Source organism: Ovis canadensis, chromosome 1 (assembly GCF_042477335.2).
Source record: "Ovis canadensis isolate MfBH-ARS-UI-01 breed Bighorn chromosome 1, ARS-UI_OviCan_v2, whole genome shotgun sequence".
Taxonomy (NCBI): domain Eukaryota; kingdom Metazoa; phylum Chordata; class Mammalia; order Artiodactyla; family Bovidae; genus Ovis; species Ovis canadensis.
Window position 1 is genome coordinate 265,101,620 of NC_091245.1, and position 243,846 is coordinate 265,345,465.

Genomic DNA, 243,846 nt, shown 5'->3' on the forward strand with positions numbered 1-243,846 from the left:
GATCTGTATACTCTGCACAGGAACACACTCGTGCAATCCTCCCAGCACCCCTAGCAAGGAAGCACCTGTTTTAGAGACGAGGAAGCATGTGTGAGGTCAGGTAATGTACCCAGAGTCACGGGGCATCTGCATGACGGCACCCCCATACTCCTCCCTCCACCACTCAGAATTCCTCCTAAGGCATCCTGCACCCCTGAGAGACAGGGAAGGTACCATCTGGGTGGGAGAACCTGTTATACCTCTACCAGGTCGATCCCTGCTAATGGAAGTAGATTTCAAGTCGGGCTGGAGAATGAGAAATGCTCGCACAGCAATCAACAGCTCTACCCAAAGGTTTAAGGACATGTAAGTCTGTAGAATATCACGAGCGGGAACTACCGTGAGGGTCACCACAGGTATGACATAGATGAGCTTCTCGTGTGCTACACTTGAGCCTGCAGTTTCTTTTCACTTTCCCCATTAAAAAAAAAAAAAATTCACCTTTTTCTTAAGCAGGTGATTTTTAAAAATAATTTTATGTATTTATTTTTGGCTGGGCTGGGTCTTCATTGTTGGGGGGGTTTCTCTCGTTGTGGCAAGTCGGGGCTACTCTCCAGTTGCGGGGCACAGGTTCTGGGGTGTGTGGGCTTCAGTAGTTGCAGCCCCCGGGCTCTAGAGCCGAGGCTCAGTGGTTACGGTGCATGGGCTTCATTGGCCCTCCGCATGTGGGATCTTCCCGGATCAGGGATGGAACCCACGTCTCCTGCGTTGGCTCGTGGATTCTTTACCACTGAGCCACCAGGGAAGCCCCCATGTTTGTTAGAGATGATGGTGGGCAATGGGAGGAGAGCAGTCCTACTTCCAGATGGCTAATTCAGGAAGCCTAAGGAGTGAACAAGCCAGGAAACCATGGAGGTGGTGCCCAGGGCAATGGAAGGCCCCGAGCTTGGACCCAGTGAAGTGGGCAGAAAGGAAAACATACAGGATCCTTGCCAATCACTCCCGCTGTGGGTTAGGATACACTGGGCTGCAAGTAACAGAAGGACCCATCAGCCGAGCCCCCAACAGAGGGGGCTGTTTTTGTCCCTTGACAAGGAGACTAGAGGGGTGCCCTCATGCTGGAGGCTACTGGGGTTCAGCTCATCAGAGTCTGTGCCTGAGGCGGTCTCAGTTCTTTGCTGTGGTGTTGGAGAAGACTCTTGAGAGTCCCTTGGTCTGAAAGGAAATCAAACCAGTCCATCCTAAAGGAAACCAGTCCCAAATATTCATCAGAAGGACTGATGCTGAAGCTGAAACTCCAATACTTTGGCCCACCTGATGCGAAGAACTGACTCACTAGAAAAGACCCTGATGCTGGGAAAGATTGAAGGCAGGAGGAGAAGGGGATGACAGAGGATGAGATGGTTGGATGGCATCACTGACTTCATGGACATGAGTTTGAGCAAGCTCCGGCAGTTGGTGATAGACAGGGAAGCCTGGAGTGCTGCAGTCCATGGGATACCAAAGAGTCGGACACGACTGAGCAACTGAACTGAACTGAACCTGAATGAGGTGGCTGCTGTAGAAATGCAACTGAGCTACCTCTGGCCGAAAGGGAGGCTGGCCTTCTCTGCCCCCATCCTCCGGCCAGGAGGGGGAGGATGCCAAGGCAGGAGAGTGTTGAGGGGCTGCTCACAGCCACTGGGACCACCCCCAGGGTCTAGGCACGCAGCTTCTGCAGGACAAGCCAGGTCCCAAGAACATCTGAGAGGCAGGGAGGGCTTCATGAATCGCTGCCTCCCTGCTGTTTCATCTGCACGAATAACTCACCTGGTTCTTGTCGCAGCCTGCCCTGGCTGTGAGCACAGAGGTTCACTTCCTCCCTGGATAATTGCCAGCCTGAATTATTTATAAGCCTAATGTACACACTGATGGGTTCTGACTAAGGCCACTGAGGGAACAGTCCCTCTGCAACCCTACACCCAGGCACCGGGTAAGAAGGCCTCCTCTTGCAGAGGGAGAGAGGAGAGGTGGAGACAAGAACAGCCACTGCTCCCAGGCAGCCAGGCACAGATCCATTCCACCCCTCACTGTTTCTAAGTGCCTGGGGTGGACTACAGTGACCAGGCAGTGAGGGGTGCTGAGGGCTGGGGATGAGAACCAGGGCATGTCATGGAGTCCCTGGCACATGTAGGGAGCCAGAACCCAGACCTCTGTTGATGCCCCAGCTCTTCCAGTTCCCAGCAGCAACTTGACCTCTCTGTGCCTCAGTTTTCCCACCTGACTAGTGGGTTTGCTGCAAGGATTGAAGGCAGAAATCCCTGTGCACTGGATTCTTTGCCAAAATAGCTGCAATTGTTCCCTTCTGAATCCATGCCCCTTCGTCCCGCATCCCAGGAGGAATCTAGTGTGCATGCCTGGAAGCTGCTGGGCCTGTGACTCACGCCAGCCAATAGGATACAGCGTGGGTGACAGCACCCACTCAGAGCCCTGTGGCCTCTGCTCTTCTATGCAGATAGCAGAACCCCAAGAAGGGGGGAGGTAACGGGCCAGCAGCTAGGTGCCGAGGCCAAAGGCCACACAGGAAAGGGAGGTGGGCTCTCCAGAGACATGGAGGGGTGATGGCCTGTCCGCTGGGGGCTAAGTCTTGAGTCAGAGAGAACCCGTGTCCCATAGATGTTTTGGGGATACTTACTAGGATTGTGGCCTCTCCTGGTATTGTCGTTGTTCAGTCGCTCAGTCATGTCCAACTCATCGCAACCCCATGGATTGCAGTATGCCAGGCTTCCCTGTCCTTCATCTCCAGGTGTAGCCTAGTCAGTTTGCCAGATCAGAACTTTAGAAAGCCAGACGGATTCCTCTGCTCCCCACGGGAAGAGGGCAGTGGAATCTGGGAAGGTGTTTGGGGTTAGGGCCCGGGTTAACCCTTCACTGGCTGTCTTTGTACAGTGATGGGTCTCTGGGGCTGTTTGCTTGGTTGGTTGTCGGTTATTCCTGCCTTTTGAACAAGTGATTATGTTTTGTAGCTGAGGTCAGCACTTTCCTTTGGGTCTCCAGTGACCCTGTGTGAGTATGTGGGAGGTGGGAACAGCCTGGAAGTTTGAGAAACCCCCACATCCCCCCAAAACCCCCTACTCGGGGTGCATATCCCAGCCTAGGGCTCTAAGCACCAGACTGTCCTGGTTTTTTTTTTCTCCAAATACACAGTAGCCTAAATGCTGAAGCAATGATATAGGTCCACAAAGCTACCATTGTCCATCTCCCATGTCTTTAAATTTAAAAAGGTGGGGGGAATCCTTGAATCAAACATGAATAGGCGTATTTGTGGGTAAGGGGTCAGCCAGGACAGCCCACCTTGAAATGCCCATTCTACCCTATGGATTCAGCCCCTTCCATTGGCGGTTTCTGGGGTTCCAGCCATGCCTCCAGTGTTCCACAAAGAACACCCTGGAACTTCCCAGCAACCAAAGATGCGTCAACTGTGTCTGTAGCTCTTGAGGGTCTGAGCAGGCCAGTGATGTCTTTGACTTTCATCATGGCCGTGTATGCCTTGGCACTGCCTCCTGCAACGGCTTGTGTGGGAAGATGGCTCAGTAAAGGCAGAGGGTGGGGGAAGAAACCCCAGAACATCCGAACCCCAGGACAGCTGGTCCACCCCAGGTTGCTGAGCCCTGCCCAGACTCAGTGGCTCAGCCACTAACCTCACTGCTGGGGTCTAGCTACTCAGCCAGACTCTGCCTCAGTTCTCTGTCTGTAAAACTGAAAGTAGAAACACCTTCCCCGCATGGCAAATGCTGTAAGTGTTATTTGAAACCTGAGTACGTAGGGAAGAGAGAACAGAAGACGGGAAACCTTCCTACCGGCTGCCGAGCTGGGGTGAGCAGGACCCTGACAGTGAGTAAGAAGACCTCAAGGTCAACTTTAGATTCCTAGGCCCTGAACTTCAATCACCTAGACTTACAGAACCAGAAGAGCCCGTTTCTCTGGGTGCAGAAGGAAAGGAGGGGCAAATGGAGGAAGAAAGGCATGTGAGGAGGCCAGGGCCATCCTGAGAAGCTGAGGGTCCCACACCTGGGCCTTTCCCATGGCTGGGAAGTCCCATGGCCCCCCAGGGTCCCGGAAGGAGAGCAGGGTCCATCTCAGGAGCCTCTGCTCTCGGCTCAGGGTCTAGGGTCCAGGACCAGATGGGCAGTGGACCCTCCTGGAGGGACATCTGCACCCACCCCGCTCCCTGGGGATTCCCCTGCAGAGATGAGTGCCTGCCTGCACATCTGGTGCCTCCTGCCATCTGTGAAGGCACCAGCCAGCGACCAGAACTTCCCTGAATGTCTCTCTCCCTTTATCCACTCTGTCTCCTCAAAGCCCCACCACAGCCTCTGGAGAACTCTCTGGAATGTGAGTCGGATCCCATCATCACTCAAATCACTGTTGAAGTTCATCCTGTGGCTCACAGGCTGGCCCCCGGCTCCTGCCTCATCCCACCACTCTGTCTTTGCCTTGCTTTTCCCTGGGTCAAGGAGGCCCTTCCACATATGAAGTGAAGTTGCTCAGTCATGTCCGACTCTGGCGATCCCATGGACTATAGCCCACCAGGCTCCTCCTTCCATAGATTCTCCAGGCAAGAATACTGGAGTCGGTTGCCGTTTCCTTCTCCAGGGGATCTTCCCAACCCAGGGATCGAACCCGAGTCCTGCATTGCAGGCAGACGCTTTACCATCTGAGCTACCGGGGAAGCCCTTCCACATATGGTCACCCGGCAAACTCCCACCCTGCTCCCAACGAGGCGTCTTCTGTGTTGCTCTTTGTTCGCTCAGACTCTTTGTGACCCCGTGGACTGCAGCGCGCCCGTCTCCCCTGTCCTTCACCATCTCCCGGAGTTTGCTCAAACTCATGTCCATGAAGTCGGTGATGCCATCCAACCATCTCATCCTTTATCTCCCCCTTCTCCTCCTGCCCTCAATCTTTCCCAGCATCAGGGTCTTTTCCAATGAGTCGGCTCTTCACATCAGGTGGCCAAAGTGTTGGAGCTTCAGCTTCAGGTGTCTTTCGGGAACCCTAACAGTCAGACCTGTCTCTCTCCCACCCTGTACTATGCCCACAGCTGTTTAGTAACGGTGCCCTGCCCCTAATTTAGAAAATGACCCCCTTGCATGTCTGGATCCCAGATTCTGAGCTCCTGGGAGCACAGGGCTCTGCCGTGATCTTTACATTCACCACCCAGGCCGGCTCAAACCCCAGGCTCCTCTGACTTGGGCACCTTGCCTACACTGTTGGAAAGATGAGTGCTGGGCTCTGATCCCTGGGCCCGATTTACAAGCTGGGGCAGGTGAGCTTACCTCTCAGAGCCTCTGATTCCTTATCTGCAAAATGGGTCTAACCTCTGACTCAGAAGATCAAGAGGATCCTGACCCAGACACACCCACAAGAGGCTGGGGCATGAACCAGCAATCTGCATCTTAGAATAACACAAACAAGCATCAGGCGGCCCAGAGAGTGAGCCACGTGCTAGGTTATCCAAAAGCAAGTCATCACGAGGAAATAGGGAGGGAGAAGAAAGGGGCAGCCAGGCCAGCATTTCCACAACAGAGGACACCCAGCCTGGCCAGCGCTTTCTGCATCTGTTCCGGAACATTTCCTTCTCTTGCCTTCTCACTTGGGGGCATCCAGGCTGGCCCTCCTAACAGTAACGGCCTTTGTTTGGACTTGCTAACACCTTAGGTCTGGCTCATCCAGGCTGCCAAGGAGCAGCGAGGGCAGCCATCCAGAGTGAAAAGCTTGGCCTCTGCCCGAACAGGTGTGAGTTTTGCAGTTTGATCTTGTGCAGGTGACATGAGTCTGTTTTTCTTCTTGGTGGCCAGGACTGGGAGGGGAAGGACAACTCTGGTCACTCTCTTGCCCCCTAGGCTGCCCTCAGAGGGCATCTAGGACTTGTCAGTGGATTGGGTAGAAAACTGGGCCCCTTGGAGAAGGGTAAAAAAAAAAACCATCTTCACTGAAATCAGAAATCAGGGTGGTTCCTGCCCCAGCGACCGCTCGAACAGGGAGTGGGTGGACGGCTGAACGGGTGGAGATGTCCCCGGCGGAGCCCCGAAGCCTCAGGCGCCAGGCCAGTGGCACGCGTCCTCCACGGTAGGCGGACTCCACGGGGTCATGGGGTCAGACGGCCAGGAAGACCTTGCTTAGCTGCTGCCGGCTGTCATTTCCCACTGGTCTCCAAACTTCCCACAGTTACAATTTCCTCACCTTTAAAACTGGAGTAAAACCATCCACTTTATGGACTGTGAAGATGGAAGGAAAAGCTTGAACAGGATGCGGGTCCAAACAAGTGTGCGATGACTGTGGCAACAAAAGGACCAGGAGACAGGGCACCCTGCACAGAACAGGTTAGGAAAGTGCGCCTGGGGCTCCAAGCAGGGGCTGGGGAGGGTCAGGGAGGAGCAGGAGGGGCAGGGGAGGGGGTGAGAGATGGTAGCGGAAAGGTTGGAGGAAGGGGTGGGGGAGGGTGGGGGAAGGGGTGCAAGGAGGGGTGGGAGGAGGGGGAAGGATGAGAGGAAGAGAGGGGTGAGAGGATCACTGATAGCCTGAGATGCAAAACTCCCCCACAGAGTGAAGGCCAACGGAATATAACACGCCCCAGGTGCTGGGTGTGAGTTGTCCCTTTAACACAGACAAGTACAAACAGGGACACACACCCAATCTGCCTGCACAGATGACTCCTAATGGCATCTTTGACAATAACGATACCTACTGGTAGAGACCCAGACGGTACAGGCAGGTTCACAATGAACAGAACCCCCCTTCACCACCACCCTGCTTCATATCTTTATGAGTATCTTCTGTTCCCAAGATGTCTAGGGGAGCTGGGGAAGGGACAGCTCCGCTGACTTCCTGGCCCAGCTCCCCCTGAGGTCACTGGGGGCCCTGAGCCCCTCGATCCCAATCCTGGACTGTTTGACTTTCCCACGACTGCTCTAACCAACACCTAGTGACTTCAAGAGGGCCTCCTCAGTCACACTAGTGGTAACAAACTCACGTTCCCAGTGGCTCAGACAGTATAGAATCTGCTGTCAGTGCAGGAGACGTGGGTTCGATCTCTGGGTCGGGAAGATCCCCTGGAGAAGGGCATGGCAACCCACTCCAGTATTCTTGCCTGGAGAATTCCCATGGACAGAGGAGCCTGGTGGGCTACAGTCCATGGGGTTGCACAGAGTCAGACACAACTGAGCGTCTAAGCACAGCACAGCCAGTGCAGTGGACTCAAGAGACTTGGGTTCAGTCCCTGGGTTGGGAAGATCCCCTGGAGAAGAGAATGGCAACCCACTCCAGGTACTCTTGCCTGGAAAATTCCATGGACAGAGGAGCCTGGCGGACTGCAATCCCTGGTGTTGTCAAGGGTCGGACACGACTGAGTGACTGAGCACACAGTGGCTTCAAACAACAGGAACATATTCTCTTACGGTTCTAGAGGACAGAAGTCCAGAATGAGCCTATAGGGGTTACAATTTAGGAGACAGCAGGAGTGCCTCCTTCTGGGAGCCCCAGGGGATGACCGCTCCTCACCTAGTCCTGCTCCTGGGGCTGCCGTGTTCCCGGCTGGTGGCTGCTCCGCCTCTCTGGCCACATGGCCATCCCTTCTATAGTCAGGTCTCCATCTGTCCCCTGCTCATGAGGACACTTAGGATGGCCACACGGGTGCTCCAGGATCCTCTGCCCATCTCCAAATCTTTAATCTCACCCACACAGTTCTTTTTATTTTTCCATTCAGGGTCACATTCATAGGTTCTGGGGGTGAGGCCAAGGCTGTCTTAGGAACCATTATTCAGCTGCTTGGAATCAGCATTACTACTTGGAAGAGTAAGCGTGAACCAGATAAGGTGATGGGAACAGCGATAGTAACAGTAGCTCAGGTTAGATCCAGGTGTGTCTTCCAGAAGGGCCCGGAGGGGCGGAGCAGAGCTGCCCCGTGCCAGCAGCTCCCTGAGAGTCTGGGCATTGATCCATCCTCAGAAACGGGGCGAACGTGATGAGGGCCATCGTCTGGCCACCCGATGCGAGGAGCTGACTCATTGGAAAAGACCCTGATGCTGGGAAAGATTGAGGGCTGAAGGAGACGGGGGTCACAGAGGTTGAGATGGTTGGATGGCATCACTGACTCAGTGGACATGAGTTTGAGCAAGCTCTGGGAGATAGTGAAGGACAGGGAAGCCTGGCGTGCAGTCCATGGGGTCTCAAACAGTCGGAGACAACTTATTGACTGAACAACAACAAAAGCTGTGCTTCTTCAGGTATGAAATGGACAGATTGTTGAAGCCCAGCACCTTCCCCAGCCTGGATGAAAAGGAAACCTTCCTCAACATGTACGTCTAGGGAGCAGCCCTCCCAGCACGAATTCATGAGGAATCGATTTTAATTGAGTTCCGCTTCCAGGACCTCCACTTGGGGGAAGCAAATGTGGTGCCTCAGGTTTGCATCATCTGCCAACCAGAAGTGCCGACACCTGTCAGCATGCCTGAAGCTCCCCCCTGGGGCTGCCCCCCCACCTTCCTTCTCCGAAGTGTATGTCCACACCCAGACCCCAGAGAGCCTGGGAGGGGAGAAGGCTGGAGTCAGAGTTGCCATTCCTGAATGGGTCACCAGCTCTACATGTGAGAGACGTGAGAGATTTCTGCAACAAGGCCAAAGATGAAGATTGAGCCTGAATTACCCACTAGGTGGCCTGACTATAAAACAAACAGATGGAGTCAAAAAATAACACCAACATTCTTCCATTAAATTGAGAAAAAACAATGCACTTGGAAGTGGGTCATACTAGATTTTTTTTTTTTTAATTTCCATTGCTAGTAAGTTTTGCCCTGTGTACGTCTCTATAGCCTCTTCTGCAGACTAGAATACTGGTCATTCACCAGAGCCCTGCTGGGACAGCTTTTGTCCAAGTTCTAAAATGTCCGCTTTCCTCTTTTTTTCCCTTTTTGCTGCTTAACTACTACTACTACTACTACTACTAAGTCACTTCAGTCGTGTCCGACTCTGTGCGACCCCATAGACGGCAGCCCACCAGGCTCTCCCGTCCCTGGGACTCTCCAGGCAAGAACACAGGAGTGGGTTGCCATTTCCTTCTCCAATGCATGAAAGTGAAAAGTGAAAGTGAAGTCGCTCAGTCGTGTCCAACCCTCTGCTTAAAGGGAACCATAAAATCGGGCAGCCTTCTAACCGACAGGATGGATGTTTTAAACGCTGGAGAGCCATCCAGGTTATATCCCAGGGAGCAGGGCGCCCCGCAAGCTCCTGATCACCCGTCTCTCCTCTTCTCCTCTGCATTCTTTGCTGCTGTCCCATGCCACACCTGACAGGTGCCAGGGACCTCCAGAGAGTGCGGAGTCTACTCCGGTTCCTGGCTGGAGACGTTCACCAGCTCAGGTTGGAAGGGGGTGTCTCCTGACTTCTAAGTTAGAGTCTGTGAACAGATGAGAGCAAAGGCACCCTCATTACTGGAAAAAAACCCTCAACGGCCAGTGAGCCACAGTCGGAACTTTGTCCACCAGGAACTACTTATTTCTTTTTTTTTTTTTTAACTTTTTATTTTGTATTGAGGTATAGCTGATTAACAAACAATGTTGTGATAATTTCAGGACAACAAGGAAGGAACTCAAACATACATATACATGTATCCATTCTCCCCCAAACTCCCCTTCCATCCAGGCTGCCATGTAACATTGAACAGAGTTCCCTGTTCTGTAAGTAGGTCCTTGTTGGTTATGCACTTTAAATATAGCAAGGAAGAGCCTGTTTCTTATCAAGTTTGAAACAGTTGCTCACTTGGCTCGCAGCATTGCCTCCCAAAAGAACTTCCTCCTGCGACAATGTGAGGACAGCGCTGACTGGGGTCTAGCTAGGACAGCAGATGTCTGGGAGAGACCCCCTCGCCAATGCACACGCCAGCAAACATCCTCCAGATTCAGTACCCAACCCGGCTGGATGTTCAGAATGCTGAGACCTGGGAGAAATAACACCAAACCCGCAGATCTCCACCCTAAGTAAGCACCAGTTATCCCTGGGCCTCAGTCTTTGTGTGCAGGAAACACAGAGAGAGACTCGTTCCCTCTGTCCCCGTCTCTGCCTCATTGGATTCAGGTCTAGGAAAGTTTGTCCTGCATCCAGACTTTGGTGCTTTCATCGGAAGATGCAAACCTGCAACCCTTTTGGCCAAAGTTTCCATTTCTTAAGAGCTATTCCTGGGATCACAGGCTCAAATAGAAGCTGCACTCCATCCAAGCATCTCCATACTACCAGTTACATCCCAAAGTCAGATTTTTCTCTTTGCTTCTTACCTGGCAGACATAGTGGACAGAATATCAGTGGTGATTTAGTCACTAAGTTGTGTCCGACTCTTGCAACCCCATGGAATGTAGCCTGCCAGGCTCTTCTGTCCATGGGATTCTCCAGGCAAGAATACTGGAGTGGGTTGTGATTTCCTTCTCCAGGGGCTCTACCCGACCCAGGGATCGAACTCAGGTCTCCTGCACTGCAGCCAGATTCTTTACCCACTGAGCTGCCAGGGAAATCCTGGCATGAGTTCATGATGTAGAGTACTGACACTCCCCAAAGACACCCATGTCCTGTCCCTGGGACTTGTGAATATGTTACCTCATGTGGCAACAGGGACTGTACAGGTGGGATTAAATCAAAGACCTCGAGGAGGGAGATTTCCCCGCATTGTCCAGGCGGGCCTGACATCCATGAAGTTTTTACAGTGCTGTTCACAAAAAGCTGGACATGACTGAGCGATTGAACAACAAAATATTCAAACCCAGAGCCTGAATGCGTAGAAGCTACCCTCCCCGCCGCCCCATCTTACTGCTGAACTGCCAGCTTCTCTCAGCTCCTGGACATACAATCCTTGTTCCTGCCCCTCTGTGCTGAGCAGCCACTGAGGGGATCAGTATCTCCAAGAGCATTGGCACCTGCACACCTTCCCCAGGGTGTCAGAGATGCCCTCGGGGCATAGGCGCCCCTGGGGTAAGTCTCCTGGTTCCCAGTTCAGCTCCGTTCAGTCACTCAGTTGTGTCCAACTGTTTGTGACCCATGGACTGCAGCACTCCAGGCTCCCCTGTCCTTCACCATCTCCCAGAGCTTGCTCTAACTCATGTCCATGGAGTCAGTGATGCCATCCAACCATCTCATCCTCTGGTTCCCAGGCAGGGCAACAGTTACTGTCCAGAGCCTGAAATGTGTAAAGGCACTGTTACCCCGTAATGGTGTTGCAGGAAAGACAGTGTGAGGTGTGAGAGGGTGCTCACATCCCAGGCCTCAGGTGAGTCCCTGTGATGGCTGCCGAGTGTGAGTTCTTGGCCTCCCGCAGGAAAGAATTCAAGAGCAAGTCTTAGTAAAGTGAAAGGACATTTATTCAGAGAGATACACACTCCATAGACTGTAGTCCATCTCAGTAGGCAAAAGGCCCCAGCGTTTTTATAGGGCTGGGTAATTTCAGAGGTAGTTGAGTGAGAGGAGTATTCCAACTGTTTTGGGAAAGGGGCAGAGGTTGCAGGAACTGGGCCACCACTCACTTTCTGACCTTTTATGCTCGGCCTTGGAACTGTCATGGTGACTGTGGGTGTTGTTTAGCATGCTGATATGTTAACAATGAGCATATATACTGGAAAAGGTCAGTTTTCATTCTAATCCCAAAGAAGGGCAATGCCAAAGAATGTTCAAACTGCTGCACATTTGCGCTCATTTCACACGCTAGCAAGGTAATGCTGAAAATCCTTCAAGCTAGGCCTCAAGCTAGGCATGAACTGAAAATGTTCAGATATCCAAGCTAGAGTTAGAAAAGGCAGAGGAACCAGAGATCAAATGGCCAACATCTGTCGGATCATAGAAAAAGCAAGAGAATTCCAGAAAGACATCTATTTCTGCTTTATTGACTACACCAAAGCTTTTGTGTGGATCACAACAAACTGTGGAAAATTCTTCAAGAGATGGGAATACCAGACCACCTTCCCTGCCTCTTGCAAAACCTGTAGTCAGGTCAAGAAGCAACAGTTAGAACCGGACGTGGAACAATGGACTGGTTCCAAATGGGGAAAGGAGTCCGTCGAGGTTGTATATTGTCACCCTGCTTGTTTAACTTCCATGCAGAGTACACCGTCTAAGTAGTGATGCTGTAAACGTGACAAGGGAGCTCTTGGCACATGGAGACGGCCTGAATCTTGCTCCTTCTTTTCCGGCTCCTCATCCCTGCACCCTAGCCTCTCCCTTGAGCTGGCGGAAGAGGGATGAGGGCCTGGATTCCCTTCTGAGGGCTTTCTGTTTCTCTCCTGCGGGCAATTTCACTTTCCCTTTCTGCCTCTGACGGAATGGGTGAGGATCATTCCTCTGAACCAGGTAGTTGGGCTTCTCTGATGCCCTCCTTTGCTGCCCTGGGAAACTGGGGGCTGTCCTGTTAGACTGTCTTAGCGGATCGCTAGCTAATAATTGTTCTTGAACTTCAGGTATGTCACTCGACCTGCATTTCCTGCTGAGGGAGGCACTGACATGCCTTGACATCAGTTGACTTGTCTGTCAACAAAGCCACTTCTACCTGCTCCCCCACCCCCCTCCTTCCCGGCCACCTCTGCCTCCACCCTCCCCAGAACCCAACCCCAGCCTCTGTGCTGGGAGCACTATCTGCCCTGGAGAGAACTACAAAAAAAAAAAAAAAAAAGAAAAAAAAAAAACAAGGGCTTTGAGAAAAGAATCAGATCAGCACGTTTGTGAGGGTGAGTCATCCTTCCAGTGGCCACGATGAAAGGCCATGGAGATTCACACAGCTCGCCTTGACTTTGGGGTTTGACATCTAAGCCCCCTGTCCTCAGGGAAGCCATCTGTAGAGGTGGGGTAGCCCATGCGTCTTCAGGTTTTCTGCTGCAGATCATCCGAGAGGGGTCTGTGTGCCTGCCTCCCGCCCCCTAGTCCTTACCCTCAGTCACAGGCCTAGCCTGGAGAACCACTCCACCCATCCTTGGTTCTTCCAGAAGGATGGTCTGACTTCCCACCTCTTCCCCAGAAGGTCCGTGACTCCAATACCCCCTTCTTAAGTGCATCTTCTCTTCACCCATTCTCTGCACAGTAGAAGACCCCATGCCATGCCATCCTGGGTCAAGTCCCAGCAATGCAACACCATAATAGTGAGCTTGATGGTCACTTCGGCTCTGAGAGCCTCAATGCTTCATCTGTCAAACGGAGGCAATGCCTTCCAGTGGTTGATCGAGGGGTGGTCACCTGAGCGATTGGAGTGGAGGCATTGGTCAATAAGGCAAAGCCGGGTGTTGCAGGGGGTAGGGGGCTCCAACTCCTTGAAGAGATTGTAGCAAACAGGACCTGTCATCTCACCGCCCATCCTCAGGAAGGTGTGGGGACCAGTCGGGCAGGTCTTCAGGGAGGTGACCATGTTTGCTTTGGATCATGGGGCTGGTCTGCACACTTGCTGGCACCACACCCCATGTGTCAGCCTCCAGGAAGCAAGCTTTTCCACTGTGTTTCCTACTGTTTTTCTACCAAGTTGTGTTAGGCTGGGCCAGTGCCCAGGGCAGACACCCCTGAGAATCTGCCCTGTGGGAAGAACCACCCCCTCCCGCAAGTACATGCCAGCTCAGGGCTTACTCTGTACTGGGCACTCACCCATCCCAGCACTGTGTCAATGTCCTCCGTGTGCTAATGTTTGGTTTTCACATTTCCCCAGGGGTCTGAGTTCTCTCAGCAAATATCTACCAAGTGCCTGCTCCCTGCAAAGTCAGAGACATATCAGCAAGCAAAACATCTCAACATCCATGCCCAGGTGAGCCTTCCATCCTAGGCGGGGAGGCAGACCACAGAGAAAACAGGAGACACACATTACAGAGATGCTAGAAGGAGCAAGCATGGCCTCACTGAGCAGAGACTAGATGGAGATTAGACAACAGGCCATGGGCATTGTTATCCCCATTTTACAGATGAGGAGACCAAGGTACAAAAGGACTTGGTCAAGGTCACATAGTTTGTCCTTGAACCCAAGTACTCCGACTTCGGTACATTTAGTTTGTTCTCTAAATGAAGCATCAGGAGCTTTTCCCTAAAAAGGCCTGGGGAGTAAATGTTTTAGGCTCTGCGGACCACACTGGACTCTGACACAAATTCTTTGTTTTTTTACAACCCTCAAAAAATGTGAAAAATATTCCTGCCTCTCGGGCAGCACAAAAACAGGTGCATAGCGTGGCCTTTTGACACTTGCTCTAAGCCATTAGCCTTTCCAACATTCCTAATGCAGCTAAAATTTCTCAGAACTCCGCATGACCCGAGTGAATGGTATTAATCCCATTTTATGGACCAGGAAAGTGAGGCTCAGGAAAGTGAAGTAACTTGGCTATGATTATCGAGGGGCAGAATTCCAGCCCCAGTCTGGCTGGGTCGGCAAGATCCAGGCACTTTCTCCCTTCTGCTTGATGTCTTCCTTTCGACACTGATTTTTAAATCCCTGTTTTAAAATGCAACATTCAAATAAGAGGTTGGGATTAATATATACATCCTACTGTGTATTAGATAGATAAGCAGCCAGAACCTACTGGCACAGGGAATTCAGTATTCTGTAATAGCTTATAAGGGAAGAGAATCTGAAGGATATATGTGTGTGTGGAACTGAATTGCTATGCTGTGCACCTGTAATTAACATGATATTATAAATCAGCTATACTTCAATAAAAAATAAATAAAATGCAATCTTTATGATTCCTCAAAAAATTAAACATAGAATTGACATATGACCCAGCAACTCTACTCCTGGGTATATATTCAGAAGAATTGAAAGCAGGAACTCAAACAGATTTTTGCACACCCTGTGTTCATAGCAGCATGACTCACAGTTGCCAAGTGCAGAGGCCCCTCGTGTCCATGGATGGATGACTGGCATGCAGTCCAAGGAGAGTGCGGTTCATTCATTCAAGGCAATGGTATTCCGCCTTAAGAGGAAGGATATTCTGACAGCTGCTGCAACATGGATGAACCCTGAGGTCACAGTGATCAGCAACAGAAGCCAGCCCTGAAAGAGCAAATATGATTCCCCTTACACGAGGTCCCTAGAGGAGCCAAAGTCATGGGGACAGCAAGCTGGAAGGTGGGGGCCAGGGACTGTGGGAGGGGATGGGAGTGGGTGTGAGAGTGAGCAGTTCATGGGGGCAGAGTTTCGGGTTGGAAAGATAGACACGTTTTGCAGATGGAGCCGTGGCGATGGTTGGACCGCAATGTGAACAGACTTCATGTTACTGACCCATACAATTAAAAATGGTCAAAATGGTACATTCATGTTTTGTGTATTTTTATCACAGTTAAACAAATAAAGCATTCACAAGAGGAATAACACACCAAACTGACCTCCACCCACCCCTGAGTGAACGTCCATCCACGTGACACCAACTTGGCTTGGGGAACAGAGAGACTGCAGAATCAGGGATGCACGCAGGAGGCAGGTGAGGACGACGGAGGCCCCGGGAGGCTCCATCCAGGCAATGGACGCCCCAGTGCCAGGCGTTGGGCAGGGAAGTGGCCAGATAGGTCCACGGTATGACTTGACAGCCCCCAAGGCCCTACCCAGGGCTTCCAGGTCCAAGTTCGAAGCTCTTTCCATCAACCTGACCCCACAGCCACAGTCCCTTGTACTGGGAATCAGAGCAGGGTGGGGCCTGCATTCTGAAAACTGCCCCCTTCCCACTGGTCTTCCCAGGAGGACCCGGCTGAGTCCAGCTGACGGTGCCAACCTGTTTGCCTTCATTGTCGCAGAGAAGCACCGTTGTCACAGGCCAGGGAGGAGCCCCAGAGTAGGCCCTGCAGGAGGCGAGTCATGGCGGGTGTGCCCGGCAGCTCACAAGCTGACCCCGAGTGCACAGCAGGGCACAGGAGGCCACTGCTACGGGAAATCTACGTTTAATGGATAAGCAGTCACTGTGTACTGAGCTCCGATTCTGTGCCTGAGTATTTTGTGTATTTTGTTTAACTCCTACAGTCACCCGAGGAGGAAAGAACCATCATTCCCACTTTCCAGATGAAAAAACTGAGGTTTCCAAAGGCCAGGGGGCCTGCCCAGCATCAATTGGTCAGTTGGGAAGCCCCCTCCGTGGCCCCTCTCAGTCTCTAGCACATTGATTTGACCTCTGACCTTTGAGGGTGCAAGGGGCAAACTCAAGTTCAGAACTTTGGTGGAAAATAATTTCTTTTATTATATAGAAATGTCCAAACTTTATCATCCACCAAAATCATTTGATGTGTATCTCTGATTTTTTATTGCCTTGAGAATACCCTACTCACTGCATTTTGAAAACAATGTGAGAAAGGGGACAATTAAACCAACAGAACTGAAATTTACATTTTGCTTTTCCTGTTTCAGCTTCTTAAAACACAACATGCTTTAAATTAATGGCAAAAATCACTCAAGATTTAATTAAGAATTATTTATCTATGGATTTATAAAAATGTCAAAGTCTTGTTTTTGTAAAAACAACAAAAATTGTGTGTCATTTATTCTGTGGGAGTGCGGGATGAGTGTTATTTAAGAAAAGTTTATTATTTGAAAATAATAAGTATTTATCTTTATTAATTGAAAAAAAAAGTGACAGTCCCTCAGTTATGTCTGGCTCTTTGAGACCCCATGAACTATATAGTCCATGGAATTCTCTAGGCCATAATACTGGAGTGGGTAGCCTTTCCCTTTTCCAGGGGATCTGCCCAACACAGGGATCAAACCCCAGTCTCCCATATTGTAGGTGGATTCTTTACCAACTGAACCACCAGGGAAGCCCAGGAATACTGGAGTGGGTAGCCTTTCCCTTTTCCAGGGGATCTGCCCAACACAGGGATCGAACCCCAGTCTCCCATATTGTAGGTGGATTCTTTACCAACTGAACCACCAGGGAAGCCCAGGAATACTGGAGTGGGTAGCCTTTTCCTTCCCCAGTGGATCTTCCTGACCGAGGAATTGAGCTGCATTGCAGGTGGATTCTTTACCAACTGAGCTACCAGGGAAGTCCAAGTAAACACAACTTACTTTATTTTGTTTTGATGTAATTAACCTCACTCATTTGCTTCTTTTTAAGATTTTATTTATTTATTTTTGGCTGCGCTGGCTCTTCTTTGTTCTGCACAGGCCTCCTCTAGTTGCAGAGAGTGAGGGCTACTCTCTAGTTGAGGCGTGTAGGCTGCTCATTTTGGTAACCTCTCTTGTTGCGGAGCATAGGCTCTAGAATGCGTGGGCCTCCGTAGTTGTGGCTTGAGGGCATATGGAATCTTCCTGCACCTGGGGTTGAACGCATGTTCCCTGCATTGGCAGGCAGATTCCTAGCCATTGCACCACCAGAGAAGTTCAACCCTGCTGGTCTGTACTTTTTAAAATTGTGATAATTCATTCAGGGTAAGGCTGCTGCTGCTGCCGCTGCTGCTAAGTCGTTTTAGTCGTGTCCGACTCTGTGCGACCCCATGGACGGCAGCCCACCAGGCTCCCCTGTCCCTGGGATCCTCCAGGCAAGAACACTGGAGTGGGTTGCCATTTCCTTCTCCAATGCACGAAAGTGAAAAGTGAAAGTGAAGTCGCTCAGTTGGGTCTGACTCTTAGCGATCTTGTCTTTTCACTATCTATAAAAATATTTTTGCTAAATAAAGTATATTAGGACTCCACAATATGTGTACAAGCTGCTTAGAAAAGCATTCTTTTTTTAACTGACTCTTACTGACTGTAAAAATAACTATTTACAATGTGACAACTGGGAGTTCAACATAAACATACCTTTTAATTGGAAATTGTCTTTAATTGCTAGGTTAATTCTAATTACATGTACATGAAATTTAAAACTACATGTTTTAACATAATAATGCCCACTTTCCATAGACTCACCATAGTGTTTCTCCAATTAGTCCATGTTGTCGTAGTTGTTGTCAGTCGCTAAATCGTGTCCAACCCTTTGTGACCCCACGGACTCCAGCACACCAGGCTTCCCTGTCCTTCACTCTCTCCTGGAGTTGCTCAGAGTCATGTCCATTGAGTCAGTTAGTCCATATTACTCTTTAAAAAAAAATTAAAATGTTTGAATAGGAAAAAAAAGAAAGAAAAAGATGACGCTCCTCAGCAGTGAGCCCAGTTTTTGGCAGTGTAGCTCTTAAGCCTGTTCTAGAAGCCAGCTCAGATGAAGCACCTCCTGGCATTATCTGGAAAATGGGTACAGTTTCCAGCCCAATGGGCGCTCCCACCCCAAATAGTGGCTCTGGAAGTACCCGTCCGTGCTGGGTGACTTAGATCAAGTTCCTGGTGGTGGTCTGTCCCACTCCTGAGTGAGCTCTGCAGAGGTCGCTGTTGCCTGCCCTTATGGAGAAGGCCAGTGACAGGAGAGCTGGGTCACCACTGAGCACCTATGCTGTGCTGGGCATGCAGCGGACATGGGTGAGGAGCATGACCAGGAAGAAGGTGTGGGCTGGGTGTATGCTCCTGATGGGAAAAGAGGACATCTGCAAGAAGTTCGATGACAAGGGAAGAGAGACGGTGACAAGAGTGTAGCTTCTAGGGCCAGCATGCTGAAGAAGGGGTTTTTCAGTGCAAGAAGTCTTGAGCAGCCGTTGAGGGTGGAGCCAGCCGAGAGAGTATTAAATTGTGTCCTGCTAAGAGATATGTCCATCCCCTAAGCCCCAGTATCTGCGAATGTGACCTTATTCAGAAGCAGGGTCTTTGCAGATGTAATCAAGTTAACATGAGGTCATACCAGATTAGGATGAGCTCTAAACCCAATCAAACTGGTGTCCTTAAAAGGAAAAGGAAATGTAAATACAGACACAGACAGCGGGAGGACAATGTGATGAGACACCTGGAGGAGACGATCTCGTGAAGATGGAAGCAGATCTCAGTGAGCCCTCTACAAGACAAAGGACACGGGACTGCAGTCACCGCCAGAAGCTAGGAGACAGGTTCGAAAGGAAGCCTCCAGATGCAACTAGCCAGCCCGGCCCACACCTTAATCTTGGACCTCTGGCCTCCAGAACTGTGAGGAAATAAATTTCCGTTGGTTAAGCCACCAATTTGTATCATTTGTTATGACAACCACAGGAAACATACATACACGAGTTAAACAGATGGGCTCTGACATCTCAGAACTGGACACAAAAATCAGACGTGACCTTGTGGTCTGAGCAGAGGGATGAGAACAGGCTACCCCTCCCTTCCACGCTCACCCCTGGGGCAGCAGGGACCCAAAGAATTCCTTGGGGGGTGGGTGTGATATCTGCTGGAGAATCTCCTGTCCACTACCAAAGAAGGCATGTCCGAGGAGTGTCAGAACAGGATAGGAAACCTCTGTCTGGTCAGAGAAGCTCCCTAAAGCAAAGGCAACTCCTTTCCTGCCTAAATACCAGCACTTGGGTTCCCCTGGGAAAGAAAACAAAAAGACTGCAGAAAACAGCAGGGAAAAGAGCATTGGGTGGACGGTTTCCATTTTCCCAGGTGTCTGCGTCACCAGTCCAACATGCTGGAACCCCTCATTTGTTACCGGGTGGCTGACTGCACAGCCATAAATCCACCTGTACCAACCCATAAACCTGCCAAAGCCAGGAGGCGACTCTAACTTAGTCATGTAAGCCTGTGCTCAGACGTCAGCTGGCTCAGTGGCCAGGACCATTGCAACCACCGGACACAGCAAAACGGAGAATCTCAGGCCACCTAGGGTGCCTGCCCTGACGTCCACATAGCTGGGTTTGGGTTTCCAAAGCCAGCTCAGAGGGAGTGTTCAGATTTTCTCCTGAGAGGAGAGTTTGTAATTTTTATGAAGATGATTATTCCTTCCTTTTAAATTATTTTTTATAACATTCTTTTAAAAGTCAGTGTTGCAAGCCTTGTGTTTATCACCACACCTCTTCCCATCTCCCATTCCCTCCCCATTGAGTTACTTTCAAATGTCTTAACTGTTTTATTTTTTAATCTTTACCTTCACTTTTTTACCTGATATGATTACTACACTATTTCTTGTTTGTTTGTTTTTTCCATTTTAGCTCACTTATTAAAGTACCCTCCACCATCCTCCATACACTCTCAGACTCTTCCACACTACTTATCATCTTCACAATTATATCTCAATCTTTGGCCAAATCACTGTTTAGGATTGGCATTACTATGACTCCATAAATGTCGCAAGAAAGTCTCTTACAGCACTAAGATACTCTTTCTTTTCTTGTGCAAATTTTTGTTCCTCCTGAAGTTAATTATTGACTCTTTTTTTTTTCATGCACTTAATTTTTTATGTACTGTGGACCACTTGGGCTTCCCTAGTGGCTCAGATGGTAAAGAATCTGCCTGCAGTGTGAGAGACCTGGGTTCAATCCCTGGGTCGGGAAGATCCCCAGGAGAAGGGCATGGCAACCCACTCCAGTATTCTTGCCTGGAAAATCCCATGGACAGAGGAGCTTGGCAGGCTACAGTCCATGGAGTTGCAAAGAGTCATACACAGCTGAGTGACTAACACACATGCATGGACCACTTCTTCCCCAGTGTTAGAATCCGACAAAGCTGAAAACTCATCCCAACCAAACCACGCACATCAGGTAAGCATGCTTGTCTTGTTTTGTTGTTTGTTTTTCCAGTGGAGACATCCTGGCTGGAGCTCCCTGTCCTCCCATTTGTATCTGGACTGGCTGACTCTTTGGCTGTGGCATAGCTGTCCTCCCTAGAGTTTCCTTCAACTTCAATGAGAATGCCTTTACATTTTTCTGTGCTATATACAGTGTGTTCTGGGTCCCATGTCTTTCTCTTTCTAGGTTTATTTTCTTACTCAAGTGAAGCACACCCTCCTGTAGCTTCCTAAAAAAGGATGCATGTGGGGTGCAATTTTTAGTTCTTGAAAATGTTACATATTTTCAAGCATCTTTATTCTGTCCTTTGTTTGACAGTTTATATAGATAAAGAATTCCAAGTAAAACTTTTTAAAATTTTGAAGGCGTTGCCCCCACTATTTTCTGCTTTCCAGTGGTGACTGCAGCCATGAAATTAAAAGCGCTTACTCCATGGAAGAAAAGTTATGTCCAACCTAGACAGCATATTCAAAAGCAGAGACATTACTTGGCCGACTAAGGTCCGTCTAGTCAAGGCTATGGTTTTTCCTGTGGTCATGTATGGATGTGAGAGTTGGACTGTGCAGAAGGCTGAGCGCCGAAGAACTGATGCTTTTGAAGTGTGGTGTTGGAGAAGACTCTTGAGAGTCCCTTGGACTGTAAGGAGATCCAACCAGTCCATTCTGAAGGAGATCAGCCCTGGGATTTCTTTGGAAGGAATGATGCTAAAGCTGAAACTCCAGTACTTTGGCCACCTCATGCAAAGAGTTGACTCATTGGAAAAGACTCTGATGCTGGGAGGGATTGGGGGCAGGAGGAGAAGGGGACAAGAGAGGATGAGATAGCTGGATGGCATCACTGACTCTATGGACATGAGTCTGAGTGAACTCCGGGAGTTGGTGATGGACAGGGAGGCCTGGCGTGCTGTGATTCATGGGATCGCAAAGAGTCGGACATGACTGAGCGACTGAACTGAACTGAACTGAACACTGTTGAGAAATTCTGATGCGTTGAATATCCCAGTGTTTTTCTTCTATAAATGGTTTGAATTTTTTAACCTCTTGTGTTTTGAAATTTCAACATGATGCTCCTTGTTTCATGTTCTATTGAGAAACTTGGTTCACGCTTTCAATCAAGAAAATCATGTCCTGCAATTCCAGTGAATTTATTTCCATTGTTTCTTTGGCAACTTTTTCTTCTGTTAAGCAGCAATCTTCATTGTTGACCCAGAACAACCAAAAAGCAAAATAAAGAAAATTTTTAAAAAAATAAACAACTCACAATGCTAGGTGCTGGTGAGGTTGCAAAGCAAATGAAGTTTGCATAAATCACTGACAAGAGCACAGAATAGTATAGCCACTTTGGAGAATAGGTTGGCAGTTTGTCTCTCTCTCTTTCTTTCTTTTTTTTTTTTTTTGGTTGTGACATGCAGCTTGTGGGATCTTAGTTCCCCAAGCAGCGTCCCTGCAGTGGAGGTGCAGAATCCTAACCACTAGACTGCCAGGTAAGTCCCAGATTGGCAGCCTTCAATGCAGGAGACCTGGCTTTGATCCCTGGGTTGGGAAGATCCCCTGGAGAAGGGAAAGGTTATTCACTCCAATATTCTGACCTAGAGAATTCCATAGACTGTACAGTCCATGGGGTCACAGAGTCAGACATGACTGAGTGACTTTCATTTTTACTTTCAGGATAAAGTTAAATATAGACTCACCAAATGACCTCGCAAGTCTAATCTTAGATATTCAGCCAAGAAATAAAGACTAATGTTTACAGGGACTTCCTTGGTGGCCCAGTGGTTAAGAATCCACCTTGCAATGCAGGGGACTAGGGTTCAATCCCTGGTCAGGGAACTAAGATCCCACATGCCACGGAGCAGCTAACCCCTCATTGCACTAGAGAGTCCATGCACCACAATGCAAGATCCCACATGCTAGCAACTAAGATCTGATGTGCATGCATGCTCAGGCCTGTCTGCCTGTTTGCAGCCCCACAGGCTGCAGCCCACCAGATTCCTCTATCCATTGGATTTTTCCCAGCAAGAATATTGGAGTGGGTTGCCATTTCTTCCTCCAGGGGATCTTCCCAACCAGGGATTGAACCTGTGTCTCCTGCACTGGCAGGTAGATTCTTTACCACTGAGCCACCTGGGAATCCTTTAGGACCTGATGCAGCTAAATAAATAAATATTTTAAAAATAAAACTAATGTTTACACCAAAACTTGTATGCAAATGTTTATGGCAACTTTATTCATAATCACCCCAAACTAGAGACAAACCAACAGTCTGTCTATCAGCCGGATGACAAGGAAGATACCACAGACATGTACATGCAACAACATGGACTCAACGCAAATGCATTATGCCGCGTGGAAATGCCGCATTCAGCAGCCACATCCTCCCTGTGGAAGCGGGAGGTTCCATTGAGATGGCATTCTGGAAATTCATTCAGTGGAGACTGGAATGGTCACTGGTTGCCAGGGGCTAGGGCGGAAGCAGGAGGCTGACTGTAAAGAGGTAGGGAGGGGTTCGGGGTGGTGGACGTCTGTTCTAGATTGTGTGGTGGTAACACAACTGAGTACATGAGTCAAAACTCGTGCAGAACTGAGTTTTACTCTATGCCAGTTGTATCCCAATAAAGTGTTTATTGCTAAGTCATGTCTGACTCGTTGCAGCCCCATGGACTGTAGCCCACCAGGCTCCTCAGTCCATGGGATTCTCCAGGCAAGAAGACTGGAGTGGATTGCCGTTCCCTTCTCCAGATCTTCCAAACCGATGGATCAAACCTGGGTCTCTCCCATTGCGGGTAGATTCTTTACCATCTGAGCTACCAAGGAAGCAGTTGAGGGACTTCCCTGGTGACCCAGTGGGTAAGAGTCCACCTTGCAACGCAAGGGACGATCCCCGGTCAGGGAACTAAGATCCCACACGCCGTGGAGCAACAAAGCCCATGGGCTGCAACTACTGAGCCCACGTGCCACAACTAGAGAGTCCATGCATCAAAGAAAGATCCTGCATGCTGCAGCTAAGACCTGAGGCAGCCAACTAAATAAATCAATTTAGCAAAATAAAATATTTCTGTTACTTTCTAAAAAAGAATAATATATAAGTTGAAGTCAGATACACGTGGGAAGTGCACTCACACTGATTTGTGAGTCCTTGAGAGATGAACAGTCAAGGTCCTGAGCCAATGTCCTGCAGGACATTATCCAAGAGGATTCTCCTTCCCAGCCTTTTTCCAAGTGACAGGCTTGACACACGTCACCCTCAATGATACTGACAGTCTGTGATCTGCAGGAGGTTAGGCCACGCCCTCTCTAAAGGTGGTCCCAGGCAGCAGTCACCTTGCTTGGCATTTATGTTTCTTTGCAGAAGGCGGACTCCTCTACCAGCTTCGTGGACTGACTCAGGTCTTCTCCAGGCCAGGAAATGAGGAGGGCGGACAGGATGCCTGTGGTCCACACCCTCTGGGAAAGAGCAGCTCCGGCTGGGGAGGGACATTGAGTCCCCACCTGGGGAGAGTGCGGCCCCCACCCACAGGGCCTGATGCCAGCCAGGGGACCATGGCCACCATCATGAAGGCAAACTCTGGTTCAGACTCAGACTGTGTCCATTTCACGAGACCACTTGAAGGAGGGGTGCAAGGTCTCCATGTGCAGCAGGAGCCTGCAGAGGAAAACAGAAATTGGCATGCTTCCTTCAGACCCTCACCCTTGGCCAACAGGGTGCCAGGGGGTCAGAGCCCGGTACCAGCCAGGATCAGAGGATCAGAGTGTGGCAGGGTCCAAGGGCCCCCCAGCTCAGTTCCCACTGCAACAGCCTTCCAGGTGTTTGCCAAGCACAGTTAGGAAGGTGACTCACTCAGCCCACGTGGGGGATGCTCACACAGAGCACAGGCTGCCGAGGAAAGTGCCAGAGCACGTGGGTACTGTTCCTCCTCTGGCTCCACTGGGAGGCTGCCAGGAGGGCCCTGCCCTGCCCCCACCCCATGCAGAGGATGCCCCTGGGCCTACTATAGGCCAGTCCAGCTATTAAAAATAGTCCCAGTCTGCAGCCAGAATCAATAAACACCATCATATTTTCCACACCAGGCAGCAGCACAGATTGACAAGGAAATCATGGTGACTTTCCTAGTCTCCTCTGCGCAGCCTGCCCGCGGCAAAGGGGAGCTTTGTGAACAGGACTGAGGCCCCTGAATCTCACACTGCGGCTCCAAACGCTTTCCAAAGGTAGGTCAGGCAGGACCATGGTGCCCAACCTGGGAGAGGAGCTAGCCTCACACTTTTTTTCATATTCTGTGACATTTAAATCATACGTTTCTTATTTCTGAGAAGACCAAATTAATGACAACGTAGATGAAACAAGTCTACAAAGTTGGTCTACAAAGGGACGGTTCCCTTGTTGGGGCGCTAAGATCCCACATATCCCGGAGTAACTAAGCCTACATGCCACAGCTAGAAAAGAGCCCAAGCGCGAGATAAGCACCCATCACAAAGTTTAAAAAATTAAAAAATTAACAATAAAAAGAAAGTATATTCAGTTTCTCAAAAGTCCTGGTTGATGTGCAACCATTTCATAAATAAGAACATAAAATCAGGTATAATAGTACTCCTTGGTCAAGGTACTATTTAAAAAGCTTTCTTCCTCCACGTTTGATGCGTTAACTCCCCCTATTGTTTCCTAGGACTGCCTTAACATTGTTGTTGTTTAGTCTCTAAGTCATGTCTCACTTTCAGACCCCATGGACTGCAGTATGTCAGGCTCCCCTGTCCTTCGTTATCTCCCAGAGTTTGCTCAAACTTGTGTCCATTGAGTCACTGATGTTAGCTAACCATCTCATCCTCTGTTGCCTCCTTCTCCTCCCGCCTTCAATCTTTCCCAGCATCAGAGTCTTTTCCAATGAATCAACTCTTTGCATTAGGTGGCCAAAATATTGGAGCTTCAGCTTCAGCACAGTCCTTCCACTATATATTCAAGGCTTATTTCCTTTAGAATTGGCTGGTTTGATCCCCCTGCCATCCAAGGGACTCTCAAGAGTCTTCTCCAACATCACAGTTCAAAAGCATCAATTTTTCAGCACTCAGCCATATTTTTGGTCCAACTCTGACATCCGTACACTACTACGGGAAAAATAAAGTACCACGAACTGGGACTTGGACAACAGAAATTTACCCTTAGCTCTAGAGACTAGAACTCCAAAATCAAGGCATGAAAAGAGCCACGCTGTCTCCGAAGTCTCCAGGGGAGGGTCCTTCCTGGCCTCTGCCAGCATGCTTGCCATCCTTGGCTGGCAGATGCATCTCCCAGTCACATGGTCGTCTTCTCCCGTGTCTTCTCACTGCCTCCCTCTGTAGCTGTCTGTCCTTGTCTAATTTCCCCTTTTTAAGGATGCCAGTCATATTAGGGTAGGGTCTACACAATGCCTCATTTTCTTTCATTTTTTTAAAAGGCTGCTATGTTGCTATGCTCAGTTGCTCAGTTGTCTAACTCTTTGCAATCCCATGGACTGTAGCCTACCAGGCTCCTTTGTCCATGGAATTTCCCAGACAAGAATACTGGAGCAGGTTGTCATTTCCTCCTCCATGAGATCTTCCCAACCAGGGATCAAACCCCTATGTCTTGCATCTCCTGCATTGGCAGGCAGATTCTTTACCACCGTGCCACCTGGCAAGCCCCTTTTTGCAAATAAATTGGTTAATTCCAGGTGGTGTAGAATTCAGGATAGAACAAAGACTAAAGAACACACTCTGGCAGAAATATTCTGGGCTGGCTAGGAATGGCTAAGAAGTCCTAAGGACAAGATGAGCCAGCATATGCTTTTTTTTCATGCAAGTTTATTAATCAATGGACAATAGGTTCCAAGACAACACTTCATTCTATTATCAGCTCTAGGTGGCAACAGACATTATAGCAGGACATCCAGGTGTTTAAACAAGAATGGAATGAAGGATCGTCATTGCCTTAGGCACAAGGAACAGCTTACTTTTTGCCAGATTTCGTAATTCCACCTGTGGTCAAGCGGCCTTTCCCCACAGCCTTCGCTTTTAGCTCCTAGAGTTTCTTCCGCTCCTCCTTCTGTATCCGCTTGAACTCCTTATCTTGTCCATCTTCTTGGCTTTCTTCTTGGGCTGCTTCAGGGGCTTCTTCTTGCCTCCTTCAGGGTCCGACATGGCGCCTGCCATGCCTCATTTTCTTTTGATCACCTCTATAAAGACCCTGAATCCCAATAAGGTCATGTTCTGAGATATAGGGGATAAGAACCCCAACATGTCTTTGGGGGATCACATAAATAATCCATAGCACTGCCTAGCTTCTCCTGGAGGAGCAGAGGTGGGAGAGGGAGGAGAGACATGTGGGAAGATGTGGGGAGAAGCCTAACCTGCTCTAGGCACACCCACTTCACTTTCGTGGTTTGTACCCATAAAACATGCAGCGCAGACAGAACAAAAGAATTAAAACGCAAAACCAGAGCACAGACCCTGATGGTGCCAAAGACGCAGTGGTGAGAACATTACCTGAAGAAGTTGGTTTTTTTGTTGTTGTTCAGTTGCTAAGTTATGTCCAACTCTTTGTGACCCTGTGGATTGCAGCATGCCAGGCTTCTCTGTCCTTCACTATCTCCCAGAGTTTGCTCAAACTCAGGTCTATTGAGTCAGTGATACTATCTAACCATCTTATCCTCTGCCTTCTCTTTTTGCCTTCAATCTTTCCCAGCATCAGGGTCTTTTTCAATAAGTCGGCTCTTCCCATCAGGTGGCCAAAATATTGGAGCTTCAGCTCCAGCATCAGTCATTCCAGTGAATATTCAGGGTTGATTTCCTTTAGGATTGACTGGTTTGATCTCCTTGCTGTCCACGGGACTCTCAAGAGTCTTCTCCAACACCACAGTTCAAAAGCATCAATGCTTTGTCATTCAGCCTTCTTACAGTCCAACTGTCACGTCCGTACATGGCTACTGGGAAAACCATAGCTTTGACTATATGGACCTTTGTTGGCTGATGGCTTTTTGTGATTTGTCTCTAAAGTGTTTGGGGTCTGAAGTCCATCCAGTCTGAGTCAAGTTTCAGGTGGGGCAGTAGGTCATGGGCCCTGAAAGAGCATCTGGCTCCCGGGGCACAGGCCTGGGGAGACCCACCCTCTGGCAGGTGGACCCTAGTGACTTTCCCAGGAGAAGAGAAGCATGGTTCAAGGTTACACGCGGCCTGTTCCTGACTCTGTGGATGGAGCACACTGTTACCGTCTGTGATGCAGTGAGTGGGTCCTTTCAGCAGCACCATCTACGTTTCACAGCCCATGAGGCTGCCAGCCAGGTCTCAGGCTTCAGAGGTATTGGCCGCTGTGAGGCTAGGAAGCCTCAACCTTAAAACCTGGTACTGGAGAAAACACGTACAAGGCTGTCTGTTGGGGCCTGTCTGTCCTCCCTGTGCTGACACGACTCAAAAATCACATGATGCTTTGGGTGCCTTTGTTCAGGAGCAGCCTGGGGATGGCAGCGGTCTCAGCCTGCTAGACTCTGGTTAGAAATGGTGACATCTGAGTGTCAAGGCAATACCATCTGTTCCCAAAGTCGGGCTCAGCAGGATCACGGCTGATCCATCCTCGCAGTCCATCTCCCAGGTTTCTCTCTGGCTTCCTCTCGTGTCCTCTGGGAAGACGCCCCCCAGGCTCACCAGAGCAGTCGTCAGCACCTGGCTCGCTCGTACAGGGCCTGAAAGAGGGCCCGTGGGCAGGTGTTGTTAGGAGAGGGCCCCAGAGAGCCCCAGGAAATACTGGAGGAGGAAATACACTGCAAGACACAGGGGAGGTGGGTCACGAGGACTTGGGCCCCCTGGGCATCAGAGTTGTCAGGTGAGGCCAGACAGGGAGCAGCCTTGCCCGTCCACCCCTTGCTCCCATAGTCAAGCGGTCACTTCCGCATCTCCTGGCACCACCAGCATGCCAGGTGGGCTCCATGTGGAGAAGCCAGGGGCAGGAAGTGAACAGGGTTCCCCCAGACCTGCTCCCACAGCGGCAGCTGGGACCTGGGGCACAGGGCACAGGGGGCGTTGGGCATACCAGTCCCCCAAGACATTCCTTCCCTGCAGGGGCAGAGATGGTAATAAGCGAGTGGGCAGGCCCTGCAGTTGTGTCTGGGTCCTGGGAACCAGGCCTCAGCCAGCAGGGGAGGCATTGGAGAGCAGTTGGAGGCAGGGTGGGGATGGGGGAGGCCACCTTGCCTCCACTGACTCATGGAGGCAGGAAACACTCCTCTCTGGAGCCATGGAAGGCCCCAGATCTGTGCCCTACATCACCAGCTGACCCCGAGCTGGTGGTAGAGGGCTTCCTGACCGGCCCTCCCAAATGAGTGCAAACTGGGTGTGAGATGATGAAAACATCCATGTATTCCATACCTGCTTCGAGGCTGGGACTCCTTCTGTAGTATTTTATTGACTGTCTGGGATCTTGCAGGGCAAGCATGTGTGGGCCCCATTTTTGAGGAGGACCCCAGGGCTCAGGGGGGTTGGCATCAGCAAAATCCACACAGCAGGTGTGAGGTTCGGAATGCAGGGCTGTCCACACCCTCGTTAGCCAGGCCTAGGTCACCTTGCTCTGTCGACACCTGGCCAGGACCCCAGGAGAGGGAGTGCCCTGCAGGAAGACGTGCAGGGGGCCCTGCCATGGTGAGTGGGTGTGTGAGTGTGTGCACGTGTGCATATGCACGCAGTGGGACAAGGAAGAGCCACACACCCTCAGAACTGCCTGCTTTGGTTCTCATTCAAACCTACGCAGGGAAAAAAACAAAACCAGGATGCCCAGTTAAACTTGCACTTGGATGTCAGATAAACAGATACTGCATACAATATACTTATACCAACAAATTATTTGTGTTTATCTCGAATTCACATTTAACTGGGTGTTCTGAATCTTACCACTGGCTCTCATGGGCTGTCAGCTGGTCTATTCCTTGCATTAAATACCATTAAATACCATGTTTTAATAATTTAGAGGGGTTTCTGTATAGTGGGATGCTGAGTTATACTCAGGGAAAATAACCTGGACAGAAATACACTAAATTGTTAATAGCCCTTGTCTCTGGTTTGTGGGCTTACAGATGGTCTTATTTCCTTATTTATACTTTTCTATGTTTTCTAATTTTTTCAGCTCACGTCTACTTCACAGAAAATATTTTAATGACTCCAATAACAATTACTCTCTCCTCCTTGGCACCTGAGTCCAAAGGGCAGATTCTGCCAGCATGGGGGAGGGGATGGAGTGGACTTTGGCAGCTGTGGGTCCCAGGCCATGTGAATAATTAACCCTCAAGAGGGAGTCTTGAGGGGCTGATGAGGGTCTGAGTGCCTGGAGAAATGGGGCTGTGATGAGAGCAGTGATTGGAAAGAGTGGTTCAAAGGCAGTTCACGAATTGGCCACTTTGGATGAAAGGACTGTACAGGGGGCAGCCCTGCCAGGTGCAAAGGCTGCTACCCACCTGGAAACAAGGAAGATTCAGGATGCTCTCTGGTGGAGAAGCTAAACTGCACCCACCAAGGGGCACACGTGCAGTAGGAACGCCACTAACATCGGCTACAGAAGCATATTCCCTGACAAAACTTCCACTTCTTCCTAAAAGAAAAATGAAGATCACAAGACCAGGTGTGGATTACAACCTCTTTTTTTTTTTTTTAAGGAAAGGGCTTGCATCCATCCCCTTAGAAAAGAGTCGTAAGGCCATAAGCAAAATGAGCACTTGTCCTCTCTGGGTGCCTCTGCAGACTGTCTGCAGGAAATCAGGAGCTGAGAGGTCCCACATGCAAGCCACGGGGTTGAGGGGCGGGGTTAGGCATCCTTCTAGGGGGCTGTCTTCATGCAAAGCCCATCCCTCTGCATCTCCTGGCAAAATACTCCTTCTGCCATTTGAGACATCCATCATTGTAATCAGTGCTTCTGCTATAAATCTGTCAGTCTGTAATCTGATACATTCTTTATTGCCTACACACATCCCATAGCAGTCATCTAAAACAATGATGTATTTTTCACTTGCTGGCCAAAGTCAGCCAATAAAATGAAAATTGCTTGTTTGTTATTCACTTCACAAATTCAGGTAGTTGATCCAGGCGTCATAGAGTTCGTTTTTCACTTATTTCCATATTAACCTTAAAATTACAAACAAACAAAACAATAACTCTCTGTACTTGTGATATAATTCAATAAAAGACTTCAGAGTGGGTACCCTGAAGCTCCAGCTAGGTCCTGGCCTCTGGCTAAATGCAGTGGGCACCTCCTTCCAGATTGTGCCAGGTGGTCTGGTGGCAAAGCCTCCATGCTCCCAGTACAGGGGGCCTGGGTTCGTTCCCTGGTCAGGGAACTAGATCCCACACGCCACAACTAAATATCTCACATGCCTCAACGAAGATCGAAGATGCCATGTGCTGAAACTAAGACCTGGCACAGCCAAATAAATAAATATTTTTAAAAGAAAAGTGTGGGGCAGGATCGCAGAGCCCACCCCTCGCTCATGCCCCAGGGCCTGGGGAAGAGAAAGCCCTGATTGATTCAGTTCTTGCTGGGGTGTCCACTCCTGACAAGGGGTTAACCTCACCCCTTCAGAACTGCTTGGGCCAAATGTGAGTGTGTATATATACACGTGAGTGTGGTAGGGGAGGCAGGCCATCCCCCGCAGAGAGCAGACACTTCAGGAAGCTCCCTGCGCCCGTTTCCTTTTCTTTAAAGTGCTTGAGTGTCTGACAGTGGCTGTGTGACTCTGTTTTGTCAGTGATCAGGAAGGTGAAGTCACCCACGGCTTCTGGACAAGGCGATACAAGAGCTGTGAGAATAGAAGCCCTTTGCCACCTGCCCCTCCCTGCACTGGGTGTTGCCCTAGGAGTATGTGATTCCTGGAACCCCTGCAGCCATCTTGTCACTGTGGGGAAAGCCAAGAAAATCTCACCAACCCAGTGCCCTCCCTCCATAGCTCATGAAATGATCGAAGGCATTGCTATTAACTACGCTTCCATTTTTAAAATGCAAAAAAGCAAAAAAATGCAAAACCAATATTTTTTAAAATTAAAAAAAGCGAAACCAATATTTTTTAAAATTAAAAAATAAATAAATAAAATGCAAAAAAAAGAAATTTTTTAAAGAAAGTTTTGCTTTAGCTTCTGAGAGTTAGAGATTCTATTATTTATGACCAAAAGCACCCTATAACTACAGCCATTCTGTTGACAGACAAATAAATGGTCAGGAGGCCAGCTTAGTCATCTGCGTAGAATTTGGCTGAGACCTGTTCTGACACCTTTCTACTCAGGTACTATAAATGAAAACTTTGCCCCTTGACATCTCCCCAGCTCCCCGTTACCACACGACTATAACCTTCGGTGTGTGAAATGATTCCCGGTTGCCATGGGGACCGAGACACCTGCAGTGGAAACAGACTGCACAGTGGGGTTGAAGGTCAGTCTAGGAGTAGGGTGTGGGAAGGCAGATTCTCCTGGCCCTTCTCTTTAATGGCCTAATTGTTATTTCGCACACAATAGTCTAATTATTTCCCTAAGGTTGGGGACAACGGCTTGCCTGGAACGACTTGCTGAGCTGTCACAGGTCCCGTCCTTTGGACTCCTACTGTGCCTAGCAGGGGCTGGCAGCCCCCATAGCAGAGGTGGACGCTGGCTTAGCACCCCTGGAACAGCAAGGGGGGCCAAGGGGAAGCTGCCCTTAATCTCACCCTCCACAGGACTGGACCTGGGCAGCATGGCTGGAGGTGTAAAGGTTCTATTTCTAGAACTCTCCAACCTGCCTGCCAACCTCCAGGTCTCACTGCAGGCAGGCAGGTGGGCAAGAACCCTTATGAGATGCCCACTGACTTCATCGTCCACCCCACTGCTCTCAAAGCAGGAAAGGCTCTTATAACACTTCCAGGACCAACAATCAGGCCTGATTTGGTTTCATCTGACCCCTATTCTTTCATTCAATATATATTTATGGAGCATATTTCTCGGCTTTCAGGCGGGGATGCCTATGGTGGGCAGAATAACGCCCCCTTCACCCCTCTCCACCCAGGGTTGATGATGATCCTGGCCCTGAGACCTGTGTCATTTCTTCTGGCAGCAGGGACCCTGCAGCTGTAGTTCAGGTAAGGATTGTGAGCTGGGAGACCATTCTGGATTATCCACATGGGCCCAACGTCATCCCAGGGGAAGAGAGTCAGTGAAGGAGACCTTCAGGGAAGCAGAGAGGGAGGGATGTGATGGCTGGCTTTGAGGCTAGAGGAAGGGGCCAGAAAGCCAGGAAGGTGAGCAGCTTCTAGAAGCTGGGAAAGGATTCTTCCCCAGGATTTACAGAAGGAACCTCCCTGCTGCCACTTCAGCCAGGCCCCCATCAGACCTCTGACCTCCAGCACTGAGAGCTGATAAATGCAAGCTGTCTTAAGCCAAGTGTAACAGCAGCCACGGGGAACCAGCCCAGTGGCCTCTCATTGACCTCCAACCCCAGATCCCACTTCCTCCCTGTGCTTCACACCTTCCTCCTGCCACCTTTAAATCCAGACTTTGCTCTTCCAATACAGGCTCTGATCAAACCAGTCCTAAAGGAAATCAACCCTGAATATTTATTGGAAGGACGGATGCTGAAGCTCCAGTACTTTGGCCACCTGATGTGAAGAGCTGACTCATTGGAAAAGACCCTGATGCTGGGAAATACTGAGGGCAGGAGGAGAAGGGGGAGACAGAGGATGAGATGGTTGGGTGGTATCATGGACTCAGTGGACATGAGTTTGAGCAAACTCCAGGAGATGGTGAAGGACAGGGAAGCCTGGCGTGCTGCAGCCCCTAGGGTCACAAAGAGCTGGACATGACTTAGCAACTGAACAACAACTCATATACCACATAATTCAGTCATTTAAGGTGTTCAATGCAGTGGCTTTCAGTACATTCACAGAGTTGTACAACCATCTCCCAGCCATCTCCACGGTCAATTTTAGAACCTTCATCACTTTCAAAAGAAACACTCTACCCTTTCAGTAACACCCTGCAATTCCCCTCAGCCCCCAGGCCCTGGAAACCAAAACACTGTTTTTCTATGTCTGTGCCTGTTCTGGGCATTTCATATGAGTGGAGTCATGTAACACATTTCTTCTCGCCCTTCCTTTTCCTCCTCGCCACCTCCAACCCTCCACCGCTTCCTGCACCCATCTGCCTGGCACTGTCTTCTCTCGATGGGGCAGTGGGGGGAGGGCGTGTCACCTATTATGAGTGTTATTGTTGCCTGTTCTGGTGGTTGGGGCAGAGGTGTTGGGGAGATACTTTCACCGTTTCCTTCAATGCAGACACTCGGGAGAGTCCCACAAGTGAGGCAGGGCATTGTCCTATTGGCCCCAGTCACACCTGGATGTGGGGAGGACTTCCTGGAGAATGTGGCCAGGACTGCGTGGAGGAGGAGGGAGGGGGGGAGCAGGCCAGCCAGGAAGCTCTAGGAGGAAGGGCACGGGTGTGTAAGAAGGGCTGCCAGCCCCTCAGGGGGCAGGACGGAGGCCCAGAATGGTAACTGGAAGTGGGGCTGGACACAGGCTAGAGGAAGCGGCCTTCATGGGGGCAAAAGGAGCACTGAAGGGCCTGGGGGCGTCAGGCCTGGGAAGGAGAGTCAAGTTCCTTTAGAGGCCGCTGGCCCCTGAAGGGAGAGAAGACAGAAGGTAAGATGGAAGGAGGCCTAGAGCCTCCCAGAGGGACATTCCTGGCTGGTGTCCTGAATTAACCTCATGAGTTAATTCATGCTCAGAGCACGGAAGAGGCCAAAGTTCCTGTCAGGTGCCCTGGTGAGCACTCACAGCCACCTAACAGAGTCCTCTGCACTTTGCACCCGGGACCTCAGGGACTCCAGCCAGCACACCCCCGGCAGCCCACACTCTCCCAGCTCCCTCCTGGGCGCTTTCTGGGTTCTGGCTCCACCCCAGGTGCTTCACCACTGAGTGCCGCACCCACTGGGGGTACCTGCAGATGGACCCAGGAGCCCCCACACCTCCCCCAACGTCCTTGGTCCCGAAGTGGTGCCCAGAGACAAGAACAAGATAGCGAAGCCCGTTGTCTTTGTAATGAAAGAAACGTCAGCTCTTTGTTAATGGTCATGATCCTGATGCTGGGAAAGATCGAGGGCAGGAGGAGAAGGGGCAACAGAAGATGAGGTGGTTGGATGGCATCACCAACTCAAGGGACACGAGTCTGAGCAAACTCCAGGAGACAGTGAAGGACAGGGAAGCCTGGCAGGCTGCAATCCACGGGGTCCCAAAGAGTCGGACACAACTGAGCAACTGAACAACAATAATGACATCTGTGGGTTGCAGTAAAACCTATACAATAAACTTACTGGAGAGAAATCCAAAAATTGAACTATTTAAAAACAAACTTTTTTGGGGGGATAAGTTAACAGTTTGAAATTAGCAGAAATATATATATGCTAATATATAAATGAGAATATACAAAATAGATAAACAGCAACTGAACAGCACAGGAAACTATATTCATTATCTTATAATAATCTTTAATGGAAAAGAATCTGAAAAAGAAATATATATATATATATATATATACAAGAAAAAATTTATATATAATATAAAACTGAATCGCTGTGCTATACAGCTGAAACTAACACATTGTAAATCAACTATACTTCAATAAAACAAAAAACAAGAAAAAATTCAAAATTTAAAAGATAGAAACAAAATTGTATACTCTTTAAAGAACCAAGAATTACTAAGAGGATGTTATGTAAGTAAGGTTGCCAGATAAAATGCAGGGCACCCAGTTAAATGTGAAATTCAGATCAGCAACAATTTTTTAGTATGACTAGTCCCTGATAGCTCAGTTGGTAAAGAATCCACCTGCAATGCAGGAGACCCCAGTTTGATTCCTGAGTTGGGAAGATCCACTGGAGAAGGGATAGGCTTACCCACTCCAGTATTCTTGGGCTTCCCTGGTGGCTCAAGTGGTAAAGAATCTGCCTGCAATGTGGGAGACCTGGGTTTGATCCCTGGGTTGGGAAGATCCCCTTGAGAAGGGAAAGGCTACCCACTCCAGTATTCTGGCCTGGAGAATTCCATGGACTGTACAGTATATGGGGTCACAAAGAGTGACTTTCACACATACACACAGTCATAAGTAATAAAGTATAAAATTATAAACATTTGTGAGCTATTCATCATTTTTTTGTAAGTCCCATGCAATATTTAGGGTATACTTGTGCTAAATATTATGAATCATTTTTAAAATTTCAAACAGAACATTAGTAAAATTGAGAATTTTACATTTTAATAAAAAATTAATAAGTGATATTATGGCCAACTTTTTATTGTAAGTATGCCTTGTGCAATATTGGGGAATTAAAAAGTGATCTTGGGCAATAGCTCCACCACTCTGGGGCCTCAACTGTTTCATATCCAAGGTTGCAGTCCAGCATACACCCTCCCATCCCCACTTAATCAGGATTCTCCTTGTCCCCTGGGAGTGATGATACTGACCTTGGTTTTAACCAACATGGTCAGGGAAGTTGGCCCCTGGCTGTGATGCTCTGACTCAGGTCATCCTGGAAGCCCCCCTCTAAGGGGACTTGGGACCGCAGGGAGTCATTCCCAGGGCTGAAGGTCAAGGGAGAACTGGGTTGTGAGTGAAGACGATGGGGAGGCCACCCCAGGAAGGTGTGTTCAGGTAGGTAGAAGTGATGATTTCCTGTGGCAGGTCCCGGCAGGCCTTTGCTGCCTTTGATGAATGAAGGAAGAATGTGGCCAGATCAGCAGAAGCGGTTTCCTGTGACTTGGCCTCCTCGGCGGCGCTGTGGTTGTCTACATTAACCTCTTCCCTCCTGTTGTTTCATCTCCAGAGAGGATGTGTGGTCCAGGCCCCTAGTGGGACTGCCAGGCCACCCTGCATCCCTGGGGAAGCCAATACCTTCAGTCTTGTTAGTTTACCTGGATACAGGTGGGGACAGTGACATTCACCCAAATGAACAGGGTTCCATGGGAACCTGGTGATGCTGAGGGGGGCTCCAGCACCCTCAGCACCCAGGGCTGCTGGTAAGGGTGAGGAGAATGTGATGTTTCATTCTATGCATCAGCTGGGCTGGACCATGGTGCCCAGACATATGGCCAACATTTTTCTAGATGTTACTGTGAGAATGCTTTTGGATGAGATCAGCATGTAAATTGGTGGACCTGGAGTAAAGCAGATTGCCCTTTGTGGTGTGGGTGGGCCTCACCCCATCAGTCAAAGAACCCAATAGCACAAAAGATTGCATTCCCAAGAAGAAGAGGGCTGCTGCAACAGATGAGGAGAAGGCAATGGCACCCCATTCCAGTACTCTTGCCTGGAAAGTCCCATGGATGGAGGGGCCTGGTAGGCTGCAGTCCATGGGGTCGCTAAGAGTCGGCACGACTGAGAGACTCACTTTCACTTTTCACTTTCATGAATTGGAGAAGATGATGGCACCCCACTCCAGTATTCTTGCCTGCAGAATCCCAGAGACAGGGGAGCCTGGTGGGTTGCCATCTATGGGGTTGCACAGAGTCAGACACAACTGAAGCGACTTAGCAGCAGCAGCAGCAGCAACATATGAGCTTTGGACTTCAGCTGGGTCTCCAGCCACCTGGTCTACCCCATAGGATTGGGACTTGCCAGCCTCCATAATCTCATGAGCAATTTCCTCATGATAAATCTCTTAATTTCCACATTTCCACACCCACTGTTCTGTTTCTCTGGACAGATGTGATGAATGTGGGGCGCATCAGGCCTGCTCCCTCCCCCAAGACCAAGAGAAGCCGACAAGCATCAGACACACAGCTCCCAGGCTCGACCATGGCTGGGAGAAGCCTTCTGGAGGGGCCAGATTTGGGCCAAACAACTGGCAGAGCTCCCCCAGCTCCTCCGTCATGGGCCAGCCCCACCCCTCCATCCCTGACATGGCTACGGCCAGGGCGTGGAGATCATTACTGCCACCACCAATAATCCCCAGGAAACTCCACCCAGCCCGGCACCCACACAGGGTTCCACAACAGCCAGGCCTCCTCTGACTCCTCAGGAGCATCTCTGTTTTGCTGTTTCAGAGTTGCTCCAAAGTGCAGCTCTGGGGCCCCACAGCCTGAGATGCCTCTGCCTCAGGAAGATGTGTCCCGTGAGTGGATGGTCATGCACGGGTCCTATTGTAGCGATTTCCCTGGGGACAGAGCCCTGCCAGCCAAGATGGAAATGGTGGAGGGCAGGGCGGGGGTGGGGGCCCCTGGACAGACTCTCTAGCTCACGAGGTCTGGTCCTAGGAGCTCGTCCAACTTGTTGGGAAGAGCCCAGGATGGCTCACTACCATGCTGGGGCCACAGTGTTCTAAGCTACTGCCTAGCTGACTCCAAAAAGGGGCAGCATGGGCTGCTCCCCATGTCTCCACAGCCCCTGTTTCTGACCAGCATCCAGATCACTCCCAGCACACCAGCCCATGACACACCTCAGTCCATTGTTCCCACCTGCAAGGGGTTTCCTGGTCTCCCTGACCTCCCAACACCCTCACCTAGTCACCTGAGGGCTGACTCCCCAGGCCAGGAACTTCCAGGCCTCCTCCCTCCCCTTCTCCTCTGGGCCGGCTCCCTCTATCTCCCACTGTCCTCTAGAAGGTGAGCAAGTGTCAGAGATGCTAGAGGGCTTGGTGCCCTTTGTGGCCAGGAGAGCAGGAGGTGACCCACACTGCTGGGTGGGAGCTTGGTCTGTGCAAACGATGGAGGAAGTGAAGGAACAAAAGGTGAACTGAACAGATGCCTTAGTCTGACATGTCCATGCTGCACAGCCTCGTTACATCTACAAAAGAGACGCAGTGAATCATAAAACAAGCCAGAAGTCAGTGTAAAAGGACGCACCAGGCACCGCCCAGGTCCTTAGCGGGACTAGAAGAGGAAAACGCAAGCAAGTGGCCCCTTGGTGCCCTTAGCTCAGGACCTGGCAGCTGCAGGACTTGCTTCTGTAGAGGGACCTTTTTTTTTTTTTAATGTATTGAGATGAATACACACAACATAAGATTAGTCATGTTAGAGGCAGTTGAGGAAACATCTAACACATTCACATTGTTGTTTCAACCCCGTGTTTCCTTCCCTCCAAAGGAAAACCCTGGAACTCTCAGCAGTTTCTTCCCAGCCCTCCCCCGAGGCCTGGCCACCGCATCCAGGACATTTCCTATCCATGGAATCTACAGTATGTGACCTTCATGTCTGTTGTCTTTCTCTGGACGTAGTGACTTAGAGGCTCACTCACGCGGTAGTGGGCATCCATCCTTCCATCCTTCCTGGATAACACGCTACTGTGTGGAGATGATACATTGGGTTGATTCAGGTGCCCACAGATAGACCCTGCACTCTTTCCCCCTTGCTGGTTGTGAACGAGCTGCTCTGAGCACAGGTGCATTTGCTCTTCTGTGAGTCTCTGTTTGCAACTCTTGGGGTGTCGACCACCAACAGTTCACAGTTCACAGGACTGTGGATATCCAGTTTTCAGGCATCATAGCTTCACCACCCACAGTCAGGAGCAGAGGGCCGGCTTTGTACCCAGGTCTCCAGACTGCATGTCATTCTCCCTCCATGTTGAGGCTGCTCCGATGGTGAAGAAAGGGAACAGAAGGTGTATCCGCTTGCCTTAGCAGGTGGGCAACACCCACCAGGCCAGGCCGCAGGCAATGTTGTTGGAGGTGGGGCCCACATAGCCTGCCACTGCCCACCCGTGCCACATGAAATAACCAGGTTGGTCCACATGCCAGGGCAGCTAGAGGAAACCTGGTTAGCCTCAGACAGAGATCAAGGTTCAGCGTCTCACGGAGAGAGGCAAAGCCCAAGTCTGGGTGGAGGGAGGGAGGGGAGCCAGGAGGAGCAGGCTCATGAGTGAAGCCTCACCCAGTTATTCAGTGGCAGGTAAACTTTGTTATTCCCACTCGGGGCTAAAAGAATGAGAAGGAAAGTTCCCTGATGATGCCACCATCCCAAGAAGCCACCATCAGCCTTTGAAGGTGGGTTTGCGTGGACAAGAAAATCTGAGTGGGTTAATTACAAAGTCAGTGGGTCAGATCTTCAGTCAATAGAGAAGTCTTCAGGGTCGGTTTCATGGACATCACTGGTGAACGTTTTCCATTCTCCCTCAGGAAAGCCCAGAGGTTCTCAGCTCCTAGCTCAGGCGCTGGCACTTGGGAAGGGCTGAAGAATGCTTGTTGGGTGGACGTTGAAACTCCAGGCAGCTGCCTTAAAAAGTGAAAGCAGAGCCCTCAGAATCCTGCACTTGAGATCTTTCAGAGAGATGGGTCTCTGCCAAGATACCCGGCCTTGTTCATTCCCAAGCCCCCTGGGGCCCTCTCATCAGCAAATCAACATGTGTAGGCATGTTCGTGTTGCTGTTCAGTCACTAAGTTATGTCCGACTCTTTGAAACGCTACGGACTACTTTGCGACCCTATGGACTGCAGCGCACCAGGCTTCCCTCCCCTTCACCATCTCCTAGAGTTTCTCAAACTCTTGTTCACTGCGTCAGTGGTCCCATCCAACCATCTTATCCTGTCACCCTCTTCTCCTGCCCTCAACCTTTCCCAGCATCAGGGTCTTTTCCAGTGAAGTGGCTCTTCACATCAGGTGGCCACAGTATTCTTTGTGTGTTTTTTAATCAGATCAGTAAAAATACACAGTGCATAAAGTAAAGAGGTCCAGACAAGGGAGCGGAACACAGCTGTCCCCTGCCTTACTGGTCGCCCGCTGCCAAAATCCAGCTCTCACACAGTGCGGCAGCCACATTCAAGTCCTGAAGTTCGTGACTTCCTAGTGGTCTAGTGGCTAAGAATCCACCTTGCAGTGCAGGGGACATGTGTTCAATCCGTGATTGGGGAACTAAGGTCCTATAGAACACCTGAGACTGTGCATCAAAACTACTAATGCCACCTGCTCTGGAGCCCGAACACCACAACTAGAGTCCACATACTGCAACAAAGATCCTACATGCTGAGACTAAGACAGAGGCAGCCAAATAAATTAAAAAAAATTTTTTTTAACTTGAAGTTCAAATCTTTAGTGTTCAGCCTGTCCTAAGTGATCACTGCTGTTCATTTGTGTTTTCTGTTTAAGTCTTCATTCCTGACTACAAAAGATGAAGATTTAGCCCTTTCGTAATAGCCCCACCCATTTTGCTTTTTTGCATTTCTTTTCCGTGGGGATGTTCTTGATCCCTGTCTCCTGTACAATGTCACGAACCTCAGTCCATAGTTCATCAGGTACTCTATCTATCAGATCTAGTCCCTTAAATCTATTTCTCACTTCCACTGTATAATCATAAGGGATTTGATTTAGCTCATACCTGAATGGTCTAGTGGTTTTCCCTACTTCCTTCAGTTTAAGTCTGAATTTGGCAATAAGGAGTTCATGATGTGAGCCACAGTCAGCTCCCGATCTTGTTTTTGTTGACTGTATAGAGCTTCTCCATCTTTGGCTGCATAGAATATCATCAGTCTGATTTTGGTATTGCCCATCTGCTGATGTCCATGTGTAGAGTCTTCCCTTGTGTTGTTGGAAGAGGGTGTTTGCTATGACCAGGGCATTTTCTTGGCAAAACTCTATTAGCCTTTGCCCTGCTTCATTCTGTACTCCAAGGCCAAAGTTGCCTGTTACTCCAGGTGTTTCTTGACTTCCTACTTTTGCATTCCAGTCCTCTGTAATGAAAAGGACATCTTTTTGGGGTGTTAGTTCTAAAAGGTCTTGTAGGTCTTCATAAAACTGTTCAACTTCAGCATTACTGGTTGGGGCATAGACTTGGATTACTGCGATATTGAATGGTTTGCTTTGGAAATGAACAGAAATCATTCTGTCATTTTTGAGATGTCTGGGAAGGCCTTACAAATAGCTGTGAAAAGAAGAGAAATGAAAAGCAAAGGAGAAAAGGAAAGATATAAGCATCTGAATGCAGAGTTCCAGAGAATAGCAGGAAGAGATAAGAAAGCCTTCCTCAGCGATTAATGCAAAGAAATAGAGGAAAACAACAGAATGGGAAAGACTAGAGATCTCTACAAGAAAATTAGAGTTACCAAGGGAATATTTTATGCAAAGATGGGCTCAATAAAGGACAGAAATGGTATGGACCTAACAGAAGCAGAAGATATTAAGAAGAGGTGGCAAGAATACACAGAAGAACTGTACAAAAAAGATCTTCATGACCAAGATAATCACGGTGGTGTGATCATTCACCTAGAGCCAGACATCTTGGAATGTGAAGTCAAGTGGGCCTTAGATAGCATCACTACCAACAAAGCTAGTGGAGGTGATGGAATTCCAGTTGAGCTGTTTCAAATCCTGAAAGATGATACTGTGAAAGTGCTGCACTCAATATGCCAGAAAATTTGGAAAACTCAGCAGTGGCCACAGGACTGGAAAATGTCAGTTTTCATTCCAATCCCAAAGAAAGGCAATGCCAAAAAATGCTCAAACTACCACACAATTGCACTCATCTCTCATGCTAGTAAAGTAATGCTCAAAATTGTCCAAGCCAGGCTTCAGCAATATGTGAACCCTGAACTTCCAGATGTCCAAGCTGGTTTTAGAAAAGACAGAGGAAGCAGAGATCAAATTCCCAACATTTGCTGGATCATGGAAAAAGCAAGAGAGTTCCAGAAAAACATCTACTTCTGCTTTATTGACTATGTCAAAGCCTTTGACTGTGTAGATCACAATAAACTGTGGAAAATTCTTCAAGAGATGGGAATACCAGACCATCTGACCTGCCTTTTGAGAAACCTATATGCAGATCAGGAAGCAACAGTTCAAATTGAACATGGAACAGACTGGTTCCAACTAGGAAAAGGAGTAAGTCAAGGCTGTATATCGTCACCCTGCTTATTTAACTTCTATGCAGAGTACATTATGAGAAACGCTGGACTGGAAGAAGCACAAGCTGGAATCAAGATTGCCGGGAGAAATATCAATAACCTCAGATATGCAGATGACACCACCCTTATGGCAGAAAGTGAAGAGGAACTAAAAAGCCTCTTGATGAAAGTGAAAGTGGAGAGTAGAAAAGTTGGCTTAAAGCTCAACATTCAGAAAACGAAGATCATGGCATCTGGTCCCATCACTTCATGGCAGATAGATGGGGAGACAATGGAAACAGTGTCAGATTTTATTTTTTGGGGCTCCAAAATCACTGCAGATGTGATTGCACCCATGAAATTAAAAGATGCTTATTCCTTGGAAGAAAAGTTATGACCAACCTAGAGAGTACATTCAAAAGCAGAGACATTGCTTTTCCAACAAAGGTCCATCTAGTCAAGGCTATGGTTTTTCCAGTGGTTATGTATGGATGTGAGAGTTGGACTGTGAAAAAAGCTGAGTGCTGAAGAATTGATGCTTTTGAACTGTGGTGTTGGAGAAGACTCTTGAGAGTCCCTGGGACCGCAAGGAGATCCAACCAGCCCATTCTAAATGAAATCAGTCCTGGGTGTTCTTTGGAAGGAATGATGCTAAAGCTGAAACTCCAGTACTTTGGCCACCTTATGCGAAGAGTTGACTCATTGGAAAAGACTCTGATGCTGAGAGGGATTGGGGGTAGGAGGAAAAGGGGACAACAGAGAATGAGATGGCTGGATGGCATCACTAACTCGATGGATGTGAGTTTGAGTGAACTCTGGGAGTTGGTGATGGACAGGGAGGCCTGGAGGGCTGCAACTCATGGGGTCGCAAAGAGTCAGACACAACTGAGTGACTGAACTGAACTAACGGCCCCACCCACACCCACAGTCACCCAGGGTGGTTATGCCACCAGCCACCATGAAATTAAAATTCACTGTTTGTACATCACTATGCCTAGGCCAATAGGCTTGGACCTGCCCCTATCCTGTGTGGACCAGACATGAAGACTTGCCTAATACACAGCTAGAAATATTGCATAAAATGTGAGAATCCCTTTACATGACTATCTAAATGTACCAGAAAAAAAGGGAGCAAAATTTCTAGGCACCAAAGGAGAAGAGAGAAATGAAGAGCAACCTGGTAAACGTAGCTGCCAGTCTCCATGCCTGGGGAGTTGGGTCAAACATCCCAGGACACAAGATAAGGCTGGGGCCCATGCAAGGCAGCTGTTGCGAGTGAGACACTTGACAGCTCCCTCCAAAGGAATATGTCTACCCACCAACAAAGAGAGAAGACCTGGAAACCTGTCTATCTTAGCCTGAGCCAGAGAAGAGAGAAGTGAAGTCACTCAGTCGTGTCTGACTCTTTGCAACCCCATGAACTGTAGTCTTCCAGGCTCCTCTGTCCATGGGATTTTCAAGGCAAGAATGCTGGAGGAGGTTGCCATTTCCTTCTCCAGGAGATCTTCTCAACCCTGTTATCAAACCCACATCTCCTGCACTGCATGCAGACTCCTTACCAGCTGAGCCATGAGGGAAGTCAGCCTGTGCCATGGGTGGTTTAAAAAACCAAGCAAAGAAAGCAAAAACAAAACCAATCTTGAGAACTTGTAGTGGTCAGCCTGTCCTTTTCAGGTGTGAGAGTCAAATGTGTACTACCTGCATAGTCTAGGACTCACAAAGCCCTGAGCTTAGCATGAAAATAATCACTGACTGCCAGTACAAATGAGAATCTTGCAAACACAAAATCTCTCAGGAAAAACGCATCCTCAGCTTAAGCACAAACTATTCCCACAGGCAAAGCCCTACTGAAAATGAGCTCACAACCCAAAACTGTAAGACATGAGAAGACAATCCACCAGCGGACCCCATAAACAGGGAAATGAGATTCTTCAGAACCTCAGGTAATAGGACTATCAGATAATAGCTTAAAACAAACATGTTTAAAGTGATTATAGATGCAAAAACAAGGAATTGAACCCAGGTACTGCTGGAAAAAAAAAAAAGGCATATTCAGAACGAGTAGAATAGAACATTTAGAAATAAAAAATACAGTGAATGGAATAAAAATATCAATGGATAAGTTAATGGCAGTTTAGACACAGCCCCATTCTCACAAAGTCAGCTCGACTCTGCAACTAGAAGGCACAGCTCCTACATAGGGGCCAGTGATGTAGACCATAGCGAAGGGAGAGAAAAAGGTGGAGAGACAAACAAAGCTGACAATTAAAGGAGAAAATTCACAGGCATGCTAGACTGAAAAACCACCTTCCAGGGCACTTCTCTGGAAGTCCAGGGGTTAAGACTCTGAGCTTCCACTGCAGCAGGTATGGGTTTGATCCCTGGTCGGAGAAGTAAGATCAAATGCTGCTGGGCAGTCAAAAAAAGAAAGGAAGAAAGAAAAACACTTTCCTTAGAATGCTGACGGCATTGCTCTCTTGTCTTCAGTTTGCCCTTTGTTGTCTAGCAGTCTGATTGCACCTGACTTAGAACCCCCCACCCCGATGTCCCGGCAACCCCCCGGAAATTCCCAGCACCACCTCTCCATCCCCACCCTGACCTTCCAGGGTGCCATGCTTTGACTAGCTGTCCACCCAGACATTGCCCTGCACCACGTGATGGCCCTTCTGTAGCTGAGGCGCCTGTCCTTACTTTGGGTGTCTTGGCTTCCTCCTCTGCTTCTGGACATTCTCTCATTGGGATGTTGGGCCTCCTGGAATGATTCTGACCTTCTCTCCTTCTGTTAAGAGTTTCATCTTTCCCACCACATTTAAAAAATTTTCAATTTCTGTTCTCGAAATGTTCACGCACACACTCCTGTTCTGGTTGCCGTTTGTTTGAAGTCTTCTGCTTTCTCTCGGAGGTAATTGTAGCTTCTAAAGTTTTCCCCTGCTCCATACTTTTGTTTTCTCTGCTTGTTGGGCTAGCTGAGGGTGATGTTTTTCTTTTTCTTTCTTTCTTTTTTTTTTTTTTTTTGGTGGAGGGTAGTGTCTTTCTTTGTCTTTCTTCTGAGAGGCTCACTGTTTATCTTCCCAATGTGAGTTAGTAACTGAAGTCTGGAAGCCCTGTGTGCAGGGGCAGGGCTTACCAATGAGCAGGTGTCTCTGCAGGATGACAGAGGGTGGGGACCTTTACCTGTCAGGGCCAGAGAGCTTTTCCTGGCTAGAGGTGCTGAGTGCTGAGAGAAGGGAGGGAGGCCTGGGGGAGGGGGCAGGGGAGGCACAGTTCCTATTTGTGAGTATAGAGAGTCACAGGGTCCAGGCAAAACTGGTTCAAACGTGTCCCATGTCCCGTCTTTGATGGAGAAGGGGGCAGGGCAGGGAGAGGTCTGGGTCTAAGGGCTCCTGGCAAGAGCGTTGAGCAGTCCACATGTCTGTCTCTGCCTTTCAGAGTCTGGTACCTTCACCTCTGAAGACTGACATTTTTAATGTCAGATTCAATGCATCCAGTTGGCTTTGTTCCTGGAGGCACAGGGAGAGGTGGACAGGCAGGGAGATGCCCTGCCTCCTGGGGAGGTGGCTGGTTAATCAGCAGGGCTCTTTCAGGTGGCTCTAGAGGTCAAGAATCCACCTGTCAATGCAGGAGATGCAAGGGACACAGGTTCAATCTCTGGGTCAGGAAGATCCCCTGGAGGAGAGCATGGCAACCCATGTCAGTATTCTTATCTGGAGAATCCCATGACAGAGGAACCTGACGGGCTACAGTCCATGGGGTCACAGAGTCACACACAACTGAAGTGACTTAACATGCACGCACACACAGCTGCCCAGAAAAGACCAAAGAAAAAGGAGTTTCCATGGCCACAGCCCACCACAGCCCGCGGAGGAGGCAGCGGCCTGCCCAAGAGCCAGTTTCCTCTTAAGCAGGGGCCACCTCCCCACCAACCACACTCACTGTCCCCACCAGGTGCCACTTCACCTGGGGCTCATCTTTCCGGTGGCCCGGCCGGCCCAGGCAGTGACTCAGGAGGGAGGAAGCAAGGAAGGAGACCTCATTCCCTTTGGTTGCCATAGAGGCACCCAGGCTTGATGAAACCTTCAGGCTGTGAGCCAAGTGGCAGCAGCATCTAACTCAGACACGAGTCTTAAAAATTGAGTGTCCTCCCCCAGCACCCTGGACCCTCACTCTCTGGGGCAGCGCCCCACAGACTCTGGGAGCATCCATCTGGAGCTACATGCAACTATTGCTCTGTAGTCACTAACTTTTGTTGTATGCACTCTTTTGCAACCCCATGGACTATAGCCTGTCAGGCTCCTCAGTCCATGGGATTATCCTAGCAAGTATACTGCAGTGGGTTGCCATTTCCTTTTCCATGGGATCTTCCCGACCCAGGGATTGAACCTGCGTCTCTTGGGTCTCCTGCATTGGCAGGCAGATTCTTTCCCACTGAACCACCTGGGAAGCCCACAAACAACTCTATAGTCATTTTTTCCCTACAGGTGCTTGTGGGTGTGAAATGGCCAGCAGGGCTGCCTCCTGCCCTAGGCAGGCTTGTCTCCTACCGCATGTTTTCTCATCCTCATCCAGCAGCTAAATGCTTTTTTGAAAAATGTGGGTCAGCTGGTAAAAAATCCGCCTGCCAATGCAGGAGACATAAGAGATACAGGTTCAATCCCTGGGTTGGGAAGATCCCTTGAAAAAGAAAATGGCAACTCACTCCAACGTTCTTGCCAGGATAATCCCATAGACAGAGGAGTCTACAGTCCATGGGGTCACAGAGAGTCAGGCACGACTGAGCACGCACACACGCATACATTACTTCTTTTAGTGCAAACATTTTTATTACAGATATTAGCACTTTCCAGTAGTCACAGAGGACACTTATTCTTTGTGCAACCCCTTCATCATCACGGCCCACAGCCACCTGGGAGGTTCTGGATTGTTCTTCCCTCCCGCAGCCTGTAGAGGCGGCCACCTGAGCCACCCTTCGGCTACTCGGTTGCTTCGTCCCTTTCAATCGGGTGGGCACCCTCTTGGATCCAGCTTGGCTTAGGGAGGGCAGGGGCTCAGTAACTAGGAATGACTCTTCTTCCCTCTAGATATGGTGGGAGTTCACAGAGCCTGGGAACAGGGGTTCCTCCCCCACCTCTGATGCATCGAGTGGGTGGCCCCAAGATACTCTCTCTGACCCACTGGCTGTGGCTTGGAAGCCACTGGGTACCTGTCCAAAGACCAGGCCAGTGCCTTCCAGAACATCCCTGCTATTTTCCTGGGGTTTCAAGAAGGGCCTGGATCAGGGAGACTTATGTCCAACTCCTGAGATGCCCAGACATACATTCCACAGGCATCTCAGGCCCCCAGGTGGCTCCAGCTCTTCTGAGGGCTCTTTGTAGGGGCTTCCCTGGTGGCTCAGATGGTAAAGCGTCTGCCTACAATGTGGGAGACCGGCCTCGATTCCTGGGTCAGGAAGGTCCCCTGGAGAAGGAAATGGCAATCCACTCCAGCACTCTTGCCTGGAAAATCCCATGGACAGAGGAGCCTGATAGGCTACAGTCCATGGGGTCGCAAAGAGTCGGACACGACTGAGCGACTTCACTTTCACTTTCACTGTGTGGGGAAACCTGTGTCTGTTAGTTGTTGTTCAGTTGCCAAGTTGTGTCAGACTCTTTGTGACCCCATGGACTGCAGCACACCAGACCTCCCTGTCCCTCACTATCTCCCGGAGTTTGCCCAAGTTCATTTCCATTTAATTGGTGATGCCATCCAGCTATCTCATCCTCTGTATCCCCTTCTCCTGCCTTCAATCTTTCCCAGCATCAGGGTCTTTTCCAATGAATCACTTCTTTGCATCAAGTGGCCAAATTATTGGAGCTTCAGCTTCAGCATCAGTCCTTCCAATGAATATTCAGGACTGATTTCCTTTAAGATTGATTGTTTGATCTCCTTGTTTTGCAAAGGACTCTCAAGAGTCTTCTCCAGCACCGCAGTTCAAATGCATCAATCCTTTGGTGTTCAGCTTTCTTTATTGTCCAGCTCACATCCGTACATGACTACTGGAAAGACCATGGCCTTGACTGTACAGACCTTTGTTAGCAAAGTGATGACTTTGCTTTTTAAGACACTGTCTAGCTTTGTCATAGCTTTCCTGCCCAGAAGCAATCATCACTACTCAGCCTCTAATCCACCTTTCCAGCGGGAGTGTCCTGGTTTTCCTTTAGCAAACTACCACCCCCAAGCTCGGGGTGAGATCAACTACCTGACCCAGCCTGGGGTCCAGAGCATTCTCTTGCCCTGGCCACCACAGCTGATCTTAGGAATGGGCACAGCCAGGCCGTTCCTAAGGGGAATGGCCACTGTACTACATCAATTCTGAGATGCCATGAACGATAAAATGTACCCTATCTAGAGCACCTCCAAAAGAGAAAAAAATGTTGCCAAGTTCAACTGTAAGATGCCATCCACTCTCGCAAGAGCTGTTAAAATGTGAGGAGGAAAAAAAGTAAGTTTCTGTGTATGTGTGTGTTAGTCCCTCAGTCATGTCTGACTCTTTGCAACCCCATGGACTGTAGCCCACCAGGCTCCTCTGTCCATGGGATTTCCTAGGCAAGAAAACTGGAGTGGATTGCCATTTCCTTCTCCAGGAGATTTTTATGACCCAGGGATCAAACTCACATCTCCTGCTTTGCAGGCAGATCCTTTACTACCTGAGCCACCAGGAAAGCCCAAGTTTCTATGAATGACATTGAATTTGGGGTTTGAGAAGGGGCAGTGGCAATGAGAACACTCTCTACTGGGATCCTCAGGCTGAGGTTAAGCTTGCAGATGCCAGAGCCATTTGTGTTTTTGTGAATGGAGCCTGCTTGCACCTTAATGAAACCACCAGTGGGGAAGGTTGACACTTGTGAGCACTGGATGCAGCCATTGTTCACACTGGATCATGGTGCAGCGTATTTTTCTTTGCCAATTGGGCCCAGAGTGATGACTAACACCCCTGCATGGTACACTGCCCGTGCAGTGCCTCTCCTGATTCAACAGTCCCCACCAGAGCCACATGTCCCTGATGACGACGTCAGTGTGTGGATACAACAGGAAGCCTGGAGCTCCAGCACCTGGGAAGGTCGTGCCGGTGCTGGAATGGCAGATCCTGACCCCCTGACTTCATATGATAATTGTAAAGGAAGGCAAGAGAAGAGAGGAAAAGAGGGGGATAAGGATGGGAGGGAGAGGTGGGTGGCGGAAAAAGACTGAGGAAAGTGGGAGGGGGAGGGGGTGGCTGAGTGGGGAGGGACCCTTGCCCAGGGTTAAGATCAGTTTTCCATAAGCTGGCCAGCGAAGTGAAAGCTCAGGGCAAGGACCCTGCTGAATGTCAGCTTTTCCAACGCCAGTTTCCGCTCTGCTGCTGCGTCAACAGGAGGCCTGAATCAAACTGCCTGCCACACCCAAGTAGCTGAGGCTGGCGGTGAAATGCCTCCAGCCAAGGCCCCGAAGAACCGGCACCAGGCAGTGACCTGGAAGAAGACGGCAACTCTGGGTGAGTCAGCACTTGGGTGTGGAGCGCTCAAGTGGAAAACCAGGAGCCCATGGTGCCCAGGCCCGTGTGCAGTGGAAAGGGCACCAGGAGCTGAAGGGTGGTGCCCTTAGCCCAACGGGGATCCAGAAGAAATTTGCACCCGGCTCAGAATGACCTCACAGTTGTTGGACTTGGAGTCGGGAAACCACAGAAATGACAGGGCTACGCCAGTCATGGTCAGGGGTCTGATCTCTCTGCTCAGAGTGAGGCAGCAGGCAGGCCTCTAGGGAGGACACAGTGACAACAAGGTCACGAGACACCTGAGCCCATCGGACCACATCTCCAGGGCTGGGGCTGAGACGCAGCAGACACAGCCAGCGGATACTGTGTGCTGGGTGGTCCCCGCCCTGGCTATCCTGGTCGGTAACAAGGGAATGTTTGCCGCCAAGCCACCCCTGGTTCTGACCTCAACTCCAAGCTGCCCTTCTAAAGGGTGTCTCCACACCACGTGTGACCGCCTCCACCTCTGGTCTGTAGAAATCCGATTATCTGAGCTCATGTATAAAAAGATGTAGTCTCATGGGCTTCCGAGAAGTAGGAAGAGAACTCAGCTTTATTGACATCAAGCAGACTTTCTTCCACACGTTCTACATCCAACAGTAATACAACGTAGTAAAGCACAAGGCATATTAAAACATAGCCAGTTCTAAGCAGTTGGGATATTTCCTGTTATAGAAAAGAAGTAACCTGCCCACAGATTCACATTAACATACACAGTACATTAATATCAATCTCTGCTTCATACACCAGGCCAAGGCGCATGTGTACATACAGGCTGGGGTCCTTCAGCAAGCTGACTCTCACAACAGCATCAGCGGGAGGTGTGAGACCCACTTGAAAATGAAAGAACAGTGCTTTTATAGCCAAGACCATGAGACTGTCTCCTGGAGTCATCTCGGGGGTCACACCCTGAAAGCTGAGGCCCCTGCACAGTGTAGCTGTTTGTAAAGCAAGTCAGGAGCCCCCTGGGAGACCCCAACACAGCATCACTCATCACAAACCACCGTCTCTCCAAAAACAAGAACCGGAGAGAAAATGACATGAAAGGTGGGTCACTGAACTCGGTAACACTGTTCTGAATCCAGAACTGAGGCTGTCAGTTCATTTTTCTTGACTTTTGGACAGCTGACTTTAGAGTTCAAATATTTTATACAACATGAAATGAACAAAGGCAGGTAGCACGGTTGGCATCCATGTGTGGCCGCCCACAAGGACAGAGTGACGGACAATCAAGCTTGGGTGTAAAAGGGCCGGTAAGACGACTGCTTTTGTTTTAAAAACCCAACTTATCAGTTTATGCTCGTTGCCCACAAACTAGATTACCTACTTTTTATTTAAATTTTCATTGTCCACTTGGCTGCGCAATGTCTTAGCTGTGCATGCAGATCTTCAGTTGTGGCGTGCGGGATCCACTTCCCTGACCAGGGCTCGAACGCAGGCCCCTTGAATCGTGAGAATGGAGTCTTAGCCACTGGACCACCAGGGTGGTCCCCGAAGTGAGTGCTTTTAACAGATTTCAAGCGATAGCTGACACTCTTCATCCATTAATGATATTCTATAAAATAAGAATCCCACTCAAACTTTGTGGAGCAAGCTTCTTCACTGCTGCAAATGGAAACAAAAGATTCAGCTCCTCCCACACCTGTGTTCCCGTGCACTCCGGGCAGCCGCTCAGGACAGGTGGGCTCACGGTTCTGTCACCGAGGGACCAATATCAGGAGTGAGGGACACAACCAAATGCCTCCGGCCCACCATCCCTCCGACACGGGGTGCCCACTATCAGTGGCCAAGCACACTCTGATCAACCTCATCGGGAGGGCGGGTAACGCCTAAGCTCGGTCAGTGTCCCGCAGGCCACGGACGGGACGAGCAGAGCACTACGCTGGGACAGGAACCCTGCTGGGCCCTGTCTCCTGGGTCAGCAGGCTAGGTCTTGCTCCGCCGGAGGAGCGTGGCAGCAGGACTGGGGCCGCCCTGGAACTTGAGGCTCTGTAGGTTGACGTGGGCTCCGTGTCTGAGCAGAGTCTCCACCGTTTTGGCATGTCGGCCCCGGGCAGCCAGGTGCAGCGCGCTGAGGCCCTGCTCATCAGACAGGTCGAGCACGTCGGCGCTGACCAGCTCCTCCACCACCTCTGAGTGCCCGCCGGCAGCGGCCAGGTGCAGCGCCGTCTGGTTGCGGGGGCCCCGGGCCAGCATGTTGGCCCGCTCCTCCACCAGCAGCTTGACGGTTGCCAGGTGCCCATTGCGGGCGGCCAGGTGCAGAGCAGTGCAGCCCTCTGCAGTCACTGCCTCTTTGTGGGCGCCCCGGTGGAGGAGCAGCCTGGCTGTGCTTGTGTGGCCCGTCTCTGCGGCCACATGCAGCGGTGTCTGCGCCAGCAGGTTGCACACATTGACATCGGAGTGTAGGTCAATGAGGACGCGGGCCACGCGGTAGTGCCCGCGCTGGGCAGCCAGGTGCAGGGGTGTCCTTCCGTCCAGCGTCTGGGCGTCCACACTCACCCCTGGCTGCTTGGCCAGCAGCTTGACGATGGGCAGGTGGCCCTGCCAGGCGGCGTAGTGCAGCGGCACCCAGGCGTCCTTCCCCGGCAGGCCTGCATCCACGCCGCGGCGCAGCAGGATCCGCACGACGCCCTCCTGGCCATGCTGGCAGGCCACATGCATGGGCGTCCGGCCCTCGCAGTCTGCCTCGTGCACGGAGGCGTTCTTCTCCAGCAGCAGCCGCGTGCTGCCCTCATCCCCGTTCTGGGCCGCGAAGTGCAGGGCCGTCCACTGGTCCTCATCCGCGGCGTTGACACTGATCTTCCGGGCCAGCAGGAGCTCCACGATGCCCCGCACCCGCTTCTCCACGGCCACGTGCAGCGGCGTGGAGCCCCTCCTGTTGGTGAGGTTGGGGTTGGCATTGTTGAGCAGCAGCCACTTGACACAGTCCTCCTGCCCGGCCTCCACGGCCAGGTGCAGCAGGCTGGCACCCCCATCCAGGACCAGGTCCACATCCTGGGGCTGCAGGATCTTCATCAGCCTGCTGGTGTCCCCACTCACGATGGCATCCACCAGCTTTTTCTTCTGGATGTCGGTGGTGCCAAGGTCTGCGGGGAGAGCAGATGCAGGGGTCAGACGGGGCAGCTCCCGAGGTCTGGCTGGTGTTTGAACGTAGCTACTGTTTACCTGAAATCACTTAAGTGTTTGTCCATGCAGTTTAAGATCTAGTGGGGAGACCTCAGGCAGGTCAATGAATATCCCCAAGGTGCTCTTTTGTCAAATTGCAAAATGGAAATCTTTCCAGCTAACCGATAAAGTTGTAATTAAATAAAGGATATAAAATTCAGGCCCTTGCTGGTGCTCAGCAGTGGCAGTGACTGCTAACAAGGGGGAGAGGGCGGTGAACAGAGCAGGCAGGAGCCCCCAAGCCACCGGAGAGCTGGCAGCTCCCACCCCGGGGCACCCCTCCAGGGCCAAGCAGCTGCCTGCAGCCCAACCTCCAAACAGTGCCTCTTGTCCCGGTACCGCCACCTAGGACGCTTTCTAGAAAAGTCCTCCAAGGACTGAGACTCCCACTTTAGAAGGACTGTTACAATGTAAACATGTAAATGTTTGATTTACAGAAAAACCGCATTATGCTGTCTGGGGTTCTGATGTGCATGAAACGAGACACCTTCAAGGGAAACATGCTCAAGGGGCCTTGCACAGGAGGAGGGGGTGCCGGGTGTACCAAAAAAACAGAGTAAATGCAGTTGGGACTTGGTGTTTCAGCACAGGCTCATGAGATGGACCAGTGACTGATCTAAGCATGAACACGTCACCTGAAGGTATCAGACCCTGAGAAGAGAGAGTTCTAATGACCTCCATGGGAAACAGGTGCTTCTTTCTTTCCAACCTCAGTGCTGACTGCTCACCTCCAATGCAGCCAGGCCTTCCCTACCTCTGCATCTTTGCAAGGTGTCTCCTTACTCAAAATGCTCTCTTTAATTCCAAACACACCACTCTAAAAACCCAGGAGGGCCAAGGCATTTAGGCAAGGAGCTCATTCCAGGAGAAATTCCCGATTCCCCAGGAAGAGCAAGCTCCCCTTCCTCCTGAGGTCTGCACCCACCCCACAACCCTCTGGCCACCCCTGTGCTGCAGCCCTACGCATGAACATCCGTTTTTTCCTCATGGAAAGGAAACCTCACATGTTGTCCTCACAGGAGATGCAGTGAGGCCCTCACAGGAGGGCCCCCAGTCCCGAGGGCCAGCAACTGGGACAGGGCCGCAGCAGGGAAAAGTGCCTTCCAGAGAGAAAACTCAAAGTGTATAGTCAGGACCAGGCAGTTATGACCGCCAGCGACAGTGCACCCATCAACACACACAGGCCCAGGAAACGGGAGCCCACAAATAGGAAAGAATGGGGTGTGTACCCAGCGTTGCCTGAGAAAGGGGGTGCAGGGCTGACATTACAAAAGAGAGAGAGCTCTCCAGGAAGAGGGGGTCCATCCATTCACAGGACTACCTGGTACAATCCAGCTTCTTCAACCTACACACCTGAGGTCAGTCCCTGCACCCGGTGTTGGCACAGGCGAGACCCTCCCCACAGCCAGGGGCAGGACCCACTCCCCTTACACCTAAGTGACACCTGCTCAGCCCGTGTGCCCCTCCACTGTGCACTGACACCCAAATCCAATAAGCAAAGGGCTGCAGAAAACACAGAAGAACTACAGCCGGGCCATGAAACAAGACGCCAGATCCTTTTCTGTTGCTCACACCGTGCCTGACCCCCCGCCCAATTAAACCCATTATTTCCCCGGTGTGGGGGCCCCTGCTCACCACTCGTTGAAGGCTCCCGCTCGAAAGACAAGGACAGTGACCCTCTCGAGGAGAAAGCAGAATCCACAGAGGACACCCCCGAGAGCCTCTTGCCGCTGCTTGCCGACGGAAGTTTGGACTCGGAGGAGCTGCGGCTGAGCTCTTCCGGGCCCTCAAGGGTCTGGGAGATGCCCGAGTCCAGCTGGGACAGCAGCTCGGAGAGGCTGTAATCGTTGTCGAAGGTGGGGGCAGAGGCACGCTTCAGCGGGGTGGGCACAGGGGCCTGTGGAGACAAGAAGACAGAAGAGATGAGGCTCCATCCATGACCGGATGGGGCAGGATCAGGGGAACACGTGGGTCCCCCGTTGAGCCACACAGAGAATTTAACTCCTGTTCCCAGATGGTGCTGGTGCTAAAGAAAGTGAAAGTGTTAGTCACTCAGTCGAATCCAACTCTTTGTGGTAAAGAACACGCCTGCTAATGCAGAAGACGTAGGAGACGTGGATTCAACCCCCGGGTCAGATTCCCTGGAGAAGGAAATGGCAACCCACTCCAGTATTCTTACCTAGAGCATCTCACAGACACAGGAGCCTGGCAGGCTACAGTCCACGGGGTCACAAAGAGTTGGACACAACTGAAGCAACTTAGCATGCAGCATGCACCGCGACTGCACAGTGCCCAAAGACTCCTGCAGGAGGACATCGTAAGACAAGATGGTGGGAACAGATGTCCGTCACCATGCTGAGCCCCAGTGCACCGCCATCCAGACAGAAGGTGAATAAGCTGCAGGAGGTGAAGCCTGCGTGCTGGCCAGGTCCACCCAGGACAGGTCAGCGCCGATAGGAAACGGAGGAAGGAGATGGCTTTGGGTAGGGTCCTAACACCCTGAACCTTCCTTGGGGCCATGCAAGGCTGGCTTGGGGGCTGCGGGTGCACAGGTGAGGTGCGGGGCCCAGCCCTGGGGAGGTCACGGCGTTCCAGCTCAACCCGTGCTAACAGGCCCTTCGCAGGCTCTGTCCTGACAGCGGGGAGAAAGGCAGGTCCTGAGGGATCAGAGCCTGCGAGGGATTCACAGCCCTTCCCTAAATCCTCTGACCCGGTGGCCTGGTGTGCCGAGTCACGCCCATGTGCTGGGGCGCTTTTTCTTATCGGGGGCCAGGTCCCCTCCACCGTCGCTTGGCCCCCTGACCTGACACACACGGCCTTTGTGCCCAGACAGCAGACACACCATAAACGGTTACTTATCTGCCGGCCTTACACCCCAGCCAGGGATGATAACACCAGATAACACCTTATAAAATCAGTTTATCAGCCTCCACTTTACAAGTCCTACTGCCTTAAAGGTATTTATTTAGTTAGCATAGTTAGAATTTCTTATCATATCTTACATAGCCCGTGTGGCACTCATAGAGGAAAAACATTTATGGGCAGTATGACCAACCTAGATAGCATATTCAAAAGCAGGGACATTACTTTGCCGACTAAGGTCCGTCTAGTCAAGGCTGTGGTTTTTCCAGTGGTCATGTATGGATGTGAGAGTTGGATTGTGAAGAAGGCTGAGCGCCGAAGAATTGATGCTTTTGAACTGTGATGTTGGAGAAGACTCTTGAGAGTCCCTTGGACTCCAAGGAGATCCAACCAGTCCATTTTGAAGATCAACCCTGGGATTTGTTTGGAGGGAATGATGCTGAAGCTGAAACTCCAGTACTTTGGCCATCTCATGCAAAGAGTTGACTCATTGGAAAAGACTCTGATGCTGGGAGGGATTGGGGGCAGGAGGAGAAGGGGACGACTGAGGATGAGATGGCTGGATGGCATCACGGACTCGATGGACATAAGTCTGAGTGAACTCCGGGAGATGGTGATGGACAGGGAGGCCTGGCGTGCTGCGATTCATGGGGTTGCAAAGAGTCGGACACGACTAAGCGACTGAACTGAACTGAACTGAACTGAGAAAGGCGCCAATCCCCAACCTCAATGTGCAGAAAGACACCCAGACCCCTGGAGCCCAAACCTCTCTCCCCAGTGTGGCCCAGCAGGGGCTTCAAGCAGCTACCCTGGTTCAAAGAGCATCTGGCCCAGCCTTCCCTGGCGGTCCAATAGTTAAGACTGTGCCCTTTCAATACAGGGGATGTGGGTTCTGTCACTGGTCAAGGAACTAAAATCCTATGTGCTGTGCAGTGCAGTCAGAAAACACACACACACACAGTATCCAGGCGGCGGCTACTTAATGCCAGCCATGGGCCCACATTGCCCTTCCCTAAGCACAGACAGCAGGTGGGGATGGGATACCATCAGGCAGGAAATCAACCTGGGGCCAGCACACCACGGGCCTACCCCTGCCCTGAGATGGAATTCTGCGGCCGGCCCAAGCCTCAGAACCGGGCAGGTGGTCCAGGCTGGCAGGGCGTCTGCAAGAAGCAGAGACTCAATCCCTGAAGCTGATGTGGCAGAAACCAGGCCCCGGGAGGGCCCCCATTACCTCGGCCTCGGCCTCAGGCGGTTCTCTCACATCCGGGTCTTGAGTCGTCTCCCTCACCTCCTCATCAGGTTTTTCACACAGGTCTTCCGTTTCAGAAGTGATTTCTTTGGAGGAAAACACAAACGGGTGTGTCACTCAGACAGTGAATTAGCAAATGAGCTACTTAAGCCTGTGGCCTTGGAGGGGACCAGCGCCTGCGGGGTTCAGTCTGACCGGTCAGCACTGTTCACGCTGCTGGCCCCTGGCTGAGCTCACGGAGGACCGCTGGCACCCCCATCAGCAACCACATGTGGCGTCTGGCCAGGCTCTAAAAGGAGCCACCGTGTCACTGTTTCCCCAAGAAGCCTTCGTCCAGGGAGCCCCGCTAGCCAGCCCAGCCAGAGCTCGTACCCTGACGGCCTGAGCTGCCAGTACCAGGCTAGAAAGCCCCTACCTTGTTCATACTCATTTTCCTTGTATGTTTGAAATATCATGATCAGTTCCAAAGGCATCAGGATCACTTTCCTAACCAAAGGACACAGCTATTCCCTGGGGATGAGGCCCCACGAGAAATGCAAAGGCCACAGGCCAGCGGTCACGTGGTCCCCAAAAGATGCACTACTGTATCTGCACCCGGAATACCAGGCTCCTCGGGACAGCAGGCCACAGCCGGGGGTAGACAGCTGGAGATGACCAAGTGGCTCCAGCCGCCCCTCCCTGGCCCTGGGCGGGCACAGCCTGCAGGAGGCGAGCTCACTCTGGCACTCCTGTCTGTGGACAGCCTCTTCGTCCCGGCTGCTGCCTGTCCCCCTCCTGGCCATCAAATCCGTCCCCTAGGACAACAGCATGAGTGTCAGGCAGCAGGGCTCCCGGAGCCCAGGGCAGGTGCTCACCTTGGAAGCTGGGCCGCTCCCGGGGGTCCCCATGCCAGCAGCGCTGCATGAGGCGAAGGAGGCTCCCGCAGGCACGCGGCCGGGGTCTGCAGACAGGCGGCAGCTCCGGCCTGTGGCCCTTCACCACTTTCACCATGATGTGCAGGATGTTTTTCTCATCTGCAAAGGGAAGGCGCACAAGTCAGGGCAGCTCCTAGGGGCTGAGGTTGGATTTCTTATCCTCAGGAGGAGCAACGACGACCGTGGGAAAGTTTGGGCGCCTGCCTGGGAGACACGGTATTATTTCCTCTTTAAAGCACAAAGGTTTCTGAAATCCTTAACCTTGCCGGACACACCTGTCCTCTATTCTCCAGATGTTGGAAACCACCTGTGATCTACTCTCTTGTATCACAGAGATCTTTCTGTGCAGCGAACTCAAAGAAAAATCAAGTTCAAAGGAGAAAAATATCTAATGGGGCAGATTCCAAAGGGGCCCAAACAGAGGAAAACTGATGAACTGTGGAGTCACACTAACCAGCCCCCAAGTGGCCCATAGCTCCCCGCAATGACGAAAAAGTCTTTCTGAATTCCTACCCCAAAGCGCAGGTGCCTGGCGATGAGCCAGCCCCAGTGATGGTACATGGCTCTCAGTCCCTTCACACATGGGCTGTGTAAACGGGGACCCTTCTCCTGCAGTTCGTAATGTGGGGCCCCACCTGGCCTCCTTCCTAACCCCCTTCAGAAGCAGGCATGGACCCCTCACCATCATCATCCTGGTCACAGAATGAGGGGCCCAAGGTGACCCTCAGGGCCCAGATTTCCTCAATCAGCCTAAAACCACACCAGCGACCAAGCAGGAGTGCAAGCTTCTGGTTCCCACCACGCCCACACCAGGGGACTCCCGAGATGCCGAGCCACAGGGGTGGAAAACTGGCCCAAAGTCACTGATGGCTGCCAGGAGTCTGCTCTGATGTTTTGTTCCACTTTCCCGTTAAATCTTATGCAATAGCGAGCTCAGGTATCTACATGTTATCTCCACAATAACTCAGACTTCCAAAACCCAGCAGGTCCTCTGGATAAAACGTTAGTCATCGTGGAAGGGTTTCTGCTGCCAAACACAGACGGAACAGGTTCATAAGCTGCCTCTGCACACCCTGGGTAGCCCATCGACCAATCGATAAAGCAGGGGCACCTCAGCTCCCATGTTCCTTCCCATCGTGTGTCTGACCCCAGGGGCCGTGTCCAGCAGACGGCTGCGGTCAGACAGGCACACGGCCACACTGTAAAGAACCCAGACCCTGGACCTCTGCAGATGAGGCAGTATCATGGAGACATGGTAACAACTACGGACAAAACCCTACAAGGATCCTACTCTGCTTCTCAACCAGCAGACCTAGGGCTGCACGCTGACTCTGATCTGCATTTTTAGAACTTTTTGGTCAAACCAACCAGAAAAGATGAAGTAGCCCAGATAGGCTTGGAGAGGAAGAGGAAAGGTTTCCAAAATAAAGAGAAAAAGTACTTGACTTTTCCAATAAACCAAGTCAAGGTACTGAAATCTCAAGGCCAGAAATCCACATGGTGGGTGCCTTGTGGGTAGGGTGCGGGGAAGGAGGAAACCCCCAGCTCTCAGGCTGGGCGGGCTGACCCAGGGACTCTGACCAGGGGGCACCCCTCTGCGACAGCATCTGCACAGTGATTCTGGAGACTGGCTGCCCCACAAGAAGAACATCCTTCACACGACTACACCATACACTTCAGCACAGTTCCAATAGTCATTTCTGTTAGACATGTGTTTTACAACCAAAAATTACAAAATTAAAAAAATAAATAAAACTAGCTGGAAATACATATAACAGACAAACCCATAGAAACAGAAAACAGATGAGTGGTGATCAGGGGTTGGGGGTGGGGGGTTGGGAATGACTTGCCTAACCGCCAGGGGGTCCAGGTGGTGACGATCGTATGACACTGTGAGCTTAACACCACAGTGTATAGCTTAAGTGATTAAAAATGGGAATTTTAGCAACTAAATGCTAATAAGAATTACTTCTTAAAAATTGCAATGTATGCTATGTATATTACGTCACACAACATAAAATAATGAGCTGGTACCTAACAAGATCCACTGACTGGACCCCATCAGATCTGTGCCTTTCCCTGTATGTGAACTGCATGGAGAGATCACCTTTTTGGCATATATGAAAGCCCGCAATGAGGTGGGCCATAGGTCTCTGTGCTGACCTGCTGGGCTGGACAGAGCAGCCTCACCACCCCACCTGCCTGGACAGCCCACCAGCTCCACGAGCCAGGGCAGCCCCTCTGCAATTGGCAGGCCCTCCTTACACAGAAAGGACCACAAAGTGCGCCCTTCACGGTGCCAGGAGAGACGGCTGCACCACCCCCAACACGTCCACTCACCTGCAAACGGCTTCTTCTGCGTGAGCACACCCCAGATCACGATGGCAAAGCTGCAACGAGACGAGCACATCAGTGCCTGCAAGTCAGAATTCTCAAACAAAGCCAGAACCCCCTCCCTTGACACTGCAACAAGCTCAGGAAAACCACCCCGTCAACCAGGGTCTTCAAGAGACAGGGAAGGGGAGAGAGAGAGGACATGGAGGTATTTTTCATGAATGTCTTAAATGGGGAAATACCCTTATTGCGGGACAAGGCATGCTGGAAGCTCAGATGTCAAACAACAGACAAAACTCCATCAACTGAACTGCTGGTCCAAACAGTAGGAAGGGGTCCCTGAGAGGGAGCCACCCTGTCCCTGGACCATCAGCTTGTGAGAAGAACACTGTGACTGCTTCATTTGCGCTGTGTTCTTGCAGACACGTCCACAAGATGCTGACTACAGCTCTCGGTGACTTGAGTAACCTGCCCACTGATGTCATCCAAGTGCACGGAAAAGGTGAGCAGGCAGCCAGCTGAACTTTCCACAGCCCTTTGTGGTGATGAGAAGCTATATATACTTGTGTGGTAATACATATACAAATTGGGTTGGCCAAAAAGTTCATTTGGGTTTTTCTGTAACATCTTACGGAATACGTGAACGAACATTTTGTCCAACCATATAAATATACATACATAAATGTGTGCGTGCGTACACACATATTTTTATATATGCACACATATTTATCTATATATATAATATACACACACACACACAATCTATCTATGTAATTGCTCTGGATATACCCCCCAAAGAGCTCAATCTGGTAAATTAAAAAAAAAAAAAAAAAAGTCCAAACTTGGGCTATCAGCTGCACAGGGATAACAGCACCTCTTTATAGAGACCCAAAAGTCCTCAGTGAAAATTAACTGAAATCTGCCAGTTCAAAAACTGAAACTCTGAACTCTGAATAAAGAGAAAATCTTATTCTCCCTAAACCCTACAAGCCGGGCCCAGTGCCCCCTGTACTGCTGACTACAGATGGACATGGAGAAGCCCAGCAGAGCACAGACAGGGTGGCTGTGGTCAAACCAGTTGGCTGGGACTCCAGGCAGCGGCGATGACACAAAGGCAGGGCTCGGGGTGACAGTCATCCGTGTGGACAAGAACCACAATGACGGGGCTTAAGTGCCGCTCGCACCCGCCCGCCTGCTTTTCTTCTTCGAGAAGTCTGAGGGATTAAGACCATGACAATTAGGGAAACAGTGCTACCACGTGATTCCTGATTGTTCTTTGGCTCAGAAATCCCCGATGCTGGCTTGTGAACAGCCTCCAGGTGTCCATGTTCCTGTCACAGGTAAGTGATGCTAGGAAGGGTAAGTTCTGAGCCAGAGGGACTGGATTTGGGAGCCTGAATTCACATGCAGACAGCCGCACAGACCACTGAAAGCAGGTGCTCTCAACAGACAAGTGAGAAAGCCCACCTTTCCTACAAACACTGAAGCTCTCACCAGGCGGGAGCTGCCCATCTGTTACGTAACCAGCCCTGACTGACACCAGCCATTCACGACCTCCATCCTGAGCGGCATCACCCACAGCAGAGAAGTTCCTCTTGTAAGAAAGTTCTGGGGTTGGGACTTCCCTAACGGTCCCTGGTTAAGACTCTGAGCTCCCCATGCAGGGGGCACGGGTTCGATCCCTGGTCAGGGAACTAAGACCCCCACATGCTGCACAGTGCAGCAACGAAAGAGAGAAGAAAAAAAGAAAGTTCTGTGGTGGCTTGTGCCCACCGACTAAACGCCCTCTCATCTGGACTGAGCCTCTTATCTGACGGCACCCAGGAGCCCTTGGGAAAGCCTCGTCCGAACCCAAGGAATGGAGGTGCAGGGCCAGCCGGGGCTGTACACCTGTCGCCCACCTGTACACATCATGCTTGGTGTCGAAGAGCCGGCTCTTCTCCCGGATGCGCTCCGGAGGGAGGTAGGCGATGGTACCGAACAGGCCGTCCATGCTGAGGTCATGCGAGTGGGACAGCCCGTTGCACTTGGCCAGCCCGAAGTCGGAAATCTGGAACAGAGCGGCGAGGAGGGAGCTGGTCAGGCTTGGCTGGCAGCGTGCCGAGCAAGGCGGCCCAGCTGCCGCTTGATGATGTTTATCATCATGTCCCTCAGCAGTGTTGGGGGGGTGCGGCCCCCCAGCCTGGCTGTGCAGGCCCCTTCACCAATCAGGATCACAGCTCTCACGTCGGCTGCGCTCCCCAAGCAGGCGGGAAAGCCCAGCCAGCCAGGGAAGAGCCAAGCCTGAAGACATTAAGAGCTTGACAGGCAGGGAAAAGATTACACTATCAGGAAGGAATTCACTGGGAGAGGAAACTGAAGAATTACAGCTTGTCTGTGGGGCGTTGTGTCTGCCCCGTCACACAAAGGGAGGAAGCGGCCCTCTGTTTTCAGGTGTTGGGGCAAAGCAGTTATGCAATCTCACAGCTGGGGAAGCGGGCGAGTGGCGGCACGTCCTTTAAAGGGAAATATGTCTTCAGAAGCCCTTTAAAGCGAGCAGAACACACACAGCCAATCTGTCCTCCACGCAGAACGTTCTGGGGACAGACACTTGCCGGCTGCAAACACACAGCATCCCAGCGTCCTGCACCTGGCTTGTATACCGCAAAGCCCACCAGTCCAAGGCCACCTGTTCCTAGGTGGCTCTCACACCCCTCTGCCTCCTCGGCTCCTGGGACAAAGGTGCCCACCCTGAAGGTCTGGGGAAGCCACAAGGGGGAAGTCACTGCAGGAACCCACCCCCCTCCCGCCCCCCACCCCAGCTGTCAATCAGAGCCCTTGGTGGTATTAAACGCCCTTTGCAGTTAAGCCACACTTGCCGGCAGGTGGAAAATGGCCCCTTAATAAATTCTTCTCTGAGGCTCATGGATTTTCTAAGCCTTCTAATTAATTCTGGGCTCCTCCTCAAACACACCTCTGGAGTGATCGGAAATGCGGCTGAGTCAGACCTTTAGTCCTGGGCTCACCTGCCCACAAGGTGAGCCAGGAGCCTGGTGTCATCACTGCTGAGCAAGGGAAGTTCATGACTGGGGACCCGGTCCTCACATCTGCAGGGGGTGGGGAGGGTGATGGGAAGAAAGCCTGCAAGACTGGACCTGGCCCCCTATTTCTGTGGCCAGGCTGTGCCAGGGTGGGTGTGGGTCCATGCGAAGGAGGCCAGTCTGGCCATTTCTGGGCTTCCAGCAGCTGTCTGTTCTCTGGCCTCCAAGACACTTTCCACTCCGGAGAGCAAAGCGCCAGACCCATCACCCAACCCCCCGCAGCTTGGGAGGAGGGAGCAACACAAGGTAACAGCTGGACAAGTGGAAAGTGTCAGGACCAGACTCTAAGAAGCCTACTGGCTGCCCTTTCTTTTCATTTCTGCTGTTTTCAGGCACAGCCAGCTGCTTCACGATATACGTGGTGAAAAGACAAGAACCACAGTTCTATGCGAAAGCCCTGGCGTCAAAATCAAACTCAGGAATGAGAATCCTCTGATGCCCACTGACCCCCCAGCCCGCCAAACTTCTCCACCTGATCTTTCTCATCTCCCTGTCCATCCCCAGGTTCCTGGAGAGAGGGACAGTGTGGCAATCCCGGTGAAAAGCGAGTGTCTACAATTCACAAATGAATTCACACTTAGTGTCCACCTTGGTACTGCCTAGAGCCAGTGTCCACACAGGCCCTGAGACACAGCCCTTCCCTGCTAGGCCCAGCTGGATGAGACTAACAGAGAGTAACCGAGGCCAGGGGCAGGGCTGCGCCACCTTGGGGAGAAGGCCATTGTGGACTACAATGTGGCTGTCCCTCTGAACACAGTCTGGGCTGAGCAACCTGGGCCTCAAGCATAGCCTGAGGTTTTAAATCGAGTTATTTCATTATGAAATTGAAATGGGTTTACGGCTTATACTAAAATTAATATTTTAGTAGTGACACTTCGTATACTTAATATCAAGTATTCATTTAATATTAAGCGCCTTGAATACTCATTCCAAAACACAGTGGTTGCTGTGAAATTTTCAGTTCCAATCCTCCTATCTATGGACATAAATGTAGTCTGGAGGGATCAAGGGAAGGGGGTGGAGTGACAATTTATCATCTTATTTCAAGACTGCAGATTCCAGCTATATCACTGCAAATAACCATCAACCAAGAGCTGTCCAGAAATCCAGCAGATGACTTAGAACCTCAGACCAAGCTCCCGCTGAGCCATTCCTGAGGATGGAAGAAGCCCAGACCATAAATAGATTTTCTGCTGGTCTGGGGCTATGCGTGGTGGCTGCCTCCCTGCTTGAGAAGGGAGTCACGGAGAAGTCCGTTCCTGACCTCTCCGGGGAAGTCGGGTGGTGCCCTGGCCGCGTCCTCAAAGTGGCAGCATCCCCTCCCCACCTGTTCCCAGCTATCGCAGGTCCTCCATGACAAGCCACATGGTCCTTTGTGGAATGTCCAACCACTTCCTAAAACTGTCACAAAGCACCAGGCCTGCCAAGCCAGGGGCTGCCAAGTGCAGGAAGAAGAAAGCGGAGGGAGAAAGTGCTCAAACCGAGGAGCCTCAGAGCCGACACAGAAACAGACCACAGGGACACCAGCCCCAGGTGCCGGCGAGTGGCATTCTCCACCCTGCTGGGTGAGTGTTTGGTCCTACTGTGCTCCCAGCATCATCGGGACCATCCCTGCATGGGTCAACATCCGGTATGGACAGAACAGAGGGACTGTGTCCTGGCCATTCCAACTCCCACGGGCAAGGCGCAGGGACCCCCCAACAACAGGGCTATTACCCCACCCACCAAGGGCAGAGCACGGGAGGGCTGTGCTGCTGAGGAGAGTGCTGGGAGGAAGGTCACCGTGGTCCTACAGGGCATGGCCTCCCGCCCGAAACGCGGCTATCAGCAGAGCAACCTGCACCATGGGGAGGGAATGGGCTGAAATACAAGCCCCACCAGGCCCACTGTGGTCCATGATGCTGAAAAGACAGCTCTGAAGGCCGGGCTGTGCCCACTGGGGACTCCCTAAGAAAGGCGCATTTTATTCCAGCGATGTCTCAGCAACCTTCCTACACCCTGTACCCTAACCCGACTATGTCTGTTTCCCCTGCCCCTAAAACCCAGAATTTTCGATGATTCCCTCCACCAAAAGGCTGTTCCGTGTATGCCCGCCAATCCTGACTGGTCCCCTCTGGAGACTAGTCCCACCCAGCGACACCCCCACCCTGAGCTGTTCTATGTGGCCCCCAATCCTGACTGGTACTCTCTGGAGACCAGCCCCATCCAGGAACACCCCCACTCTGCGCTGGAGTTACAGTGTCTCCTCACACTGCACCCCGGGGGCTGCCTGGACACCTACCAGCACTACCCACTCCACCCCTACGTGACAATGCCTGCCACCCATTATGTCTGTGAGCATCCCATGTGTGGCAGCGGGTTGGGTAAGGGTCCAAGGGCTCCAGGGCCCCCGAATCTGGTTCTAACCTCTGCTCAACCATGTACAGTGGGACAACACGGGCCCTTGACTCAACCCTCTGAGCCCCAGCTTGGCAGGAGCTACTGTCCACGTGGTTACTTCCCCTGGGAGATGCGACAGCTCCTGCAGGTGGGGTCCTCTGCACACAGCAGGGACCTGTCCTCACCTCCCCGTTCTTGGGCATATACAAGTTTGAGATCCAAGGTCTCACACTGACTGGGTGCCCACCGACCCCAGGCTCCCAGTCACAACCCTGTAATGTTCATGAGGGGCAGAGGGTCCACACGTGAAGCCAGCACCCCAACCAGAAGGAAGCAAGACTGCAGGGGTGCGAGGGCTGGGCGGATCAGGAACCACCCACCTGATATCTGTTTTCTCAATTCCCTGCTTCACTTTAGCAGGAGCGTACTTCCAATTTCTACTAAAATCTGATCATTGAGCGACACCTCCTTAAGGACACATTGTAACTAAACATCTGATGTGAAAACCGATTTCCCCACAGGCCACAGGTGGACTTGGCCAGAGCTCTGTGCCTGTTGCAGAGTCAGGATGCGGGTGGTGGGCGCGGCGTGCGGGGTTCCAGCCTCCCTTCCAAGGGTGAGCGAGGATGCCGAGGAGCCAGAGGGGACCCAGGCCATGGCGTGCGGGTCTTCCTGCCAACTTGCCTTCCTGAGGCATGGGGAGACCGTGGCGGCTGGGTGAGCCCTAGGACCCAGATCACCTCATGCCCTCCATGGACAGAGACATCCAAAGAAATGCAACCCTGACCACACTAACAGTGGCCAATCCCAGCAGGTGGCCCCTGGTTTTTAGTCTTATTATACCTCATGCTTTTCTGCTTTATAAACTTACCAAAAAATAGATCAGAACTAACAGGCCTTGGGTGAAGACAACAGGAGTCCCTCCAGGGCTTCTCTCTATGACACCCCGAGACTCCCATCACCCCAGGAACCACCAAGGGGAAACACAGCCCCAACGGGCCTCACACAGAGTCGGCCAATCGCGGTCCACTTTCTAACCTGATTTTGTCAGATGGCCAATAAGCCCGGACTCCTAGAGTCCTGATCCAAAATGTGGGGCAGGGTGACCTGTGTTCCTAAGAGCCCATTTTCCAGCTACACCATCAGGGGCATTCGGACCAGCCACATACAACAACAGTGGGGATCCTGATGCTGAGAGAGCCTCTGCTTCGAGCTCTTTCCTGCAGGAGAACCACCTCCTCTTCTGCCTTCTTGCTGGCCCTGAGGTTCCACCACCTTCCCCACCCCACCCCCAGAGCACCCAGCCCTCCCTGGGCACCCCCACGTTGATGTGTAGTGGGCATCCAGCAGGATGTTGGTGGGCCTGAGGTCCAGCCTCCCCTACCACACCCCCAGAGCACGAGCCCTGCCCACGCACCCCCACCTTGACATGGTAGTGGGCGTCCAGCAGGATGTTGGCGGGCTTGAGGTCCAGGTGCAGGAGCGGCGGGGCCATGCAGTGCAGGAAGTTCATGCCCACGGCCGTCTCATGGATGATGCGGAAGCGCAGGTCCCAGGGCAGTGGCTCGGAGGCCAGCAGCTTCTCCAGGGAGCCAGTCTCCATGTACTCCATGACCAGGCCCACAGGCTCCCGGCAGATGCCATACACGGGCAGGATGTAACGGAACTTGGCCATCTCCATCTTTTTGGCTTCTTCCAGAAGTTCCATGCGCTCCCTGGAAAAGTTCAAAGACATGAGGAACATGGCAGGCAGCAGTCGCCTGGCCACAAACACGGGCACCGCAGCCAGGAGACAATCAGCTCCATATGGCTGACTAAATTGCTAAAATGCACGTACACATATGTACAAATGCATGGATGTGTGTGCACACATACACACAGGGCTCACTTTAGTGTCAAATACAGTGAGACTCCTACTTACGATAGAGTTCCTTTCGAGAGCGTGTTCGTAAGTCCAACAAAGTGAGCCTAGGTACCCAACTAACACAATCGGCTATATAGTACTATCCTGTCATAGGTTTATAAATACTTTTCAGAAATAATACATTAAAGAACAAACACAAATAAGAAAGAAAACATCTTTTAACCTTACAGTACAGGACCTTGAAAGCTACAGTGCACAGCACAACAGCTGGCACACAAGGGCACATTCACATCGTTGAAAGTCGGCAACTTAAAGGTTCGTGTGTAGGGGACTTTCTGGTCCCTCCGAGGCCTTCAGTTCCATGGTCATTCAAACACAGCTACATGTTTTGGGGTTATCAGAGGTGAAAACAGAGACTGATTATGATCTGAAAACTCTCAGGCAGCACTGAGCCAGTGAGGCTCTGGGCTTCAGAGGCAGTGGCCGATGCTGACAAACCCTTCTCTTGGAATGACAGAAGGGACGTTCAGGTTAAAACGTAATGAACTGTCCACCCAAAGAGCTCAGCCCCCTTCTTTTTGAAGCCCATCACTCCAGCCGGCCTCATCATTCCTGACCGTAACCCCACACTGAAATCCACAGAGAGAGCACTGGTCTCGAGCAGGGTCTGCAGAGACCACTGTCCAAAAGCCTCCTTCTCTTTAAAGCCACTCTAAGTAAACTACACGTAACACACTATTTATCACTGTGACCATTCACAAGTGTGCAGTTCACAGGCATCAATATCCATTCACGAGGTTGTACAGTCAACACTACTCTCTCCACCCAAACTCTGTCATCATCCCAACAAACACCTCTGTGCCCACCCCAACCGGAACCCTCCTCGCAGCCCCCAACCTCTTTTCCACTTTCCGGGACCTCTATGGACTTCACATAAGTGGATCACATAATACTTGTCCTTTAGTAACTTGCTTATTTCACTCATCATGCTTTCCCAGTCCACGCATGCTGGAGCACACACCGGAAGGTCACTCTTCTCAGAGCTGAGTAACATTCCACTGTAGGAACCGACATGCTGTGTGTATCTGTTCATCTGCCGATGGGCGCTCGGCTGGTCTGCACCTTTCAGTTACTGGGACTAATGCTGTACAATTATACACACAGGTGGTTCAAGTCCCCGCTTCTATCTCTTGCATATACTCTGAGAAGGAGAGTTGCCCGGTCATTTGGTATTTCCACGTCTAACCTTTTGAGAAACTGCCGAACTGCTGTCCACGGCCAGTTCCTATTTTGTAAAGGAACTCTGACGGGCTGGGAGTCTTGCCCATCCATTCACGTCCCCAGGGGCAGGGCAGCCTCCACACTCAAGGCAGAGATGCGTGGCCAGACTCTGTGGGCTGCAGAGCCTGAAACATTCGCTCTCTCCTGTAACAGTCACTTCCTGGTGCAGCCCATGGCCTTACAGCCCAGCACCCAGGGCCTCGGTCAGGGTTGGTGTGACGGGTCAAAGTCTCAGGGTGCATTCAGGAGACGAGGCTGAGGCCCAAAAGGACAGCGTCTGGCCACTGCAGAAAGGACCTGAGGGCTGGCTGAAATGCATTCCTCAGCCCTGCTCCTGGGGAATGGCCTCCAGGTGGGTGCCAGGAACCTGTCTTCTCCGAAGCTCCTTAAGGGACAGTTCAGAAGCACACAGCCCAAGGAGGGCTGGGAACTGAAGCAGAAGCAGTGCAAGAGGCCGCAGGGACACCCCCCTCCCCCCGAAGGCAGACTGCCACACCAGCCACCTCACCCAGACCCAGGATGGCTGGTTCCCACCACAGGGGCTCTTCCGGAGTCTGGGTGCACTTGCCCACCCCGCCTGTCCCTGGTTCCGCTTCTCAGCCTGCTGCAGAATCAGAAACCACAAAGAAAAACGAGTCTGTTTCTCACTGAGCAGCCTCCCCTCTGTGACCACAGTTCACTCCCAGGCTCCCCTCACAGGCACGAAAGCACTTCCCAGGGTGGGGCCACCAGCAAGGAGGAGCCGTGACATGCTGACACCAGCTCTGGCTCTGCCCTCAGTGGGCTCGGCTGGACAGCATCTCAGCACCTCTGCCTACCTGTCCAGCCCCTGCATTTGGGAGCGGAGCCCCCCGCCCCATGAACACTCACCAAGGTGGGCGTCTCAGGGAGAGGATCTCTGGGTGTAGACCAGTGGTTCTCACCCAGGGGCAACTTTGCCTCTGGGGATGCTGGGCACTGCCTGGAGACATGTGGGTTATCACAGCTGGGGGCTGCTGGCATCCAGTGGGGAGAAGCCAGGAGCACCGCCCACCCCCCTACCTTGCATTGCACAGGACACCCCCCAAGGCCAAGACTTATCCAGCCCCCAAAGCCAAGGTTTAAGCTTGACAACCCCTGCAACAGAACTAAATTTTTAGCCAAATTTAAAATAAACCACTACAGCCTGGAATCACCCACTTCAGTACTCCCAGCATTTGCTTTAATTTTAATCTGTATCCAATCAAAATTCATTTACTGACATTTATTTACTGTACATCCTCTACATGTTAGAACTGATGACAAGAAGACCCTTCCCTGCCTTCAGAATATTTACCTTCTAGAGGAGAAGATGGAAAATTACCCCCAAAAAAGAGGTGTCGTTGAAAAATCCGAGGTCTTTGAAGGGAAAGAACAGAGACCTGGGGAGGTTTAATAAAGCGGGTCCCTAACTTGGGTGGGCAGAGGGCAGGCAGCAGTAAGGGCTTATGAGGAGGTCACACCCCCACTTCTGCAGGGGGTCCCAGGCTAGGAACCACGGGAGCAGAGGGGCTACACACACTCAGGGTGGGTGACCCACTCAGGGAGGTCGCCGGGGCCCTGGCTGCCAGAAGTAGAGGGGGAGCAGGCTGGTCGACATGGGGCTCATTTCTGAATGAGAATCATTAAGGTTTGGTGACAGACTAGATGTGAAGAGGGAGGGAACAAGGATGGCCCTAGAATGCTACTGGGAATCACTAGGCAGCTCCCCATTCAGGGAAGCAGCAGGAGGTGGGAGGTCGGAGGGGCTGGGGTGGGTTAGTTCTAAACAGGTTCTCTGAGGAGCAAGAGAACCCCACTGGCCTCAAACAAAAGTGTGACAGGCATCAGGAGTAAATAAAGACACAACTACAAAACAAAACTGAGCTAACTCGCCTTAGTTTGATGCGCTTCCTTAGCACTCTGGTTAAAGAGCCAATGAAAGGGCAGACAGCAGGATGCCCACAAGAGCCCCTGTGGGGGCCCACCCGGCTGGGCTGAAGCTTGGGTTCAGATGCCTGGCCCCAGCCAGCCCCTCCCTGCAGCCACGCTGCTCGTTGGGCTCCAGGATGGCCTGCAGGCAGACCCCAGCCCTGTACCCAATCTCGAGGGACATCTATACCGAAAAAGGGCTGGATCAAGCATCATTTAAAATAAAGGTAGTAAAGGACAGGGAAGCCTGATGTGCTGCAGTCCATGGGGTCACAAAGAGTTGGACACGACTTAGCGACTGAACAACACAAGTCACTTAAGGATCAGAAATGGCACCTTGGGCCCATCCCCTTCCTCCTCCTCCGGGGAGACCTCACGTCACCTACACTAACCAGTTCAAGCACCCTCCTCGGACACTCACTACCCAGTGGTGGGGATCAGGACTGGGGCCGCTCCTGTTCCCTACTAAAGAATCGGTTTTGTGACTTGTCTGGTCCTCCCACCTTCCTTCATATTCTTTTAAAGTGACTGGTGTGCCGCTGCTCCCCACCCGCACGAGTCCAGCACACAGTGCTCATGTGGTCCTGACGTATATGTTTGGCCACGGGATGGACAGAGACACACTTCCACCGGGAGTGCCCCCCAGGCCCACAGGCTTCCCGGCACTGCTGGCTCCAGAGTTTACAGGCCAGTCACTCAGAGGACATTCTGAGAGCCAGCCCCAGCCCCACCCCTCTGCCAGCCTGACAACAGCCAAGGAGGCTGTCAATTACACTGAGGCTGAAGGTCTTGAGAAGAGCGGCTCTGTGCCTCTCAGCAAAAGTGTTTGCTTCCTTTTGCCCAAAGGGCTGAATACATAAGACCCAGGTGACTTCTGATGGCGGAGTTCGTGAGGCTCAGGGGAGCCGCTGGCAGCAGATCACTCGCGCAGGCCAGACCAGCCGAGGTCAGCAGGTCCCCGGCTCATTCCCCTGCCCCGGGCCCTTCCTGCCAAACTGAGACCCCATTAACCTGACTTTGTTTAAGCGGGGTTGGTGGGGGAGGGGGGGAGCGGGGGGGGGTGCGGGGGGCGGCAGGCAGCCCTGCAGCTGTCTGCTCCAGAAAGTTGACTGTGGCTGGAATGTTCTGAGACAGCCTGTACCCATTTGGGAAGCAACACCAGGCAGGCTTTTTGACTGACACAGGTCAGTGTGACCACTGGCCACACATCCCAGGACAGTTGGAGGAGGAAGGTGAGATATCTTGGAAATGAAGTCTGCATTTCAAGGAACAAATCACCTTCTTCCTGACAGCTCAATCAGAAATGCCTTAAAGCGAGGACCCTACCCTGGCTGCACCCACCAGGGAGGGGAAGAGGGTTCCAGGACCACACAGCAGGGGAATCAAGGGAACCCGGAAAGAGCCCCTCACATGGACCTGGGGGCGGGCTGGCCGAGCCCCCTAACCACCCTCATTGTTCAGGTTCAGGAAGGTCTACACAAAAGGTGTTCATCCCATTTATCCTCTAGGTCTTTCTTTCCCGGGCCTCTGGTACCATGCCAGGACCCCCCCATACCCACCCCACACCTGCCAGTATCCGCAGTTCAATAAGTTAGGGCTGGGCTGGGAGCTGCTGGAAAAGACAGAAAAGTGCTTCTTACACAGAATGAAACCACCAGTGTGTTTTCATCAATTTAAATGCACTTTTCCTCGAAGCAGTGTTTCCAGTTTATGTTGACAGCACACAAAGGATGGAGATTGGATATTGTGACGGCTGCTATTATTTAAAGACCAGGAGAGACTGTCAAACCCGTCCCAGAGCCCAGGTGCAGGACCGGGCCAGGGGCCTACAGGTGCCCAGACTCCTCACCATCAAATCCCATTCCACCCTGTCAGGGGTGAAGCTCCAGCCACCAGAGTCCACTGACATCAGTTCAGTTCAGTCACTCAGTCGTGTCCAGCTCTTTGCGACCCCATGAATCACAGCACGCCAGGCCTCCCTGTCCAACACCAACTCCCGGAGTTCACTCAAACTCACGTCCATCGAGTCGGGGATGCCATCCAGCCATCTCATCCTCTGTCGTCCCCTTCTCCTCCTGCCCTCAATCCCTCCCAGCATCAAAGTCTTTTCCAATGAGTCAACTCTTCGCAAGAGGTGGCCAAAGTACTGGAGTTTCAGCTTTAGCATCATTCCTTTCAAAGAACACCGACATCAGTCTTCATTAAACCCCAAAATGGTGACGTGCTAAAAGCGTGTCTACAATTAGGCATAATTCAGTAGGGCTGGCGTCATGTTTCTCTTCTGTAATCATTTCAATCACATCTCCTTTCTCCCATCTGGGGAAGGGTTGCTGTTCCCCAGCAGGAATGGGGGAAAGCACCCCCGCCCCACCCCTCTTGCTCCAAGAGGGAACACCAAGCCAGGGTCCAATTTGTTAAAGTCACTTACTCAGCAGCATTTAGGTCAGTACAATCTTTCTTCTGGCTGAAACCCATTTCCCCCACCCCAGAGAAGACGTGGGGTGGGGAGAGATGAGAAATCTCACCAGACTGATCATTTCTTTCTTTCTTTTGATATTCATTTGACAGTGTCGGGTCTTAGTTGAGGCATGCGGGATCTTTTGTTGCAGCCTGAGCTGAGCTGCCTTTCAGCTAGTGGGATCTCAGTTCCCTGCATCCCTGCATAGGAAGGAGTCTTGGCCACTGGACCACCAGGGAAGTCCCAAACTGATTATTTCCAAAGGACCTTTTTAGGAGAAGCTGTGGGGTTCTCCTTCAGTCTCCGGCAGAAATTCCAAAGACATCCAGCCATATCTGGAGGCAAGTACCTTGTGGGGAGGAGGGGAGAAAATGGGTCCTGGGACTCAGGCCTTTAAAAAAGGAGCCGCAGGACACTGCAGACAGAGGAGGAAGGGTGGAGGTGCAGGGAAGGCACCTGGTAACAAAGAGCTCCTCAGAGGGAGAGCGCTGGGAAGCACCTATGGGAAGAGGCAGAGGAGCACCGTTTAATCATTCCTGAGCCTCCCGGCCGGGCCTCCTCTCTGTGCACCAACCCAATTACGTTCCCAGGGAGCCTGCAAGGGGTTCCCACACTGCTATTTTTAAAACTGACAAGAACCGGGCTTGTCGGATTGCCGGCTCTGTATGTACAAACCTGGGGTTTGCTCAGGCTCGCCCCAACGAGCCTCAGCCAATCACCCAGCAGCTGCTGGTGCTCAGCTATCCCGGGCTTCCTCTTAGCCAGGGGTGGGGGCCAGAGGAACGGGCCTGCAGGGCTAGTTCCCACCTAAATGGGAATGCCCCCCGCAACTAAGCTCTGCCCAAAACCTCAAGATCCCCTAATGAGGGTCAGGTGGGAGAACACACGTCTCCCCTAAGCTACCAGCCTACCAGACGTCCCCATGAGAGGAGATGCAGATGAAGGGGGCATCATTTCTCCCAGGTCCCCCTTGGAAGCTACGCGGCAGGTGTTCCTCTGCCTGCTGCAAACTTCAAGGGGTGTCTGGGACCAAGCAGCCTCTGACTTTCTCCCAGAAAAGTACCTCCTCACATGGTCTGGGGCAGCCTGCTACTCTGAGGAGCCCTCGTTGGGTGCTGGGGATCAGGCTCCACTGTGGCCAAGGTGTGGCATGAAGACTGGGGCCAGGAGACCCCAGCCTCCCTAGAGGGAGAAGCAGCTGATGAGTGGGTCCCAATGTAACCAGTGGAAGAGGCCCTTGGAAGGAAAAGGTCAGGCCCTCGTGGCAGGGGTGAGAAGTACCAGCCTAAAAACAAGTGAGACAAGACTTGGCCAGGAGGGGCACGGTGCTGGGGGCTGCACCCAGGAACCTCAGTCAAATCAACTCCCCACTCCAGGAAACATCTTGCAAGCAGAAGAGTCAGGATGGTGCGCAGCTAGCTCATCAAAAGAGCATGGAGCAGTGGAAATCTGTGGAAATCTGGCCGGACACTCCACCATTCCAAGATAGGGATGCAAGCCTGCTCCCCCTGCGCCACTGAGGAAGGGGCATGAACTCCGAATGAGACTCTCAAACCAAAGCGTCAATAATTAACTCTGAAGAGTTTTCTTTACAAAGAGCAGGGGTTTGACCATCTTCTCAATCAGAGGAATCCACTGCTAATGCAGAAGCCAGCCTGCTCCACTCAGCCTGGCAAAGCACAAGAGGTGAATTCTTCCTGCTGGGCAATGCTGACCTCGACCCAGCTGCCCAGCACATGCCTCCACCTGCCTATTTCAGGCAGGGCAGGAAAGCCTTCCAGTTACAGGACAAAACACTTTTCAACCAGGCCATGTAAGATCCTAAGTGGCCTGCCTCACATGGAGAAACCAGACCTCCAAATGGGCCACCCAAGAAACAAGGGCCTGGACGCTGGAAATAACAGATCCTAGGGAGGGCTTGATGAGTCAGCCTGGGGACCTGCTTGTTTACTCTGCTTTTCCAACACAATAAGGTGATGTTAAAAGCCTTCGCTGATGAAGAAAACTCGGCCAGAAGACTCCAGCAGACAAATAAATGCCCCCGAAAGCGTAAAAATATCTACACAGCGGCAAGAGTCTTGCCTTTCAGGATCTAACTATTGGCTGGCTTTCAAAGTGATTCAGATTTCATCAAAATAACCACAGCGCCCCTCCCAGACTGAGAAGCTCCCAGGATCCGAGGCACAGCTTCTCAGGCAGCTCACCTTTGAGCTGCTGATATTTGCATGACACTTGTCAACACTCTACTGAAATTTGAGGCTTAGAGCAAAAGGCCACCAATAGCTCTGCTCTATGTATAATCTCTTAGGCCAGGATGAAAACGCAAAAGATGCCCAGGGCTTCCTCCTATCCAGGACCATGGGCTGTGGCAACACACATTGTGATTCTGTGTACCTCAGTCCAGGGGACGTATATGGCCACCCTGGAAATGAGCATTGCCACCACTGGGGAGGGGGGGTGATGAGTGGAGGGGGAGAGGAGCTGGAGTTTGTAGGCCCCATCACTCAATAAGCCGAGGATTAGAAACCAGGTCTCTGAGATAGCAAAGGAGTCACCTTTCTAGGCTGTGTCTGTTTGGGGCTGGCTATAGCGACAGCTCTCCAAGAACCCGCCTGTCAATGCAGGAGACCCAAGAAACACTGGGTTCGAGCCCTGAGTGGGGAAGATCCCCTGGGGTAGGAAATGACACCCCATTCCAGTATTCTTACCTGGGAAGTTCCATGGACAGAGGAGTCTGGTGGACTATAGCCCATAGGGTTGCAAAGAGCCCCAACTTTGCAACAAGCATTGTGTGGCATGGCTCCATACGAAACATAAATGCCACACAACTTCCAAGTTGAATGCAAACTTCACCAAAGGCTAAGTAATTTAGATGCACTCAATTAAAGCTTATAAATTATTAAAATGCAACCATAAAGAGTGAACAACACCCAGCCAAAAAGAGCTGCTTCTCAAGACTCTCCTCCCACCTCCCTCTCCCCTAAAATTACACACAGACCATAATCCACCAGCTGAATTTAACTGGGGCAGCTCTGGTCCTTTTCAACTGTCTTTATTTGAGCGCCCCTGTTACCGAGGGACAAGCAGATATCCTCCCAGCTTTGGATGGGGAAACCGGGGTCTAGGAGGGCGCCGTGGCCATGCCACAAAGTGGGTAAGTGCAAGGCCACTCCCCAGAGGCCTTGTCTGGAAATGAAATCAGCCTAAAAGACAGTGTGCGACCAGAAGGCACCGAGTGTTGTAACAAGGCTCCCGGGTCACCTGCCGGACCCACCGCCAGGCCCAAGCCAGGCAGCGACTCTCAAGTGCTAGGGCGCCGAGGAAGCCTGGCCAAGCCAAGTCCAGGGCTTCCGACCGAAATAATTACAGTCTTACACCAATTTGTGCTCCAAAGTAAATTACTAAGTAAGTCGAACGGAGTCTAACTCACTCACAAAGCCCAGATCCCCACACGGCAATTTTTCTAAGCCGGGCGCAAACCGCAGCGCCAGGGTGGGACCTGGACGGACAGGACAGGCCACCGAGGGTCGAAAGCAAGGCGAGCCCGGTACCTTGAAAATCCGGGGCTCACCGGAAGCCGGGTAACAATACAAAGCACTTAACAGCTCCTTAGGCGAACGCAGCTCCCCGAGGTTCTCCCGTAGGCGCCGCATCCCGGGACCCCGGCGGGAGCAAATAGATCCGGAGCTCGCCAAGCCGCCTCTCGCGTCCCTCCCACCCGGCCAGCGGCGCCGACCCAGCCAGGGGCTCACGGCCTCTCCCGGCGCTGGGTTTTCCTGCCGAGGCTGCTCCGGAGGCCATTCGGGTGGAGAGAACGGGAACGCCCGGAACCCAGGCTCCCCACCGCCTGCCCAGCGCAGCCGCCCCCGCCCGGGCCGCTGACCTGTCGTCGACGTGCAGACTCGGCGAGCACTTTATGGCGAGCCACGTCTTCCAGTGGACGTGGCGCACCTTGTACACCTGCCCGAAGCCGCCCGAGCCGACCTTCTCCCAGCCCGCGAACTCGCCCGCGTCGAAGGTGCGCAGCAGCCCCAGGGCCCACGGGCCCCGGCTCTCGCCCTCCATCGCGTGCGTCTAGCCGCCGCCCCGCGCCGCCGCGGCCGCCCAGGTGCCAGGTGCGCGCCCCGCCCGCTGACATCACGTCCGCCATCGGCCCCGCCCCCCTCCGGCCCCGCCCCCCGAGCACCAGGTTGGGCAGAACGACCCACCGGACAGGTGAGGTCGCAGGGCGCCCAGCGTAAGAAGCACCTGGCGGCGCCCGCGTGTGTGCTGCGGGCCTGCGAGTGTGCGTGTGTGTGTGTGTGTGTGTGTGTGTTTAGATCATCGTAGAGCCATACGCAGTTGTAAAAAATAATTCACTCTGCCAAAGTGCTATCACTTTACAAAATTTTGCAAAAATAGAAAAAAGGAGATAGACTTTGATACAATCCGCCCATCTTATTCAGATTTCTCCTATGTTCTTTGTTAGTAAGAAGTCCTATACAATGTTACCACTTGTGTAGATTCGTGTATCCACCAGGACAGTCAACATTTGGGACATTACATCACGCAAGAACCCCTTCTGTGGCCCTTTTATAACCGAACTCCCAAGCCCCATTCACCACTAATTTTCTTCTGTTTCTAAAATCCTGTTATCTCAAACTACCTTATGTTCCCACACAGGAATCACAGCGTGGGAGCTTTTGGAATTGGCTTCTTGCACTCAGCATAATTCTCTGGAGATTCATGTCTCGCTTTTTCACACCGAAGCTTCCACTTTGAAAGTACCTTGTTTTGTTTTTCAGTTACCCCAGCAGAAAATCTAAAGTGCACTCCTAAGACAGCAGAGGTTTCCATCTTTTCCTAGAGAGCAGCATCTTTATGAGGCGACCATTTGAAAAGATGCTTTTCCACCTTTGGGAGAGAAAAAAAAAATTCCCCTCCTGAATGCTCCCTGCTCTTGGAAAGACATCTGGATCAGAGGTCAAGAAGCGTGACTGCGAACTTCATGCTTAAAATACCACTCATCGAGTGTATGGCTGAGCGATGAGAAATTTATTTTTTGGCCAAAGAGATGAATAATGGGGGTAGGATGGGGGAGATGAGAAGGAGCATTTTAATGACATCAACTGTATTTTTGTGTTAGTCACCAAAAAGGAGAGGTTGATTTTGGGCAACATATGGAAGCCTTAGCTCTCACAGACCTTACCTGCCCACAGGCACATAATCTTAGTTCACAGCCAGTACCTGATCCCCATTTCATCTTCTCTTTGGCGAGTACTCACACACTGAAAACAGGGCAGTGCTGGTTCCAGGGCCTCTTGGGAAGACCAGGAGGCTGTATCCTTTTCTATATGATCCTGAAATCAACACAGGTCTCCCTGAGACTAGCATGGCAAATAGTTATCTCAAGCTTGCTCATGGCAAATGTAACTAACATTTTAAAAATAATTGGGATTTAAGATATATAAAGACAAGTTGAAACATATAACATGGTCATTGTTTTGAGGGGGGGGGGAATTGGGTAGAAAATGAGTCTCTTGGGCTCCTTCTGCCACCTTTCTCTCAACTTCCTATCAACTCCGGAGTCTCAGCTACAGGAAGTTCAGCAGGCTTGGTGACTAACAGTCCACACCAGTCTAGTAATAAAACACACCAATTTCATTTCTTTAATCACCCGCTTGCTTCACTTGACAAATATTTATGGAGTGTCTGCCGCAGGCTCAGTGTTGGCCTCCTGAACTGGGGATCCAGAGCCCACAGGGCCCTGCAGAGCAAGCACCCAGCTGCAAGTAGATGGAGCCAAAGATTCAGGCCAGGGCTGGCTGGACTGGCCCGGCTGCTCCTCCAGCTAGCTATACTGGGGTCCTCATGTCTGCCGCTCATCCCTCTCTGAGGGTCAGGGTTTTCATCTGTAAAAGGGAAACAGTTTCCTTTACATGAACTGTGAAGACAGGTGGGTTCTAGACTTTTTGGGAATATAGGAGAGTACTCATTATTTATGTTAATGGTATTTATGTTATTTATGTCATTTATGGTATTTATGTTAATGGAAGGTAAGGCTGATATTTCCAAACACGAAAGTAACTTACAATCAAAAACAGACTCATATATATAGAGAGAGAACCAACTAGTGGTTACCAGCAGGGAGAGAGGCAGTATGGGTTAGGTGAATAGTCTCTCAGTCTTGTCCAACTCTTTGCGACCCCGTGGGCTGTAGCCTGCCTGGCTCCTCTGTCCATGGAATTCTCCAGGCAAGAATACTGGAATGGGTAGCCACTTCCTTCTCCAGGGCATCTTCGTGACCCAGGGATCGAACCCCTGTCTCCTGCATTGCAAGCAGATTCTTTACTGTCTGAGCCACCAGGGAAGTCCCTGTAGGAGTTACACATATACAATTAAAATGCAAAACGTTTAATGTTAGCTTTAAAATACAATAAACCTTATTAGAATATTACAGAAGAAATGCACACTGAAGTGAATTTTCCCTCTTAAAAGAGCTGTAGCGAGTTTCTTAGTAAACAGAGAAACTTTATCTGTATTTTGTAAGCATTCATATTCAAGGAAATGATTGAACTGACTCCAGCTTCAATACTTTTTATATCACTGGGAACTTTTAATCAAAGCATCAACTATTACTTTTAATACATTTAAGGTAAAAGTAGAAGTGGATTGATTTAAAGAAAAATATTAGGTGGATAACAGTGCAAGCCTTGCATCTCACAGTTGGCAAGTGGTGATCGTGAGAGTCCCTGCCATCGCATCTTCACGGTGCCTGGGTGTCCCGATGCGGTAGGGAATCAGTCAGCCCAGACAGGGGCCGCCCCACGAGGGCACTGCGCTGGGCACATCACAGGGGCTCCAGGAGGAAAGTTTTTTGTTAGCAGAGCCCCGAGGGCTTGATGCTCAGATAAGAGACAGCTGACCTGCCTGGGAGCCGAGCACGGGTGAGCAGGGGAGGGACAGTGAGGAGGAAACCCACAGGGAGGCTGCTGGTCCTTCTCGCTAAGAATTCCTAAGTCTGCTTCCTCCTTCTTGGGTCCTCGGCTGGTGCATCTCAATAGGCGGTCCCTCAGGTTGTGCTGAGCTGTGAGGAGATGTCCCCTTCTCCACGTAGCCATTTAGCACCATGCGCTGACCCTGCGGGTCAGCCTTGGGCTGGGAACTGCCTCAGTCCCACTGTGGGGACAGGCCGACCCTGCAGGCAAAGGACAAGCAGCTGCGAAGATTCTCCCGGGGCAGGGTCCCAGCACCACTACTGTGGATGAGTTTGCTGGCTCCTGAAGTGTGGGTCCCTGCCTCAGGTTGGCGACAGTCTCCAGGCAGTGCACCTGGCAGATATCCGGTGATGGATAAACTGTGTCAATTGTTTGTTACTTCTCAGCCGTGTGTCAGCTCTGAGAACGTACACCTGTTTTTGTCCTCCTTAGGGTCCCCGGAGCAGCGCGCCCCCTGACACAGACTTCCCAGGCAAATGGCTCATTTAGGTCCTGGAGCCACCGTGGTCCCCGGGCCCAGAAGGAAGCCAGAGCCGCTAATATCCTCCTGCTCGACCGGCCCACAGGGAGAGTTAGGAAGTGGATCCCCCGCCAAGCCAGGGCATCCTCCACACCCCGTCCCGCCCTCCCCCTGCCCCTCCCCCTCCCTCTCCCCACTTCCCCATCCTCCCTGCCCTCCCAGGGGCTCCTCCCAGGCCTGCCCCTTCTCTGCCCTGCAGGCTCCTCCCTAGGAAGGTGTCCTTGTTCACCTGGAACTGCAACTCCTGCAGCAACCTGCGTGGCCACTTTTGAGAATTCCCTGCATGATTTGAAAGCTATTTGCAAATAGAACATAACTTGTTCGCTGCTGGCGATACTGCCTCCCTGAATTCTGAAAAAAAGTGATTTGGAAGAACGGGGCACCAGGAGCCAGATTTCTGGCAAGGATTTCCACAGCTGCCCCAGGGGTTGGGTTAGAAAAGAAGGAAGAACTGACTCCCAATTCCTAGCTTTTCTCAGGCTACTGTGTCCTTTTTACCCAAACTCCCTTTTCAGAGACCACTGCCTCTGACCCTAGAGGTCCTGTATATGTCCTCCCTTGGGTCTTCCTGTGAGGTCAGTGTCAACGCCCTGGTTGGCCCTCACGTGGAGTGCAACATTAAGCCTTTGTTTGTTGAATTACACTTGTGGTAGTGCTCTGCCCGCTGGTATTTAAGTGCTGGGCTCCGTCAAGCCCCATCCAGGCCCTCTTCTCCCTCACTGGATATTCCTCTCTTTATCCCTAGTCATCCAGGCCTCAGTTTCCATCTACTCAACAAAGACTCCTGTATGTCTAACTTCAGGCCAGACCTCTCCTCTGAGCCTCAGACCCCCATATCCAGCATGGCACCCACACTGGAATATCTTTAAGCCACCTCAACACATTTAAGATGAGCTTATAATTTTCACCCTCAGACTGGTTTATCCACCCATCTCTGTGAATAAAATGCCTTGTGTTCTGAAGGCCAGGAACAAAGAAATGTGTGAGAATCTCACACACCCTCCATCCTACAAGATCCAGTCCACTGCCAACAGCCCCACCCTACACATGGACCACAGAGCTGCTCCAAAGGGCTCCTGTCTGCCCTTCTTAGGCCTGCCCAGGGCCAGGAGAGGCTCACCCATTGACATCAAGCTCTGGGCACCTGTGACCTGAGAATTGCCAGCCCAAATGTCCCCATGCCCACCCATCAGCCCCTGCATGGGGTTGTCTTCCAGAGAATGACCCCGCTGCTGAGATTTGCCTGGACTTGGGCTCTCCAGGGCCTTGTGAACATGGGTTTTTCAGAGCAGAAGGACAGAATACATTTTTTAAAATTATTTTATTTATTTATTTTTGGCTGTGCTGGGTCTTCGCTGCTGTGTGGGCCTTTCTCTAGCTGCAACAAGTGAGGGTTACTCTGGTAGTGGCGCACGGGCTTCTTACTGCAGCGGCTTTCCTTAGTGGGGTGGCTTTTCTTACTGTGGGGCACGGCTCTAGGGCATAAGGGCTCCGTAGTTGTGGCACACGCGCTTAGTTGTCCCAAGGCCTGTGGGATCTTCCCGGACCAGGGATCAAACCCACATCTCCAGCATTGCAAGGCAGATTCTTAACCTATTCAAGGAAGCCCCAGGATACATTTTATTTCGTATTTTGGTAGCTTGGTTTATCATCTTCACCAGTTTAGACAATTAGCATGTAGATTTCGATCTGAACCTGTCCCTCGCAGAAATGTCAGTGTAGTCTGATCACTGACAGTAGCTCTTCCCTCCTGAGAATCTCCCAAGAGAACTCCTTCTTCCCTACCAGCCCCTGAGCTATTTGGTTATTGCCCAGCAGGGTCATTACAGCCCCTTCCCATCTTCACACTGTAGCTGATGTTTTGAAAACACAAATCCAGGACTTCCCTGGCAGCCAGTGGTTAAAACCAAGCCTTCAACCCAGGTGGTTCAGGTTTGACCCTTGGTTGGGGACTAAGATCCCACATGCCTTGCAATCAAAAATCCAAAACATAAAAAGCAATGGAAGCAATATTGTAGCAAGTTCAACGAAGACTTTTAAAATAGCCCACATCAAAAAAAAAGAAAATCTTAAAAAAAACCTCAAACCCCAATCTCACTGACTGAGGATGGAAATGAGCCTGCCTGTCTAGCTTCACCCTCTAGTTCCCCTGCTCTTGTCCTTGGTGGCCCCTCCCCAACCCTGCATCACCCAGGTCCTCTGACCCAGTCTCCCCAGGGCCTTTGCACAAGCTGTCCTGTCTGTCTGGAAAGTTCAGCTGATGCCTGCTTAACTCCCACTCAGCACATCTCTGTTTTCCCCAAGTCCCAGACTCGGTCACATGCTTCTGTTACAAGCTCATGGGGCATGTGGCTGGGTGTATCATTGTGTTTATTGGGGGGCTGCTGATTAATACCTGGCTCCTCCACTCTGGGCCCCATGGGGACAGGGAAGCCCCTCCCCCTTCCCTGGCAGAGGCCCATGTCTAACGCCACCCCAGGCACTTGTGTGGGTTCATCACTGTCCCCCAACCCCTCTCTGTCATAGCCACTGGCCTTTCCTCCTCGGCCCATTGGCAGGTGGGGCTCCAGGTTCTAGGCTACTCTGGCCCTAATCCTCAGTGGGCCTCACCTGCCTTCACCTCTTTCTGTTCAGTATCACCACCTCACTGAGGCCTTCCTGTCCACGAAAGCACTGACCCACTCTACCTGGATGGCACACCCTAGGAGCCACGGGGGATGCTGGTGACTTTGTCATCTCTCTGCTGACACTTGCCCTTAATGAGTTCAGTTACTCAGGAGTGAGTCCTGCTTACCTGGCCTCCAAGCCTCTAGTGCCTGGATGATACAGCTCCCTAAGTCAGAGGCTCCCAAACTTTTAATATCTCAGTGAGCCCCAAAGAAATGCCCTGAAGTTTCCTGTATTAAGCTTGCATCAAACAACTTGAAAAGTATTTGTGGGAAAACCATATAATCTAGCAACTTCACTCCTAGGTATATACCCATAAGAATTGAAGATAGGAATTGGAACAAAACTTGTACAAAGGATCCTAGCCAGGAGGAGGCCCTCCTGTCTCCACCACCACCCCCTCCCAACAAACACACACACACACACACACCCCCACTCCCTCGGCCCAAGGGCCCACATCCCGCTATTTGCGTTGCACCGGGGTCTCTCCTATCGCTGCTCCAGATCAGACCTCACCAGTCAAGGCTTTCCTCTCCAAGATATCTGTGTGGAAAGGCGCTCTCCTTGGGTCCTGCTTCTCACACAGGCCCAGGTGGCTTTGCCAAGGTCTGCAAGGAGCGTCCCACAAGGTGGACGTCTGCCACCTGTGGGCCGAGCGTGGGAACTGCAGCGGCGGCCGCTTGGGACATCCACGTGGTGCGCGGCTGTGTGCCGGGCGCCGCTGTGGGCACGGGTGGCCGCGGCCCCGCTTTGGCCCTCTAGATCTCTCAGCCTGGGCTCCAGCGGGCCGCAAGGGCTGCCTCGTGGTGTCTGGCCTGCCTGCCTTGCCACCACCCAGCAGGTGACAGTTTCTCCCTCTATAGGAAGAAGGTGGAACTGCGGCTTCCGACCGCTCAGGACTGAGAATTCAACAGACGTGACCCCAGGACAGTGTCAGCAAGAGTGTGGGCTCTGACTGTCTTTTTTCTTTCCATCTGGGCTGCTTTCAAGGGCTTTCAGTGATGCACTGAAAACTGCTGCTGTTAATTCCATCTGGTGTGTCTTCCCATTGATTTAGGTTTCTGTTAAAATATGATACTATTTGCAAAAGCAAAATATTGGAAGCAACCCAAGTCCCCACTGTTGGGCACTGGGTGAATTACTGTCATTCATCCCCTTGGGTGGGGCTTCCCTGGAGGCTCAGACAGTAAAGGGTCTGTCTGCAATGCAGGGGACCTGGGTCAGGAAGATCCCCAAGAGAAGGGAGAGGCTACCCACTCCAGTATTCTTGGGCTTCCCTGGTGGCTCAGACAGTAAAGAATCCTCCTTCAATGTAGGGGACCTGGGTTCAATCCCTGCGTCTGGAGGGACTGAAACCCTGGAGAAGGGAATGGCAACCCACTCTAGTACTCTTGCCTGGAAAATCACGTGGACAGAGGAGCCTGGCAGGCTATAGTCCTTGGGGTCACAAAGAGTCAGACACAACTGAGGGACTAACACCCACTGGTCATAGTAAACACCCTCTTCCAACAACACAAGAGAAAACTCTACGCATGGACATCACCAGATGGTCAACACCGAAATCAGATTGATTATATCCTTGCAGCCAAAGATGGAGAAGCTCTATACAGTCAGCAAAAACAAGATCGGGAGCTGACTGTGGCTCAGATCATGAACTCCTTATTGCCAAATTCAGGCTTAAATTGAAGAAATTAGGGAAAACTACTAGACCATTCAAATAAAATAAAATCCCTTATGATTTATACACTGGAAATGAGAAATAGATTTAGGGACTAGATCTGATAGAGTGTCTGATGGACTATGGGTGGAGGTATGTAACACTGTACAGGAAACAGGGATCAAGACCATCCCCAAGAAAAGAAATGCAAAAAAACAAAATGGCTGTCTGAGGAGGCCTTAAAAAATAGCTGTGAAAAGAAGAGAAGCCAAAGCAAAGGAGAAAAGGAAAGATATAAGCATCTGAATGCAGAGTTCCAAAGAATAGCAAGAAGAGATAAGAAAGCCCTCCTCAGTGATCAGTGCAAAGAATTAGAGGAAAACAATAGAATGGGAAAGACTAGAGATCTCTTCAGGAGAAGGCAATGGCACCCAACTCCAGTACTCTTGCCTGGAAAATCCCATGGGCGGAGGAGCCTGGTGGGCTGCAGTCCATAGGGTCACTGAGGGTCGGGCACAGCTGAATGACTTCACTTTCACTTTTCACTTTCATGCATTGGAGAAGGAAATCGCAACCCACCCCAGTGTTCTTGCCTGGAGAATCCCAGGGACGGGGGAGCCTGGTGAGCTGCAGTCTATAGGGTCACACAGAGTTGGACATGACTGAAGTGACTTAGCAGTAGCAGCAGAGATCTCTTCAAGAAAATTAGAGATACCAAGGGAACATTTCAGGCAAAGATGGGCACAATAAAGGACAGAAATGGTATGGACCTAACAGAAGCAGAAGATATTAAGAAGAGGTGGCAAGAATACACAGAAGAACTGTACAAAAGGGATCTTCACGACCCAGATAATCACGATGGCATAATCACTCACCTAGAGCCAGACATCTTGGAATGTGAAGTCAAGTGGGCCTTAGTAAGCATCACTACGAACAAAGCTAGTGGAGGTGATGGAATTCCAGTTGAGCTATTTCAGATCCTAAGAGATGATGCTGTGAAAGTGCTGTACTCAATATGCCAGAAAATTTGAAAAACTCAGCAGTAGCCACAGGACTGGAAAACATTAGTTTTCATTCCAATCCCAAAGAAAAGCAATGCCAAAGAATGCTCACACTACCACACAATTGCACTCAACTCACAAGCTAGTAAAGTAATGCCAGACCAGGCTTCCACAGCATGTGAACTATGAACTTCCAGATGTTCAAGCTGGGTTTAGAAAAGGCAGAGGAACCAGAGATCAAATTGCCAACATCCTCTGGATCATTGAAAAAAGCAAGAGAGTTCCAGAAAAACATCTACTTCCGCTTTATTGACTATGCCAAAGCCTTTGACTGTGTGGATCACAATAAACTGCGGAAAATTCTGAAGGAGATGGGAATACCAGACCACCTGACCTGCCTCTTGAGAAACCTGTATGCAGGTCAGGAAGCAACAGTTAGAACTGGACATGGAACAACAGACTGGTTCCAAATAGGAAAAAGAGTACGTCAAGGCTGTATATTGTCACCCTGCTTATTTAACTTTTATGCAGAGTACATCATGAGAAACGTTGGGCTGGATGAAGCACAAGCAGGAATCAAGATTGCCAGGAGAAATATCAATAATGTCAGATAGGCAGATGACACAACCCTTATGGCAGAAAGTGAAGAATTTCTTGATGAAAGTGAAAGAAGAGAGTGAAAAAGTTGGCTTAAAGCTCAACATTCAGAAAACTACGATCATGGCATCAGGTCCCATCACTCCATGGGAAATAGATGGGGAAACAGTGGAAACAGTGGCAAACTTTATTTTGGGGGGTTCCAAAACCACTGCAGATGGTAATTGAAGCCACGAAATTAAAAGACACTTACTCCTTGGAAGGAAAGTTATGACCAACCTACACAGCATATTAAAAAGCAGAGACATTACTTTGCCAACAAAGGTCCATCTAGTCAAGGCTATGGTTTTTCCAGTAGTCATGTATGGATGTGAGAGTTGGATTATAAAGAAAGCTGAGCACTGAAGAATTGATGCTTTTGAATTGTGGTGTTGGAGAAGACTCCTGAGCATACCTTGGATAGCTAGGAGATCCAACCAGACTATCCAAAAGGAAATCAGTCCTGAATACTCATTGGGAGGACTGGTTCTGAAGCGGAAACTCCAATACTTTGGCCATCTGATGCGAATAACTGACTCATTGGAAAAGACCCTGATGCTGGGAAAGATTGAAGACAGGAGGAGAGGGGGACAACAGGGTATGGGATGGCTGGATGGCATCACTGACTCAATGGACATGAGTTTGAGTAAACTCTAGGAGTTGGTGATGGACAGGGAGCCTGGTGTGCTGCAGTCCATGGAGTTGCAAAGAGTCAGACACAACCGAGCAACTGAACTGAACTGAACACTTACTTATCCCTGCGGAGGAGCAGCAGGCAGTGGGGAAGAGGGAGGGAGTCAGTTCTGAGCGGTGGCCTTGGGGTGATCACAGAGATCTGTAAACAGAACAAGGGGAAGGAGCTAATGAAGCCCAAAGTGTATATCACAGTTTTTCCAGGACAGGTGGGAACAGGAAGGCAGTCAGCTATCATCATAATACCTATCATCATAATCAATATATTGATCATATCTTTTGTTCAGTGGCTAAGTTGTGTCCAACTCTTTGTGACCCCATGAACTGCAGCATGCCAAGCTTCCCTGTCCTTCACTATCTCCCCGAGTTTGCTCAAATTCATGTCCATTGAGTCAGTGATGTCATCCAACCGTCTTGTCATCTGTCGTCCCCTTTTCCTCTCGCCTTCAGTCTTCCCCAGCATCAGGGTCTTTTCCGGTGAGTCAGCATTTCGCATCAAGTGACCAAAGTATTTCAGCTTCAGCTTCAGCATAAATCATATAATCATTTCATATAATCATAACCATTTTAATCAGCTATGTTGCTGTTTAGTCTTTAAGTCATGTCCCACTCTTTATGACCCCATGGACTATGGGAGCCCAGCAGGCTCCTCTGTCCATGGGATTTCCCAGGCAAGAATAGAGTGGGTTGCCATTTCCTTCTCCAATCAATCAACTATGCCTCAATTATTTATCATCTACCCATCAAGATTTATCAACTGTCTACCAGCTCTCAGCTATCTATCATAATCTGTCAAGTATTTATCAACTTGTTATTGGTATTATTCTGGTGTTATTATTCTGGGACTGGTATATGTCAAGGGATAAAGCAAATGAGATATTCAGATTCTGTCAATACCTGTGATATGGAGGTTTTTGTTTTGAGAGGGTGGAAGTTGAGGAGCTCTGAACTTAAAAGGAATATTAGCACAGAGTCATCAGCAAAATTAATCAGAATGGATAATAGAAACAAGCTCTAAATCAGGCTGGTTAGCCATCGTACAGTAGTGTATTGGGGAATCGTTCCTTCAAATAGTGAAGGGCTCTCCTCCTCTGCTCCTTGTGTTGACTATGTTTATATACACATAAGACTTCCATTTCTACCAAAATGAGAGGCACTGTTTGCTGCAGTGAATCTTCAGGCCATCCTAAGAATAAAAGGTGAAATAGATTATTCAGAGTTTGCTTACAGTCTCAAAATGCCAAAACCCTCCCCACCTGATCGGTTACTTCTATCCGTGATCGACGATGAGATTATCGTAATTTTTAATTTTTCACTATTAATTGTAAAAGTCAGCAACATGCTCACTCTCTAGAATAACATAGCATTTGAAAACTATCAAACAACAGTAGGTTACATGCAATCAGTAAAATCATTCTGCAGAAATCAGGGTTTTCATGCTTTCAGTAACTGACTCCCCTTTGGATCCGAATTTCTGGGAGGGGACTGGGGTGAAATTCTGCTGCTGATCCGAGAAGGCGGGTCACGTAACTTTCCCACATGCTTACCTAGGGCAGCACGTGCCGTTGTAAAACTGGAGTGAACTCAGATGAAGGTCATTAATGCCACCCTTAAATGATTCTCGGACCCACCTCTGCTTTATGACAAGTCATTTCATTTGTGATTTAAAGATTAAACAAATGCTGCCTGATTTAAATGCTCCTTTTTGATTTGCAGAAAGAAAAGCCAATATTAATCACTAAAGATGTGGCTGAGATACAAGTCCTGTCTAGTGGGAAAGAGAAAACATCAAATGCGTGACTCCAGAGTACATGACAAAATTAGTTAACTTTTATCAAACTTTATCCTTAAGCTGCGTTCCTTCCTAAGGTCTGGAGCACTTGTCTTTCCCCTGTGTGTACACATGTGTTTGTGTGTGTGAACCTGAACCAAGGTCTCCCCTCTCAGCTTCCCCAGGACCCCCTCCCTAGGACACTGTCACCCAGACATGCCCCCATAACCCACTCCCATCACACAGATGACCCCACATCCTACACACAGCACTTGAGGGCCTCTGGGAAGGGACTAAGGGAAGAGGCCCAGCTCACACCCAGAGAACCTTCCAGACTGGCAGAGATTTGAGAAAAGCCTCCAGTGTGAAAGCAATAAACAATTTTAAAAAGGGAACTCAGAAGAAATGGTTCAGAGACAACTATGTGAAGCCTGGGGCGGGGAGGGGGGCATGGCTTAAAACAGGAGGCTTGCACATAACCTTAGGGGAACAAGATGTTTGCACCCATGAAGTTAGAAGACGGGGCATGGTAAGTAGAAAGATGACTAGGGAACCAGAAAGAACTCTTAGAAATTAAACACATTTTAAAAGCCAAGGAAATCTTCTAGATATTTCAACAAAAGGCAGAGATAAGAAATTGAAGGAGAAAATAGAGTAGGTCAGCAGAAGAGGTCCAATGACTAACTCACAGGAATTCCAAAACAGGAGGTGAGAGAAATGGAGGGATAGAAAGGTTAACAGATAACACAGAAAACGGCCAGGACTCAATGGACATGAATTTGAGTGAACTCTGGAAGATAGTGAGGGGCAGGCAAGACTGGCATCAGAAAGATAGAGTCAGAAAGAGTTGGACACAGCCTAGCAACTGAACAACAGCAACAACCTAAAGTTAGTCTTACCTAATAATCTAAAATTAACGTTTAAATTAAGTGACTACTAACTACACACTGAAGATAGATTTTTTCATTTTAGGATCCATTTATAAGTACTTTCACTTTCTGTGGAAATTGTTTTTTCTGCAACCAGCTAGTCTCCCTGTACAAGTCAACAGCATGCAGAAGGCCAAGAGGTGGGTGCATGGATGGGAGCCAGGAGCACCTTAACTCAGTAAATATTGACAGGCTCGTGCCTAGAGGGGACAGCAAGATTGGCTGCAATTCCCTGAGAGCCCTGATACATCTTAGGTTTAAGGTTCAAGGACAGGTCCCTGCCTTTCATGCCGAAGGCATCTGTAAGCTCTCCTTGGAGATAATTTTGAGTGTATTACATTAAAAAATACTCGTTTTTTTTTTTAAGGTATCTGGCATTAACATATACCTACTACAACATATGATAGGTGCTTCCCAGCTGTCTCGGTGGTAAAGAATCTGCCTGCCAATGCAGGAAATGCGGGTTTGATCCCTGGGTAGAAAAGATCCCCTGGAGAAGGAAATAGCAAACCACTTCAGTATTCTTGCCTGGGAAATCCCATGGACAGAGGAACCCCATGGGCTGCCGTCCATGGGGTCCCAAAAGAGTCAGACACAACTTGGCAAGTAAACGACAACAGCAACAATATATAAGATAGATCATCAACAAGGACCTACTGAATAGCACAGGAAACTAAACTCAATATTCTTCACTAATCTATAAGAGAATTGAATCTCAAAAAGAATGCCTACTTCTTATATGTAACTGAATCACTGTGCAGTACACCCAAAACTAACACCACATTGTAAATCAACTATACTCCAATACAAAATAAAAATTAAATAAAAAGAGGTATGGCATCTAAAATAAATCCTCATTAGGAATGTTAATGGAGGAAATACTAAATTACACAGCCCTTTGCCTTTCTCTCTTCTGTTGGTTTTGTTCCATAACAATGTTAGATGTTAAGCAAAAACTTAATATTTTGTTAATTCAGATTCATATGATCATTTTCGTACTTTAAGATTGCACAATATAAATCGGAAACACTTTTAAACCTTTCCATTATATCTGAAACTTGAAGTGCTGAAGATCATTCTTTTCTTCATTCAATAAAGTCTTATTGAATTAAAAAAAAAAAACTATCCCATTTACTTTTTTTCAAGCTGGTAAGAAGTTGCGTTATAATTGAGCAGATAACACCTCCCACGTGTATGTTTTCCTGGCTTGCTACCCATGTTCCCTGAGTACGTACATGGTGCTAAGTTGCTCAGTTGTGTCCAACTCTGTGTGATTTCATGGACTGTAGCCCACCAGGCTCCTCTGTTCATGGGATTCTCCAGGCAAGAATACTGGAGTGGTTTGCCCTGATCTCCTCTAGGGGACCTTCCCTACCCAGGGATTGAACTGGCATCTCTTTCATCTAACATGTATTGTCAGGCAGGTTCTTTACCACTGGCACCACCTGGGAAGCCCTCAGTTACTTTTGTCCAGTTGTCTTCTCCTTGATCCTGTCTTGCTATCACAGAAACCAGAATTCAAGAATCATTTGTCTCAGAGATGAGACATCGACACAAACCACAGGGCACAACAGTCAGACTGAGTAGCTAATGAAAAAGAAATCAGTAGGAAAGTTAAAACAATCCAGTTAATGTGAGTCAACACCTTAATTCTTCGATTTGCAAAACAAAGCAAAAGGCTTTGCAAGCACCCGCCATGATGTTTGCCTTACTTATTAAAAGGTAATTTGTTAGCAAAGATGTTGAAAATAATGTCAACTGTCTTGAATAAATATATGTTCTGTATCCAACAAATCCTAACTATTTGGCATGTTTCATAGCAGTGGTTTAAAATACTTTAACCTACAGCCCCAGTGGACCAGCCATTTCCAAGACGGTCTCTTCAACAATGAGAAGGGGTGGGCTCCGTACCTCCCTCCTGCCCTCAACGACCCCATGCTGGCTTCCTGTTCCCTTCCTCACATTGACAAGGGAAGGCTGGACGCGATAGGTCCTGCTAGCTGCCAGGGGCTCTCCCTGGCCACTCAAAGCTACAGGGAGAATGAAGAGTCCCACACATTGTAAGAGATTGCAGATGGTCTTGGTCAGAGGTAGGAATTGAGAGAAATTGTAGTTGCTATGGAAACCATACATTTTGCTATGCTAAACTGCTCAGCATCAAAACATGGCCAGGTGCCCAAAAATGAAAATCACCAGAAAAAAAACCTCATTACAAGGAAATTCAGAATATAAAAGTTCCACTTGTTTCTTTGTTTTTTTAAAGATGAATTTGTCATATGAATCTCTAGGGATTCATCTCCATTTTTCTTTCCTCAGCTTGGGTAGATTCTAATTAATCAAACTCCCCAACCTGATATTTTACCCTTTTCAGAATAGACTAGAACTGCTATGGTTTTTCCAGTGGTCATGTATGGATGTGAGAGTTGGACTGTGAAGAAGGCTGAGCACAAAAGAATTGATGCTTTTGAACTGTGGTGTTGGAGAAGACTTTTGAGAGTCCCTTGGACTGCAAGGAGATCCAACCAGTCCATTCTAAAGGAGACCAATCCTGGGTGTTCATTGGAAGGAATGATGCTAAAGCTGAAACTCCAGTACTTTGGCCACCTCATGCGAAGAGTTGACTCATTGGGAAAGACCCTGATGCTGGGACGGATTGGAGGCAGGAGGAAAAGGGGACGACAGAGGATGAGATGGCTGGATGGCATCACCGACTTGATGGACGTGAGTGTGAGTGAACTCCGGGAGTTGGTGATGGACAGGGAGGCCTGGCGTGCTGCGATTCATGGGATCGCAAAGAGTCAGACATGACTGAGCGACTGAACTGAACTGATGCCAGCAACAGGTTTCATTAGGGGTCATGAGAGCCTAGCCGTAGATTGCTGATCTTACAATGTGCTCCATAGGCTTGCTTTCCATTTGTTGTTGTTCATTTGCCAGTCGTGTCCGACTCTTTGTGACCCCATAGACTGCAGCACGCCAGGCCTCCCTGTCCCTCATCATCTCCTTGAGATGGCCCAAGTTCATGTTCATTGCATCGGTGATGCCATCCAGCCATCTCATCCTCTGACGCCCTCTTCTCCTTCTGCCCTTGATCTTTCCCAGCGTCAGAGACTTTTCCAGTGAGGTGTCTGTTCACATCAGAGGACCAAAATACTGGAGCTTCAGCTTCAGCATCAGTCCTTCCAGTGAATATTCAGGGTTACTTTCCCTTGAGATTGACTGATTTGATATCCTGACACTCCAAGGGACTTCCCATTTAGAAATGGACATATCAGGACACTCCAGCCCACTCTAATTCAGTAGAGATATTTGGGACCCAAGCAGTTTACAAGGACCTCAAGCTGCCCCAATCCGTACAAAATCAAGAAGGAAGTTTCCTAAGAGCTAATGCTTTATTTATCTATTTTTTTTTCTTTCTTTCTTCTTTTTTTGGCCACTTCTTAGTTCCCCAAGGAGGAATGGAACCTGCCTCCCCTGCGGTGGAAGCTCAGAGTCTTAACCATTGGACCACCAGGAAGGTCCCAAGAGTTAATGCTCTAGAAAAGTGCTAAATTCTTTTCTTGCTAGTGAACCCAGAGAGCACAATATGACCCTGATCCCTTACTTAATCTGAGACTGCACCCAATTTGTCAACACAAAAGTTTATGTCACTTGTAGGTCACCCACAGTTATGATAAGAAGATATCAAGGAGTTTTTAAGATAGGGTGAAGCTACAATTCGATGACCTCCAAAAGCAAATGCATTCAATTGCAAAAAAAGTCTCTCTCTCTTTTTTTTAATGAATGAAGAACAATAACCACAGAAAAATATGCCATTCTCTTTTAAAAACAAATTCTAAACCTTTCCAAAACCTCCAGTTTCTAAACATTCATTTTCCTGTCTTAACAATAAGTGATACACTTTCTAAACCTTTCTTAAAAGAACTTCAAATCTAAATATAATGAACCTGAGGCACTTCCCTGGTGGTTCGTTGGCCAAAACTCCAGTCTTTCAACACAGCAGGCTGCAGGTTCCATCCTTGTTCAGGGAACTGAATTCCACATGCCACATCTAGAAGACTCCACCTGCTACAACCAAGACCTGGCACAGACAAGTAAATAAAATACACACACACACATAAAATGAACTTGAAGAAAGCCCTTGTACAGAGTCACACACAGTGTGTCCACAGTGACAGGTTAAGAGGAGGCCAGTGTTACACATTTCACCTATGTAGGCGTTTGCCTGGACCCTGAGCTCATCTGATATTACCATTACTGACCATAGCCTACAACTTCACTGTACAATAACAACACGGTGAAGTTGACGTCAGTGTCTTGTCAATTCAGTTTAACTCTAAAAGAAGTTGTTAAAGACCTACTGAACTGCGGTGATCAACCGAGGAACAGTCTCTCCAGCTGTCCAGAAGAGCTGTGTATCATATGTACACAGTCTCCCTTACTTCAGATCCAAAAGGAAGTGCCAAGTTAAAGCATATTACTGTGGTGGTCCACTGGCTATAACTCCATGCTCTGAATTTAGGAGACCCAAGTTTGACTCCTGTTCAGAGAACTAGATCCCACATGTCACATCTAAGGGTTTGCGTGCTGAAACAAAGATCAAAGATCCCTATTGCTGCACCTAAGACCTGGTGCAGCCAAATGTAAAACATTAAATAATCAATTTTTTAAAAGCATGTAACTATGATTCAAAAGCCTTCAAAACATCATACTTTTAACCTCTGGATTGAATCTGACTTTCAGAAAATAAAATATTTGGCAAGAATATTTACTTTGTCATAAAAAAAAAAAAACAGCCATGGACTTACTGTCTTCTGGAACCTGTGATTTCACAAGATCAAAAGTTTACATTTGGGGAGAACATTCCTGGACGAGCAGGACAAGCCAGAACTTCCTCCTGAGGGTGTGTTCTGAGTGCCCGCTGGGTTGGTGCCTCCTGTTCTCCTGGCCCCTGTCTTAAAGGTATGTCCTTGCAGGTTATTAAGAGATCCCCTTCAGCTGGGTCATGTGATAAAAGTAACATTATTTTTTGCAAGGCATTCTAAAAGTGAAAGGGAGATGATGAACTTGAGCAATATTTCCAGCCATTGTCTAGGGGAGAGCTCTATTTACATCCACTTGAAAAGGAAGACAATTACAAAGCACACATACAAAGTAATGTGATTCAAGTTACGGATCCTGAAAGCTTTATTCCCCGTCTAGTCAAGATGGGACAGACGGAACTGGATTTTCACTACTGGTGCATGCTCTTTCAAAGAACACGAAGAGACTAGGAAAAGTGTGTAGCCCAGGGGCACGCCAGCCCTCAGTGTGGGCCAGCTCAGTTTAAGACATGATTCGAAAGTCCATCCAGATGTAACCACAATGCTTAGGGGATGAGGGGTACATTAAAAAGCTAAATTCCCCCGAAAACCTGAAAAATAGATCATCAATGAAGTTAGGTTCAGGGACTTTCCTGGTGGCCCAGTGGTTAAGACTCTGTGCTTCTTCTGCAGAGTCCATGGGTTCAATCCTGAATGCTGCACACCTCGGTCAAAAGAAGTTAAGTTCAAAGTTTATATGGAGTACATGTTTGGATGAAAACAAAACTTCAGAGGACTTCCCTAGCAGTCCAGTGGTTAAGACTCGATGCTTCCGATGCAGGGGGCCTGGATTCGATCCCTGGTTGGGGTACAAGCATCTCATGTGCCATGGGGTGTGGCCAAAAAACAAAACACAAAAAAGAAACAGATTACAGAAAGCAAAGCCGCAGAAATGCACAATAATGAATTGCTTCTGTTCAAGAAATGAAAATCAGATTGCTGTCCATGAACAAATAGAGCAACAGGTAGATTTCTGCTTGAAATTTCGGCTTCATCATTGTCCTTTTATTAAGAACCATGCAAGGACTCTATTTCTTATTTTATCTTACTACAATGTTGTGTTAAGGGATCTATTTTTGAGCAACGTTCTTTGTGCAAGACCTTTCCAAGACCAGCTGGGCTCTCCCGACAGTTACTCTTTATCTCCTGAGCTAGACTCAAGCCCCCAGGGAGGGTCAACATGTTCAGTCTTACTTCTTCAGGTCACAGAAAAGTGGTCTAGACTCATCATTGTTTCAACCCCCGAGGAAAGTGGGGATTTTAAAAAGGCTATCATCTCAGGAATGTCCTACAAATTTCATCACCAAAGACAGAACAGTCAGTCCATTCTACAAACTGTCTATGTACTTTGCTGTTGTTTAGTTGCTAAGTCATGTCTGACTCTTTGTGACCCCCTGGACTGTAGCCAGCCAAGTTTCTCCACCCATGGGATTTCCCAAGCAAGAACAGTGGAGTGGGCTGCTGTTTCGATCTCCAGGGGATCTTCCCGACCCAGGGATGGAACCTCCATCTCTTGCATCTCCTGAATTGGCAGGCAGATTCTTTACTGCTGAGCACTTAAGTCAGGTTTAATTGAAGGAAAATGATTCGGAGTTGCTAATTCACTAGATACAACCCTTGTCAGGAAGACCCTTAACTAGAATATGCAAAATAATACTTTTGGGTTTACAGTCAAAAGTATTTGGAACCCTTGAAGAGAATATAGGCAAAACATTCTCTGACATAAATTGTACCAATGTTTTTTTAAGTCAGTCTCCCAAAACAATAGAGATAAAACAAAAATAAAGAAATGGGACCCATTCAAACTTACAAGCTTTTGTACAGCAAAGGAAACCATAAGCAAAATGAAAAGACAACCCACAGACTGGGAGAAAATATTTGCAAACTGTGTGACTAAAAAGGGCTTAATTTCCAAAATCACAAACAGCTCATACAATGCAACACCAAAAAAAAAAAAAAAAAAACGTAATCAAAAATGGGCAGAAGACCCAGACAGACATTTCTCCAAAGGAGACATATAGATGGCCAGCAGGCACATGAGAAGACGCTCAATATGCCTAATTATTACAAAAATGTAAATCAAAACTACATAGAAATATCACCTCACATCAGCAGAATGGCCATCATGAAGAAGTCTACACACAATAAATCCTGGAGAGAGTGTGTAGAAAAGGGAACCCTCCTACAATGTTGGTGAGAATGTAAGTTGGTGCAACCGTTATGGTGAATAGTATGGAGGTTCCTTAAAAAACTAGAAATAGAGTTACCATATGATCCTGCATTTCCACTCCCGGGCTTATCCAGATGAAACTCTGATCCAAAAAGATACATACTTCCCTGTTTTCACAGCAATACTATTCACAATAGCCTAGACATGGAAGCAACCTAAATGTCTATGGACAGATGAATGGTATATATGCTCTCTATACACCATGAAGCATTAGTGAAGTGAGTGAAGTCGCTCAGTCGTGTCCGACTCTTCGCGACCCCATGGACTGCAGCCCACCAGGCTCCTCCCCCATGGGAGTCTCCAAGCAAGTGTACTGGAGGGGGTCAGTTCAGTTCAGTTCAGTTCAGTCACTCAGTTGTGTCTGACTCTTTGCGACCCCATGAATCGCAGCACACCAGGCCTCCCTGTCTATCACCAACCCCCGGAGTTCACTCAGACTCACATCTATCGAGTCTGTGATGCCATCCAGCCAACTCATCCTCTGTCGTCCCCTTCTCCTCCTGCCCCCAATCCCTCCCAGAATCAGAGTCTTTTCCAATGAGTCAACTCTTCTCATGAGGTGGCCAAAGTACTGGAGTTTCAGCTTTAGCATCATTCCTTCCAAAGACATCCCAGGATTGATCTTCTTCAGAATGGACTGGTTGGATCTCCTTGCAGTCCAAGGGACTCTCAAGAGTCTTCTCCAACACCACAGCTCAAAAGCATCAATTCTTCGGCGCTCAGCAGCCATTTCCTTTTCCAGGGGATCTTCCCGACTCAGGGATGGAACCCGGGTCTCCTGCATTCCAGGCAGACGCTTTAACCTCTGAGCCACCAGGGAAGCCCATGAAGCATTACTCAGTCATAAAAAAGAACCAAATAAGGCCATTTGTAGCAATATGGATGGACCTTGAGATTATCCATGCTAAGTGAAGTCAGGAAGAGAAATACAAATATCAGATGGTATCATTCATATGTGGAACCTAAACTATGGCACAAATAAACCTATCTATGAGACAGAATCATGGGGAACAGATTGGTGGTTGCCAAGGGGCAAGAGGTTGGGCAAAGGTTGGAGGGAGAGGTTGAGGTTAGCAGATGCAAGCTTTATAAACACAAGGGCCAACAACAAGGTCCTACTGTACAGCACAGAGAACCATACTCAGCATCCTGTGATGAATCATAACAGAAAAGAATAACTATTAAAAAAGAATGTGTGTATATATTTTTATAACTGAATCACTTTCTGTACGGCAGTAATTAACATATTGTAAATCAACTATAATTTAATTGAAAAAAAATTGGAACCCTTCAAGGTTCAAGCGTAAATCGAAGAGGAGAAAACATCAAGAACAAAAGTCTGAAGAGCTAGGGCAGGTTATGGAGTTAGTTGTGGGTTTAAGAAGTGAAAGCTTATTGGACAAAATCCTGTGATTGGCTCTTCTTGATCTTTGGAGGCATACCCTCAATTATCTGACACAGGGATGTTTTTTACACAGAAACAACTGTGTGATGAAATCTCTTCCACTCGCCTCATTAGCAGTAAAATAAATCACGTCTGGGGGAGTTTAGCTGTGTTTCTATTCTTGGTTTGAAATACTGGTGCCGAGCAGCAGCTCAGGGCTATTAAAATCTGAGTTGTAGCAAGCTGTGGAAAAGCCGCTCCGCTGGGCGTGAGTCACTAGAGCCAGGGAAGTTCTCAGAGCGATTCACACGGCAAGCCAGAGGTGACGGTAAGCTCTGGGGTGTCACAAGTCTGACTGTGGCTGGTGACTAAGCAGTTGAAACATTTAGGCTGTGACTCTACTTGAAGGCAGGTGTGGGGTAGGGGTGAGGGGTAATTACAGCCTGAGTGGGAAAGCTGAGCCCTGTCTGACAAACTGTTGGAAGGGAGCCAGTAAAGTCATTTAACTTTTCTTTTATTGCCTTTGCAGTTAAAAAGGGAAAAACATAGTATGGAGGTTCCTCAAAAAACTAAAAATGAAGTTGCCATATGATCCGGCAATCCCATTCTTGGGCATTTATCCAGACAAAACTAGAATTTGAAAAGATACATCACCCCAACATTCATAGCTGCTGCTGCTGCTGCTGCTGCTAAGTTGCTTCAGTCATGTCCGACTCTGTGTGACCCCGTAGACGGCAGCCCACCAGGCTTCATAGCAGCACTATTCACAATAGCCAAGACACGAAAGCAAGCATGGAACCACTGACAGATGAATGGATTAAGATGTGGTGCATATATTCAGAGGGATATCAGCCTTGGAAAAATGAAATAATGCCATTTGCAGAAATGTGGGTGGACCTGGAGATTATCGTACTAAACAAAGTAAGTCAGAAGGAGAAAGACAAGCATCATATGGTATTGCTTGTATGTGGAATCTAACATATGACAGAAATAAACCTATGACACAGAGATAGACTATCTTAATAAAACAAAGTTGAAGAACTAATTAGTCATCTCATCAATAAGATTGATTCATTGGAGACTAGGATTTCCAAGTCCCTCAAAGACTCAGAAGTTTCAAGTGATAATTCCAACTAGATATAATAAATTTCTATTTTGGGGGGTTAGTGCTTCAAAGCTTTGGTGCTCAAGGAAGTATGTTGTCTCCCTCGATGCTTAGGAAAAATACTTACCTATTAATCTCTTCTGTGGGTCAGGCTTACTGCATGCGGCTGGGGGTGGCTCAGAGGAAAATGATGAAATGATGAGAAAAAGCAGTCTCAACTGAGCAACTAAGCATACACAGCCTTTTGGAGCTTACTGAACTGCAGGGAGGCTCAAGTATGAACAAAGTCATATAATGAGTAAGTAGTGTAATTGCCAACTGATCAGTGCTGTGCTTGCTTTCAGATGTGATATGAGGGTGACTCCAAGAGGCGTCTCTGAGGAGGCGGAGTTTGAGGCGAGATCTGAAGGACACGCAGATTTAACCAAGTGAGGGTTGGGTGCTAGGTGGGTGGAGACCTTACTTGGGAGGCGGTGGAGGAGGGAGGCAGGACAGCCGCTGCAGGCGCGAGGCCACAGAAATGATCAGGGTGTGTCCAGAGACAGAGTCTGTTGGAGGACACGAGCATCGATGCATGGGTAACCATAGTGCAACACCTCCACAAGGGCCACTGAGGCTGCCGTGTGGAACAGGGGAATGAGGGGGGCTGACCGGCCCCATGGGGTTGTCCACTGGAAACCTGGGGGGACAGTCACGGAGATGGTGACACCCAGACAGATCCAAAGGCGTTGGGGGTCTAAATGCGGCTCTGGGTTCTTGCCTGTGTGAGTAGGTGGCGGGCCAGGCTATCGGCTGTGAGAGGTGACAGTGTAGGGGAGGCGCCAGGTTTGGGGTCGGGGGTCATAGATTCCAGGGTCAGACGTGCAAGCCTGACAACCCTCGGGGACATCTAAGTGGAGATGAGTTGGTGGACTTCCCGGGAACAAAGGATGGCGATGCAGGAGCCACACAGCGGTGTTCCCCCACCTGCAGCCAGCCCCCTGCCCCCACCCTAGATCGTCTAGGAAAAGCAGACGGCGACGCCTGAGGACTTCTAAAACGGCTCCTGCAATGCAGTGCCAACTCCCTCTCTTTCCTTGATGATCTTGCTTCCCTGATTCGTGGCTAAAACTTGGAAGTGAGAATTTCTAGGGTAGAAGGCAAGCTCCAGATGGTCGTGCAAGGGCATGACACACTAGTGCCCAGGAGGAGTTGAAAGTCCCAAGTGGAACAGACAGGGATCACTGGGTACTGAGTCCCGGGTCCTGCATCCTGGCTCTTCCAGGGAGGTGTGCTAGGCCAGGCTCCCCGCGAAGACTCAGGTAGGTCTGTGTCCCATCGATGGGCCATCTTCCCACAGAGACGGTCCGTCTCCCTCCTTCAGGAGCAAATGTGGGCAGACACACCAACGGGGAAGAGCAGACAGCTTGGATCCAAGGCAGTCTGCAGGCAGGTGCCAACCCTCAGGTGTTGTCTGGATGCCAGCTGCCTGCACCTGGGACTGTGGGGAGGGAGGAAAGCCTCCGATCCTGGGGCACTGGGGCTAGGTGGGTGGGGTGATCCCAGTCAGCTGGTTGTGTGGGTAACCCAGAGCGGCTTCCAGACAATTCTGTTGCCTCCACCATCAGGCAAGTCAGATCATTCGCTGTCATTCCAGAACCAGGGCACTTCTGATGCAGAGGCACTCAAGCCGGATGAAAACAGTGACAAGAAAAGCAGGCAGAGGCCCAACTGTCTCCCCCTTTCTACTGGAATTTGTTGGACATACAAGAATGTGCTGACAGCCTGCTGCAGGCTGAGCAGGTGAATCTCACTCACTGGCAGGAGGGTTAGCTGCTATCAGCTGTCCTCTAAGACAGAACCGAAGCATCCAAAACAAGGATCTCCTAATTCAAATCCTTAGAAGGTCTGATGGCACACCAGGTGTTTTGTAAGTTTAAAATGACCACTCCTAACAAATCAGGACAATTTGATCAATACAATTTAAGAGATTGTTCCAGACCACCTGCCCAAAGAAACGCCTTGCTTGTTATGTTTTCCTTTCTCTGGCTACTCATCTTTTTTGGATCTATTCTCTCCATTTGAACTGTGGTGCTGAAGATGACTCTTGAGAGTCCCTTGAATGGCAAGGAGATAAAACCAGTCAATCCTAAAGGAAATCAACCCTGAATATTCACTGGAAGGACTGATGCTGAAACTCTAACACTTTGGCCACCTGATGTGAAGAGCCGACTCACTGGAATAGACCCTGATGCTGGGAAAGATTGAAGGCAGGAGGAGAAGGGGGTGACAGAGGATGAGATGGTTGGGTGGTATCACCAACTCAATGGATATGGGTTTGAGCAAGCTCTGGGAGTTGGTGATGGACAGGAAGCCTAGCATGCTACAGTCCATGGGGTCGCAGAGCCGGACACAACTGAGCAAATGAACTGGACTGATTCTCTCTGTTTAAGGGCTTATCCTGGTGGCTCAGACCGTAAAGAATCTGCCTGCAATGCAGGAGACCCAGCTTTGATCCCTGGGTGGGAAAATCCCCTGGAGAAGAGAATGGCAACCCACTCCAGTATTCATGCCTTGAGAACTCCATGGACAGAGGAGCCTGGCAGGCTACAGTCCATGGGGTCACAAAGAGTCGGTCATGACTTAGTAACTAACACACATCTCCACTTAAGCTTTATGAAAATTGCTACCACCTGCTTTTTCAAAAAATTGATGGCTGCACTGTGGGACATGCAGGATGTTAGTTCTCTGACCAGGGATTGGCTCTGTTCCTTAAAAGACAAAACCAAACCAAACCTGTGAAAGCTTCTAATATTTTAATATATTTTCAATGTTTGGGTCATTTAAAATAATCCAAACATTTCACAGGGTCTGAACCACACAGGAATTACAATCGTTCTCAAAATACACCAAATGTGTCCCCCACTCGGGATGAGTGATCTGAGCAGACCGTGAGCCATGGAAAAGCACAGCTCCTGGCAAATCTTGTCTTTGAACAAATTGATGGGATTTGAAGGACATGTGACTTCTCAGCCTTGACACCTTTCAAAACCCAATAGGAAAGTGACTCACACAACCCTGAGTTGGGAGCCATGAGTTCTGGGTGCCGTGGCAGTCAGGCCCACCCATCTGCCTCCAGAGCCTGGAATCCTCCAAGGCGGTCACCCTTGGTCACATGGTCACAGTGGAGCAGCACCCAGCATGGGAACACAGCCCCCTGCGGGCCCCCTCCCATCCTTGCCTCACAGTCCAGGTCAGGCAGTGTACCCTGGGGGCCAGCTCTGCGAGGCTCACAGCGTTGGGTGGCTCGGAACGACACAACTTCACAAGTTTACGGGCCTAGATCAAGCATCTTCTGTTTACTGATTTAGCGTAACTCAGAGGCATTCCAGAGAAGGCAATGGCATCCCACTCCAGTACTCTTGTCTGAAAAATCCCATGGACGGAGGAGCCTGGTAGGCTGCAGTCCATGGGGTCGCTAGGAGTCGGATACGACTGAGCGATTTCACTTTCACGCATTGGAGAAGGAAACGGTAACCCACTCGTGTTCTTGCCTGGAGAATCCCAGGGACGGCAGAGGCTGGTGGGCTGCCGTCTATGGGGTCACACAGAGTCGGACACGACTGAAGCGACTTAGCAGCAGCACCCCTGTTTCCTGGTAGAAAGGATTTAGTGTTTTAATAGATCCCAGGTGCACAACTGTAGGAGAAAATGGGATGAAATCACTGTGGCCCTCTGTGAACCCCTCTGCTGCTGCTAAGTCGCTTCAGTCGTGCCCGACTCTGTGCGACCCCATAGATGGCAGCCCACCAGCCTCCGCCGTCCCTGGGATTCTCCAGGCAAGAACACTGGAGTGGGTTGCCATTTCCTTCTCCAGTGCATGAAAGTGAAAAGTGAAAGTGAAGTTGCTCAGTCGTGTCCCACTCTTAGCCACCCCATGGACTGCAGCCTATCAGGCTCCTCCGTCCACGGGATTTTCCAGGCAAGAGTACTGGAGTGGGGTGCCATTGCCTTGTCCATTTGCGTACAATAGTCTAGAGCTGATGACTCTTTGGGCCGAGGAGGTTTTTTGCTCCCCAGTTTTTTATATAGAAACTCATAGTAACTATTTTACAATAGCACAAATCTATTTTGCTTCAGACAGTGATCCTATTAGAACAAATATTTCTACAGAAAACTCAGGAGTAAATCTGATTTTTATTTCGAGTTTTCACTTATCGTAACAAGAAGTATTATTACACATCTGTGTATTTAAATGAACAATGGTAAGTACACCGGGGCCACACAACCTAAATTAGGTTCTTTAAAAACATACGATGCATTCTTATCCTAGTCACAAAAACAACTTTTCTTAAAAAAATAAAATTGTGATTTAAAAGGCCTTTATTTCATAGGGAAGAGGAATAAAAGATAAATGATAGCGGGTGTTCAATCACATCTGGGTTTTTTTCCTTGGTCATTTGTCCTTTATCTTCTGCAAGTGCAAAAGGAAATGGTCAGTGATGTTTAAAAAAATAACTTAGGGACCTTGGCGTGCTTGATGACTCCACAGACACCTGGACCACTTACATTTGGAGACCAGAGAGAATGCTTAGAAAATATTATCACCCCTAGCCCAAGTTCATTTGATGAAACTATTACGTATAAAGCAGTTAATTATATACATAAATAACATAAAAATAATTATCATAAATTAAAAGTCAAATAATCGCCCACAACAAATTCAACGGAGAGGTGCAAGCTGGGAGTTAGGGACGAGCTGGGTGTGGAGGGTGAATTCTGCAGCCCCCTTTCACATGCTGCATGGGTGATGAGCTTAGTTCACGAAGGCCTGTATTGCACACATCAAAACCTAGCCCTCTCCTCAACATCCTGTGACTTAGAACTACGTGAAGTGCTGAGAACGCTGCCTTTGGCGTGACTGATCACCCGCAGCCTCACTGGCAGCCATCAGGTGAGCCTGTCTCATTTACTCCCTCTTTACTGAAGGTCTCCCAACTAACACAGGAGCACAAAGAGTGATCGAGACAAAGCAAAGCAACCGTTATCTTTTCTTTCTGGACAGGGCAAAGGCCTCACTCAAGCTTCTTCACCTGCCTCTTTGTCTCGCTGGCTGGGCAGCCAGAGGACTGGCTGCTGGCCACCACCTCGGTGGCCCTGAGCCTCACCCACCACCCCTGAAATGGGTGCACACGTGTGAGCTGTCACTCAGCAATTCATTCATTCATTCATTCATTCATTCGGGGCGCTGATGCTTCTACTGCTCAGCTAATGACCTTTTCTGCTTTCATACTACTTGGCAGGACAGCGCTACCTCTGTATTTCAGAAAAAACCTACCCCTTTTCCCCATAAGGAGCAAAGTTCATTCAACATTTTTATAGAAAACTGGTCTTGAAACACATCAACCTTTGGAATTAGAGTTTAAACAGAAAAAAGACATGAATTTCTTCCCTGTTCTCCAGTTCAGGGGACTCTAGCTGAGTCTCAGCCACAATAAATACATTTGGATGGCAGAGTCCTGAGACGGCTCCAGGGAGCCTCCAGAAGGGCCAGCAGGAGGCCCTCTTGATGCATGTTAACAGCAACTCCAGCGTTGGGGCAGCTATGTAAGCTGGACATAGGCCTACAGTGCAAATGATATCGCGCGTCAAAGGAAAACAGAGAAGAACGTGGTCTCTGCAGTTTTGAACACGCGAGATATGCTCTAGGTAAAGTTTAAAAAAAGAACCATACCGAAAATCCATTCAGGAACCCTATTACTAAGACACCTTGCTGAGCGACCTCATGTGACCGCTTGCCTGTGACCAATGGAAGGCAAGAGCAGGGGCGTCACCCCACAGGGCAGCTTCCCACGTGGTTTCAGCCAAGGACAACTCAACTGGAATTTCAAAGAAGGTAAATGTGACTTGAACTTCTATCTGTTCAAAGTCCCGGAGCCAGGAGAAAACTCTGTTCCTGCCCAGCACGTTGCTACATTTTAACACAGCAGCTGAGCCCTAAAGGGAACAAGCAAGCAAACAAACCACTTCCCTTTTCCAAACCTCCTCCAGCTCTGGGAGGGAGGCCTGGGGGCCCGCCTTATCTGGCAGAAGGCAGGGGGCTGCTCCCGCGGACAACTGGCCTGCCCAGGCTCACTTCTGAGTTCAGCTGCCATACTGCCATGGTTCTGGGGGCATTTGGAGAGAATTCTGCAAAAGCTAAGTCAACCTCACTTACACTGCAATAATGTGTTTGCTTTTCTGTTTGGTATCTAGCCAGCAAATCTCAAGTGAAAACAAACCCCCATCTGTGGCTCTCTCCCTGGTCTCTGCAAGCCGCCTCAGTAGCTGTACATCTGTGGCTGCTGCTCGGCCGGCACTGAGGGCTGGGCGGCCTGCGGGGCGGGGGCCGGTGGTGGTGGGGGCGGCCCGTCTGTCTGGGGCACCGCCCGCCATGTGAGCGGGTGCTGCTCGCCCAGCTGGCTCCCCAGGGGGGTGATGGAGTTGACCAGGGTGGTCAGGTTGATGAAGTGGGCCACAGATTGAGGGTTCGAGGCTTCCGGCTGCGGGTGGATCTGGAGGTCGTTCTGGCGGTTGTGCAGCATGGCGGAGCCGCTGACGGTGTCAAAGGTCACAGTCAGGATGGAGTTGTCCAGCTGGAGCTGGCGTTCCGGAGTGGTCAGGTGCCCGACGGCCACCGGCTGGAGGTTGGTAAACTGGGTCCCGGCCGTGGTGGTGATGGGGGTCACGGTGATGTTGGTCAGGCCGACGGAGCTGGACGGGGTGGTCACGTTGGGGTCGCCCAGAGTCACCACCACCTGGAAGAGTCACGCACGACATGCGTCCTTTAGTTTCTCAAGAACTGAGAACAAGAGCAGCTTCCTGTGCTGTGCTTTGCGGAGGATCCCCCGTGACACGGGGATCATCTCACGCTCGGCCCAAGGGAAGGAGGTGAAACGTGCTGGTGAAAGACTAAACCACGCTAGTGTTTCCTGGAAACAGAATTCCAGGGAAAAAGAGAAACGAGATACAGATGTGATCACTGAGACCATCAGTTGGAACTGAGCAATAAATGATTTCAGTGTCGAGAAAAAAAACAGAACAGTAATCACGAGAGAAGCTGAAGTGAAGAGGGACTCAAGAGCCTCTTGATGAGGGTGAAAGAGGAGAGTGAAAAAACTGGCTTAAAACTCAGCATTCAATACTAAGATCATGGCATCTGATCCCATCACTTCATGGCAAACAGATAGGGAAAAAGTAGAAGCGGTGACAGATTTTATTTTCTTGGGCTCCAAAATCACTGTGGATGGTGACTGCAGAAGGTGAAACTAAAAGATGCTTGCTCCTTGGAAGAAAAGCCGTGACAAATCTAGACAGTGTGTTAAAAAGCAGAGATGTTACTTTGCCAACAAAGGTCCATCTAGTCAAAGCTATGGTGTTTCCTGTAGTATGGATGTGAGAGTTGGATCATGAAGGCTGAGCGCTAAAGAATTGATGCTTTTGAATTGTGGTGTTGGATAAGACTCTTGAGAGTCCCTTGGACTGCAAGAGCAAACCAGTCAATCCTAAAGGAAATCAACCCTGACTAGTCACTGGAAGGACTGAGGCTAAAGCGGAAGCTTCAATATTTTGGCCGTCTGATGTGAAGAGCTGACTCATTGGAAAAGACCCTGATGCTGAGAAAGATTGAGGGCAGGAGGAGAACGGGACGACAATGAGAATGAGATAGTTGGATGGCATCACCGATTCAAGGAACATGAGTTTGAGCAAACTCTGAAGAACAGGGAAGTCATATCTGATTCACAATGAATCAGATATGACTCAGCAACTGACCAACAACGATCACGAGAACATTCTTCGTTGCCTCTTAACACACTGCAGAGCTCAGAAGGACAACAAACAGTGCCAAGAGCTAACAAACAAAACAGACAGCGGTGCTCTCCCCACAAAGAGGGACAAAAGACCAGAGAAACACAGGAACCCTTGCAACCAGGATGACCAGGGCCACTCAAGAGAGGTGCGGCGTCCAACACACGCAGACAGAGAGCTGGGGGCCTTGAAACCCAGGCAGGGAAGGGTCGGCAAAGGGGAAGTTCTGGCTAAAAGCAGCGGCTGGACACACCCCCTGCTCTGCAGGGTCGGGTCCCCCTGCCTGACCAGCACACTCAGGCCCCTGAGAACCTCCCAAACTGGTCCCAGCCAGTTCCCAACCGTGGGGGTTCAGCTGCTTTTCACCACGATGGCGGTGACCTCTGGGTCTGCACTGGGAAACGCTCACGGGGAAACAGGGCACAGGCTGACAGCGGTCAGGGTCCAAGTCCCCACGGGGGGAAGGGTAACAGGCCAGCCCCCCGCACCCGGGCCGGACTCCGCACAAGCGTCACCTGCTGGATGCTCTGCACGGCCGAGTCCGTCTCATCCCCAACAGCGCCCGAGAACGTGCCCTCCTTCTCTGAGAACTCGCTGAAGGCGGCGTCCTCAGGCCCCGTGGCCCCGGCCTCCTCCTCCGGCTTCTGCTTCCTCTTGGGAGCTCTTCTGGTGGCTTTCACGTGCTTCCCTTCGGCCAGCTCCTCCTGCTCCAGACTCAGCTCAGGCTGCAGGAGCGGAAGGTGAGACAATGGCAGGTCAGTGCGCCGTGCCCCCGAGGTGGCCTGGCACCATCTCCAGACACCAGGTTACCAGGCCCATATGCTATTGTGCACGTCTAGGGATGGGGACAAGTTCCTGCCGGTTTCCGCTGCTTTTCTTTAAAGTGAGGGAAGTTGGGTACAAATCATACTTTGTGCTGAAATAGAAATATATCTGAAAACAGAGATTTTGAGCCCCCGTTTCAGCCCTGTTGAGCTCTGCCTGAGGCTGCAAAGGCTTTCACATTGGGCTCTCTGCCCCAGGCTGACATAGGTTCACTGTGGACATAATCTTGGATCAAGGATGAGTCTGACTGCAAGAACCGTGTGGTTGTGGTTTTTAGGGACAGCAAATAAGGGCCCAGCGGTAACGGTGACTGCAGATGGGTGCCCAGCATACTTCTTTCCCTCCTGCTGACCCACAGCTGGCCCAGCCCAGGATCACAGAGGCCGCTGGGCAGTGGTGGCCCGAAGGGCTCTCTGCCCCGGTCACCCACCACCCGTCCTGTCCTCGGTGCCATCCCATGAGGTGTGGTCCCACCCAGTGGCAGACAGACCCCATGGCCACAAGGGACTGCCCATGTCAGGGGTGGATGTGGTCCTGGGCCTCGGGCCTGGCTGTTCAGCGCAACCCAGCCACTGAGCACTGCGCTCAAAGCTCTGCTGCAAAACAGAGATGGGAAAATGAGATTTTAAAGTAACTGAGCATGAAATGTTCCCTTCAAAATAAGAGAAAACCTTTATATAGAGGTACTGACTACAAATCCCTTTTGAAAGTTCACCTAATACGTTTAAGGTTATTTTGCTTATAACAGTCTAATCACACTAAGCTCTTCTGGGTGATACTTGTGATGATTAACTAAAGCATCATCTTTGCTAGGTTGGGACACCCAGTCATGTGGTCAAACACCAGTCCAGATGCTGTCCTGAAGGTGTTTTCCAGATATTATTAACACTGAAGCCAGTAGGTGGTGAATAAAACAGCACCTTCTGAAATGGGGATGGGCCTGGACCAGTCAGGTAAAGGCCTGGAGAGCCGACAAAGTTCCCAGAAGATGAGGGAATTTTGCCTCCAGCATCAGCTCCTCCTAGGCGTCCAGCCTCCAGCCCTCCCGGCAGACTCTGGACCTGCCAGACCCACAGCTGAGCGAGCCAACTCCTTAAATAAATCTCTCTCTGCACGTGCGTACACACACACACTTTACTGTTTTCTCTAGGGGAACTCAGTCTCAATAAACAATCTATTCTCTAAAAAGACACACATCTGTTTTCAGAAAACTTAAATTCTAGAAACGTTCACAGAAACTAGAAGGCTCCTGGAAAGTGAAGTCGCTCAGTCATGTCTGACTCTTAGTGACCCATGGACTGTAGCCTACCAGGCTTCTCAGTCCATGGGATTTTCCAGGCAAGAATACTGGAGTGGGGTGCCATCTCCTTCTCCAGGGGATCTTCCCGACCCAGGGATCGAACCCGGGTCTCCCGCACTGTAGGCAGACAGATGCTTTACTGTCTGAGCTACCTTGACGACCAATTAACAAAACAGAGGGAAATGAGTGTACACATGGGGGTTTCCCCAAAGGCCGCTCCTGACACCTGCTGGGCTCCTTAGGTGAGACGACCCGCCCCGTGTGCTCCGGGCTCACCTGGACGATGCCGATGGAGGAAGCGTCGATGGTGGTGGTCTCCGGGAGGTGGTCCAGGTCGTCAATCCTCACGGCCAGGACCTAGGAGGGGGCGCAGGGCCGTGAGCCCAGGACACGGTGCCTGAAGGCCAGCCCAGGGCGGGTGGGGCCAGACACACGGCTGCTGAGCCATCTCCTTCACAGGCCCCCGGGCGCCCACCGGCCCTGCTCGGCACTCAGAAGCCTGGGATCCAGAGTCCTGCCCGGCTCTCCTTCCCTCCTCCCAGGTCCCCTCTCAAGTGTCTGCTGCGTTTCCACACACGGGGGTGTCCCCTCGCCCGTCTGTGCATCATCGCACTGTCCACTGCCCCAGGTGGAGACTCTGCTTCCCTTCCTGTCCACGCTGTCCCCTCTCTCAGGAAGTGTGTCCTCACTCAATCTCAGTATCTCTCACTAAGAGCAGAGCAGAAGAGACACAGTATGGCAAACCCATCCCACAATGAGCTGCCGAGAGAGACGTGTACACGTAACACACCTTACTTTCCTACCTGCGCGCCCCCACGAGCCTCACCGGCCTGTCCTCAGCAGGAAGCAGACTCTCACACCGGGACACACACTCGAGGTTTACACGGCTCCTCCCTCACCCCGAACCTGGTCCACACCCCACTGACGCTGGCTATACAGGTGACTGTGGTCACCTATGTGAACAAGTCACAGGTGGTGCAGAGAGCACGAAGGACACCTGGGAGGGAGGCTGTGACGGGGAGCTGCTAAGGGACGGAGGCGGCTGGGGGAAAACTAAACACAACCAGGGAGAGCACGGCAGTCTGTCCAAATGGCTCTGCAGTCAAAAGCCTTTGCAAGCATCTTCCCTTTTTTGTTCCAAAATAAATTAAGAATAAAACTACAGGCTATATATTATGGGTGTGGCTTATTTAAGAAAGATGACCGACCACTGTATTTCTGGGCTTAGGATCCAAGACCATCCAGGACAGGGCACCCTCTGAGAGGGTGGCCAGCAAGGCGGTCCTCTGTGACGGGGTGGCAAGAACCCAAGCGTGACTGAGGCTGCAAAGCTGAGTCAGTGCAGCTGGAGGCCACTGACTGTTCTCTCCCACCACACCACCTCCAAGGCTGTCAGTCACCATCACCACCCCATCACTGCCACCACCATCTCCATCATCACCAACGGCATCATCAGTGTCCTCGTCACACCATCTGGAAGCCACAGAGAACAACCAGAGCAGCACTTACTGACTTTACTCTCGTTAGGAGATTAGACCACAGGTGAAAAACACTTTTTGTGTTTGCATTTTCCTCAATGTAACACTCATTCAAAGGGAAAGACTGTAAGTGGGAAATCACAAAACAGCATCAATTCTGAAAGATCCTGAATATGTGAAAGCAGTTTATGCTTAACACCCTAACACGCTGGCCAGCCTTCACCAGACCCCCACGCCCGAGTCTGCGCCCAGCACACCTGCACAGCCTGGCCGCGGGCGGTGCCCTCACCACAGCAGAGCCTCCCCTGCCTCACTCCTGCAGTCTGGGGACGTTTCCTCCGGTCCCTCTGCTCTCCTGTGTGTGACATGTCTGCATCCTTCCCCTCCTTCCATCTACCACCCTAGACCCTCAGGTCCAAGAGGACGGGGCGCCCCCGTTCCAGCTGGTCAACAGTGCTCATCCCCGCAGGCACTTTGTTTGAACACACAACAGAGAAACATCAAAGGATCCAAGGAAAGCAGCCCAGGGGAGAGAAGCTAAAGTGCCTGAGACAGAAGGGACTGAGAAGAGAGCCCCGGCAGAGGAGCCCGAGCCTGCTGGGGGCCCCTCCAGAGCACTCTGCAGCCCAGCGAGGTGGGCTTGAGAAGAAGAGGTGCCAAGAGGTGGCCGTGCAGATGGACACATGAGGCAAGTGATCGTTAACCAGAGGAAAACGTCTGCCGAGCCACTCCGTGTCCGCAAGGCCCCTGCACCCAGCAGCAGGCATCACACGTGCCATGGGCAAAAACCGCTGTGCACACCATTAGTGCACGGAGCTACAGACACCCACGTGCCAAGAAATCACTCACTCCCACCCACCATGAGCCCCCGGGGGAGCCTGCAGTGCCTGCCCTGGGCCCCAACACCTAAAGGGGGCCCCACTGACACTGGGCAGCCAGATAGATGCTGACACGTCAGGCTCCTGCTCCCAACTTTGTTTCTCTAGGTGGAGACGCCAGCAGGCCACTAGGTGGAAAGGCTGGAGTGAAGGGAGCAAAGCTGGTGGGATCCCAGTTCCTCGTGCTAATCGGAAAGAGCCGGGGGTCCGCGGGTCAGGGACCTGCACGGGCTGTGGAGGACATGGCGAGGTGATGGGAGAAAAAGACGAACTTATCACCCAAATGAAGCAGAAGGTGCTTTTGTAATTCCAAAAGTAACCCATGTTCATCAGAGGCAACTATTTAAAACAGAGAAAAACACACAGATAAGAAAGAACCAAAACTTCGGTGCCAGAAGACCACAGTGCAATGCTTTCTCCCTTTCCTGCTTCACCACCTTGTCTATGTTACACAGGTGAGCATCCTGTAGACACACAATGTGAATGACATGCTGACATGACATGCTGACAGGGTGCACCTGTAGTCTGTGCAAGGTGTATACTGCCTTCTTACAATGAGCACTCACAATCTTACTCAGAACTCTCTGCAACTACGTTACAGTCACGCACATCACTGAACTACCACTAACACAGTGGCGTTCCTCTTGCTGGACACCCAGCGGTCCAAAGAGTCATTTATTAAAACACTGGGAGATGGTCACACTACCCTCAGGAGGACATGCAATTGTGCACATCGTGGAAAAGTGAAAGTGAAGTCGCTCAGTCATGTCCGACTCTTTGCAACCCCATGGTCTGTAGCCTACCAGGCTCCTCCGTCTATAGGATTTTCCAGGCAAGAGTACTGGAGTGGGTTGCCATTTCCTTCTCCAGAGGATCTCCCCAACCCAGGGATCAAACCCTGGTCTCTTGCATTGCAGGCAGACGCTTTAACCTCAGCTTCCAGTCCTGGAACTGGGTGCAATTCCAGTCATTCTGAATCCCAGAACCTCCCCTAATTCAATGGAGGAAGGATGGCACCTTCTACTATTAAAGGGTTTCTCTCGTATCTCAACCACATGTACTTCCTTTTGTGAATCTCCTCTCCCCAGACACAGGGGGTTCTCCGTTATTCTTGTGGAAAGCGTGCTATCTTTACTATTAACAGCCAGTATCTGTTAACGATACTGATGCATTTTTCAATTTGCCCTTTGCATGTTCTCTTGACCCCCAGAAACTCTAAATGTTAGGTTGCTTACTGAGTCAAATCGTTTGTTCAAAATTTTCACTGCTTTTGCGCTTATAAAGCCTCTAGTTTCGTTTTCAGTTTACTGCTTTTTCAAACACAATGACTTACTCAATGCCCCTGGACCTGCCTTTAGCACCGGGGTGTCAGGGTCCACCTACCTTCCTGGATATACTTTCTCCGTCTCAGTCCTCAGGCCCACTTTCTAAGCAGCCCCCAACACCATGCGGAGCCCCTGGTTCTGCACGTTTTTTAGCTACTCTAAAGGGAGGAATGGGGGAGAGGAAGGGTAGCACCCCTGTCCTGCTGTAATTCCAGGGAGGGAGTAATCGATTACTTCAGCAAAAACCCATTTGGGGCTCTTCTATTCACGTATCCATTCAGTGACTCCTACCCGCAGGCAGAGGGGAGCCCAGGGGAATCCCAGGGGTGGTGACCCTGCGTGGTGGGGTCTCGGAGCGGGGGAAGACAGGGGACCGAGGACAGAGGAGCCGGGCCCGCCCGGGACACGGCAGCCCCGCCCGGTGCGTGCTCACCTCAGGGTGCTTGCGCCGCATGTGTCTGCTCATGGAGGCCCTGGTGGACACCTTGGTCCCACACAGCTGGCAGCTCTGCGCCTCCACCTTGTCGTGGGTGAGCTGCACGTGCTTCTGTAGCATGTACTCAGTGACGTACTTCTTGTCGCACACGGAGCACGTCCACTGCTTGCCCACTGCCCGCGCGCACGGGGAGAGACGAGCGCGGGTGGTGAGGGGGTCAGCCTCTAGGTTGAGGACTGAGTCACCCACCCCGAGGTCAGGCCTTGGAAAGACCCTCCTCCCACCCAGGAATGCTTCAATCACAGCCTGATAAGGCGAGCATGAATATTTGAAAGTTTTGTGGCTGAATTTTAGCGGGCAAGGGGCCAGCATTAAGGCACAATAGTGCCAGATATTCTGAAAAAGTCCACATAGAGCCTCATAGCCAAGCTCTTCACACCCTGCACACCCAGAAGGCCCCAGCAGAGACCACAGCAGCCAGCCGGTCCCCAGGCGCCCCCGCTTACCCGTGTGGATGAGCTTGTGCGTCTCCATTGTGTTTCTCTCACTGAATGTTTTTCCGCACAGTTCGCACATGAAATCTTTAATCCCTGCGGGAAAAGGCACGTTTAACTTCACGTTTCACGAGTGTTTTAACTGTATACAGCATCAGTCTTGTCCATGACACGTTTCTTTATTTGTAAAGACTGTGGGGGCTGTAAGTTACCCAGAGATGACAGACAGTAAGCCTTCATTCCCCCACTCAACAGGCAAACTGTGGCTTGAAAACCATCCTACTGCAGGTGTCTGAGTGTTCAGATCAGTAACTCGGTCTTGGGTGGTCACCCTGCCCGCCTGGAACCTGGTAATATGGAAGCATCGAGCCATCAAGACTGTTGCACTCCCCAAGCTGACAAAAAAGGTGGGCCCTCTGCCTCTTAAATAAACATTTGCCCTAAATGTAAAGCAAGGCAAGTGACTTTCAAGCCTGCTTATCTCGGTCCTGTATTTGCTGGGCCCCTGGTATTCGGGACCCCATGTTCACGTGGCTCCTGGAGGCAAGAGGGACAGAGGCCACTATACCCCAGTGGGTGGAGAGTTGTGAGACCCCCCAGGGAGGTGCAGGACCCAGTCCCAGGAGGCGAGTGCTTCCCAGAAAAGGAGAAGCAAGAAATGGATGGACTTTCCCAGGAAAAGGAGAGCGGCATGCTTTTGTGAAAGCCCAGCGCCCTGGGGGCTGGCATTCCAGGTGGACCCAAAGCAGACCTGTGTGGTGGCCTGGCCAGGCCTGGGGGCAGTGAGAGAGGTGGGCACACAGCTGGGCCAGGCAGTGGCAAGACTCAAGTCCATTTTAGAGAAGATATGAACCAACCAGATGCTCCTACTAGAAACTTCACACACAGCTCCACCACCCAGGGAGGACCGTCTCTCATTCTGCCGTCGATCTGATTCTGTCTTAAACACGTTTACCGATAGACAACTGTTTATAAGAAATGAGCTCATGAACACTGATGAAAGTTAACATGCACATCTCATCATTTGAAGGATGCACTGTCCTTTAAGGTGGACACACCACAATTCAGCCTCTGCCCTGCTGACAGACACTTAATGTGGTCCAGCTTCCTGTCCAGATGACATGACGATCATGCACACACACACATCAGGTCCTTGTCTGATGGTTTCTCCTAGCTGAGTGGGAGGAAGGGCGCCGAAGGCATTGAGGGCGGCAAGCAGGACGCAGGGGGCTTGTTGCTGGGATGGGGGAGCTTCTGGGAAATCGGCTACTTATCCAGCTTCCTAAAGCTTGACCAGCAGAGAAGGCAATGGCACCCCACTCCAATACTCTTGCCTGGAATATCCCATGGATGGAGCAGCCTGGTAGGCTGCAGTCCGTGGGGTCGCTAAGAGTTGGACAGGACTGAGCTACTTCAGTTTCACTTTCATGCATTGGAGAAGGAAATGGCAACCCACTCCAGTGTTCTTGCTTGGAGAATCCCAGGGATGGGGGAGCCTAGTGGGCTACAGTCTATGGGGTCCCACAGAGTCGGACACAACTGAAGTGACTTAGCAGCAGTAGCAGCAAAGCTCGACCAGAAAGCTGGGGGCCTGTTGGGAACTAAAGACCCTGTGAAGCAGTGGCGGCTCTGCTCGAGCTGTTTCTCACCAGCGGGCTGGTCTCTCTAAACGGGAGCACCACGGACTCACCGGTGTGCCTCTTGTAGTGCTTGAGCATGTTGACCTTCTGCGCGAACTTGCGGTGGCACTCCCTGCACTCGTACTCCTTGATGCCCTTGTGCAGCTTCATATGGTGGCGCAGCGCGTGCTTGGTCTTCATGCCTGCAGGACAGAGCCCCACCTCGGGAGCCGCCCATGCCCACACGCCACACCTCGCCCCCAGCACCCATGCCTGCCGACCCCCCACCCAGTGCCCATGCCCTGCCCCCCACATCCCGCTCACCCCCTGCCCTCAATGCCCATGTCCTGCCCCAAGGGTCCTTGTCCCCATCCCCATGTCCTTCCCTTCCCCCACGCCCCACCTCCAGTGCCCATGTCCCACCCCCACTCCACCCCGAGAGCCCATGCCCCACTCTGAGTGCCCATGCCCACCCACAAGCACCCATGCCCACCCCGAGGAAATGTATGCAGTATAAGATGGGAGAACAGACCATAGTACCTGCCCTGGGCACCCCTCCCCATCCGGCCAGGCCCACTGAGCAGCACTCAGGGTTCAGCTGTGTTTGTCCCTGGCCACCTAGGGGCAGGGCCCACCACACCTGTCCCCTCCAGGCCGGTGGGAATGGGGCTGGGGCTCCACCCACTACAGCCAGGGCTAAGACATGGGCAGAAACTTCTAGAAACGACTTTGTGCAACATTTACATGCTGCTCTGGAAGCACATAACTACGGTCTGAGGTGGGAAAAACTATTTTGCATAACCATTCCAGTTATTTAAAAATAAACTTTTTTTGGTTAGGTGCTTGTGTTACTTTTTCAGTAGAACAATCTACACTGCTGCACATGGTTACTCGAGAACAGACAAGAAACTCTCGCCTCTGGGGAGGGGGACTGGAGCTGCCTGGGGTGAGCAGCTTCTCACTTTCTGCTCTTCTCTGGTTAATCTTCTACATGTAATCTTATTTTACGAGGCTAATAGGGGTTGAGCCAGTGAGTAGAATTATGGGACATTTGTGTTTGCTTTATATTTTCCTGATTAATTTTAAAAATCAAGGAAAAATAAAAACTTCATGAAATATTAAATTTTTAAAAGATGCTAATGGCATCAAGACAAACTTTTAAATCAAGACAAACTTGATTTGTCCTGTATCTGAAGGAGGGTGGCCCTGCTGCTCTTCCACCATACACAGCACTGGCAGCCATTTGAAACCACCGAAGATCTACAGCTCCAAGCCTTCCTCAAGTTTTGGTTTCTTTTTAAACAGAAATGGGTTAAATTTTTACCATGGACTGGGATTCTCTCTTTCTGGTTATACTTAGCAATATGAGCTATTTTACTAACAGGTTCACTGAACTAATTTCACCCGATTAAAATAAAGGTCATCGTCATCACCGGCCACAGAAAGTCAGTCTTAATACACAGCTGGTCCTTGTAAGCAGCTGAGGGTTCTGCACCTCCACTGAGGCCACATGGTGATTCTGAGGGTATTCTATACATCACACAGTCACACTGCACCATCTCCCTACTCTTAAAACAGCTTACCTATGCCTTGGTTTTATCCCCCGCCTTTGACTGATTTTTCTTCTTGACCCGCAGTTAAATACTCCAGGTCTTATCTTTCTTGAGTAGATGACTCAGGTCTGGGCAACCCCCAACTCCCACTTGGCCTGCTGCCCCTTCTGGATGACGGCCAGGCCCGCACCTGCCCTCACCTTTCCCACACTCCGCACACAGATACTCCCGGATGTTGTCATGGACACGCATGTGCTCCTTCAGCATGTCCTTCCTGGCAAAGGACTTCCCACACTGCTCACAGGCGTGGCTTTTCACACCTACAAGCAAACACACGGCAGGCTGTCACCGCAGGGAATCCTGACCCAAGGTCACTGCATGAGGGCAGCATCGGGAAGAAGCACATCCCCTCCACCCACCCCTTGCAGCTGGAGCCCTCCCTCCTTGGCCTCTGCAAGGACCCAGAGGGGAACTGGGCAAGGAGGGGCTGAGCTGGGAGGAGCAGCAAGTATGGATGGAGAAGGACCAGCCTGGAGACGAGGATGACCCCCTGGGGCAGGAAGCACGCAGAGGGGCCTCGCCCTCCGGCACTGTGTCCTCTCAGGCCTGGCTACCTGTGTGGATCAGTTTGTGCCGCTCCAGGTTCCCGATGCTGTTGAAGATCCGCCCGCAGATCTCACAGGGGTGGATGTACCTGAAAAGAGACACAGGCTCAGGACGGCACACAGCCTCGGTGGACCGGCACTCAGAGTGCACTTGCATAAGCGCCTTTATCAGCAGGTGGGGTGAAAAGAAAAAAGGTGCTGTGGGGGTGACAACGGGCCCGAGACTTCAGCCTACATCTGGGCTGAGTTGTCCCCCTTGAAGTTCACACGCTGGCATCCTGACTCTGCACCTCAGAACATGGCTAAGCCTGGAGATGGGGGTCTCTGCAGAGGTCCTCAAATTAAAGATGAGGTCACTGGAAGGGCCCTAACCCAGTAACTGGTATCCTTTCAAGCAGGGACACAGAGACAAGCGAAGCAGGGACACAGAGACAAGCGTAGCAGGAAGGCCACGAAGACACACCCTGACGCCAAGGAGAGAGCTGGGGCTGACCCTCTCCCATGGCCACAGGGGGACCCAGAGCTCGGCCTCAGCATCGACACAACACGCCACTGTTGTTCAGGCCGCCGTGTCGCAGCCCCAGTGGAGGACTTGGCTCTAAACAAGGCTGTAGCCTGAGTCACCCAGACACGCAGTACTGATTACTGGCTGCAGCTAGATGGGGGAGCTGATGTTCACAAACCCCAATTACTCTGGGGAAAAGGGTCTCTGGTTTTATGTAGGCAGGTCTGCAATGCCGCCCACTGCTGTGGGTCCCAGAGACTGTGCGAGCTGATGACCAAGGAAGGAGCAAGGCCAGGGCATCCCCCAGGCCGGCCCAGGCCTCTCCGAGGAGAGAAGTTGCTCTGTGCTCATCACCCCTCTGCGGGAAGCCAGCCCTCCCTCCACCCTAGAGTCCCGGGATCCTCACTTCTGCACGTTGGGGTCGGGCAGGTTCTCGCGGTGGATGACCATGTGGGCGTGGTAGGTGGCCTTCAGGGCGAAACGCCGGTGGCAGATGCTGCAGCCGTAGCCCTTCTCCTTGTGCACCTCCATGATGTGCTTCAGGTACTCCTTCCCGCGGCCGAAGGTGAGCTGCGGATGCACACGCTGTTTACCTGCGCACGCAGCCCACCCCTCCCCGGCTAACGATGCGCCGCCTCCACGCAGGCGCCCCAGGCACAGGGGGAGAACCCGCCTCCACGCAGCAGAGCAGAATTCCAAGGGGCAGGGCCGGTGCCGGGCAAACCCGCGAAGCAGGGGGTGCTGTAAGAGGCGGACCTCAGGTCCTCCTGTAACTCTTACAGCAGGTCCTGTCCCCCACCCACCAAGGCAGCTTCCAGAAATCCTCTCCTCTACGTTCAACCGACTCCATCTCCCCCACGCCCAAAGGTCCTGACAAGTACAGGGCCAGGTGCGGGTGCCCCAGAGGAACAGGGACCTACTTCGTGAAACCGCAGGGTCTACCAATTGCTGGATATAGAAACCTCCCCCCGCACTCCCAGCTTCTAAGCAAGGCCCTCTGCTGTGTGCAAGGGCACAGCCAAGGAGAGAAGCCCCGGCGCACAGGCCCATGCTGGTCAGCCACACAGGCACCGCGTGGACCAGACTGGTTCCGACACGGTGGTCCCTGTGGTGGCGATAAGGCCCACAACCATCATCCTGGAGAAGCAACGAGCCCCGGGGCGCCCTCCAGGACGTCTGTGAGGGCCCCCACCCATGGCTGAGCCTCTGTGGGCCAGCAGCCCTGCTACCCCGAGCACTCGGCAGCCGTGGTCCGGTTACCTGACACCTTTTGCAGCTGTACTTGTGAGGCTCTGAGTCTGCACTCTCGTCTGAATGGTCATCGTTTTCTTCTGAGGAGATGCCAATCTTGCCAATAAACTCCTCTCTCTGGTGGTCATCCATCAGCGCGATGTCCTGCAAGACAATCACCGTGCCCTGCTCCTAATGTGCTTGGCAGAAGCTTTAACCGGTGGCCTGTACACTAGGTGCAGAAACTATCCTCGGGTCACCTGAAACACCCCACCATTAGGTCCTGCTTGCGTTCAGACGACTCTGCATGCCAGAGCTGGAGCTCCCAAGACCAGTGCCTGAGCCGGACGACGCCCGGAGGGCGTGTTCTCCATTCTCACTTGGGCCCCTACCACTCTTTCCTTTTTCCTGGATCGGCACTTCTCCCCCGAGAGCGACCCCTAATCCTCACTACCCTGCACACTGGGAAGATCTCATCTCACGTTCCTCAAAGGTAGGGAGGGAAGCAAAAGCCCCTGTCCTGATCCTTGGTCTTCTTCCAGGAGGAACCTAGCGTGGAAGGTTTTTAACGTGAGCCCTTTAGGTGGGCGTGAAAGGCAGCAAACACTCAAGAGAGCTCACCTGGAGAGCAGCAAAAAGATATCTCAAACCCCGAGGGCCGGCCCCGCCTCCCCGTGCGCCCCGCCTCCCCGTGCGCCCCGCCTCCCCGTGCGCCCCGCCTCCCCGTGCGCCCCGCCTCCCCGTGCGCCCCGCCTCCCCGTGCGCCCCGCCTCCCCGTGCGCCCCGCCTCCCCGTGCGCCCCGCCTCCCCGTGCGCCCCGCCTCCCCGTGCGCCCCGCCTCCCCGTGCGCCCCGCCTCCCCGTGCGCCCCGCCTCCCCGTGCGCCCCGCCTCCCCGTGCGCCCCGCCTCCCCGTGCGCCCCGCCTCCCCGTGCGCCCCGCCTCCCCGTGCGCCCCGCCTCCCCGCCCGTGCGCCCCGCCTCCCCGCCCGTGCGCCCCGCCTCCCCGCCCGTGCGCCCCGCCTCCCCGCCCGTGCGCCCCGCCTCCCCGCCCGTGCGCCCCGCCTCCCCGCCCGTGCGCCCCGCCTCCCCGCCCGTGCGCCCCGCGCCAGGCGCATGACTCACCTTGAAGTGGACGTGGATGTGGTCCCTGAGCACGTCCACACGGAAGAACTTGCGCCCGCAGATCTCACAGGTGTACTTCTTGTCGCCGTGGGTCAGCAGGTGCTTGTTCATGTTGCTCCTGCAGGAGAACACCTGTGGGCAGGAGAGCGGGGGTGGAGATGCTTGTTACCACACATGTAGTACCTCACTGAGAGAACATAATCGGGCACAAAAATGCAGTATTTTCTTCCCCAATTATAAGTTGCAACAAATCCTCAGTGTTCGAGAGAAATAATCGCGTGGGGCTGCAATCATGATCATTTAACCATTTAAACCGGTGCTTACATTATAATACAGAACTAACCGTTCTCTAGTCTTCACCATAAACTACTCTGCTCACAATTTTACTCAAATATTTCATTGGAATGGGGCCTACCAAGAAAAGTAAGTCACACAAACAGCTGCAGTCTTCTCAAAGTGGGTTATCAGAGTTACAGTTTGTGTCCCCTGTTTCATGCATAATTATCACCTCCCTCAATTCTCTGTATTTCCTGTCTAAAGTGATGAGTGTGAGGACTCAGCCATTCACCCAATCAATACTAATCCAGATGTGGCTGCAGAGCCCACCCCCATGAGCCCCCCGATCTGAAGTCTCAGGCCACATGGCTTTCCCCTAATGGTCAAGTAACCAGAGGAGCAGGTCTCCTTAGAGCTGTTCTCAGAAAGAGACCGAAACCTGAATGAAAGGGAAAACAGTTCACAAGGAACAGAGGCAAATGATTTTGAGGGACATTTCCGTTCAAGATCTGCAGGTGACTTGGGGCCGACAGCCCTGAGACCACAGCCCAGGGAGGCCAGGCGGAAAGTCGAGTCAGCAGAGCAGGAAGACAAGCATCTCTGGGGAGGGACAGAGGCCCTGGGTGTCCCCCAGCACCTGTCCTCTCCAAGCAGGCAAGTCTGGAGACAAGGTATAGTTGGAGGCAGTGAAGAAGTCAGTTCTGGAGACATTCAGGTTCCTTTGTTGCCGGCATCCCTCTGGGAGCATCCAGTGAACATCTCACAGAATAAAACGTGTCTGAGTGTGAGTCACATAGCTGGCTGGTTCGTGCACAGGGTCTCCCAAGGACACAGGAGGGACACGGTGTTGTCACTCCCCAGAGCCAGTGGTCGGCAGGCTCCGTGGACACAGGGCAGCCTCACCCACCCCTGTCTGGACACTTCGGCTCAGGTGTGTATTCTGTGGCACTAGCTGCCCCTGCCCCTCCAGCCCCTAAACCCACACTGAGTCAGGGCCTGCACCGTGGGTCCACGGGCCACACAACCCAGCTGACCTATTTGCTTTGTGGTTTGAAAAAAAAAAAAAAATCAGGAAATTTCCCATAAAAACATGGATTTCCGTTTTCTCTTGAAAAGGTCAAAAGATCTGGCAATGTGGCCACATGCCAGCAGGCTGGGCCAAATCACAGCTGCCCAGTGGCCTGGGGTTTCACTTTTCCACTGTCTGGACCTCGTGTCTGCTGAGGGTGCACCGATGCTTCAGGGCCACGTGGCTCCCGTGGGCTTATGGGACTGAGAGCCTGGGCCTCCCAAGTGGTGGGAGGCAAGTCTAAGGGTGGAGCAACTGCAAGGGGTGCATACACAAAGACCACCACCATTTCCCATAGTAAGCTGACGTGGCCTGGACGGCAGCACCTGGACAGGGTTCCCCACAGAGGGATAATCAATGCCCCTGCTGGACGTGGCCCGGGGCTGTTCAGATGGTCAGTGCACTCCGGAAGCTTAGGGTCTGTGGAGCAGTTGGGCCTCTCTGACAGCCATTTCAGACACCCCAGCACTGATCTGCTTACTTGGGGCACAAGCATCCATGGACATGCATGGCGTGTGTGGCTGTGGCTGGGTCAGTGTCTCACTTGGAAATAGTGCGGGAGGATCACCACTGACCAAGATGTAAACCTAGAACGTCCAGCCCCCTCCACTAGACGCGCCCGGCTCCGCGCACTGGAGATGGAGCATGCGCACTCTGGCGGCATCGGTGGAAAATCCTAGCCAAGCGGAGACAAGGCTGAGCTCCTTCACTGGAGACCCACCCCGACGGCAAGAGAGCAGATGACTGGAGCACCGAGTGAGGGGACCCCGTGGGTCAGGACACCCGAGCATCCACTCGACCCTAAACCTTCTCCCTCAACCCGTCCCCGCGTGCAGTGGGTAGAGCTCTGAGGTTTCCCATAGGAAAAGGTGAGCTGGGTCCCGGGTCCCGCACCGATGCGTGTTACCTTGCCGCACACCGGGCATCCAGACGGCTCCTTCCTGTAGCGCACCAGGTTCTCACCGCCGCCGGCCTCCACGTCTTCCCTCTTCACCCGCCGCACTCCTGAAACCCCCGCCCGCGAGAGTCAGAGTCAGCGCGCACCGCACACGGGAGCCCTGGTCCCTTCCGACATCCGCCATCGGCCAGGGGCTCGCCCAGCCAGCGGAGGTCAGGGCTGCCCACGGGTGGGTCCAAGGAGCCAGCAGGGTCTCTTGTCCATGACGCACTAGTGCCACCTGCCACTCGGAGACGGAGCCCGGGCGATGCAACAGGAGCCCAGGCCACAAGCTCCTTAATGCCGGCCGCACCTGAAACTTGCAAATCCAAGGGCAGCGAGTTTTACAACGCAGAGGAGTCACAATGCGTTACTGGTAAGGAAGGCATTTGTGCTCAACCTAAAGGCTCAAGACAACTGTAGGATTCTTTGAGGCAGCTGAGAGTAGGCGGGCATACTTATTAAAAAAAAAAACTTATTAAAAAGATAGTAATATTCATACTTCACATTAAATCAGCCCAATCAGGATCAAGGTAAACAGTAAGGAAAAAAAAAAAAATTAAGGCATAAGTGTTCACGTGTGTGTGCTCAGTCACTTCAGTGTCTGCCTGTTCAACCCCATGGACTGTAGCCTGCCAGGATCCTCTGTCCATGGGATTCTCCAGGCAAAAATACTGGAATGGGTTGGTTTGCTATCCTCCAAGGAATCTTCCCCACTCAGGGATCAAACCCTGGCCTCTTACACCTCCTGCATTAGCAGGCAGGTTCTCTACCACTAGCACTACCTGGGAAGCCCAAGTGTTCATAATTGGGATCAAAACAGACTGAGTTCTCAGAAAACAAGGAATTTTTGGATACAAACAAGAAAGAAGTTCCTTCTCAAGGTCTCTTACTAACCACTGACCTCTTTCTGGGGCATTCTTGCATAAACCATGTGAACACAGAGCCAGGCTCAAACTTGGCTGGCAAGGTGACCTGGAGACAAATAGTTCCCAGCGGGTAAAGCATGCAGGTATGAAGCGGGTGTGCTTTACGCTTCCATATAGAAGGGAAGGCCATGAACAGCCACACAGTATTCGCTCATTCCCAAGGAAAATGATCTGAGCTGTGTCAGCTGTAAAACGTTGTGAGATAAAAGTTGTATAATGCAACCCACACATCTATCAGTCAGGAAACATCTGACTTCTCCAGGTAATAGCGGCTCTTAGGGGCCCACCTGGGGCTTGATAATCAGGGTCCAGTTCAACGAGGCCAGCGGTTCAGCGCAGTGGTCATCCCCAGCACAGATAGTGAGGAGACAGGCCCAGGGGCGTGCCCAAGGCCACCTAGTCATTAAGTGGACACCAGGCCCTTGGAGCAGCCCCAGATCACAGAGGGAGTGGTAGAGCTTATGAACCAGGTAAGGAAGGGCCAGGTAAAAAGGCAGGATGCAAATGTGAGGCAGGACGTGATCAGGCATGTATTAAAAGCCACGATGACACAGCTGTGTGCAGTGGTCAGACTTCACGTACGAGTTTGTTATCTGACTTTTTCCCCCAACAGGCATATACTCCATTCATAATTCTTTATAAAGTGATTTTTTTTTTTTTAATAAGAAGGTGCTCTGTTCAGTGAGTGCTGCTTACAGAGGCCAGTTGGCAAGAGAGCAATGGCCTGTAGAATAAAAATTAGGATTGTGCTGTGCTGTGCTTAGTTACTCAGTCATGCCCGACTCTCTGTGTCCCATGGACTGACTGTAGCCCACCAGGCTCCTCTGCCCATGGGGATTCTCCAGGCAAGAATACTGGAGTGGGTTGCCATGCCCTCCTCCAAGGGATCTTCCCAAAACAGGGATCAAACTTGGGTCTCCCGCATTGCAGGTGGATTCTTTACATCTGAGCCACTAAAGTTGAAATGCCACTTAAAAAGAGGGTCTGTCAGAGCAGGTTCTTGGAGAAAGCCTCAGGTGAGGTGTGTGCTCAGGACACACCTGTGGCCCAGGTAACCAGGTCTTCTTCTTCTCTTTGGTGCCCTGGCCTTCCTGTCGGGTCTGCCCTGCTGGATCCCCCGCACACACACCTCACTTCCTGTCTTACCTCCTTCCCTCAATCGCCCTGCCACATCCCACCCCGTTACTGACCCCACTTAAGTGCACCTTTGTCTTGTGCTGGCCTCTCGTGAGCCCCCCACAGGAAGGGCAGCCCCAGGCCCACCGCACTTGGCAAGGGTCATCAGGGCCCCTCGACAAACAGAGGCGGATGAGGGGGAGTCACTCATGGCCCCAACATCCTCCTGCAGCGCTCTGCTCCACCCACATGGCTGCAAGCACACCCCATGTGGCACTTCATACCCCGTCCTTTCCCTACTTATATCGGAAGCATTTCCTCAGCATTAAACTCCTTGGAAAAGCTCTTTTGGGTGACTGAGAACGTTCAGTCCCACAGAGTCCAGTTTCCCTGATATCCTCCCCGCACCCCGTGGAATGTTCAGCACCCCGTGGAGTGTTCGGGATGGCTCCAGTTCCCCCCGACACATGACGCAACAGTTCCCAGCAGGACCTCTGAGGCTGTGCCAGTCCCCGTCAGGCAGCGCCTTACAGCAGGCACCCACAGGGGTGGAGTGGCGTCACCCCATGCCCACAGGTGCGCTCACCTTCCAGGTGCCGCCTCTGGTGGTCGAGCATGACGTCCTTGCGGTAGAACATCTTGTTGCAGACCTCGCAGGCAAACTTCTTATCCCCGTGCTTCTTCTTGTGCTTGGAGAGGTTGCTATTGGTGGAGAAGAACCGGAAGCACATTTCACACTGGAACGTCTTGTCGTCTGTCGAGGAGGTAGGAAAAGGAAGCAGCTTTTAGGTGTGTGACACTGAGCGCGCGTTCCCCTGGGGCCAGCAGCGATGCCCAGGGGGAGGGCAGAGCCAGGAAAAGGCACTGCTGCCACCACCTGAACTGAGAAGACACCCTGCCCAGCCAGGCCTGAGCCATGTGCAGAGCAGACGAGCTACTGCCCAGCCCATCCCCTCAGCCCCAGGACACACATCTACAGCATCTGGGGATTCCTAGTGAGGCAAGAGGCCGCTAACCTGACCGCAGCCCCCACCCCCGCTTTCCCCCACCCACCTCGGACAAGCTGCCTCCCACCCCACCCCAGGCTCAGCCCCCCCCGCTGCTCCCCCAGAGCCCAGCTATCACCTGCCCCTTCTCTCCCACCTGTTCCTCCACGGGTTCCTCCCCCATCTCACATAGACATCCCCCATTTCTCCCACCTGTAAAGAAATTGCCTTGTTCCTAGGGCCCCTTTAGGAGACATATACCTTCCATTTCCCTAATGAAGCCTCTGGAAATACTGACAGCCAGTATCCCAGCCTCGCCCCCAGTTCCTCCCCAAAGGTGGCCAAACTGCCCACCAGGGCCTCTGACAGTTCCTACACTGCTCTCTCCTTCCAGGTAAGCAGGGCACCCCCTCAGCCCTCCTGCCTAGGCCCCTAGCCCTGAGGATCTGCTCCCCACGAGTGCAAGCAGAGGGGCCATCTGAGGACCTGCGAGGCCCTAGCCTCTCTTCAGCTGTCCACCTTGGTCCCGCCCACCGGGCCTCCGCCAGGAGGTCTCGGCCAGCACTCTCCTCTCAGACTGGTCCCCTGATCCCCCCTCTCATGTCATCCCCTAACCCCCATACCCACCCTGCTCCTGCCAGGACGCGTACCTGCCAGTCTGTCACCTAAACCAGCCCCAGAAGGGAGTCCCCGCTACCCACTGGCCCTCCTGCAGCCCAGAAGCCCTGTCCCATGTCACCTGCGTGGATGGGCACGACAGTGTGCTTCCTGCCCCGGAGCGAGGGCCAGAGGATGCTCTGCATCGCACTCATTTCTGGGCCCTTGGTTACAGCCCACTGACCACTTCCCGTGGTCAGTCATTGTGTGCTGAGTGCACCAATCCCAGAGTTAAAGTTTCATTTTCTACATTGATTCTGACTGGGGTTCTCGTTCTGCTTCACAATGGACCCCCATCCCAGAATCTCAGCCTGTGTGCTGCAGACACTTGAGCTGGATCACACTGGAGGGGGATGGGGGGGGGGGGCGGCTGTCCCATGGTCTGCGTGCTGAGCTGCATCCCTGGTTCCCCTGCCTCAGATGCCAGCAGCACCCCCAACTGTTACAACCCAATCAGCTCCAGACTCAGCAGTTAACTTCTCTCCTGACCCCAGTGTGCAGCCCCCCGTGAGGCCCAGGCATGTCCACACAATGCCCTGTACACGGGTTTGTGCAAGTGTGTGCAGCACATGCACTCAGCAGGCAAAGATTTTCAGACTTATTTTAATGGCTGCATAATAGTCTACTCAGTTCATGTATCACAATTTTCTTCATTATTTTTGATATTGCAGACAATTTAGTATTTCTTGGTAACTTTCTTTTTTTTTTTCCCCAACTAGATTTCCCTAGCATTGATTCTTAGGAACAAGACCCGAGACCAGGGCATCTGCCATCCTGCTTAGTGAAGGGCCACACCTTCCAGCATGCTAAAGCTGACGCTCCAACACTTTGGCCACCTGATGTGAAGAGCCAACTCACTGGAAAAGACCTTGATGCTGGGAAAGATTGAGGGCAGGAGGAGAAGGGGATGATAGAGGATGAGATGGCTGGATGGCATCACTGACTCAGTGTACATGAGTCTGAGCAAACCCTGGGAAATAGTGAAGGACAGGAAGGCCTAGTATGCTGCAGTCCATGGGGTCGCAGAGTCAAACACAAGTGAACGACTGAACAACACCTTACAGAGCTATCCCATCAGATTACTGGAGGCCCCAGCCATCCTGGGCCTCCCAAACCACACAGGTGAGTGTCCCTCCTGGGCAGGTTGGCCCCATGAGCCCCAGATGGAACCCGACAGATGGAAAGTACAGTGCAGCCCTTGGACTTCAGCTCCCTCTCTCCCTAACGAGTCCCTCCCAGCCAATGGAGACAACCCACTTCCAGCCTTTCCCAACCCACGGAGGTGGCCTCTGCCCCACGATAGTGGAGCTGGAGCAGCTGCCGGGCCAGGCTGTCAGCTCGGGCGGCTTTTCCCGGTGTGGCATCCACCTGTCACCAGCTCAGGAATCCAGACAGGTGCTCAAAGACAACCTTCTCCCACCCATAATCCTGCTGCCCTCGAGGTCTACACTGATCTTTTGACGAAATGCAGACTACTGACAACGAATACCTATTACGTGGTGTGTGGTCAGGCCACGCGGGACGGCCGTCCTCCAGCTCTCTGTCCACCTCCTGCTTGACCAGCATCTGTCTCCCCTCCATTCACATGAACCGCTTGCTTTCTGTCTCAGCTAGGGACTGTCCTAATCCTTAGGCCAGAAAGACTCCACCTGCTAGTTCATTCAAGGGAAATACCTGCCCTCGTGCTGGTCCTGGCTGTTAACCTGAGGGGCTGGAAGGGGTGTGCCCAGCTGCTGGACTCCCTGGTAACTGACAAGCCAGCCTGAAGGCAATCTCCCCCTATAAATGGGGGGTGTGTGTGTACAGCAGAGGCAATCTCCCCCCAGAAATGGGGTGTGTGTGTGTGTGTGTGTGTGTGTGTGTGTGTGTGTGTGTATGTATAGCAGAGGCAGCTGTGGCTTCAGAACCTATGTTTCTGACGTGTAAGGTAATGTCTCTGTCGCTGTCTCTGGACTTTCTCTGGTCTCAAGGACAGGCAACTCCAAGGCTTGCAAACCTGGGAGTGCAGCTTGACATGCAGGCTCTGGTGAAGGGTAGGTGTGCAGAAGACAGGATGGAAGATTTCCAGGGGCCTGGCTGCACGGGAGCCCAGGTGGCTCTGTCTTGCCCGATGGCCTAGACGTGAACCTCAGCTCTTCTCTAGCTCCCTCAAAAAGGCTGAGAGCAGATGAGGGCCATTTACAGGAGTTAGACTTACACCTCCTCACACCCAGGACAGGCTCCGCCAAGCAAAACCTTGAGAAAAGCCCAAGAAATCATCATTTCAAAGCTCACACAAATCCCTGACTTAACAGCCTATGGAAGATACATTCTCCTAATGTGAGTACTATACAAAAGTATAATGGTGCAAATATATAGGACACAAATCAGCTCAGTTCCCGGTTTATCCTTTGTTTTCCATTCAAAACTTCTAACGTTTGAAATTACAGAGAAATTATACTTCAACCCACTGCTGCTCTGGTACTTCTATATAACAAAGAACCACAAGCGTCTCTTTTAACAGAATTTTCTGCTGACATGTAGCAACTGCTGCTTTGTCTTCAAACATTCTGTTTCATTTGTGTCCAGAGAAATAAAGATAAAAAAAGGACAACTTCTCTTCCTCAGCTTTGAGCCAGTCTCACCAAATGACCTGTATCACCCTCCACTCACCCAGCGTGCTCCTGCAGAACCGAGCATGGCCACGTGGGGCGCCATCGTCCCACTGGGCACCAAGGTCAGCTGAGGCCCAAATGACTGTTGCTTGGTTGCTAAGGCTAACATGTGTCCCACTCTTTGCGACCCTATGAACTGCAGCACACCAGACTTCTCTGTCCTTCACTATCTCCCAGAGTTTGTGCAAACTCATGTCGGTTGAGTCAGTGATGCCATCCAACCATCTCATCTTCTGTCGTCCCCTTCTGCTTCCGGCTTCAATCTTTCCCAGCATCAGGGTCTCTTCCAATGAGTCAGTTCTTCACATCAGGTGGCCAAAGTACTGGAGCTTCAGCTTCAGCATCAGTTCTTTCAATGAATATTCAGGACTGATTTCCTTTAGGAATAGACTAGTTGGATCTCCTTGCAGTCCAAGAGACTCTCAAGAGTCTTCTCCAGCACCACGGTTTGAATGCATCCATTCTTTGGTGCTCAGTCTTCTCTATACTCCCTCCAACTCTCACATCCAGACATGACCACTGGAAAAACCACAGCTTTGACTAGACAGACCTTTGTAAGCAAAGTAATCTCTCTGCTTTTTAATACACTGTCTAGGTTTGTCATAGCTATTCTTCCAAGGTGCAAGTGTCTTTTAATTTCATGGCTGCAATCACCATCCGCATAGATTCTGGAGCCCAAGAAAATTAAATCTGACGCTGTTTCCACGGTTTCCCCATCTACTTGTCATGTGACAGGGCTGAATGCCAAGATCTTAGTTTCTTGAATGCTGAGTTTTAAGCCAGCTTTTTTCAATCTCCTCTTTGACTTTCATCAAGAGGCTTTTTAATTCCTCTTCACTTTCTGCCTTTAGACTGGTAACATCTTCATATCTGAGGTTATTGATATTTCTCCTGGCAATCTTGATTCCAGCTTGTGCTTCATCCAGCCCTGCATTTCACATGATGTACTCTGCGTAGAAGTTAAATATGCAGGGTGACAGTATACAGCCTTCATGTACACCTTTCCCAATTTGGAACCAGTCTGTGGCTCCATGTCCAGGTCTAACTGTTGCTTCTTGACCTGCATACAGGTTTCATAAGAGACAGGTAAGATAGTCTGGTATTCCCATCTCATTAAGAATATTCTTCAGTTTGTTGTGATCCACACAGTCAAAGGCTTTAGCTTAGGCAATGAAGCAGAAGTAGATTTTTTTTTTTAATTACCTTGCTCTTTCTATGATCCAGCATATGTTGACAATTTGATCTCTGGTTCCTCTGCCTTTTCTAAATCTAGTTTGTACATCTGGAAGTTCTCGGTTCACATACTGTACAAGCATCACTTGAAGGAGTTTGAGCATAATCTTGCTGGCATGTGAAATGAGTACAACTGTGTGGTAGTTTGAACTTTCTTTGGCATTGTTCTTCTTTGGGATTGGAATGAAAACTGATGTTTTCCAGTGCTGTGGCCACTGCTGAGTTTTCCAAATTTGCTGGCATATTGAGTCCAGCACTTTCAAAGCATCATCTTTTAGGATTTAAATAGCTTAGCTGGAATTCCATCACCTCTACTAGCTTTGTTCAAAGTGACGCTTCCTAATGCCCACCTGACTTCACAATCTAGGATGTCTGGATGTAAGCAAGTGATCACACCATCATAGTTACCTGGATCGTTAAGACCTTTTTTGTATAGTTCTTCTGTATATTCTTGCCACCTCTTCTTAATATCTTCTGCTCCTGTTAGGTTCTTGCTGTTTTTGTCCTTTATTGTGCCCATCTTTGCATGAAATGTTCCCTTGATCTCTCCAATTTTCTTAAAGAGATATCTAGTCTTTCCCATTCTATCGTTTTCCCCTATTTCTTTGCATTGTTCATATAGTCAGCAAAAACAAGACCTGGAATTGACTGTGGCTCAGATCATCAGCTCCTTACTACAAAATTCAGGCTCAAATTGAACAAAGTAGGGAAAACCACTAGGCCATTCAGGTATGACCTAAATCAAATCCCTTATGATTATACAGTGGAGGTGACGAATAGACTGAAGGGACTAGATCTGGTAGACTGACAGATAGAACTACAGATAGATAGTAATAGGTAGGCAGAACGATGGACAGTTTGTAACATTGTGCAGGAGGTGGTGACCAAAACCATCCCCAAGAAAAAGATGCAAGAAGGCAGAGTGGTTGTCTGAGAAGGCCTTACAAGTATCTGAGAAAGGAAGAACAGTGAAACGCAAAGGAGAAAGGGAAAGATATTCCTAAGTGAATGCAGAGTTCCAGAGAATAGTAAGAAAGCCATCCTAAGTGAACAATTTGACTGATATGACATCAAAAATTGGTGGGTTTCCCCAGGTTTGGGGCACACTGGACTGCAGATTGCAGGTGGCAGGGTGCATTATATGGATCCACCTGGAAGCTTCCAAGTCCCCTTCACCCCGTGACTGACACTGCAGAGCAGCCTGAGCTCAAGTGAGACAAGACTCACCTGCCACTTCAGAAAAGCCCCACCGTGGGTGGAGGAAACAGCCTTGGTTTCCAACAGAAGCCCGCAGAGCGGAACAAGCACATGAATCAAACAAAGGGACAGAGCAGAGCCTGCAGGAGCAGGAGCCGGCAGGGAGGGCAGCGATGGTGGATATGATGGGTGGGTAAGGATGCCCCAAGAGGAGGACTGGCCAGCACCTTAACAAGAACCAGCACAGTCAGAGTGAACAGGGACCCATATGGAGGGTCAATGGAAGGGGATTCGGAATTAAGTGCTAACTTGGGAAGTGTCTAAGCTGGCTGCCCCCAGTACCCCCTCCCACCCACCCCTGCCCAGGTGCCATGATTCCGAGAAGAGAGGCCGAAAAGACAACAGTGACCCTCCCCAGTGTCCATCCTCCCAGGGTGGGGATGGAGACAGCGAGCCTTCACCCACGGGGTGCCAGACAGAGGCCACCCCGACTGGCTGAGTCCCGCACAGCTGTCTCCTGGCCATCCTCAGGGATTTATGTACATCATGTGCGCTCACCAGCTGTGAGCTGGCCAGACACTGAGCTCAGGATGCTTGGCTAGGCCCAGCAACCCATCCTGGCCACAGGCTGATCTGAGCATATGGCATCAGCCACACACAAGCAGACGAAGGTCCAGGTCATGAGTGGAGACCAGGGACAGAGGCAGGCTCAGAGCAAAACCAGCTGGTAAGAGGGAGCAGCCAGGCCTTTGCTAGACACGGGTGGGTCCATGGAGGGAGGAGGGTGGACGGCTGAGGAAGGTCCTACTGATAAAGAGGCAGACGCCCACTCCTCCAGCCGTGACCCCACCTCGGCACGTACTTCTCCCTTGATCCCCGAACAAACCCTCCTCGGCCGCTCAACATTCTTGGTGAGGATGAAACCTCCCCAGTCTCAAATGCAGCCATGTGCATGCTTAGTCACTCAATCGTGTCCAGCTCTTTGTGGCCCCATGGACTGTAGCCCATCAGGCTCCTCTGTCCATAGGATTCTCCAGGCAAGAATACTGGAGTGGGTTGCCAGGCCCTCTTCCAGGGGATCTTCCTGACCCGTGGATGGAACCTGCATCTCCTGCACTGGCAGGAGGATTCTCTACCAGTAGCGCCACCAGGGAAGCTGCAAATGCAACCATATGCAGCTGCTTTTGATGAATAGTAGGAAATAAAATAAATTCTCTTTTAAATGGGAACTCTCCACCTGCATGTCTTAGCATAGCAGCTGCTTGAAAGCAAACCAAATGGTGCAGAATCTTAAAGGTGAGGTTACCAGTTAAATTCACCATCACCCCCTGCTGGAGCACCTGGTTCCCGCCCCGCCAGGTACCTGTGCCTGAGCGCTGGGCGGGGCCGCTCACCTGTGCGGCAGTTGTGAAACTCCAGCGCGCTCTGGATGCGGAAGGTCTTCTCGCAGGTGCCACACCTGTATCTGTACTCACTGTCGACCTGGTGGGAGAAGGCGGGGTGGGGGGGGGGGGGCGGAGGCCGTGGTGGGGCAGCTGGGACACCCTCTCCTCAAGGGAGCTGCTCCAGCAATGTCATTTCTCACAGCCCCTCCCTCTGCTACCCTCCCACCCAGCTTAGAAACACGAACCATGCCTGGCTGACCCATTGCCCTGGAAAGAGAAGCATCCAGGTGACCTCGGTGCCCACATTGGCCTCCGGCTCCTCCCCGATCCCCGGCAGCACCCCGCCAGGCCCCGGCCTATCTCGGCCCCCTCCGGCTCCCTCTCCCCACTCCCCTTGCCTGGGACTCTCCAGTCATCATTTCTCTGGTTTCCTCCGTCACCCACCTCGTTTCTGCTGTGCTTGTACGAGACGTGCTGCTTCAGGCTCTCCTTGCGGCTGAATAACTTGGCACATTCCTCGCATTTAAACAGCTTGTCACCTAAAGACCAGCCAGTGATGAGCGTGTCACTCCTCCAGGCGCACCGAGACCATGGTACCCACCTGGGGCCGCCGCCTGGCCCCCGGGGCGGACGTGGCGGCGGCAGGGACTCACCGTGCGAGCGCACGTGCCTGCTCAGGTTGCTGCTGTTCTGGAAGACCTTGCTGCAGATACTACACTGGTATACCCGCCTATGCTCGCCCAGCTGCCGCACCACCTTCCGCCGGATGCCGTGCCGGCTCGAGAGGATTAGGCTCCTCTTGAGGGTGATGGTGCTGCTCTGGTGATGCGGAAACCTGCGGGAGAGACGCACAGGCTGGTGAGGCGGGTGGGAGGCAGGGTCGTTGGGGAGAGAAGTTCAAGGTTAGTTGTCCTGGAAAGAGCGCCTGTCGAATCTTCCTAGCTCGACACCGGAGGGGAGTGTTGGGCTCAGGTGTCCCCCAGCTTTGGGGCTTCTGGATAAGGGAGACACCCTGAATGTCTCTGGAAGGCAAACACCCTGAATGTTCAGTGGCATCACTCAACTTTTTCCACACCAGCCACTCACTTCCTTCGGCATTAACTCTGGTCACCAGAAGCCTGGACCTCAGTTAATGTGTTGGCCAGAGTGACCCCATCTCTTCTGCTTTCTTCACTTGCCTCTACCCTGTTTCATATCTTCCCTGAACCTGATTTTTGCAAACTTCTTCTCCCTATTAAATGTGTTTCTAGCAGTAAGTTACTGAAATCCTCTGGGCAATAAGATGGAGCATGAATAAGTAGGTCACGCTCACCATTTCTGATACTGCTCTGCTCTGCTCTGTTTTTGCACAGCTTCCTGGACTGTCTAGGACCAGGCATGCTTTGACACTGAAGGCTGCACTCCAAAAAGGACCTGAAAAACTGTCATAGGCTTATTCAACTTCAGGGCAAAAAATTACCAAGAATAATAGCTAAAATATAAACATTTTCCTCATTCATAAAAAGAGAAATGCAGGATATTAGACTTACAGAAGTTCAGATACAAACTGTTCCATCATAGCAGCCTTGCTAGGCACAACGCAAGTATCAGCTGGTGGAGGAGTGGATGAACCAAGTGTGGTCCTCCCGCATGATGGAGTAGTATTCCGACTTAAACCAGAAGGACACTCCAATACCTGCTGCAACATGGATGGACCTCGAGGGCATTACGCTAAGTGAAGTAAACCAGTCACAAAAGGACAAACATGTGCGATCCATTTATACGAGGTCCTGAGAGACACGAGTACCTCCTGTAAGGTCTTCGCAGAGACAGAAAGCAGAATAGTGGGTGCCAGGGGCTGGAGAGGGGGAGATGGGGAGTTAGTATTTCATAAGGATGGAGTTTCATCTTGGGGAAGATGAAACAATTCTGGAGATGGATGGAAGGTTGCACAAAGATGTGAATGTATTTGAAACCACTGAACCAGACACTTAAAAATGGCTAAGATGATAAATTGTATACTATGTGTATTTTACTACAATAAAAAGGCTTTTCATCTATTTTCACAGAAGCTGCACTATTAACTCCCTGAGCTCCAGGACATTCCTGCTGCTCCCCATACATGTGCATTTCCCAAAAGAAGTAAACCATTCCCTCTCGTCAGGCTTTCCCTCTGAAATGGATTAGCCACCACATACTGTTGCCTGTGAAGCCAGGCCGAGTGCCATGCTGGGACTTACTTTGGCACTGAGCTGGTGTCGCTGGGGGTGGCAGCCAGCTTTCCCAGAACAAGCTCCATGATCCGCTCGTCTGGCGTTGCAGTCATAGGCTCAACCTCAGTCATGATCTCAGTCACTTGCTCTGCAAGGAGGGGATGAGACAAGCTGTGTCACTGCCGGAGCCGTGGACAGAACACAGCTGAACCCAGACGACAGGCCCAAGGGGCCGCAGCTAGGCCGATGCCGTAGACACGGGTCACAAGATTGACAGAGGGAAAAAAAACAGCAATACTTTAGAATCCACACCTTTGCCTGCAGATTGAAAACAGCAAAATGTTATTCTTAACTCAAAACTGGAGTTGGAATCTGTGATTCTTTTTAAAACCACAGGAGTCATGACTCTATTTCAATCCCTTCTCATACCACCTAAAACGAAACACTTTGATATATAGTAGGGACTTATGACTTATTAAACTCATCCTGACAGAGATTTAGGAATACTAATTTCTGTAATTACACAAGTCACCGTATGCTTAAAAGCAAATGATCATTTTCTGTAAGAGCTAAATATCAAATGGCCACAGTAATAGGCACCCAGGACTGACCCTCTAGACAAATGAAATATGGGAAGATTACACAAAAAGGTTTATCTACTTCACCTACTATGATGTGTCTTCCTAATGCAACTAATAATTAGTGAAATAATCACTTAATAAGCTTTTCACTTCTTTCTGTCTTTTCTTCTTGTAGAGAAGTATGGAGACTGTCCAGGGGAAGCTTAAACCACTTCTCCTGACAATATTATCTGAGGGCTGCTCCTCTGAATTCTCTTTAATTCTGAGAGAGAACAAGAACTTCTTGTCACTCACAAGAAATCCTAGGCTACAGCAGACAGCAAGAAGAAAAACTGCCCAGTGGGTGGTCAATGAGGAAGGCAGTGAGGGGACTCACGAGTGTCTGAGCATCAAGTCTGGTCCCTACATGCCAGACCCGCCAGGAATCTGGTGGCACTTCTGGTGAGGCCATGAGGGCTGAGGGGACATGGTCTCGTGGGGACCCCTCACCCGAGAGACCCAGTTCCCTCCAAACTCAACTGAGGCTACTATAGAGTCAGAGTAACACCTTTAGCCATGGCCCAGAGCGCAGCTGCATGCCCGTTCACGGGAGACAGGGAGCAGACGCTGGAGCACCCACAGGATGGACTGACATGGCTCGGCACCGAAGGAAGCCCAACGTGGGCGAGTCTTTTCCACATGTGGCCTGGAAGATGCTGAGCACAGAGCTCCCGGGATGGGTGGCTGAGGAGATTGAAATGTTCTGTCCAGACGACCGCCTACACTGGCGAACCCGCCTATCAAAGTTCACAGCCCACGCATTCTACCAACCGCACTGGGAGTAAGCTGTACTCGAAAGAGCTGGTTCACAGCAAGAGCAGGGCTTAGACAGCACCCCCATGAAGACTCTGGACCAAGTTTTCCTGCCTGGCAAGGAGGCAATATGGCCTCAGGCCCCTCCCCGCTATCATCACTCCTCCCCCAGGGCCACGCCCCAAGATGGCTCCTCCCCAGGACCACGCCCCCGAGCTGGCTCCTCCCCCAGGACTGCCCTCACCTGCTGGCTCCTTGCCTTCAACAATGACTAGAGGCTGCTCTGGTTTGGATGTTTTGGGTTTTCTTCCCCTTCGAGGCTTTTTCTTCTGCTCTTTGGTGGCACTGACAGTCTTGGGAACCTCAGCAGGTTCCCCCCGGGGCACATCTGCTTCCTTCTCCGGGGCCGACTCCTGCTGGCCAGCTGGGGCGCCGCTCTTGGATTGTTCCAAGTGGCCCAACAGGTGCTCTGCAGAAGATGCTTATGATGAATCCACCAGTCTGAAAACACTTAGGCCACAAAAACAGAGACAGCCCCCACTACCCTCCTCCCCAACTGAACTACTCTGCTGAGTTGGCGGAAAGAAAACAAGATCCCTCAGCGCCAGACACGCAGAGGACTTCAAGGCAAAGCACAGATCCCTGGGAGGAGGCCTGCAGGACACAGGCCAGGAGCGAAGCCAGGGGAATCCCGACATCCTCCCCGATGGAAGTGACAGTGCGCATCTCGGTGAACGCAGCCGGGGACTCCCTGGCGTCTGGCCCAGCAGGCGCCTGGCCCTTACCATTCAGCAGCTGCAGCTCCAGGAAGGTGGCTGAACACACCTTGCACGCCCACTGGCTGGGCTCTGCCTCCACCGGGGTGCTGTTCTCTGGGGCGCCTGCGGCTTCAAAAGACAGGGTGGGGGAGAAGGTCCAGAAGCTCCTCTCTGTGCTGCCCAGCCCAGCGGAGGGCGCACCTGCCCCATAGGAGGTGACAATGACAGTGCTGACAACTGCCATCTCTCGGGAGCAAATCCAACCCTCCAAACACTGTTCTCAGAGTTTTATCCACAGGGACTCATTCATGCCTGTGAGTATCCCCATTTCACAGATGAGGAAACCTGGCACTGGAACCAGTCTGACACAGGGCTGGCGCCAGTCAAGGAAATGAGTCCTCTTCACAGAAGCCAGTCCAGTGGGAACAGACGCACACCTCTCCACACACACTGATGACTTCAAGGGAAAAAGGCATCCTAGAGCCCACAGCGAATTCTCCACTCTCTCACTGGCTCACGTGACAAGGGGCGAAGCCACGACAGTCAGGCCCCATGACCTGAGCCCAGTTTCACCATTGCTCCTGCCCAAGCACTGTCAACAAAACTTTTGCAATGACAGAAATGTTCTGTAACTGCCTTCCAGACGGCAGCCACGTGTGCCTAGTGCCTCTGAGGAACTGGACTTCTGCTTTTACTGCATTTGAATTTAGGTTTAAATAGCCACCCCGGGGCAGGTGCTTGCTCTGGGGGGCAGTGCCTCTAGCCCTCCTGGTACCCCCACCGGAGTCTGGGGCGGAGGAGGATGACCAAGGTCCATGGAACACAGAGGGAGATCCTGGCTGTGTAGATTCTTTAAAAAAAAATTACTGATGCTCTTGTGAATCCTGAGTTAGGGATGTAATCGAGAAGAACCTTTGTTTTCTATTACAGGTGGGACTAGTGGTCAAGAATCCTCCTGCAATGCAGGAGACGTGAAGAGACACAGGTCCGATCCCTGGGTCAGGAAGATACCCTGGAGTAGGAAATGGCAACCCACTCCAGTATTCTTGCCTGGAAAATCCCATGGACAGAGGAGCCTGGGGGCTGCAGTCCACTGGGTTACACAGAGTCAGACATGACTAAAGCGACTTAGCACACAAGCACCCGCAAGTTAATCACTAAAGGGATGTTGCCTATAAGCTTAAATTACACATTATGGCCCATCCCCGGGAACCCTGCCTCTCAGGTAATGAACATTAAGCTGAAATACCTTTGTTTAGCTCACAGGAAACATCCTGACCAGCTCACCTGTGAATGGCTCCAGGAAGGAAGAAATTAACACATCCCCTCTGGAGGCTGACTGGAACCAGGAAAGGCTTGCCTTCATTCCCTTCCCTTTTAGTACAAAAAAGGCCTGAATTCTAACTCAGAGAAGATGGTTCTTTGGGACACTGGTCCACTATCTTCTCAACCCACTGGCTTTCCAAATAAAGTGGCTATTCCTGCTCCAACAACTGTCTCTCGATTGACTGGCTGCTCATGCAGTGAGCAGTATGAGCTTGGATTCTGTAACAGGGATGTTCCAAGCGAATGTATGTTCATGATATCCTGGCGCAGGAGACTGATTTCTCTAAACCCCACGTGGCAGCCTGTCAGGGCTGGACAGGGGCCACCAGCTCTCACCACCACCTCCACTCCTGTCTCTGTGCAGCTTGTGTTGACACTCAGGACCCATCACAACACCCATCAAAACACGCTGGGGCCACCCACAAAGCAAGACCCTCCAGGACTGTGACTTGCTCATGTCTTCAGTTACTAGGAAAAAGCACACCTCTTTCTGTATCAAAAACCAGCAATAAGGCTGCAAAAGATGGAAGGAAAAATGGAGACCACCGCTACAAATATTTGTGTGCATTTTCTGAGTCTTTGTCAGATAACAAGAGATTAGAAATGTTAAGTGGATGTGAAATTTTCAGTTATACCAAAACTGGAACAGAAAGAGTGGAGAGCGGGCAGCACGGAAGCAGGGTATGGTCTCAGGACGTGCCCTCTGAAACCAAAATCCCGTATTTCACTCACCTTCCCCAACACACATGGTCTAAAGAGGGCGGAGTACTCTTGCACAGGAGAGTTTCAGAGGAGGAGGCTGGGAAGGGGTGAGTGGGCAGCTCCTAAGCCAAATAAGTTGCGGTCACTGCACCAGGTCCCCGCCCAAGGGTGGAATTCACGCTGATCTGACCTGGGGCAGGAAACCTTTCTCTTTAGCCTGATGTCCAGAAGTGGCGCTGACAGGACCAACTAGAAGAACCAGTCATGACTGCTGTCCTCTCACTGAGGGCAGTGTTCTATTTCACAAAAACTATCTTAAAAGGTAAAAATTCTAAGAAAAAAAAAAATTAGCCAACGATCAAGAGGCAACTCCTGATCACAATCACGCACGTCCAGTAAGAGAGACTCATCTATGCAAAATGAAACGGTGCTGTGGGGGAGAGGCAGTGATGACACGGAAGGCTCCCAGCAGACAGTCACCAAAACAAGTGATGAAGATCGAGCACGCGGTGTGTCAGCATGCTAGGCAGGACCTCAGCCACGCAGAAACGCATGGCTGCTTAAACAATGGAAGAGAAATGGCGTAAGTACAAGGACAGAGGATGGATGCTGGTCACCAGGGATGGGGTACAGAGTTATACAAGGGAACCTTCTGGGGTGATGAGAACATTCTATATCTTTTTTAAAAAAATGTTTGAATGTTTATCTTTTAATTTCTTTGGCTGTGCCAGGTCTTAGTTGCGGCATGCGGGATCTTTAGTTGTGGCATGCAAACTCTTAACTGCAGCATGTGGGATCTAGTTTCCTGACCAGGGCTCGAACCCAGGCCCCCTGCATTGGAAGCAAGGAAGCTTAACTGCTGGACCATCAGGAAAGTCCCAGACCATTCTCTATCTTGATTGCGATGGAGCTCACGCAACTGTGGACATTTGTTCAAACTCTGATACGGCCCACTAAAATCACTATTTTATCGTTTGAAAACTATATGCCCACTGTGCTGGTTTTTAAAAACTGATAGAAAATGCCACACAAAAATGCCATGAGTCGTTAAGATGGTGATGTTATATGTACTCAAGAAGTTCCTCAAGTGTTAGGAAATGTATTTATAGCTCACCTCTTTCACTAGGAAAGTGATTTTGAAAATCTGACGCTGACAGCTGACTCTAAACCCTGCACGCCTGCTGGCTGAGACTGCGAGGCTTCCTGGGCCACCTCCTTCATCGGCCAACGGGCCCAGATGTGTGTAAAGAAGAGAAATTAACCTTCATGGACATTCAATGAAAACATGTGATTAGGAAAGTAAATCCAATACCAGAGAAAAAAATTTATAGATTAAGTTTTGAAAGAAGTGTGTGTCACCGCTCCTTCAGGTGGAAGGAGAAATACTTCCTTCCATATTTTAATATCTATTCTAGCCAACTGCAAACAGGCATAAAATCTGTTAATTATTAACAGCGCCCAATGTTCTTAGAAGCCCAGAGGTGGAGTCACGGCTACCCTGCTGTTCCTGAACGAGAGTCAGGACAGGGTGGAGAGGCAGATGGTCTGGACGACATGGTTCGAGGGTGAGTTCATTAAGATCTGTTCTACCAAACTCAGCCCAGATTAAGGAGCTCTCCTACAGGTTAAAAAAAAAAAAAAGCCAACAGGACAACTGTGACTCGGATTGTTGTTGTTCAGTTGCTAAGTTGGGTCTGACTCTTTGCAACCCCATGGACTGCAGCACGTCAGGCTTCCCTGTCCTTCACTATCTCCTGGAATTTGCTCAAATTCATGTCCATTGAGTCAGTGATACTACCTAACCATCTCATCCTCTGCCGCCCTCTTCTCCTTTTGCTTGAGGGCAAAAGACTGAGGTCTTTTCCAGTATCAGCATTTTTCCCAATGAGGTGATTCTTCGCATCAGGTGGTCAAAGTACTGGGGCTTCAGCTTCAGCATCACTCCTTCCAATGAATATACAGGGCTGATTTTCTTTAGGATTGACTGATTTGATCTCCTTGCAGTCCAAGGGACTCTCAAGAGTCTTCTCCAGCAGCACAATTTTAAAGCATCAATTCTTCGGCACTCAGTCTTCTTTATGGTTCAACTCTCACATCCAGGCTGGAAATACCATAGCTTTGACCATACAGACCTTCGTCAGCAAAGCGATGTCTCTGCTTATTAATACGCTGTCTAGGTTTGTCATAGCTTTCTTCCAAGGAACAAGCACCTTTTAATTTCATGGCTGCAATCACCATCTGCAGTGATTTTAGAGCCCCAAAATATAAAATCTGTCACTGCTTCCACATTTCCTCTTTCTATTTGCCAGGAAGTGACGGGACCAAATGTCATGATCTTAAGTCTTTCGAATGATGAATTTTAAGCCAGCTTTTTCATTCTCCCCGTTCACCTTCACCAAGAGGCTCTTTAGTCCCTCTTCACTTTCTGCCATAAGGGTGGTATCATCTGCATATCTATGGTTGTTGATATTTCTCCCGGCAATCTTGACTCCAGCTTGTGCTTTATCCAACCCGCCATTTCACATGATGCATTCTGTACAGAAGTTAAATAAACAGGGTGACAACATACAGCCTTGTCACACTCGTTTCCCAATTTTGAACCAATTTGTTGTTCCATGTCTGGTTCTAACTGCTGCTTCTTGACCTGCATACAGGTTTCTCAGGAGACAGGTAAGGTGGTCTGGTATTCCCATCTCTTGAGGAATTTTCCAGTTTACTGTGATCCACACAGTCAAAGGCTTGAGCCCAGTCAATGAAGCAGAAGCAGATGTTTTTCTGGAATTCCCTTCCTTTTTCTATGATCCAGCATATATTGGCAATTTGATCTCTGGTTCCTCTGCCTTTTCTAAATCCAGCTTGTACATCTGGAAGTTCTTGGTTCATGTACTGCTGAAGCTTAGCTTGAAGGAATTTGAGCATTGTTTGCTAGCATGTGAAATTAATGCAATTGTGCGGTAGTTAGAACATTCTTTGGCACCACCCTTCTTTGGGATTGGAATGAAAACTGACCTCTTCCAGTTCTGTGGCCACTGCTGAGTTTTCCAAATTTGCTGGCATATTGAGTGCAGCACTTTCACAGCGTCATCTTTTAGGATTTGAAATAGCTCAGCTGGAGTTCCATCACCCACACTAGCTTTGTTTGTAGTCATGCTTCCTAAGGCCCACTTGACTTCACCCTCCAGTATGTCTGGCTCTACGTGAGTGACCATACCATCATGGTTATCTGGGTCATTAAGACCTTTTTTGTACAGTTCTTGAGTGTATTTTTGCCACCTCTTCTTAATCTCTTCTGCTTCTGTAAGGTCCTCAGTATTTCTGTCCTTTATGGTTCCCATCTTTGCATGAACTATTCCCTTGATCTCTCCAGTTTTCTTAAAGAAATCTCTAGTCTGTCCCATTCTATTATTTTCTACTACTTCTCTGCACTGTTCATTTAAGAAGGCCTCCTTCTCTCCTTGCTATTCTCTGGAACTCTGCATTCAGTTGGGTATATCTTTCCCTTTCTCCCTTGCTTTTTGCTTCTCTTTTCTCAGCTACTTGTAAAGCCTCTTCAGACAACCACCTGGCCTTCTTGCATTTCTTTTTCTTGGGGATGGTTTTGGTCACTGCCTCCTGGACAGTGTTACGAACCTCTGTCCACAGTTCTTCACTAGCACTGGCACTCCATCTACTAGATCTAATCCCATGAATCCATTTGCCACTTCTACTGTATAATCATGAGAGATTTAATGTAGGTCATATCTGAAAGGTCTAGTGGCTTTCCCTACTTTCTTCACTTTAAACCTGAATTTTGCAGTAAGGAGCTCACGATCTGAGCCACAGTAAGCTCCTGGTCTTGTTTTGCTGACTGTATAAAGCTTTTTCATCTTTGGAGGCAAAGAACATAATCAATCTGACTTTGGCATTGACCATTTGGTATTGTCTATGTTTAGAACTGTCTCTTGTGTTGTTAGAAAAGGGTGTTTGCTATGACCAGTGTGTTCTCTTGGAAAAACTCTGTTAGCCTTTGCCCTGCTTCATTTTATACTCCAAGGCCAAATTTGCCTGTGTTCCAGGTATCTCATGACTTCCTACTTTGGCATTCCAATCCTCTATGATGAAAAAGGTACCCTTTTTTTTGGTGTTAGTTCTAGAAGACATTGTAGGTCTCCACAGAACCATTCAGCTTCTTCAGCATTAGTGGTTGGGGCATAGACTTGGATTACTGTGATACTGAATGGTTTGCCGTGGAAATGAATAGAGATCATTCTGTAGTTTTCGTGACTACACCCAAGTACTGCATTTCAGACTCTTGTTGATCATGAAGGCTACTCCACTTCTTCTAAGAGACTGTTGCCCACAGCAGTAGATTTATATAATGGTCATCTGAATTAAATTCACCCATTCCCATCCATTTCAGTTTTACTGATTCCAAAGATGTTAATGATCACTCTTGCCATCTCCTGTTTGACCACATCTAATTTACATTTATCCATGGATATTAAGAAGAGGTGGCAAGAATACACAGAGGAACTGTACAAAAAAGATCTTCACGACCAAGACAATCATGATGGTAGGATCACTCACCTAGAGCCAGACATCCTCAAATGTGAAGTCAAGTGGGCCTTAGAAAGCATTGCTATGAACAAAGCTAGTGGAGGTGATGGAAGTCCAGTTGAGCTATTTCAAATCCTAAGAGATGATGCTGTGAAAGTGCTGCACTCAATATGCCAGCACATTTGGAAAACTCAGCAGTGGCCACAGGACTGGAAAAGGTCAGTTTTCATTCCAATCCCAAAGAAAGGCAATGCCAAAGAATGTTCAAACTACCGCACAATTGCACTCATCTCACACGCTAGTAAAGTAATGCTCAAAATTCTCCAAGCCAGGCTTCAGCAATACATGAACCGTGAACTTCCTGATGTTCAAGCTGGTTTTAGAAAAGGCAGAGGAACCACAGATCAAATTGCCAACATCTGCTGGATCATGGAAAAAGCAAGAGAATTCCAGAAAAACATCTATTTCTGCTTTATTGACTATGCTAAAGCCTTTGACTGTGTGGATCACAAGAAACTGGAAAATTCTGAAAGAGATGGAAATACCAGACCACCTGAGCTGCCTCTTGAGAAACCTATATGCAGGTCAGGAAGCAACAGTTAGAACTGGACATGGAACAACAGACTGGTTCCAAATAGGAAAAGGAGTACGTCAAGGCTATATATTGTCACCCTATTTATTTAACTTATATGCAGAGTACATCATGAGAAACGCTGGGATGGAAGAAACACAAGCTGCAATCAAGACTGCTGGGAGAAATATCAATAACCTCAGATATGCAGATGACACCACCCTTATGGCAGAAAGTGAAGAGGAACTAAAGAGCCTCTTGAAAGTGAAAGAGGAGAGTGAAAAAGCTGGCTTAAAGCTCAACATTCAGAAAACTAAGATCATGGCATCTGGTTCCATCACTTCATGGGAAATAGATGGGGAGACAGTGGAAACAGTGTCAGACTTAATTTTTTTGGGCTCCAAAATCACTGCAGATGGTGACTGCAGCCATGAAATTAAAAGACGCTTACTCCTTGGAAGGAAAGTTATGACCAAGCTAGAGAGCATATTAAAAAGCAGAGACATTACTTTGCCGACTAAGGTCCATCTAGTCAAGGCTATGGTTTTTCCAGTGGTGATGTATGGATGTGAGATTTGGACTGTGAAGAAAGCTGATCACTGAAGAACTGATGCTTTTGAACTGTGGTGTTGGAGAAGACTCTGGAGAGTCCCTGGGACTGCAAGGAGATCCAACCAGTCCATTCTGAAGGAGATCAGTCCTGGGTGTTCTTTGGAAGGAATGATGCTAAAGCTGAAACTCCAGTACTTTGGCCACCTCATGCGAAGAGTTGACTCATTGGAAAAGACTCTGATGCTGGGAGGGATTGGGGGCAGGAGGAGAAGGGGACGACAGAGGATGAGATGGCTGGATGGCATCACTGACTCGATGGATGTGAGTCTGAGTGAACTCCGGGAGTTGGTGATGGACAGGGAGGCCTGGCGTGCTGCGATTCATGGGGTTGCAAAGAGTCAGACACAACTGAGCGACTGAACTGAACTGAACTGATGGCTCTAACATTGCAGGTTCCTATGCAATATTGTTCTTTACAGCACTGGACTTTACTTTCACCATGAGACATATCCACAGCTGAGCGTTATTTCCACTTGGCCTAGCCACTTCATTCTTTCTGGAGCTACTAGTAATTGCCCTCCACTCTTTCCCAGTACCATACTGGACACCTTCCAACCTGGGGTCTCATCTTCCAGTGTCATATCCTTTTGCCTTTCCATACTGTTCATAGGGTTCTCGCGCCAAGAATACTGGAGTGGTTTGCCATTCCCTCCTCCAGTGGACCACGTTTCTGCCAGAACTCTTTACTATAACCCATCCGTCTTGGGTGGCCCTGCCCAGCATGGCTCATAGCTCCAATGAGTTACATGTGCTCCTTTGCACTGACAAGTCTGTGATCCATGAAGGAGAAACTCCAATATGGGGAGATAACCTCTGTGCCGGCTTTGACCTTGAGAGTCATGAGGCATGTGCCACACACAACCGATAAGGTCAGACCCTAACAACTGAATCCTGACGTGCAGTCTAGGCTGGTCACATGGAATACGGAATCCAGGACACGAGGAAACCAGGTCAGTAAGATGCTGGTGAGCCTGGAAGCAGTGGGGGAGCTGGCTTCATCCCACCCACTGCGGGTGCCTCTGAGGGGCAGGGCCAGGTACCCAGTTTTAGCAAATCCAGAGGGTGGGTCTAGGAGCAGTCTGGTGAAAAACCAAGGGTCTCTCCAAATTCCTTCTGTCCCCTTTCCTATCAAAATAAAGAAAGGCCCATCAAGGCCAGTGTCCCTCTGCAGTATCCCTGGGAAGATGTAAACCCTCTGCTGCCATCAGGCCCCATGTGCAGCCGTCTGTCTTTCCTGGGGGACCCCCCAGAAGCTCAGCACACTGCCACCTGCACCCAGCCTATAGTGACTGAAGAAATGCCCTGGAAATTCACGTCTACCCAGAGGCTCTGGATAGGGGCTTTGAAGAAGTAACCAAGGCAAGGCTGGTGAGACTGGATTCGGGTGGTCCTAAATCCACTGACTGGTATCCTCAGAGGGAGAAGATCCAGAGACCCAGGGAGAGATCCTGGCAGGGACAAGATGATGCAGCGACCAGCCAAGGATCGCCAAAGGCCATCAGCAACACCAGAGCTGGAACAGGGGCCCGGAAAGGACCCTGCCTCCCAACCTCAGGAGGAACCAGCCCTACCCACAGCTAGATCCTAGACTTCAGGCTTCCAGACTGTGAGACAATACATTTCTTTCATTTAAGCCCTGGTCTGTGGTGCTCTGACAAACCGTATGAGCCACCTCACGGACCTCCAGTATCCCTCCTTGATACCGCTGGGCAAGCCCACCTGGAGTGGCTCCCAAACCTCAGCTACAATGGAGGGGTCATGGGACAGCCCAGAGCCCCCCAGACCTGTTACTCCTCTTGCCCTACTGAACCATCTGTAACCCACAGTGCTCAAAACAAAAGAGATCATTTCCTTGTCAGAATCCTGTGGTTTGGGGTCAGGAGGAAAGCCAGTGTCTGCTTCTCCCCAAGAGGAATTCATCTTAGAGGCAGCCACGAGCGTGTCTGCCCCAGGCAGTCCCAAGTCGGGTGTGTGAAATCCCATTCACCCAGGTCACAGCCCCACATGCAAGCCATCCACAAGGTCAGGTGGGGAGGACATGCAACCACAGGACCTACAATGGGGGAGGAAAAGACTTAAGTCCACCGGCCCCCTCATGAGGTCAGATGCCCCAGTTCGGGGTGGCAAGCCCTGCATCTGATTTGCTTCTCTGGTACGATGCAGGTGGATCACAGGTGTCCACTAGGTCTTTCTCTGACCCCACCCACACACATACACATGCATGTACACATGCATGGATGTACACACACACACACACACACACACACACACACACCCCAACCTCTAGGAGAAGGCTGCTGGAGCCAGAATCCAGGTTCAAATCTTGATTCCTTCACTCTCTGCTCTGTGACTCAAGGCAGGTTTCTTAACCTCTCTGTGCTCCATTCCCTCTGCCCGAACCCTGGGACCATAACCTGACCCCAGAGGACGGGCAGGTGAGTGATGTGGGAAGCCACAGGACCGAGCTGGGAATGGAGCTGCCGCCAGCAAGCCTGCCCTGGGGCGAGCTCTTCTAACAGCCTCTCAGGCCGGGCAATCAACATGCAGACCAACCAACCCAGCCACATTCCCCACCCCCGCAGGCCTGCCCAGCCAGACGCCTCCCACTAACATCAGGCTGCTGTGTGAGGCAGGGGGCCGCCACATACCCTGGAGCCCGGGGCAGGCCTGCCTCAGCATGGGCTTGTCCATCCTCTTGGCGTAGAAGGCTGCGTACCACACACGCAGCTCGGTGCCTGGAGGGATGTCCCGGGAGGTGGTGAAGTACACGTCGCTGCCGTGCTGGAAGGCCGTCAGGTTCTGGTGTCCCGGCTCCGCTGCCGGCCGCACCAGCATCATCCAGTTGCAGTCGTCCTCGTTGGAGGTGTCGAAGCACACGGGGTGCCCATCCTTCTGGAACACCTGGAGGTGGGGGAAGCGCAGACCACCGCAGGGCCGGGGGGCGGCTGGTTATCCACCAGTGTGTGTTAGCGTGCACACAGGTGTGAGTGTGTGTGTGCATGCGTGCACACGTGGGGCTACCAAGTGACCAGTCTAGACACTGCCACGTCAGTCAGTAGCCACGGGCCTGATCTACATTGACGGGTGACCACATTGATGGGAGGGCAGGGGAAGACCCCCGGAACAGGTCAGGCTGGTCACAGGCAAAGGGGAAGCAGGAGGCACAGCTAAAGGTCAGGTGTCACGGGAGGCCTGAGTTCTCAAGTGGGTGCTGGGATGCCTCATCTCCACCTGTGGTCCAGGCAGGTACCTGGTCATGTGTGCTCTGCTCCTGTTCCAGGATGCATGAGGAAGCCTGAGCTCTACTCCCAGGTCAGGAGTTCTTAGGAGCCCTGAGTGCTACGCATGGTCCTGCTGGGAATGAGGACACCTAAGGTCTACCTGTGGTCCAGGTGTAGAACCTGGACACACAGCTCTGGTCAGTTTTCAAGTGGGCATGAAGACACCTGAGTTCTACTCCTGGCCCAGGGTGTCAGTGGAACACCTGAACTCTATACCTGGACAGGTGTATCAGGACACCTGAGTTCTTTTTCCAGTTCTTTTGCAAGTATGTTCAATGACTTTGGCAAAGTTCCTCAATCCCTTTTTTAAAGTTTAAGTTATTTATTCGTTTATTTATTGACTTTTTGACCATTCCAGGTGGCATGCGGGATCTTAGCTCCCAGACCAGCGATTGGACCCGTGCACCCTTCAGTGGAAGTGCGGAGTCTTAACCACTGGACCATGAAGTCCCATTCCTTGATCTTTATAAGCTGTGCCCTCATCTAAAAAGCAGCACCATCACTTTATGGATGGAATGCAGGCAGGGACAAGGGGGAGAAGCTTGAATATTTTGAAGTTCAAAGTAACCACATGGAATAGGGGGCTCCTGTCCCCTATTTTCTGATGCAATTGTTGCTTCCTCATTATAGAAAGAAATTTCCTTCTTCTTCTGGCTTTTCCTGTAGGGGCTCCCAACTGCTAAGAGCTAGAGAACCCCCTCTGAGAAGGGGAGCGGGTAGAGGGGGCTCCCAGGTGCCTAATGTCCCCCAGTCGGTACAGGGGCTATTCCCAGTTGGCCTTAGCCTCCTTCTGTGGGCATAAAGGTGCCCCCAGCACCCAGGTACCCAACACTGAGCCTGTGCTGGAACAACTCAATACCAGACACAGACCTTCGGAATCTTGAGTCACCGAAAGAAACCAAAACAGGCACAAAGGGCTTTTTCAAAGAGGCCTTGGCCAACCACGGGCCCACAGCGATTACGCCCATCAGCCCTGGGTCTCTTGACATCACTCCTGCACATAAAACAGCCTTTATTTCTTTCCTTTCTTTGTAAACAAATCAAGTCCCTTTCCCTTCTCTCCACCATGCTGAAATCTGCCTTGTAAACTCAGTTCTCCGAGGACTGTCGAGTCCCCATGGTCAGCTGGATCATCTCTGTCCAAAAACACTTGGGTCTCTGCTAAGGGTCTCCAGGAAAGCTCGCCTCTGGGGCACACTGCTGTCCGACCAGTGCCTGTCCCTCTCAGTTTATTTCATGGGTGTTTCTGAAGGCTGGCTGCGGCTGAGCCCTCTGGGCCTAGGGCCAGAGCTGTGACTCATACTCAGAATCCCAGCCTCGCGGCGCCTCTGGGGGTCTCACTTTAAGGGATCAAGTCCTCCCTGTGATTTTCTTCCATTTCCTTTTTCTCAGTGTCACAGAGAAGCCATCACCTCCCTGTCTGATGTGTTTTCAGAGCTGCCAAATTTTGCACTGGTCTCTTATCAACACAAAACACCTTCCTTTTGAAAGAGCCTTGCAAAGTTCCCTACACTCCGTGCAGGTGTGAAATCTCCACGCGGTCCTGCAAATTCCACAGAAAGCCCCTCCTATAGCCTGCACTGGTGGGCAGCGGCAGGGAGGTCCACTCTTGCCTATGTTTTAAATACACTCTTCTGAGTTTTGCAAAATACTAACTTAACTCATGCTCCTGTGATATAAAAATAAACTAAAAAAATAAAATAAAAAGAAACACTCTCTTGGAAATTCAGCAGGACTACAACACCTAGAGCTGTCTCTATGATGTTTATAAATCACTGAACTGTTCAGTGAGCATCGCCCTCGCCCACCTGCACATGAGGAAGGTCACAAACAAGGATGCTGCAGCCCCCACCAGCCCAGCGTGTACCTTCAGTGGAAACGCAGACTCCTTCTCCCATTTGGCGACGCGTCGTGACTCAAATGGGCCGAACTGGGTGCGCTTGACGAGCTGGGTCACGGCAAACACCCCCTCAGCTCCGTCTTCTAGGCGTCTGATCTCCAGGTTGGAGGGAAGGGATGATCTAGAGATAAAACGAAGCAAGAGAGTCTCTGCCCCGAGTGCTCACTGGCCAGGGTGCCACCAGAGACAGAGGGTTAGGACGATGGAGAAGGTCGCTCCCGCTGGCCCCAGAGCAGCTGATGGAGAGGCACTGACTTGAAGATGTGTTTATACTCCCTACCCAGGAGACAGAGCCAATGCTCACGTGCATGTGCGTGCGTGCGCGCACACACACACGCACACACACACAGACACGCGCACGCGCACACACACCCCCCACCCAAGTGGGCCCATAGAGAGGGAGGGAGGACCACAAAGAGGAATTCCCGCGAGGCTGCGCTGGGCTGGGTTCATCATGAATGTGGCCTTTTTAAGTCAACTCAGGCAATGTTAAGGAGAGGACATGTGTATCCCAGGGTAAGAGGAAGGGAGGCATGTAGGTGGGGACCTAACCCGAGCCAAGACCAGGGCACGCCTGACCCACGCCTGGGGTGGTGCATGGACCCCTCACAGAAGCGGCAGGCCAGTTGAGACGAGGAACCCATCCGGGAAGGACCGATGGCTCCCAGTGGAGCTTTGTGGGCAATGGGCAACCACTGAAGGGTCTGGAAGAGAGCTGGTCAGATCTGTGCTCCGGGCCAAAATAGGAATCTCTTTGCTCTGCACAGGTAAGTCACAGTCAAACCAGTTGGGAGGCTTCTAGGAACAGCAGTGATAAGAGGACAGCTTGAGTGCCAGCCCATTCCTAAAGCAGATGTCGTGATGACAGCCACGTCCGAGGGGCCATCCTCTCCTCTTTACAGATGAGACAACCGAGATGCAAGAGAGGCACGTCTCGTCCAAGTCCAAACAGCTACTACCTGGCAACAGGGCTGCAACCTGGGGCTCCATAGGGGACACGGTCCCCCGACCCCAGGGAAATGTGGGCTGGCAGAGCCACAGAGCCCCAGCTCCAGATCTAGGGGCTCATCCAGCAGCTATTCCCCCTTTGCCTGGCCACCTGCACTCACTGCCCACTGCTCCAGCCCCCAACCAGGCATGTGTCAGACAGCGAGCCTGGGTTTGAACCACAGGGGAGACTAAATGAGCAGACCTACAACCTCGGCTGTGGTTGTGTGGTGTATAAATCAACTCAGCGCCCCAGCTGAACCAGGAACTAGATAAAAGACATTAACCCAGATGCCTCCTCAACACGCCCTGGCTCATCCCAGGGGCAGGTAACCAGCTTGCAGTGGGTGGAGATCTCGGATGGCCTCAAACGAGAGGATGGTCCCTTTCCTCATTTGCTGTCTCCTCCCTTTGTGTAGACACCGAGGTGGCCAGGCTCTTGCTACAGGTGACAAACAGACAACCCTGTTTGACAGGCAGGATGGTAAAGATAGCTGGAGGGGGTCACTCACCTGGCCCTGCTTAACACGAAGGAGTCTTTGACCATGACCACCGGGCCCAGCTCAGGACATTCAGAGTCGTGGTACTGGCTGCAGTCCTCACACCCTGAAAACAGACATCCTGGCATCAGCGAAGGGCATCAAGAGGGGAGGGAGATGCCCACAGAGCATCCCGCAGCCTGGGGGTGACCCACAGCAATCCCCACAAGTACAAAAAGTGAGCAACACAGGACACGTGCCCCTAGGAGAAAAACCCAGCTCCACGGCACACGGCAAGGCTGCCCAAGTCAGCTCTATGGGGATGCAGGACAGGGTCTCCGTAAATGAGAGTAAATGAAAATTTACCAACGTAACCTGTTTCTCATAAATTGAACATGTCAGAAACCTTTCTAAAACCCGGGATAACCTTTCCAAAACCCGGGATTACCTTTCTGAGTCTGCTGCCACCCCTGCCCCAGTGCCCTTTGCAGGGAGTTCTGGGAAAGAAGATTCTTTTAAAATTGGTCCTGGTAGCACATTTCGTGTCATACACCGTGGTTCTTAGTAACAGGGAAAATCCCATCTAAAAGGAGACAGCTTTTCTCTACACAAAGACCAGACGTGCACGTGACTCTGCCTGCTGGTGAAGGGGGGCCCCAGGCCCCAGAACACTCACAGATGAACATGATCTCTTCATTCCCGTCCTCAGCCATCGCCGCCACCTGTCAGGACACAGCGCCGCATTAGTGAGCAGCTTTGGGCCCAAGGCATTTTTTTTTTTTTTAATTTATTGAGTAAACTTGATTTACAATGTGGTGTTAATTTCTGCTACACGGCGAAGTGATTCCGTTACATATGCACACATGCCGAGTTACTTCAGTCGTGTCCAGCTCTTTGTGACCCTGTGGACTGTACCCACCAGGCTCCTCTGTCCATGGGATTCTCCAGGCAAGAGCACTGGAGTGGGCTGCTGTGCCCTTCTCCATCAGTTATATATACAATTCTTCCTTACATTCTTTCCCACTGGCATTTTTGATGATTAATATTTTTTAACTGGAGGATAATTACTTTACGAGGTTGTGTTAGTTTCTGCTGTACGATGAAGTGAATCAGCTACAATGTATACATATATCCCCTCCCTTGCGGACCTCCCTCCCACCCCCATCTCACACCTCAACATCACCATGGAGCACCGAGACGGAGCACCGAGCTGAGCTCCCTGTGCTTCTGGACCTAGAGTCTGTCACACAGAGTAAAGTTAGGAAGAGAAAAATTTCACACATGAATGCATATATGTGAAATTCAGAAAAAAGAATACAAATGAACCTATTTCCAAGGGAGGAATAGAGACACAGATGTAGAGACATGTGAACACAGTGGGGGAAGGAGAGGGTGGGACGTATTGGGAGATTGGGATGGACATATATACATTACTGTGTGTAAAATAGCTACCTACTGGGAAGCTGCTATAAAGACAGGAAGCTCAGCTCAGTGCTCCACTGGCATTTTTTTTTTTTTTAGTATTTATTTATTTGGTTGCACCAGGCATGTGGTAGTTCCCTGACCACGGATCTAACACAGGCCCCCTGCATTGGGAGCATGGAGTCTTAGCCACTGGACCGCCAGGGAGGTCCCCCTCCATTGGCATTTTTAAAGGCAGTTCCTGCTCCCATGGACAGAGGAGCCTGGTAGGCTGAAGTCCATGCGGTTGCTAAGAGTCTGACCCGACTGAGTGACTTCACTTTTGACTTTTCACTTTCATGTATTGGAGAAGGAAATGGCAACCCACCCCAGTGTTCTTGCCTGGAGAATCCCAGGGACGGGGGAGCCTGGTGGGCTGCCGTCTATGGGGTCGCACAGAGTTGGACATGACTGGTGCGACTTAGCAGCAGCAGCAGCAGCTAATGGCCCCCTAAATCATATATAGAAACTGACTTTGTGATTAGAAGAAAAATTATTTTTCCATTTTGTTTTTTCGGTCACACCATGTGGCTTGCAGAATCTTAGTTCCCTGACCAGGGATAGAACCTGGGCTCTCGCAGTAGAAGCACAGAGCCCTAACCACTGCACAGCCAGGGAATTCCCTGACTTTGTGCTCTAAAGGCAACATGCAGTATGGTCCTCTTTATTGTGGGATGGGTTTGGGCCTTGAAATGTTTCCTCACTCAGAACAATGTTGCTTTTAGCAAGCCATGCATGTGCGTGGCTCTGGATTTAGGACACTGTCGTGAACCCTGACTTTCACCTTTCCCTAGCGGCCATCCGCTTCCATTTGTAAAATAAATGTTGTTGTTCTTGTTCAATCGCTCAGTTGTATCTGACTCTTGCGACTCTATGGACTGCAGCACGCCAGCCTTCCCTGTGCGTCACCATCTCTGAGCTTGCTCAAATTCAAGTCCACTGAGTCAGTGATGCCATCCAACCATCTCAACCTCTGCTGCCCCCTTCTTCTCCTGCTTTCAATCTTTCCCAGCATCAGGGTTTTTTCCAATGAGTCTACTCTTCACATCAGGTGGCCAAAGTACTGGAGTTTCAGCTTCAGCACAGTTCTTCCAATGAACACCCAGGACTGATTTCCTTTAGGATGGACTTATCTCCTTGCAGTCCAAGGGACTCCTAAGAGTCTTCTCCAAAACCACAGTTCAAAAGCATCAATTCTTCAGCACTCAGATGAAAGTGAAAGAGGAGAGTGAAAAAGTTGGCTTAAAGCTCAACATTCAGAAAACTAAGATCACGGCATCCAGTCCCATCACTTCATGGCAAATAGGTGGGGCAACAGTGGAAACAGTGGCTGACTTTATTTTAAGAGGCTCCAAAATCACTGCAGATGGTGACTGCAGCCATGAAATTAAAAGACGCTTACTCCTTGGAAGGAAAGTTATGACCAAGCTAGACAGCATATTCAAAAGCAGAGATATTACTTTGTCAACAAAGGTCTGTCTAGTCAAGGCTATGGTTTTTCCAGTAGTCATGTATGGATGTGAGAGTTGGACTATAAAGAAAGCTGAGTGCTGAAGAACAATGCTTTTGAACTGTGGTGTTGGAGAAGACTCTTGAGAGTCCCTTGGACAGAAGGAGATCTAACCAGTCCATCCTAAATATCAGTCCTGGGTGTTCATTGGAAGGACTGATGCTGAAGCTGAAACTCCAATACTTCGGCCACCTCATGCGAAGAGCTGACTCATTAGAAAAGACCCTGATGCTGGGAAAGATTGACGGCAGGAGGAGAAGAGGACGACAGAGGATAAGATAGTTGGATGGCATCACCAACTCAAGGGACATGGGTTTGGGTGGACTCTGGGAGTTGGTGGTGGACAGGGAGGCCTGGTGTGCTGCAATTCATGGGGTTGGAAAGAGTCGGACATGACTGAGCGACTGAACAGCTTTCTTTACGGTCCAACTCTCACATCCATACATGACTACTGGTAAAACCACATCCTTGACTATATGGACCTTTGTCAGCAAAGTGATGTTTCCGCTTTTTCATACATTAAGCTTGTCATAGCTTTTCTTCCAAGGAGCAAGTGTCTTTTAACTTCATGGCTGTAGTCACTCTCCACAGTGATTTCGGAGCCTAAGGAAATACTCTGTCACTGTTTCCATTGTTTCCCCATCTATTTGCCATGAAGTGATGGGACCAGATGCCATGATCTTAGTTTTTTTTAATATACTGCCATTTAAAGAAAGCCGGTTTTCACGTGGCCACTTCTATTCTCCCTCCCTCACAGGACTGTGAATGCCTCCAGGGCAGCCTTGTCTCACATGACCTGTTTTTCTCCACCTGCTAACCTCTGCGAAACACCACATTTCTCTCGGGGACTAAGGCACCACCTAACATCATGGAGGGGAGCCCTCCCGCTCTCCACAAAACCTTTATCACATCCGGTAACTTCTATTTCCGGTTCAGCCTTGAGGTTCACCTCCACAGCAGGCAGCCACGCCCAGCCCCACTACCTATATATTTATGGGCAATCTGAACATGTTCATTCTCGGGTCTCAGACTCCTGACCCATAAAAGGGAAATTAAGATGCCCACCCCACATAGTTTTGGGGTGTGTATAAAGTGAGATACACCTGGTGTGTGCCACTCACTAACAGTTCCTCTTCCATCCCACCCCTCCATCCCCAATTAAGTCAACCCAGTACATCCCTCCTGTATCCCACTCCTGGCCAAGACCATCTGTGGTACCATTTTGGGGAAGTATGCAGGCTGGCATACTTCCTGAATGCTGATTCCATATGCCCTCTGCCCCATTTCCATCCCCAGGAGCTATTAAAGGATGAACAGCAGACAATGCAAAGTCCAAATGAAAATACCGATTTGCTGAGCACATAATTTCATGAGCAGAGTAGAGGACAGAGTTGAAAATTCCACCACGGAAGTCAATTAGTTACAAGGAAACAAGGCAGAGAGACGGGATTTCCAATTTGCCCTTAAAATGCCAAGGATCATATTTTCCCCCAAACACAGCACAATAGTTTCTGTTCCTAGGAACACTCCTTTACATTACAAGATGTCTCAGGTGGCTCAGCAGGTTTAACTTGGGGCTTCCTGCCTGATGGCCTGCACGGGCAGGGTCAGAGGTCAGTCTGGAATGTGGGCAGCAGCTGGTCACAGAGCAAAAGAGGAAGGACAAACAGGAAGAAACATGTGGAAACCCACTTTCATGAGCTGCTGAGGTGCCCCCAGGGGCCTGAGAACCGTCTGCCCACTGGCAGGAACCCCCTCCAGTGGTCAATACCCGGTCATGTTCAAGGAAGTTCTCAAGAACTTCCTTGAACTTTCTGCATGATTCTGCCAGGTCATGGCAGAATACAGGGTTCCCACAAAGCTGGCAGCATCAGAGAGTGCAAACGACGGGAACCATTCTGGCCTTTCTCAAGGCCTGATGTGGCCACCTGCCTCTGGTCTGGCCTCTCAAGGAGTCCACTTCCTGGCTATTATAAGTAGCCCTTCTGTGAACACTGGGGTGCCAGAATCTTTCTGAATTACAGTTTTCTCCCAGGGATATACCCAGGGATTGCTGGATCATACGCTAATTCTTAGTTTTTTAGGGAACCTCCATAGTTCTTTCCACAGTGGTTGTACCAACTGACATTCCCTCCAACAGTGTAGAAGGGTTCCCTTTTCTCTACACCCTCTCCATCACTTGTTATCTGTAGACTTCTCAGTGATGGCCATACTGACCAGTGTGAAGTGATACCTCACTGTAGTTCTGACCTGCATTTCTCTAACAATTAGTGATGCTGAGCATCCCTTCACATGCCCATCTGGCATCCCTGGGCTTCCCTGGGGGCTCAGATGGTAAAGAATCTGCCTGCAGTGCAGAAGTCCCGGGTTTGATCCCTGGGTCAGGAAGATTCCCTGGAGAAGGGAATGGATACTCACTCCAGTATTCTGGCATGGAAAATCCCATGGACAGAGGAGCCTGGTCTGCTGCAGTCCAAGGGGCCACAAAGAGTCAGACACGACTGAGCAACTGACACTTGGCATCCCTACGACTTCCTTTGGCAAAATGTCTATTTAGGTCTTCTGCCCACTTTTTGACTTGTTTGTTTTTCTGTTACTGAGTTATACAAGCTATCTGTATATTTTGGAAATTCTGCCCTTGTCAACTGCATCATTTGCAAATATTTTCTCCCATTCCATAGGTTGTCTTTTCATTGTGGTTTCTTTTCCTGTGCAAAAGCTTATGACTTTGATTAGATCCCATTGGTTCAGTTTTGCTTTTATTTTTATTGCCTTGGGAAACTAAGAAAACAGTACGATTTATGTCAGAGAATGTTTGGGCTATATTCTCTTCTAGGAGTTTTCTGGTGTCTTGTCTTTATGCCATTTTGAGTTTATTTTCATGTGCAGTGAGAGACCATGGTCTAACTTCATTGCTTTACAGGTAGCCATCCAGCTTTCCCAGTGTCAGTTGCTAAAGAGACTGTCTTTTCTCCATTGTACATTCTTGCCTCCTTTGTTGAAAGTTAATTGACCGTAGATGCTTGGGTTTATTTCTGGGCTTTCTATTCTGTTCCATTGATCCACAGGTCTGTTTCTGTGCCATACCAAGCTGTTTTGATTAGTATACCTTCGCAATATTATCTGAAGCCTGAGTTGTGATGCCTCCAGCTTTGTTCTTCTTGCTCAGGACTGATTTGGCAACTCTGTGTCTCTTATGGTTCCATATAAATTTTAGGATTATTTTTCTATGAATTATGTCTCCGGTCATTTGATATGGATTACAATCAATTTGTAGACTGCTTTGAGTATTATGGCCATTTTAACAATACTATTTCTTCTAATCAAAGAGCATGGGCTATCTTTCCATTTCTTTAAACAATATTTAATTTCCTTTATCAGTGTTTTATAGTTCTCAGCATATAAGTCATTCATTTCCTTGATCAGCTTTATTTCTAAGTATTTTTTATACAATTTTAAACAGGGTTTTTTTTTTAACTTTCCCTTTCTGATATCTCACTGTTAGTGTAAAGTAAGTGCAACAGATTTACGCATGTTAATCCTGTACCCTGCTACTTTCTGAATTCATTTATCGGTTCTTATAGTTTTTGTGTGGCATCTTTTTTGTTGTTGTTCAAGTGGCTAAGTTGTGTCTAGCTCTTCATGACCTGAAGGACTACAGCACACCAGGCTTCCCTGTTCTTCACTATTTCCTGGAGTTTGCCCAAACTCATGTCCATTGAGTTGGTGATGCCATCCAATCATATCATCCTTTGTTGCCCCTTCTCCTGCCCTCCATCTTTTCCAGCATTAGGGTCTTTTCCAGTGAATCAGCTCTACCCATCAGGTGGCCAAAGTACTGGAGCTTCAGCATCAGCCCTTCCAATGAATATTCAGGGTTGATTTTCTTTAAGATTGACTGCTTTGATCTTCTTGCAGCTCAAGGGACTCTCAAGAGTCTTCTTCACCACCACAATTTGAGAGCATCAATTCTTCAGCACTCAGCCTTCTTTATGGTTCAGTGCTTACATCCATACACGACTACTGGAAAAACCATAGCTTTGACTATATATGCACCTTTGTTGGCAATGAGATGTCTCTGCTTTTTAATCTGCTATCTAGGTTTGTCATTTTAAAAAAAAAAAAAAGGCAGAGACATCACATTGCAACCAAGGTTTGTTGTGATTTTGGAGCCCAAGAAAATAAAGTCTTTCACTGCTTCCACGTTTTCTTCCTCTATTTGCCAGGAAGTGATGGCACCAGATGCCATGATCTGAGTTCAAAAATGCTGGAGTGGGCTGCCATTCCCTCCTCCAGTGGCCCATGTTTCATCAGAACTCTTCACTGTGACCTGTCCATTCTGGGTGGCCTTGCATGGCATGGCTTGTAGCATCACTGAGTTACACAAGCCCCTTTGCCACGACAAGGCTATGATCCATGTGGCATCTTTAGGTTTTTCTATATATAGTATCATGTCACTTACAAATAAAGACAATTTTACCTCTTCCTTCCAGTTTGGATACCTTTTCTTTTTCTTGTCTGATTGCTGTGGCCTGCACTTCTAATAACTATGTTGAACCGAAGTGGTGAGAGTGGACACATTTGTTCTAGATTTTAGCAAGGAGGCTTTCAGCTTTTCACTGTTGCATATTACATTAGTGATGTGTATGTCATAATAGGTTTTATAAAGAAGCCTCCTGAAGTCTGTGCTATCCTGGAAAAATCCCTTTGGTGCGTGGAATGCTCCTTTGTAGAAGGGAAGTTCAGTCTCTAGACTTTTCCAGCATGTAAGAAATCCTAGAATAAGGGACTGTAGATAGTACTGTTGTAGGGGAAAATGACAGAAAAATTCACAGAGTGTGAGATTTAGCCATTTTAACTACTGATCCTGGAGATACTTACCTTACACCAGTGGTTCTCAAAGTGTGGTCCCTGGACTAGCAAAGAGTAACACCAGCAGCACCTGGGAATTTCTTGAAAAGGCAAATTCTTGGATCCCTCCCCAGACCTGCTGGAGCAGCCTCTCTGGGCTGGGATCTCCCTACTCTGCTAACCTTTAGGTTATTCGGAGGCAGCTCAAGTCTGAGAACAGCTGCTTAACCTTAAATCTTTTTAAAACTTACACGGCTGCCAAAAGAAAACAAACAACAACTGTGATCACTGGAGGGCCGCAGTAATAGTGTCAGGAAACCAGATTCATCCTGAATGTCATTTAGGCTCAGGTCAGGATGACCTGTGTGCAACGTGGTGAGAAACGGTTTGAAAAGAAGGGTGATGTGGAGCAGATGTTCTCTGTGACAACTGAGGTTTACAAGGCAGCCCCCGTAATGACAACTGTTAGAAAATGATTCTGCAAAGGAAGATTAAAGTGGGAGGAATCACCCTACCTGACTCAAACTTAATTATAAAGCAACAGCAATGAGTACTCCGGTTTAGTTGGAGGGACAGAAGCACAGGTCAATGGAAATGGAGAACATATTCACACAAATATGCTCAACTGATTTTGAACAAAGGGTAGAAGCAGCTCAATTAAAGAAACATGGTCTTTTCAACAGTGCTGGAGCAACTGGACATGCAGAGGCAAAATAAAAGAAAAAAAAAAGAACTGTGACCTTACATCTTACACATCTTATCCTAACAGATAAGAAACTTAAAAGGATAAATTTTTTTTTTTTTTTAGAAAAATAGGAGAAAATCTTTAGAAACTAGGGATAGCCAGCTTTTAGACTTGTTACCAAAAGCATAGTTTACTAAAGGAATACTGATAAATGGGACTTCACCAAAATTTAAAGATTTTGCTTTACAGAATTCACTGTTAAGAGGATGAACAAAGTAAAGACCTGGAGACATTTTAACAAACCATGTATCCATATATAAGATACGCAAAGAACTCTTAAAACCCAAGGATAAAAATGCAAGCAACCCATTTATAAAGTGGGCAAAAGACAGAAACAGACATTTCACCAACAAAAACACTGGAATGACAAACAAGCACATGAAAAGATGTCCAACATCATGAGCCTCCAAGTACAAAGCACAATGAGACACCACTACATACCTCTCAGAACAGCGGGGACTGGGGCACCCATGTGCCCTGGTGGGAATGGATCCATTCGACAATTTCTGATAAATTAACATGGCTTATGACCCAGCAATAGTACTGGCTGGGTGGTCATCCCAGAGAAATGGAAAGTTACATCCATATAAAAGCCTGTACAAAACTGTTAGGGGCAGCTTGATTCCTAACAGCCCCAGCCGGAGATAACCCAGGGTGCCTCACTGAGTGACCGTTTCTGTTACCCATCTACAGTCTGGAGTACCAGTCAGCACTGAAAATATGCAACTCCTGACACAGGACAGACCCTGGTGAGTCTCCAGAATGCTACTGGGTGAAAAAAGCCAGTCCCCAGCAGTTACATAGTGTGTGATCCTGTTCACGTTCTTGAAATGGCAGAATCAGTGAGACGGGAACTAGGGCAGTGAGTGGTTGGTGGGGGTCAAGGAGGGGTTGGGGTGGAAAGACAGAGGGCATGAGGCTATAAGAGGGCTCCAACCAGGCTGGCATGTCCTGTATCTGGACCCCATCAAGGTCACCATTCCTCCAGTCACCCAGTACCGGAGCTGTGCATGGTGGTACCACTGGTGGGAAGTGGATGAAGCGAACATGGATCTCTGCGTTCTTTTTCACAACCACCGGGGTAGCCACAGTGATCTCCAAATCACAGTAGTTTAAAAGCGACGTCCAGCACAATGGGTGGGAATGGTCTGGATCCCGGTGGAAATAAAGCACATCAGACCTTGACTGGACAGTTGGATATCTGAACACTGGCTGGGCATCTGGCCAGATTTTGACCACATCAAGGTGCCAGCATTAAACGTTTTAGGTGGGCTCACGTATGGTGTTTATTTTTAGAGTCCTTCTCCTGGAGAGACACAGATCGAAATGTTCACAGATACAGTGACGTGACCAGGGTTTGCCTCTGGGTCTGACCAGTGGCAAGTCCTCGCCGGGGTGGAGGGGGCGGTCAGGCCCCGGGCAGCGGTGGCTGGGGTGGTGATAGATGAGTGACTGTTGCCAGCCTGTTTCCTGTGTCCAGGTTTTCGTATGAAAACTCCTTGTGAGTGGCACCCATACACGTCCCCTCTCCTCTGCTTCCATTGACGTTTTTTGAGTCCTGCCCCCAGAGCTGACTGAAGACACACGTCAAGTCCACTAAACATCTTTTTCTTCACCTCACTTGACCTCTGGGTCACTCCAAACATGGCTGACCTTCTTCCTCTCCCCACACTCACTTGCCATCACCTCCCACGCCCGAGTCCACCCAGACCCTGACCCCACCTGACGCTTAGGTCCAGGCATGACCGACCTCTTTGCTGACAGTCCCACAAAAGTGTTGTGCGAAACACTACTTCCTGCCCTTCACCTGAAAGTATTAAGTGCCTCAGCCTTACTTGAAATAGCTGTTCAGTTCAGTCACTCAGTCGTGTCCAACTCTTTGCGACCCCATGAATCGCAGCATGCCAGGCCTCCCTGTCCATGACCAACTCCCGGAGTTCACTCAAACTCATGTCCATCGAATCAGTGATGCCATCCAGCCATCTCATCCTCTGTCGTCTCCTTCTCCTCCTGCCCCCAATCCCTCCCAGCACCACGGTCTTTTCCAGTGAGTCAGCTCTTCGCATGAGGTGGCCAAAGTATTGGAGTTTCCGCTTCAGCATCAGTCCTTCCAATGAACACCAAGGACTGATCTCCTTTAGGATGGACTGGCTGGATCTCCTTGCAGCCCAAGGGACTCTCCAGAGTCTTCTCCAACCACCACAGCTCAAAAGCATCAACTCTTCGGCGCTCAGCTTTCTTCACAGTCCAACTCTCACATCCATACATGACCACTGGAAACCGTAGCCTTGACTAGACAATCTTTGTTGGCAAAGTAATGTCTCTGCTTTTGAATATGCTATCTAGGTTGGTCATAACTTTCCTTCCAAGGAGTAAGCATCTTTTAATTTCATGGCTGCAATCACCATCTGAAACAGCTGTGAGGGATGCAATTTCCAGCATATTATAAATATTGACTTCTTAAAAAATAGTTCTGTGGCTCTTTAAGCAGGTCTATTGGAATTGAAGCACCAGAGTGTGCCATCCGGTCATAGGGTATGTGGACAAGCTCTTCTCCCCCTTCAGGAGGCGCTTCTGTCTCTACCAGCGTTTGTTTCCATCACTGCAGGTGTTAAACCCCACGTGTTACACTGGTGCTTATACAGATCTTTTATGCATATAGATCAAACCAGTCTTGATTTTCTAGGACCCTGAGTATGTGGTAACTTCTCCTGGACTGAGCTATCATTCCAATAACTGGGACACCACTGATCAAAATGGAAATGCTGCCCACACTGGCGACCGGTGACCTGACACACAAGCTCGGTTTAATGAGGTAAACGGGGCTTTCTCCCCAGTCCACTCACGTATGGTGGAAGTTGATTCAGCTCTGCTCCTATCCTCTGCTCTCACAGATGTAGGTGCAGAAGGCTCTGCTCCACAGACAAGCAGCTTTGCGGGGGAGGAGCTCTGTCACTACTTAGCGAAAGCCACTACCCGAGGTCTGGGGGTCGCCATGTCCTGGATGACGGGAGGGGCCTTTCTTTCTTAAGCCGGGAGCACTTCAGGGAGGTGAGGACCAGGGACGTGAGGACCAGGGCCGTGAGCACAGGGCAAAGGTCTCTCTGACCCTGAGGGACAGTTTAAAAATGCTGCTGGTCTCCTGGGCCCTGATTCCCCAACCACGCCCCAACCTGCACACCTGTCAGCTGACACCCCCTGCACATTCCCCACCAGTCCAGCAGCAAGGCCTGCCTCACTCTAGAAACACTCCTTGTCCCGTCCTGACTCATTTCCCCTCTGCCTCTACCCTGTTTCTAGGGGAAGACACAGATTTGCTGGACCCCTACCCAAAGCCCCCAGGGGTGTCTGGCTCTCAGGGTGAACTCTGAGTAGAATACAGCCTGTGCTGCCTTGACTTGGCCACACAAAGCTTGCTGCCACCCCAGGGCCTTTGCACTTGCCCTCACCCCAGATCTCCACTGAGGAACACTGGTTTCCATTCAGCCATCCCCTCCCCAGACAGACCTTCTGGGTCCCCACTGCCCAAGTGCGCCCACCCCTGCCCAAACCCCCACCTCCACCTGCTACTCTTCCTGCCTTCTCCGCCAGGCTCCAACCACTATCCATCTCCTCCCCTCCAGAACATTCGATCTATGGGGCAGGGCCTTCTCTCTTCTCCTCTGCAGCACCCGGCAAGGGACAGCTGCTTGAATGCAGGCATACATGAACTGTGTGAGATGAACGCAGCAAGTACTGACATGGGTCACAACTGTGAAAAGGAGGCTGAGAAAGCATTTGAGTCCCTGCTCACAATCTCAACCTCTCAAATCCCATGTCCGAGAAACAGCTGCCTTCAGTCTCTCTTAAATCTGTAGAATGGGTGCAGTGTTCTCCTGGCCTTCTACACAGACAATGGTATGTGAGACATATATGCCAAGCTAATGGAGCTCTTTCTCAGATACAATCATTCCCAGAAAAGCTATTAGCCTTGTAGTTGAGGGTTGTTGTTTTTTTTTTTAATGGGTGTTCTGGAAAAATATAAATTTTTTTTCTGTTTACAAAATAGAACATATTACTACTGCATTCTTTGCTGGCAACTTTCTTGCAAAAATATGAATCAAAGATATAGGAGGAAAAAACTGCATAGGCTAAGTCCTACTATTTTTCCTCTTCAAAATTCAAACTACAGTTGTTTTCTTAACCATTCCCATAAGGTAGTGATGTCAAGGAAATGCAGAGAAGCAGAGTGAAGCAGTGAAAATGTGGAAAATGTGAAAATATCCAGGTTTGAAACAAAATATGGTAGTGGTGTGTGTGTAGTGGGGCGGAGAGAGAAGAGGGAGGCTGACTTATAAAAACAAAGTGTCCACAATCATTACAGGTTCCAGGGAGAGTTCACACTGTTGCCTCCAAATATTTGTCACAAAACCAGTTGCTCATTTACTTTTCATCCTTAAAAATACTTCCAGGAACTTAACAGTGTTCTCCAAATTGATCTGGTGAGTCCAGATTTTATGAGAGTGGCTTAGGCAAACGTGGTATTTGTGGGCTGGCAGCTTTAACTATGTACACGGGTCCACGTGTCTCTGATCACACACTTTTTTCTACCATTTTAATCTACCCATGGTGTACCCAGTGGTGGGGAGGAGGCAATTTTCTGAGCGTTTGTGGATTTAAAAAAATCTCATCCACTACATTAAGAGCTTAATAAACACGAAATAACTATAACTATCAGGTAGGTGGATATTTCCATAGGGCGTTTCCACTTGTCCCCTCAAAGCTGACCCTCACCGGTCCCCGACATCCTCTCCAGAGGCCCACATGGCTTGCTGGTCCACCTGTCCGCGTCAGGGCGGGGCCAGCGCACCCCTTCCCAGCACGGCCACCCACCCGGAGAGTAGGCACATGTCACCTGTTCATGGGTTTCACCTATCATGCCTCTGCCACGCAAGGGTTTACATAAACGGGATGCAGGGTGCTCTTGAGGGTGGGGGTGGGGTGGGCAGCCCCATCGCCCAAATTCATCGCCCTTTGTAATCTCAGGAGCCAGGGGTCCAGGGACCCTCCCCGTGCGCCCCCGGAGGCTGGGCCCTAGGACGGGGTAGCGTGACATCACGAGGGACCTTCGGCGACGAGGGCGCCCGGGGGCGGGCCCGCGGGCCGGGGGCCGGGGGACGGCGGACCACCCGCGCCGCGCCCACGGGCGAGCGCGGCCCCGGCCCCGCGCCGGGAGCCGGCCGGCCGGCCAGGGTGCGGGGTTCGGCGGGCGGCGGGGCCCGCGGCGGGGCCGGCGGCGACGGGCGGGCGGGCAGGCGGCGCGCAGGGCGATCCCGGAGCGGCTCCGGGAAATCCAGCCGGGTTTTGACTCCGATCGCCCACGGTGCCCGCAGCCGGCGAATGTAACAAAGAACAGGCGGCATGGCGGATGGACCGGGGCGGGCGGCGGGCCGGGCGGGGCCGGGGGCGGCAGGCCGGGCCGGGACGCGCGGGGGCGGCCGGCCGGGGGTGGCCGGCCAAGGCGGCGCGCGCGGGGGCGGGCGGCGGGCGCGGGGCCCGGGCTTTACCTGCCTTTGGAATGTGCAGAGCGGGATCGGATCCGGACTCCGGGTTGCGATCCGCTCCGGAAACTGCGCAGCACCGGAAGCCGGGGGGCGGCAGCGGGGTATTGTGGGAGTTGTAGTCCTTGGGGGGCGCGGGCGGCGTGGAGGCGAGAGCCTGGACAGGAGAGCGGGAGCCGGCGGCCTGGGCCTGGACTGGGCGGTGTGGCCGCGGAGCGGGCGGTCTGGACTGGGGAGTGTGCACGGTGGACCGGGAGCGGGTGGTGTGGACGGGGCAGCGGGCGGCGTGAACTGGAGAGCCTGGGAGTAGGCGGTGTGGACGCGGAAGCGGGCGGCATGGACCAGAGAGTAGCTTGACGTGGTGGACGGGGCAGTCCGGGATTGCGGACCTCATGGACAAGGGGGACCGGAGCGGCGTGGACTGGACTGGCAGGGCGCGGGTTAGGCGTGGGCCAGTTGCTGGGTGAACGGGCGGTGTGGATCCGGATCGGCCGGGACACGCGTGGCGGATTCCGGCTACCCTTTCCCCGGGGCCGGAGGGGGCGTCAAGCGGCCGCGCGCGCCCCTTCCCCGGTGGCGTGGCGGGTCCAGATACCCGCGACGGGTTCGCGTTGGCAGCTCGCACACCCCCCACCCCGCGCGGACCTTTCTTCTGATGGCTCCCTCGAGACTTAATTTCTTGGGGGTGGGGGGAGGGGAGGTGAAAGAGAGTCGAACTATTTTTTTCTAATTTATTTATTTTTTAATTGAAGGATAATTGCTCTACAGAGTTTTGTTTTCTGCCAAACATCGGCAAGAATCAGCCATGCGTGCACACGTGTCCCCTCCCTCCAGAACCTCTCTCCCATCTCCTTCCCCATCCCACTCTTCTAGGTTGTTATACAGCCCCTGTTTGAGTTCCCTGGTCATACAGCAAATCCCCACTGGCTATTTAGTTTACATATGGTATTCTAAATTTCCATGTTACTCTCTCCATACATCTCAACCTCCCCCCTCCCCCTGCCACCCCCACCCACCGGTGCCCATGTCTGTTTGCTGCCCAGGTATAACAATGTCTGGATTTAGCCCACGGAGCTGCTTGCTACCCTTGGTCACCTTTCTCTCTACTTGGTAAAGGCTTAGAGGCTCTTGACCTGCCTGCCAAGCTCCTAAATTAGAGCAGCTCACTGGTGAGTGGAGATCCTGCCTTTTCAGTCCAGGCCCTGGGAGTCCCCAGAGTTCTGCCTTAACCACTGCCCCACACTGCGCTGTGCCAAGTACCTACAGGCACCCCGGATGCTGTGAACTTGAGGCCAGAGTGCCACTGCCTGGCACTAACTCTGTCCCCTCTGCCTTCCACCCAAGCTTGGGGGAGGAATGGGGCTTGTATGGTCTCAACCCTTATCATTCACTGAACAAACAGTCACAGAGGAATAAAAACAGAAGAGACCAGAAGGATCCTTCATCTAGTCCTGGGCGCTCAGGTTTGGCAATGTAGCTGCCTTGTACATTTCTGCCTGCCAAAAACTCATTAATAAAATCAAAGAGAGGGACTGAACTGAGAGCAATGATTTGAAATTGATATTAGAAAGGGCTCCTTCCCCTAATATATATAAAGCTCTTAAGAACCAACAGGAAAAAGATAAAGAACCCAACAAAAAATGAACAGTCTATGGACAGTTCACAGAAAATACAGTGACTCCTATGTATGTTAGTCACTCAGTCATGTCCAACTCTTTTTCAACCACATGACTGTAGCCCTCCAGGCTCTCCTGTCCATGGGATTCTCCAGGTAAGAATACTGGAGTGGGTTGCCATGCCCTCCTCCAGGGGATCTTCTCAACCCGGGGATCAAACGCAGGTCTCCCACATTGCAGGCAGATTCTTTACTGTCTAAGCCACCAGGGAAACCCATAGGAAATGCTAACCAACTATATTATTGCAGCTATGTATGTAAGCAAAATTACAGTGAGATCATTTTTATCTCTCAGATTAGCAAAGATTTTCATAGTTTAATAGCATGATTTTGAAGAGCCTGTAGAGAAACAAACGGTCTCATCCTTTCCAGGTTTGGATGTAATCAGCACAGCCTCCATCTGGGCCATCTGTTAATATCCACAGAAATCCTCGATGCACAGAACCTTTGGCCTAGCAGTCCCACCTGCAGGAATTTATCCTTCAGCCGGACTCACTTGTACAAATTGATCTGTGTATGAGGTTGATCTTTTTTTTCTTTGGCCATACCTTGAGGCTTGTGGGACTTAATTCCCTGACTAGGAATTGAAACCACGCCCTGGGCAGTGAAGTTGATCTTAATTTCCCATCAGTAGCGCGTGTCCATAGGGACTGGGGAGGAAGTGCTGCTGGGGCTCCTTTCTCTGCTCATCCCCAACCTTGAAGGACAGCTTTCCCCAGTGGCTGCCCAGTGGCACTCTCAGTAGGTCCGCATCATGGCCTCCCACACCTGGATCACCTCACCTGTGTCTCTTCAGCTCCACCCTGCTGAGCCCCATCCAGTGGTGAGATTCCAGCCTTCTGTTCCTTGAACACATTGCCAAGGTCCACACTCACCCCTGTATCTTAGAACATGTTCCCAGGTTCTCCCCATCATTCAGGTCTTTGCCCAAGTGTGCCCCAACTCCGAAGATCCCCAAACTGACCACAGCAGCTAATGAGCAACCCCCATCAACACACCCACCCCTCTTGAAACATCACTCGCAGGTCTCATTCAATAAACTAAGATCATGGCATCTGGTCCCATAACTTAATGGCAAATAGATGGGAAAACAATGGAAACAGTGAGAGACTTTATTTTTGGGACTCCAAAATCACTGCAGATGGTGACCTCAGCCATGAAATTAAAAGACGCTTGCTCCTTGGAAGAAAAGCTATGACCAACCTAGATAGCATATTAAAAAGCAGAGACATTACTTTGCCGACAAAGTCTATCTAGTCAAAGCTATGGTTTTTCCAGTAGTCATGTATGGAAGTGAGAGTTGGGACTATACAGAAAGCTGAGCACCAAAGAATTGAGGCTTTTGAACCGTGGTGTTGGAGAAGACTCTTGAGGGTCCCTTGGACACCAAGGAGATCAAACCAGTCAATCCTAAAGGAAATCAGTCCTGAACATTCATTGGAAGGACTGTTGCTAAAGCTGAAACTCCAATACTTTGGCCATCTGATGTGAAGAGCCAACTCATTGGAAAAGACCCTGATGCTGGGAAAGATTGAAGGCAAAAGGAGAAGGGGACGACAGAGGATGAGATGTTTGGATGGCATCACCAACTCAATGGACATGAATTTGAGCAAGCTCCAGGAGATGGTGAAGGACAGGGAAGCCCAGAGTGCTGCAGTCTATGGGGTCGCAAAGAGTTGGACACGACTTAGCGACAGAACATGTTCTTAGAAAGTGCTTTCTGAAGAATTTAGGGTGAAACATGATGTCCTCAAACAATAATCGATCAGTTGAGCACTAGATCCTGGACTGAACAAATGGAGTGAAACCAGTGAGTCTAGGTGAAGGATACATAGGTTATTCTCTAGGTTGGAATTTTAAAAAATAAATAGGGAGAATTAAAAACACACAAGGCTTTCCCTTGTGTGTTTGAGTGGCTAAGTCTCCACGCTCCCCATGTAGGGGGCCAAGGTTAGTTCCCTGGTGGGAACTGAATCCCACATGCCACAAAGAAGATTTAAGATCCTGTGTGCCAGGAACAGCCAAATAACTAAATATGTATAAAACCCCACATAAACAGAGAAGTGCTTCCCACACTATCAGTGGGTTTTCCTTCTCAGAGAGCTGCTGTGACGTCAGGATGCCATTGCTTTAGTGTGCAGCCCCAGACTGGGGCTCTTGCTCCCAGCCCTGACATTGGCCTGCCTGATACATGTCTCACAGGGCTGGTTTTTGTTAATTTAAACATAAAGCTCCTTTGCTAGGGGATACTGTGGACATACGTATCCTCAGCTTCACTTCTCCACCCCACCTTTGGCTTCTGCTTTCAATCTGGCTAATTCTTCCCATCCAGATAAAGAGAACTAACCAGCAAATAGTCTCATGCCTACTGTGCGCCAAGCAGTGCATCTCATGTTCCATCATTCTCACCCATCACATAAAGTCCAGGAAAGACCACGTGAGGCCATAAGTCCTTGGTCTCTTCAGTTGACATGAGGTAGTGGAGACTAGTGGTCATAAAAATGGGTTCTGCAGCCAGGCAGCCTGGGCTTAAAGTCTGGTCCTGCCAGTTACCAGCTGTGTGATCTTGAGCAAGCGACTAAACCTCTTGATGCCTCAGTTTCCTGAGATCATAACTCACAGGGTTGCTTCAAAGAGCATAGACGTCAGTGTCTTAGTAAATACTTTGCAAAATCCTGGCACATAGCAAGCGCTCAGTTAGTTTTGGCAATAATTACTGTGATCTCGAGTCCTCCCCTGGTATTTCTCTAAAATATGAAGGAGCGCAATGCACCTATACAAGCATCCAACTTGATGAATATTGACAGCATCAGTATCATGAATAGTTCTGAGTGCCCGGCACATGCAAGGCACAGCTTGGCCGTTTGCATTACGGACATTACAGTTCAGAGCAGAGGTGAGCTGTGCACAGCTGTGGAGGGGGATGCCCCTGGCTCACCTTGGGAAGGGGGCCTGGCCTGGCAGCTTTCTCTTGGGGGCGGGCACTGTACTAGGTCATTCATGCTGGTATCCAGCCCTCTATGGTGAGCGAGCTGCCTTTCTTTCAATAAACGATTTACTGACACACACAGCACCCTACATTTGTGAGGGACCAAGGTCAAGAGCAGCATTCTTTGTCACGCACATCCGCTCCATGTCCACTCCGTCCCCAGACCCCGGTGAGTGCGGTAGGAGTGGGTAAGCAGAATTCCTGTATGAGCTGATACAAAGCTGTCAACCGATGTCCATCATCGCTCTTCATGGGCATCATTCTAAACCCAGGGGATGCAGGCACCCACATTCTTGCTGGGCTTCAAGTCTAGGACAGGGTGAGAAGGGGCCGAGTGACAGAGCTGAAGGATGCTGACAGAAGTGCTCCGGGGCAGGCACTTCACATAGAATGCAGGACTTGTTTGGTTAGACCGTAAGAACAGAAGAGGTGTGTCCTGGGGCTGAGGGGTGCGTGCGCCACAATGAATGTGCTGAAGTGGCTGAACTGGATCCATCTATGCTGTGTAGACGGGATTGGCAAGAACACAGTGGGCACCTGCAAGTGACCGCCAGGAGGTCAGGTTAGGACAGCTGGCTATCCAGCACCTCCATCCAGACTCCTCCCGGACTGTCAGAGCAGAACAGACCTCTAGCCATGCAGGAAGCAGCTGTTCAACAGAGGGCCTGAGATGCCATGATCCCAAGCCAGACTCGGTGCCGTCGCCACCTGCCGTGTCCAGAGCAGAGAACCCAGAGCCGAGCCTGCAATGCTGGGGCTTTATGCAGGCGGACCCTTCCTCTGAAATGCAGGGCTGTGAGTCAGTCAGTCTTGGCCCTCGAGTGACCACTCCATACGCTAGCGGAGGTTCAGGGTTAGGACAGCTGAGAGGAAGGGTGGGGGATGGGGATGGGGGTTGGACTGGGGACCAGTTTTCTTAGGGCTTGGGCAGAGCAGGGGGCCGGGAATCTGACACAAGCAGGGAAGCTGATAAGCAGCCAAGATGTGAGGCCTTGAGGGCTGGCACCAGATACTCTGTCTGCACGCCCCTCCTGGCCCCTGCCCACCCCTACCCCCAGAACCTGCAGCCTGGGTCCCAGCCATCCTGGGGCCCCACCTGGCATCTACCCCTCCAACTCTCAGGCGGCTGGGGTAGGGTGATGATGGATGGATAGCAGTTTCACCCCAAGGGGAACAGTGTTTCCCAAAAGGCCCTGGGGATCACACAGGGTCACATAACCACCGGGGGACCCAGGCCAAGAGATCCTGAGTGGCAGGCAGCACCTACAATTCACCGGTGCCCTGAAGTTCACTGGAGACACTGTCGTTCCAGTAAATGACTTTAGCCCCAGGCTTAAAGCAGGTGCTTAGTGGCATATGAATCATTTAGGAAGAATGTTAGGACAGCTCCTCCTCCAACCACCTGACCAGGGTCACACCTGACGAGAGAAAGACCAGGATTCCCAGACTGTCGGAGAAGCTGAGGGACACGGGGGCAACACAGGACTCAGCAAAGGCAACTCAGTGTTTAGTGCTCTGTGGGCCATTTATTTCCTTCCAAGACCATTTGCATTCCAGCCACATCTTCTCGGAATGAACCCAACCACACAAGGTCAGTACGAGACCGCAGTCTGTTTTTAAAGTGCTACCCAGGAATACAATCACGGTCGGGTAAATTCATCACCACGCTTGGTCATCAAGCCAAACCTCTCCGCATACCTGGAAACCCTTCTGTTTTCTTCTTTAAAAAAAAAAAAAAAAATTGTAGCTTTGATGCAACACTGGGGAGGGGACCTATAAGCCTAAATTATAAATGGCACATTACTGGTCGTTTGGAAGCTGGGGGAATGGGGCTGTGCTGTGCCCAGGCATGTCCAACCCTTTGCAACCCCATGGACTGTAGCCTGCCAGGCTCCTCTGTCCATGGGATTTCCCAGGCAAGAACACTGGAGTGGGTTGCCATTTCCTCCTCCAGGGTGAATGGGGCAGTTTGTTGCATTTTGACTGCTTCCTCATCTGGAAGGAAGGAATGCCAAAAAAAAAAAAAATAGAAGAAGGAGGAAGCAGAGAGGTGTAACCTGAGTTTGCTTCGTAGGACTAGCAGTGCTGATGTCCCCAGGCTGCTTGCTTTGGTCATCACGCCTTCACAGGTTTGGGATGGTGGTGGCAGGACCTGGCAACAGGGTCTAGGCTGGTGCTGAGACCTGTTTTTCATCTGATGGAGTTAAATGTTCTGGCTTCCAACAGCCACCAATTTATATTTCAAGTTTCAAGACCGAGGGCCATGAGAACATTACTCAGAAAACATTTGAATTGAGTGGCAGCAGTGTAAATTAACCTTTCCCTTTCTGTTCAAGAAGAAAATGTATAGCATTCTTCTATAGACGTGGCCAGTAAGACCAATCAAACGTCTGGATAGGCACCCAGCTTGTGACTGGCTGGCAGCGGCAGGCCGGGTAGTTATCTCTAGAAATCCCCGGATGCTTGTGGACTTAAACTTGAGACCTGATGGAAATAAAGTGCTTGGTCTAAACCTTCTTCCTCACAGCAGGTTTTCAGCCAGAATGATGAGATGGGTACTTCTGTTGATGCTACATGAAATCAGACACACACCTAAAGGTCCATTTCATTCCTCAGGAAATAACACAAGCTCATCCTTAAACAAATCCAATAGAAGTATTGACAACTTATTAAAACAGACATGAGCAGCTGGTTCCAGACATACAGATACACAGTAATATTAGTGTTCATGAGAAATTGCTTTCAAAGCACCACTCTGCAAGAAATTTCATCAAAACAATATTAAAAGCCCCCAAACCACTCTCACGTGTGAAAAAGGTAAAGGGAATGAAGTGATTTACAATAAGTAGGTTTTGCATTTGGTGTATAATCTTAATTGATGTTTGGTGTCAATGACATTTAACATAAATACCCTACACTATTAAAAAATACACCTGGATAAACAACTTGGAAATGAAACATTCACAGTATCAATACAGCCCGTGTTCTCACGGCACTACCCTGACCCTACCTCTCATTTTTCTTGTCTTATTCCTATGTCAGTGTCCTCTGTCACTTCCGAAAAACCCATTTGCCGGAGACTAATGTACGTGCGTCTGGAAGGTGGGCTCCTGGAGTGACTTAAATGTACAGGTTCTTGATGTGCATCTAATAGACACCAGCAGACACACATGTCGTCAGTACACCCTCCCTCTAGAGCCAGCCCATGTGCTTCTCCCTCCCTCACAGGCTGGAAGGAGAACCCCTGACACTTCCCCAGGACCCTGAAGAGGTGTCAGGTCTTGAGAAAGTTGAGAAGCAGAGCCCTGGATGAAGGTATGGAGCAGTGAGCAGGACGCTCATGGGGTTGTTCAGGAATGGGAATGGCTACGACTTCTTTTAAAGCGAGAAAGTTGAAACTAAAAAGTTGAGTTCGAATCAAATAAAAAATTGCACTGACAACTTCTGATCAGTGCCTGACATTCTGACATACACAATACTCTCTTAGAATTAATTGTGAAATGTCACAGGTTCTGCCGACCACATAAGAAAGGACAAGAATCCCTCAAGTGAAACAGAACGTTAATGAGACCATTGGTTCCAAGAGACTAGTAGTGATTTCTAGTCTGTGGGGACTAACTTGGTATGAACATACTAGATTTTGGAATGCCAGGTGCTAATTTACAGTGATAACAATTGGAGTATAATCTTTAAAAGCAATGCATGCTAAAAAAAAAAAAAAGGCATTTTACAGTCAGTTGATAACTCTTGGGACACCTAAGGATTTTGAATAGTGCGTTTTAAAACAAAATTCTTAGTTTTTACGTTTTTTGATGTGGGCCATTTTTAAAGTCTTTATTGAACCTGTTTCAGTATTGGTTCTGATGTTTATATTCTAGATTTTGGCCACAAGGCATGTGGGATCTTAGCTCTCTGGCCAGGGATTGAACCCATACCCCCTACACTAGCAGGTAAAGCCTTAACCACTGGACCACCAGGGAAGTCCCTATAATAAAATTCTTAATGTTATTTTCTAATCTCATCCTCAAAAAGAAAAAAAGTAGGAAAGAATTCTATAAACATGATTTTTATAAAGGTTTCTGCTCATCCCTGGCTCCCTTACCCGTGACGTATATGTTGAAGGAGTCACAAAAGCACCTCTGGATAGGGACTCACCCAATTTCATATCTGTGACAGAAGCCAAGTGTTCATAATCGCCTTCAAGTCTTACAAACAAAAGTGGATCTTATGCAAAACCTGTCATCAGGATGACAGGTGCTCCTTAATGAGCATTTCTCCTAAAAGTGCCTCATCCAGAAGGAGTGAAAACCTGTGACTGGACCCCAGGGGATGGGCTCACGGATGAGGAACGTGGTTCCCCCCAGGGGAAAGGCGAATTGATGAGGAAGGTAGTTTGGAAGATCCATAGGGTACTAACATCGTGTGCCAAGCTCACTGTTTTTTTCCACTGGAAATTAAAACAAGGGCCTCCCAAGAGCAGCTGAGCACCGTTCACAGTAGCATTCTGAAGAGCTCATAAAAGAAATCTGATGTATGTTTGGCTCATTTGTTATTAAACTTCCATTCCTAAGACTCACACCTGAGATATAAAATGATTTCCTCCTTTGCCCTGATAGTACTTTGTTTCAGCTGTTGGCAATATTTGGCAAAACCTTGAACTAAAGAAAAACCACGTATGTATGGTGAACACAACCTTGTGTCTGTGGCTTATTGCTCCTGACTTCATCTGACAGGCTGGCTCTTCTCCTGTGAGCCCGGACGGCAGACGGCAGGGAAAACATTCCATGTGTTGACTGCTCTGTTGGTATTATTATAGCTTCCGACGCTATTCAGAAAAATGTAAAACCACATAAGGATTTACATGTCTCCTACTTGCAAATAGGCTCAAAGTAAACTTAGAAAAGTGTTCAGCATAATATGCATAGGATATATTTAGTATTTGCATAATTTTTCAAGTTATATGGCTAATATCAAAGGCAAGTGTCTTCCTACATTTGTCAGTGTTTCCGTTACTGTGGTGATTTCTCTGTTTGCCCGTGTCCCTCCTATCAGTCCTCAGGGGCAGCCATACTTTTTACTCTGAGTAGCCAATCAGGAGAGGTGACCCATCCATTCCATTCACAGTGACAGCACGGAGGGACCGCCCCCTTTGCTATGTGGTCCAGGCACCAACCAAGGTTAGAGCACGGAGAACCGAGCTCATTTCCCCAGCTGCCCATCCACAGCCCCTTACAGTGAGTTCCACAGCTCGCACAGGAAGTATCCTCCCATTTAACTTCAATTCTCAGCTGTGAGCACAAACGGTGGAGTGTTCGGGTCCCCTGGCTTCTGGTGGCAAACTGGGCTTTGCAGGTTCTCTTCAGGGAAACCTCCTGGATGGAGACTGTTTTTTTTTTTCCCCCTTTAAAAGACAAAACGGTTGGGAAAACCCCAGCTAGATGGTGGACAGGGCGGCCGTCCAGCAGCTCGCTGGCCCTGTGGCTGTATCCCGGCAGGTGGTGATGGTGGGTCCGCATGTGCAGCTTACCCAGAGAGGGGGCACCGGCCTACGGGCAGGGGTCCGAGGGGGCGCCATTCAGGGTGCTCTGGCCCCGGTGCCTGGAGAGCAGCTTCTTGTTCAGGATCCGGGAGAGCGTCACCCCCTTCCTCCGTGCCCCATCAGGCTGCTGCAGGAACACAAGGTCGTTGTGCGACTGGCTCAGGCCGGGGTCTTTCTGCTGGTGCCGCCGGCGGAAGAAGAGCTTGGCACCCTTCCTTAAAATTCCTCCTGAAACAGCAAGGCACAGGGTCAGAGGGCTGTGGCGAGAGGCTGGCACGTGCCCGGGAGGGAAGGAGAGAAGGCAGCTCCAGTGACTAACACAGGCAGCCTGTGACTACAAGCGCAGAAAGGTAGCTGGGTCAGGCCTGTGCGCAACACAAGAGCTCCCAAGGCGTAGTGAGCAGAGCAGCTTAAACATGAGAGTAGGGGCAGCGGGCTGGACTGTCCTTGGAATCCATTCCCAGGGAAGGCACTCAGATCCCAGACTTTAAGGGATCCCCCAGCCCTACCCACTCCTTGTCATGAGGAACAGTATAAGTAGCAGAGCAGGGCTCTAATGACCCAGAAAGGATGCTCTGATATTAAAACCAAATTAAGGACTCTGACAGAAATGATTTTCACCTTCTTAGGAAAGTTGTTTAGTCCCTGAGTCGTGTCCGACTCTTTGCGACCCTGTCGACTGTAGCCCGACAGGCTCCTCTGTCCATGGGATTTCCCAGGCAAGAATACTGCAGTGGGTTGCCATTTCCTTCTCCAGGGGATCTTCCCGACCCAGGGATCAAACCCGCATCTCCTGCACTGGGGCAGGTGGATTCTTTACCACTGAGCCACCTGGGAAGCCCCTTAGGAAAGTTAAATAACACTTATTCTTTTGGGGAGGAAGAGCTTTTACAACTCCAGATCCAGTATGTGTCTATCAAGCTAAGTCACATGAAATGTCTGTTACTTGATCACTTTTGATCTACAAAACCTCAATTTCGCCTGTTCCAACCTATGCGTATTCGACATAAAATGATGGAACATGAAGTAGAAAAAATATAGCAGCAGCAATGATTTCAACGGCGATGGTTCCTTAAAGGTTAAAGGCCAGCTACCATAGCAACGGGACAGAGCCCACTAACCTGCTTTCACTTCCACAAACTAGTTTAACACCCTGTGAACAAGGCCCAACAGGGTCCTTTCCAGTCAGGCTGTGAAACCCATGACCATTTGCATATAGGAGTTAAGGACTTTGAAAGAGGAATGGCTTGACATTCCCAGTGAGGAGCTTTATAGCTAATCTGGCAATTCATTCTTTTCATGACAGATCCAGCGAGTACTTCAAAAGCTGTAACATAGCAGAAACCATCCGGCTTTATCCAAACGGGAGGCCCGAGAGCAACACTTTGCTCTTCTAGCTGAAATGTTCAGCCAGTTGTGAAATCTGACCCAGTCTTGTCCACAGACCTTTGCAGGATCAGCACTGACTGTGGGGAAGGCATCAATCCCGTGAATTTCAGAGGCCACAACCTAGACCTGAACTTAAGGATGCCCGTCCTACTTGCTCTGCCCAGAATGGATGGGTCTCCTCTCCTGATTGGCTGCTCCAAATAAAAAGTGCAGCCACTCCCGTGGACTGAGAGGTGGGACAGAGAAACAGAGAAACCACCACGGGAACGAAGGCACTATGACAAATGTAGGAAGACATCTGATTTTGATATTAGCCATATAACTTGAAAACTTAGGAGCTTCTGTGTGGAAGCTCAAGAGAAATGTGCTGAATTTCATTCGGTCAAAGCTTCCCCCAAAGACTTGTTTTGATTTTCTCTTTGGATACAATCACCTTCCAAGAAAGCGGAATAGGATATACATATATACATCAGTCAGTTCAGTTCAGTCCCTCAGTCGTATCTGACTCTTTGAGACGCCATGGATTGTAGCACGCCAGGCCTCCCTGTCTATCACCAACTCCCAGAGTTTCCTCAAACTCATGTCCATTGAGTTGGTGATGCCATCCAACCATTTCATCCTCTGTGTGTGTGTATATATATATATATTTATAGTTATATATATTCATAATTATATGCATTATATGTATATATTTACAATTATTATAAGTATATATAATTGCTGCTGCTAAGTCACTTCAGTCATGTCTGACTCTGTGCGACCCCACAGACGGCAGCCCACCAGGCTTCCCCGTCCCTGGGATTCTCCAGGCAAGAACACTGGAGTGGGTTGCCATTTCCTTCTCCAATGCATGAAAGTGAAAAGTGAAAGTGAAGTCGCTCAGTCGTGTCCGACTCTTAGCGACCCCATGGACTGCAGCCTACCAGGCTCCTCCACCATGGGATTTTCCAGGCAAGAGTACTGGCGTGGGGTGCCATTGCCTTCTCCAATATATAATTGAAAATATATAAAAATACCTATATACTTGTAAATATATATATATATATATATATATATATATACACACACAGAGGATGAGAAGGTTGGATGGCATCACCAACTCAATGGACATGAGTTTGAGAAATGGCAATCCACTCCAGTATTCTTGTCTGGAAAATCCCACGGGCAGAGGAGCCTGGCGGGCTACAGTCCATGGGTCGCAAGAGTCGGACACGACTTAGTGACTAAACCACCACCACCACCAACGTTGGGAGGTGGTGTGTGGGGGCTTGAGGGAGGCTGGAAGGGGGACAAAGCATAAAAGTGAATGTAAGTCTCAGTGGCTTTACTCCAAGTCAACGGGCCTGACTGGCTGCTCCCTGGACCTCAGAGGTCCATTCCCGGATCCACTCTAATCCCTGGAAGATGCAGCGGATCTCAAAAAAGCCGCCAGGCAGGGTGCGTGATGGCAGGAGTCACCACCAGCCCCGGGGCCTGACTCTGGAGTCTGGCCAGTGGGGTGGATACAGTGACGCCTGATGGCTAATGACCTAGGGATTCAAATGTCCCGGAGGCTCCCAGCCTGGCCGGGTTCCCTTGGGTTGGGGTGGGAGGCACTTAGGAGGTGTTTCCGGTCTACAGGTAGCTGCTCTGGGTTAAGCTCACAGTCACTCAGTCATGTCCGACTCTTTGCGACCCCATGGACCGCAGCACACAGACTTCAGCCCCTCAAATAGCATGTAAATGTGGGGCTGTCACATCAGAACAGAGGAGAGGGAGGGAGGTCCGAGGGACCAATCTGGTTAATCTAGACTCTAATCCCACTTCCCATTCCCATCTCCCTGGGGTGGCGGACAGGGAATGGAGGTGTGGGGAGGGGAGCAGACTGGTCTGTCCCCCAGGCCAGCTGCAGACCTAGCGATGTGGAAGCCAGCAGTAAGAGAACCTCCCCTCGAACACTCCATCCACAAAGCCCATTTCACACGTGTCCCTGTGCTGAAATCCCATCCGGGGTTTGGAGCCAGGGTCTGAGGTGTGAGTGGGGGCGGTGTCATAGTTTGCATCTTGTCCATCCAGAATTCTTATGCTGGGGTCCTAAACCCAGGTCCTCAGAATGTGACCTTATTTAGAGAGATGGTCATGACATCGGTGATTCAGTTATAGCAAGGTCATTAGGACAGGTGCTAATCAAGTATGACTGGGCTCCTTATAAAAAGGGGAAGTTTGAACAGAGGCACCCTGGGAAATACCATGTGAAGGTGAAGGCAGAGCTCAAGGTGACGCGTCTACAAGCCAAGAGGCAATATGCTATGTTGTCAGCAATCCCCCCGATCCCAAAGCTGGGGGAGTGGCTGGGACAGACCCTCCTTCCCAGCCGCACGAACAACCAGCCCTGCCCACACCTTGATCTTGGACTTCCAGCCTCTGGAACTCAGAGAAGCAATCTCTGTTGTTTAAAGCACCTCACCTCTGGAGCTCTGTTTCAGCCACCCCCAGGATCTAACACAGACGAGACAGGGAAGGGGAAGATCTGACTTAGGGTGAGGATCCTGAAACGGCAGCCGCGTCCTCCTGTATCCCTGAACCCTGGACACCGGGTGGAAGATCACACTGCCCTCCCTGCCAGGCACACGCGCAGTTTCTGGTCCTCATCCTCCACCCTCTGGAGCAGGTGGGCTCTGTTGTTAACTTTGCCTGCTCGGCGTCAGTGCAGAACTGGATGCTGCCACATGTGCTCTGGTGCAGATCAACCCCTAACTTGACACGACTCGTCGTGGCTTCTCTGGGGACATCAGCTTCTTGGACAGAGGATGGTCTTGTGAGGGGCGAGACTGAGGTTTGCACCTCTACAAGCTGCAGCCCAGGTTACGTTTCCCAGCCACCTCTGAGGATGCTCTCATCTCTTGCTTACAAATAAGGAAGTAAAGACTCAGAGAGGGACATGCTCTGTCCTGCAAAGCTTGGCTCCTCTGTGCTGCTGAGCATCTGAGCTGGAGGTGGCCGGCGGGCATCTGGAGGGCCAGTCTACCACACTGCCGCCGGGGAGTCCTCCGGAGAGTTGAATTGAGCAGTTCTCAGAGGGAGCGCAGAGCAGAGCCCTGCTCTTTGGCAGGGACTTGGATAGGCTTCTGGGCGTGATGAAAGGCATGCCGGTGGCCTGGGGAGCACAGAATATTCCAGCACTGTGAGCCCTTCTCCAGGCTCCGCAGTTTAACTCATCACACGTGAAGAAGGACCAGTACAAGCCGAGGTTATTCCATGTGATCATCTGTCTAAACTTGGTCACTCAAGCACAGTGAGCTTCGGGGTAAATAACTGGGGATGGACACAGCCACGGGTGCGCTTGGTGGATGCTGATGCAGCCGCAGCACGGTAGGTCGCAGCTCGGGCGGGCAAGTGCACTCTTCTTTGCAGGGAGGCAGGACTATTCACAGCCACCACGATCAGCACACTGGCACCCAGCGTCCTATGTCAGTTTGCCCAGCGTGCCCAGCGACTCCATCCGGCACTGAGCTGAGTGTTGCTGGGAAGCCCCTGTCCGTGTGGTCCAAGTCTCCCATCTGTGCCTGAGCCCTAGGAGATACCCCAGGCGACGTGCATGGCCTTCATCCAATCAGCTGAGAACAAAGAGGAAGGATCCCCGGGCAGAGATTCTGCCTCAAGACTGCGGCATCAGCTCCTGTCTGCCCTGCAGGTTCCAGACTCACCCACACAAACTAGATCCTTGAAACCTAGAACCAATAGATTCTGTTTCCCTGGAGAACCCTGATGACACAAGAACTCTAGTTTGGAAGGTCACACTTTCCCCAGGCCCCAGAATCTGTCACTCTTTGCTGATGGGGGAACTCACAACCATGGGGCAATGGAGTGGGGCTGTTCGGATTTAACAAGCCCACCTCATTCACCTGACGGGCAGGAAGCACGGCTCAGACCTCACTCCCGATCTTAAAGATGCCTGAAGGTCAAATGTGAAAATGGGTTACAAGAAATTTAAGGCAAATAACAAAAATCTTAGATGGCACCAGGAAGAGAAAAAAAAAAATCTTTCCCTGGTTCCAGCAGGTTGCTGCTGCTAAGTCGCTTCAGTCATGTCTGCCTCTGTGAGACCCCATAAATGGCAGCCCGCCAGGCTCCTTCCTGTCCCTGGGATTCTCCAGGCAAGAACACTGGAGTGGGTTGCCATTTCCTTCTCCAATGCATGAAGGTGAAAAGTGAAAGTGAAATCGCTCAGTCGTGTCCGATTCTTCGGGACCCCATGGACGGCAGCCTCCCAGGCTCCTCCGTCCATGGGATCTTCCAGGCAAGAGTACTGGAGTGGGGTGCCATTGCCTCTTCCACCAGCAAGGTTAATAAAAAAAATATATATATATATATATATACACACACACACACACAAGGCTCAAGTATAAACACGTTGTTCAGTTGCTCAGTTGTGTCCAACTCTTTTGCGACCCTATGGACTGTAGCCTGCCAGGCTCCTCTGTTCATGGGATTTCCCAGGCAAGAATACTGGAGTGGGTTGCCATTCCCTTCTCCCAGGGATCGAACCTGCGTCTCCTACATTGGCAGGTGTATTGACAGGTGTATTCTTTACCACTGGCACCCCCTCCCGAGAAACACCATAAACTCATATATGAAGGAATTAAAAATAATTATTCTATTTAATGTTGCAGATACTCCCCACTTTATTCCTGGTTGTTTCCACAGTTTAACTGACATAAATCACTCATGGAAAAATGTGTCCCAACATCTTACAGACAGGGGAACAGTGACCAAAAGTAAACTTATAAGTTGCAGTTTGCTACCTAAAGGACAGCTTTAGATTTCAAGGGGAACCATAGACAGCCCATTCATAGGAACGACTACCTTTTAGAACCAAGGACAGTTATGGAAGCCGGTCTGTCTGTATTTCTCGGCGAGGTGCTGTCGTCACATCAGCTAACACAGTTCTATCTTTCCCTGAGATGCTGGTCCTCTACCACCTGACCAGGGCACTTTGAAGGAGGAAGGTGGGGAAACTAGCATCCTGGGAAGGTCAAACTGGGAAGGGATGGGAGGAATAAGGAAGTGGGGAGGTTATTTAACTTCCAGCTCAGTTAGGATTATCTGCTTTCCTCATAGCAAGACTATTCTTAATTAAAAATATATATATAAAACAAAAATAACTTACTGTGTAGGCAATTAACTCTGGTTGGCATAGCGATCCTCTTAAGTTAAAGGGGATGAGCAGGAGATGGAGAAAAGGAAGAAGTGAAAAGAAAAGTTTGCAACAGCAAAATCAGAATGCGAGACGGTAAGAGTTTGAAGCATTTACATCACACAACATAGGACGTTACTGAGCAGGACGTTGGTTGGTTTGTCTTACTTTTGAATATTTTTCAAAGTCTCCACCAACGCTTTTGTTCTGACTTGTGGTAAAACAGACAGAAAATGTACCATCTTAGCCACTTCTAAGTTTGGTTTGTCTTAAGCGCATTCGCAGCGTGGTATAAGCACACCAGGGCTTTGTTAAGCTAAAAATAAAACTAGTTTGAGGAATGCACTTCCTGTCTTGGCTGCATCATCGCAGTAAGTAGATTTCCAATCAGCAGAATTCCAGGGGAATTCTAACAGGCAGGCAGGTCTCGGAAAGCTAACTTCCTCCTATGCCAGGAGACATAGGTGGTTCTGAACCTGAAAACTGGTTTTTAGTTTAAAAAGGAGAGCTGCCTCCTTGTCACCAGTTTTGGTGGAAGATAGAAACTATCTGCGCAACGCAGAATCATCTAAGGTTCTGACAACAGATCTCTCAGATAACACTGGAATATAAAGTACTTTCCTTAAGCGCTACCAAATGGGTCCCTTTAAAACATCCTGGGTCTGTGAAGCCCTAGGAGTGAGGTGCGTCCTGCGAGCCCAGCGCCGCCCGCCGGAGCTCAGAGTGCAGGGCCAGCACATCTGCGGGCACCAGGTCCCCAGGAATGAGGATGTCACCCATCCCGCCGGTCACAGGAGAGAAGCAGGGTGGCCAGGACACAGCAAGGACACACACCGCAGGGAGAGCACTCCCTGGGAGGACCGGCAGAGGGAGGGAGGGAGGAGGGAACAGCGGTCTCCAAATGCACCTGGGTTGGCGAGGCTCAGCCTTTCAGAATGGACTGAGGGCGGGAGGCAGGGTCAGCTTCCGTGAGAAGAGCAGACGGACGGCTGCTGGTCTGTTGGGCACAGAAGGGGCGCACCCACCTGTTCCCCATGTGTCCACTGCCCAGCGCCCACCTGCCTGCCTTAGGTCCAGGTGAGCCCCCTTGGGTGGCTCTGGCCCCAAGAGGCTGGGGGCAGGGGGCGGGGGCTGGTGCATGCCGGGCTGTGGACCAACAACCAGGCCACCTTTTCCACAACAGAAGCCAGGAAGCCACCACAGAGCCAGTGCTCAGGTCACCGCTCCCCACACCACTCCTGGTCACCCAACCGGGCCCTGGGGATGAGGTCTCAACACTGGGCAGGGGCAGATGGAGTCTGATCTTCATCTCAGGGTCTGGAACCACACCCAGGAATCCTCTCCTTTCTCTCCCCTCCTCTTCTCACTTCTGCCTCCTCCCCCATCTATCCCGATCTGATCTGCGGCAGTGGGTCAAGGGGGAGAGACAGGAATCGAATGGGGAGGGCTCTCCAGCTCCATCCCAAGGATACCGGGGCTGTCCTGTGCCCCGAGGTGTGATGAGCGGCACCCCTGGCCTCGACCTGGCTGAAGCCAGCAATGCCCCCAACTCCCAGCTATGACAATTGAAATTCTCCAGCTACATCCGGCGTCCCCTGGGGAGGGGACACGATTGCCCCAAGCAGGGATCACTGCACTGGTCCATGGCACCAAGAACAAAGGAGCAGAAGGCAGAGCCCCTGACCACGGTTCTCGACCCGTGAGATTCCTAATATCTACCCTCGCCGAGGAGCCGGGACCGAGCTGCACCCAGGACTCCCGGATTGGCCCCAGCCCCTGCCTCGGCTCTCCTGTCCCATGCTCCGCACCGGGACCTCCTATTACCGCCCGGCTGGTGGGATTCTCGGGGAGGCGGCCACCTTGAGTAGGTACATCCCTGTGCATAGAGGAGGGAGCTGAGACTCAGCGAGTCTTGAAGCCTCACATCTAGAGCTGGCCGAACCTCTGGGCTAAATTCTCTTGCCAAGTATCTTCAGGTCACCATCGTGCCAAAGCGCTGTCTGGGTTAAACTGCACACTGAAGAAATGTACAGATTTAAAGCCCTGTTTCAGTGCTAATGCGAAACAGTCGCTTATTCTAATACAGTGATTACCTCACCTCCGCACATGTGTTAAGTTAATTGGCTAATTTTCTAGGGAGCTCTCTCCCCGTGGGTCCTGTCAGGGCTGAGTGGGGAGGTCTGGTTTGGTTTCAGTTGGAGGGAAGCGTCTGAGAGGCATGCAAGTGCCGAGGAGCTCTTCTGTGCAGCTGAGGGGACCCCAGTCAGCCCAGCTGGTCTCCTTGGCTCCATCGTGGTGTGTGGCTCCTGGAGGCCCCTCTCCATGCGCTGGATGGTTCTACCCCCAGGAGGAGGGTGCACAGACAGAGAACAGGGTGCCTCTAGCCATGAACACCAAGTGGCCCCAAGAACACAGAGAGATGACCTGGCCGCTCACACTCAGAAGGGTCCTGAACGTGCCCCCAGCCCTGCCCATGGGCTCGAAAGGGGCTCAAACATTGAGTGCAGGTGTTTTTGTAGGCGTGGGGGTGCAAAGGTAGGGTGCCCTTGTAGAGAGAAGGGAAAGAGAGCAGAGGCTGAGAACCGAATTTCAGTCTGGAAACCAGCAGGAGACCAAAGCCATGGACTGGCGGAGGGGAGTGGTGGGGAGCAGGGCCGAGGTGGGCAGGGAGGGGTGGGGAGGGGCGGGTACCTTTATGCTTCTTGGCAGCGGCTGGCTCCAACTCCGACACACTCAGGGAGCTCTCAGACAACTCGTCCCCCTCGGGGTCCTGCAGGGCCTGGCCACCCCACGCCCCAGCCGGTGGCTCCTTCTCCAAGTCCCAGGAGTCTAGTTCTATCTCCTGGGGCTCCAGGACCGGTAGGGTCCCCACTGGGGCCTCCTCCTCGGGTGGGGCAGAGGTCACAGCCCTCTCCGGCTGGTCCTGGGGGGCATCCTCTTGGTGGGCACCATCCATGGAGGCTGCGTAGTCCAGCATCAGGGCTGCGTCACTGTCCTGAGATAGTGAGGTCTGTCCGGGGATAAGAGACAAAGTCAGGGTGAGGAAGATGCCAGGATACTCGGGAGGAGCAGTGAGCTGGGGAAGCCTTGGCAGCCCCACACACACAGCCGTGGGGGTGGTTTCAGCGTCCGAAGGTGCCCGGCCCTCCAAGGAGACAGCTTAGGAAACTGAGAATCAGTGGACACAGGTCTCCCAAGGCAGAGGGTCAGCCTGAAGTGCCAGGCTGGGGGAATCTGGGAAAGAGTACCCTGTCTGGGTGCAGATGGCACACAGTTTGTTTAGTGACCGCTGACAACTGCCTTTTCTGACCCAAGTCAGAAATGCCCACTGATTTAATCTGGGACAATTTGACCTTCAGTAAAAAAAAATGGGGCTTTCTTGGTGGCTCAGCAGTAAAGAATCCGCCTGCCGGTGATGGAGATGTGAGTTCAATCCCTGGGTTGCAAACATCCTCTAGAGGAAGAAATGGCAACCCACTCCAGTATTCTTGCCTGGAGAATCCCATGGACAGAGGACCCTGGAAGGCTACAGTCCATGGGGTCACAGAGGGTCAGACACGACTGAGCGACTAACACTTCGACCCTCATTCTTATTTTTTGGTTTTTAGGTTGGTATAGTTTTGCTTTTGGTCATACCGCTTGGCATGTGGGATCTCAGTTCCCTGCCCCGGGGATGGAACCACTGCCCCGGGGATGGAACCCTTGCCCCCTGCAGTGGAAACTCGGAGTCCTAACCACTGGGCCACCAGGGAAGTACATTCACTTATTTATTAATCCTAAAGAAAACCCAACTACTGAACTGAGCCAGGTGCTTCCAGAGATGCTATCGCCCCCTCCTGGCTGCTTCTGGAAGTGCATGCAGGAAACCCAGAGGCATCACCTGGCTCTTGGAAGATGGTTTCCAAGGCCACCCACACCCTGGGTATAATTGCCACATTGGTGACTCGCCCCTAGCACCTCCCAGGACCTGTTATGGCCCCTTTCCCAAGAGCCAGGGGCTCAGTTCTCAGCATGCCCTCTTGGCCACCCTCTTATGCCCTCAAGAAATCAAGCCACCTGCCGTGTCCAAAAATTCATCTTCCTCCTTGTCCCCTTCCAACTACTAAATTTCCCACCTGCCTCTCCATCACTCACATTTTCTTTGCTCATTCTGAAAGGTTAAAAAGAGTAAGGGACTGTCACCTGGGCCCTTGCCCAGAGGGGCTGGCCTCTCCCGTAGCCTGGCCTGCCAGGGGATGTCCACATGGGATGCCTCGAGCCTGCCATCCGCTCTGGACTAAGGTCACAGAGCAGCACAAGGAAGGCATGGGGACGGGGGTGTGTTTTAAAACAAGCTTCATTTCTCTGACTGCAGGAGGCATAAACATTCATTGCAAAAGGAAGCATTTGGAAATGAGTCATGTGTAAAGTGAAAGTTCCCCAAGACAGCTCGGTGATGGGGGTGGAGGTCCTGTCCCGAAGGGGAGCTGACCTCATTTCGGTCTTTCTCTTTCAGTAATTTTTCTTCAAATGATTCACCAACCTCTCAACACCCAAAGCATCCCAGGTCAGAAACTGTCAAGTTCCTTCCTCAACAGGATAAGCTGCGTAAACAAAAATGCCACAAGTAATCCCTTGTTGGGGGAACACAATCTGACATTTCCCGGGTGGCTCAGTGGTAAAGAACCTGCCTGCAACGCAGGAGACCTGAGAGATGCAGGTTTGATCCCTGGATTAGGAAGATCGCCTGGAGGAGGACATGCAACCCACTCCAGTATTCTTCCCTGGAGAATGCCAAGGAGAGAGGAGCCTGGCGGGCTACAGTTCATGGGGGTGCAAGGAGTCAGACACGACTGAAGCCACCTAGCAAGCCCACAGGCAACCTGACATTCCGGGGGGTGGAACTTTCTGGAGTTAAGTGGAGGGCGGGGCGGGGCGGGGCGGGCGTGGGAGGAGGAGAGGCTCACCTTGGAGACCCCGGATATGATGATCGTGCTCTTCTTCCTCGGGGACTTGAGCTTCAGCTTCGAGGACTCACTGAGCTGTCGGATGGCGACTTCGGCCACCGGGTCGGCCCCGTTCAGCACCAGCAGCTCTGCCGGGGGAAGAGCAGGGTCGGGCACATTAGCAAAACCTGGAACTTCGACAGGAACTTCAAAGACTGGACAACAGATCTGGTCGTTAAGGAGGGGTTGGCAAACATTTTCTGTAAAGGGCCAGAGAGTGACTAGCTTGGGCTTTGTGGGCAGCTGGCCTGTCACAAATACTCCACACTGTCTCAGAAGTGGGTAAGCAAGGCTGGAGGTAAGAGTGCGCACAGGGGACTTCACCCCTGAATGTGGTCCAGTGGATAAGAAGCTGCCTGTGAAGGCAGGGGACATCAGTTTGATCCTTGGTCCGGGAAGATTCCACATGCCTTGGGCCAACTGAGCTTGTGTGCCACAACTATTGAGCCCAGATTCTAGAGCCCGTACTCTGCACCAAGAGAAGCCACGGCAATAAGAAGCCTGTGCAATGCAACTACAGAAAGCCCGTGCGTAGCAACGAAGACCCAGTGTGTCAATCAAATAAATAATAATTTAAAAATTTATAAATAACTTTTTTTACAGTGGGCATGGCAGGTTCTGGGGAAACTTCATGCGCAGGACAGGCAATGTTCCTGATCTACAGCTGAGGCTCTGTGCTTACATACACTCACCAAGGTGTACGCTCCACATCATGTACCTAAAAAATAACGATAATTTTGTTTATTTATTTTTGGCTTTGCTGCTGCTTGGGCTTTTCTCCAGGTGTGGCAAGTGGAGGCTAGCCTCCAGCATAGGCTCTGTAGCTGCAGGGCACACACAGGCTTAGCTGCTCTGCAGCCTATGGGATCTTCCAAGATCAGGGATCGAACCGGCATCTCCTGATTGGCAGGGGGATTCTTTACCACTGAGCCACCAGGGAGGCCCTCACATCATGCATTTCAATGCATGGAAGTGATGCCTGAGTAGGGGTGATAACTGAGGTAGGTAAGGAAACAGGAACCTCGGAGCTTTGGGGCGATGTGAACTCTGAAGGGCAGTGCAGCTACTCCCTGGCCCTCCCAAGAGGTTTGGACACACAAGCTATTGTTCACGGTGTCGAGGGACCGTTCACAGAGGCTGCTCCTCCCCAGGATTAGCCTGCACCCCGGCCAACGTCCAGGGAACGCTTTACTCAGACCCAAGCCCTGCAAAGAGCTCAGTGTGTGTTATTTCAGGTAAATCCCCCCAAGTCTCAGCCAGGGGCTGCTTTTTCAGTCTCCATTTGAGGAATGGAGAAGACAGGAGGCAGCCAGGTGGGCGGCAGGGCTGGGACCACCCCGCTCCCCGGCCAGGTCTCTCTCACTCAGAGATGCTGCTGGGCCTCACAGGTAATCGCTGCTGTGGGGCAATTAAAAGGACATGGGGTGAAGGGGCAGGATGTCAACAGGAACTTTTTCTCAGTTTGGCCTCAGTCTGTGGACCACAGATGCTCCACTTCCATGCAGTCATGAAGGACCAAGCGGTGGAGACCTATGTGGCCACTGACCGCCCCCCGACCCCCCACCCCAGGGGAAGAGTGGAACATGGCGAGGGCTCCCAGGAGATGGCTGCGCTGTCAGTCCCAAGTCTCAGGACAGGGGTGGCGGCACCGAGCCCAGAGCTTCCGTCCATCCTCAGAGAGCCCATCCGGGTGTCAGCTATGCTTGAGAAAGCTTCCAGGGTCCCTGGCTGCACAGAGCGGGCTGGGGATACCACCCTTAGGCCAGCGAGGGAACCACAGCAGAGACACCCCGCTCAGGGTGAAGGTGCCCCCATGCTACAAGGCAGAGCTGAGCAAGGACTCTCGGGAGCAGCCAAAGAAGGGGTATTGCTTCTGCCGAGGATTCTGCAGTTGTTGTTGGGGTGGGGGGGGGGGTACCCTGCAGCTCCCATAGAGCCAGGGAAACTCCCATGGGGAAGAGGCAGTTTTCCACTCCTGCTAGGCTCTGAGAACACACGGCCATCCCAAGACAGCACCCACCAAAGGAGTGCTGCCTGCCCTCTGCCCACCCCTCCCATCCCATCTGCAACCTTAACAAGGAAAGAAAAACAGGACTCAGTGGACAGGGGCTGGTGGACGAGCTGGAGAGAAGCTGCCTGCTCCATCCTTCTCAAAGTGCTGGTCACGTGTGATGATCAAAGGCAGGAAATTTAACCCCAATGGCAGTGACACAAGCGATCAGGAAGTGAGAACCTGCATCCCGAGTTCTGGGGACACTAACCCAGTTACAGGGGCTTCCCAGGTGGCGTTAGTGATAAAGAACCCACCTGCCAATGCAGGAGATGTAAGAGACCCACGTTCCATCCCTGGTCAGGAAGATCCCCTGGAGGAGGGCATGGCAACCCACTCCAGTATTCTTGTCTGGAGAATCCCCATGGACAGAGGAGCGTGGTGGGCTACAGTCCAGGGGGTTGCAAAGAGTCGGACATGACTGAGTGACTTATGCCACCTTATTACAGAGGTTTCCAGAGACAAAAAATAAAGAAGTCCTTACAGTTACATCCCTGAATCCTGCTTATTTTATGATATCCAGGTAACTGGCACATTGAACAAGGGGGAAAATAACAGTCATAAATTTTTCGTAGTGAGGCATGAGCTGGGTTTTCTGCTTCTTCTGTCCAAGCTCCCTAAAACTTAGGGCAGGGATGCCAATGGCACTCTCAGTCTTCCACTGACTTCCACTTCCCTCGTGCTCTTCTGGCTCCTCACTTATCCTTGAAAAAAACAACTCTTCCCCAAACTCTAACAAGGAAATGCATCTTCTCACCAGATGAGAGCTCGCAAGCAGAGCCTGAAGGAGCCGACTGGGGACCATCTCGAGTGGTCTCACGTTACCTGTGTCTGAGGAAGAGAATGTTTTGCTGACGGGGGCACCGTGGCAGGAGATGGCCTGGACCGAGATGTCCTTCTCAATGACCTTCACCTTGACAGGTGTCCTCAGGGGAGACTCTGCCGGGAGAAATCCTGGTTATAGCGGCCCTTCGAAAGCTGTCTGACTCTGCAGTCACCAGAAAGTGAAATCATGTCTCATTTCAGCTCTACTTCAAGCAGCCTGGGGGGCTTCCCTGGTGGTCTAACGGCTAAGGCTCTACACTCCCAAAGCAGGAGGCCCTGGATCGAGCCTTGGTTAGGGAACTAGATGCCACATGCCACAACAAAAGATTCCCCGTGCCACAACTAAGACCCAGCACAGCCAAATACGTAAATATAACTAACTATAACAACCTAGAGGGGTGGGATGGGGAGGGAGGTGGGAGGGAGGTTCAAGAGCAAGGGGACATGTGTGTATCTATGGCTGATTCATGTTGATGTTTGACAGAAACCAACACAATTCTGTAAAGCAATTACCCTTCAATTAAAAAATAAATAAACTTAAAAAATCTATTACTAACCAAATATTCATGCAGCTGGAAAAGGTAAGAGGAAAACCTTAAAATATTTTTAACACACTCTTATTCTTTTTGTGGGGGAGGGGAGGAATGCCCCCAAAGGGGCATTGGAAACCTAGGTTTAAATTTCAGAAACCTTTGAATTAAGCCAAAATTTCACGTTCTGATTTTCATTCAAGAACTGAGCCAAGTGATTTATTCTGGCATGATAATACTTCTGTATAGGCAGGAACACAGTACAAATTAAAAAGTAATAATAAATCATACACTTCTACAGAAGTTGTCTCCAAGGCAGTGGATGTGGGGACAGGTACAGAATTTGGCTAGATCCGAAACCACTATGCATCAAGCCTCCGAATGAACATTTTAACATGAGACTACACACTGGCCACTCACATCTAAAGTTTTAAGATAAAGTGCTGCCCCATGTAAATGTCATGGCGTACTTAATTTAATGAGATATTTCATCTAGTATCTTGACTTTGGTATCAGAATACACTGCAGGGTTGAACCTTGCTTTGTCTTGTCCTGCGTCTGAAAAGATAGAAAGATAATTGTCTTAAAAGAAAAAAAGCTATGCAGAAGCCTTGCCAGTCACCATTCTTCCTGTGCCAGGAGATTTTTCTCACGAATGATCCTGCGGCCTGCGGTGCTCTGCAGTTTATAGGTGCAAGACATTTACCGGGGAAGCGCGACTGCAGACTTTCTGTGGGGAGGAGCCTCACCAGAGCCCAGCGGGGACGCCCTCCCTGCGTCGAAGCGAGGCTTGGTCTTCACGGCAGTGACAGTAGTAACCACGGTCCCACATGGCAGCACAGTGCGGTCTTTCTCTATCTTTGCAGCAGGAGCAGGTGTAGGCATTTGCCAGGCTTTTCCCTCACCGGGTTCTATGTAAGAAAACTGCAGAGAAGGCTGGTTACCTGCTTGTAGTCCTTGCCGACGGACACCTCGCCATGGCATACTGCCTGCCTTTGCAATAACCTCTGATATCTTTACCTGTCACTTAGTACCATAATTAATGGGTAAGAATTCTGATTTTCCCAGAAGTGACATGGGAGGATGAGACCCAGGCTCAGACCCAGCCACTCAGCTTGTAAAGACGGGAACACAGGATGGAGAACCAAACAAAATAAGATGGCCCTTTCTGAGTCAGGCCTGAGTGAAAGGATATCACAGGCAGTTATGTCAGGCAGACGACACAATGTAACCCTGGGCAGGAAGCATCCCACTCATGTCTAGAAATGTGTGGGAGGAAACATCAGCTCTTCTTGGACGAGCTTCTTGTTTCAAGGTGAATGAGAGCAGGAGTCTGACAGACAAATTGTGGCGCCTACACCGCGGTCACAGGTGTGGAGTCCTACACCAAGGTCACAGGTGTGCAGTCCTACACCAAGGTCACAGGTGTGGAGCCCTACACCAAGGTCACAGGCATGGAACCCTACACCGAGGTCACAGGCGTGGAGCCCTACATTGTGGTCACAGTTGTGGCATCCTACACCGAGGTCACAGGACAAAAATTTCCGGAATTAACCAAGCCCCACAGCAACCGTTTACCATGAACCTCTGGATCTAAACCTGCCAGTTCCCTGACATATTAGGTAAAATACCCACCCTTTTACCCACTCTACAGCATCCTAACCAATCACTTAATACCACCATTCTAGCATGAATTTCCTCTGTCTCGAGGCTGTAAAAATTGGCCAATAGTCCTCGAAAGGGGTTGGCTCTTCCTTGAGCCTGTCCGCTGTTCTATCAGTGTCTCCCACTCTAATAAATTCTCTTCTCCTCTCATTCTGCCTCATGTCTGGAAATTTCTTTTTCAACTTGTGCTCAGACCATGACATCAAAAAGATGTCCCTTTGCTCAAGTGGCTGGAGCAGAACGTTGGCCTCATAGAGGATGTCATACCTCTGCAGTAACTGAACCCAACGCCGAGCTGCCCGAGGAGGCCCCGCTGGTTAGCGTAAAGCTCTGAGGCCCGGAAGGCTGCTTCTTGAACAAATCCAAGGGGACAGTCGTCATCGCCAACAGAGCTAAAGAGATAGGGGATGAGTGGGGAGAACCATGGGTGTCTGCACGGGAGCAGGATGGCCCCAGAGCAGCTGCACCCAGAAGCAATCCTGGACGTGCCCCCCACCCCTCCCCCCTCCCCACCCTCCTGCCTTGCTCCCTGGGAAACGCTCCCATTTCAGAACATTTTAGAAAAGTTAGCGTTGTAAAAGGTACAAGAGGGCTGTGGAAAAGCCACAAACCAAGGGGGCTACAGAGTTATGAAGATCAGAGGCGGTATGTGATCCTGTCCTGGACTGGGAAATACTGCTAGGAAGGACCTTAGGGGATCGGCTGACGGGAACTGAAAAATCTGGTCGGTAGATTAACAAAGTGAATCAGTGTGACTCAGGAAGCTGATAACTACACTGTGGACAAAGAAGAGAATGCCCCTCTTCTTAGGAAGCACATACTAAAGAATTTAGGAGCCAAGGGCCAGGATGTCCCATACTTAAATGCACATGGTTTACCCTGAGTGTGTGAGTGTGTGTGTGTGTATGAGTGTGTGTGTATGTGTGTGTGTGGCGAGAGAGAAAGACCAACTGACAGCAACCACCATGTATGAGCACAAACAATGAAGGAAACGGGCAAAATGTTAAAAATATCTGAGTTCGAGTAAAGGTTATATGGTTGCTCTTTGTTCTGCTTTTTGTTTTTACTTAAGTTAGAAATTTCACAAATCCCATCAGGCTGGACTGGAATGGAATTCCCACATGGCCAGCAGGGGAGGTGCCCTGGGCATGGATTAGCAAACAGCAGCTCCACCCTGCGTTCAGACCACACACCCTCTCTTGGAATGTTAGTTCTTATCTCAGGAGCATCCCAGTTATCTCCAGACTACAGAGCTGAGGAAACTGCCTCAAAATTATGGCTAATTAACTAGGGAGCTTGAATTGCTTTTTCCTATATCTTGGTAACTTTAGGAGATAAACAGATGGCTTAGTTTCACAGCTTAATTAGCCAGGCAAGGGTCACCTCCCCATTTTGTTCATCAAGATTTTAAGAAACCTAATAAATACTGAAACTATGGATTTACACACATGCACACAGGTCCACGCTCAGTCTAGGGAGTTTTACCTCTGATTATTGTTTTCTTATATCTAAAACATGTGCCCAATTTTGCAGAAGGAAAAGGCAACCCACTCCAATATTCCCACCTGGAGAATTCAATGGACAGAGGAGTCTGGAGGGCTACAGTCCAGGGGGTCACAAAGACTCGGACACCACTGAGCCAGCTAACACTTTGCTTCAAAGCATGTGCTCAGCTGAAGCTGCCGGGGCTTCTTTTACAAGGAAAAGCCAGTTGTAATTCATGGGGACAGAAAGCAGAAGAGTGCGTGCCAGAGGCTACGGGAGAGGCATGGGGAGTGAGTGTAAGTTTTGTAAGATGAAGGACTGATATTGAAGCTGAGGCTCCAATACTTTGGCCACCTGACGCAAAGAGTGGACTCACTGGAAGAGACCCTGATGTGGGGAAAGACTGAGCACAGGAGGAGAAGGGGGCGACGGAGGATGAGATGATTGGATGGTATCACTGACTCAATGGACATGAGTTTGAGCAAACTCTGGGAGATGCTGAAGGACAGGGAAGCCTGGTGTGCTGCAGTCCATGGGGTCGCAAACAGTTGGACAAGACTGAGTGAATGAACCGCAACAAAGATGAATTTTGGAGGTGGATGGTGGTGATGGCTGTACAACCATGTGAATGCACTTGATGCTACTGAACTTTATACTCAAAGATGGTTAAGATGGTAACATTTATATATGTTTTACCACAATTAAAAACTGAGATAAAATTTTAAGAAAGAAGGTTTATTAAGCCCAAGAAGGCTGAGAACTGCTTCTCAAGCCAAAAATTGTTGAATAAAAGATTTTGGATATTTGTTTTAAAAAATGAAAAGAACCAGTTGAATATACTCTTTCTCAGAATGTTTGACCTTGCTAATAACGAGAGTAACTGCTGACAAAGGTCCATACAGTCAAAGCTATGGTTTTTCCAGTAGTCATGTATGGATATGAGAGTCAGACCATAAGGAAAGCTAAGCACTGAAAAATTCGTGCTTTCGAACTGTGGTGCTGGAGAAGACTCTTGAGAGTCCCTTGGACTGCAAGGAGATCAAACCAATCAACCCTAAAGGAACTCTTTAGGATTTCCATCAGGCCACCTGATGGAAAGAGCTGACTCACTGGAAAAGACCCTGATGTTGGGGAAGAGTGAGAGCAGGAGGATAAAGGGGCGACAGAGGATGAGATGGTGGGAGGTCATCATTGACTTGAGGGACATGAGTTTGAGCAAACTCCAGGGGATAGTGGAGGACAGAGGAGCCTGGTGTGCTGCGGTCCATGGGGTCACAAAGAGTGGGACAGGACTTGGTGACTTAGCAACAGCAGCAATAATTGGAATGGACTTTTGACTAAACATTCCCTTGGGAAGACCTGGAGTGGCTTAGTGGGCATGGCCAGTCCTTCTGCTGAATCTCCCACCCTCCCTGCCCCAAGGCCCTGGTCAGGGCTGCTGTATGACCCTCCCAGAGAGCAGGCCTCCTTCTGTCTGCTGAACACCCACCTTCTGAGGACTGCCCATCATCTGAAATCTGCAGGTGCAACTCCCTCGACTTGGCATTCAACTCACTGTGGAAAGAAGGGCTGTGAGTCCTTAAAAATGCTTTACTATTTTCTTGAAATAGTATTTTTTTTCTGATTTGACAGAAAGGAATGCAAGTCACCATCAATATTCAAGAAACTACAGGGACATATAAGCCAAATAAATACAAAGATTATCAGCAACTTCACTATCCAGAAATAGTTAATATTTGGTATTAGGATTCCCAGGTGACTCGGTGGTAAAGAATTCGCTTGCCAATGCAGGAGATGCAGGTTCAGTCCCTGGGCAGGGCATATTCCCTGCAGTAGGAAATGGCAACCCACTCCAGCATTCTTGCCTGGAAAATCCCATGCACAGAGCCTGGTGGGCTACAGTCCATGGGGTTGCAGAATAAGACATGACTTAGCGACTGAGCCCACGTGGACATTTCTAGGATTAGCCAATGGGACTTAATGAATGATGATGGAAAGGTTCTGTAGAACTGCCATCGAATTTGGTGGCCACCAGCTACATTTGGCTATTGAGACATTTATTTTACTTTTGGTTGCACTGGGTCTTCATTGTTGCGCACGGACTTTCTCTAGTTGCAAACAGCGGAGGCTACTCTTTGTTGTGGTGAGCAGACTTCCCATTGCAGTGGCCTCTCTTGTTGCAGAGCATGGGTTCCAGGCACATGGGCTCAGGCACACAGGCTCAGTAGTTGTGGCTCATGCCTAAGCAGCTCTATGGAAGGTGGAATTTTCCTGGACCAGGGATCGAACCTGTGTTCCCTTGCATTGCGAGGCAAATTCTTAACCACTGGACCACCAGGGAATCCCAGCTATTGAGAACTTTAAATGTGGCCAGCGTAAACTGAGGAACTGGGTTTCATTTTGTTAATTTTAATTCATTGAAATTTAAAGAGCTACATGTAGTGAGTAGTTCCTGTATTAAAAGGTCGAGCTGTATAACTATTCAGAACATAATATACCTCCCCACTCCTTTATAATATAGTGTTTTCACTGAAGATTTCATGGACATCTTCCCATGTCAATAGCTGTAGAGCAACATCCTTTTTCATAGGCATCTAGTACTCCAGTATCTGGCCCTATGAGATTTTATTCAGCCAACTCCTTAATGACCAAGCCTTAATAATGGTTTGCCTCCAATATTTCATAATTATAAACAAGCTGAGAACAACATCCTCATATGTATATCTTTGCACACATGTGTGATTATTTCCTTAGAAAAAGAGCAATTGCCAATCAAAAGGTATATGCACATAAACGATTTTGTTTTTTATATATATTGATGACTTTCAGAATAATTATTCCAATATCTATATCCACTGGCCACTTTTAGTTTTTCTCTACCCACTTGTAAGGGGAAAAATAATCTTTGCTTAAGTTTGCATTACTTTAGCTATTTCTGAGATTGAATATGTTTTCAGATGTTTCTAGCTATCTATAATTCTTACTTTTTTATTTCTAGTTGAGATATTTTGCCCAATTTTCTATGAGAATCTCATATTTGTATTAATAATTTATAAAAACCCCTTTATATTATGCTTGGGACACCTTCTTCCATTACTTTTCTAATTATTTACTATTTAACACCAGAAAGTGATTTCTATATTTTTATAGTCAGCTACTTTACCAAAATATAATTTATATTAATTTTTGTATTATTGTTTCTATCCTACATCCATTAGTTCTAATAGTTTCAATTGATTTTCTTGAGCAGTCTGTGCGTGTTAGTTGCTCAGTTGTGTCCAATTCTTTGTGACCCCATGGACTGTAGCCTGCCAGGTTCCTCTGCCCATGGGATTTCCCAGGCAAGAATACTGAAGTGGGTTGCCATTTCCTTCTCCAGGGATCTTCCCGACCCTACCATGGCCCTACCTTTTTCCCCTTACAAGTGGGATCAAACCCTGGCCTCCTGCATGGCGGGCAGATTCTTTACCGCCTGAGCCACCAGGGAAACCCTGAGTAGATGAAATATGCAATCATATCATCTCCAAGTAAAGACTGGTTTTGCCTCTTCCTCTCTACTACCTGCCTACTGTTTCTTTTTATCTAATTGCATTAATCAGTACTTCTAGAACAAAACAATGGGGCTCCTTCTCTTGACCTTAGTGGGATTGCTTCCAATACTTATCACTAATGTAATTTTTTTTAATCTTTTGAAAAAAAAGGGAACATAAATCTTATTCTAATTAAGTGTTAAAAATTAGAAATGGGTATTAAATGTCACTGACTATCTTTGGGGCCTATATAGAGATAATTACTTTGTGTTCTCCTTTGATCTAGTGACACAATGGATTTCATTAATAGATCTCACATTAAACCATACTTGCACTTTTGGTATGAACTCAGCCTCAGTGGATTATTCTTTTTTTTTTTTTTAATTCAGTAGTTACAGTGCGAGGCTCAGTAGTTGTGGCTCACAGGCTTAGCTGCCCCATGGCATATGGAATCTTCCCAGACCAGAGATGAACCCATGTCCTTGTATTTGCAGGAAGACTCCTACCCTCTGCACCACCAGGAAAGTCCTTGGTATATTATTCTTAATGTGCGACTGGATTCTATTTGATAATAGAATCAGACTAATTAACTAATAGAATATTAGTTCTTACATCATAATTATGATGTAATTCCTACATCATAACTTATAAGTAGTCTACACTTTTCCCCTTTCCCATTCTCTTTGTCAGATTTTGGTATTGAAATAATTAATTCTTGGGTGGGTTGAAAAGGAGTCTGGAGCCCTCAAGGAGGAGAAAAGGACAAACATGTTTTTTTTCTACATTGCTTTGTCTTAGTCACATAAGAGGTTATTTTCTTTAAGCCCAGAGCCAGTGATGACACAAACTCATCTTGCTCAAGGATATGTTTTTCCTTAAGTTCTGTACTAATGATTATATATCAACAATGTATCTTGCTCGAGGACATGTTTCTTCTTCTTAACATTCTGACTAATCTTGTTATCGTAAGATGTATGTTGTAAGAGTGGGTCTGATAAGACCTCTCAAATTGTTAGTTCTAATCTTGTTAATTTAAGATTTATGTTGTAGGAGTGGGTAAAAGTATATAAGGCTTTGATAAGACTAGCAAGTGTGGTATTCTTTTTCCCTCTTCTGATGTCTATATCAGAAGCTTTCTCTTGTCCCTTTTCTTACTTTAATAAAACTCTGCTGCACAAAAGCTCTTGAGTGATCAAGCCTGGTCTATGGTCCTGAAGCTAAATCTTCTTCGGAGATCATGAATCCAGCATTGTTCACGGTAAGCTATCACTATCAATCAGAAGTTTCCTTCCATTCTGCTCTGGATGGCGTGTGTTTCTAAAGCAAGTGGGAGGCCCAACAACACATCTCTCGTCACAGCGGGGCATGGGAGTAGGTGAGGCGTGAACCGATACTTAAGCGCTGCCTTCAAAAAGAAATCCATGTCTGACTTAAAGCCACGCTTTCTCTCTTCCTTTCCTTTCTTCCCTCCTTTTGTGCTACGGGATGGTTTCAGAATTGGCAGCATCGAGTGGGTGAGGCCATGGAAACCCAAGTCCATGACAGCCAGCCGTACTCACAAGGTGAATTCTTCTTCCCAAGTGAGGGCAGTAGTGTTTCTTGCGAGGGTGCTGGAGAACTTCTGCACAGGATCATTCAGCCGAACTATACACACTGGGTTAGCATTGCCTGTAATCAGACAGAAGGCCACCGTATTAGCCTTTATTTCTCTCTTCTAGTTGGATCAAGACATTTTGCATATAAGAGAAAGGCTGAATTCGATGTCTGTGGTCTTGGCTTTCCTACTTCTGAGTGTCCATTTACAAAGCACGTACTCTGGGGTGGCAGATTCTATACTCGCTGGATGTCCACAGCTCGAGACTGCCTCCAAGTCACACTCTTCCCCGCTCAGCTCTGACTGTAGGCACTGCCCCCCTGGGGGGGGGGTGCCCTCCCTGGGGTGACATTACGGCAGAGATATGGGCCCCACTTTAGATAAGACTAACTGCTTGGAAAAGTCAGGGCATCTGGGGTAACAGGTAAATTTGGGGGTACCTCACATAGAACCTGCTTCCCTCTTACAAAGATGTATGTTTTTACAGTTGACTCAGCTCAGCCAAAAATTTTTGAGGTGTTTGATCCAGGTAACAGGACATTTCACTAGTGAAGATTTGTGTCTGCTTCAAGGCTATGCTTGCTGTATGACATAAAGCTGTGACTATATCGTGTAATCAGTGATCAATGGTGGAGCTTTCTTGGTGGCTCACTGGTAAAGAATCTACTTGTCAACGTAGGGGATGCAGGTTTGATCCCTGGTCTGGGAAGATTCCACATGCCGCAGAGCAACAAAGCCCATGTGCCAACAACTAGTGAGCCCCTGCTCTAGAGCCTGGAAGCTGTAGCTACTGAGCCTGGACACCCTAGAGCCCGTGCCCCACAACAAGAGAAGCCACTGCACAGCACAGCTGGAGGGCAGCCCCGCTCCCCGCAACCAGAGGAAAGCCTGCACAGCAACAGTCCAGCACAGCCAAAATCAAATAAATAAATGAAGTCATCTGTGCATATAAAAAATCAATGGTGAAGGACCAGACTGTGTTGACCCTTTAACAGGTGGTATTCAGTGTTCCATGCACATCACTTTGGAGAAGGCGATGGCACCCCACTCCAGTACTCTTGCCTGGAAAATCCCATGGATGGAGGAGCCTGGTGGGCTGCCGTCTATGAGGTCGCACAGAGTCAGACATGACTGAGCGACTTCACTTTCACTTTTCACTTCCATGCATTGGAGAAGGCAATGGCAACCCACTCCAGTGTTCTTGCCTGGAAAATCCCATGGACGGAGGAGCCTGGTGGGCTGCAGTCCATGGGGTCGCACAGAGTTGGACACGACTGAAGCGACTTAGCAGCAACAGCAGCAGCAGCACATCACCTGACTAATGACCACAATCACCTTCAAGAAGAGACTCCAACCCAGATGGGGACCTCCTGGCAGAGGTGAGAAATGGGTCCCGGGCGGCCCCTCCCACCTGCTAAGCAGTGTGGCCTCCAGAGGCGACCTCTGAATCAACAAAACAGCCACCTATGCCCAGCTTCACAGAGCGGTGGCTGTCAAATGTGCTCTGCCTGCACTTCTGGAACTGGATGAATCGCCTCACAAATAAACACAAGTAACCCCTGACGTTCTCAGACAATAAAAAAGAACTCATTGCTATTCTTGGCAAAAACCACATCGCAGTGGAAAGATGTGTCCAGTCCCAGGCTCCTCGGCATCTGGAGTCTCGGCAGTGATTCAGAGTCACCCGTTCTGCAGTGTTTCTGTCCTCCTCCATAGCAGCCTCTCCTGGCAACACAGGGGCCCCCAGGGGCCCGACACCTGCGTGACACCCATAATCCCATGCGGCACCTCCTCTCCCAGGAAGCAAGGAGTGCGCTGGTCAGGGATGCTTAACATGTATTTACAGCGTCACTAGGAAAAGATAAAAATAGAAAGATGGCTTCCAGGCTAGAGAAAAGGACAAAGCAAAAAAAGTATCTTCCTTCCTTCCTCCTTCAGCCTCATGTGTGCAGAATCAGGACCGCGTTTTCACCGTCTTGCATCATGACTACAGTGTTCAGGAGGTGCTCTCTGCTGAAAGGCAGAGATCACACTGCACACCAGATTGCAGGGGGCCACAGAAGGAAGCAAACAGCACAAACTATTCATGAGGCTATCCGGCCCCTCTGCTCATACTGCAGACAGTCACATCCACAGCCAGCCGGCACCACGCCCTCACCAGGGTGCTTTCTGCAGCCCCATCACCCACCTGAAGCACCAGGATGGCTCAGGAGCGAGACTCGGATGTTCTTCACCAACAGTTTGAGGTCATGAGCCCTTGGAGGTTTGGGAGGGCAGGATTCCTGAGTGGATGAAGTGCGCTGCAGATGCTACAGAAAGGAAAACAGAAAACAGTGACTCCTGGGGAAGAGGCAGTGGCCACCGGGCACCTGTTCCAGGGAAGGGATCTTTAAGAAGACCTGTAGAGGGAGCCTGGCCCTCACCCTTCTCAGGAGGGTGGAGGGTACCAGCCACTCACTCACAGCCGCTTCCCCCAGAAAGCAAGTGGAGGAGCAAAGTGTTCACCCAGAGAGGGCGCCCCAGGGGCCCACTGTGGGTGGAGATGGGGTCAAGCCCAAGCCAGTGCAGGAGCTAACGACAGAATGGGACATGCTGCATGGGCTGCAGGCACGCATTGTCCACCAGCAGCGAGCGGGACACCAACCAGGACACGAAAGGCTGCTTCGCACCTCGGGGTGGACCCGCCATCCACGTGGGGAGGAGCTAAGCGTCCTCCAGGTGTCACGCTGGGGACAAAGCAGAGGCAGGTGGCCCTGGAGCAGCTTAGTCACCTCATCCTCAAATCAGCATCGAGGTATCTCCAATGGAGAGCCTCCCAGAGCCTGGGGGACCCCACCTTCAGACCAGCCTTTCCAAGCTAACTTCCACCTCCCACTCACGGCTCTGAGTATTCTTTAAGAGGAGCTCTTTAGACACAAATGTTTGGGAGTCCTGAGAGGCTTCTCAGAGACATCACGGGCCTCTGCACAGTGAGGTCTTCCAGGAAGGATCGATCCTTAAAGCTGACTTGACCTCACAGCGCTTTCTTGGGGGGACACTTACCAACATTTCAAGGACTGCAGTCTCCTTTAGGTCACTACCTAGAAAACACTGTTGCCGACTGTGAGCTGAAGGGGCGGGGTGGCCAAGAAGTCATCATAGAATCCTTAAGATCCAGGTCCCTGAGCTCTGGGGACAGAGTAACCCACATGTCTGGGGTGGAGATGCAATGTTTTCTCAATTCTGTGTGTGTGATGGCTAATTTTCTGTGTCAACCTGACTGGACCGTGGGGTGCCCGGGCATGCAGCCCTTGACTAACCAGATAAGCACGCATACACATTATGCAATTATATGTATATAGCTGGCTCACACAGTTACAGAGAGGCTCGTGTACATAAATACATGCACACACACATCCCTTGGTTCTGCTTCTCTACAGAACCCTAATATAGTATGCATGCTATTTTGATACATAAACTCTGCAAATGTATTTAAAAGCATTATAGAATGCATTACAGAAGCAGGCAAGAATACTGGAGTGGGCTGCCTTTCCCTTCTCCAGAGGATCTTCCTGATCCAGGGAGCAAACCCGGGTCTCCTGCATTGCTGATTCTTTACCTTCTGAGCCACCAGGGAAGCATGTATAGTCATATTCCAAACAGGCAGCTTTGATGAACTGGGAACCCTGCACAAACACCCACAAAACCCTCACTCTGCCTGTCTGCTTACTCAGCGGCTCCTTCTGCTTCGTCAGGAGGGTGAAGCCTACTTCTTATATTCTGATAACCCTCAGTGCCCAGAGGGAGTGGCAGAACTGTGTGATCCACTGGTATGTGTCCAGGGAAGCAGAGAGATTTTGTCTCCAGACTCTACACACTCACGGCAGCTGATGCCCTAAGAGGAACCAGAGCCCAAGAGCCTGCATCAAAGTCAAGTTAAGGTTATACTGTCATACTGCCTTTTTTAAAATACAGTTCATGGGGTTCTCACAGCAAGAATACTGCAATGGCTTGCCATTCCCTCCTCCTTCAGTATTCCCTCCTGATGCTGAAGCTGAAGCTCCAATACTTTGGCCACCTGATACGAAGAGCTGACTCAGTGGAAAAGACCCTGATGCTGGGAAAGATTGAAGGCAGGAGGAGAAGGGGGTGACAGAGGATGTTTGGATCACTGATTCAATGGAGATGAACTTGGGCAAACTCCATTAGATGGTGAGGGATAGGGAGGCCTGGCGTGCTGCAGTCCATGAGGTCGAGAAGAGTTGGACATGACTGGGACCGACCATCTTTTTCACATCATATAATAATGGTGGCTATTCTACCATGCCACATAAAAATACTGGAAACACGAATGAAAAATCACTTTAGGGACTGTACATGCCTGTTTTGCATAACCAGCATAAGAAGATCTGCTCATAATTGGGAGAATTAATTCATTCCAAGCAAAGGTTTTTAGATGTGCTGCCAGTAAAGATGTGAGAGGCCAAGCCTAGGGGCTGGCCTGGATAAATTTCGTGAATGTAAATTTAGCCAAAGAGTTATTAGCACCTAATCAGGCAGTGGTGAGGGTCCCAGAATGGGGAGGGAGGGCAGGCAGCATGGGCAGGGACCCACAGAGAGGAGACAGCCTCGTGTGTCTGCACTGCCCAAGAGAGGCAGACCTCCGAGAGGTGGTGCTGTTGGAGGCAGGGCCTGGTCACCAGGCTGTCCCGGGCCTGGGCTAAAAGTCTGTGGCTACAGTGTACTGGCTCTGTCTGTCTCAGGGCAAGTTCCCAGGTACTTTGATCCTGGAAGGATAAGGTTTCCAACAATAGGCTCTGGATGGACAGTGAAAAGTCACGTACTGGTCCCTGAAAATGACAGGTTCTGGGCTACTTAGACGTGGACTATGCTGAGTGGTCCAGACACCTCCTCCTTCCCTCCCATGGGGCCTTGGAACCCTGTGCCCTGAACACAAAGCTTCGCCCCAGACTGCAGTCATCACCCACCAGCAGTTGTGCAATCTTGCTCTACCCTGGGGCGGGGCAGAGGGATGGGAGGTGCCACTGATCCCCCAAGAGAGGATGACCATGGTCCGTCACAGGGTTGCGAAGCACCCACACCCCGAGAGCCGGTTTACCTGAACTTCTTTCAGGTCCGCAGGCGTGGTGCTCAGAACCACCGATGGGGAGGCAGAGCTAACCAGGTGCTTCAGAATGTCCTTGAGGCTCTCAGAGACTGCCTCTGTCCCAGCTACCAGGTCCTGTCGAAAGAGGAGGCTGTCACCAGATCATCTCCAAACCGGGCAGAGGGCAGGCCAACACATGGCTTTCCTGATGCCCTGGACATGAAACAAACTCCATGTTGCTGGGGCTCTGCAAGGTTCAGGCTAGGAAAGACTCACTCGTTCTCATCTTTACTGACCTCAGAAGTCACTCATGCTCCTTACTCTTTAAAGTGGTTAAAAATAAGACACATACAACATAGAATTATGTCAATATTTCTGTGTACAGTCTCTTTCCCCAAATACATAGACGTGTGTTTTTCTTTCTTCACTGACATCTGATTTTTTTTTTTTTAAGTTAAAAAGTATTCAAGGGGCTTCCCTGGTGGTCCAGCAGTTAGGACTCTGTGCTTCCACTACAGAGGACATGGGTTCAATCCCTGGTTGGGGAACTAGGATCCCACATGCTGTACGTGGCCAAAAAAAAAAAAAAAGGATAGAAATCACGTGCTCACAATAGTGGAATAAAAAAGATTAGGGTCCTGGATCCCAGATGATACAGAGGAACCATTGCACAAGCCCTGATCTCCCTGCTTCTGAGAAATAAACTTTGGTATTAAAAAAAATTTTTTTTTAATCCAAAAAGTTTGAAAAGCCCAAGAATGAAAAGAAGTTTGTAGAAGAGCAAAGCAGGATGACATGCACCACCAGATGGCAAGCTCTATTAGATTATAATAATTAATACTCAAAAGAAATGTGTCTATGTTCTAGAATGTTCACACAAACTAAAAACAGAACTAACAGAGAGCAAACCCGTGCCCCCTGCACTGGATGTTCACAGTCTTAACCACTGGACCGCTGGGGAAGCCCCTGGAAGAATTTTTAAATACACATATTTCAGCTGTGGTGATAGTTTTGTAACAGAATAAGAGTCTGAAATAGAGTGAAATTTCAAGAAAATATCATAAAAGCCACTGCAAAGGAATAACGTCACGACCTCAGCCTTCAGTGTACATGATTTTGAATGATCTTTCCAGTAACTAAAAGTAACAGCCCCTACGTGACTTAGCAGCCTGCCCTACATCCCCAGCCCCACTTCCCAAGTCACTTCCTCACACACCCAAGGCTGTGGGAGCAGGGGGGTGCCCTTCAGATTGGAGACACAGCTTGGAAAGAGCTGGGAGAGAAGGGAGGTGGTGGCCTTGGGAGCCAGGTCTTGGACCCAGCCCGAGACGGAGGTGAGTGACGTGCCCTTACAGGGAAGGAGGGCAACGGAGGGGCAGTGTCACAGAAGGGCGAGGAAAACCTAGATGCTACCACCACAGAGGCTCTCAGCCACCACCGCACAAGTGGGCTTTAAAAGCTTTCCGGGCCAATCAAACCTGCCTGGGGAGGAGGGGCAATCTTTGGGAATTTTTAAAAACTGCTAGGTGATTACAGGTGCAGCCCAGGTGAGAGCCTGGCATTAAACCCACGGAAGCTACCCCCCACCCACCATGCTGCCCTGCCTCTGCCCTGCCTGCCATCCCCCAGGATCACACACCTGAGACCCCACTGATCAGAGGCTCTGTCTCCCAGAGCTGGTAGTCACAACGCGCCCACGTTTGCATATTCATGATGGGGGAATCACCAAACCCCACAAACTGACCTCCCCTAGGACTTTGGGCTGGACTGTGATGGCCATCTCTGGGACGCTGATGAAGGACCACTTGATCTGAATGTCTTCCCTCTTCTCCTTCATGTGGAGCTCCAGCTGTTTAAAAAAAAAAAGAAAAAAAAGATTATTGGAGGGCTGCTTTCTCCACCGGAGCCTCGATGTATGTCTGTGTGTTCTTTTCTTAGACAGTGGTTTATCCCCTGCCTTGGCATTCTGTGTGCTTTCAAAATTGCAAGGAGAGTCCCCAGTTCCTGACTGCCCCTCCCCTGTCATGTAGCCTACCCCATCCCCACAAGCACCTTCCTCTACCTCAACCAACCACTCAGAGAGGAACATCAGGGTTGGGGCTGAATACCAGATGTCATGAAAACCCTGCAACCTCTGCTGTGCAGCTCTCTTCTGAGAGCATCACCAAGACATACTGGAGCCGGAGGCACAGAGAAGGGAGCTGGGATGCCTTGTCCACTCCCACACACTCACATGGGCCCCTCCCTCACCCCGCCCTGATGGTATGCAGGGGCGCATCAGCACTCTTAGCGTCTCTTGCCTGGGCCACTGCACAACCTCCACACGAACTCCAATCTCTCCCAGGGCCCCATCCAGCCCTGCCTGTAAGTCATGGCAGAACCATGCACCCCCCCCTACTCCCCGCAAAGACAAGCATGCTCTTTGGAACCTGTGAATAGATTTCCTCACATGGCAAAAGGGACTCTGCACGTGTGATCAGGGTAAGGACACTGAGGTGTGGAAACAATCCTACATGACTCCAGTGAGCCCACAGAGGCATAGGAGCCCTGAAAGATGGAAGAGGGAGACAGAAGAGCATGCAGAGAGAGGTGACTTGAAGACAAAGGAGGATGTCAGAAGCCCAAGAGTAAGGTTGCCTCTAGAAGCTGGGACCTGCCCTCAGCTGACAGCCAGCCAGAAATTGGACACTCAGTCCAACAACCATAAGGAGCTGAATTCCGCCAACGAGTAAGCAAGGAAACAGATTCCTCCAGAGCTCCCAGAAAGGAAGGCAGCCTACCAGCACCAGGATTTTAGCCCGTGTTGGACATCACACCTGCAGAATGGTGATTGATAAATGTGTGCCATTTTCAGCTAAGATGTGGTAATTTGCTTCAGCAGCCACAGCAAGCTAAGCTACCATCCCTCCTTCTTCAGCAGGAGACTCCTTCTAAAGCCAAAGTTTAGACCCTTCCCATCTCCATGCTTCCTCCCACCACCCAGGGAAAGGGAAGGAAAGGACGGCTGTAGAATTGTTTTCTCAATACTGGGTACTCCCACTCATGCTAGCAACCAGGTAAGACAAAGGATGCCCCTGTTGCCCTGTAATTCTGGGCGACTCTAGCAAGATCATGCTTTAATTTCATTGCCACAGTCCCTGAGTTGTTCCACCAGGTGGGGGAGAGGGTGTAGCTGCTGGTCTCTATGCAGTTTTTATCTGAAGAACAGAGGAGGGAATGCCTCCTGCCATGAGCATTAATAATTCACCAACCTCTAGCAGCTGCTTCTGCTTTGAGACGTAACCGACAGGCTGCCTTTAAACTGTGTTAAGAGATCAAAGACACAATTGAATTACCTGTGTCTGAGCTGTGTACAGTGGCATAGCAACAGCATCTCAGCAAACGTGTTTCCTTGGTGAATGTCTGTGGTCCTTGCTGAACTCACCCCATCCTGAACACATCCCAGACTTTACAATTATCTTCTAACCACACTGTCCAAAAAACTAGGGGAAGCAGAAGGGCTTTATCATCTGACAAGTCCATGAGGTCGACTTAACTTCCCTGACTCTTGAAAATGGATGGGGGTGGGGGATGGGTTTCAGAAAAAAAAGCCATTTAGGTAGCCGGAAATTGTCTGTCCTGGTTGTTTAAAACCATGTCTTTTAAGGAAACCAAATGGAATACAATCTCTTCTTGTGGTTGAGAATCTTGAAAGATTTGGGATCACCCCCAAATTAGCAGCCAAGCACAAGTTGAATTGGCAGTGACCCCTAAAACAGACCCAGAAATTAACAATTTCTACATTGCTCTAAACAAAGAGCATCAGTGAACTTCTGCTCCATGCGTGACATACACAGTTATCTGGTGGGTTAGTCACTAAGTCTATTATAATTATTATCTCTATCTATCATTGTTCAATGTATAAAAATAAATCAGTTATAAAAGTTACATATTATGTGTCTATTACAATTATTATAATAATGTTGACTATCCAAAAATAATGGTGATACTCATTTTCTAACATAAAAATAATGAGCCTTTTAAAGTTGATTTTTTCAAACACTGAAAGGAAGAATGCTAAGTCCAGACCTTGAGCTGTTTTTCCAAGCTGCAGGGGACTTTTGAGGGCCAGCACCTGATTCTAAATTATTAACAGAACCACCTTCCTCATCTCAGATGCCATCATCCTCAATCCAACAGTCAACAACATCTTGGACATGTGCCTTGAAAAATACCATATCTCCCATATTTGATAGATGGAAACTCTGAATTCATTATATATATGTATACATATGTGTGTACATATGGTGGTTTTGGTGGTTTAGTCACTAAGTCGTGTCTGACTCTGGCAACCCCATGGACTGTAGCCCGCCAGGCTCCTCTGTCCATGGCGATTCTCCAGGAGAAAATACTGAAGCAGATTGCCATTTCCTTCTCCAGGTGTGTATATGTATGTGTGTGCAAATACCTGTGTGTGTATCCATGTGCATGTATGTGTGTATATATACCTACGCATATATACACATGTGTGTATTTATTTATTTATTTGGAGTGGGTAGCCTTTCCGTTCTCCAGGGGAACTTCCCCACCCAGGGATCGAACCCAGATCTCCTGCATTGCAGGTGGATTCTTTACCAGCTGAGCCACCAGGGAAGCCCAAGAATACTGGAGTGGGTAGTCTATCCCTTCTCCAGTGGATCTTCCCGACCCAGGAATCGAACGAGGGTCTCCTGCATTGCAGGCAGATTCTTTACCAACTGAGCTATCAGGGAAGCCTGTGTGTATTTATACATAAACATATTACATGCACACTTTTGTATTTCCCACAAAGACAATATAATATGAAGGTAACAGTCTGAAACAAATGAGCAGTAATTAATGAAAATAGGAGCATTCACGTCTGTGACAGCACCCCCACTCACCCGACAGATTTAGGGACACTGTTTTCCTAGGACACACTCAAGTCTCCCAGTTTTACCTGTAGATGGAGCGGAGAGAGCTGCACGCCATACAGCGAGCGCCCCGTGTCCTCAGACGAGGGTGGCCCCGCGCTGACCAGGAACTGGATGGTCTCGCCCACCACGCGACAAAATACCACCTGGAGGAGGGGCCAGAAAGCATGCAAACTTTATACCCGAGAGAGGAGAGCGTCCACCTTACCCATCTTCAGTTCACTGAGCAAAACAACCTGGACTCTGCAGGTCAGCAAGAACAAGAACTCAGCTTCAAATGTGGGTCACTCTCTAGATGCCTGTCTTTTCTATTACACCAGAGCTTAAAGACTGGAAACAATATTTCCAATCTTTTCTTCCTGATGTATTCTCAGGACTCGCCCAAATCTAGTTAGAATCTTTCCATACAACTTTTTTTTTTGTCCTTTAAATATTTCTTTTTTCTATTTCTTCATGCAGCTGATTTTTAAATTTCCTGGGCAATTGATTCATACGGTGTGAAAGCCATTAGCCACCATCTCTCAGTTAAAAAAAAATGAGCCTTAAAAAGAAAATTAGTTATGGATGTTTACAGGTAAAAAAAAAATTTAAGTACCCAGAACATAAGAAATTGTTTCTATTTAAATATATTGTAACCTATTGTGGTTTAAAAAGATGTGGGGGATAATTCAAAGAACTGTGAAATATTGAACGGTTACAAAATGATACAGTCTTAACAAAAATAGAGTTGTTAAAATTAGCTCATTTTAAAACCTATGAGACAAAGCAATTACATCAGGAACAAACCAGACCATATTCCTGACATAAATCACAAAGCATTTTGAGAGAGAACTGGGAATGCTGTTACTGCAAAGGGAAGCATTCAGTCCCTTCCAGCGAATCCCCTACAGGAGCAGACCTTCCAGAAGGAGGGACTGGCCACACTTCTGGCAGGATGCCAAGCGAGCCCAGAGCAGGCTGACTATGAGGCCAGGTACCAGCTGTGCCTGGTAGAGGGGTGCTGGGGAGGATGAGGGGTGTCTGGCAGGGGGCCAGCATGTCTGGCCAAAAGAGTCTGAGAGGAAGATAAGATGGACCCCCACACTCCCAAGGGAACAAGCTGACCCCCACATTGGATGGTGTCACTTGGGAAGGAAGGAAAAATTCTTTAATTCTCTGGTGGATTTAGAACCTAAAATACCAAGTAGAAAGATTAACAAAATAATTACTTTGTCGGGGCAACTGCTATTTCACAAAGTTCAGGCTGAAAACCTGTCTCCCTCCCCCCCGTCCCGATCCCCGGCTCACTGGCCCCCTCACAGGCTTAGCTTCACTCGGAGCCCACCTGCCCCTCCAAAAATGACATGATTTGTACTACACAGGGACCCCCCAGCAAGGGGTCCATTTCCAGGGTCCACTATAAAAGCTTTTGGCAGCACAGGGTTAGAAAGCGAAAACCCTGCCTTTTCTAAATACTGGCAGAAAATTGCACAACCCTTATTTTCATCCGTTGCTGTAAAGGCCCTCTCTGAGGACTGACTTATGTGGATTAGTTACATCTTCATCATGTTATTGTATCTCCAGAGTTCATCAAAGGTTGGAACAAAAAAATGTTTGTATAAGAAATGTCGCCTATTCACTTTAAAAATAAATGCTCTGTAAACATTCCTTGTAGGAGGAATGTATTTTGATGCCGGATGAGTTACACACACACAAGTGACATGATAGAAAATTCTGTCCTTTGTCTCAAGAGCTGAGGTCGTTTTACTCCTTAAAGTAAAAAAAAAAAAAAAACAGTCAGTGATTGGTTGACTTCTGTTATTTCTATGGAACTTTCTATATGAAGCTAATTAGAATGTCACTGAGAACCTTGACAGATTCATTAGCACCCTAACTCAAGGAAGAGTTTGGTTTCTGTTTGTATTCAGTTCTACAAAAAGCTGGACTCCTCTGCTGATCCAGTGGTTAAGAATCCGAGGGGGCAGCCTAGATGGGGGTGAATTTGGGGGAAAATGGAGAATATATATATATATGGCTGAGTCTCTTCACTGTTTACCTGAGACTATCACAATATTGTTTGTTAATTGACTATACACCGATACAAAGGTAAAAGTAACTATAAGAAAAGAAAAGAATCTGCCTGTCAATGCAGGGGACATGGGTTCCACCCCTGGTCAGGGAAGATTCCAGATGGCTCAGGGCAACTAAGCTCGTGCACCACAGCTTCTGAGCCCATGCTCTGCCACAAGAGGAGCCACTGTTATGAGAAGCTGCAAACCACAACCAGAGAAAGCCTGCGTGCTGCAGGCAAAAATAAATCCATTAATTAATTTTAAAAAAGAATGAAATTTTAAAAAAAATGCTACCCCACTGCTTCGTTTCTGATACATGGATAGCTGAAGCACCTGGTTAAAAGCAATTAAACCAATAATCCAGCATAGATTTTAAGACTTTAAAACTTCTAGAATGCAAGCCTCAAAGGTCACAATTACCATTCACGTCACATCTGGAAACTAGGTGCATTCATTAAAACTGGGACACCTTTTGCAGAGATCCCTGGAAGGTCTTCCCAGCCCTATGCCAGTGCTCTCAGTAACACCTGTCATATGGACCAACCGTTTCTCGGCTTCTCTTCAGTGTTCACCTGAGAAACCTAATTAAAACAACTATCTGATCAGTTTCAAGACAGGCAAACAAAATGCCCCCACTGTTCCTACAGGTCCAGTGGGGAGGGATAATGACCAGGGCCAGCCTCTGCTCCTCCACCCTGAGAGTAAAAGTCCCATTTGTCAAATGGACCAGAACAAAATGGAAAAGAGATTTTAAATATAAGTAATCTTCTTTCAGGGCATTATGGTGTTTTATACACAATGGAGATTAAATGATCTCAACCCAGGCAAATAGTGGCCAGGCCATCCCTGTAACCAAGGGGTCCCCTCTTGTAATGGCAGAAGGCAGGATCACCCAATGCAAGGTCAAACAGACCCTTCCACCCAGGGCCACAGTGATCAAGGTTGATGTCTATTAAATATGGACAAACAGGTAGAGACCCCGATCTTGACCCTGGAGTCTCCCTACCGCAAACACAGACCTGTTCATGAGGCTCCCTTCTGGAGTTTATACATTAGGTCCTCGGAGCATCCCAATTACACTGAGCCATTTGATATGACTTGGGCTTCCCAGGTGCATGTGTGCTAAGTTACTTTACTCACGTCCGATTCTCTGTTGTTGTTTAGTCGCTCAGTCATGTCCAACTCTTTTGCGACCCTGTGGACTGTAGTCTGCCAGGCTCCTCTGTCCATGGGATTCTCCAGGCAAGGATACTGGAGTGGGTTGCCATGCCCTCCTACAGGGGATCTTCCAGACCCAGGGATTGAATCAGTGATAAAGAATCTGCCTACCAATGCAGGAGATGCAGGAAACATGGGTTTGATCTGCAGGACCATAAAGAAGGGTGAAGGATAAAGAACTGATGCTTTCAAATTGTGGTACTGGAGAAGACTCTTGAGAGTCCCTTGGACTGCAAGGAGATCAAACCAGTCAATCCGAAAGGAAATCAAGCCTGAATATTCATTGGAAGGACTGATGATGCTAAAGCTGAAGCTCCAATAATTTGGCCTGATGTGAAGAGCCAACTCATTGGAAAAGACCTTGATGCTGGGAAATATTGAAGGCAAAAGGAGAAGAGGGCAGTAGAGGATGAGATGGTTAGATAGCATCATCGACTCAATGGATATGAGTCTCCCAGCAAACTTCGGGAGATGGTGAAGGACAGGGAAGCCTGACATGCTGCAGTCCATGGGGTCTCAGAGAGTCAGACACGACTGGGGGACTGAACAACAAGTGCTCCAGCTCCTCCTTCTCTGAGAACACTCTAGAGAACTGGAAGTAACTTCATTACTTTTGTCTTCAAAAGAACTAGAAACACAGCTGATAAAAAGGACCTAAAAGGTTTATGTCACTGAATAGTTTTTGCTTTAATCACACTACATGACCTCATGAAGAAAGAACTTCAAAATAAGATGGAAGAAATGACCTTTCACTAATCATTCAGAATTCCCAGCCAGGTCTCTGCCCCAGCTCTGCATCCAGCCTTGGTCAGATAATTATTCTGTAAGATGGCATGCGCGTGTGTGTGCTCAGTCGATAAGCTGTGTCCGACTCCCTTGTGATCCTATGGACTGTAGGATGGAATTCTTCAGGCAAGAATACTGGAGTGGGTTGCCATGCCCTCCTCCAAGGGCTCTTCCCAACCCCGAGGTTGAATGATCATCTCCTTTGTCTCCGGCATCACAAGCAGATTCTTTACCACTGAGCCACTAAGATGGCATGAGTCTGATATAAAATATTACTTCTACTCTGGAACAGAAACTCATTTTAAAAAGTAAAGTGTCATTGGCTGAAAATTCTCAAAACATCTATAAAGCTAACCCTATTGGCTGCTTGTTCACAACACATGGTTGAAGATATATTTTTATATGCTGTCTCCCAGTGGGCTAAGGGCTTCCCTTGTGGCTCAGCTGGTAAAGAATCCGCCCGCAATGCAGGAGACTCAGGTTCAATCCCTGGGTTGAGAAGATCCCCTTGGAGAAGGGAACGGCTACCCACTCCAGTATTCTGGCCTGGAGAATGTCCAGGACTGTATTGTCCATGAGGTCGCAAAGAGTCGGACACAACTAAGAGAACTTCACTTCACTTCACTTCCCAGTGGACTGAGGTGGAAAACGCTGGAAACAAGATGGCAGCCAGCCCCAAAGAATGCTGGGTGGATGCTCTATTTCACCCCCTCGAGGGGTGTGCCTTGGACCACACGGGCTCCGACACCCCACCCCCACCCATACTCTCCATCCTTTCTCTTGTTTGGATTCTTTAGAATGAACAATGAGGCTTTGAAACTGTGGTGCTGGAGAAGACTCTTGAGAGTTCCTTGGATGGCAAGGAGATCAAACCAGTCAATCCTAAAAGAAGTCAACACTGAATATTCACTGGAAGGACTGATGCTGAAGCTCCAATACTTTGGCCACCTGATGCAAAGAGTCGACTCATTGGAAAAGACCCCGATGCTGGGAAAGATTGAGGGCAAGAAGAGAAGAGGGTGACAGAGGATGAGATGGCTGGATGGCATCATCGACTCAATGGACATGAGTCTGCAGTCCATGGGGTCTCAAAGAGTCAAACATATCTGAGTGATTGAACAACAACACTACCAGGAGGTATTGTTACTACATAATGCAGCTTAATGTGGGCTTTCCTTGGCTTAAAAACCTGAGAATGCGTTCTCCTCCATGGTTGTTATGCATTAAAAGACACATACAAGATACTGCCTTTCAAATGAGGGCAGGAGAGAGCTGGGTCTTTCCCAGGCTGGCTGTTAGTGTTCTAGCGCTCTGCTCAGTCATATCTTCATCATTAGCCACGGCCTCCTGTTCCAATTCACAAACAACCCCCCAGCTTGCCCGAGGGTCCTTTCAGCAGTTTACACCAGGCAAAGTACCTGAGGGCTGACTCAGCCCAGATTCCATCTGCCTCCCTTCAAACAAACAGGTGACTCTCCCAGAGGCTCTGCTCCCATCCGGCCTCAAAGGGTGGGGCCCCCAGGGAGGAATCTCTCACCTGCCTTTGGAAAGACCCTGCTTCAAAACAGTTTCACAAGTTGTTAGAACTTTAGCATAAATACCAGGCTAATAGGGTACCTGGAATTTCAAGTCATGCAAAACCAAAAAAAAAAAAGTCAACCAGTTCCATGCTGGCTCAGTGGTAAAGAACCTGCCTGTCAATGCAGGAGACACCAGTTCCATCCCTGGGTGGAGAAGATCCTACATGCTGCAGGGCAACTGAGCCTGTGGGGAACTACTGAGCCTGTGCTTTAGAGCCCAGGGGCTGCAACTACGGAAGCCCGTGTGCCTACAGCCTCTGCTCTGCAACAAGAGAAGCTGCTGTGACAAGCAGCTGTTGCATCATGACTAGAGAGTAGTCCCCGCTCGCTACTAGATAAAAGTCCCTGCACAGCAATGAAGACCCAGCACAACCAAAAGTAAATAAATAAATATTCACTCATCCAGAGAAAAAAGAAAAGTCAACCAAATTTCCTATTTGCAACTACAACTTTGTGTTCCACTACCCTGGCAAAGGAGAAGGAGGTGACAGAGGATAAGATGGTTGGATGGACATGAACTTGGGCAAACTCTGGGAGATGGCGAGGGACAGGGAGGACTGGCGTGCTGCAGTCCATGGGGTTGCAAAGTTGGATGTGACTTAGTGACTGAACAATAGACTTGCAAAGTACGGGGTTCACCAAGGTTTGGAGAGAGCAGAGGAGACCCCGGAATCTTTCAGTGTATTTTAGTGTATAAATGTATAACACACAGCCTTTAGATCGAAAAAGTCCATGTGCTCAGAATACACAATTCATACCCAGGGAGGGATGCAGGGTTCCCCGACATATCACGTGGAATAAGATTCTGGGGGAAATTCCAAGCAAATGCCTCAATCTGTTTGTTGCTATGGTTTCATGGAAGCAAAGGTTGGTTAGTGCCTTTCAGTTCCCCTTTTTCCATCTTCCCTCTTTCCTGGGGAGGGTGGGAGCTAAAGTGAAATGATAAACATAAAATGATAATATTAAGAAAGGAAAGAATAATCGTAACAGCCCCATTTATGGTGTATCACAGTCAAAGCCTGTTTCTGGAGGCTGACTCGGGTTCAGCTACAGTCTCTGCTTATTCAGTGGTTCTTAGTTCCCTTACCAGCCTCTCTCTGCCTGGCTTCCCCCTCTATACAAAGGTCACGATGCTTCCTTGGGTGGAGGAGAGCTGCGGGTGCTAAGGAGAACAGACAGAATCTGTATAGCCCAACGACATCAGGAGCAGGTCCCTGCAGGTAATGCACAGGCTGGGGCCAGGCAGGGGTTCACCTTTACAGACACAGCCCACGGCTCAGAGGGAGAAGGAAATACCCAAGACAAGCTTGCAGCCAGCCTGGATCTCTCTGACTTCTAGATCTTACTCCAGTCTGGGCGGATTGTTTATTTAAAACTTTAACCTGCAGCTGATCGATGCACCATTAGAAGCCTCTATTTATTTACAAATGACACAGACAACAAAGCTAATTCATACTTTTTACGGGGTAGGGCCACCTACCAAGGTAAACAGCACTGCAGTCCCTCAGGACCAATGTTTGTTGCTTTCCCTGGCGAGCCTTCAACATACAAATCCCGTTTACAGGGACACTCACCACACTTGCTAAGGAAATATGTGGCCTTTGCAGCAAATGCCTGTCCCGCACAATCTGCCTAACCCCGGATCATGTTCAGGGAGCTCAAATGCTGCCCATGTAGACCTCATGCCTCCACAGGTGCACCAGGAGGGGCTGCTGCTGCCACTTGAGGATGAGGAGCTGCTCTCAGGCTACCTGCAATACGGAAATTAAGTCTCCATCTTCTGGATCAAATATTCTGGAGCAAAGCTCTTCCAGGACATGAGCAAAGAGAATGCAGCTGAAACTTGTTGCTCTTGTGTAAGAGTGTAATTACACTCGGGGAGAGAGAAATGTGCTGGGGGCGTGTTGGGACTGGAAGGGAGGACACAGAGAGCCCTGCAGAGAAGTTAAAGGGTGATGCCTTGCTCCACGAGTGCTGCAGACAGGGGTGCTTCCAGTCGCCACCTGAAAAGATGCCCTTCCAAAGGAACGCAGATGCCCTGTCCCATGAGCACTCCCTTAGAGAAATGCCCCAGCCCCTGGTAGGCTTGTCTCTTGAGATAAATATTTGGTGGTGTCCTCAGCTCATGGCACACAGCTTCTAAAACCCTTGGAATCTCCAGAGTGATAAGAATGTCTTTTAGATGCTAAGGAGATGACTGGTGGCTGGGGACCTAGATAACAACAGGAGGTAGGCAGGAGGTCCGCACAATCAAGGCGTGATGAGAGGGGAGAAGCTTTGCCACCTGGAGCCCAGGGGAATGGACAGGGACTAGAGATGGGACCACAGACCCATGGCCTGTGGTTTAATCAGATGTCCTCTGTAATGGAACCTCCATAAAACCCTTTAACAGTGGGGTTCAGAGAGCATCTGGTCCTGGAAGGGTGGCACATTAGAGGCCACAGAAGTTCCTGTCCCGTCTCCCTTCCCTGCTCCAGACACCACTGTCATTTGGCGGTCCCTGAGCTGTGTTCTTTATAAGACACTGGTAATGGCTCAGAGGGTAAAGCGTCTGCCTACAACGCGGGAGACCCGAGTTCGATCCCTGGGTTGGGAAGATCCCCTGGAGAAGGAAATGGCAACCCACTCCAGTACTCCTGCCTGGAAAATCCCATGGACTGAGAAGCCTTGTAGGCTATAGTCCACGGGGTCACAAAGAGTCAGACGTGACAATTTCACTTTCAATAGTAAGGAAGGGCTTTCCAGGTGGCTCTGTGGTAAAGAATCCTCCTGCAGTCCAGGAGACCCAGGTTTAATCCTTGTGTGGGGAAGATCCCTTGGATGGCTACACACTCCAGTATTCTTGCCTGGGAAATCCCATGGACAGAGGAGCCTAAGAGCTACCATGAGGTCACAACAAGTCAGACACGACTGAGGAAGTAAACAACAACAATAGTAAGGAAACTGCTTTCCCAAGTTCTGTGAGCTGTTCTAGCATGAGGAGGGGTTGTGGGAACCTTCAACTTTATAGCCAGATGGTGGGTACAGGGAGCCCAGACCTACGGTTGGCATCTGAAATAGGGAGCAGTCTTGTGGGACGGAGCCCTTGATCTGAGGGGTCTGCACTACAGTTAGTGCCAGAATTGAACTGAATTGTAGGACATCCAGCTGGTGTTCAGAGGACTGGAGGACTGCTTGCTGGGTGAAAGAACAAATGCACACATTTGGTGTCAAGAGTCATAAGCAAACCACTGAGAGGTCCCCTTTCAGCCCTGGCTGCAGGGTGTGGAATGTGTAGCTCCCATGGGTCCTGCAAGACGACTCTGATGCTCTGATCTATGCAAGACCTCACTCTCTGTGCAGGACCAGGGCAGGGGGCTTGCTGATGAACAGATATTTGCAACGGTAGTTACTTTGGCACACAGGGGTCTTCAGGGGCTGCAGGAGAAAGTTGGGAGCACAGAGCACTTGGAGGGCGGGGGGAGGCCCAGTTCTGTTCTGGGGGGGTCCTGCAGGGAGACTCAAGTTCAAACCCAAGTAGGCAAGATACCCACAAAGGGAGACCAGAGCCCCATTCTCATCTGACCCAAGCCCCATTCAAGTCTTGATCCAAGACGTGACTATATACCAGCCCCCTTGTCCAGGCAGATTCCTCCTCTTCGTTACCTCAAACACCATCCACACGTCCCTTGTCAGGGCTGAGACAGGAGGATGAGAAACATGGGCCCTGATGCTCTGAGGGGAGCAGAGAAAGGACAGGGTGGGGGAGGGGTGGTGGATATCCTAGAATCTCCAGTCTGTATTCCCTGGACACGATCTGTTTGTGTCCTGAGGTTCTGCTGTGGATTCCCCTTCTCAGGAATTACATCGCGCAGAGGGAGCATGTGACAATGCTGGTACAGGATTCAATCTACGTTTGGAGACCCTGTGGGCGGCCCAGACCCTGAAAGAAGGAAGGCACTGTCATCAGCTCCTGGGACGATGTCTGTCCTTCATTTAACTTGCGGATATTTGGGAACCTCCCATGGGGACACGTTACAAGAGAAACTGACTAGTCAGCCTCGATTGCTTTGCAAGTGGGTACCCTGAAATGGGCTGTGATCTGTCAAGATGCACGTCCAAGAGAGGAAGAGGTTGTGTACAGGATCCAAGCACCTGGGGGTATCCTGCTCCCCACTTCCCACGGGCCAGGTGGATCCCCACAGGGCGCCTGAGCTGGTTCCCTGGGACCACGACATTCAACCCACTTTCCTGCATTGCTCAGGGGGCTGGGCTCCTGCCCAAGAGGAGGGCCCTGATGCCCGCACAAAGGCACTGGCAGGCGCTCAGGTCCTCTCTGGCCAAGAAAACATAGGAGACAAGAACTATGAAGAAACTTGTAAAAGAAAACAAAATCGTGTGCACTTTCTAGTAGTTTACTGGGTGAAAAGCTTCCTAGCACAGAGTGCGGACAGCTCTGCCCACGGTCCCATCTGCAGGGAGCAAAGGAAGGAGGGCTGAGAGCAAGGAGGAAGAGGGCAGACTTAAAAAACTTGATGCAGGGCTTCCCTGGTGGTCCCATGGTTAAGAATCCACCTTGCAACATAAGGGACATCTGTTTGATCCCTGGTTTGAGAAGATCCCACATGCTGGGGAGCAACTAAGCCCAAGTACCACAACTACTGAGCCCAGGGGCTGCAACTACTGAAGCCCGGGCACCGAGAGCCTGTGATCTGCAACAGCAGAAGCCACCACAGTGAGAAGCCCACACACCGCAACCAAGAGCAGCCTCCCGCTTGCCCCAGCTAGAGAAAGCCTGGGGGCAGCAACAGAGACCCAACACAACCAAGATAAAAAAATTAATTAACTGAATGTTTAAAAAAGTGTTAATGACAGGCTTTAAAAAAATAAAGCCTGTGGAATTCTATACATTTTTCTCAGCTTTTTGATGGGTGTGCAATATTTCTGCCATGGTATTAAAACAAACACAGTTTAAACATCCACTTCCCAAATGCTGTGTTTCTGGTACTATGTATATCTATCTAGCAAGACCTTTAAAAATGGTCTATGGCCATTTCTAATCCCTGCCCCCTCCCCAGCACCTCCAGGCCAGTCTCTGAGCTCTGTTCTTTCAACACTGACAGTGTCAGAAAACAGGAAAACAGAAACTGTCCATCACAAAGGGGCTTGAGGCTTATTTGTCAATAGTAGGGCACTCAGTCAATGTACAGGGGCACATCCCAAGCAGGGAACTCGGGTAGGTCAGGCCTACAGCAAGCTGCCCCCAGACCCCTGGCTTCTGAAACCTGGGCACTGCACCACCTGCTCACAGGGCCCCCTCCGGCTCTCAGGGCTGTGCTGGTGCCATCCTGCCTTGTTGCCACCAGTTTCCTCCCAGCATCTCCCAGGGATTTCCCATGCTTGCTGCAGGGGTTATGGAGCTCTGAGGCTCCAGGATCCACCAGGGCATGGGGAGAGACAGCCCTTCTGCATTGCCAGGGCAAGGGATGCTGGGTCAGTGCCTGGGTGACCAATTCTGGAGCTGATTGTGTGAACCTACAACCCAGGAACCTCACACCTGCCCCAGAGATACTCCCAGGCTTGAGTCTGAGGACTCAGGAAACAGTTCAGGGCAGCCTTGCTGCACTTGTGAAAAAGAGAAAACCGTCTCATTGTCCATCTGCAGAAGGTGGGCAAAGCTGCCTGTGTCCACCCAGAGTCGTGAACTGCAGTTCTAGCTAATGAACTACAGCCCCAAAAACCAACCTGGGTGAACATCCAGACTGCCATGTTCTTGTAAAGAGAAAGCTTTTTGTGAAAATGTACACATAAAACAATAAACATTTGAAATGTACAAATGATGTTCTAGCTGACCCAGGATGGGGGTGGGCGAGGATACACAAGGATGGGGTTCCAGTGGCTGGGTGGGAGCTCCTTCTGAGCCCAGGGCCACCCAGGTATCTCCTCCTCACAGTCTGCTAAATGGTATGCATTTAACTTGACAAAAAAATATCAAGAACAAGGGGAGGCTTATACTTAAGAGTCTCTCAGCACTTCGCAGAGACTTTTTATTACAAAAAATTTTTCCCATTTTTTATGATAGTTGACCAGTGTAACAAGTAATTTCAGCCTGTAAACTGTTAGCAACTATAAAATAAACTCTGTGTAATAGCTAAATGGCTAAAATCTATATATTATGCCACAGAATTATTCACATATTATTTATAACTGTACTCATATAAATCTAGAGCTTCCCTGGTGGCCCAGTGGTAAGGAACCCGCCTGCCAATACAGGAAACATGAGTTCCATCCCCAGGTCAGGAAGATCCACTGGAGAAGGAAATGGCAACCCACTCCAGTATTCTTGCCTGGGAAATCCGCTGGACAGGGGAGCCTGGCGGGTTCCAGTCCTTGGGGTCACAAAGAGTCGGAAATGACTTAGCAACTAAACAACATTTCATAAATTATAAAATGTATGGTTATAATTTAATAAAATTTATAGATCAGTCCTGGGTGTTCATTGAAAGGATTGATGTTCAAGCTAAAACTCCAATACTTTGGCCACCTGATGCAAAGAGCTGACTCATTTGAAAAGACCTTGATGCTGGGAAAGATTGAGGGCAGGAGGAGAAGGGGACGACAGAGGATGAGATGGCTAGATGGCATCACTGACTCAATGGACATGGGGTTGGGTGGACTCCGGGAGTTGGTGATGAACAGGGAGGCCTGGTGTGCTGCAGCAGTACATGGGGTTGCAAAGAGTCGGACACGACTGAGCAACTGAACTGAACTGATACATATATAAATTTACAAATAATCTGATCATTTAAACTATACAATCAAATGGCTTTTAAGTATATCAAATATATGTCAGATACATTTCACACTGTTGTGCAAGCATCCCCAGCACCACGTCTGGAACGTTCCGTCGCCCCCTGAAATCCCAGCCCCACCAGCAGTGGCTGTTCACAGCCCACCCCCAGGCCCCGGACACCACTTGTCTACTTTCTGTCTCCACTGATTTACCTATTCTGACTTCATGTGACTGGAATCTCGTAATATGTGTCATGTCTGGCTTCTTTTGCTTAGTGGAATGTCTTCAAGGCTCATCCACGTGGGAGCACGTGTCAGAATCACATTCCTTCATGAGGCCAAATAATACTCCATCATGTGGGAATGCCATATTTTATTTATCCATTCATCAATGATGGGCCATATTTTATTTATTTTTTTGGTGTAAGATGTCTGGCATTTTCAATAATTCGAAGAATAAATTCCCCCACCCCAGTTAAAAAAAAAAAAAATTGAAGTATAGTTGATTATAATGTGTCAATCTCTGGTGTATAGCAAAGTAACCCAGTTATACATCCCAGTTTAAAATTGGCTTCCTGGGTGAGGAAAGGCCTCCAGCAGGTGACAGCACCTGGCTCACCTTCTCCTGGGCCGACTGGGCCACGCTGGAGACTTGCTGCACGGTCAGCTCCAGGGGTGGCTGCAGCAGGTCCTCCTGGAAGCAGAGGAGCAGCGGGCCCTGGAACAGAAGAGCAGAGTGAGGAGACGGTGCCCTGGGAGGGTGGGGGCTGGGGGGGGAGCTACTTTCTAAAGGAGATGATGTACTTGCCACAAAGCTCTGTAGTTCTAAGAAGATGTGATATGACTTCATTTAGTTCAATAGGTGCTTCTGAAGAGCAGCCCGGGACAAATATCAGTAAGAAACTCCGGGACAAAATAAAAAAATGAAGACGGCAGAGGGGGTTTTGAGAGCTCAGGTTCACAGTGAGAGCGGAGAAGCCCAGGCTCCCAGGAGGGTAGGTGCGCGGCTGGCCTGCAGGTGGGGCACAGCAGGTACATGGGCTGTGTTCTCCCCTTTCTCTAGGAAAGCTCTCTCCCTAGTTTCAGAGAATCACCTCTCCCTGCCCCACGGGGGTGCGGGCACTCTCCTTAGGTTACCCTCTTCTTGTCTCCCACTGCCCAAGTGGCAGGTGGGCAGGAACCCGTGGGGAGCAGACAGGTGCTTCTCCATGGAATTTAGGATTCTTTGCCTGGAAATGAGCCAGCCAGCAGTACTGCTCAAGGATCAGGTTCCTGAATCCCTGCTTTGAGGACCCCCAGAGCTGCCAGGCTCCTGCCCTCCGTGGTCTCCTGGTTTAACTCCACCTTCAGCTCTCCACATCCTCTCATACCCTCCCAGAAATGTCCTCCATGGCTTGTCACTCTGGCAGGTGACAAGTTCTTGCAATTAAAATCTTTCATGAAAATTCTGCATTAAATTTTGTTTTTTGCAATTAAAATCTTCAATGCAAGACATGCAAATCAATTATTATAAACACAAGGCAATAAGACTAATGCTTTATGAAAGACTAAATCAGGACTTGGATTACCAACCAGGTCTTGGTATTTTGGACTCTGTGGGAGAGGGAGAGCGTGGGATGTTTTGGGAGAATGGCACTGAAACATGTATAATATCATATATGAAATGAATCGCCAGTCCAGGTTCGATGCATGATACTGGATGCTTGGGGCTGGTGCACTGGGACGACCCAGAGGGATGGTACAGGGAGGGAAGAGGGAGTGGGGTTCAGGATGGGGAACACGTGTATACCTGTGGTGGATTCATGTTGATGTATGGCAAAACCAATTTAATACTGTAAAGTAATTAACCTCCAATTAAATAAATTTATGTATATTTTTTAAAAAGTTCTCTTGTGCTGCTGAACACGTATGCCAACAATACGACCCTAGAACAAACTCTCCTTCAACTCTCTTCCTGACATGCTCCAGAAAGCCCATCATTATCAAATGAGTTCTGATCATGGATTTAAAACCAGACTCAGCCCCGCAGCTCCCCACCACATCTCATCTATTTCTGAGACTCCCGGCTGTGATGAGCTGGTTCCAACTGCAAGGCAAGATTAAGGGTGGGGGACAGAAATGGTACAAATGGCAGCAAAGCTCTCCTGGCAAGGGCAGTGGGGATGAGCAAGAATGAAGTCAGCCCAGGGCTGTTTCTTAAGAATCCCCAGTGATGCAGCGCACACCTACAGGCACAGAACATTGTCACTGACGTTCTTCTAACCTCATCTTGTCTTAGCGACATCAATCTCACCTCTACAAACCATCAGGGGAGAATTAAATCCACTTCTCAAGAGCGATGAAGTCATGGCTCGGGGCTGCTCTACGGATGTTCTCCATGGCTAGAGCTTGTTTTGGTGCGACCTGCTGGCCAGTGGCTTGGGGATGACATCGCCCCGTGTGCCAGGCCTCCTATTGAAAGAGCAGCCCCAGCACAGAGTGCAGTACTAGGCAGGAGACTGACCCCTTGCAGCAGTCATTACAGCTGCTAGACCACCACCAACTCTTTGTGACCCCATGGACTAGAGCCCACCAGACTCCTCTGTCCATGGGATTCTCCAGGCAAGACTACTGGAGTGGGTTGCATTTCCTCCTCCAGGGGATCTTCCCCACCCAGGGCTAGAACCCATGCCTCTTGTGTCTCCTGCATTGCAGGCAGATTCTTTATCACTGCACTACCTGGGAAGCCCCACAGCTGCTGGGACTGCATGTGAAACAATGTACCTTCTACACCAGCCTGACGAGACCACGTAGACTTAAGCAGCCTGGATGTCACCTCCTGCCCCTGCCCATCAGGAGGTGCCATCTACACCCTCTTACCCATGGCACCTTCTGAATGAAAACCCTGTAGATAGTCTGCTAGGAAAGTTAATGTCAAGAGGCAGGCTCACAAAGAAAATATGTGATTCAGTTAAAATGAGGACCCCAAAGTTCCCCTTCCCTTTCTGATTGATCCTGGAGTTTCAGAGAGCCCAGCCTGTGTGCAGCAAAATACCTGCATCTCTGCACTCTGTCCATGGGCAGGTAGCATCGTTCTAGACTCAACCCCACTCAGACCAAAGAAAGACTTTACATCTACAAGGAAAAGCAACAGGCAGCAACTGCCAGGAGAACAACTGAGAAAGAAACACAAGCCACTAGCTCTCCCAGACATTAAGACACACTACAGAACCTCTGTGGGCTTCGCAGGTTGGCACAGTGATAAACAATCTGCCTGCAATGCGGGAGATGGAAGAGATGTGGGTTTGATCCCTGGGTCGGGAAGATCCCCTGGAGTAGGAAATGGAAACCCACTCCAGTATTCTTGCCTGGATAATCCCATGGACAGAGGAGGCTGGTGGGTTACAGTCCACGGGGTCACAAAGAGTCAGAAACCGCTGAAGTGACAGCATGCATGCACGTACAGAGCCTCAGTGATTCCAAGCGTGTGGTACCAGCACACAAACACACAGATACCAGTGGGGCTAACACTGGGCCTGCAGAATAGACCCCAACATGTATGGAAAGAGTCAGTGACAAGAGTGGCATCCCAAATCACTGGCTAAAGATGGAGTTGTGAAAAATCTGGATGTGGGAGGAGCCCCAGATAGAACACAAACGTAACTGCGCAAGTAAAGAACACAACCACCAGAAGGGGCAGGAAACACATTGAACCGGAGAAACTGTGGCAAACAGGATCCTGGCTGCACATAAACGCGAGAATCTAGCCAGGAAATGTGATTCTCATGGGGGCACAGGTCAGCAATGCAGAAAGCACGTTATGTGTACGCTGGAGTTGACCACATAAGTATGTCACAGACAGTGAGTCCCAGATGCCTCGCTCTTGGAGGAGGAAGTTAGAGATAAGGAAAGGGGAAGATGAAAACGAACTCTGTGCCATTGGCCTGGAATCTGGGTTATCAGCATTTGTTGTTCAGTGGCTCAGTCATGTCCGACTTCTTGTGACCCCATGGACTGCAGCACACCCGACTTCCCTGTCCTTCATCATTTCCCAGAGTTTGCTCACACTTGTGTCCATTAAGTTGGTGATGCCATCCAACCATCTCATCCTCTGTTGCCCCTTTCTCCTCCTGCCTTCAGTCCTTCCCAGGATCAAGGTCTTTTCCAATGAGCTGGCTCTTGGCATCAGGTGGCCAAAGTATTGGAGCTTCAGCATCAGTTCTTCCAGTGAATATTCAGGGTTGATTTTCTTTAGGATTGACTGGTTTGATCCCCTTGCCATCCAAGGGACTTTCAAGGGTCTCTTCTAGCAACACAATTTGAAAGCATCAATTCTTTGGTGCTCAGCCTTCTTTATGGTCCAACTCTCATATACACACATGACTACTGGAAAATCCATAGCTTTGACTAGCTGGACCTTTGTCAGCAAGGTGATGTCTCTGCTTTTTAACACAGTGTCTAGATCTATCATAGCTTTTCTTCCAAGGAGCAAGTGTCTTTTAATATCATGGCTGCAGTCATCATCTGCAGTGATTTTGTAGCCCAAGAAAAATAAAATTTGTCACTGTTTCCATTTTTCCCTCATCTATTTGCCATGAAGTGATGGGACAAGATGCCACGATCTTAGTTTTTTGAATGTTGAGTTTTAAGCCAGGATACTTGGAATGGTTTGCCATTCCTTTCTCCAACAGTATGAAAAGGAGTGTCAACATAGTTATGATTTTGAAGATAGAGGCAGAGAGATGTGTTAGATGAATATGTGCCATCCACACATATCTTTTCCTAGGTCTGTTCACTAAGAGGGTCTAGAAGCAATGAGGCCCCAGCAGTAATGAACACCCCTGATGCCCAAATCTTGTATTCTAAATAATTCTTCAGTAAAAGGAATCAGAGCTGCTTGGAGAAGTGGTCAAATCCAGGGCCAGAGAAGAAAATACAAGATCTTGCAGAACCATCAAGGAAATGCTAATATATGTATGTGTGTGTGTGTGTGTGTGTGTGTGTGTGTGTGTGTGTGTGTGTAAGAACACAAAAGAGCTTCTAATGGCCCAAACAAGAACAGTTTAAACAACAAAACAAATAGTGATGGTACTGGATTATAGAGGCTTCCCAAGTGGCACAGTGGTAAGAACCCGCCTGCCAATGCAGGAGAGGCAATAGACTCAAGAGACGAAGTTTCGATCCCTGGGTTGGGAAGATTCCCTGGAGTAGGAATCGGCATTCCACACCAGTATTCTTGCCTGGAAAATTCTATGGAGTAGGAGCCTGGCAGGCTATAGTCCCTGGCGCTGCAAAGAGTTGGACATGACTGAGCATATCATGCTGGGTTGTAACCCATGGAATAAAGCAAATATCCATGAATACACACGTATGTAAATACTCAATAAAATGTATAGATGGAAGAGAAGTGTCAGCTTTCACTTGCAACAGAATTCCAAGGAATAAACGCCGAAGGAAAGAGAGAAAAAGAGAAAATCAGCATTAGGCAAACTCCACAGAAGTGTCGCAGACTAGATACGTGGATGCCAAAATCAGCGTGCAGAAGTGTGAAGAGTAACAGGATTTGTGCAGTCTCAAAGTACCTCCCCGAGCTATCTGTTAACTATAGGGAGGAAGGATAAGGGAGACATAAGATGTAAGAGGAGAAATGGGTGGAAATCACCTTAACACAGGGATCAAGGCCACAGTCCCCACTGGTAGGCCATGCTGACATCATAAACCCACGAAATAGTATACTCAAAGGGGCACATCCCTTCTGTGGTTTGTGGAACTGCAGCCCAATTGTGCAAAACACTGAACTGAGGGATATTTGGCAAAACAGCAATCAATACTCTTCAGAGTTGTCAAGGTCATGATCAAAACAAGGGAAGACTGGGAAACTTACTGACTGCTGGAGACAAGCACAAAGCAACAACTCAACAAAGGTAGGACCTGAACGGGACCCTGGAACAAGAAAAGGACACTGGTGGAAGACAAGGGAAACCAAGCAGGGTCTTCAGTTTAGTTAAAATGTTTTGTTAATTTCTTATATTGTTACAATGCTAATATAATTGTACCATGAAATATGGTAACATTCTGCCAACGTTAATTTCTTATATTAGAATAACATTAATATCATTGTGTAGGTCAGGAAGCAATAGTTAGAACTGGACATGGAACAACAGACTGGTTCCAAATAGGAAAAGGAGTACGCCAAGGCTGTATATTGTCACCCTGCTTATTTAATTTATATGCAGAGTACACCATGAGAAACGCTGGGCTGGAAGAAGCACAAGCTGAAATCAAGATTGCCGGGAGAAATATCAATAACCTCAGATATGCAGATGACACCACCCTTACGGCAGAAAGTGAAGAGGAACTAAAAAGCCTCTTGTTGAAAGTGAAAGAGGAGAGTGAAAAAGTTGGCTTAAAGCTCAACATTCAGAAAACTGAGATCATGGAGTCTGGTCCCATCACTTCATGGGAAATAGATGGGGAAACAGTGGAAACAGTGTCAGACTTTATTTTGGGGGGCTCCAAAACCACTGCGGATGGTGATTGCAGCCATGAAATGAAAAGATGCTTACTCCTTGGAAGGAAAGTTATGACCAACCTAGATAGCATATTCAAAAGCAGAGACATTACCTTGCAAACAAAGGTCCGTCTAGTCAAGGCTATGGTTTTTCCAGTAGTCATGTATGGATGTGAGAGTTGGATTGTAAAGAAAGCTGACTGCCAAAGAATTGATGCTTCTGAAATGAGGTGTTGGAGAAGACTCTTGAGAGTCTCTTGGACTACAAGGAGATTCAACCAGTCCATTCTAAAGGAGATCAGTCCTGGGTGTTCTTTGGAAAGAATGATGCTAAAGCTGAAACTCCAGTACTTTGGCCATCTCATGTGAAGAGCTGACTCACTGGAAAAGACTCTGATGCTGGGAGGGATTGGGAGCAGGAGAAGAAGGGGACGACAAAGGATGAGATGGCTGGATGGCATCACCAACTTGATGGACATGAGTTTGAGTGAACTCCAGGAGTTGGTGATGGACAGGGAGGCCTGGCGTGCTGTGATTCATGGGGTTGCAAAGAGTCAGACACGACTGAGTGACTGAACTGAATATCATTGTACTATGAATTGGCACTGTGGTGAAGAATCCACCTACCAATGCAGCAGACACAGGTTTGATCCCTAATCTGGGAAGATTCCACATGCTTCAAAGCAACTAAGCCCGTGGGCCACAACTATTGAGCCTGTTCTCCAGAGCCCGGAACCCTCAACTACTGAGCCTCCTCCGTACTGCAGCTCCTGAAGCCCGTGCTCCCTAGAGCCCATGTGCTGCAACTAGAGGGTAGCCCCAGCCCAGCACAGCCAAAAATAAATTTAAAAAATTTTAATCATAGTAACATTGTACCAATGTTAACTTTTTATACTGTTACAATGTGAATATCATTATACTATGAATTATACTAATATTATACCAATGTTAATTTCTTATACTGTTACAATTTTAATGTTGTACTATGAACTATAGTAACACTGTACCAATGTTAATTTTTTATACTGTTACAATGTTAATATCATTGTACTATGAATTATAGTAACATTGTACCAATGTAATTTCTTGTTTCTGATTATTGCAGCCCTGTGTGGTGTTGGAGAAGACTCTTGAGAGTCCCTTGGACTGCAAGGAGAATCAACCAGTCCATTCTGAAGATCAGTCCTGAGTGTTCTTTGGAAGGAATGATGCTAAAGCTGAAACTCCAGTACTTTGGCCACCTCACGAGAAGAGCTGACTCATTGGAAAAGACTCTGATGCTGGGAGGGATTGGGGGCAGGAGGAGAAGGGGATGACAGAGGATGAGATGGCTAGATGGCATCACTGACTTGATGGACGTGAGTCTGAGTGAACTCCGGGAGTTGGTGATGGAGAGGGAGGCCTGGCGTGCTGCGATTCATGGGGTCGCAACGAGTCGGACATGACTGAGCGACTGAACTGAACTGAACTGACTGATGGTTATGTAGGATGGATTAGGAAAGGATAGAGACTCAGTTGTTTTTACAACTTTTCTCTAAATCTAAACGCAGTAAACATTTTTAAAGTTTTTTTTTAAGGGGATGTTACAAGAAAGCAGCCCATCTTGACCCCATTGGCTAAAGGCTTCACACAGATCTCATCTCATCTGGACTAGATGCTGTTTCCCAGGCTGAACCCCAAGTTATCCTCTTCCAGGGATGAAGTACAGAGAGGTCAGCGCTTGCCCAAGGTCACAGAGCCCCAGAGCTGCCTCCCAACCTAAGCAGAGAACACACAGCTCTTCCAAGTAGCTCAAGAGGTCCCCTCCCTCCTCAACAACCCAGGGGGGCTGGCGGGAGTGGAAGTTAGCTTTGGCTGCATTTTAGTTGACATTAACACTACACCCACTCTTCCTTCCCCTGAATTCCCATGTTGCTGAGAGAATGGGTGAACACAAGGAACAACCTGAACTGGCATCTCTTCCTCGTTTCTACTGACAATCTGCAGAGTCATCAGTGAGCCTCCTTTAGGTTGATGCTTTAGAAGTGAAAAACAAAGCACATTAAACAGTTTGCTTGGCCCAGGCTTGGCCAGCTCCCAAGCAGGGGAGGCCTGAGTCCAGACAGGCCGAGGTACATCACCACCGTTTCGCCCCTTCAGTGACAAGTTTCTAACAGGGGCTGTTATTCATGCCCTGAGACAGCTGAGCACTCGGCGCCGGGTGGGCTGCACCTGGATGGACAGAGCTCTGGCCTCCCTCACGATCCTGGGAGCTGATGAGGGCACCGGTGACCACACAGTGCTGCTGGGGTGGGAGTGGGCCAGCAGTCGCCAAAAAGTGGGGAGGAGGGATTTTTGTTTTGAGACCTGAAATACTGCTGTTGTTTTTCAGTCGCTCATTCACATCTGACTCTTTGCAACCCCATGGACTGCAGCACACCAGGCTCCCCTGTCCTTCAACATCTCCCAGAGTCTGCTCAAATCCAAGTCCATGGAGTCAGCAATGCTATCTAACCATCTCATCCTCTGCCACCCCCTCCTCCTATTGTTTTCAGTCTTTCCCAGCATCAGGGTCTTTTCTAGTGAGTCGGTTCTTCGCATCAGTTGGCCAAAGTATTGGAGCTTCAGCTTCAGCATCAGTACTTTCAATGAATATTCAGGGTTGATTTCTTTTAGGATTCACTGGTCTGATCTCCTTGCTGCCCCAGGGACTCTCAAGAATCTTCTCCAGCACCACAGTTCGAAAGCGTCAGGACAAAGCCTGAGTAAATGTTGGGGACAGAAGGAATGCCCTGCGGGAAGACCCCACACAGGAAAGAACCCTGAATGTTTGAGCAACAGCAAGGAGAGTAATTTGACGGTCAGGTAAAGGATGACTGACTCAAGGTCACCTTCCCATTCTTACCAGCTGACCTCTTACACTGTGGGCACCATCGGTACTCAATGACCTTGAATTTTTGTGAGGAGCACTTGAAGGAAGCTCATTACAGAACAAGAAACCTCCAAGTCTTGTCACTTTGTTTACTCCTAAAATTGCTGCAGCTCATATACAAGTCAGAGCTATTAATACCATGTTTTAAGTTCACACGGCATCTTCTTCTTTTTTTTTCTTTTTTTATGAAGACCACAAATTGTCCTACAGTCTTGGTCATCTACATTTAGAACATTCCTCTGAAAAGAATCCTGGGGCAAAGGACTAAAGAAACAAACAGCTTCATGACCCTCTCCACCAGGGCCTGGGCCTACTCAAGAAACCCATTCCCAGACAAGTCCAGAACATGGTGCTTGCTCTCAGACCGCCGCTCCCCGCATGTAGTCCCGACAGCATCAGCCTTGGGAGGGGGCTCTATCCAGCCTGTGGGTAGGGGTCTCAGGACCATGGGCTCTGGCTTTCAGAGCTGGTGACCTGCTGTGGAAAGAGCAGCCCCAGAGTCAGCGGTGGGTGTCAAGGGTGTGGACTGCTGCTGAGGTGATGTCACCCCAAACAACTTTGTAAATATTCTCATAAATGCAAAGGGAAATCCTCCACTGTTGCCCTCAGATAACAGGGCATTAGTTCTCAGGTTGGTGACTGAACCAATCCTGGGATCTTCCCGTTCTCATGGACCGAGCTGCGATCAGAGCAGCTGATGTCAGGTGTTTGCAATGCCAGCGTGGAGGGGTGGTGTTGGATGGGGGGACTCTGACTGACAGAATGCTGGCTGGCTTATGGACCCTGTGTGTGTCCAGCAGCTTCTCTCTAGTGAAGAGCTAGCTTTGGGAACTTGTGAAACATACAGTAGGCTCCCTGTACCCCCGCTGACTCCCTGAGTCTGAGGTGGGGGAGGTGGCAGACATGTATATTCTTTCAAAGGTCTCTAGGCAATTTGCCAGTGTTCCCCAATACCAGGTATGTGCTGCCAGAGCAGCCATGCCCTCATCTGTCTCTCCAACTCAGCATCCTGTCTAATCATAAGGAGTAAGGGTCAAAACCCTGTAGGACCCCCTGATACAAGGAGCCTGCCCTGCCTCAGTCACTGGTCATCCAGGGTCAAAGGAGGCTCCACAAGTTACTAACCATCTTTAACTCCCTGGAGACAGGAGCCCCATTGTTGGGGATGACGTGTTAAACAATCATACCCTTTGATCCTTTCTTGCTGGACCTCAACTGAAGTAAATATTTGAGTCTCAAAGTCAAATTTGCTGCCCATGGGGGACCATGGACCCTTGCAGATGTAGATGAACCATGAAGACCCCTGGCCCTGGGTCTAGCTCAACACTGGCAAGTCTCTCCAGTTCATACTTCTCTGTCTCCCCTTTTGGGGAAGGAAGAGGTGCTGCTAGAAGGGTTTAGGGTTCCTTGCAGTCCTAAGATACGAACTGGGGTAAAACAGGATGAGAGCAGTTGCTCCACTCAGGAGAGAACTCCACCTTGCACAGAAGATGCTGGAGATGACAGTTATTGCCAATCCCCCAGGGACAGGAGTGCTCTCCTCTTGGGCCAGGGCAAACAGACAACAGCACAGGGTGGGGGCAGGAGGGGGCCGCTAAGCTGGCTCGCTGCACCGAATGCGGACTTGGAGTTGTCAACCCTAATCGGGGATTAGTGGGAATCGAGCTGAAGGGAGGACAGAGGGAGAGTCCCGCAGGGCTGGCTGCCAGGTCAGGACACCCACTAGGAAAGCACCAGGGCCTGCTCACCCACTCTGTCATTAGTGCTGCAATCGGATGGCCCAGGACAGGGGAGGGGGTGTGCCAAGGCCATAGCAGCAGTTATCCAGATCCTATCAGCCTGCAGAACCTTCCATTTGAATTCAAATCAAGCAACACGTCCAGGTACCAGGGAGAGCAAAGTGACACACACACACACACACTGAGTCACCTGATACCACACTCAGACCCAACTGCTGTCAGAGAAAACTTAGAGCTGCCTTGAGCTTATACTCAGTACATCATTGCCCCTTCCAGGCAGGAGTTCTGGAAAAACTAGTGTCTAAGATTCTGCAGTGCATGGTGAATAGCAGAGGACAGGCAAATAAGCCAAACCTCCCCCAACTCAAGCCGAGGCCTCCACCCACACAGATGTGAGCGAGCAGGAAGAAAGGTCTTCATCCGAAACCTTCAGGTATTTTCTCCAGTTACTCAAAGGGCTGCCCACAAATTCCAGGGCAGAGATTTCCTCCTTTCTCAGCCCTCCAGGCACACAGATAATCTGGAAGCTTCCAATCAAGGCAATTGCAGGTTCTGAGCCAATCAGGAAATGTCAGGGAGCCAGGCAGAATGGTTTAAGCAGGACTGTCCCAGACTTACAGGAGGGAGGGTTGTGCCTCTGCCTGACTCTCTCAAGGGCCCCAGGGTGACAACAGGACCCTACAGATCAGCTCAGAAAAGGCTGAGAGGCAGAATCAGTGGCCCACATCATGCCCCCGTCTCTTCCAGCTGAGACAAGACTTTCACCCGCTCACAACTCCAGCCTGCAGTGTACTCAGCCCCGGAACCCAGGCCCAGGACACCCGGTCAACCAGGGGTCAATGACAGCAGCTTCGTGGGGAAACAAATTTGTGTTTGCTTGTCCAGGTGAGGTCACGGGGCTTCAGGGTTCCCACAAGAAATGGGGTGGTTCCTCTGAAGAGCTGTCCAGTTCTCACAGCGAGGTCACAGACTCCAGGCACCCGGGCAGTCAGAAGTCAAATGACCTTGAAGGCTTTTTGCATCCAAAAGGCATGGTTATTTTTTCCCAGAGTTCAGAACATAGTCTTTTGTTGGATTTATGCTCATTCGCACTCAAAGCTTTTCTGTTTTTCAGGTCCATGGCTACATGAGTCAAGGCCACGGCACAAGAACCAGACAGAGGGCTCGCCATGCAGTATTCTGAAGGCTGACAGTTTAGACACGCAGCATTTGCTGTTTCCAAAGCAAAAGGCCATGGGCTTCTCCACTAAGTTCCCAAGCAGGTGGAGGAGCGTGTACACCTGGGAGCAAGGAGCAAGGAGGACTGGCAAAGACTTAGTGCCCCAGACTCACCAGGCCTTCATTCCTTCTATGGAATATTTAGAAACAGCAGACAAGAGGAGTGCATCATTAAACCAAGATGCCTTAAAAGTACCAATAAGCCACCCAGCCATTAACTAGACCAGGAACACAACCACAGGTGCCCAAGGCAACAGAGTTCAGACTAAGCCCCTAAGAGTTTTCAGGAAGTTCTCATTCAGAACACAGGTTCTGAGCCAATCAGGAAATGTCATGGAGCCAGGCAGAATGGTTTAAGGAGGACTATCCCAACAGGCAGGTAGCTGGGTTCAAATCCCAGCTCTGCCACCCATGGGCTGTGTAACCTTAGGCAGGCTACTTAACCTCTCCAGGCCTCAGTTTCCCCCACCTCTAAAATGCTGAGGATGCCTTTGCTCCAGGAACTGTGAGGATTCAGAGACGATCATATGTACCTAAAGCCCCCAACACACGTCTGGCCAGTAGCTGGCCCTCAATGGCCACTAATTTTAAGTGCAAACCTTTGGGTTATACATTCTGGGTAAAATTCAGCTCCATAGATGGAAGCATATTTGGTTCAGAGTGATTCATAAATCAGGTGCAAAAGCGGTCCAGTGTCCAGGCGAATACGGGAAGCCACCTGGGACGCCGGCCAGGAAGGACAGGTAAGAGCCAGTGGGGAAGTGGCCCCTGAACAAGTCCCTCCAGCAGCCAGGCTGTCCTCCTGGCACACTTCAGGTCAGGCTAATGAGACCTAATCACTCCGCCTTCATTCCCCACCGAGGGTCCTCGGGCTCCACGGTCTTTCTAACTTTCAAGGATGCTCTGCCCCTTGAAGCAGTCAAGGGCTGTGGCGAGGCTCCAGGGAATAAGAGCCTGAAGACACCCCGCGATCACCGCGCCCGACCCCGCAGCACGGCCGCCCTCACAGAAACTCACCCCCTTCCGTTTGGCCTCATCGTTCAGGGCGGTCACCCAGGCGGCCTGCCACTGGCTCCTCCAGCTGTTCAGAGTCAGGATCCAGGCGAGCAGCGCATCCGACTCTGGGCGCTGGCAGTCACCAGGCTCCGCCGCCCGCCTTCGGGAGCGGGGTCGCGCCCTGGCCAGCGCCCACTGCGCCAGGTACAGGCCCACCGTGCCCAGGGCCACGACGAAGAGAGCCACCAAGGCCAGCCACTGGACCTCATCGAGCCACGAGCCCAGGCGGGACATGGTGATGGCGCATACCCAGCACGCCTCGCCCCAACTTCCCAGGCAGCCCCCGGCCGGGCGCACAGCCCGCGGGCGGCAAGCTCAGGACATCAGCTCGCCGCCGGCCGGGACTCGCGGGGGGCGGGACGGGGGCGCGGCGGGCGGATCAGGGCAGCTGGCGGTGCGGGCCCCGGGCGCCGAGAGGCCGGGCGGAAGGCGTGAGCTGGAGGAAAAGCCGGCCGGCGCGCGACGGCCACGGCCCAGGACTGCGCCTCCAACCCCGCGCACCTGGCAGATAGAGACGCGGCCCGCGTTGCCGACTCGGGCGTCTGGGCTGTTCCCGGGCCGCGGCCGGCCGCGCTTCCTCCTGCGCGCGCCGCCCCAGGCGTCCCGCCCGCGGCCCAGTGGCGGCCGGAGAAGGCTTGGGCCGCGGGGCGGGGGAGGGGGCGCGGCCTGCGGGGCGGGGCCGGGCCGGGGTCGGGGCGGGGCCTGTGCCTCCCTTGTGCCTGGGTCGTCGCGCCCGTCCCCGCCCACGCCACCCGCCCGCCCGCCCTCTTAAAGGCCCGGCGTCAGGCTCCGCTGTCGGCCCCGCCTCCGCCGCGGCCTCCGGCCTGGCCCGCCACGTGCGCGCGCCGCCCGCCCGCTTCGGGGCCTCCCCAGGGCGGCGGCAGCGCGGCGTCTTCCGGACCTGACCTGTGCACAGCGTGGCGACGCGAAAGCGCGGGACTTTCCAATTAGCCCGACGCCGAGGCTACAGTGGGGCGGTCTGGCTGGACTTCCATGAGCGTCTGTGCACACGTATGTGCACGTGTGTGTGTGCATATGTGTGTGCGTGCGTGTGGAAGGGTGATTTCTAGGGTTGCGGTCTGCCCGCCAGCAGAATACTGAATCTGGTTTTCACATCCTTGGAAAGTCCCTGGAAACCCACCATTCGCACCCTGAAGTCTGGACCCTCCCTTGCAGAGCTGCCGTGATATCTCCCAGGAGCGTCAGAAAGGAGGCTCACTAAGAAGTCTGTGCGCATGGAAGCGTGTGACACCTCCTGGCGCCCCTCACCTGGCAGAGTCAGCCCCCATCATTAGGGAATGCCTCAAGGCAGTAGCCTGAGACTCTCAGAGTCCTAAAGACAAACCTGAACCCGTAAGATAGTGATTTGCTTGTCCTTCTGCAGTGGCTCAGAGGTTAAAGCGTCTGCCTGCAATGCAGGAGACCTGGGTTTGATCCCTGGTTGGGAAGATCCCCTGGAGAAGGAAATGGCAACCCACTCCAGTTTTCTTGCCTGGAGAATCCCATGGACACAGGAGCCTGGTGGGCTACAGGCCACAGGGTCGCAAAGAGTTGGACACGACTGAGTGACTTCACTTTCACTTTCACTTTCTGCAGCTCTATGAAGGGGATTTGACCTTGAATTGGGTTGACTGAACCTGGGCACAGAGGTGTCTCTCTGGCTGGGTCTGCCTGTCTGATACCATCAGTATGGGTCCTGGCCCCACCACTGCAGCAGAGGTTCCTCGCTGATTCTTCCCCAACCCTTCCTTTCCAACCTGGCTCAGGGAGAGTTTACTAAGACAGACTAGTGTCTGGCCAAAGGACATAAGGCTCTAGATCCGGCTGGGAGGTTGGTGGCATTTATTGACAACTATTATGCACAAATCCTGGAGACAGTAGAGCAAAGAGAACCACAGACAGATGCTATGACAGATCTGCCCTGGATGCCAAATATTAGAGACAAGGCTGAGGTGCTGGCTGGAAAGGGCGAGCTTGGTGTAATGGTATTTGAAGAAGTGTGCATGTGCAAAGGCCCTGAGGCCCGCATGTGGCTCAGTACCCCAAGGCATAGAATGTGAGTGGGATGGTGTGAGGGTTGCAGGGGGGTAGGAGGTGGGGCAGAGGCTGCACCTGGAGCACCTGAGTTATGGATAATAGATTGTGCCACAGAAAAGGAGAAGCAACAACCTGTCTTAAGCAGAGTGGAAAAATTGAATTTTACAAAGATCACGCCTAGCAACACGTGGGACTAGACTGGAAGAAAGTGGGAGAGGGCAGAGAGACCAACTAGAAGGGGATCCCAAGGGTCTACAAGAAGGGTTTAACACAGGCCTGGTGCATGGCATGGGGGAGAATGGGCCGCCACAGAAGAGGACATTTCTGGCTTAGAGACTGGAGGCAAAGAGATGAGGGTGGATGAGGTTTCTGTGTTTTTTGTTTTAATTTTACTGAAGTACGGGCTTCCCAGGTGGCTCAGTGGTAAAGAACCCACCTGCCAATGCAGGAGACACAGGAGACCTGAGTTTGATCCCTGGATAGGGAAGATCCCCTGGAGGAAGAAATGGCAACCCACTCCAGTATTCGTGCCTGGAGAATCCCGTAGTCAGAGGAGCCTGGTGGGCTACAGTCTATGGGATTGCAAAGTGTCTGACATGACTTAGCAACTCAACAACAACAAAATTGAAGTATAGTTGATCTACAACGGTGTGTTAATGCCTGCTGTACAGCAAAGTGACTCATCGATATATACATTCTTTTTCATATCCTTTTCCATTGCAGTATTTCAGGATCATGAATATAGATCCCTGTGCTATAGAGTAGAACCTCGTTGTTTATAGAGTAAGTTTGATGTGATGAGAGCAGCCAAGGAGTTTACACTCAAGGGCCTGATTTTCTTTGAGCGTAAAGTCACTCAGTCGTGTCCAACTCTTTGTGACCCCATGGACTGGGCCTGCCCGGCTCCTCCATCCCTGGGGTTGCCCAGGCAAGAATACTGGGGTGGGGCTGCCATTTCCTTCTCCAGATCTTCCCCACCCAGGGGTCGAACCCAAGTCTCCCACACTGCAGGCAAACTCTTTACCATCTGAGCCATCAGGGAAGCCGCTTTCTTTGAGAAGGAGGTAGGAATTGGGAGGTAGGTGGGCTGAGAGCCCTAGTGGGAGACAGGACTGGAAGCTGGCAGGTAAGGGAATTCATCAAATGGCCCAGGTGAGCCGGAGCCAAGGAGAACCAGCCCTTCCTCAGTTGGTCTGATATCAGGTCTGACCTTCTAAAAGCGGAAATGCCGTGATCCTATCAGTTTCCAGCAAGTTATCAATCCCTTAAACCGTAGCTCACCCCTCACCCCCACACAGGAAAGGGTTGAGAATTGCTTTTCTTTTCTCAGAAATCTCTTCTTATTTGGCAGAAATGTCTAATTACTTTCTGATATGTAGCCAGACCTATGCAGTTCAATAATCCAAGTTAGGCTGGCCCCCTTACCAGAATAACTGGGACAACTGGGTACCCCGGGCTCTCCGTCTCCCTGTTCCATGGAGAGTACAGGTGTGCGCTTGTGCACTGGCTGGGTGGCAGGTAGGAGACGGCCGTCCCCACCCCGTGTGACTGGTGGAACCAGTCTCATTCCTCTGCTGCCATATCTCTGGGGCACGCTACCCCTACTGGCTCATTTAGAGGCTTGTCACACACTGTAAACTAACAACCACCCCGGTGTGGAATTCATCACATGCTCTAAGTTTTTTCAAAGGGAAGATAAACATATAAATATTGAATTGCTTCTGTGTAGAAGCAAAGTGAAGAAAAGAAGGGATATCACGGGCTCACAGGAACACACAGCTGGCCAAAATGTGCAATAGGAACTAAAACTCTTCTTGTAAACCGAGGAAAGAGAGCAGACTCCCTTCACTTCTGCTCTGTCACCTGGTCCCGTCCATCCAGTGTGTGGAGGATGCTGGAGGCTCAGTCTCTAGGGAGAGCAGCATTCCCCTGACGTGTGATGACAGTCCTTAATACTGCAGCCCTTCAACCCAAGGGACCAGGCCATAGCTCTACCCAGGAAGGAACTTTGCTGTCACCCCCTCAAACCTCCCGATGGGTCAGGGACCATAACACTCTGCAGCAGTGGCTTGCTGCTGTTAACCCCACCTCAAAGGAAACCACTGTGCTTTGAATCCTCCGAGCCCCAGAACTGAGTTTCTGTGAGCAAGTGGGGTGGGGGGTATAGGGGTCTGGGTGCAGGGGTGGGGCTCATGGGTGCTTGTTGGCCATTGTGCCCCACCCAGTAGGCCCAAGGAAAACCATCTACACCTCAACCTACTGGGCCGCCAGAGGCAGCCACCTGCCTGGAATTCTCCAGAAAGGCCTGACTCTGAGCCTTGGACCATATGGGTCCCAGAGCAGCAGAGAGGAAACAGCAGACACTGTGTTTCAAAGGCCTGCCCAGACAACGCTCTGCAGCAACGGGCTGTGCGCTTGCGCACAAGAAGCGGAGGAGAGGCTTCGTTGTCCCCTTTGGCGGCTCATCTGTGTTTCCATGCTGCTGTTCTAATGTCTCCGTCTACCAAGCCCAGGAGGCTCTGTGAGCATGATGTTACTTTTTAAAATAGTATGTCTAGTGTAATATATGTTTCATAACTACACACAAAGTTATTAACACTGGAAAATACTCCTCACCATTGAACCAGATATTCTTATGGTCTTTTAAAAACACTTAACAAAAAAGTGGGATTAAGTACTTACTAAAAATGTCACTAAATTTCCGCCTAATTATCTTAAGTTTCCAGAAGAGGAAAGGGACAAATTTAGTAAGCTTCTAGTTTGTCTCTGACTTGGTGGGGACCCTTCTCCTTCACCCTGTAGCAGTTTGCTTGAGGGTGATAATGACAATGGCTTAAAGTATCAACTTGTGCTCGCACTCCCCGATGGACAGAGGTACTGACGGATGGGCACCCTGGGCCCCAGTGGGGCTGTGATGGGCCACTTGGAAATGCAAATGTGCAGCTTCTTCCTCTGTGTTTGACAGAAGACATTCCGAGAATTCCTTCTTAGTGAAATGCTTTTAAGACTTGGCTCTGTGCCCTCAGCTGTGGGGGTCTGCGGGGACATTTGACCCCATCTCCTAGGCTCCATCGGCAGGACTTAGTCATTTCCACAGTCGGAGGCTGGGGGCTGGGGGCCGTTTCCTGTTGTGCCTACGGCACGGGGTGGGGGTGGGCAGGGATGTAGGGAGCCTGCAGCCTGGTGGCATTAGAGGCCTCAGATCCTCCTGCTGGTGATGTTTGTGGTTTTGTGATGCCATCCCTGGGAGAAAGGCTGCATCTCTGCATAACTGCCTAAATCCCAAGTACTGGTGTCAGGAGGGCCGTGAGAAAATGTCTGAGGCTGAAGATCAGACCACACGCAGGTCGTCCCTGGCTGTGTGAGATGGAGATCCCATCTGTCCTGCGTGCCCCGTCCCGGAGGCCACCACTGCACCTGGGGGTGGGCCCCCACAGAGGCACCTGGTGTGGGTGGGTGACTGCAGGTGCTCACAGCAGGCACAGCTGGGTGCTGGCAACATTGAGGAGCCCCTGCCCTTAAGGGACTCACTTAATTTTCATGGCACTGTGTCAGATGTCACCATCCAGTGTTAAAGGTGTGGAATCAGAGTTCAGAGAGGCTGGGTCACTGGCCCAAGGCCACACAGTGAGAAAATGGCTGGGCCGGAGTCGGCCCCCAGGTGTTGTCGACCCCCAAGCCCCTGTTCTTTCCGTCAAGTATCATAAAGTAAACACATTCTGCTAAAATTAGAAACCTGTTCAAAGCTGGAAATGAAGGGGTCCCGTTTCTCCTGTGCTCCCCTGAAGATCTGTCGAAAGAAGATGAATTGCCTTTTGTGTTCGGAAGTCCAGGAGAGGCAGATTCCTTCAGACCCAGAGGGGAAGGAAGTTCATTCAGGGGTCATTCATACAAGAGGGGCTTATGTGGTGCTTCTCCTGGGATCCAAGCCCGTTCCTGGGAAGACTGCAGGGCAGTCAGACAGCCCTCGTGCAGGCGCACAGCGAGGAGCACCCCCCACCCCCTGCACCCCTGCAGGGTGCCCAGGCCGTCCACCTCTCACCCAGAGCCAGCAGCCACCAGGATGTGCCCTCATTCCCTGGCAATGGCTGCTGAGGAGCCTGAGTCACTGGTGTTGCAGGGCCAGAGGCAGGGCCTGGCAGCCTGCTGCAGGCCGGCCAGCCAGCCTACGGCCCGCCTGGGCCACCCCGATGACAGAGTTCCTGTGCACAGCGCCCACAGTGGGTGGCGGGGGACAGAGGTGGGGCAGAGGAATGGAATCCAGCCCATCCAGGTGGCTCGGTTCAGCCTCCCATGTGTGACTGCCCAAGAGCAAGGGGGCTGGGCAAGCTCTCTGGCACCCAAGGCTAGGATCTACCTTATGAATAAATATTTGAGCTCGTTTGTTTTCATACTGTGAAACTGTCCTGAGGAGGCAGTTGCCTACACCCTATGCTCTCAGAAGAATGTGGCCCCGCACCTGTCCACTGGTCTGAAGTCACGCTGTCAGAGAATCGGATGTGTCCGCTGGGTAGAGGTCACATTGGCAGGGTGGCCGTGGCAGCCTGGCGGAAGTGCACGCCAAGGAAGAGAGAGATGGAGGTGCTGAAGACAGATGTCGCCCCTCCCTCACCTTGTCGGAACTTTGCTCGGCTACATCAGAGGCTCCGAGGGGGACAGCTGTGTGGCCACCTTGGGACCTTCTTGCTGGATGCAGACTCCTGGGCACGGAGGGGCACGGCCCCTTCTTTCTCAGAACCCTTGGGATCTGCCTCCGGCCTCCCCCTAACCTGACCATTCCCGGCGCGGACTTCAGAATAACATGGATTTGATGCATGGGATGGGGCAGCTGCACAAGGTGCAAACTGGAGGGAGGGCCACACTTAGCCCACCTGCAGCCTCGGAAAGCTTCTCCCATCCCCCATCGAGATACAGGCCATATAATTAATATTTTGCTTTTATTCTAGCCCCAAATTTTCCTTTGTGCTATGTGTTTTTCTGAAAAAGCCTTGCTGGGCACAAGGTTAGGATCAACTATCTGGAGGAATATTTAGTGTCTTTGAGAGTTAAAGTACTATTAAAGGGTTTTAAAACCAACCCAAAGACACCTTAAAAAAAAAAAAACAAACAAAAACTAAAGACACCTGTTTACCTACAGAGAATGAATGTAGTAATTACATATGGTTATTATCTGTTGCTTCCCTGGTGGCTCAGTGGTAAAGAACATGCCTGCAAATGCAGGAGAGGCAGGAGACTCAGGTTTGATTCCTGGGTTGGGAAGATCCCCTGGAGGAGGAAAGGGCAACCCATTCCCAGTATTCTTGCCTGGAAGATTCCATGGACAGAGGAGCTTGGTGGTCTACAGGCCATGAGGTTGCCAAGAGTTAGACACAACTGAGGGACTGCACACAGTTATCTATTGCAGTGGCAAGCGGGGCAGTCCAGTAAGACAAAGTGAACAATTTTGCTGGTCTGGAAAAGTCTGGAGTCTGGAAACGACTGATCTAGTGCTTAAAAGAGGGAAACACAAATGCCTGCTGTTTGCCTGGCACTCTGCAGTGATTCCCACAACAGGTAGCTCAGCAGGGACCACATGGCTTGAGTGGATCTAGACCCGGAATCCGGGTGCTCTCTGTGGGACCCTTCCTGCTGCACCTGCGGACCAACCTTTTGCAACTGATGAGAGATTCTTCACGACGACTTATCACAGAGTCTCATTTTTCACTGACTGTGATGGAGTTGTCATCTCCCCACGCCACTCGAGTGGGAGGTTCGACTGTACCTGTGAACACCTGAGGTCATCACGTGCATCTTCTGGTGCATCATTTCTGGCAGAATCACCTTCTAGAAAGTCTGCAGCTCCCTCTCAGGGTCCCCACTGAGCCCAGGGACCAGGCAGCCAGCAGACCATGGGAGAGGGACACCCCTGTGCTCCCAGCTTCCCTCTCTGCCCAAACAGGCCTGGCTCTCCTTGAGTTAAGGGGGGGTCACAAAGATGAAGCAGAAAGTCCAGCGAGGGGAGCAACTGAGCCCTCACTCTCCAGGCTCTTCCCCAGGCGACAGGAAGAAGGCAGCTGATGATCCCAGTGGGAGAAAAAGGTCCCGCCTTCGCCTCACCCTTTCAGTTTGTGCAAACATAATAATCTTGCCTGGAGTCTGTTAGCAGTACTGCAATTCCTGATTATTCAATAGAATATTATTCAATACATATTCTGGTTTTTTTTTAATATGTCTTTA

The 243,846-nt window shown here is 50.2% G+C and overlaps 3 protein-coding genes, 1 long non-coding RNA gene and 1 pseudogene across 5 annotated transcripts; 1 reads left to right on the forward strand and 4 right to left on the reverse strand.

The window, feature by feature from the left end:
* Positions 1-26,520: 26,520 nt before the first annotated feature.
* LOC138436036 (translation machinery-associated protein 7-like) lies at positions 26,521-26,711 on the reverse strand (annotated as a pseudogene).
* Positions 26,712-50,439: 23,728 nt separating this feature from the next.
* Positions 50,440-77,583, reverse strand: RIPK4 (receptor interacting serine/threonine kinase 4). Its single transcript, XM_069581233.1, has 8 exons — positions 77,316-77,583; positions 67,324-67,615; positions 62,343-62,491; positions 60,448-60,497; positions 58,048-58,206; positions 57,176-57,279; positions 54,715-54,976; positions 50,440-53,000 (listed from the first exon to the last, which is right to left on the reverse strand). Exons 1-8 carry the CDS (start codon positions 77,495-77,497, stop codon positions 51,841-51,843), a joined length of 2,358 nt encoding a protein of 785 aa, XP_069437334.1. The 5' UTR covers positions 77,498-77,583; the 3' UTR covers positions 50,440-51,840.
* A 26,438-nt stretch (positions 77,584-104,021) lies between these two features.
* On the reverse strand, positions 104,022-167,959 carry PRDM15 (PR/SET domain 15). 2 transcript variants are annotated; one of them, XM_069581497.1, is made up of 24 exons: positions 166,335-167,959; positions 152,894-152,939; positions 152,251-152,344; positions 150,719-150,872; positions 148,219-148,471; positions 137,851-137,952; positions 137,310-137,534; positions 135,720-135,840; positions 134,154-134,335; positions 133,945-134,039; positions 133,510-133,597; positions 125,975-126,142; positions 123,314-123,411; positions 121,062-121,193; positions 119,970-120,104; positions 119,116-119,279; positions 118,214-118,293; positions 117,800-117,919; positions 116,118-116,249; positions 114,440-114,523; positions 113,931-114,106; positions 110,093-110,173; positions 108,207-108,416; positions 104,022-106,640 (listed from the first exon to the last, which is right to left on the reverse strand). In XM_069581497.1, the coding sequence occupies exons 1-24, from the start codon at positions 166,716-166,718 to the stop codon at positions 106,164-106,166; spliced, it is 3,801 nt and encodes a 1,266-aa protein (XP_069437598.1). In that variant the 5' UTR covers positions 166,719-167,959; the 3' UTR covers positions 104,022-106,163. The 2 variants fall into 2 exon arrangements, with proteins under 2 accessions (XP_069437598.1, XP_069437607.1); XM_069581506.1 differs by having other exon boundaries at positions 166,331-166,399.
* On the forward strand, positions 139,869-142,133 carry LOC138436058 (uncharacterized). The gene is made up of 2 exons (XR_011255325.1): positions 139,869-140,434; positions 140,978-142,133. It is a non-coding gene; the product is annotated as an uncharacterized lncRNA (long non-coding RNA).
* Positions 167,960-172,488: 4,529 nt separating the features above from the next.
* Positions 172,489-236,246, reverse strand: C2CD2 (C2 calcium dependent domain containing 2). The gene is made up of 15 exons (XM_069581540.1): positions 235,555-236,246; positions 222,799-222,897; positions 209,800-209,919; positions 206,587-206,691; positions 204,855-204,977; positions 201,945-202,065; positions 199,722-199,830; positions 196,122-196,186; positions 193,415-193,539; positions 192,232-192,406; positions 190,953-191,066; positions 188,039-188,166; positions 185,784-186,102; positions 176,516-176,755; positions 172,489-176,389 (listed from the first exon to the last, which is right to left on the reverse strand). The coding sequence occupies exons 1-14, from the start codon at positions 235,825-235,827 to the stop codon at positions 176,535-176,537; spliced, it is 2,097 nt and encodes a 698-aa protein (XP_069437641.1). The 5' UTR covers positions 235,828-236,246; the 3' UTR covers positions 172,489-176,389; positions 176,516-176,534.
* Between the last annotated feature and the right edge of the window lie 7,600 nt (positions 236,247-243,846).

Excerpts from the sequence above, each read along its gene's own strand:
- RIPK4 (XM_069581233.1), bottom strand. The coding sequence starts at position 77,497 with ATGGAGGGCGAGAGCCGGGGCCCGTGGGCCCTGGGGCTGCTGCGCACC. Across the intron at positions 67,616-77,315 it reads AGTCTGCACGTCGACGACAG|GGAGCGCATGGAACTTCTGG; the intron begins GTCAGCGGCCCG and ends GAACTTTTCCAG. Across the intron at positions 54,977-57,175 it reads CGCCTGAGGCCGAGGCCGAG|GCCCCTGTGCCCACCCCGCT; the intron begins GTAATGGGGGCC and ends TTGTCTCCACAG.
- PRDM15 (XM_069581497.1), bottom strand. The coding sequence starts at position 166,718 with ATGAGGTCCGCAATCCCGGACTGCCCCGTCCACCACGTCAAGCTACTC. Across the intron at positions 152,345-152,893 it reads TGAAGAGATCATGTTCATCT|GGTGTGAGGACTGCAGCCAG; the intron begins GTGAGTGTTCTG and ends GTCTGTTTTCAG. Across the intron at positions 121,194-123,313 it reads GATGCCCGGTGTGCGGCAAG|GTGTTCTCCTGCAGGAGCAA; the intron begins GTAACACGCATC and ends TCCTGCCCACAG.
- C2CD2 (XM_069581540.1), bottom strand. The coding sequence starts at position 235,827 with ATGTCCCGCCTGGGCTCGTGGCTCGATGAGGTCCAGTGGCTGGCCTTG. Across the intron at positions 204,978-206,586 it reads AGCCCAAAGTCCTAGGGGAG|GACCTGGTAGCTGGGACAGA; the intron begins GTCAGTTTGTGG and ends CTCTTTCGACAG. Across the intron at positions 193,540-196,121 it reads TGATGGGCAGTCCTCAGAAG|CTCTGTTGGCGATGACGACT; the intron begins GTGGGTGTTCAG and ends CTATCTCTTTAG.